Source organism: Myxocyprinus asiaticus, chromosome 29, assembly GCF_019703515.2.
Source record: "Myxocyprinus asiaticus isolate MX2 ecotype Aquarium Trade chromosome 29, UBuf_Myxa_2, whole genome shotgun sequence".
Lineage (NCBI taxonomy): Eukaryota > Metazoa > Chordata > Actinopteri > Cypriniformes > Catostomidae > Myxocyprinus > Myxocyprinus asiaticus.
The window spans coordinates 33,667,623-33,955,980 of NC_059372.1; the positions used below are offsets into that span (position 1 = coordinate 33,667,623).

The following is a 288,358-nucleotide window of genomic DNA, read 5'->3' on the forward strand; positions in this document are numbered from 1 at the left end:
GCAGCATAAAAGTAATCCCTATGACTCCAGTGTTTTAAACTATGTCTTCCAAAGCGATCCAATCAATTTTGGGTGAGAACAGACCAAATTATAACAAATTGTCACTATAAATTTTGACATCAGCAGTCTCCCTAGGCATGATCATGATTTCAGCTTGATTATACTTCCTAGTGCCATCTAGCCCTCTGCGCATGCTGTCAAGACTTAAGAAGTGTTATCGAGCTTGAAATCATGATCATGCCTAGAGACGGCAATGGCAAGATGCAGTACCGATGCTCCCTTTATGCATATTAAGCAGTCTGCGTAGGGCACCATCTTACTCTATGGGGGCCACTAGAAACTCTACCAGCTGCCCTTCCTGGCACGTTATATGTTATTCAAGGACCCAATAGCAGTCGCAAAACACAAATGATTGCCTCGCAACTCGCACCACGCCTTGCACCCCCCTTTGTTCTTTGGAGCTTCAAAGTTTTGCTCACCATTCACTTGCATTGTATGGAACTACAGATCTGAGATATTCTTGCAAAAATCTATGGGACTATGCAGGCTCACATCCACACTTTTGGGTAAGGCTTACACTTCAGCAGGTCAGGCTAGAGTGACATATAGACATATAAGAATATATACCTATGTCTGACGGGCACGAGTACTGTCTTTTATGCCTTAAGGCCTGTGTGCCAAAACGTCTGTGTCTATTCCCCTAAAATGTATGAAATAATAAAAAAATGTAAAACGTTTTTTTATCTGAGTGTAGATAATTATTTTATTGCACATTTATATATTTCCACATTTATTTATTTTCACATTTATGTATTTCTACATTTCTTTCTTTGCTGGTATGGTAATGAGGGGGGCGTGTTTTCTACTTCAGGCATATTAATTGATCTCAGAGTGAAGCTTGGAGGCCACAGTGACATCTTGTTGTTGACAAAATAAATGCAAGTCTACAGACTTGAAATATAGCCACAGATGGGCAAGGACGTGCATTTAGAAATTATAAAATATACCTGTGAACACAGGGAATGAATGATCTCTGTTATATAAATGACTTAGAAGTGGGTGATATGATCAAAATCTTATATAACTCTTTAAGTAATTTCATATCACTGTAACTGTACTGTCACTGAGCACTTTATTAGGAACACTATGATCCTAATAATGTGCCTGACATGGTCTTCTGCTGTTGTAGCCCATCCACCTCAAGGTTCGAATTGTTGTACATTCTGAGATGCTATTCTGCTCACTACAATTGTACAGAACGGTTATCTGAGTTACCGTAGCCTTTCTGTCAGCTTGAACCAGTTTGGCCATTCTCTGCTGACCTCTCTCATCAACAAGGCATTTCCATCTGCAGAACTGCCGCTCACTGGATATTTTTTGCTTTTGGCAATATTCTGAGTAAATTCTAGAGACTTTTGTGTGTGAAAATCCCAGGAGATCAGCAGTTACAGAAATACTCAAACCAGCCCATCTGGCACCAACAATCATGCCACGCTCCAAATCACTGAGATCATATTTTTCCCTATTCTGATGGTTGATATGAACATTAATTGAAGCTCCTGACCCATATATGCATGATTTTATGCATTGCACTGCAGCCACATGATCAGTGTTGGGTGTAATGCAATACTAAGTAATTAATTACTGTAATTAAATGAATTTTTCATTGAAAAAAGTAAGGGATTACTCTTAATTTTTCAGTAATTTAATTACAGTTACTTCTGATGTAATTGTGTTAAATACTGTATAGACCATAGAACAATTCTATATAAAACAATAGTCTATGTCTAATGTTAAAATGTATGTTTTCTAATTTAACGCTGCCCCCTTAAATTCTTTGGCCAGGTCATGAATAATTTATTTGATTTTATGATTTATTTGAAAGAATTATAAGAAGTTTCATGTCTATCCTTGTATTTTAAATCTGGTCGAAGTTAATAAGGGTTTTAGAAATGAATTAGTAATAAGTAATGCAATTACTTTCCAGACAGAGTAATTAGTACAGTAATCTAATTACACTGTAAAAGATGTAATTAGTAGTTAGTAATTAATTACTTTTTTTAAGTGACTTACCCAACACTGTATATGACTGGCTGATTACATAATCACATGATTAAGTAGGTGTACAGGTGTCCCTAATAATGTGCTCGGTGAGTGTATTTCCACATTTATTTATTTCTACATTTCTTTCTTTGTCCGTATGGTACTGAGGGGGTGTTTTTTCTACTTCAGGCACATTAATTGAGCTCAGAGTGCTACAGAGTGAAGCTTGGAGGCCACAGTGACATCTTGTTGTTGACAGAATAAATGCAAGTCTACAGACTTGAAATATAGCTACAGATGAGCATGGACGTACATGTAGACATTTTTAAATATACCTGTGAACAGAGCCAAGTCAAATAGGGAATGAATGATCTCTGTTGAATGAATGACTTAGAGGTGGGTGATATGATTAATATCTTACATCAGTGTTTAAGTAATTTTATATCACAGTAACTGTATGCACCTAGGGAAACCATACCTGTACGGACTCAGGATTTCTAACTGATTGTAATTTCCCTGTGTTTCACAGAAAGCAAGATGGCTCCGACACCTACATTTGTGCCAGCCACAACAGTCAGACTGGTACAGAAAGACAAGACGCCAATGCAAGCACACCACAACTCCTGTGAACCAGCACAAACGATACCAACCCCTGGGTAGTAAAACGGTTTAGCTTTGGTCCTGCAACACAAGGAATTCAAGGAAGTTTTATTGTCATTCCAAAACATGGGCTACATGAAAGGAACAAAACTAAGTACTGAGGTCCCCGGTAACAACAGCAAAGAATAAAAACACTAAAATATAAAATTAAATACTAAAATATAAAATTCAAAGGATAAGACCACTAAAATCTAAAACTAAGCAGAGCAGTGCAATAAGGTGCAGTAAAGTGCAATAAATAACAATAAAACAATACAACCGTAGAATCTCAAATTAGCAATGGTATAACAGTGCAAATGAGTATTAATAAATAGTGTTATTGCACATGAAGAGTCTCTGATGTATGAGTGTTATTGCGCATGAAAGAGTCTCTGATGTATGAGTGTTATTGCACATGAAAGAGTCTCTGGTGTATGAGTGTTACTGCACATTAGAAAAGTTTTTGAGTCTAACAGCTTCTGGGAAGAAGCTGTTTCTGAGCCTGGTTGTTCTGACCCTAATGCTGCGCAGCCTTCTACCTGAGGGAAGGGGGGTAAACAGTCTATGAGCAGGGTGGAAAGAGTCTTTCACGATACGGTCAGCCCTGTTCCTGCATCTATTGGTGTAAATGTTCTCAATTGTTGGAAAACTGCAGCCAGAGATCCTCTGTGCAGACTTAACTACACGCTGCAGAGCCTTCCCGTCTGCAGCAGAGCAGTTTCCGTACCACACGGTGACACATGATGGAAGGATGCTCTCCACTACGCACCTGTAGAAGGATGTGAGGACTGTGGTAACTAGGTCAGCCCGCTTGAGCCTCCTCAGGAAGTACAGTCGTTGATAGGCCTTCTTTATTAAACTGAAGGAGTTAGTGTGCCAGGTGAGGTCATTATTGATGTGTATCCTCAGGTATCTTTTTTATATAATGATCAATGACATCTTCTCTCAGGTTAACACAGAAATAGGGAGGTTATTATACACAGATGATGGGGCTTTTTGGGAGAGGGGTTCATGTTCCCTATGTGGTGAAAAGTATGCAGACTGCTGTAAGCAAGTTGGAAATGTGGGCCAAAGAATGGGGCTTTAAATTTTTTTGTGGCAAACTACAGAGAATCTTAATATTTATGGCCATCAGTTAGAACAAGTCCCATGTCATTAGTCTTTTAAGTATATGAATGGATTCAAAGCTGATAGATGATGGAGAATTCGCCTAAGAATTCGAGAATCTATTTAGGCTGTCTCAATTGCTTCTGACTCGATGTTCAGTGTGTGTGTGTGTGTGTGTGTGGGGGGGGGGGTGTTCTGTGGGGGCCATGCCATCTGTTGGAGGGGTCCCTGTTCTTCTATTCTATTCTATTTGCAAAAGGAATGTTTGGGAGACTAACATTTATATTTCCTATTGACACACTAAAGTAGCAGATATTAATTAACCATCTTAAGTCAAATATTTTTGTGAAAAATCTTATGTGCCTAAGACTTTTGCACAGTACTGTACATATTGTGCATTAATTGGATCGGTACTGCATGTGTACACTGTCCTTGGAAAAGCCCTTAGAAAAGAAATCTTTCTCAGCTAGATTGACAAATTTAATAGCAAAACGGATTGCTGTGCACTGTAGGCCAATGACAGGCTTATAGTATGTTCAATAAAATGGAAATAAACAATATATTGCCTTTTGAAGCCACTTTTTTTATTGTCTTACCAATGCTTTATTCATCTGCAACAATAATGTAATGCATTTATTTATATTGTTTCACTTTTAAAACAATTATACATCTACATGTTGTTATTAAAGGACAATATCAAATCCATTGCTCTGCCTTTTCAGATAATTTGCCCGGCCATGTTGTTCTTACAGTAAACCAAACTTATTGAGGAATTTCATGAGAAACATGACCTTTTCATTACACAAATTACCTTTTCCCATAGGCAAAGTGCAGTGCAAAAATAATATATCTGATAGCAAAAAAAAAAAAAAAAAAAGTATATTGACCAATTGTGAATTTAATGCAAGATTTTGTTATTTTAAAATGTAAAATAATCTACAGTGCATCTAAGCATTTAAACATTTTTTTTGTAAAAATCTGGAAGCATTTATTAAATGTAAAGGTTTAAGTGTTTAAACGCAAAAAAACACACGTTGAAAAACAGTTTTATAAAACTTTGTAAATGGCTTTTGTGCTATGACTGAACTCATAAATAAATAGGAAAAAAAATACATTAGCATTTAAATGTAGTAACATAAGAAAACATTAATATGTGTAACTGGTTTACAAATGTGTCTTAATTTAATGTGCAAGGATTTCAGGGTGGGAAAAAAACTATTTGTAAAAATATAATAAGATTGGGCTCTAACATTAAAAACAAACATTTTCAGATTAATATCTACACATTGTTGGTGGAATGATATAGTTTTCACAAATATTAAAATTCATGAGATTCAAAAAGGATCTGTTTGACATACTGTATAAAGGGTTATGCATTTGAAAGCTATAACTTTCCTAAACAATCTGCAAGTGTAGTGTTATTTACATTGTTAAAGTGTATAGCTGAACTCTGCAACGGTTATTTGAGGAAGTTCAGTAACAAAACGTTAATGGGTTAAAACAGTTTAGCTCTGCTCCAGCATCACAAAGACATAACATGAACAGTAACTGTATGAAGGCTTCTGTTGTAGCAGTATCTGACAGTTCATTTCTTTTAAAATGTACACACCAAAAGTGGGAATTCCCTTTACTATGAGGAAGGATTCATATCTGTAAAGTCTGAATCAAAGTCAGTCAAAGGCATTTGAACGTAAACAACATAGTTTAGAGTAGACAGCCTCATTTTTGTACATTTCTTACAAAGTCAATTCCACTTAATTCTATTCATCTTTACCCAACAGGGTTTAAAGCTATGTGTGCTTTCTAGAGTAACTGATGCTAGTGGTGCTGGTTTTAGTGCTATTGCTCAATTGATGTAAATTGCACAGTAAGACACAAATGCGATGGGGCTGCATCAATGTGAAATTCATGACAGCTGAAATGAGGAATTTAGTCATTTAAATATTCTGCAAGTTACAACAAAAACAAATTCCCAGTTGAACATTTCATAGGATACAAAATATAACAATAAGGCTATAGTAAATGCTATTGAAATGTGCCCATGAAATGTGTGCTTACTTAAAAACTTGTTCTAGGCAAATTGTGCATTACATGAGTTAGTATTAATTCCACAGGTTTCCTTACCACTGACTGCATTGCTTTCAGAAACTTCCCTCATAACTGCTAAAAGTTACATTTAAAAAAATAATCATGAACGTTATAGACCAAGCTGCTCACAAGGCATCTTCACTTTTGTTCTTAACCCTGACCATCCCCTCACTGTCCTCAATGCTTTCTTTAATCATCAATTCCTTCAAGCTGGGCTGATTCCCTATATCAATCCCCTGATCCTGGATCTCCTGCAAAAGAGCTTCCCAGCGCCTCTTGTCCTTTGAGATCTTCCATGAGAGCCTAACGTTGGACTGTAGGAGGGGGATGAGAAGCGGGTGCAACTGGTGCTGCTGCAAGGCTTCCTTTGAAGGCGCCAGATCCTGCAGGGCTCTGTCGCAATGTTCCTGAGCCTCACTAAGTTGTTCTAAGTCCTGGAAGCAGCAGACCAATGCAGAGAGTGTGACGAACCAATGAACCCTCTGGAAATGATTCTGCTGCAGGAGCTGATGGCATCCCAACTTCTCCTGGAGTCTCAGAGCATTGAGGAAGGACCCCAGGGCCTCTTGGCAACGGCCCACTTGCATCAGCATCTGGCCAGCATGAAGATCGCCCAGGTAGAAGAATTCGAGAAAAGTGGGTGTGGTCCGCAGATCAGGACGAGAGTGAAGGTGGGACAAGTATTGCTCAAAAGCTCGGCTGCGCTTGGCAATGGTCTCGGCGACGAAGTTTTTGCGCAGCTTCTTCCGTGGGAAGTACACGCCCTCCATTTCATCCCCATGACGGCGGCGTAGGCGGCTGTGTAGTCGTTCGAAGTCAGTGTAGCGCCGCGTGATGACAGCAGGAGTTTTGTCGAACATGCCAGAATGGATGACATGAATCGTGTAGAGCTGTTTAAGAAAGATCACAAGTGTGCAACTTGTAAATATAAAACTATAATGATTAATTATATATAAAAAAATGTGTCCAACAAAAATGAATGCAATTAATCATGCCCCCCAGAAGGGGGCCTGGGTAGCTCAGTGGTAAAATACGCTGGCTACCACCCCTGGAGTTCGCTAGTTCACCAGTTCAGATCTCAGGGCGTGCTGAGTGACTCCAGCCAGGTCTCCTAAGCAACCAATTGGCCCGTTTGCTAGGGAGAGTAGAGTCACATGGGGTAACCTCCTCGTGAGTTGAGCGTGGTTGCCACAGTGGATGGCGTGAAGCCTCCACACACGCTATGTCTCCATGGCAAAACGCTCAACAAGCCACATGATAAGATGCGCGGGTTGACGGTCTGAGACGCGAAGGCAACTGGGATTCGTCCTCCACCACCTGGACTGAGGCAAATCTCTACGCCACCATGAGGACTTAAAAGCGCATTGGGAATTGGGCATTCCAAATTGGGAGAACAAGGGGAAAAATCCAAAAAATAAAAATAAAAAAATCATGCCCCCCAGACTGTAATAAAGAATATTCCAACCATCGAAGCAATTCAAGTTTTAAAGTACCACCTTCATGTTTTTACGAGACTCAGTCAGCAGGGGGCAGTAAGCACAACTCCAGCTGTACATGCAACAATCTGTTTTCTTTTAGGCTTACCGACAGCAGACAGCACAAGATGAGAATGCGATCTTGTTCTTTTCTAAGTTTCAAACTATGTTTAACTTGACACAGCCAAAAAGCTGTTTATAACGCAACGAGTCATAAACTGTTTATGACGCGTCTGATGCATGTGTCCATAGACAAGTCCTTAGAAAAGCCCTTATAATAAGTCTACCTAAGTCAGATGAATTCAGTTGCAAAATGGATTGCTGTGGACTGTTGGCTAATGATAGGCTTATGTTCAATAATATGGAAACAATAAAGCCACATTTTGTACTGTCTTTTAAAGGGATAGTTCACCCCAAAATGATCATTCTCTCATCATTTACTCATCCTCATGCCATCCCAGATGTGTATGACTTTCTTTCTTCTGCTGAACACAAATGAAGATTTTTAGAAGAATATTTCATCTCTGTACATCCATACAATGCAAATGAATGGTGGCCAGAACTCTGAAGCTCCAAAAATAACAAAGGCAACATAAAAGTAATCCATATGACTCCAGTGGTTAACTCCATGTCTTCAGAAGTTATATGATAGGTGTAGGTGAGAAACAGATCAATATTTAAGTTCTTTTTACTATAAATTCTCCTCCCTACCCAGTAGGTGGCGCTATGCAAAAATAATGTAAATCGCAAATTCAAAAGAAGAAGAATGTGAAAGTGGAGATTTATAAAGTAAAAATTACTTAAATATGGATCTGTTTCTCACCCACACCTATCATATCGCTTCTGAAGATTAAACCACTGGAGCCTTATGGGTTACTTTTATGCTGCCTTTGTGCTGTTTGGACCTTCAAATCTCTGGCCACCATTCACTTGTATTGTATTGACCAACAGAGCTGAAATATTCTTCTAAAAATTTCTGCAGAAGAAAGAAAGTCATACACATCTGGGATGGCATGAGGTCAAGGTGAAGGTCAGTTTAATTACAAAGCACATTTAAAAACAACAAGTGTATACCAAAGTGCTGTACATAAACGATGAAAACAAAGAATGTAAACATAGAATAGGATAGTAAAAGACACAAGGACAAGCAACAAAACAAATCGCCATCACTCAAAAGCCAAGGAATACAGATATGTCTTAAGAAGTGATTTAAAAATATCAATAGAAGGAGCTGACCTAATCCTAATCTGGTGCCGACTTCAGAGGAAGCACAATCTCCTCTGGACTTCATGCGAGAGCATGGTATATGTAGGTGAAGTATGTCAGATGATCTGAGACTCCTGGAGGAATTTTGATGGATAAGGAGGTCCGAGAGATAAAGTGGGGTCAAGCCATTTATCGCTTTAAAAACATACAATAATACCTTAAAATCAATCCTGTATTTAACAGGTAACCAGCGAAGAGAGGTTAGAACTGGTGCAATACTTTCTTCCTAGTTCCAGTCAGGAACCTCGCGACTGCATTCTGAACTAACTGTAGGTGATGTAAAGATGACTGACTAAGACCCATATACAAAATATTACAATAATCAAGCCTGGATGAGATGAAAGCATGGATAACTATCTCAAAGTCTTTAAATGAGAGCAAAGGTTTTAATTTAGCAATGTAAGTTGGTAAAAGCTGCTTTTCACCACAGCATTAATTTGTTTTTCAAAATTTAAGCCCGAGTCAAAAATCAAACCCAGGTTTTTAATAAAAGGGTGCATGTTTAAAGATAGAGTCGCTAGGTTGCTAGTGATGACAGAGACAGCACTAAGGGGCGAAAACAAAAATTTCTGTCTTGCTCTCATTTGACTGGGGAAAATTTCTTGTCATCCAGCATTTTATGTCCTCAAGAAAATTATTAACAGAAAGATAAGAGTTTACTTTAGAACTTAGAGGGACATATAGCTGAGTATCATCAGCATAACAATGAGGGTGAGTAAAGGATGAGAAAATGTTTATTTTTGGGTGAACTATCCCTTTAAATGCTTGTCTGCCATAATAATGTAATGCTTTTTCATCTGAATGAAATATCTTTATTTAAATGTATAATGATTTAATCATTCTATTTTCAATTAGAGTTATCTGGAAGCCTTTCTCTTCAAAAATGTATATATGCGATTAATTAGATTAATTAATCTGCATTTCATGTAATTCATTTATTTTAAAATTATATATAAAACCGATTGATAGCCCTAATAAGGTTTTGAAGTTGTTGAATTTACCATTCAAAGCTAAAAATATCAACTGCTCTGTTTACAGTTGTGGTTAGTGTACTTACCACATACTTGGAATTTGTCTCATGGACAACACTGGCGTCAGTCACTTCAAAAATGAGTTTTTCAGGAGTGCTACGAGTTCTTGAGCTTCGCCAGTTTTCTTGTAGTTGTCTGGTGATCATATTTGAGCATTTTGGGGAAGGAAGCATCGGGCATATTTCTATAAACCAAGAGACAAAATTAACTACAACAGTGAGACTCAAGTGAATTGAAATAGTTCCCTTAACCAAAATGAAGAAGTGAAATCTTTCTAAAAAGAGTGTCAAAAATGTTTAAGCTTAAAGGAATACTCCACCCAATAATGACAATTATGTCATTATTTTTTCTTACTCTCATGTTTTCCAGACCCACATGCCTGTTTTTTGTGTGTGTGTAAAAACATAAGGAGAATTTTCAATAATCTTCATGAAGCTCTTCTGCTTACAAGGACACTAATGTTGCATTCATGTTATGTCAGAATTACTGTAATTACGAGAACACAATTGAAGATTCTGCTCTGCTCTGTCTTCACACTGAGAAATGATTTGTTTCTATGGCAACGCTCATAATGGCAAAACAGATCCATGTGCCACTTTATTATTGTTGTCAAATATTTCATCACTACATTCATTCACTTCTATATGTTCTTACAAAATGTTTGAGAACAAAGAAAACACCAGACTGTATATAATAAAATGGCATATCAAACAGAAATATGTATAAACTATCTTTAATTGTTGAGGCCGCTGCAAATTTTTGGTATTATTTACATGACATCACGACTGTCAGCTTTGAGCTTTCATAGAATTCAGAGTTTACAACTTATAATTACAAGTTCTACAAAGACATGAACACTTTTTACATGCCTGAATCTCATAATTACAGTAATTTTGAAAATTACGTAAATGCCCCATTTATAGTGACCAGACCAAAACTAAATAAATAGACGTAGTCCATACAATTTGTGTGATCTATTCCAAGACTTCTGAAAATGTAATATATTAAACAGATAATGTTTCCCTCTACTGAAGCTCTGAAATACGGTTCATTAGATTAAAGATGGGTGGTGAGTAAATAATGATAATTTTTGCATGATATTTGCTGTTTGCGTAAAAATCAACAATAGAAATCCTATTCTACTCATCAACACTGCATATATAAAGTATCATAGAACAGGGCACACAATTGAATTGACTACCTGTGCTGCTACAGGCATTGTCTAGCGACTCTCCAAAAAAGTCAGAATCACTGTCCAGCCCCGATGCGTCACCTGCGTCCTCAGATTCCAGAACCCCATCACCCTCAAAGCACAGGGTCCCATCAAGCCTGGCCGAGATGCAGTCCGTATCATCCTCCAGTTCAGAACTTTCTGGAAAGTCATCTGTTCTATCAGTCTTGGAAGATAGCGCTCCTTCTTTGAATATTGTACGGCGAAGTCTGTCCAATAGTTTAGAGGCCATCCCAGCCTTGCTCCAGCCCAGAGGAGTGCAAAAGTACATAATCTCACAATGAATTTGAGAACAAAAGCAATCCTGAATATACAATGCTCTACAATCATGCCATTACTTACGGAAGATGCTTGAATTTGTTATAAGATTGCCAATGTAGTCAAACAACAGACTCTTTATCAAATGTAACAAGCCTACTGATTTACTGACTGAGTCCCAAACAGCCATGGAAACACTGAAACTTCAAACCACTCCTTAACTTTCATTGAGTTGTGAAACCAGAGAGGGAAACTGATCTGGCACATATAAATGTATTATTTATTGAGGAGTTTGGTGGAAAGAGCTCCACAAAACAGCACTGAATTTCTGTCATTTCCATGGAAGAAATATAAGTATTATAACAATATTGAAAGATACATTTATTTCCCACCTGCATCTCTTCACACTGCAGACTAGTTGAATAGAAGTTGAATGGACATCCAACTGATGAATGTACAGTTTCAGGTTGAAATGTATGAAGTTACCTAAAGTCTCCTAATACTTTACACGAAAAACTTGTATTCATTTCTGTTTCTTCTTTTTCACAAAAAGAGACAGCTATTAAAGTGAGGTTGGACTTTAGTGAATCACTTGCTACGTGCTGATAACATCGAGCTGAATCAGCAGCACTTCCACAAATTATAACTAGAGGACATCTGACAATAACCTAACAAAAACATATCTTTAAGTCCATCAACTCTCTGAAAAACTGCAATAAAAGTAGCGTGATACATCGGTAAACTCACAGCACTTTGCTTGCTAACTTTGGCTAATTTTGCATCGCTCTTTTCAAAAACCAACCGAATGAAATAATACACGAAATTCAATAATATTTCCACTTACCTGAGTTGCAGACCTCTAAACTACATATGATCAGCTCTTCATGCTACCGGATAAATATTTGTTTATGTGCTAACAAAGAGAAAAGAGTGAATATGGGAGTTGTTCTCTGATCAACATAAATGGGCGGACACATATGACAACTGACCGACATGCAAAAACAAAACAAAGACTTACAAACAAACAAACAAGACAACATATTTAATATTACTTTCATATAAAATACATTTCTTAGTATATTTCGGTACATATCAGTTTGGTTGGTGCATTTGTGTTGAACCACTCTGGATTATTTTTATGTTAATCGTTCCTGTCTATAAAAACTGCGCTAATTTGACCGTCATGCATATAACATTTAGAATTTCATTTTTATTATTGTAGAACTTTCTATACATTCAAACAGCGTATTTATTGCGTCAAAACTATCGTCTAATTTATTTTTTTAAGAGTATTTAAATACTAGGAATTTAATTATGAGTAAGTGTTTAATTACAGTGGATAAAAAAGTATTTTTGAAAGAAAAATATTCGCTGGATTTCAATGAACTTGGATTTATTTATGTATGTATTTATTTTTATTTATTTTCAATTACACTCCATTGCAGGATGTGGCGCTCAACGCAACTCATGTCAGCACGTCAAGCACAGAGGAAGAAAACAACCGCGAAACGGGCTGACAAAATCTGATCATAACTTTATAAACATGGCATCTAAAAAGCTTCCAGCTGTGCGGAAAGTAGAGAAAACATCAAGTGACTCAAAAAAGTAAGACTAGCTACTGTTAATCTTTTATTTAACGTTCAGTTCTTTTATTTGTGTAAGTTGAGTGTTGATATTGAATACAACCTGAAAGCAGTGTTTTCAATTCAGTGTCTCTGTGTTCTGTGCATATCGTCCATTAATTAATTTAATTAATTATATTTATTTATCACACATTTGCACATAAACAGTGAAATTCTTTTTTTTTTTCCACATATCCCAGCTAAGCTGGGGTCAGAGTGCAGGGTCAGCCATGATATGGTGCCCCTGGAGCAGATAGGTCAAGGGCCTTGCTGAAGGGCCCAACAGTGGCATCTTGCAGGTGCTGGGGCTTGAACCCCCGACCTTCTGATCAGTAACCCAGAGCCTTAACCACTGAGCCACCACTGCCCCTATATATAAGGGAATAACTGGTTGTACACACCAATTTGTCTTGCTCACTTTGTCATTAATTGTAAATTTGTCTGTATTTATTGTTGTGCTTGAAACATTCTTATATGTATTGTAGCCTATTTATTGCTTGTGCATACTGGTACCCAGATAGCAAAATAACTTTTGGCCAAATCTGGCAAAATTTGGGCAGTGAGTTTGCCACACATGCAACACATTCTCACAGCGAAATCGTAAGGATTCGTAGGACTTTTCTAAATTTGGCAAATTCGTATGATATCGTGCGACTGCACTCGTTTGAATTCCTACGACATCGTTTCCATCTAATACATGACAATTACTTGCTTCTGTCACACACAACAGCTTCCTATCATGTTTACACACTCTACTGATTGGTTAAGTTTAGTAAGGGGTTTGGGTAAGGGCATAATATTAATAAGTATGTCCTTAACGCCTCATGTGCTGAAAGTTTATGCGAACAACATCATGCAAGACCATACGAAATAGCCAACTTGTAATTTATGTAAGATTTTTCATGAGATTGGGTTGCCCACATTCCACATGGAGTTACGGTCCAAGGTTAGCCCAAAAGTAACTTACCGAAATTAGACCGGACCCACGACAGAAGTTGCAGTCATGTCTACTTGTCATGGATTAAAAGTTTGCACATTGTCGATCTGGTTTATTTTTCTATCATTCAGGAGAGAAATGACAATAAACATGACAATTTTACTTTAAAATGTATTGATATGACAGTAACTTGAGTGTAGAAAAGCCATGGTGAAGCGCTATTATCATTTAAAGGGGCCATGACATGAGGAATCACATTGTCCTTGATCTTTTGGCATATAAAAGGTCACTGTACTATAAAAACAAGCTGTAAGGTTCAGAACTTTGTCCTTACTGCAAAAAGAGCATTTGTTGAACCCAAGCTGACAAAAATGACTTGTTCGATACCTTTTCACTTCTGTAGCCCACCCATCAGCAGTGAGATGGCAAGTAAAGAGCAGAGAGCCAATCAGAGCAGTGGGCCTTTACTGACAAGTCTTAAAGGAGAAACCGCACCAAAACCCAGTGTTTCTGACAGAAGGTCAGAATGAGAGTGGAAAATGATCATGTTTTACAAAAAAATAATAGTACATATAATTTATTTATTTTTTGTGCAAAAAACTACTTATATTTTAAGTGAACCTCAAGGAACATATTTAAATAATAAAAGTCATGACATGACTTCTTTAAAAAAATAAAATAGTTCAGGCAAATAGCTAAAAGACTTGAATATTTCATAAGTGTCTGAAACTAATTTAAACTTATTCAGATGATAACAATATAGTAGCTCTGGTGGCGATTTATCACATTCTTTCCTCAAGTAGTAATTTCCACCATCAGTTTCCAAGTATGCAGATATTCAAAGGGCCTCTTTTTTTTCTTTTCAGTTCTTCCACCGATAATGAAGCCAACAGTGGAAATAACAGTGGTGCTAGGAGGAAAACCAAAAGTAAGAGCATATAATAATGACTAATGACTTCCTCCATTTATTTAATTCTGGAATTTGTCATAAAGGTTTAATCTGATTTTTAGCCTCTGGCACAATCGTGAAGTCCCGGTACATGCAAACTGAACCGAAGGCTCCTGCAAAGGTAACTGACTGCATAAAAATGGGAATAAGTTATGTGTTTACAGTGACATTATCTGGACTTTTGCTTTGTCCAGATAATGTCCAGTGTTGCTTTGTCTCTTTTCTCAATGTCATTTCATGATAATACTCATCAGGGTTGATGTTTCAATTTGTGTTGTCTGTAGAACAGTGTACAGCAGCAATCAATACTGGTGCCACCCAAACCTTCCTCACCCAGAGTCAGCAGCACACGGAACCCGAGAGAAAGCATACAGTCAAGACGCACACTGAGCACTCCTGCAGACCATAACGCTACCTGTGAGTGTGGCCATGTTCGTTCCACCATTTCAGCAGTTTTGTCAGAACAGATCTGTTTTGTCGATAATGGATATTTAATTTAGATTACTTTTGCCATTATGGTGCTAATTTAAAGGGATGGGAATAGTTTATGGCAAAAATAACCCTCTGCTTTCCCACTTTAGCAAGGTAATTTAACTGTTTCAGTCTTGTGTAATACCCAACTAATCATTCAAATCCATTGGTTGTTACTCTCTGAACTCTCTCTTTTCTGAGAAAGTAGTATACATCTATAACATAGATGTCATTTATTGGTTATCGGCCATAACATGAGCTTATCGTATTGGCCAGAATTTTTATATCATTGCTTCCCTTTCATTAGATAATGAATTATCCTGACATAGCATGATGGCTAATGAATGTGGTATTGAGCACACAATGTTTTCCAACAGTGATGACGAGCATTCTGGAATCCTCCAATATGGGAGGAAATATCTTGCAATCGACTGTGTTGGATGGTCACTGCATACGTCCAGATTTTGATGTCTCTGTTATCAAAGGTGTGTTACTCGTAGTCTAAAGTAATACGATTTTGTCACCAGAACTGCTTGCATAAAAGGTTGTTATTTTCCAGATAAAGTTGCACCGCCAAGCACAGTGGACCCCAAAAATGATGAAAGGGATATGGCGATGGAGACATTTTTGTTGGCCTTCCTCACTGCTAAGGTCTCATGTTATAGTTTCTGAAAAAAAGATTTCCCTACCTGTCTTTCAGCATGTTAGCAGAAATTTGAAGTCCTTCATTTATGTTATTTAGATTGAGCATAAAAATCGAAAATTGAGAGAGGAGGCGGAGAAGAATATTCTGACTGTCATGGAGAAAGAGCAGCAGTTGCGTGCACAAGTGAATCGCAAGAAACGACAGTGTATGCTTTGGGAAAAACAGAAACAAATCAACAATTTACTGGACTTACAGGTGGTTTTTTTACATATTTAACAGTTTAATTCTCTTAAATCTACATGTTAACACGTCTCTCATTTGAGTCCCTCTTTTATTGTAGATTGAGGCTTTAGGCCCTATTGCTGCTGCATCAAACAAGTTTTCAGAGGAGTACAAGTCTTTTGCCACAGCAATTGATGCCACAAGGCACAAGCTCCCTGTGAAGAATGTGCACATTGGAGAGGACACGGGGCAGTTCTTAGGTATGTGTTTTTTTCAAAAGTTCTTTAAAGTGTTCAGAACCTGGAAAATGCACTCTTTTATTAAATTCTTGAGCATATGTATTTCTTCAGAGACTTTGTAAATGTCTTGATTTTTAAAGGTACACTGAGTAATTCTTTTCACAAAGTTTTACACCTAAAGAAATGAACAGTACTTATTCTGACAAATGTTTAATACTAGTGTGTTCACTCTCGCACAGTGAGCACACTAGTCATATCAGTGATTTAGAAAAGGCTGTTTTATTCTACATAAGACAGGTTGCCCCCTTGTGGTGGCCACAATGAGGAATTCATGACTAGCCGTGTCTTGCAGTAGATGATGTTACTATTTACCATCAAATGCTTGGCTCTGGCACTTCCGTGTTCTATTGGCACTGACGAAAAGAACTGCTTTCAAAAGGCACTATGCTCAAATTAAGCTAAACATAACCAAAAAGTGCTGTTTGTGGGATTAAACCCTGGTTTTCAAAATATATTTGGAGATTTGGGCTTCTTAAAATTTCTATTAGGATCAGGACAAACTCAGGATTTGACATTTATGATATTTCACGGATCACCGTCATTGTTATCGCGTCTGCTCTATTGAGACCCACTTACCCTGTAGCTGCTGCTTTTTTTTTTTTTTTTTTTTTTTTTTTATGAAGGAATCGTGCAAACTCACAGATTTCAATTTAATTCAGTTAAATTCAGCAGATGTCTTTGAGATGATTTAGAATGTATGTAAATCTGCTCTTTAGACTGCAACACTTTCCAGATGAAACGCTTCACACAGTCAGCAATTTGTGATTCTCAATTAACAGTAATGTGCTTTCAAAACAATTATTTTGAAAATAAATCATTTCTTACACAGACAAAGCAGTTGGATGTCTGAATGAGAGTGAGCATGACTTGCAACAGTATACACGGGACGTTCCCACAGATTGTGAGGCATCAGCAGAGTGTCTTGGAGAGATGAAGAATGCAGCACACGAGATCAGCCAGCAGTTGACAAAGTAGGAGCGCATCCGTATACATGAAAGACTTAGTACATTGTGTTAGCCATAGTACCGAAAGCTGTACTTTATACCTCTTTTAAATGCAGCTTTGGGTGCTGTTGATCAGGGTTGAGCAATATTTAGGAATTGGCTGCCTTTCAGTTAATTATTTGCCATTTTAATTGAATTGGCCATACCCAACAGAATGTGGAATTAGAATACAGGAAGAGGATTTTACTAAATTGCAGTTCAAAGAAATTCAACACATTCACATACAATATGCCTGTTTAATCCCTGAAAATATTATTTTTTTTTCTCAACTAATTGGATACATTTCTGTAAGTTCAATACTGGCAAACTGTATAGGCATTAAAACAGATTTTAATTTTTCCATACAGCACCACAAAATATCCAATACCTTGTTTTTAGATAATTTTATAGAAATAAATATTGACCAGTTAAATTGGTAAATTATAAAAGTTTCATCCACCATGGTCCTTAAAATTAATGTATTTAATATATTTAAATGATCTAAGTTGAATTTCTATTGGTGGTATTTTTAAGCATTGGTTATCATCAAATGGTTCCGGAAACACCATATACGTTAAGCATAATAACATTTTTATGGGTATTTCATCCTGAAAGATGTCATTTCTTAATTTAATTACATTTTAATTCTACTTCTGAACATTTGAAATTTGAGTCACAATTCTGCATTCTGTTTGCTACCTCAACTTAAATTCTGGAATTGAATTTCAAAGGCATTCTCAAATCAGTTTTGAATAGCATGCAACCCTGCAGTTATTATTGCCTTTGTGCCAATGTACATTTAAAATTGTATGTGGATTTATTTTTGCATGTTCTGATGTGCATTTCTATTATTATTATTAGGACATTTTCTGAACTGCTGGAGGTGTCTTCATTAGTAAGACGTGAGAAAGTTCTGGTCCAGACATCACTGGAGGAAGACCAGATGGGAAAGAACACAGTACAGACTCTCTTCTGTTCCTCCATGTCATGATACAAATCAAAGAATTAAAGATGTTATCTTGCATTATGTAATTGTTTCAGGCTTGTCATTGATTTCAAGCATGGGCAGCACTAGGCCTGAGCTTCTGGGGCTTATGCTGCAGTCACGTTTTATCTGAATTATCAAATTAACAGTTGACCACTCGGAAGTTGCACATGAACAACGCTTCAAGTCATAATTACGACTGGGAAACTCTGAGATAATTTTGATACCTGAGTTTCCGAGTTGGGAGGAGTCATAAAGTTTCAACATGGCGGAGAAGAGTACAGTTTCTTTAGTGAATGACAGGTTTTATAAGTTTTTCTAAATACAGCTAATTGTTGCCGCTTGCCATTTCAGTCATATTCTTTTATGTATATCAGCAGCCGTTTGATGCATGTTGTACATTTTTACACTGTGAAAAAAGTTTGTATTTGACCAAAATTTCATTATCGTCAGCAAGCTGAGTAATATGTATTATGGTGTCAAAGGTTCCTCAAGAAATATGTATGAACTTGTCGTCAGTGTTTTCTGTTCTTTCTGACAACAAAGCACTTGAATGCAGCATACTCGTAATTACCACTTCAGAAGTGGGAGGTAGTATAATTTCGATAGCACATGATGGAAGCATTAAGCCATGAATGTTTTTTGGAAAACCCCAGTTTTTTTATCATCTTGTAGTGATGACAGAAGTACCAGTGCTTCGGTATCAATATGATACTAAAACGCAGTAAATGCAGTAAGTACCAGATATTTAGATATGTAACCCTGAAAACAAAAAGTAATATATACAGATGTGCTCGAGGAATTTGAAAACTTTAAGTCACGAGCCAGGACACTTGTGTTTTTTCAAAACTCTTTTATTAAGACACTATGCCATGACCCTCGCAAATTTTAGCAAAACTAGCAACTATTTTTTTTCTCATTAAGACCTATTTTAGCATATTTACAGCCTGCTATCTTCTAAACTAACTTAAAGCACCTGAGGAATCAATAATATTGTTTTTAAATCAATTATATAAAATGGTATGCCTTGCAGGTCATACACGTGCGCAATGCTATCTACGATCCAATGTGAAAGCCATTGTTTGGAAACTTGCTAAACCCTTTGAGCGACCTGCAACACAGAAAAAGCAGATTTGTCAGCTTCGTATAATCGACATATGCATGCAGCCCCCTTACTGGACATAGTGTGTGCATCCTCTCTACCTCGTCTGAAGCAAATGGGTGAGGGGAGAATGCTTGAAGGGTAGTAACCCAAGCCCTTAAGGGAGTGGTAAAAACAAGAGTAGTCGACCATCAACGCTTGAAGGTCCCCCACACGTTTTACTGAAGCCAAAGCGAGAAGCAGCTTAGTCTTTAATGAGAGTATGCTTGGGCTCACTGTAGCTAATGGTTCAAACGGGGGACCCGTGAGCGCTTTCAACACAAGCGCTAAATCCCATACTGGGACGGTGACCGGGCAAAACGGTCTCAACCACATCACGTGACGTAAGAATTTTATCACCAGAGTGTGTTTGCCCATTGACGAGCCGCTCAAGGGGAAATGTCCAGTCGTTATCGTTACATTGGTACAGGGTCCTCGCCTCGAGAGGAACAACAATCCGCGAAAACTCAGCATTTAAAGTGTATTAACGTCTCATTGTAGGGGCTCTTGCCTGTAATATGGTGTCGAGCACTAGCGTCGAGAGCCCTTCTGCATCAGATGAGCACCGTTCAGGGGCCAAATGAGAAGTTTCCACAATTACGGCAAACTCGTGCCCCCCGCCTATGTGAGCAGATCCCTGCTCAGTGGAATTCTCCAAAGGGGGGACATCCAAGAGCTCTATTAACCCTGGAAACCAGAGATAGATAGGCCATTCTGGCACCACTAGCAGTTTCCTCATCCTCCTGTATTTTTCACAACACTTGAAGCAAGTGTTCAGGAGGGAACGCATATTTGCGTCCCACTGGCCATTTCTAAAGTAGAGCATCCATGCCAAGCGAAGCTTGAGTCAGGGAGTACCATAGGCGACAATGCGTGGTCTCCGGGAATGCAAAAAGATTTCGGATTCCCAGAACAGATCCCATATCCTCAGAACCGTCTGATGATGAAGTTTAAATTCTCCTTGTACAAAGCCCTGTCGCAAGAGCAAATCTGCGCTGCTGTTTCAGGTACGTGTGTCGCACATATCGACACGAGATGTTTCTTGCATCAGATGAGGAGCTGGTGTGACCTGGATCAAGACATGAAAACGCTGGACGACTGGCTATCGAGGCTAGAAATAGACTGAGTAGTTCCTGACAATTTATGTGCCAGGTCATTTGTGCACCAAATGTCCTGGTGTCAAAGGCCGGATGTCCATCGCACAGGGCTCCCCAGTGGCCATTTTGCATCTGGCTACCTGGCCGGGTGTAAATGGTTAACACGGCTAGACTGCCATGTGATTCCATAAGACGTAAGTGAGAATTTGCTTCTGAGTAACCATCTTGAACGGGAACTTTATGAGTATCCGGTTTAAGCGTCTCGAATCCAAAATGGGACGTCACCCTTTTTGGTGACTAGGAAATAGCGTCTCTAAAAAACGATGTAAGCATTGTTTTACGATATCGTCTCTATCGCATGTAGTTAAGTCAAGCTTTACCGCAAGCTTAAGTCAATAGGGAGCGTGAACACAGAAAGCGAAAGTAAACTTCGCGCTGGAGGTCGAACATTACCAAGTGCCGCTAAATGTTAAATTTGAATTTTTTTTATATCACATTCTTTATGGTTATATCAGAAATTGCATCTTTCCTTCATGCCTATAGTGTTTAACACTGATTCACACGTGGTGAATTACTGCATTATGGGCCGTTAACAGGTGTTGTGCCTGTGATGGAGCATTAGTGGAGCGAGAGAAAACAATGGTGCTCCGATTTTTTTTTTTTTTTTAAAAAACGCTCCTCGCTCCAGGCAAAATCATGCTGCTCCACTCCTCGCTCCGCTTCCACTCCGCTCACATACTCTGGTCATGACACAAACTCATTCCCTACTTGCAACAGCAGGGAAAGCAAGATGGCTATTAAGTGACGTGGAAATGCCTAAAATCTCTGTGTTTCGACATTGGTTGGCAATATACCAGGAGACTGCTATAGTAAAACCAGGGCAACCGGTCCGGCGTTACAGAGGAAATGACACACTCACAATGGAAGTCAATAAACATTAAAATACACACAATTTTATAAGCAGGCCTATAGCGTAAACATTATGCATGTTCACATTATTTTAATGTGACAACTTTAAGGTTAGGAAGCTATTTTGTTATACTAAAATCATGTTAACATTTAAATTTACATCTTGTGGCTATACTTTTGAAACAATGTGTATTTTAACATGGACTGGCCCCATTCACTTCCAGCATTTTACTGTAATGGCTTTATTATAATTATAATTATTATTGTATTTTTTTTTTCAATGAGGGATGATTCAAAATACTTTTTGTGGTAATCAACATTATGCCACAAAAGCTGTAAATTGAGCTTAACTTGTATTGAACCCAGACTGACACAAAAGGTTATACAATTTCACATGCAGCATCTTTACTATAAGCAAACTGCAGTGTGTGCCCATGCGATATATACAAGAACGCTTTCTTTTCCATGTATTTATTTGCATTCAGATATGATTCTAATTGACATCAATATTGCCATTTCTCTTGCCCAGTCATGGATGTTATCCTCAAACAAGATTAAATGAAAGGCAACACAGACACTTTATACTTAAGTCATAGCAAAGACTGGTGGTAAAGACGGCTGTCAGTCCACGGGTGGATTGTGTGTAAGTCAAAGTGAATGGAATATCATTGCAAACAATACAGTATGGGATGTCTTAGATTCCCGTAAAAATAATAAGAAAGAAAGAAAAAAAAAAAAACAAGCATGATACAAACATGGGCGAGCTGTAATGATAAAAACCAAAAATAAACACACACATACCTGGGCACATCTTCCTAAACACCCTCACACACACAAAAAGACCCACACACTGTAGCACTCACCTGCATGCACACATGAACTCTCACACAGAAATAAAAAGAAAAAAAATATATGAAAAAAGTGTAAAACCCTGCTAAGTTGCATACATTGTAGAACATAAAATTGAAAATGTAATCAGATGAAAAGTGGAAAGCATGCCTAAATAAACTGTGCTAGCCCCTCCTACAATAAACCCCACCCACTTCACACACCCTGCCCACATCCCGCTGGTTCTGCCACCTGGACCGCTGACTCAGCACCGCCCTCTGCCCTGCATTTCAACAACATATCAGCATATAGGAACAAACCTAGAATATTAGACAGAATTTCAAGAGTGTAGCTGAATTTCCCTTAATGTCCCTTAAAGGGATAGTTCACCTAAAAATGAAAATTCTGTCATCATTTACTCCTTGTTTATGTTGTTCCAAACCAGTATAACTTCTTTCTTTCTTTTTTTTTCATGTGGAACACAAAAAGAGATGTAATGAAAGTAAATGTTGCTAAGGCTAATATTCTGCCTAACATCTCTTTTAGTGTTCCTTGGAAGAAAGTCATATGGATTTTGAACAAAATAAAGGTGATTAAATTTCATTTTTGGGTGAACTGTCCCCTGATTTTATTGTCAGTAACTTAGTAGATACGTGGCCTTATGGGTGGGTCACACCCACCCAGATTTGATTTAATCTGGTATGTATTTTCTAGTATGTTTTGAGGTATAAAGGCTGTTTGTTGGGGCAGTGAGATGGTCCAGTGAAGTAGAGCCAGATTTCCATCCAAAGGTTCTTTACAGGATTAAAGGGTTTGAGTCTTGAGCTCAATGGGCTCACCGCGGGTCTCCTGCTGGTTCTTGGCCTCTGGAGGTTGGCTGCCCTTGAGAGTGGCTAGTCTCTCAGAAAGACCCCGCATACGGGGGAACAGCATGAAATCATACAGGATGGCACCCATAGCACCACCAATCATGGGCCCCACCCAGTACACCTGTCACAGAACACAGAGAAAGCCAAAGGTAAATAAATATTATGATACAGTATATTATTTATTTCATGAGATATTTGGATCCTGATTTGTGTTTCTTACCCAATGGTTAATAAAATTCCTCATGATAACAGCAGGACCGAAAGACCTGGCGGGGTTCATACCTGCTCCAGTGTAGTACATCTGGTTCAAACAGAAACAATGTTCTAAAAGAGATGTTTCATCCAAAAACTACTGACTTTCTTTTTTCCATGGAGCACAAAGGGAGATGTAAATAAGTCACCATTTAAATGAATAGCAATTTTTTTCTCTATACCATAAAAATGAGTTGTGACTGAGGCTGTCAGTCTCTAACATACTGCCTTTTGTTTTCCACAGAAGAAAGTCATGGGTTAGGAATGATGCGGGTGAATAAATAATGACAGCTTTTTTATCTTTGGGTCTACTATATTATTTTTGTTAAAGTTGGTAAATATTTGGTCTACTGCACATTTTTAAATACTTTTGGTGTACTGCATACTTCAAACTTTTAATAGTAAAACTAAAATATTCGTAAAATCTTTCTCACCCCCATCAGGTGGCCCATGGCAATGGAAAAACCAATGGACAGAGCGGCAGAACCCAGGCGTCCGTTTCTTCGCTCATCTGTGACAGCAAAGACGCAGACCACCAGTTGCATGGTGAGGAACACCTCCACTGTGATCGCCATGCCCAGGCTCATGCCTGGCTGCAGCTGTAGGATAACACACAGACAGGTATGAAGAAAGCATTAACAAAGAATTAAAACACTGCAACACCCCTCTCAAATAGGGCTGAATTGTGCAGTACTATGACTAGGGTACTAAGGTTCTAGGTTATGTGAGAACTATAAATAAAGATCTGCATCTCATAATTAAATAGACTTTTCACGTATCTAGCTTTTCTTTTCTTTTTTTCTTCTTTTTTTTAAATGCAATCAAAAATCAAAGTGTGTTTTGCTATTTTGACACATGTCTGGGTCTAGGGCATTGCCCCCCTAGATTTTTCTTATGCCCCTCCAGTCAGGCAGCATAATGACCCATTGGGACCCGCTCGATCAGACGAAGAGAGAACCTAATGCCCCCCCTCCCCCCCAAAAAAAGATCACATCCTAGTACTGGCCTTGTTTTGACACCTAAAGAATTCCATTTTGCTATTATTTAATCCATTGATGTAGGTATGCCTTAGCGGCATCTGCATTAAAAAACATGAAAATGTATACTTTTAGAGTGACATAAATTTAAAGGACCAATATCTTGTTCTTAGGGCCACTTTTACTTACCGTGTTAAGTGCCAATGTGCCTCTCATATTGTTGGGTGTAACTCCATAGAGGGCTCCAGCTCCTGCAAGGGCCCCCAGGCACTGAGCGCAAATGTAGAAGAAAGCGCGGAACAGAGACATCTGAGAGCCAACTAGGTAGGCGAAGGTGACGGCCGGATTGATGTGTCCTCCACTGATGTGGCCGATGGATTGGATCAGTGTGGCGGCAGCAAAACCAAAGCAGAGGGCAGTGTGGAAGACGTGGTACGGACCAGAGGTCCAGCGAAGCGCTGCGCCCATCCCAAAGAACACGAAGAACATGGTGCCGAAAAACTCGGCAAACACCGCCCGCCAAAACATTATAGAGCGGAACTCCCACATCATGATTTATGAGATCCAATTTAGATGAGAGAAAATTAGAGGAGCTTTTGAGACAAAAAATGTCCAAAGGAAGTCCTTTTGAGTCCTTTTTTCAAACTTAAATCCTGTTTGACTTTAACTAGTCGAGCCGAAGTTGCCACAAAAAAATAAACAAAAAGGAAATAAAGTCAATGCAGAAATGTCCTCCTTATAGAGTTAGCCGTTAGCTAAGGCTGTGTGGGAAACCGTGAGTAAACGGTCACACATATAGCCATGCACAGGTCTTCTCTGCCAGCGTTGTTTCTCTTTCACCTGCAGAACACCCAGACTGCTAAAGAAACATGAGGTGTGTGTGGTTGTGTGTGCACACGTAGAAAATTTGGAGGGTTTTGTCAAAAAGACCTGGACATCGATGCTAAAGGCTAAATCTACAGGGCTAATTCTAGCTGAGAGACACAGAAGAGGTTACAGAGCATATCCTGCCCACACCATGTAGACCTGGTCTGATGGACCACAAAGGGGCCATAGGGAGCATTTATAATGGCCTAGGGGCCCAGTGTGACGACATAATCCCCCCTGCGAGACCGAAACTAAGGGGGCATCCCATATCAACCATGCTGCACTCACTTCTCTCCCCATTAAACTCAAAGAGAGTGAGATTAAGATGAACGCCATGGATCATTGGAAAGATATCTTTCTCGACAAGTGGAAAGGAACACCTATGCCACCCAAAAGTTCAAAATAAACAAATGAGATTTTAGCTGTCATATGGGAACACTATGACAGCCCAGACCAGTACTAAACTGTTAAAGATCCTGAAATGTCTCGTTTAAATTTGCTTTCTAATGGGATGTTGGTTCTTTTTAAAATAGGGTTCTGGGTAGACATGCAAAAGATACTTTAGCTTAGTCATTCATATTAAAAGCTTGGACACATAAAGTGGATTTATTTTGCCAGGTTAGATGTGGGAGTTAGTGCTGAATTGACTTCACACACAGGCATAGAAAACACACACCCGCACATATCCTCGGAATAATGTCACGCATCTGTACGCGCACAATGTATCTCCATCCCTGTGGCTTAAGGGAGGCCCTTAGGAGAGAGATATGAGCGAATAGTGTTCAGATGCATGCATCGAAATCCCTGACCACAGGAAACTCATTGTTCCTCAGAGCATGAAGCTAGCATGTAAAAACATCCTTTATCTGACTTTCTGATTTGAGCCCCTGTTTGTCTTTTGCTCTGTTGTATTGCACAAACATTGAAATCTAAAACTTTTAGTCTTGACCTTGGAATTACAGAGGCCCCGAAAAAATATTTGGGCACTTAAGCCACATTTAAAAACGGCACACTTAAAAACGTATTTTATTGCATTTGATAACAAAATATCAAACCATGTGGCATTTATTTTCAAGAAACAAATTTAAAGCACAAGCACACTTTTCAAGTAAAACATATCACAAAAAGAAGACAATGTATTTGGACACTTTCTAGTTATCAAACGTTAGTGGAACTAGAGGTCTGCTACCTGACCCGAGCCCGACGGGTCAGTTTTCAAGTACAACTTGAGGTTGGGTTCAGGATTGTAAGTAATGAAAAGTGATGTGCGTGAACAGACGAGTTAGGGGTTGTTCACACCAAACATTTTTTTTGCGTGCACCTGTGCTGTTTTTCAATTATTTTTGTAATTTTTATGTAAACTTGCTCGCGCGTCTTTGTCCGTTTGCAGTGTCTCCGCCCTTATTAAAAATCTAAACTAGCCGCAAATTTGATGCTCGTTATTTTCACATGCAAATGAGCTTTTGATTCACTGAAAATGTTGGACAGAAGTTTGAGCTCTTCGCTGGTAGTGGTGAACATCCGGCAAACCTTTGGCAACAATAGACAATTTGCCACAAGTTTACTGCAAAACTCATTTGCATGTGAAAATGATCAGTGGCGAATTTGCGGCAAGTTTGCAGCAAATTTGCCATGAACTCTCGATTTTCGTAAGGGCGCATTTTTTTAAACATTTTTTTAAAAACGCATCTCGAGACACCTGTGTTTTGTTTCATTTAAGCTTTTGTTTATTTAGCACAGAAGTCACAAAGATTCAACAGATAGTTTTCCACCTAGCAAAATTTCAGCTTTTGATAAACGGTAAGCCAGTGTTTTTCCCTTTTACCTCAGGTGTGCAAAGGGGCCACTGTGCCTTGTTAAAACTGTATGTGTACTGTTACTATACTGTTACGAATGTATCCTGCAATGCCTAAACAAAATACAGCATATTGCAACAAATTTACTTGCTTGGAGAAGAAATTATAAAGAGAGTGTGTGATTTCGGGTTCAGGTCGCGTTCAGGCTTAAAATTGAATGGTACCAGTCGGGTATGGTCACACAGTCTTGGGTACAGGCCAGGTTCGGGCTTCAACTTAAGGCCCCTGTAGACCCTTTAAAGGGAACATGTCCATAGTTAATGTGATGAACTACACCTATGGTTACTCTGCTAGGACACCCATGTAAAATTGAGGGGAACTGACTTTATACAGCCACTAAAAATGTCCTTGGGACCAGCTGGTTAAAAGTAATTGAAAACACGGCTCAGGAAAATGTAGTTAGCTTGGAGAAAAGCTCAAGATTCCAGTTGGTTTGATATTCCTTTATCTGCAATTCCCTTATCTAAAATTCTAAATATATTGGAAGTGTTGCTTTAGTATTGTAATACTTTTTGGGGCCACTGTATGTGTATTCCAAGTGTTTTCTCAGCATACAGTCATAGGAAACCCATTGTGCAACATAATTAAAACCTTAGCAGTAATGTTTAATCAAACTGTTACCTCTCTACAACTATTGCAGTGCTGAATTATGAGTGATTGTGCCTAGAAAATGAGTCAGGGCTTGCATTTTGTTAAAATGTGATTTCATAACTGTAAACATGAAGATTGTGATAAAATGTAAGTAAAATCAATGCAGTTTATGGCTAGATCATGGAGCTGTATGAGTGATGTTGGTGAGTATGTTTCTGGGTGCCTCTGGTTTGTTCAGTGCAGAAGTGATTAGGCAGAGGTTTGTATTGTGTGAGTTGCAGATCGCTGTTGGAGGGGCGTGGGGCCTCATAACCGGATAAAGCCCTGGAAAATCCCTCTGTTAGTGGAGCTGATGGTGAATTAGGATTGCTGATCTCATCTGTTTTACTCAATCACACCTACGCGCACACACACACACACACACACACAGACACACAAACACATACATATTGAACAAAACAAAATGCTGGCTGGCACGGTGTGGATGTTCTTCATTGTTTAAGTGCATATGTGTGAATGTGTGTGTAATTAATCTTGTTGTAGGTCCTATGTACTTTATGTTTGGGAGTATGTGTGTTTGCATGTGTACTGAAGTAACACTACAGGTGTACACTACCAAACTATCAATGTAAAATCATAAAGACATTTTAATGCTTTTTTAAAATATCATATATAATTATATGTATATGTTTATAAATGTATGATAATCGTGATTAACATGCTTTTTGTAAGAACACAGGGAAACAAAACTTATATTTAATATTACATTTTATTATAATATGCTACAGTTACAAGTTGAGATGTGGAGTATTTTATTTCAGAGTATATTGCAAGTCTACTGATTGTGTCGTGCATGCAAAGAAATGTAAAAGCATAGGTTATTGTAAATGTGCCAGTGTATTCATATTCATATTCCTGTTTGATATAATATACACAAGATTACAGTTTGATATTAAGTGCAGGAAGAGCTTAAGAACCATTTACTCATACATCTAAAAGTGAACTTTAGCTCTGAATCACAAAGTAAACAAATGTAGTTACATACTTGAGACACAAAAGAACACAGTTGTGTTTTTGCAACAGCATAAGTGACACTAACAGTTTGCAAGAACATATGTAACTCTTCAAAAGCTTTAAAACACTGAAATATTGTTGATAGGTTAAAGCTGTGAAAGTGTCGATGAAATTCTGCAGTTATTTGGTTAATAGTGAAAAAAATAAGTTAAGTATTATTGAACCAAAATAGCAAGCTCAAGCCATGTAGGCATACATTTGGCACTTTTTAACTATCCATGTGCAATAGGTTATGTACAAATACAGCATTCATTATTCATCGACAACTTAAGAGTAACTCAAAGTGTCCATTGCTTCTGTTAACAGTAGAAAAGTATAGAATGAAAACAAAACCTTCAAAAATTATATATATAAAAAAATATTCGATTTTTATTGATTCGCCGTGCTGGTAAGAAATCCCGTTTAGGGAACAGCTATTGTAAAGTTCTCTTTTTAGCTTGAATTTACTGCTAGGTGATTCGTTGTTTGTGACAATGACTGAAAGAAAACAATTTAATTTTAAATGAGTATAAATCTAAACACTCAAATAACATTTCTGGATTCATCCTGATGCTTCTTGTACAACCCACTTTCATTTTCTCCACAAATGTTGTCTATTCACAGTCATATTGCAACTGTGCAACCTTGATTTCATTTAAAGTGAACATCAGATTTGAAATCGTCTGGTTATTCTCTGCTTTTAACATCAAAATATAAACAGGAAACACAAAATCAGGTTAACTAAAAAATCGACATGTGTTGATCAGTTTTTGCTAAAGCCACTGATGTTCTTACCCCAATAAAGGAAAACCGTTTAAGGTGTTTACATGACCTTACACATTGCCGGCTTAAGAATGTGCATGTAAACACGCTCCTTGTCACCATCATCAGAATGTTCTCTTATAGGCATTCACACTCTGCTGAGCCCAGAGTTAATGTCATTTTCCACACGGGGTGCACAAGTGTGTGAAGCACTTAAAATGTAATTTTGAAATAAAATTTAAACAGGTTAATTTACATGAATTGCCCGAACCAACCAATTCAAGAAAATGACGATTCTCTAAAATGACCAAAATCGTCCATCTTGCCTATAGCATTGAGCACAGTACATCACAATTAAAAAATATCCCTGGTTAAATTATTTACATTGTGAAAAGTCTCTTTATGGTTTTTAGTTTCATTATTGTCATCAGTAGTGAACCCTCTCCAGTTAAAAACCTCTGTTAATGTAAATCCAACCAGAGTTCCTAATCTGATGGAGATGTTTGGTACAGTGTGTTTGTAAGGCCTAATCTTAAACTACTTGCTGGGATGATCTATAAAATACTGAAAACACTCAGATTAGTGCTTGCTGCTCACTCTAATTTGAGTTTAGCTGTGCTCCAGTTTGTTGCTTTGTTTGTTTCTCATGGCGCTCTGTGTGACAGTGGACAGGGAAGATCGAGACACACTGGCTGTCTCCACTATTTCAATGTCCTTACAGGTCAAACAAGCCACCAACTTCTGCCTAGATGCGCTGGGTGCAAAAATAAACTCATGAGATACTCCAGCCAGAACCGCACCTAATATTGGCCCAATCCAGTACACCTAAAAGAGAGAGAATTATTAGATTATAAAAGATTGTCATTTTTTTAACACATGGTCCAAAGCATAGTGCAAGCTGTATCATAAAAGTAACTCTTCATAAAAAGATTAATTTCATAAGGGCTTTTCACTCTTGAAATAGTTAACCCAGTGTCATTCTTAACCATTGTTAAATGTAATCCTGGGTTATCTTTCAGGTTTCATATTGACTTAACCCTGGGCTTGTAATAAATCCTGGATATTGATGTTAACATCATCCCCTTTCAAAATTAGAAGAGTAAATAGTGGCTTAGCATGGTTTTAAAAGTGGCCTTAATCCTGGGATAAAAAAGAAGTTCAAACAGGGTTAATATCACCTGTTTCAAAATTAGAAGAGTAAATAGTGGCTTAACCTGGGGTTAAAAGTGGCCTTAACCCTGGGATAAAAGAGATGTTCACCCAGGGTTAACATCACCCAATTTTAAAAATGACAAGTGTTAAACACTGCTTAACTCAGTTAAAAAAGACCATAAGAGGTGTTATTCCAGGGTTAAGCGCATTGTGAAAAGCCCTAGTATTAGTGTTCTAGCAGTGCATTGTTCGAGTACTAATCAAGTTAAGAAATGTAGAAATTACAAACAGAAATGACTAATTTTCTCTCTTATGATAAATTTAACTAGCCAAAAGAGCTGCAAAAAGGACTGATAGTCAGCAGTGCTGATAAAAATTGTATTGCTTAGCTTACCCAGTGGTGTTCCCAGTATCCAAGTATTATAGCAGGACCAAGAGAACGAGCTGGGTTCAAGCTAGCACCAGAAAATCTCCCCTGAATCCACACACACAAACATTTTTAGTTATATACCATTGATATATGCAGAGGGTGGACAAAACAATGGAAACATATATATAAAAAAATTCCTGATGTAACTAAAGTATAATTAAAAATTGTTGTCAAAAGGGCACTGGATTTACTGTTCTTGTGCCTTTAGTGTTCTTAGGAATGGCACTAGCAACACAAAAGCCACGTTTGATTCCCATGGAACACATATACTGATAAAATGAGTCAATTTGGATGAAGGTGTCTGCAAATAAATGTAAATGTGCATTGCATATGAATCTGTCATAAAAAGGGTTAGGGTTAGAATGTAGAACAGTATTAAAATAACATATAATAATAATAGAATAGCAGTGAACATGGACAAAAAGCACTGGCTAATAGAGGAGTGTTTGCGAACTTAGCTTATCAGCAGGTTTACAGTCCTATTATAGAGGCCAAAATCAAGGCTCCAGGCTACACTGATATCCAGCAGTTTTTTATGGAAACACACATTATACCACACATACTAGACATCTTTCTTATTTGTGATTGTTTTACCGATCAAAATACAGTAAACAGACACATTTGCACAAACTTACAGCAATGAAGATCGCAGTGGTTACGGCAAACCCAATGGCCAAGTTTCCGGGTTCACTGCATTCCCTCCTGCGTTGATCTTCGACAGAGAATACAGTGAAACCCAGGACAAACGTGGCAAGCATCTCCATCCCAAGAGCTTGGCCTGCATTCATTTCAACTGGGACCTGCGGAGAAGGAAATAGTTTCATTATGATTGTTGCTGCTAACATTGACTATATCATGTTAAATCTGAATATGAAATGGGAAAGATGCAATAAATGTAAAAACATCTCTGAAGAGGATCATTTTTACACAAAACCTATAGCATTGACTGTCATTCCATTAAAGTGCCCTCTCACAGAAGTTAAGTTTGGTAAAGCAAATTAGAGGTTCAGTGGGGTCCAAAAGTTCAAAAAACGAATTTCAGAATTTCTTAGTATGTTCCCTTTTGCTGTAACAACATGCATTCGAGCTGGCATGGACTCCACAAGTTTGTGGAAAACTTAATAATTCATGTTATCCAGCATGATCTGGGAATGTTCCTAAGATCATCTTGTGTGCTTCAATGAAAACAAGAAAATCTGACTTTTGTAAAAGGATTTAACATGACCATTGTCACAAATTTGCTAACAATAGATTTGTGACCTAAAAAGAGTGCAGAATTGTAAACATCTGCTCTTAATTTTTGTCATATTTTAGTTTGTTCTTATTGTACAGTTAGTCAATATAGAGACCACTTGATGTTGTTTATATGAAGATTGTTCATTTCAAAATAAATGAATGAACATAGAGAACAGAGGACTCTAATCAACCACCACCAGTGTGCAGAATACACCTGGATGATGTAATGGCAGCCATAGTGCGCCAGTACGCTCACCACACACCAGTTATTGGTGGAGAAAAGAGAGGACAGTGATAGAGCCAATTAAGGGATGGGGATTCCTGCCCAACAAACATAGTCCTAACCCTATCCTTATAACCCAAACCCTAACAATGACCATAAACTATATACTAAAATCAGAGGGATGGTTCAAACCCCAACGAACCATATGCATGTTGGTGAAATCAAGTAGGACATGCAGTAGGTTTAAACTCACTGCCCTTTAACCAACAAATCCCCACTCTCTGTCATTCTTGAACCATACCTTGTTAATGTAGTTCTGTGCAGTGGACTTCAGGGGCAGGGTGATGTAGAGTAGCCCAGCTGAAAGGATGCCCCCCAAACACTGGGCAACCAGATAAACTACAGCCCTAAAGACATCCACCTTCCGTGTCACCAAAAGTGCCACAGTTATTGCAGGATTTACCTTAAAGCAAGGAAAAAAGCATGAATGAAATAGACAAAAAATTATCTAATACAATAAAAAATGATCGTACCATCCATTTATTAACTTGCCAAAGTCAGTTTCGATTGCCAGAAATCACAGAAACTGATCAAATGCACATCCCGAATGCACTTTAACGTCCTGAGGACCGAGCAGGACTTCTGTGTAATTTCCATTTGTTACAATGTTTTTTTTTTCCACTTTTGTTCTCTCTTTGCACTCAACAACAGTTGCTGAAGCATTTTCCTAATCAGTAATTAACATAATTAATTCTGATAAAAGTAATGGCCAGCATCATCCAATCAATGGCAACCATGTTCAAATAAAATTATACATTTTAAATTCTGAATCTATGTACTGATTACCATTGTCCCATGTCTGCCAAACATGTCGAGTGGTTCAAATATCATCTGCAGCCTGAAACTGAATGTTTGACCGGATGTTTGGATTGAATGCACTTGGCTTCATAGGAAAGCTATAGGATGCTCCCATGCTGCCTATTTAGTAAATGACTTAACCTCCAGTGTGCTGTCTGTCTGCACTGGTCTCAGAACAGTTCTAACTGCACCTTATTTTCATCCTATCTCCATATAAAGCCTCTGAAAAAAACAAATTCTCAATGTGAAAATGCACAGTAAATATAGGATTTCTAATGAAAGCTTTGTGCTATTGTACACATTAGTGTACATTGTGTTTAGCAGCGTGGCGTTTTGCAATAAATTGCTTATATTTTAAAAATGGCATATCGGATGAAACTAGAGTCTCTAATCTTTCAATGTAAAAATGTAATTAGGTTTCTTACCAGTTTTGTAGGCTATTCTCACAAAGACAAACTCCACTGTGATTGGCGCCATGTTGTTTTGTCACGTGATTCCGTACGTCTAAAGTTTAACCCTTTACTGACAGCATAGATTCTCCTGTACTGTCGGCTTAAAATAAATTAAATTATGCATTGCGTATAGTGAAGTCAAAATAGAACATCCATGCATTGTCACTTTTAAGCATCTGCCACATAGATCCTATTCTCATCATTTAGAGCAAATGCCTGTAAAATAACATTCACATTTATTCTTTGGCAGGGACTTATATTTTATCAGTTTGTGTTCTCTGGGAATTGAACCTATGACCTTGGTCTTTGCCAGTTGAGCTACAACAACAAAAAACTCTACTTGTAGTTCTTTACCTGAGCCCCACTGATTTCACCAAAGCAATATCCCAGAACCACAGTTGCCATACCAGCAGCCAAAGCTGGGTAGATGGGTCCTGGGGAGACCCCGTCCGGTCCCGGAACTAATGAGCCCAACACGGCAGACACAAAGACCAGGGAACCCAGGATCTCTGCAAGAACCCCCTGCCAAAACTGACGGCTCCTCAGCTCCTGGTGTGTGTGTGTGTGTGTGTGTTTGTGTTACAGAGAAAGAGAGAGATGAACAGGCAGTGAAAGAGTGGACATGGATAGACAAACCTGTGATCAGTTAAACATTTAGGGACACTTAAACACCATTAATAACAACCAATCAATTTGTACCCATTTATATAAATAATACATAGACATGACGCCATGCAAGGAGCAGACGTGTGAGCGACAAGCTCTGCGCACTTTGCTGAATTTTATATGTTATAATCTGGTGAAATTTGAAACACCCAGTTACACATTTGTCCTTTGTTGCAAAACATGGCAAAGAAGTAAAAATCCTCGGGCTCTGGAGACATTAAAAGGCACTTACGTGTTCAGGATGAAAGCCCCGACAGGCCTACAGACCGGGGACTCAATTTGGATGGCGCAGCGGGAGAGGAGATCCAGCGTCAGTTGTCCAACATGTTGGTGATGTTGACAAAGATTCTTGCTGACTTGGAAGATCTCGTTGTAATACGTCGATTGATTACGGAGATGGAAATAAAATTCTCTGAGTTAGGTACAAGAGTGACTGATGTTGAAAAACGAATCGATTTTCTGGAATCTTCAGAGAGGGAATTAACCGCCAATCCACCCGCGACCAAAGTTGATTTGGAACATCTCCTTGAAAAGTTTGAAGATCTTGAGAATAGAAGCCACAGAAATAACATTCGAATTGTTGGAATTCCTGAGCATGAGGAGGGCAGAGATATGGTGAAATTCCTGGACGAGCTCTTCCCGAGTCTGCTCGACATAACAGGCCACAAGTTGGAAATTGAGCGAGCTCACAGAGTGCCAGCTCACAGATCTGCTGAGGGAGATAGGCCCCGATCGATTCTGGCCAGATTTCTGAGATCATCCGATAAAGATTTTGTGTTGCACCAGGCGAGGAGCAAAGGGAAGCTTTCTTGGAAGAACCATAATATTTTCTTGTTCCCGGACTTTGCGAGTTCGACAAGAGAAACGCGATCTGTTCAAGGAATGTAAGATACTCTTACATCAGAAAAAGATCTCCTTTGCTCTAATGTTTCCGGCCAAACTGAGAATAGAAACGAAGGTCGGTCGCAAAGTATTTACATGTCCAAATCAGGCAATATCTTTTATAGAATCAATGTCTGAGTAAACCATTGGATGTTTCTCATGTGAGTGGGCCTGACTCGTTGTACTTACTCTTGAGGAAGCTGGGCGACATTTTGGGTTTTTTGCGTTGGCTCCGCCGAGCAAACTTTTGCATTGATGAAAGATTACATTTGCATTGAAGTTCCAGGACAGATTGAGAGTGGACACTACGGATGACCGCAAAATATCTACATACTCACACAAAGGATGTCTTTTATAAAGCTGACGGGCTGTGTAAGTCATGGTATATACGTTTATGCGGCCTCCGAGTGAATTGACTCGACCGTCCGGGGAACCGGGATGCTGGTTTTGTTTCTTTTTGTATTGTTCCGCCTAGCGGCAGGAGCTTGTTCTATTGAATAACACTACTTTGGAACAGCTGTGGATTAATCTGTTTGTTCTTCGTGCTTATTCCTCCTGCTGGCTGTAGTTTGTTTTGTTGAGTTTTTTTTTACGAGACATTGGAATGATTACGTCATCCGCTGAGCTCATAACAGCCAGCTCACTGAACATATCTGAATGTTTTATATCAGCTGGAATTTGTTTTGTGGAAAATCACACCTTTGAGACATTTCTGTGAATGAATCTACACATTCTTTGTGTTCATTCTTCCTATTGGCTGGGTTTATTTTACAAAGCATTTTCTGTTATGTAATTTTGCCTCACAAATTTGTGAGGCAAAATTGAGCAATTCGATGGCAAAGTTGTCGTGGGGACTCTCGCTGGCGTTCATGGACCTTTTGAGTTTAAAGGGATTGTCGCCGGTTGGCGCTTTCGTGCGCGGGGTTAATGCACGTTTTTCTTTTTTCTGTTTGTTTTGTTTGGGGGGATGTTCGGGGGTTGATTGTTTCACTAATGGGGACTGTGGTCTGTATAATTTTGTTTTTCCACACACAATTAATTTTTTCTATTATATCAATATGTCAGTTGTTAATATGAGCAGATTATATCTCTCCACGTGGAATGTGAATGGGTTGGGGCACCCCATAAAAAGAAGGAAGGTTATTTATTTTCTTAAACGTAAGAAATATGATATAGTGTTTCTTCAAGAAAAGCATCTTTCCCTGCAGGAAGCTGAAAAATTTGGGAAGATATGGGGTGGACATGTTTTCTTTAGTGCTGGCTCAAGTAAGAGCAGGGGAGTCATTACATTGATAAGTGAACATCTACAATTAAAATGTCTCAAACAGATTAAAGATAAATTAGGAAGAGTCATTATTGTGTTAGTTGAAATTCAGGGGCAAAGTCTGATTTTGGCTAATATTTACACACCTAACGCTGATAATCAGGGCTTTTTTATAGATCTTGAAGGGATGTTGCAAGCCACTGGCACCCCTCATGATATAATATTGGGAGGAGACTTTAATCTTTTGATGGACTCAGTCCTTGATCACAGTGAAGCAAAAGTGTGTAAACCCCCTAGAGCAACGTTGACACTTCACAGGATGTGTAAAAATCTTGGTCTTTCGGATATTTGGAGACTTTTGAACCCATCTGGTAGGGACTATACATTTTTTTCATCAGTCCATAAGATTTATTCTAGAATAGATTTTTTTTTTTTTTATATCCAAATCCCTCATTTCATCTGTTGTGGATTGCTCAATTGAAAACATTTTAGTCTCAGATCATACCCTGGTGAGTTTAGAGGTGATGCCACATATAGAGAAAAAGAAATCATATAGTTGGCGCCTTAATGCAAAATCCTGATTTCCAACAAATGTTAAAGACTGAAATCAATGTTTATATAGAGACCAACTGGTCCTCAGTATCCTCTGTGGGCATGGCTTTGGAGGCACTTAAGGCGGTTCTCAGGGGTCGGATCATACAGTATGCCTCGTTCATCAAAAAATCCAAAGTACGAGAACTCGAGGAGTTGGAAAGAAATATTAAAAGTGCCGAGGCAGAGCTGAAGCGCCGAATGTTATCTGATGGTCTCAGAGAATTGACCCGATTGAAATACAGATATAATACTGTTTTGTCACAGAAAGTGGAGTTTTGGTTGTTCAGGGCAAGACTTTTGGCTAGATATATAAAGCAGAGAGAGTCTTTTTCTACCATTCCCTCAGTGAAATCTGCTGGTGGTGAAATATTTACCTCAGCCATTGATATTAATAATGCTTTTAAAGAGTTCTATCTTGATCTCTATAGTTCTATAGTTCTTCATCTACTGTTGAAGATATTAGAAAATTTGTGGAACCATTAGATCTCCCTAAACTGACGACTGAGCAAAAAAATTATCTTGATTCTGAGATAAACTTGGAGGTGCTTGACGAGGTAATTAAGTCCCTACCTACAGGCAAGGCTCCAGGGCCAGATTGTTTTGCCGCTGAATTTTTGAGATCTTATGCTACAGAACTGGCTCCACTTTTGTTAGAAGTTTATACTGAATCATTAAAGAATGGAAAGCTTCCTCCAACCATGACACAAGCCCGGATCAGTCTGATTCTTAAAAAGGACAAAGATCCAAGCGAGTGTAAAAGTTACCGTCCAATCTCCCTGATCCAGCTAGATGTAAAAATTTTGGCTAATATTTTGGCTAACCGATTAAGTAAGGTTATGACATCTCTTATACATATAGATCAGGTGGGGTTTATTCGGGGCCGTAGTTCTTCTGATAACATAAGGCGTTTCATCAATATCATGTGGTCAGTAGCGAATGATCAGTCTCCGGTCGCTGCCATCTCACTTGACGCCGAAAAGGCATTTGATATGGTAGAATGGGATTATCTTTTTAAGATTTTGGAAATGTATGGGTTCGGGAGTACGTTTATTGGTTGGATTAAGTTAAAAACACCCTGTAGCAGCGGTACAAACAAATGGATTAATTTCAGATTATTTTACTCTGGACAGGGGCACTCGGCAGGGTTGCCCTCTTTCCCCATTATTGTTCTGTCTTGCCCTGGAACCATTAGCAGCTGCGATAAGAAAGGAGCTTGATTTTCCAGGGGTGGTGGCGGGAGGCGTGGCGCATAAGCTTCTGCTTTATGCAGATTATATTTTATTATTTGTCTCTGACCCTAATAAATCTATGCCTTGCCTCCACAGAATTATTAATTCCTTTTCCAAATTCTCAGGATACAAAGTCAACTGGTCTAAATCCGAAGCATTGGCTCTGACAGAGTACTGTCCAGTAACAGCCTTCCAGCCAGGTGCCTTCCAGTGGCCCAAACAGGGCATTAAGTATTTGGGCATTTTATTCCCCACAAATTTGTCTGATTTAGTTAGAGTTAATTTTGACCCCTTAATAAAACGGTTTTCGAGCGATGTGGGTAGGTGGGCTTCATTACATTTATCTATGATTGGGAAGGTTAATGTTATTAAAATGAATTGTATTCCAAAATGTATCTACCTGCTACAGTCTCTCCCGGTAGATGTCCCCCTCTCTTATTCAAGCAATTTGAAAGCATAGCAAAGTCTTTCATTTGGAATGGTAAACTTCCCAGATTATAATTCAATATGTTGCATAGGCCGATTGACAAAGGTGGGCTAGGCTTACCCAAGATTTCGTTTTATTATTATGCATTCGGTCTCAGACATTTGGCTCATTGGTTGCTTCCACCTGAAAGAGCCCCTCCCTGGTTCTGCATTGAACAAGAACTTCTTGCCCCTATCTTGCCATTGCAGTGTCTTTCTACCAAGCTGCCCAAAGAACTAAAGACACATCCCATTATCTCACACATGCAGTTAGTGTGGACAAGGGTTTCCCGCATGCTCAATTCGGACATTTACCTGAACGTTGCCGCAAGTATTTGGTTAAACCCTAAACTGTGTATTAATAAGTCCCCTTTTTGCTGGACAGAATGGATTGAGAAGGGAGTTGCTACGCTGGGTGACCTGTATGAAAATGGAGCATTGAGATCCTTTGAAAATATTACACACCGGTTTGGGATTCCCAGATCTCATGAGGCTTCAGCGTACTATTCCTGGCTAATTCAGAGTCTAGGGGATGGGGTTTTGATATCTCAAGAAGTTATGGGAGAAAGACTTGAATTTAGTACTGGAGGATGAAGAATGGGGCAGGATTTTAAAAAATGCCAAGTCTATGTCTAGGGATGCAAGGATGCGCCTCATTCAATTTAAGATTCTGCATCGTTTTCATTGGACTGCCTCTAGATTGTATAGGCTTGGTCTTAAAGATACAACCACCTGTTGGCGATGCCAATCAGAGGATGGGGACATAACCCATGTTTTTTGGTACTGTACTAAGATTCAAGAGTTTTGGTCGAGGGTTCAGAGTGAGATCTGTGAGATCCTGAGCACTCAGATTTCATTCTGCCCCAGACTTTGTATTTTGGGGGATGGGGCAGGGCTTAACTTAGGGAACACACACATTGAAAACTGGGTCCTTACCAGTGTGATGATCGGCAGGAAAGTGATCCTTGGGGGATGGAAGTCGGCTGGCGCACCCTCATTTCATGAGTGGTGCACCGAATTGGGCACAGTGGCGGCCTTTGAAAAGATGTCGCATAGGTGGCTGGGCAGCTTGGGTGCCTTTGAGAAGAAGTGGGGCACTTATTTGGCCTTCTTGGAGGGTGCCAGGGAGGAACAGTTGAGAGGGACAGTTTAAATGGTGTGTATGTAATTAATTGATGTGTGGAACCCTTTTTCTTTTTTGTTGGGCAATGTTTTTTTTTATTTTTATATCTGAGTATTTTTATTTATTTATTTGGACTGTTTACTTGTATGTGCGTCTGTTATTATTCTGTGTCTGACCACTGGGTTGTGTGTTGCGTGGGTGGGTGGGGGGAAGGAGGGAGGGAGCGGGGTATATTTTGTTGAAAATCGATTCCATGTTTTCATGTGCTGTTTATGTTGATTTGAGTGTGGAATCAATAAAAATTGTTAATGACAAAAAAAAAAAAAAAATACATAAAGGAATAAACAGAGCATGCATTCTCAAGTGTGACTGTAAAGTCTTTCATTTAAAAATAAATGATCAATCATGAATTTTTAAGATGACAGTGATTTACATTGCCCAGAGGACTAAAACTAAAATCTAAATTTATGTCTAAAGTCAAACTAAAAGGTGATAATATCTTATCTTTACATGTACAGTTATAATAAAATTCCTACAATGTATCTCAACACAAAATAGAACATGTTGTAAACAAAATATTGTTGAAACATACATTACTTTACATCCATTTTGCATCTTTTAGAGCAGCTAAATAACTCAAAGTACTGCTCACAGACAACTGGTAAAATAATAATAATATATATATATATAAATTGGAATCAGGTCACCATAAAATACATGTATTTCTCTTAGTAAGAGATGAGAAAATTTTATCAGCAAAGACATTCAATTAAAATATATTGCTGCAATTTCTCCACTACAAAAAAAAAAAAAAAAACACAAAAAAAAAAAAAACCAATAATAATATATAGATGTTAATAAAACTTTCAAGTTGCTTAGAAATTCATCATTAATTCACCCTAAAAGCTAAAGAGTCACAGAAAGTGGATCCGCATCAAACTGGGTGCAAACCGCAACGGAATCAATTTCAACAAAATCCTTCAATCAATTAATGTGTTATATTCATTCTTACCTCTCTGATTCCCATTCCAGTGTGTTTTCTAATCCGTCAGTAAATCTGTATGTCACTCTTGATATTTATGTGTCTATGCCCTGTTTGTATGGGCATGGATTGGGATTGAAGGGTGTCTTCTATCAAAAGAGGCTAATTAATTCCAGTGAAGGAGACTACAGGAGGCCTGGGCACAAAGGGATCACCCCTCCCTTTCTCCCGGTAAATGCTTATGAGTGTTTGCACGCTGATAAACCTCCACAGCTGGTCGCCATGAGGTATCCACACAGCATGAATCATAAACATCGACTTCAGTTGGATTTATGATGGTTAAATTCTGTATAACAACAACCCAAAGCAGCATCCTGTCCTATCTAGATTCATCAGGTTGCTTGATGAACCTTCTCCCTCCGTTAGTTGACAGAGAGCAACCAAACTGCAAATATATGTACTAAGGGTATAAGTCTTTAAGGTTTTGGAGAGACTTTTTTATTATCATTAGAGCTTTTTGCATTAGTTACCACTCTTACAATCTGTGTTGTGGTGACATAATCCTTAAATTATAAACTAAAAAAAACACAAAGCACAAATGCATATATTATCCACATTTTCTCTCCTTTCATCATCCTACTTGTGAAGTACTGTGATCATTTCCATGGTGACAGACCATTTGCCCTGATTCAGTTGCCATGACACCTATTATGATGCTGCAGTGCTAGATGGCTCTTTAAAGTGGCCTGTTTGAGATGAGCTAAACATGCAGTGAGAACCTTCTATTGGCCTTTAAATTAGTCATGAATTCTAGTGCTTCAACTAGAATTCATATTAAACAAGGGCTTATTTTTTTTCATTTCTACTCAAGTCAATAGTTAAAAGATGCAAATGTTACGTCAAACACACAGGAAACAAAACAAATTAGTATTCGGAAGTATTGTCTGGATTCAAGAACAATTGGTCTATAATGGTTATTTTTTTAAAGCTGTGATTAAATGTTTTAAAAGTGTCTCATGATGGCTTCATAATACTAATACTGAAAGCTCCCTTCCCCATTTTTTTAAGGTCTCTTAAGAAGTACAGTATGAAAATTAATACAGCTAGCTGTACTTCAGAGCAATAGCTGGCCTGGATCTTATCAGTGATTTTATGGACTGTGTCAAAGTGGACAAACAATAAATATTAAAATACTTTCTTGTATCCCGGCTTAATATGCAGAGTCAACTAAAAGTAAAACAATCGTAGGCTGATTTTCCCAAAAAGTGTAAACACTGTTTCTGTTGCACTTTCAAACAATGATCTGTTTGAGCAGTTCGACCAGCCCAACAAAATTGTCACATGACTCAACCAATGGTGTGTGTTTGGGGTGCGACTATCTGTTTGTTTGACTAACACTCAATAAAATAGCTCTTTGGCTGAACTTGATTCAATCGTGGACAGTAGTTCCACATGTTTGAAATTAGTTTTATTAATTTAAAATTACTATGTAATTTCAACACAAACACTTTGTGTAGAAAGAACAGGTGAATTGGGTAAACCCAACAAAAGTAGACGTGTCAGTGTAACTCAGACAAATCTGTTTTATTTATTTCTGTATTACCTAGTGAAAGTGAATGTTAGCATGCTAAATACATGCTAGCTGGAAGCACTACAGGGTGTAGTTTAGTAACTATGATATGGTTAGCATATTTGCTCAACAAAGAGAGCAATCAATTTCATGTGCAACATCCACCTGTCCTCATTGTTAGCTCAAACTCCACTCTTCATCATTATAATAATAACCCCCAAAACACCAATATAACAGAAAATATTCTAAATCTCAACATAACAAAACTTTAAACACTAACAAGTATCCCTCTTTTTATTCATCTTTACAAAAACAGATAAAATAACACTTAATTTTAACATTTACTCTCCCTAACGAGTCCTGTGCAAAGCATGCTGGGTAATGAAAATCACCTGCCCAGTTTCATCAATGCTTCATTAACACACAAAAAGTATTCATGAAGTCCCAACTCAAATGGATTAAGTAAACTTTCATTTTACAAATTTAAATGGATAGAACGCAGTGAAATCAAGTCGTGACAAAATGTTCTAGAATTGTGTTGCTTTAGTTCATTTTAATTAAGTCAATTGAACAAGCAGCAAAAATCCTTTTTTTAATTGAATGGCAGATGGAGGATTTATTTGGAAATAATTTATTTTTGCAATTCCATTTGGTAACACTAGTGTCGCAGAAATTCACACTTCACCTTTAAGAAAGGCTTCTAATGTTCACGGGTCATGACGGTGTTCAGCTACTGCTGAAATGGGGAAAGACCAAAATCTCCCAACAACGGTTTCAATAATTTTGCTTCTTTAGCTCAAATCAGGCTTAAAAAAATGATGATTTAGGTTGGTCCAACTAATGCGCATGCACATTCTGTAATAAAAAAGATCAGACATTTATCAATAAGGCGATTGGCTCTTTCAGTGGAAAGTCGAGACTTTTTTTAACCTACAGCCGTATATTGAGCATTGCGATTTCTTTAATTAAATTTTGTACAAATGGTTTGTGTCCTACTCCCTACTGTCTCTGGTCACAGGTAAGGTTAGTGATTTTTTTTTTCACCTAAATTTGGACCCAAAAGCTGTTTGGGTCTGTTTTGACTGCTGTGTGCATTTTCCATTTCCCTTTTTAATTTGTAACTAGTAGCTCCTAATAAACAAGCAAAATAAATAAATAAATAAATAAATAAAAGATGTGCAAATAGTTTCCTAAAAATGGATGTCCCCATATGTGGACATCGGGACTATTTGTGAAATTTGAAATACTGCCAAGTTATGGAAAGTGAGATTTTTTTCATCAAATTGTTTATAATGTTCAGGTTTTTGAGACGTTGCAGACATAACATCAGAAATTAGCATAATTAATTCTAGTTCAAAATAATGGCCAGCATCATCCAATCACTGCCAACCATGTTAAAATAAAATTATACGTTATAAATTCTCAATCTATGTACTGATTACCATTGTCCCACGTCTGCCAAACATGTTGAGTGGTCCAAACATCATCTGCAACCTGAAACTGAACTTTAGCATTTAGCTGCACAGAGAGCTATAGGATGCTCCCTTGCTCCCTATTTAGTGAATGAATTAACCTCCAGTGTGCTGTCTGTCTGCACTGGTCTTCATCCTAACTCCATATAAAGCCTCTGAAACCAACATTTTTCAGCTTTTGGTTGAACTCATTGATTCTCAACGTGAAAATACACAGTAAATATAGGAATGCTACTAATGTTAATGAATAGAATCATATTGTACAGTCATAACAAAATAAAATATAACATTTATATTGAAATGAAGCAAAATGGGGGCCTGGGTAGCTCAGTGAGTATTGACGCTGACTTCCACCCCTGGAGTTGCGAGTTCGAATCCAGGGAGTGCTAAGTGACTCCAGCCAGTTCTCCTAAGCAACCAAATTGGCCCGGTTGCTAGGAAAGGTAGAGTCACATGGGGTAACCTCCTCGTGGTCACGATTAGTGGTTCTCGCTTTCAATGGGGCATGTGGTAAGTTGTGCATGGATCGCGGAGAATAGCATGAGCCTCCACATGCTGTGAGTCTCCGTGGTGTCATGCACAACGAGCCACGTGATAAGATGCGTGGATTGACAGTCTGAGAGGCAACTGAGACTTGTCTTCCACCACCCAGATTGAGGTAACCGCACCACCACGAGGACCTACTAAGTAGTGGGCATTCCAAATTGGGAGAAAAGGGGTCAATTTTTTTATTTTTTTTAAATGAAGCAAAATGACCCACAGATGTGTTAATGTTGAAAGTTACTAACAATAACTAACATGTTTTTTCAACTTTTGATGGAATAATGTCCCAAAATGTTGGACATCATGTTTATCACCGCGCTATGAATTTTTTAAAAGCGGCATAACAAACAAAACTAGAGATGCAACTCTTTACAGCCAAACAATTTTCAATGGAAAAACTTAGAGGTTTCTTACCAGAGGCACTTTTGTTGTTTCTGTGCCCGTAGAAGCGCTTCATGGAAATCGATGTCATGCTGTTGTGTCACGTGACTCGGTGTGGCAAAAGTTTAACCTTTAAATGACAGTCTACAGTGTTGTGAACATTATTCAGTTGGTTTAAATTCACTTTCAAATCATGTCCATTCAAATGTTTCATTCATATAATGTTTGCTCATGCTTTGTAGTCCAACTACGTCCACTAGGGGGCAGTTGGAAATTCGAAAAGCATTGACAGATTTTAGCAGACAAGAAATTCGACCTCCTGTCACCAATTTTACAGTGAGATCAGTCTGTTCTGGCAAAACAGTTTAGATTTGGATTTGAGCTGATTGCAAGTCAGAGTGAAAGTTCAACTTCTCTGACTAGATCAAGGTCAACAATGTACTCAAGGGGTCAGGGGAGCAGGGAGTGCGAATATGCCCCGCCCGTAGTCCACCCCATGCTGGGGGTTTGTGGAGCTGTGATCCCCTCTTTTGTGGGCATAAACCCTGCATAGGCCAGCGAGGGGAGGTGGACTTGACTCTGTAGAAACTGCGTGATTTTTTTTTTTAAACGCAGAATGCTGACACCAACAGTACACACACGCACACACACACACAGCGGCCAGAACCACACAAAGTGCATCACACACTATATCAAACTGCCAGCTAAGGGTTACTAGTAAAGAGCAGGACAGAGGAGGGTAAAAGAGAGAGAAAAGAGAGAAAAAGGCATCTACAGTGTCCCCAAAAACATATGGATGCTTAAGCCACACTTAAAAATTAATGTCATTGCATTAGATTCAGTGTCAGCTCCTCTGCAAATAAATAATGCTAGAGATTTTTCCTGAACTAAATTTACTTTTCTAAGCCATTTTGCAATTACATCAAATTACCTTGACAACAGTTGATTTAAAGTGGATGACATCAGTACACCTCAAGTTCACACAGGTGGAGTTCATCACATTAATTATAAACATGTTCCACTAACGTGTTCAAAGACATATTGTCTTGATTATATTAACAATAACAATATTGAATCTCTCATATTTAATCTTAATGTTTTGAAAATCTATTGTGTAATCATTTAAAAATATATTATTATAGAAAATTGCAAACCCAATGATCAAATTCTGAAAATGTATTTAAGCATAAAGACGAATGGAACAGCTAATTCCAATCTAGGATAACCCCAGTATTTTCCTGAGAGAAAGGGATATCCTCGTATTCTCCAGTAAAGAGAACAAGCCCATCTGGGATAGACAGCAGTGCCTGACCACTGACATGTGCTGCAGACACAGAGCTCCAGGAAGCAGAACGCAATACAAAGCGTGCAGACACGCTCTGACCACCTGCTGTTAGGCGTGTCCACTGACAGTAATGAAGAGGTGTCTGTGATACTGCAGAGGCCATACACAACATCAAAACACAACTGTTTCTATGCCAAACTCTCCACGCTCTCATAAAAATACAGAACATTTACTCACTGTGTAGCTCAAAACATTTTTTGTTAGTTTGCTCATTATGTTATGGTGTTGTTTCTTTAATATAACCCCTCCCTAAAATACTAACTACACTTTTTAAATGTACTAAGATAAACTACACATTCAAGACACAAGAAAACATAAGACATGAATAGGGTACAAAATGGTGTCCCATTACTTTCTTGAATTCAATAAAAGCACAAACGTATTCTTCGGAGACAGAGAAAACTATTAGATAAGTTAGATGAAGTATTATCCAACATAGAATTCACATAACATGGAAAGTAGTTTAAAACACACCAAATGTACATTTATCAATAAACCAACATTTGGTGCAAAACTAAGTAGCACCTATCTGCAAAACGGTTACCCATTCTGGCATTTTCTATTTTATTAGAAACTTTAACCTGTGATTTCATGTTTAATTAAGTTTTATTCTTAATGTTTATTGCTATAAAAATTATAATCAAACAAATCAGGGTTTAATTTAAAATGTCAAGCGTTTCTCTTCAAGAACAATGTTGATGACTCATGCTGGAATACACAAATACGGCTTGATGGAAAAAAGGCGTGTAACCATCTAGAGACAGTGTAAGTATATATATATAGTATATACACTGGCAACCAAAAGTTTGGAATAATGTACAGATTTTGCTCTTTTGGAAAGAATTTGGTACTTTTATTCACCAAAGTGGCATTCAACTGATCACAATTTATAGTCAGGACATTACTAACATGAAAAATTACTATTACAATTTGAAAGATTACAATTCAGATCTTCTTAAACTACTTCAAAAAATCAGCAATGAGAGCTTTGCAGATCCTTGGCATTCTAGCTGTCAGTTTGTCCAGATACTCAGGTGACATTTCACCCCACACTTCCTGTAGCACTTGCCATAGATGTGGCTGTCTTGTCGGGCATTTCTCACACACCTTACAGTCTAGCTGATCCAACAAAAGTTCAATGGGGTTAAGATCCATAACACACTTTTCAAATTATCTGTTGTCCAATGCCTGTGTTTTTTTGCCCACTCTAACCTTTTCTTTTTCTGTTTCAAAAGTGGCTTTTTCTTTGCAGTTCTTCCCATAAGGCCTGCACCCCTGAGTCTTCTCTTTACTGTTGTACATGAAACTGGTGTTGAGCGGGTAGAATTCAATGAAGCTGTCAGCTGAGGACATGTGAGGCATCTATTTCTCAAACTAGAGACTCTGATGTACTTATCCTCTTGTTTAGTTGTACATCTGGCCTTCCACATCTCTTTCTGTCCTTGTTAGAGCCAGTTGTCCTTTGTCTTTGAAGACTGTAGTGTACACCTTTGTATGAAATCTTCATTTTTTTTCTTCATTTCATTCCTCAAAACAATGATTGACTGATGAGTTTCTAGAGAAAGCCGTTTCTTTTTTGCCATTTTTGACCTAATATTGACCTTAAGACATGCCAGTCTATTGCATACTGTGGCAACTCAAAAACAAACACAAAAGACAATGTTAAGCTTCATTTAACGAACTAAATAGCTTTCAACTGTGTTTGATATAATGGCAAGCAATTTTCTAGCACCAAATTAGCAATTTATCATGATTACTCAAGGATAAGGTGTTGGAGTGATGGCTGCTGGAAATGGGGCCTATCTAGATTTTATCAAAAATGACTTTTTTCAAATAGTGATGGTGTTGTTTTTTTACATCAGTAATGTCCTGTCTATACTTTGTGATCAGTTGAATGCCACTTTGGTGAATTAAAGTACCAATTTCCTTCCGAAACAGCTAAATCTGTACATTATTCCAAACCTTTGGCTGCCAGTGTATGTATACTGTATATACACTGATGAGCCAAAACACTGACCACTCACAGGTTAAGCGAATAACATTGATCATCTCCTAACAAGGCCACATGTCAAGGTCTGGGTAGATTTGATGGTAAGTGAACAATCAGTTTTTGTAGTCAACGTGTTAAATGCAGGAGAAATGGGCAGGAGTAAAGACCCGAGCAACTTTGACAAGGGCCAAATTGTTATGGCCAGATGACTGGGTCAGAGCATCTCTGAAACAGCAAGGCTTCTGGGGTGCTCCTGGTCAGCAGTGGTGAGTACCTACCGACAGTGGTCCGAGGAGGGACAAACCACAATCTCATCGATGCACAAGGGCAACAAAGGCTATCCCGTCTGGTCCGAACCGACAGATGGTCTACTGTGGCACAAGTCACAGAACATTTTAATGATGTTATGGGAGGAATGTGTCACAACACATAGTGCACTGCACCCTGCTGCGTATGGGGCTGCGTATTGCCAAAAATATATATAAACTCAGCAAAAAAAGAAGTGTCCCTTTTTCAGGACATTGTATTTTAAAGATAATTTTGTAAAAATCCAAATAACTTTACAGATCTTTATTGTAAAGGGTTTAAACAGTGTTTTCCATGCTTGTTCAATGAACCATAAACAATTAATGAACATGCACCTGTGGAACGGTCATTAAGACACTAACAGCTTACAGACGGTAGGCAATTAAGGTCACAGTTGTAAAAACTTAGGACACTAAAGAGACCTTTCTACTGACTCTGAAAAACACCAAAAGAAAGATGCCCAGCATCCCTGCTCATCTGCGTGAACGTGCCTTAGGCATGCTGCATGGAGGCATGAGGACTGCAGATGTGGCCAGGGCAATAAATTACAATGTCTGTACTGTGAGACGCCTAAGACAGCGCTACAGAGAGACAGGAAGGACAGCTGATCGTCCTTGCAGTGGCAGACCATGTGTAACAACACCTGCACAGGATCGGTACATCTGAATATCACACCTGCGGGACAGGTACAGGATGGCAACAGCAACTGCCCGAGTTACACCAGGAACACACAATCCCTCCATTAGTGCTCAGACTGTCTGCAATAGGCTGAGAGAGGCTGGACTGGGGGCTTGAAGGCCTGTTGTAAGGCAGGTCCTTACCAGACATCACCGGCAACAACGTCGCCTATGGGCACAAACCCACCTTCACTGGACCAGACAAGACTGGCAAAAAGTGCTCTTCACTGACGAGTCACAGTTTTGTCTCACCAGGGCTGATGGTCGGACTCGCGTTTATCGTCGAAGGAATGAGCGTTACACCAAGGGCTGTACTCTGGAGAGGGATCGATTTGGAGGTGGTGGGTCCGTCATGGTCTGGGGCGGTGTGTCACAGCATCATCGGACTGTCATTGCAGGCAATCTCAACGCCGTGCGTAATGGCCAAGACATCCTCCTCCCTCATGTGGTACCCTTCCTGCAGGCTCATCCTGACATGACCCTCCAGCATGACAATGCCACCAGCCATACTGCTCGTTCTGTGCGTGATTTCCTGCAAGACAGTAATGTCAGTGTTCTGCCATGGCCAGCAAAGAGCTGGATCTCAATCCCATTGAGCATGTCTGGGACCTGTTGGATCAGAGGGTGAGGGCTAGGGCCATTCCCCCAAGAAATGTCCGGGAACTTGCAAGTGCCTTGGTGGAAGAGTGGGGTAACATCTCACAGCAAGGACTGGCAAATCTAGTGCAGTCCATGAGGAGGAGATGCACTGCAGTACGTAATGCAGCTGGTGGCTACACCAGATACTGACTATACGCAGATTTTTTTGGTCCAGTATCTCCAGAATATACAAATATTGTCCAATTCTCTATACAGACAGACAAACAAGTAGCAAATCATGATTCATGGCTGATGAAACTTTTGGCTTCAACGAAAAAAAGGAAAGAAAAAAGCCCTTCAATAATGTTCCAGCCATATTTCCGGTCAATAATAAAAAAAAGTCAACACAGGGCACAAAACTGTGCTCATCAAGCCATTTCATAAGGACTTCAATTACCTCTTTTCAGCGACCATTCTGTATAAAAAAAACAAAATATGACTCAATTTATCAAGAGTTTTGAGTCTATTTTGTACCTTACAAATAAAAAACAAGAGAGAAGGCTGTCTACTAGGTGTGGTTTTATTTCGATTACAGTACATTCTACAGATGCACGTGTTACATTACCTTGAAACAACATGGTCATTTAATGCCACCTCTTAAAAATGATATATTGGTCCTAAAAATATAGAAAGGAACAAATTTAGTCACAAAAACTGTACATTATTAAAAATTCACTAAACACCACATTTGGTTGAACATCCTAGAACTGTTTTCAGGATTTTTCTCTTTAAAAAAAGAAACAAGTACTGTATATCCCTTTTGTATGGTGAGGAAAAGAACGTAAATTATAAATTTTCTACTGAGCAAGTTGAGTTCAGTGTATGAAAATCTGTTCTTCTGCGCTCTTCATGTATGCTATACTTACTCAGTGCTATAGTATCCTGTTTTTGATGACTACGATAAAAATATGAAGTTTTAGGGGAAAAATGAAAACCTTAAAAGCTACAGGTAAAATACTACTGTTTTCCCCTGAAATCAAAACCTTTTATTGGTCATTTCACCTAGTAATGATAAAGAAAGGCCTTTTGACAAAACAATGTCACAACACATGACATAAGCATAAAATTAACATCCTTTTTGAGGGAGTTGGTCCAGATTTTTAAAGATATCACACACACTATTGCCAACACATAAAACAGTCTAAACATCTGTGAATATCAGCGTTTGAGAAAGCCATGTCTAACAATCTTCATTTTCATTACAGCAAAGAGCAAATCTTTTCCAGTCATACCAAATACAACAGTGAAGAAATTATTCCAATGAAAAGTTTAGCTAAACATCTACAGTGCCAAACGTACATACATATCCTTTCCATAAAAAACAATATGAATACAATCTAGATTTTTTTTTCCCTACAGACAATAGTCATACAAGCAAAAGCTTTGAAAACTGCTACCTAGCTAGCGGAGATTAAAAACAAGAGGTTAAAAACTGGTGGCCAATAATCTTTTTGAGTAGCGGTTAAAATATTTAGTTTTTGGTTCCATCATGACTAAACACTGACTTATTTCTGGTTTTGGGGGGTCGTGAGAGGACAAGAAAGTAAATAAAGCAAATCTCCAGTTGATAAGACCTATATTCAACAACAAGCAATAAAAGTGATGGAGTTACATGTGATATAATACGTTTTACTGGCCAGTTCATGAGTCACCTATACATCTCTCTATGATGTTGTCTGTACAGATTCACTACAGGCTATTGCTATTAAATAATCCCAACTATTGTTTTTCCGTCTTTAAGAGTATATATAGTTTATAATAAAAAATATACTGAGGAAATTGCTTCTAGTCTTGAAAGCACGTAACGTTACATTTTCAATCAAGGGGACACACGTGGCCCACGACCTATACAATATTGAGCAGAAGGCTTTAGAGTAAAGAAGAAAAAAATTGTGTGTGGTCAAAACATCCTGACTGAGGTGTGCCAATCACCATAATTGGTCACGTGACATCAAGTGTGAACCAATCAAGTCCTGAAGGTGTACTTCAACCCCAAAGGTGTGAATGATGAAAGTTTGGATTTAGGTGAGAAGTTTTTACAGTGTAATACCAGGTGTTAAGGAAATGTTCTTAACCTTAATGTGAAGGTGGGGCAGACAAAAAAAAAAAAAAAAGATACTTGTAAAACAAACCGAACAAATCTATATGCATACAGAGGACTGGAGGGCTCTCCAGAAACAGTTTTTAGTAGTAACGAGCATCAAAGGGGCGTGGCATTCGAATAGTTCCTCCCATGCAACAGGTAACAGAATCCCTATTTGTCCTTATTGTCATAAAATTCGGCCCAGCGGCTCTCGAAGAAGTGTCGCATGGAGTGGCCAGCCTTGCCCACCTCTGACGTGTCCTCATTGAAGAGCTCGCAGTTGTTGAAGACAAGCTGAGCGTCAGCAGCAAACTCCTCACAGCTGCAGTACCTGCAACACAAAGGAGTAAACGAAAATTAGGTATTCCATTCTAAGGATTAGAAACTGTAGTAGAAAAATGTATAGGAATAATCAGCTTCTTTCTATATGCACACTATGTGTTTGCAGTCATTTAAAGGGGTCATGTCATAAGGAATAAAATTGCCCTTGATCTTTTGACATATAAGAGGTCATTGTACTATGAAAACATACTGTACGTTTCGGAACTCCCTCTCCAAAGCAAAAAAAGAATTTAATGAAACCAACTTGAAAAAACAACTTGTTCTCTACTTTCGTGGTTTCCTTACATCATTTGGGGGCTCAATAATTCATGATCGCCTTGACAGCAACAACATAAATGCGTAATTTTACATCATTGCACCCCTGGCCCCGCCCACTGGTACTCAGTCGGTAAACAGAAAGAGAACAGGACAGACAGGCCTAGTGGCCTACTAACTATTCCTGAACACCAAAGGGGATAAACACAGGACACCTGCGGCACCGCCCCCCCAGTGGGCATTCAAAGGATGCCAGGGGGCGCTGAGAGCAAATTAGTAGAGAGGGGGGCGTTAGGTTACAAATGGGGGGCGTTTATTAAACATGTTAATCAAATCTATTGTCAAGTTCCTGTTTGCATTAAAATGTTTATCTACACTCCATTTATACGGGTTGGTATGCATTTGTACCATGGATCTTCTGATTCAGAAGCCTAGCGACGCATCCGAAATATCTGGTTTTGCAGCGTCAAATAGACAGGTGAAGTCACAACCTCCGCTAATGCGCCTGTATGGCTCTGTAGGTGGTTATGGCTCAATAGACAGCAGCGCGAGTGCAAAGCAGGTGCATTTTTACTAACAGACCAGTCTCGAGCTCTTAAACGCGCACCTATGATCACTGCAGCGCTGTGAGAACCACTGAGAAGCACAGCGTGGGATGCGGAAACCATTTGAATTCGGCACAGAATTCTACATGACCAGCCTTGAATTTACTATAGTAACACTAACTGTACTTTAGGCAGAAATAGATTCATAGTACATATTATTAAATTTGCCATATGCTACATTAGGGGAGCGAGGGATATAGTACATTTCGTTACAACGTTTAAATGTTTATATTTTGTATTTATTGTTTTTACATGTGTTTACAGTAGGCCTACTGTTTGTAATTACAAAAAATGCCATCATTTGTTTTATAGAAATCATATTACATCTAACCACGGTAGTGAAGAAAAACCATGAGATGACTCATTTGAAGCAATAAGAACCTGATGAAAGGAGTTCCAAATCAGTCACACTGTTAGAATAATTTAGTCACATAAATTAGGTGTTAAATTTTTACTTTTTATAGATGTTATTGATAACCTTACTGTTGTTGATACCAGTAAATTTACATCTACATCCAACTAAAAATCAATGCTGTAATGTAGAATGAGCATTTCAGTGGGACAAAATATACAATTTTATTGGTCTTTTCAATTATTTTTGAAATATAATAACAATGCCACTTTTATTATTAGTTTCTATCTTCGCATTTTCATTTTATAGGCCCCATATGTAGCCCTCCATCTGCTTAAGTTTAAGAAACGCAAGGTTTGGTCTCACAGTCATGATGCTGAATTTATTAACTTATAATTAATCAAATAATACAAATATTGAGTTTTGTGTTTTTATCATTTTATTTTTTTTTGGGGTAACAGGGACTCCGCTTTTTAAAATGATGTCACATAATTGTGTGTGTGTGTGTGTGTGGTGGGGGGCTGGGGTAAGGGAATGAAGTAAGGGGGCGTTCATCAAAAAAAGGTAGAGAACCACTGCACTAGACAGACATCTTTGACTGTTGTCATGCTTCTCATCTGATGATAACTGTTTGATATTTATGGTTTATGGTGCAACTGGGCTTAAGTATACAGTTTGAAACATTCAGATGCAATGTGTTTCACTGACTTTGTTATTTAGTGTTGGAAGTGCGTTGTGTGCAATCCCCCCAAATATAGTTTTTGTTGTTGTGGAGCTGGTTCATTCTCTCTTCTGAAAGAGCTGCAATCAAATATGGCTTATTTGAGGGGTTGTGCAATTTTGGCCAATCATAACAGTGTCCGTTTACACAGAGATTTTAAAGGGGAAGAGAACAAAAAAAAAAAACGAGCATTGCAGTCAGAGTGCCAGAGACAGTATTTAAAATGATCATATATAACTAAATTCTGACTGTTTTTAGTGCAATTTGTTTTTTTTACATTGGACCTCAGGGAAAATAATAAAATTAGAAAACAAAAATGCATGACATGACCCCTTTATGTAGTTTATGTTGCATTTCATTACTATTTTCAATTTCGGAATTTACTTGAATACTTGACACTACCTTAGAGAACAAGGAGGGAATTTCGTTTTTTAAATAGTTTTGCGTTCCCTCACAACTGCTTTATTCATCTCTTAAGGAAATGAACTGTGATTTTACTACAGTAAACCTCAGTTCAACTATGGTATTTGTAGTAAAGCCATAGTAAGAACACAACTGACCAGTTTTACAATAGTAACTATACTTCAACTATAGTATTTGCATTAAAAACATAACCACAGTTTACCATGGTTTTACTACAGTAACCATATTTTAACCATGATATTCATAGTACAACCATAGTAACAATAAAGTAAAACCAAAACAATCATTCTAGCTAATTAACAGGTTAATTTCTTAAGGGATGCATAAAGCTATTGCGAGAGAACGCAAAACTTATTTTGAGAGAATGTAGATTTCAGAAAATAAATTCCCTCTCTGTACTCAGACTGTACGATACTGTTAGATAGGCCTACCTAAAAAACTAAGCACTGTTTTCTTAATATGCTTCTTTATTCTATTGTCATTATTTGTTCTATTGCTTGTAATTAGTTTCTTTGTTCTTATTTCATAAGTGCTTACTTGCCTTGAATAATTGCTTGAGAACTTGAAACAATGTTAACTAGTTTTGCTTTGGTCTTGAAAATGGTAATTTCACTGGCACTGGTACCGACTACTAATGTTTTGGTATGGTTACAAACATAAAAATACAGACAACACTGTCTGATGTTTTTTGAATGACTTCTAATTTGAAAATAAGCATGTACATGTCACTAATATCTTCATGCCCAACACAACAGCATATGTGCATACACTCTTACCCTCCCTGTAGAAGTCTCTCCCTCATGGTGAGGAAGTCCATGGGGTTTTTGACAATGCGTCTGTAACCAGGAACCTGGCGGGGGTTGACCGGCTCCAGAAAAGGCCAGGCGTCTGAATGAGCCTCCATTTCCATCAGAATGATCCTACAGCACATCAAACACACATTAATTATTCCACGTTATACACATTACTTGTTAATATATATATATATATATTTAATAAAATGGCTTTATTCTCAAAATATTACGACTTTAATCCCAAAATGACTTTATTCTTGTCATTCTGACTTTCTCAAAATCGTATATATATATTTTTTATTAAATGTGGCACTAAAACGCCAAGGCACTAAGACACCAAGTGAAACATCTTTTTCACCTTGCGGTTCAGGGCTTCTGTACATGATACCTAATGCATTAACTAATGTCAACCAATAGAACCAATAAAGTGTTACCAAAAATTTTATACAACCGGTCTGAAGACTCACTCGCAGTAGGTGAGGTCAGGCTGGTTTCGTGTGGTCATCCGTCTACGTTTTGAAGGGGAGGAGTTTGTCCCACTTGAGGAAGCAGCAGAATCTTTTTGTCGTGTGGTCATGCCCCGTTTGTACCCATCATCCTCGTCTGAACTATCCTCTGCAAGCCGCCGTTTCCGCACCTTCGACCTCTGACGCGCTGAACGTTGTGATCGTGGAGCGTCACCATTTTCCTACAAAATTATGAACCATCAAATCTACAAACTTACAAAACAGGCTACACAAAACACATTTTCAAACATAATGAAAAATCCAAGGACACTGAGTTGGTGGATGCTTCAGATTTTACACCTAACAAAGAGTTTGACTGTCTTGTTCAGGGAATTACCTTGGCAACGCAGGTGGGACAGAACCAGTCACCTTCTGGCACTTGCATGACCTTTGGTCTGAGGCAGAACATGTGACATCCACGATCACAGCCATCACACAAGAGCAGGTACTCATCATCATCACCCTTACGGCACACCTGACATGTCTGTGGACATACATGAACATTCCATCAATTTATGCACGCCAGTAGAAAACACATTTGCCAGGTTTTAACATGAATCACCAAAATTAAGATGGAGAATTTAGTGCTCCCATTAATCAAAACCAAACCTTAGCATATGAAAATACACCAAAAACAAGATTTGAAATTGAACATTAAAATGAATTATATGAATACATTAAAAATGTTCAAAACCTGCGTGGATGCGTTTGTGTGTTCTCACCACTTTGATGACAGATCTTTCCCAGGCTATGGCCTTCTCCAGCTGTAGCAGACAGAGAGAAAGCTGAGATGCACTGCGACAACGGTCCAGAGCCTGACGCCAAGTCCTCAACCTGGGCGTGATTTCACTCTCCAAACTACACAAACACAAACACACACGTCTAAACTAGTACAAGGCATACATGATAAACAATGATTGCTGCCAGATCTTAACAGGTATGCATTTTTAAATGCTAAAGCATACTCGGTGACCATTAGAAAGAACAGTGATTAAGAAAGCTAGACAAACTTATTCCATATTTAAAGGTCAGAATTAGAGATGGGACGATAGAGTTATCTCAAGATTCGGTTCGATATACGATATGAGGTTTACGATTCAATGAAATATCGAATCAATATAATATAATTAATAACACTTTTTTATATTTTCTCATCAAAATAAAGTTCTTTAATACATAATTGAAATGCTCAGTTTAAATAATAAGACTGGCTCATTTACCTTTCTCTATGAGAAAAGATCACAAACAAATACTCTTTCAAAAATAGTGGGGTACATTCAGGTTGATCAGGTGCAGAACGAACAATAGAACTGAACAGAACCGGTCCTGCAAAAGTATGTGAAAGTGTATATTTTATTTTTTAATAATTTATTATAATCACATTTTAACTTTGTAAAAATAAAACAATTCTACATTCTATGAATTAATATTATATCATGAAATGGTATGTATAATAATGATATGAGCTGTCACAGTTTGAAATAATGTGTACAATTTACAATTACTTAGATTGAGTTTACATTCATTTGTATAAGAAATGCTAAAAAGGTTACTGTCACTTTAAGAGTTTAATGAGCGCCTCAGTGTTACAGTTCAGTGAACAGTTCAAGGAGAATCTTTGGGTTTCTTTAGTGCATCCATGCTGCGTGAGATTAAAATGAATATTTCTTTTTACTTTTTTATCTGACTGTAAAGAACAGAAAGGATATTTAGACACATTATTCAATGAAAGTGGAGTCGCCTCATCTTTGAAGGACACATTAAATGGAGGATGCGATCCGCTTTAATCTCAAGCACTTTTCATCAAACAAGGTGATTTTCCAGGTATTCCAGTACTTACATTTTTAATGCTAAATTCAAGCACTTTAAGAACCCTTGTGTGCACAGTGTAGAAAAAAGCACAGTAGCGGTAAAATCAAGCAACAGAGAGATTGTGATGTTTGATTATCACATGGACAGAAAACAATGTTGCAAATTTCAAAATATCCAGTTATGCTACGATATGGTTCATCATTTTTTTTGGTTTGCAATAAATCAAAATTCGATATATCTCTAGTCAGAATATAATGTGATTGTTGACATTTTGTCTACTCTAATCAGCAAACAGCCCAAGACTTTGTTTGGAATAGCATACTACCATACTATATGTTTGTAGTATGTAAAGTGTGCAAATTATGTCAATCTATCCTTAACTAATTATTTGATCGAAGTGGAGACATTTTTAAACAAAACTGGTTCCAAAAAGCACAATACCCACCATGATGTCATGAGGTCACGCATACATCTGCTTAATGTTTAGCAATGCATAATATTTTTCATGCTAATTCAAAAAAAAAATACTAGGCAGTATTAGGTGTATACTGCTCAGTATGCAGTACATTAGTATTGCATTCCGAACACATCATTAAAAAAGGACCCAAGAGGGAAATGGTGTTATCTAGCGGCCATAGCACTCCTTGTAGTAATTTTGTAGTCTTGTGTGCTTTGGTTATGAGAGTTTCCATATGTAAAAAGAATATAAATAAATCACACTGGGTAAAACTAAAGTGATAAACTGGAATAAACACTAAAACATTAGGTCCAAATATCTGAAGTACTTTCTGAAGCACTTTCACCACTTGTTATTTCCCTGATGTCTCTAATATTTATCTAAACTCGAATCACCTGACAGCATCTAATGGCACTTCCTCTCCGCCAGGTGGAGGAGTCAAAGGGGCTAGACGCACCACCTCTGCCAGATTCCACAGTGGCTCCTTCAGATATCGCCGCTCGATGTTGCGTTCCAGGTTAGTCAGTCGAAGAACAGCCAGGTCCAGAGGGTTGTTGGGAAATCGCAAGAGATCAGACCAGTCCTTTTTAGTACGGACCATCCAGTCGTCTCTGGGGTCCACCTCATGCTCATAATACTTCAGGTCCTCCCGTGTGGAGTCTGCCTCAGGAGGGGTGAAGATCTGAACCAAGGAGAAGCGTCGATACAAAGAAATTAATAAAAAAAAATAAATAAATAAACAAATTATATAAATTATTTTAATAATTATTTCATTACTATTTATTTATTTTTAATGATGCTTTGATTTTTCTCCCCAATTTGGAATGCCCAATTCCCAATGCACTCTAAGTCCTCGTGGTGGCGTAGTGACTCGCCTCAATCCAGGTGGCGGAGGACAAATCTCAGTTGCCTCCACGTCTGAGATGTCAAGCCGCGCATCTTATCACGTTGCTTGAGCACGTTACTGCGGAGACACAGTGCGTTTGGAGGCTCACACTATTCTCTGCGGCATCAAAGCACAACTCACCATGAGCCCCACCGAGAGCGAGAACCACATTATAGCGACCACGAAAACGTTAACCCAACGTGACTCTACCCACCCTAGCAACCGGGCCAATTGATTGCTTAGGAAGCCTGACTGGGGTCACTCAGCACGCCCTGGATTCGAACTTGCGACTCCAGGTGTGGTAGTCAGCGTCAATACTTGCTGAGCTACCCAGGCCCCCTGATAGTATATTATTAAATTATTTAAATAAATGTTATTAAATTTATTTCATTCTACCTTTCTACAATCTATATTTACTGAATAAGTATAGTGTGGATAAGAAGCAATTTAGAAGAGTGGAAATGGCATGGGGAAATTGTGTGAATCAGACTTAAAATAAATACAATAAACAAATAAGTAAAAAAAAAAAAAAAAAAAAAAAGTTTTTTCAATCACATGACCACGGCCCAACTTGTCGGAGCATGCGCTTTGTCACGGTTCTGACGATTAACTAAATATGTTTCTATCAGAACTCCAGCCCTCACACTTTACGGAAGCACTCTTCAGTTATTCATAAAGTTATGTCATAAAGTTTGCTATATTTAGTAATATAGATGGACTTGATTTGTGGGGTGCCGTTCTTTAGTACCTGAAACTGAGGGGTTGATGATTCCAGATTAGCCACTGTTTCAATCTCTGACTCGGGAGTGGCCACCTGGAAATAAAGATTGTGGACACTGTGATATCCCAAGTAGCGTTGGGGAAGCTACACTGAAATGGCATAATGCCAAACTACTCATAACTTAAGGCAGTGAAGCTCTAGTCCACATACCAGTTTGAAAATGTAGTTGGCTACATGGCAAATTACTAATGAAAGGTGGCTAACGACACTAAAAAGTGAGCAAAGGCTGTCCAATTAAATAAAAATAAAAATGCACATTCGTACTTAAATCTGTGCAGTCGAATTTTAGATGCCTGCCAAGCACTGATGATGACTTAGGTGGTCTTTAGTTGTTGCATCTGGCTCAGTGTCTTGCACAATTAGCAATGCGTTTTAAAATGCTATGTCAAGCTGAAAGGAGGTTCTGTGGACGGAAACGTCTTGTTGATGAGAGAGGTCAAGGGAGAATGAATGAACGAAATTTTAATGAACAATTCTTTGAACATAGCCCTTGACATTCAAAAGTTTAACCCACAACTGGTCATTAAAGTAGGGCCTCATAGTCTGCTAGTTTTGAGTGCGGGCACTCCCAGTTATACAGAAGCTGGCAGCGTAAGGGCATAGCAGCCATTTCAGCCCTCATTTAAGGAGATATTACACTCATTCTGCAGAGTCTCCTGGCAGCACTAAAATGATTTGCTTAAGAATTACTCCAATACCGCACATACAACTCTCCCCGAAGCAAAGTGGTCATTCGGCTGCTCCATCATGACAAGGTGGGTTCCCTCAGGAATATGCACAATACGTAGCATTCGCATTTGAATTCGAATTTGAATTCGAATTTTTAAAAATGCACTTAAATGCGAAACATTTGGATGGAAACCCAGCTAGTGACACCATCCAACTTAAATGTAGACAAAATGCAACTAACAGAAAACTTAAAACAAACACTTTATATAAAACTCAAAAGCAAAATGTTGGTAAATGACAAGATGCAAAAAAAAAAAAAAAAACAATGCTTGGAATACTGATAGTGAGTAAATTGCTGACATTTGTTGAAACTGTTGAAAATGTCCTGAATCCTAATCTAAAATGAACTGTCCAAACAGACAGATTAACTACATTTGAATCAGACTTTCCAATGCTACTTGAGAGAAAGAGGCAGATCTAGTAGAGTGCATTTGATTGCTTCAGCTCAGTCGGATGACAGAAATGGTGCGCAATAAAATATGACAAAATACAGTAATGTAGTATCACACCAAAAATATCCTGTTACAGGAAAATCTACACAATAGGTGAGCTACTGCGACAGATGTGTCACTAATTTTAGTTAACATATTTATTAACACTAACGAGTGTCTGCTGGTGTCTCACTGCTGCAGTGGTGACTGCATACAGTACAAGCACACAAACAGCACCACTCGGTGGTTACTAATGCAGCAAGACAAGATTAAAATACAAAATAGCTCCCATGTCAGAGTGACCTAATGTTTTTGTGTTTAAGAACCGATTATTTTGGCACAAGAAACCTGCAACTACAAGGCCACTGTTAAAAGGGGCTTTTGATATGAACTGAACAAGACTACTAATGACCTAGTGTTTGCTGTATGTAACAAACAAACTTCAACTGAAAGTAATCAAGATCCTGTTAGACGCCCCCTTAAATGTGCTTCATGCATCTCTTACCTTGAGCTGAAGATCTGCACCAACTACCCTCAGCTCCAAGTCTTCCACCCACTGAAGAACACTCATGTCTATCTGCAGGGCTCTCTCCTGCTCTTTCCAGGCCTGTTTAGATGCCTCCATCAGTGCATCACCCTCCTCCACTGTCATGTGGAAGATGGGGTCTGACAAGGAAAGAGACAATAAATGTGCTGCCATCAAGAAAAGAAACAGAACAGCTGTTTGTCATTCTCTTTGTTGATCCTCACCAGTGACTGGGCGTTTGCAGACCTCAGCTAGATACTCCATGTGTTTGGTAAGGTGTTTGTGGAGCACCTTCTCTCGAATGCCTCGTGGATGCAGGGTGCTTAGAATGGCCGTCAGCTCCTCTGGTTCTTTCACCCACCACCAGCCCTTTACCATTTCTGTAGAAAAGAAAATAGGTTTAACCAATAATGACTGACAGTACAATGGATTTAAACAATTTTGGTTGGCATATTGTAGAAACAAAAATTATAAACAAATGTCCTATTGGTGTAAATGCTACTAAAATACAAACAGAAATAAAATAAGTTTATAATTTTTAATAATGCCTGTAAACACTGCTATAATGTAACTCGTTTATAAAACATTAAATACATTATTATTAATAAATGAATAGCTCAGACCCATAAATGTGATTAGATGAGCCATGTTTGAAGCAGTTTAAAGAAGCACAACCCACACCTGTGTCAGCAGATCAATCGAATTCTATTTTTGTTTTCCTCCCAATTTGGAATGCCCAATTCCCAATGTGCTTTTAAGTCCTTGTGGTCGCATACTGATTCGCCTCAGTCCGGGTGGCGGAGGACGAATCCCAGTTGCCTCCGCATCCGAGACCGTCAACCCGCGTATCTTATCACATGGCTTGTTGAGCACGTTGCCACGGAGACATAGCGCGTGTGGAGGCTTCACGCCATCCAACGCGGCAACCACACTCAACTTGCCACACGCCCCACTGAGAACGAACCACATTATAGCGACCACGAGGAGGTAACCCCATGTGACTCTACCGTCCCTAGCAACCGGGCCAATTTGGTTGCTTAGGAGACCTGGCTGATCGAATTCTATATTAATAATCTACATATATATATTTATCACCCATTATGCAAATACACTTAAAAAGAAGACTTGTTTATTGTGCATATTAAGGGCGGTTCCTAGGCACAATACAAAGCGTAATACACTTGACAGCAATTAATTTATAAACACACTGTACAAATAAATTGCATAGCTAATGAGCAAGGGTTTCTGTCAGAGGTAGACCGATATATCGTTTTTACTGATTAACCTGTTCCCATAGTTTATTTTGGAACTATCGGTTATCTGCAAAAATCTATGCTGATAGTTTATATTTTGATTTAATTTCAACAGTATAACAGCAGCCACAAGAAGTGAAATAAAACAATCACTGACACCTCATGGGGATTTGTTGGATCTAAATCTTTCATCATTGACAATATTCATCCATATTTTCATTTTCACTTCAATGCATATTTTGTTATTTTAATTCAATGAATCAAGTGTCTAAATTGAAGCGAGAGCATGCAAAGAAAAATGCGACTATATAGAAACGTGCCCCGCAGCACATACATTGTGTCTCCAACTTTCTTGTGAATAATAATAAAAAACATTACCTGGTGATATATAATATCCTCAATTTGGTAAATATAGTCTATACATCTTAATTTGGTAAATACTTAATTATAGAGCATTCTAACTGAGCAAATTCTCTGTCATTTCAAAATAAGAGTCCCAAAATAAGTAAGTGTATTCCAGGCTTGTTTAACGTTAAAAGTCCTGCCTCTGCATAATGCACCAAATCTTAATTTTTTTCTGGTTATTATTGGGATATGATTGCACAATAAACTGCATCTGGAATTTTGTTAATTTTGGATTGTTGTAGCCTCTACGTCTGTCCCCGTCTAAGTAAGGAAAGACTACAAAATTTTAACTTTCTTTAAATCAATAAAAAAAAAAAAACTATCTGCCGATTAATCGGTTAACGGCCTTTTCCACCACCTTAGTTATCGGTATCAGCAAAATCCACTATTGGCTGACCTCTAGTTCCTGAAGCTCAACTGGTAGAGCACGGCACTTGCAACCCCAAGATCATGTGTTCGATACCCAGGGAGCACACACACTGAAAAAATGCCTACCTTAAATGCACTGCAAGTCGCATTTATCCCAAATGCATAAATATAAATGTAATGAACATCTGTCACTGTCACCAACTATTTCATGGTCATAACTTTTCTAACAAAGCAAAATATCTTGCTTATTTGTTCCAAACAAAACTCTTGATATCTTTTAAAAATTGTCAACCCCAGCACAATATTTGTGTTACTATGGCACTCACCCAGTGGAATAGGCTTCACCACCAGCTGAGTAAAGAATTTCAGCTCAACCTCTTGGAAGAGATTGGAGGGTGGTCGGCCCCGCCTCTTTGCTGCGCTGGATCTCGAGTGCAGACGAGATGGCCCACTGCCCCTCCTGCGCCTCCTACCGGCCCTGGGAGCTGGAGTGGAGCACACCTGAGGTGGTGGAACTGTAGTCTGCAACTGTGGGCAGGACTGTGGACACAGAGAGAAGCGATTAGGATGAGAAAAGTATATTGTAAGGTTTGACATTATTACAAAATATTGGCTACTTAGCTATTAACAATATCATGTAAAAGTGAATCTTATTTTGCACCCCAAAAAATCTAAAGAATACAAGTAATTATATTTTGCATGCAGAATTGCCTATTTTAGGACCCCTTTCACGCATCGATAATCGGAAAAATTCCCCAGTGATTTTATATATATATATATATATATATATATATATATATATATATATATATATATATATATATATATATATATATATATATATATATATATACACACACACACATACATACACACACACACAGTATATACAGGTGCATCTCAATAAATTAGAATGTCGTGGAAAAGTTCATTTATTTCAGTAATTCAACTCAAATTGTGAAACTCGTGTATTAAATTCAATGCACACAGACTGAAGTAGTTTAAGTCTTTGGTTCTTTTAATTGTGATGATTTTGGCTCACATTTAACAAAAACCCACCAATTCACTATCTCAAAAAATTAGAATACATCACAAGACCAATAAAAAAAAACATTTTTAGTGAATTGTTGGCCTTCTGGAAAGTATGTTCATTTACTGTATATGTACTCAATACTTGGTAGGGGCTCCTTTTGCTTTAATTACTGCCTCAATTCGGCGTGGCATGGAGGTGATCAGTTTGTGGCACTGCTGAGGTGGTATGGAAGCCCAGGTTTCTTTGACAGTGGCCTTCAGCTCATCTGAATTTTTTGGTCTCTTGTTTCTCATTTTCCTCTTGACAATACCCCACAGATTCTCTATGGGGTTCAGGTCTGGTGAGTTTGCTGGCCAGTCAAGCACACCAACACCATGGTCATTTAACCAACTTTTGGTGCTTTTGGCAGTGTGGGCAGGTGCCAAATCCTGCTGGAAAATGAAATCAGCATCTTTAAAAAGCTGGTCAGCAGAAGGAAGCATGAAGTGCTCCAAAATTTCTTGGTAAACGGGTGCAGTGACTTTGATTTTCAAAAAACCCAATGGACCAACACCAGCAGATGACATTGCACCCCAAAATCATCACAGACTGTGGAAACTTAACACTGGACTTCAAGCAACTTGGGCTATGAGCTTCTCCACCCTTCCTCCAGACTCTAGGACCTTGGTTTCCAAATGAAATACAAAACTTGCTCTCATCTGAAAAGAGGACTGTGGACCACTGGGCAACAGTCCAGTTCTTCTTCTCCTTAGCCCAGGTAAGACGCCTCTGATGTTGTCTGTGGTTCAGGAGTGGCTTAACAAGAGGAATACGACAACTGTAGCCAAATTCCTTGACATGTCTGTGTGTGGTGGCTCTTGATGCCTTGACTCCAGCCTCAGTCCATTCCTTGTGAAGTTCACCCAAATTCTTGAATCGATTTTGCTTGACAATCCTCATAAGGCTGCGGTTCTCTCGGTTGGTTGTGCATCTTTTTCTTCCACACTTTTTCCTTCCACTCAACTTTCTGTTAACATGCTTGGATACAGCTCTCTGTGAACAGCCAGCTTCTTTGGCAATGAATGTTTGTGGCTTACCCTCCTTGTGAAGGGTGTCAATGATTGTCTTCTGGACAAATGTCAGATCAGCAGTCTTCCCCATGATTGTGTAGCCTAGTGAACCAAACTGAGAGACCATTTTGAAGGCTCAGGAAACCTTTGCAGGTGTTTTGAGTTGATTAGTTGATTGGCATGTCACCATATTCTAATTTTTTGAGAGAGTGAATTGGTGGGTTTTTGTTAAATGTGAGCCAAAATCATCACAATTAAAAGAACCAAAGACTTAAACTACTTCAGTCTGTGTGCACTGAACTTATTTAATACACGAGTTTCACAATTTGAGTTGAATTACTGAAATAAATGAACTTTTCCACGACATTCTAATTTATTGAGATGCACCTGTATATCAGCATTTTTTCATATATACATTGGGATGCTTGTTCCACAATAGTCTTTGTGTCTTTAAATACAGATGAGCCAAAACATTATGACCAACTGACTAATATGCTTTTGGTCCTCTGCGTGCCGCCAAAACAGTGCCAACCCCTGAAGTTATCCTGTAGGCTCTGGGTTACTGATCAGAAGGTCGGGGGTTCAAGCCCCAGCACTGCCAAGATGCCACTGTTGGGCCCTTGAGCAAGGCCCTTGACCCTATCTGCTCCAGGGGCGCTGTATCATAGCTGACCCTGCACTCTGACCCCAGCCTAGCTGGGATATGTGAAAAAAGAAGAATTTCACCATATATGTGCAAATGTATAATGTGTGATAAATAAAGAAAATTATTATTATAATTATTAGTATCTGGCACCAAGGCATTAGCAGCAGATCCTTCAAGTCCTGCAAGTTGCGAGGTGGAGCTACCATGGATCGGATTTGTTGGTCCAGCACATTCCACAGATGTTCAATCTGATTGAGTTCTGGGGAAATTGGAGGCCAGGACAACACCTTGAACTCTTCATCCAGTTCCTCAAACCATTTCCGAACAATGTGTGCAGTGTGGCAGGGCGCATTATCCTGCTGAAAGAGGCCACTGCCATCAGAGAATACCATTGCCATGAAGGGGTGTACCTGGTCTGCAACGATGTTTAGGTTGGTGGCACGTGTCAAACTGACATCCACGTGAATGGCCAGATCCCAGGGTTTCCCAGCAGAACATTGCCCAGAGCATCACACTCTCTCAACCAGTTTGTCGTCTTCCCACAGTGCATCCTTAAGCCATCACTTCCCCTCATGGCAAATGGCACAAATGTACACGGCCGTCAACGTGACGTAAAAGAAAACGGGACTCATCCAACCAGGCAACCTTCTTCCACTGCTCCAAGTTCCTGTTCCGCCGCTCACGTGCCCATTGTAGGCACTTTTGATGGTGGACAGGGGTCCAAACTAGAGTTAAATACAGGTATCTCCTGACCTCCTCACAATTCTTGACATGCACACCCAGTGTTGTTGTTTCCACCATCTCCTGTTGTTCATCTGCTTGCACTTCATCGTGAAAGCAACAGCTCATTTGTGAGTGTTGCCACCTTGTGGACCCACTAATTAGTGCAAACAATTACAGGCACGCACTGCACGTTCAGAGTACGCACGGTTTAAAACATCTGGCCGCACACATTCAGTCCTTGAGCACTTTGTTGATGACATTAAATTGATATTACGCATCCTGTCCGCATTCGTGCAAAACCGAAGTATACTCTAGCCTTAAACCCCCTCCCCCCAAAATTACGCCAAAGCAAAAAAATCTCACTCACCACTATAATGTGTCCAGGCGTTTTACTTTTAATTTGCTTGCAATTTCCATTATTCTCATGATTTTTTACTTACAATCAGCATAAATTATATTCAATACACCAAATACTACTATAATGTATAAATAATTTAACATATATTTTTTTTCACAATAAAGTAAATACAAATTTTGATTAATGGGGTGCCTAAATGTCTTGAAAATTACGTCACAATGCAAAAATCTTGTCTTTAAGCAAAATATGATTTCTTATTTCGATTTTGGGATGATATATGACCTCGACATGTTTGTCACCTTGTATTGCACACAAAGAATTTTTAACCAGATGAGTTGAAGCAGTAATCAAATGCTTTTCAAGGTGCATTCATATTACCAAAATGCAAATAATATGTAAAAACTTTGGATGAAAGCTACTACTGGCTTTTTGCAAAGGTATGAGGCCCTATTAAGAAAGCCACATTTGTGAGCAAAAAGCATGTTTACATAAATATTTTAATATACATGCTTTCTGCCCATGGTTTCTTGGTAATAAGTAGCCTTAAAGTTGATGGGTAAATCCTGGTCCTGTTTTCCAATTTACACATGTAATATTCAAATCTTAAAGGAACATTCCATAACATTTGGGCTTTTTTTTAAAGAAAAAGATGGAGGACTCAAAATAAATTGTGGAAATCAACATTATGCCACAAATGCTGTCAATTGAGCTTAACTTGTATTGAACCTGGAATATTCCTTTAATTCCTTTAAAATGCTCTAGAGCAAGCAAGCTCCAGTACTGACCTGTGTGTAAAGAGGCTGCAGTGGAGGTGCGGTAAGTGGGGTAGATTTCAGCGGGACTGGAGTGTCATTAGTGGGTGATGCAGCAGTCTCAGAAATTTTCACACATGGCTGAGAGAGAGAAGCCTCATCACATGGATCTTTAGGTAACAGATTGAACCACTGGCCTTGTTTGTCTGCTAGCTCCTTCACCCTGTCCTCTGGTTGGCTGTTATCATCATCGCCCTGCCCGGCTCCAGACGCTGCAATTGGTGCACTATTGGTAGCCGTGTGCAGTGATTGGTCGAGAAAAGCCTGGAAGGCGGTCTGAGTGAGATCCTGCACGGGGGAGTTAAGGCCCGAATCCTCACCTCCTGATCTGCTGCTACGGCGGCGCCGTCGGTTCTTAGCAGCTCGGAGGTGGAGCTCCACTTCAGGTTTGATCTTCCGTGGGCGTCCCCGTCCTCGGGGGCTGCTCATCAGGGATGCCTCCCCTGGTAGAGGATCCGCCTCTGTAGGGGAAAGCTTGGATGATGGACGAGAAGAGGGGAGGGTCTGGGATGTGTTGAGTACTGGAGACAGGGGAAGCTCTATTTTTATCTCTGATTTCACTGGGCTCACAGGTTCATCACTGACCAGAACATCACCTAAAGCTGCAAACAAGGAAATAATTGTAAATAAGTGTGGAAACAAGAAAACCCAAGTAGAAAAGCCACTAAAAACCCAATAAAGAGCAATCTGTTGGCAAAGGGCCTGGGAAAGGCAATGGTCAAAATTGCCCTGTCTCAAATGTTACACTTGATGTGGACTTGTGGTCTCAGATTGCATAACTACACCATTAAGCCGGCAAAAAAGCTTTTTTTCTCTAATGATGGCCATTCAAAAGTAGCAGTGTAATTTGACAAAATAAAATGTAATAAAAAAATATCTGTATAGATATCCCTTTTTAGATATTTTCAAATAAATGGCCCATAAAGTTCAAAAGACCACAGGGTGTCCCATTTGTCATTGTATGATTCAAAAGTTAGTCTTACATCTGCAAGGACTGAGAATGGCATGCTACAAGTTTCCACTCACCCAAGATATCCTCGGCTCCCTCCACAAGCACACATCCCATGTAAGGCAGCAGCATGTACCTGCGACGGTACCGATCCTGTCCGAGAGACACTGCCCGCATAGAATGAGACGACTGTAGCAGCTTCTTACGGAAAAACACCTGACGCTGAGATACAGGAGAAAACATTATTGTTACTTCAATAAACAAAGAGCAGCCAACAGATTCTACTTCAAATTGTACTATTTAAATTGAGTTTATACATTTACCAGTCGGGCTGGGATAATGTTGATTTAATACGTAATTGCAATTCTGTATTGCTATTTAATGTAGTTGACGTGACAACTGTTTCACTCTTTTATACAGAATTTGCAGGTAAAAGGTAGCGATATGAAAATTTGTAGTTTTGCACAATCGACTAGTCATTGCGTTGTCTGAGCTATTATTCAACTAGTCAGTGTTAATTATGTATAATTAGGATGCACTATGTCCACGTGACCCCGATCAGATGCATTTCATAGGGTTATATGGACGCTAGGCACAGCCCTTTAACAGGTTAACTAATAGGGATGTGCTACAGTGGTCAAATCGAATAGTCGTCCAACAACTGATTAGCTGATTAGTGGGGTCGACTACTAACATTTACATTTTTATTTTTAATCCAGAGAAGCAACTCCTTGGTAAGCATTTTTGCCCGATTATAGCTTGCAGTGCTTAAGTGAATATTAGTCAGCACAGTAAAACCCTCTGCAAGAAGTTTCATCTCTTTAATGCTTTAGGTTCAGTCTTTTTATGTGCTGTTGTTACAGCCATCAAAGCGCTGCACCAACAACACATTACAAGATGATCACTGTCGGGCGTTAAATACTCAGCTATGAGTAAAGGCCCTGATATACTTCCGGATAAGTTCTTCTTCATTCAGGGAAAAAAATAAGTTTGAAACAGCCAAGCAACGGTATACTGTTTGTGAACATTCAGACACCAGCCACACCGCTGTGGAAGGCAATTAGAAGTACATTTAAATATGAGGACACTACATGTAAAACCTTAACTAATGTGACATTAAAATGTGATATCAATGAGTAGAATTCACACAAGATCAGTAAAAGATGCTATTTTATCTTAATAAAAAAATAAAATTGGGAATAAAATTCCCAATTTGGAATGCCCAGTTCCCAATGTGCTCTAAGTCCTCGTGGTGACGTAGTGACTCGCCTCAATCCGGGTGGCGGAAGACAAATCCCAGTTGCCTCCGTGTCGGAGACGTCAATCCACGCATTTTATCACGTGGCTTGCTGCGCGCATTACCGTGGAGACATAGTGCATGTGGAGGCTTCAAGCTATTCTCCGCGGCATCCACGCACACCTCAACACGCGCCCCACCGAGAGCTAACCACATTATAGCGACCACGAGGAAGTTATCCCATGTGACTCTACCCTCCCTAACAACCGGGCCAATTTGGTTGCTTAGGAGACCTGGCTGGAGTCACTCAGCACGCCCTGGATTCGAACTTGCGACTCCAGGGGTGATAGTAAGCGTCTTTACTCGCTGAGCTACCCAGGCCCCCCAAAGATGCTATTTTTAACCATTAAATGATGATTTAAATATATCTACAGTAGAAAATGTAAAATTTGGCTCGTTTACATTCTAAATTCATGGCACTAATGCACCTTGGAGAATTGGTAATATATGTACCATTTTTAAAGAAAACGTGAGCATGCAAAACACATTTCTTTTATTTCTTATGGGATTCATATTCAACTGTAGATTATAACTGAATGACAATCATAAAACATGGCAACATGAAAACAATGAAATGACCCCTGTTCAAAAGTCTGCATACCCTTAGTTCTTAATACTGTGTATTGCCCCCTTTAGCATCAATGACAGCGTGCAGTCTTTTGAAATAGTTGTCTATGAGGCCCCAAATTCTTGCAGGTGGTATAGCTGCCCATTCGTCTTGGCAAAATGCCTCCAGGTCATGCAAAGTCTTTGGTCGTCTTGCATGAACCGCACGTTTGAGATCTCCCCAGAGTGGCTCGATGATATTAAGGTCAGGAGACTGTGATGGCCACTCCAGAACCTTCACCTTTTTCTGCTGTAACCACTGGAGGGTCAACTTGGCCTTGTGCTTAGGGTCACTGTCGTGCTGGAATGTCCAAGAGCGTCCCATGCGCAGCTTTTTGCAGAAGAATGCAAATTGTCTGCCAGTATTTTCTGATAACATGCTGCATTCATCTTGCCATCAATTTTCACAAGATTCCCCGTGCCTTTAGAGCTCACACACCCCCAAAACACCAGTGAGCCACCACCATGCTTCACAGTGGGGATGGTATTCTTTTCACTATAGGCCTTGTTGACCCCTCTCCAAACATAGCACTTATGGTTGTGACCATAAAGCTCTATTTTGGTCTCGTCACTCCAAATTACAGTGTGCCAGAATCTGTGAGGTGTGTCAAGGTGTTGTCAGGCATATTGTAACCGGGCTTTTTTGTGGCATTGGCGCAGTAAAGGCTTCTTTCTGGCAACTCGAGCATGCAGCTCATTTTTGTTCAAGCATCGTCGTATTGTGCTCCTTGAAACAACCACACCGTCTTTTTCCAGAGCAGCCTGTATTTCTCCTGAGGTTACCTGTGGGTTTTTCTTTGTATCCCGAACAATTCTTCTGGCAGTTGTGGCTGAAATCTTTCTTGGTCTACCTGATCTTGGCTTGGTATCAAGAGATCCCCAAATTTTCCACTTCTTAATTAGTGATTGAACAGTACTGACTGGCATTTTCAAGGCTTTGGATATCTTTTTCCATCTTTATAAAGTTCCATTACCTTGTTACACAGGTCTTTTGACAGTTCTTTTCTGCTCACCATGGCTCAGTATCTAGCCTGCTCAGTGCATCCACGTGAGATCTAACAAACTCACTGACTATTTATACACAGACACTAATTGCAATTTAAAAAGCCACAGGTGTGGGAAATTAAACTTTAATTGCCATTTAAACCTGTGTGTGTCACCTTGTGTGTCTGTAACAAGGCTAAACATTCAAGGGTATGTAAACTTTTGATCAGGGCCATTTGGGTGATTTCTGTTACCATTATGATTTAAAAAGGAGCCAAACAACTATGTGATAATAAATGGCTACATATGATCACTATCTTTAAATAAAAAATAAAAAAAAATAAAATGTTTTGCATGATCAGTCATATTTTCAAAATCAATGCCAAAATTTTACAATTTCTGCCAGGATATGCAAACTTTTGAGCACAACTGTATATAGACCGTCATCATTATTATTCACATTTTAGCTTTTAAAAAATATATATAAATTCTACTTTATCAATTAACATGATGTAATAAAATAGCATATATTATTGATGATGAGCTGTGGGGGTGGAATAATTGTGACAATATCGTTTTTAAAAAAAAATGAGTGATCATAAAAATTTAATTTTGTTTTTTATTTAGTACTGCCTTGAAGCTAATTGACATAACAGATACTTGCATATATTCCACAAGACAACATATAAACTGAATGATCCTGTTCAAAAGTGTACTTTCCCTTGGCTCTTAATATGGTGTGTTGCTTTCTCGATGATCAGTGACTGTGTAATACTTGTTCATGAGTCCTTGCTTTGTCCTGAGCAGTGACGATGTCCACTTTTCTTAATCAAAATCCCACAACTACTGAACATTCTTTGGTTTCCCAGCATCCTCTGCACATTTGAGTTCTTCAGTGGCTATATAATATTGACATCCAGCTTTTCACACTTAGGACAACTGAGGGAATCATACACTATTATAAACCTTTACAAAAGGTGCAAACATTTATTGATGCTCAAAAAGGTAATGCAAGGACCAAGAACAATGGGGATGTAAACTTTTAAACAGGATGATTTGTGTAGAGTACATTTTGTGGTATGTAGCTGAAGGGCAGTACTACATAAAAAAAATATGATATTTTATCTCATATTTTTATACATTCTGAAAGGGGTGTGAAAACGTATAAGGGGGAATGCAAACTTCTGCACTTAACTGTATAAATACAGTAGTTTTTGAAAATGTACATTTAAATGTACAAATTCCATGTAGCCTATTCTATCCATATGATGTCATATTGTATGTGTCGGGTAAACATTTTAACACAAAATTTACAACACTGTAACCAAAAATTCAAAATACAGTCCCCATATCTCAACATTTAAGTGCTTGTACTATGTAAAAAGTAGCTGTCTGAATGTGACATTGTCTGATTTACCTCCGTGGCCATGGGGAAATGAACTTTCACAGTGACAGAAAACACGTTGCATTTTCACGTGTCGCACGAAGAAACGGATCAGCTTCTTTCAGCTCATAGTTGAAAATTTTTTTTATTAGGGCATTTTTAACTTGTGCTGACTGTCAGGACTACAAAGAGCATGAGCGCCAAGTGTCTGATGTCATTGCCATGGTAAACAGATACATTTCAAAATGAAAGTATCGTCAAGTAAACCTAAGACGCAACGAAATTGCTTCTCTTTGCTGCAAACAATACTTGAGACAATAGGAAAATGAGGATATTTAATTTCAGAAAAAAAAAATCAGATGAAAGCGGGACATCATTACACTTTAAAGAATTGTCGGGACACACCTCAGAAATGGGACGTCTGGTCAACCTACTTTAGAGGCATATGCGTTAAAAGGGTGACTCTTGTGAAAACAGTCTGAGGTAAAGTTGAACCAAAATCAGAGTTGACCTCATTAAATGCAGTTTAAATGTAACTGGAATATCACGCCTGAAACTAACGTGATGGTGACATTCAATGCATCCAATCCATGAGGTCAGTTTCCTTCAGAGTACATGTTCATGCGATACAACACAAATTAATGGATCTCTGTGCTTAAGTTAAACCACTACACAACTCAATATCTGACCAGTGGCTAATGACAGACATTTTGGTCACCTAGCACAAAATGTTGTCTTATGTGCGAGCTGTAACGGTGTATTATTGACATCTGGCAACAACTCAGGCACAGACCTTTGTTTTTACCCACCCCACTTGTCCCGTAAAAATCAAACTGAGATGTGATTGGCCACTTTTCATGTCGGTCAGATGGCGTCTTCCAATCTTGGGCGGTTTAAATATGTGTGCTGTGAGCCGGGGATATCGCAAATATAAAAGACATGTTTCTCAGACATGCTAAATGTATAGAAATGTTCAATTTTAATTTCAAGCAAGACTTCTCTATTATTATAAAATGTGGAAAACAGTAATAATAAAGAGCAAGTAAATGTGTCCAAACTTGTCTTTGGTAATCTTACCTTGGTCAGTTTATCAATCTGACGCTCCAGCTCAGCGACGCTGCAATTATTAGGGCTCTCAATCTGAGGAAAAATCACAACACTATTGAATCACACAGGTCACAAAACAGTTAAATCATGTCATCAGCTGGATAAAAAAAAAAAAAACGTGCGAAAAATAGCTCTAAAACAAAAGTTGCTTTTGCTTTGCAGAGATTCTTTAAGGTTTCAGTACCTCAGTTTGCTTGGGTTCCTCTTTGGGTTTGCGGCGTCTCCCTCTCTCCGACACACAGCTCTCCTCAATGCTCTCTTCCTCGGCTTCACCCACGCGAGCACTGCGCCTGCGCTCCTCAAAACACAGCTCCTCTTCTTGGCGACCAGTCTTCTGCATCAACGCAGCCTTCAGTCTGTACAAACAAACACAAACAAACAAGTAAATACTTGTGAGAAGTATAAAGCTGACCATTGGAGCGTCTTAAAGTGGACATATAATAAAAAACAGGATTTAATTAGCTCTTCTCAAACAGAAGAATTCAATGTGCGATGTTGACATTTTAAAAGGATAAAAACTCAAAGCGCCCTCCCCACCCAGATAATTTATAAAAATTAAGCAGAAATTTTCATGGTTGTGATGTTGCAACACGTGAAGAGGTTAGCCAATCATAATGGAGTACATCATAATTCAGCAATCATATCAATGGAATTGCAAAGACATTCTGTATACTTCTAGAAAATGGTCATCTAAAGCCAAAGTGCAAAACTGTTCTGGTGCAACCATTTTGTGTACTGCACCCTTAAGGATTCTGTTCAGCATGAGCAGCAGTTGATGTTTTTCTTCTTTCTTACAAACTTACTTTCGTAGTTTGCTTTCTATAATCCACTTGTTTTTCCTATAAGTTGCCATGTTCTCCAACGTGTTGTCAATCTCTCTGCAGAAACAAAGGTTGAAAATTTACTTCATATGTAGACCCGTCAAATGCTGTTAAATTACGTTCTTTTACCACTCTCATAATTTAATTCCTACCAACCTGGTGATTATGTTGCTGGCGTTGAGTTCCTCTACAAGAAAGACCAGTATGGAGGCTTTGACATCAGGGCTGAGGGTCTGGAAGCTCTTTGTGCGGAGACTATTACACACCTCCAACTCAAAGCCGTGAGCTTCCAGAAAGACCCGCAGCACCTCGGACACAGTGCCGTGGTTCAGCTCCAGATCAACCAGCTTCTCCCCCAGGATCTTCACAGACTGAGAGCGAAAGAGTCTACATTACTTACTGATGATTCAAATGCCTTAAGTAGCAGTTTTGTACATGGAAAAAAAATACAAAAATAAAAAAGACTTGTTTAAAATTAATACAATCATGTTCTGACTTACATTAGTTCCTGCTAAATAGTCTGTAGACAAATATACAGCTCTGGAGAAAATTAAGAGACCACTGCAAAATTATCAATTTCTCTGGATTTACTATTTATAGGTATGTGTTTGAATAAAATGAACATTTTTGTTTTATTCTATAAAGTACTGACAACATTTCTCCCAAATTCCAAATACAAATATTGTCATTTAGCGCATTTATTTGCAGAAAATGACAACTGGCCAAAATAACCTCAAATAATGCAAAGAAAACATGTTCATATTCATTTTTAAACAACACAATACTAACGTTTTAACTTAGGAAGAGTTCAGAAATCAGTATTTGGTGGAATAACCCTGATTTTCAATCACAGCTTTCATGTGTCTTGGCATGCTCTCTACCAGTCTTTCACATTGCTGTTGGGTGACTTTATGCCACTCCAGGTGCAAAAATCAAGCAGCTCAGCTTTGTTTGATGGCTTGTGGCCATCCATCTTCCTCTTGTTCACATTCCAGAGGTTTTCAATGGGGTTCAGGTCTGCAGATTGGGCTGGCCATGACAGGGTCTTGATCCCTATCCACACCTTGATTGACCTGGCTGTGTGGTATGGAGCATTGTCCTGCTGGAAAAACCAATCCTCAGAGTTGGGGAACATTGTCAGAGCAGAAGGAAGCAAGTTTTCTTCCAGGATAACCTTGTACGTGGCTTGATTCACGCGTCCTTCACAAAGACGAATATGCCTGATTTCAGCCTTGCTGAAGCACCCCCAGATCATCACCGATCCTCTACCTGGTTGTCTAATGGTTATTCAAAGACCTGGAGAGGTCTGCAAGCCACAGTGTCTTGCACCCACTGTGAAATTTGGTGGAGGATCGGTGATGATCTGGGGGTGCTTCAGCAAGGTTGAAATCAGGCATATTCGTCTTTGTGAAGGACGCGTGAATCAAGCCATGTACAAGGTTATTCTGGAAGAAAACTTGCTTCCTTCTGTTCTGACAATGTTCTCCAACTCTGAGGATTGTTTTTTTCCAGAAGGACAATGCTCCATACCACACAGCCAGGTCAATCAAGGTGTGAATGGAGGACCACCAGACCAAGACCCTGTCATGGCCAGCCCAAGAAGATGGATGGCCACAAGCCATCAAACAAAGCTGAGCTGCTTGAATTATTGCCAGGAGTGACATAAAGTCACCCAAATACTGATTTCTGAACTCTTCCTAAGTTAAAACGTTAGTGTTGTGTTGTTTAAAAACGAATATGAACTTTCTTTGCATTATTTGAGGTCTGAAAACACTGCATCTTTTTTGTTATTTTGTCCAGTTGTCATTTTCTGCAAATAAATGCTCTAAATGACAATATTTTTATTTGGAATTTGGGAGAAATGTTGTCAGTACTTTATAGAATAAAACAAAATTTGTATTTTACCCAAACGCATACCTATAAATGGTAAACCCAGAGAAACTGATAATTTTGCAGCGGTCTTTTTTCCAGAGCTGTATATGAAAAGTCATCAAATTATGGTAGTTAAATGTGTTGCAAACAGTGTTAATCTCAATGTTACCCAGTGAACTTAATTAAAGGGTTAATTGCCTCACTCAATCACATTTTACATATGTGAGATTAATCAGCTCTATCCACAATGAATCTAATAATACAGCTTACATCTGCAGACAATGAAGCAAATGAACAGGTGAACTTCAATTAAATTACATGCTAGTCAGAATGCGTAACTTGTGTAGTGAATAAGCTGTTTTTGTCAATTTATCAACTAAATGTTATTTTTGTTGATTAAATTATATGGCACTTAAATCAGTGCAAAACTGACTAAAATTAATGACATAAAAAATATTGACTACATTTAAAACACATTTTCATCAAAAAAAAAAAAGACTACAATAAATAAACGGTGAAAATTACCACAAGTTAAAAGTATTTTATTTAATCGTCTTCATGCATTGCGCTCTTGAAAACGTATAAAACAATCTGTTTTAAGTCATTTAACCTGCTACAGTTAAACAACTGAACTCGATACACTGATTTCACACTAAAGACAAACCTGGTAATAAGAGGGCAGTCCAGGATCATGCAGAGCAGCCTCCACCAGTTTCATGAGCAGATCCAGGAGCTCACCCTGGCTTTTCTCCAGGCCGAGAAGACCCTCCTGCAGAGTGCTCAGGCTGGGAATATCTTTGGGCACCTGGAGCCCCAGAATCTTCCCGTAACCATGGAGGAACTCAACTACCCTCAAACAGTTTGAGAAGGCCAAACCCGACAGCAGCAGTCCTGGTATCCGTGACAACGTTGGGAGGGGCTTCAGGAGGAGACAGGAGAGAACACATTAGTCGGGTTCACGACCCTTTTGAAAATACCGGTAAATTTTGCTCTGGCAATTTTCCTTAATGCAAAGTTGTATCATTAGTACCAATAAATGTCCTTTTTGATTGTATGAGTGAACAGCACATTTGGTATATTTACCAGTAAAAGCAACTTTTCTGTAAATTTTCCTGTAATTGACCTGGTTGCATGTGTGAACGGGGCTACTGAGCAAGGTTATAATAGTTTAAAATTTTTAATTTAGTTTTTATTTCTATTTCGTTTAAAAATTGTCTATTTTCTAAAATCATATTAAGTGATACATATAGAATGGGGAAAACAGGCATTCGTGCAACGTGGGTCGTATAGCTGGACACCCAAATGTACAGTTTGTAAATAATACTTATAATATTACAAATCTTAATTTTAATAAGAACAACTGAATTTCATTACTGATATAACAGTAGACTTGTCGCAACTCTGAAAACTGAACATCAAACAAAACCTATACCAATTCCAAATTAAATGTAAAACAAATTACTGACTGACGGTGCAAGACAGAATGAGTGAAAAGACTGTAGCTGTATCTGAAACCGCCCCCTATCCACTATATAGTGCACTATTTTGGGTGTCGGCCTCCGAATTCTGAGTGAGCCACTTGTTCCCTACTTTTGTTCATTCATTCTTACCCACAATGCACTCTAACGAGTGTGCAGGTGAGAGAGCACGAGTAAGTGAGTGGGCGAGAGAGATGCCAGTTTACTACTTCACTCCTGCAATGTTTTATTTCATGCTGAATGTAGTAAATTACTTTTTGACAAATCATTACTTGATTAAAATAACAAAATATAGACAGGCAAAACATACAGATACATTTAAAAATGTACTCTTTATTTATATTTATACAGAATTTTGCCATTATGAAGAATTTTTATTTACTAAATAATTCACTGAGGTGATATTTTAACTCAGGAGACTGCACACAGTGGAAATGATAACTCTGTGGATGATTTAAATATTCTGTTATAACATATAGGTTATGATAACTTTGGTGCTGTTATGGTTGGATGAGGGCGCTATGCGCCCAGAAACGCTAACTAGCTTGTATTGGAGTTTAAAGATATTTAAGAATAACAAATAAATACAATAATGTACATTTGATAAAATGTGCTTACTCTTTATATTAACATATTAAAAATGACAAACAGAATGAAGATTTATAGTATTAATATATTATTTCATAAGAATAACAAGGCCTAAGTATTTTTAAAGTTCATATGTGACGTTGTTTCAGTACAATACTGTACATTCTATATATATATATATTTTTTTTTTATATATTTTAATTTTTATTGAATAATGTGTATCTATATAGTAAAAAACAAAAAAAACAAAAAAACAAAAACAAAAACAGTGTATTGTATACTGTACAGTGTATGTTATTATTTGTATATTGTTGAGTGTAATTATGTGTATAACAGATGTTTAAATTGTGTTGTGTTAATTTGATGTTTTAAGTTGAGTGTAATTATGTGTATATTAGACTTTAAATTGTGTTGTGTTAATTTGATGTTATTGTAAATTGGTATATGTCTCATCACTGTCACGACTGCTATGTTGATCGGAACTGCACCCAAGAATTTCACACACCATTGCACTTGTGTATATGGCTGTGTGACAATAAAGTGATTTGATTTGATTTGTTTCTGCGACAGCCCCAGATGCTCAGAGTATATGTCAGCATCCGAATTCACTCACTCCTGAGATATAGTGCACTCACTGCCATTCACTATATAGGAAATAGTGAATGAGTGAATGATTTCCGACACAACTATTGTGTGTGTGTGTGTGTGTGTGTGTGGGCGGGGGGGGAGATATATATATATATATATATATATATAATACATTGCATTAAAATATGTAGCTAAATTCAATATACCTTCTTTTAGTATGTAAAATGTTATTTTATATTAATACATATTTTGCTTTATATGATTTTAACCACATTTTAGATATTTGTAAAATGTACAAATTCCATATAGCCTATTCTAGCCATATGATGTCGTATTGCAAGTGTAATAATGATATGACTTGTCAGTGCTTGAAATTTCTTGTCAGCTACACATTTTTATACAAAATTTGCAACATTGGAACTTAAGTTAAAATACAATTCCACATTTAAGTGCTTGTACTATTTAAAAAAAAAAAAATACAGCTGTATGAACATGACCCGCACTCTCTTATTTAACACTGTGGCCATGGGAAAGTGAACATTTACAGTGACAGCAAAACATTTGTAATTTGCGTTGATGACAGAGCAGCAGAGAGCGCCAAGTGCACAAGTAGTTGTCATGGTAACAGATAAATTCTGAGCGGATAGCTGCAAAACTAGAATGAAATTATCGTCAAATCATCGTGCAATGCAATAAAATATCTTCCCTTCCCTGCAATCGATACCAGACATGATACCAAGAAGGACGTTGAGGATTTTTAATAACAAAAAAAAACAAACAATGAGGCTAACAGCTGAAACCGGGACATTATTACATTTTTTGAGAAATGACGGGACACCCCTCTTAAAACCAGGACTGACAACCTGGTCACCCTACCTGATTTGCTTCTCTCCATGATGTTCTGCAGTGATTCCCTCCCGCTCTGTCTTTGCTACTGTAATGAGGGCAATAGGCATCTGCTAGTGCCATCACCACCTAGTGGCATCTTCATGTTAAGGTGATTAGGCGATTTAAAAACCTAATCGCAACAAAATGAAAACTAAATATTTTTTTTAATTATTTTTTTATTTTTTTTTTTCAGAGCCATGAAAATGTATTTTAATTAAGTTTCAGTTTTTCCTATTGTTGATTTTTTTACATTTAGTTAACGATAATAACCTTGCTACTGAGATCACATTTTTTCCCCCCATTCTGATGGTTTTATGCATTGCCCTGCAGCCACACAATTGGCTGATTAGATAATCACATGAATAAGTAGGTGTACAGGTGTTCCTAATAAAGTGCACAGCAGGTGTACGTACAATAACCAACAATACTGCATATTTTCTCTCACTGAAAATTTTTTTGATTTTGAGTTGGGAAACATGAACATCAATCCGGTACACTCACCATATGGTCGGCCAGACACATGTCCTCTGCAGGCTTCTTCATCTCCTCCAAGATCATCTGCTGTCTCTTCCTCTCCTCCATGCGTCTCTGAGCCTGTGCCCTCCTCTCCGCCTGCCTCTTCGCCGTTAGCGCAGCCTGGGCTGCGGCCTCTGCTTGAGCCTGGGCCTTGGCGAGAGCCTTGGCTTTGCTGCGGGCCCCTGCAGCCCTCTTCATGGGACTGGCCTTCTCCAGGTCCACTGCTTCTACTGCCGGTACTGAGCTCTTCTTCCTACGGCCGCGCTTTTTGTGCTGTTCAGCACCCTGTGGAGGGCTGTCTTTCTCTGATGTCTGGTCTTCATATCCCTGTTCTTGCTCTTTGGCCTTCTCCAGCTGCTCACATACATCAGAAAACACTATTAAAGTTCCAAATACTGGGATTCAAACTACGACACTAATATTATTTAGCAATCAAATTAATGTGAAGAGCAGAGTAGATATTCACCAATGTATTTGTTTTAACAAATGTTGCCTGATGTGTATATAAAGTTTCCCATAGTTTTTGAGCAAGGAATTTCTAAGACATTTATGATTACTGGATAATAATAATAATTAAAAAAAATTTAAAAGTGCATTTGTTGGAGCATAACTATCAAAATTAATGTTCACTATAGAAATTTCCACTTCCAATTTGACATTGTAAAAAATGTTGTAATTTCTACACCACTAGCGTCACCAAACAATTACAAAAATAACAGTTAGTGCTGTCAGTCAATAAAAATTTTTAATCGCGATTAATCGTATAATTTTTCGTGGTTAATTGCAGATTTTTGAAGTGCTGAAATTTGACTTTATATATACTTTTCCTGTCAAAATGTATTTATTTTCTTCTTAGGAAAGAAAACAAAACAATATGTAACAATTTAATGCGTTATTAACATCTTCCTAACAAAGCCTTCCACGGTATAAAGATAGAAATGCACTAAAACAGCACCAATTCAAGTAACATGAAAAGTTTCCCAATTGGGAGTTTGACTAATTGAAAGAAATAGTCTCCACATAGGTTGCAAATTCATTGCAATGGGCATTGAATCTTTTAAACTGTCATCCTCCACAATATTAATCAGCCGGTAGACTGTGGCGCTTTGTTACAGCAGTCGTGAAGCCACGTTCATGATTCGCGTCAGGGTGTCAGCACCAGCATCAAGCGCCGTTTTGAACTCCACATGAAAAGCGCTTACAGACAAAAACATCTCATCTAGGTTTTGGTGATAGTTAAGACTTTGCATGCTTCTGTGGTATTTAAAAGGTGCCTTACTGAGGCTGAAAAATACTTAATATCTGTCACAAGTTCCATCTAGGCTTGTTTTGTACATCAAATAGCATTAAGAGCTCCTTTCCCCATCAATTTATCACTGACACTGAATCACTGCTGTGTGTGTGTTTGTGTCTATGTAATGACTCCAGGCGGACACATCGCAAAGGTTCCACCCTTCCAACAATGTTTATGTTGGATTAACGATAAATGCGTTAATCGCGATTATGAAAAAATTCTGTGTTAAACTTTTTGAATTAATCGCACGTATTAACGCATTAATTATGACTAGTGTCCGACTGTTATGGTTTTTTTAGTGGCCGATGCTAATATCCAGACAGCATGGTGGCCGACAGGCCGATACAATGCTGATATAAAATCACACAATTTAATAAAGTAAATAAACATAAAATTGCAAAAAAAAAAAAAACATTTGTAAACTCTTATTTAGCACTATATTTACTCAATTTCACACAAAACTTTAACTTTGTAAAAAAATTATCTAAAAAAATAATATTGTATTTTAAATGGTAGATAGCAGTTTCTTCTGATTTCCGTTTAGTCATCAAATTTGAGTAATTTATTTGCCCATGAAAAAATTGTTAATATATTAGGAAGAAGGAAATAGTACACACAGTAGTCCAGCAACCATGGATGGCATGTGCGCATTAAACGCATTTTCTCAAAAAATACTAAATCAAACCAATTGTACATACAATGCCTAGTGAATAAGACATTTACTTTTAGCACACGTGAAGCGCTTTTACTTTGAAGTTGCACTCGCGCTCATGCAGACCCAACACTGGGTCTGCATGAGCGCAGCAATCTTCTCTTGACAACGCCTGCTTGGATAGTCACGGACTTACCATCATGATTTGTGAATCAGTGGAAATTTTGATCCTGATCCTAAAATTATTTTATTCTGGCTGATAGAATACACACTTCAGAGAAAGTTATTAGCTGAGCGCTCGACGGGAAGTAAACGCAGAGTTTTCGTGAGGTTTGTGAATTACATCTGTTTAAACGGGATATCTGCATATTTGCAAATGGTATATAATAGAAGTTTTATTTATATTTGCCTTTTATCATTAGAAAAGTTAATAGTGACAGGGAACTGCTGAGGAGAGGCTGATAGAATATGTGCTTTAGAGGCAAGAGGCTTTTAGAGGCAAATAAATGAGCGCTCCACATGACGCTGGATCTGCTCAAGTTTTGTGAGGTTTGTTTATAACATCTGTTTAAACAAGATATGTGCATATTTGCAAACTGTATATAATAGTTTTATTGATATTTGCCTTTTTATCATTAGACAAGACAGTTAAAAGTTACAGGGAACTGTTGAGGAGAGAGGGAGAATGAAACAGGCGAGCACTTGAACACTGAGCTCAAACGTGTCTGCCGCAGCTCTGATATGCGGAAAGTTTTAATGAGATCTGTGTTGCACACCGGTCTATTATTGTAGTAACATGATGGCATGTAACAACAAAATGAACCGTGATTGGTTGTTTACATGTCTCAGTTGCTTCACATGCAAGCATTCAATTTTCAGTGCCCTCAAGAAAAAAATCAGCCAAACTGGAAAATTTATCTTTCGGTATATCTCTGCGATATATCGTCGACTACTAATTTTGACAACTCCAATAGTAATGAGTTTTCAAACAGGTTTCTCAAACACTTCCATTATCTGCAATTGGTCAGAAAAACATAGTCCCACCACCAAACTAACGCTATTTGTTGAGTCAATGTTGCTATGATGTTTGAGCTGATCGAGATGCTCAAACAAACGGAGCAACGCGCCACAGTGTTTACACTTTTCAGTGAAATTAACCTACGAATGTCTTATTGCTGTCTCAGCATATTAAGATAGGACAAAGTATTTTAACAACATTTTTAAGTTCATGTTTTTTTAAATAAGGTTTGTGTCTCTTACCTTGGCTTTTCTTTTCTCCTGCCTTATCTTTTTATTCTTTGCATCCTCATTTCTTTTCATTCTTGCCTGCATTAGAAAAAGCACTCGGTATAATGAAATAACATTTCAAAGATGAAAACAAACACTCTCAAAAATGGATTTAGTAATTAAAAAATTCCAAAGCCAGCACACCTTTCTCTTCATTTTCTTCTTGATCTTAACCAGTTTCACTTTCTCCTCCTCTGTGAGCTCCTCTGTAAATAAAGATTACATTTAAATAAGTTGCAATCAACAGTAGGTTTCCATCCAAGTTGCGAATGTATGCAAAAAATCAGAATATTGCAAAAACAAATAGCAAAATATTGCAGCAAACGGAATTCATCAGGGACCAAGCACACATGGACCTTAGTCACAGTAGCACCATATTCAGTTTTTGACGGAATGAAACGAGTGTGTGAGGGACAGACTTGCAGTCTCTTCAATGGGTTGTACTGTTGTTTAAAGTGTTTTGGATCATTATGCAGACAAAACATTGAAAAAAGAATCCTTCAAAATACTTTTTTTTTTTTTTTTTTTTTAAATCAGCAGACAAAAAAACTCCACAAAGCACAAGTTGTGAATATTTGATGTGACCTAAGACCTTTATATGGCTTCATAAACCACATGCAGTTGAAGAGACTGCAAGTCTATATCTCAGCCTTGTTTTCAATCCCTTCAAATATCCAGTATACTGCTACTATGAAAAAGGTCTATGGCTAATACAGGCTATTAGGTCATCAGAATATTGTGCATTTGACTATTGGAAAGCATCCAGCAAATTAGATACAGCAGTCAGTATATATTTTATCTGATTTTTCTGATTCACAATGAATGGCTGTGGCTAGATATTTCTGTTATCATTTATGCACACACTGACACATTAAACACAGCAGAGTAAAGGGAACTCATTGAAGGGTTTAAAGCAGGGGTGTAAAACTCCAGACTGGACCGTCACTGTATGAGGGCCGAACTGTTAATACATGTGTGTATACTACATATACTGTATATTTCGATATATACACACAGCTGAAGTCAGAAGTTTACATACACCTTAGCCAAATACATTTAAACTCAGTTTTTCACAATTCCTGACATTAAATCGTAGAAATATTCCCTGTCTTAGGTCAGTTAGGATCACTACTTTATTTTAAGAATGTGAAATGTCAGAATAATAGTAGAGAGAATGATTTATTTCAGCTTTTATTTCTTTAATCACATTCCCAGTGGGTCAGTTTACATACACTTTGTTAGTATTTGGTAGCATTGCCTTTAAATTGTTTAACTTGGGTCAAATGTTTTGGGTAGCCTTCCACAAGCTTCTCACAATAAGTTGCTGGAATTTTGGCCCATTCCTCCAGACGGAACTGGTGTAACCGAGTCAGATTTGTAGGCCTCCTTGCTCGCACACACTTTTTCAGTTTTGCCCACAAATCGGATTGAGGTTAGGGCTTTGTGGACTCCAATACTTTGACTTTGTTGTCCTTAAGCCATTTTACCACAGCATTGGAGGTATGCTTTGGGTCATTGTCCATTTGGAAGACCTATTTGCGACCAAGCTTTAACTTCCTGGCTGATGTCTGAAGATGTTGCTTCAATATATTCACATACATTTCCGTCCTCATGATGCCATCTATTTTGTGAAATGCACCAGTCCCTCCTGCAGAAAAGCACCCCCACAACATGATGCTGCCACCCCCCTGCTTGACGGTTGGGATGGTGTTCTTCGGCTTGCAAGCCTCACCCTTTTTCCTCCAAACATAATGATGATCATTATGGCCAAACAGTTCAATTTTTGTTTCATCAGACCAGAGGACGTTTCTCTGAAAAGAAAGATCTTTGTCCCCATGTACACTTGCAAACTGTAGTCCGGCTTTTTTATGGCAGTTTTGGAGCAGTGGCTTGTTCCTTGCTGAGCAGCCTTTCAGGTTACGTCGATATAGGACTTGTTTTACTGTGGATATAGATACCTGTCTACCTGTTTCCTCCAGCATCTTCACAAGGTCCTTTGCTGTTGTTCTGGGACTGATTTGCACTTTTCGCACCAATCTATATTAATCTCTAAGAGACAGAGTTTGTCTCCTTCCAGAGTGGTATGATGGCTGTGTGGCCCCATGGTGTTTATACCTGCGTACTATTGTTTGTACAGATGAACGTAGTACTTTCAGGCTTTTGGAAATTGCTCCCAAGGATGAACCAGACTCGTGGAGGTCCACAATTGTTTTTCTGAGGTTTTGGCTGATTTCTTTTGATTTTCTCATGATATCAAGCAAAGAGGCACTGAGTTTGAAGGTAGGCCTTAAAATACATCCATAAGTACACCTCCAATTGACTCCAATTAGCCTATCAGATGCTAACTGGCTAATTGCCTAAACACTTGACATCATTTTTGGGAATTTTCCAAGCTGCTTTAAGGCACAGTTAACTTACTGTATGTAAATTTCTGACCCATTGGAATTGTGTTATAGTCAATTAAAAGTGAAACAATCTGTCTGTAAACAATTGTTGGAAAAATTACTGCCAAAACTATAGTTTGCTAATATGGGAGTGGTGTGGAGTGGTTAAAAAATGAGTTTTAATGACTTCAACCTAAGTGTACGTAAACTTCTGACTTCAACTGTATGTGTGTGTGTGTGTGTGTGTGTAATATATATATATATATATATATATATATATATATATACACACACACACACACACACACACACACACACACACACACACACACACACACACACACACACAGGCGGCAAAAAGTTTGAAATAATGTACATATTTTGCTCTTATGGAAAGAAATTTGTACTTTTATTCACCAAAGTGGCATTCAACTGATCACAAAGTATAGTTAGGACATTAATAATGTGAAAAATGACTATTACAATTTGGGGAAAAAATCAGAACTTCTTAAACTACTACAAACAGTTCTCATCAAAAAATCCTCCATGTGCAGCAATGACAGCACTGTAGATCCTTGGCATTCTAGCTGTCAGTTTGTCCAGATACTCAGGTGACATTTCACCCCACACTTCCTGTAGCACTTGCCATAGATGTGGCTGTCTTGTCGGGCACTTCTCACGCACCTTACAGTCTAGCTGATCCCACAAAAGCTCAATGGGGTTAATATCCATAACACTCTTTTCCAATTATCTGTTGTCTAATGTCTGTTTCTTTGCCCTTTCGAACCTTTTCTTGTTGTTTTTCAGTTTCAAAAGTGGCTTTTTCTTTGCAATTCTTCCCATAAGGCCTGCACCCCTAAGTCCTCTCTTACTGTTGTACATGAAACTGGTGTTGAGCGGGTAGAATTCAATGAAGCTGTCAGCTTAGGATATATGAGGTGTCTATTTCTCAAACTAGAGACTCTGATATACTTATCCTCTTGTTTAGTTGTACATCTGGCCTTCCACATCTCTTTCTGTCCTTGTTAGAGCCAGTTGTCCTTTGTCTTTGAAGACTGTAGTGTACACATTTGTATGAAATCTTCAGTTTTTTGGCAATTTCAAGCATTGTATAGCCTTCATTCCTCAAACCAATGATTGACTGACGAGTTTCTAGAGAAAGCGGTTTCTTTTTTGCCATTTTTGATATTTTTAATATTGACCTTAAGACATGCCAGTCTACTGCATACTGTAACTCAAAAACAAACACAAAGACAAGGTTAAGCTTCATTTAACGAACCAAATAGCTTTCAACTATGTCTGATATAATGAAAAGTGATTTTCTAGTACCAAATTAGCAATTTAACATGATTACTCAAGGATAATGTGTTGGAGTGATGGCTGCTGGAAATGGGGCCTGTCTAGATTTGATCAAAAATGACTTTTTTCAAATAGTGATGGTGCTGTTTTTTTACATCAGTAATATCCTGACTATACTTTGTGATCAGCTGAATGTCACTTTGGTGAATTAAAGTACCAATTTCCTTCCGAAACAGCAAAATCTGTACATTATTCCAAACTTTTGGCTGCCAGTGTATGTATGTATGTGTGTGTGTGTGTATATATATATATATATATATATATATATATATATATATATATATATATATATATATATATAGCTCTGAGAAAAAAAAAAAAAGAAAAAAAAAAAAGACCACTGCAAAGTTATCAGTTTCTCTGGATTTATAATTAATTATAATTAATAATAATTAATTTATAATTATAATTTTCTTTATTTATCACACATTATACATTTGCACATATACAGTGAAATTCTTCTTTTTCACATATCCCAGCTAGGCTGGGGTCAGAGTGCAGGGTCAGCCATGATACGGCGCCCCTGGAGCAGATAGGGTCAAGGGCCTTGCTCAAGGGCCCAACAGTGGCATCTTGGCAGTGCTGGGGCTTGAACCCCCGACCTTCTGATCAGTAACCCAGAGCCTTAACCGCTGAGCTACCACTGCCCCCCTATTTACTATTTAAAGGTATGTGTTTGAGTAAACTGTTCATTTTTGTTTTATTCTATAAAGTACTGACAATATTTCTCCCAAATTCCAAATAAAAATATTGTCATTTAGAGCATTTATTTGCAGAAAATTACAACTGGTCAAAATAACAAAAAGGTTGCAGTGTTTTCAGACCTCGAATAATGCAAAGAAAACAAGTTCATATTTATTTTTTAAACAACACAATACTAATGTTTTAACTTAGGAAGAGTTCAGAAATCACTATTTGGTGGAATAACCCTGATTTTCAATCACAGCTTTCATGTGTCTTGGCATGCTCTCTACCAGTCTTTCACATTGCTGTTGGGTGACTTTATGCCACTCCTGGCTCAAAAATTCAAGTAGCTCGGCTTTGTTTGTTTTGTTCCAGAGGTTTTCAATGGGATTCAGGTCTGCAGATTGGGCTGGCCATGACAGGGTCTTGATCCGGTGGTCCTCCATTCACACCTTGATTGACCTGGCTGTGTGGTATGGAGCATTGTCCTGCTGTAAAAGCCAATCCTCAGAGTTGGGGAACACTGTCAGAACCGAAGGAAGCAAGTTTTCTTCCAGGATAACCTTGTACGTGGCTTGATTCACGCATCCCTCACAAAGATGAATCTGCCTGATTCCAGCCTTGGTGAAGCACCCCCAGATCATCACCGATCCTCTACCTGGTCGTCTAATGGTTAGATGGAGACCTGGAGAGGCCTTCAAGCCACAGTGTCTCGGACCCACTGTGAAATTTGGTGGAGGATCAGTGATGATCCAACAACAAAATTTTGCATATGACCTCAGAATGTTCTGTTGTCTGTGTTTAAAGTTTTGTTAAGTTTGAATCTTGTGCTCACAAGATACTGACAATTAGTCATTACAGGCCACACAGTCATTATAGGCCACACCCAAAAACCTAATGGCTTATATCTTCCGAACGATTTAATGAATCAAAATTCTTTTGATAACTTTTTGTCAAGAGGGTCTGTAGATGATTTATTCAACATTTCATGCGAATTGGACAAACAGCCTAGAACAATTTAGAAAAAGTATGTCATTTTGGCCAAGGTTGTACCTCTACGATTTACAGTTTCTGACACCCAAATACTTTTAGGGAAGAAAAATAATAATAATAAGAAGAAGAAAATCTTAACAAGTACAATAGGGTTCCAGCACCTTTGGTGCTTGGCCCCCTAATAAAGCAGCATTTACATCCCAAATGTACAAACAAAACTGTCACTTTCGGGGAAACTGATGCAAAACAAAAATGAAAAATGGAAGTTGTAGCCACTGGGAAAGCAAATGTCGCTCTTTCATTAAATGTAATGTAAATGGTTTAGAGCGTGCAGATAAAATGCTTAGTTGAACTCACAACTGCATATCAGACAGTTCTGGGGGTTATAGTAGCCAATCATTCTGATGCCAGGTCTTAGTAACATCTGAGATGCTGTGTGATGATATTGCTCTGTTGGTTAGTCCAGTCATAAGCAAATTATTCAGTCACATGACATGAGGAAAAGTCACATGACTTATGATGCACATCAGTGTGAATTCATCACCTGAATATGCAAACTCACCCTTTGCCTCCAGCCTCTTCAGCAGCCTGGCGTCCACTTTACTGAGCAGATCCTCCATCTTGGGCTTTGGAGGTCTGCCGGGGCGCCTTCCCTGGCCTCCTCTGGCTCGGCAACCACGGGAACAAGGCTCTTTGTCTGGATTAGGAGGACGACCACGCCTGCCTGTTATTGCCATGATCATGGAAGGCACTTCCTCGTTGGCAAGGAGGAACCATTTCATACCCTGTAACAAATTAAAGTATGAAAGTATAATTTTATGCATCAGGATATATTTGGGTTATAATATGGAAATAAAAAAACAGAACTGATATGATAAGCTACAAGCTATCTCTTCCATGTAAGTTTTTGTCCTAACCAGCCGCCACAAGCAACACTTAAGTCAAACGCTTGGTTTCTATTACTGTGGTATTGTTCTGGGTAGCCCCTCCCACAGACAAATCTCAGGCCAAAATCCTACACCACAGGACTGAATATTAAACAAAATATATTCTGATTGGCTGTAATTGTATCATATCACAGTCACCTAAGAGACCGTTAACACTAAATTTGTCTCTGTCTGCTCTGTTTTAGTGTCTTGCACAGGAGCAGCACATTTTTAAAAAATGCTGTCAAGTTAAAATAAATTTAACTTTTGAAAAAACGTGCCTCGAGACATCTGCGTTCTGTTCAGTTCCTTGCACATTACCTAACTCTTCCTAATGCAAGAAATCGTTCAATCTGAACAGCTGCTAAAGATGCTAAATTCAAATTTGTTTGACATCTGAACAAGAAACACTACATCTGACATGCAATAGTGTAACTGTCATGGATTGCATGTCTCAGCATTGCACGGTGAGCTGCTGAAAACTCCTCATGTACCACGTTTGTCATGTCTCTAGCATGTGTAGACCTCTGAAAACACACCTCAGGTGTGTCCCGCTCCTCATAGAAATCTCCCACTGGCATGCGAGGACTGAAGCTGAAGTGCTCTCTTGAAACCCCATGGAGAGTATCCTGATGCTTCTGCAGATACTGGAGAACGCATTCCAAAACAGAGACATTTGAATCAACTGAGTGTAAACGTCAACCTAAACATCTGGTTATGATGGTTAAATGCATCACATTTGTAACAGGTAAACCAGACAGGAGTCTTTCTACCACTTGTGCAGATTCAGTTACAGAATTGTGGGTAATCACTGGGTAATGTGTGCAGATCTAACAGTTCTCACCTTGATGACCTCTGGGAATTGCTTCATTCTCCGGCCGCAGGGGCCATAGTACCACGTCTCCCCTTTCAGACGGTCCTCAAACTTCCGCACTCTAATCTCTCGCTTCCAGCTAGAAAAGGTGAAATACGAGAACCGTGTCAAAACAAGAAGAGTACAACAGAACATATGACACCTGCATAAGTCACATATATGTTTGGAAAGGTGAAAACAACCGCAAACGAGGTAAGCAGTGCAAAAATCTAAGCAAAACATTTGAAGCACTGAACAGTAGAATGAGTGAACTACTGTATATACAATACATAATGCAATGTACAAACTTTATACATGATAATCATGGAACATAACTGATTTTATGATCCTTTATTCTCTTATAGTCTTGTTTAATTTTATTTCTTTTAAATCTACATAGTTTAATGTCATCAAAGTCTAACTTCACCAGGCAATCAGATTTATTGGTACACCTAATTTCTGGTCGATGTTTCAAACTCACACTGCATTTTTTCTTCTTCATAAATAATCTGCAAATCCTGCACAGCAGCATCTGTCCATCTATCCATTTTAATCTGAAAAGACTACAATAGCAACAACTCAAATGTTTTAACGAAGGTTACTAACCAGACTTTTAAAAATGGCCGGTATCTGCTGTCAGATGGATGAAGAATTTTTTTTGACCAATGAGAATCTTTTTCTGTTCTGAAACAAATAGTTCCACTTTGCAAGGAAAGTACCACCTCAAGAGCATGTAAAATGAATTATGGTTTGGTTCAGGTTTTAGTTCCACGTGGAACTAGTTCATGTGGTGGGAAAACTATGAGAACCTGAAATAGTTCCAGGAACTAGGAAAAGTTCATGCAGTGGAAAAACACCTTATCTGTGGATATTTCTGATATTTGCAACCCTCTTTGTTATGCACTACTTATCTGGTACACTGACTGAATGTTTTTTGAGTGTGATGAAACATTTCGTTGGCAAGTGCGTTGCGTTTGACAGCGGTCTAGAGTTTGTTAAAACAATGATGATGGGACAGAATATTTAAACTGGTTGAATAAAGTACTTTGTAAAGGCAAAATACTCTTTTCATATGTTTGTGTTTTGGTGGGCATTGTGTAAATAAGTCGCAGGACCTTTCAGAAAATGAAAAAAAAAAAAATGTGACATATTCCTGAAAAGACATGGAAGAAAAATCTTTGAGCTGTTAAAATAACTAAAGTCAAAATAGCCCACCACCAGTCTCTATGATATTCTAGTCTTTAAATATGTCTTGCGCCCCACCTTCAATGTAAATCTTGGGAAAAGTAATATCACCACTCTCCTCAATAAGCCGTACGATTTCAGGTAGTTTGTCCGTAGCACAAAGGGTGTGGAATGAGTTACATGCCAAAGTTTATTACTTAGGGTTTTGTTCAAATAAGTAAGTAATAGTAGTAGTGATGCTTGAATTGGCAAACACCGCTAATTTTACCTTATAATTTTGGGGAATGTGTTAACTGAAGATGATGAATGAAGATAATAATGCAACTACTTTGAACAAAGGAAAACTCACCCATGCTGCAGAGGAAATTGGACTTGCTCCTCAGATGCAATCCTTCGCCTTGGGGTGTCACCTGAGAAAAAAAAAAGTTCACATTTACAAACACTCAAACTTACTAGAATTTACATTTTTGGGGGAACTATCCCTTTAAAATGAACAAACTGTAACCCCTAATATGTAGATACCTGCTGTGGAGCTGCCGCCATCATCATCATCTGCAGTTTTTGCTTCTGCAACCTCAGGTTTGGATGATTTTGCTCCCTCTTTCATCTTACGCTTCCTAATCTTCTTGGGTTTGACATCAGGGCTCTCGTGATTGGTCAAGCTAGAATCGTGGACAAAGTTAAATGGCTCATTTGGAAGTTGAGGTGGTGCATTTGAAGGAGTTGAGGTATCGATAAGGACAGCCCCTGATTCCTGTGCCTCTTTAGAGAGCCTTCTCTTCTTTGTTGCACTCAGTGGCTTCTCTTCATTTTTCTTTCTCCTCTTCCTAACTTTTCCCTCTTTTGGAACATCAGAGGTTAACTTTCGCTTCTTGGGCTTGGAATCAGGAGATCCTGTGGAAATAATTTAGTGAATTAATACAGCCTACAGTACTTTTGTATTTGATTTACTAATTAAAAACTCACATTTTGTCGCATTGAATATTGTAAACCATTTAGAGCTGCAAAAAATGATTATTTTCATAATCTGTTGATTTTTTCACTACTGAAGTCACATCACTGACCTCACTTTAAATCGCTTATTAAATTTGTTGTCAAATATTTGGATTATTGATTATGAAAGACTTCATCGATTAGTTGTTGCAGCCCTAAAACCATCAACTATGCAAACATCATAAAGGAAAAGGTGGACAGCGCATTCACCTTCAGCAGTTGTCTTTGGGGTTCTGGGTTTCCGTGGCTTTTTTACTGGCATGGCGATTAGGATTTCAGATGGTGGTATGTGTGTGGTTGCCCCATCAATAGAACCACAGACAACCACTTGCAGGCCCTGAACTGTTATTGCCGAAAGATCTGATCTTCTTTCACCTCCAGATATGCCTGAAGTACCAAGTCCACTCTCATTACCTATGGGAAATAAAATACCTATAGGCATTGATGTCTGTTGTCCACTCAGTTCATGTCCAAAAGCCTAAGCACCACATTAACTTTAGGCCTAAAACATGCTCCATGAACGCATGTAAACGCAAATGCTTCTAGCTACACCAGCTCAATTTCACACATCATTGTGTTCTGTGATGTGTCAGAATATAACGCAAGTGCACAATGCTGCAAGTGGCTCTAAAGCGGCCATGGGAGTAAAAAAACGGTCTTCTATCTTCAGTTTACCATTTCAAGTCAATTACTGTCATCAGTTTGAAGAGAATCTCGGTATGTACAATGGGACCGCACGCTTACAATGGGTTGGCATAGAGCACTGGTTCCCAAATTTTTTTTAAACTGCGGCACCCCTTTATGGTAACCACTGAAAAATAAACAAATATGCTTTTGAAAACACTGCGTTATTTAAAACGTTTAATATTAATATAAATATTAACAAATTAAAACTATTTAGCCTTGAAGTGTTTCTAAAGTAAACATTGCTTCAAGGTTTTAAAGTAATTATTCAAGAGTCAAAAATAAAAGAGAACAGAGTAAACAGTGCTTTAAGTGTTTCATTAACAGCAGCAATTAAATATGAAAAAGAATAATAATATAAAAACATCAAAAAAGTAATCTAATGCAAAATACTTAAATTGTTGACAATCTTTACTGTGTGATTATTAGATATCATTTTTCTAATAGACATTAATTAGGTATGCTAATATTGATTCCATGCAGTCAGAGTTTGACTGAGCAGAAATTTCGTTAAAATTTGAGCTTCAGGCTACTAAAGAGATCCAGACAGAGAGTGCTTCTCGTTTTCTTGTCAATATTGCTGTTTAATTCATATCAATGATATAACAGACAGCAGCAGGTCTATAAGGCTGCATTTACACATTGCACAGATCAGATATATTGAGATAAGATTTTTGTCCTGTCTGCTTACACTCATGTAAATAATACTGCACATTAATGGCTGTGTTAATGATATCGTGTCGATGGCAGATTTTGTCCAGTCTGTTTACACTCTCGAGGGGCATTTTGACTAAGAAGCGCATCTGAATGTTCACGCGCGCCGCTGCATTCATAGTGAGGCACGAGCGCTCTATAGAGCATGCGCAGACATACGCTTGTGAAACAGCATGTGGGTACCCAAATGAGTCAGTTCTTGGTACTGCCGGTACCTTTACCATCGGTGGCTATTATTAAACTAATCAGTGACTCCGTGGCACCCCTAGTCAGTTGCGGCACTCAGTTTGGAAACCACTGGAACAGAGTATGTTTTAGAATTGAGGTACTAATGTCCAGACTTGGAGTCCAAGTCTGGACATTAGTACTTCAATTCTTTAGTATATTCTCGAATCCAACTATATCCATAAATGAATAGTTGCAGCCCTGATACTGACACATTGTTTTTATCTGTGAAGGTTAAAATAAGCTTAAATTATTGCTACAATGGCTTAGTGTTGAGTTAACAGCTGTCATTTGAATTCAGATTCATATACAGATTCACTTTCCGGTCTTGACATGAATTCAGCTGTTATAGATTAGGTCTCGAGTTCAACTCAACCCCTTTGGATTCTGACTTTTAAAAAAACCCCAAAAAACTTAAAGACCCAGTGAAACCAAAATGAACGTTTGTCTGCTTTTAGTACATTTCTATTAGCTTTCAGGTAATCTATCTGCTAGTATACTTCTAAACAAATCAAATCAATCAACGCTTTTTAGAATGATAACGCACCCTCCCCCTACATCTGTTCAGCGCATACGGCTGTGTTCTCACTTGCGCTGATGATGCCTTTGCAGGGCACTTCGAAAGTAGCATAATCCATGCTGTAATGTCGTTCCAAATGGAATGTGTGTCACTTTCTGGCCTTACAGTTTTCAGTGCTCAAGTACACCTGAATGGGAATTCATACTGCTTTACTTTTGATGGTAAAAATTATTTTTAAGCAACACGTTTTACCAAATTGGTGAGACTAACAAAAACATTAGATAATACAATTAAATGATCAAATGAAATTCTCACCTTTCACAGATTGGGCAGAGGCATTAACAGATGCAGAGAGAAGGGAAGAGCTGTATTGTGAGGTTTCATTTAAAGAATCGTCCAGCAGAGACATGTTATCTTTCAGGGAGGTCTCATCGGTGGAACTGCTAGAGGTCACGGAGCTGTTCAAGTTCTCTTCGATGAAAGAAGTGTCCCTGGAGTCATCAATCATGGATCCTTCTGTAAACATTGATTGGTCTTCAGTCTGGGAAATGCTATAAGAATCAAAGGTGTCCATCATAAAACTTGTATCCCCAGCTCTTGAGCTTTCAAAGTAGGTTGACTCAGCCAAGGATGGGTAGTTCATTGATGCGTCAGTGCCAAAGGTATCATTTAAAGAATCATTTTTTATATTATTAGAGTCTTTTTTAACAACAGGCATAGTGTCTCTCTCAGCTTCCTTTGGAGCACTGAAAGCCGGTTCAAGGTTTCTACCATAAGTTTGCACCGTATGCATTTCGGATTGTGCATCATTGTTGGACAATGAGTTGGAGCTTCTGACTTCAGTTTTGCACTGGGAATCACTCACCTCATATTTACCGTGAGTTTTCTGAGAAGAGAGCATTTCTCCAAACGTCTGGTGCTCTACTTCATGAGAACCTATCTGGACTGGACTGCAAGAAGAGGCAGTGTCCACATTTGCTGTTGAAACACTAGGAGGTGCTGTGGATGCCTGAGAAGAGCTAACAGCAGGAGAAGTAAATGAAGCCATTTGAGAGGGGTGAGAGGCAGCATGAAGAGGATTGACGACAACGGAAGGCAGGGTGATTTTATCTGCAACAGATATTGGTGTTGAGGAAGCAGCAGGATGTTTAGGACTCTGGCCTGTTAGAGGTGATGCCTCTTGGGGTCCTTTAAGATGTGCCAGTGCAGGAGCGGACACAACAGATGGGGACGCAGCTAAAGATAGAGGTGTTGGAGAAACCCGTGGACTTTTTGACCCGACAGGAGCTGTTTGAGGAGGTACATGCACCACTGGAGGATGCGTCAAGGACTTAAATGAACATGTCACAGATTGGCTGTGAGAAACAGGATGTGGAACTCTCTTAGGAGAAGAAACTGATGGAGTTGTACAAAATCCTGAAGGTGAACCACCTGCTGTCGGCACAGATGCATTGACTCCGACAGCTGTCTTAGGAGGTGTGGACAAACCTAAAAGTTGAGGACCTTCTGAACATGAAGAATTTGAATGCTGACTGGAAGCAGATATAGAGATTGTCTGAAGAGGAAGGGTTGATGTTTTTCGAGGAGAACTAGCTAGTAGCGGAGGAGGTCCAGAGACATGGGGAGGACTTAGTTCCTTTACGGAAGCTCCCATCTCCTGACGTTGCTCTAGGTCCATAACTGGGTGCTGCACATCCTGTCTGTATTCAGCAGAGAAATCAGAACCAGGGGGCTTGATGGGGAAACCCTCAGTTTTTGGCAACCTTTGGGATACAGAGGTTCTCTCTACTCCATTGTAGTCTTTATCCTTTTCTTTAAATGACTCATTCATATGAACTGGAGACAAAAAATAAATACAACAGGTATTACTTTAAGATGACTAAAAACTCTTTAAAAAAAAAAAAAAAAAAAGACAGACAGACAGACAGACATAGATATGTTTGGCTTTGTTCAGACAAATGGCAAAAATCTAATTTTTTGGCCTTCCAAAATCAACCCCAATGAAGGCACTCGGATTGCGAAACATTCAAGGGGCAAACATTCAAAGTTTGACATTTGACCAAGACTGTATTTCAAGTAGTTTTTCATTATTTTGTGGGTGACGCATATAACCTCATACAAAATGCACATAAGTGTAGAGCTGTCTCTGAACTCACTCATTTACGCTCACTCTTTCCCCATACAGTATAGTGAGCATTTGCTACATAGTGAATAGTGGATGAATGAACGAGCTGTTACAGGCACAACTTATGCATAAATGTGTACAGTAATGTATCCACAATGTTGACATGTTATAATAAGTCTTAGCATCAAGTTGACTCTTAAATCATTAATATGGAAACCATGATAATTTATCGGATATTTACTATTTTGAACAAACAGATCCAATTTCATAACTTGCAAAATGACAGTGCAGGCAGTCAGTCCCAAAGATCGGATTTATAATCAGTGTGAACAAAGCCAAAGAAACAGAATTTTAAAAACAGATGATGTATCCTTTTGATCTTCATTGGGAAGTGCATTATTATTGATAATTTCATTTCATCTAGGCTGCAAATACTTTTAATGAATGTGGGTGTAAAAGAGAATTTGGGGAAGGCATTAATTGGCTAATAGTGAGATTAGGAAGCGATTTAGATAAGTTAACTATGATGAAAACAAGTCTGAGTGGACAACATTGTGACAGATGTTACTGGCTTAGAAGAAAATAATTAGAATACCAGTGTTGGTGATATTTAGGCCCCATTTACACCCTTGCATTAATGTGCGTTTTATATCCGTATCGTATCTGGATATTCTTTAGCTGGATTCATTTTAAACCTTGCAATCAAACGCATCTCCATTGTGATCGGATCGATCAAAGTTACCCACGCAAAATGGAAAAAACTATTTACATATTACATCAGAAGTTGTGGTAACTTAAAATTCTCCATCTTTTAGCGAATTTTAAAAACAGTGATGGATAATTAAAATGCTTCCATCACTTTGACAGTCAGGGTTTTTCCTTCATTTAAAAATTTTTGGCAGCCGCCAAAGCTTAATTCCAGGTCGCCGAAGCAAATTCTGCGCTTTGTATGTGCTAAATATGCTTCTCATCTTAAACGCGCAAATGTCGTGCGAGCCACATAGTGATCAGAAAACAGGAAAGAGACATGAGAAAATGGGGATTTGAGGAGAGAGACGAGATATTCCAAGAGAATTCCAATGGAATAATTCATGGGATATAATTCACGTGACAAGATTCCAAGACGACAGTGTCTGTTGTGTTCTTCACATTAAAATGGCAGTTTAAATAAAATCAAGAAACTACAACACAGCACTTTAAAAACTGTTAACTGTAGCGTAACATCACATAATTAATTACTTTTGCATTTACACATTCTTTGAATGCATTCAGAATCCTTCCCTAACCACCTCTGAATGTGGTTTCAGCGACCTGATCACAATCCGATCAAACGGTGTCTTGGGTGCATTTACACCTGTCATTTAATGTGCTCAAGTACTATCTGATAGCAACTCGATCACCAAAAACACATTTTAATGCAAGGTTTAAATAGGGCCTTAGATTTCGTTTTTAACTAGTACATCTATATTGCTTTGAAACAGTACATGCCTTTCATCATCATTCAAACATATTAAGCACTCATAACTATGGGCCGTGATTCGTGAAAAGAAAAAAAATCAATGTCACACGTGAACAAAGCATAAACCTTCATAAATTTCATTACATAACAGTGACTTTGCAAAAAAAAACATTAAAAGGGCTTTCTTTAAAGTGAACACAACTGAGTTGGAGTGTGTATGCGTGTGACAGGGAGAGAACTACAGAAAGAGTAAAAAAAACAAAACACACTGTGACCCTGTGGCCATGTTTACACTTGGTATTAACATCCGTCACAGTTGGAAAGCAATGAAACCGGCATAATCAGGGTACAAAACGTTTAGTGACACGCACATGGAGGTAGTAAAAACACATTTGTCAAAATTTCATTAATAAACAATTATCCGTCCTGATGAGTCCTGTACAACAAAGAACCACCAACTACTCACCTGTCAATCATCCAATGTGCTAAAACAAGAGCCTTAAACTTTGCTGGTTCTATGCGGCTTTAAAATAACAGTTTGATTGTAAAATTTGGAAAAGCATATGCTCAGACAAGCCCAAGACTTCACAGAACTCAACATGAGGTGACAATGATAATGTGAAGCATGCAGATCTGAAGTACAGTTAATACAAAATCTCGATTAAATATAACATTTAATAAATAAAATAAAACATCAGAAAACTAATAACATCAGAAAATAACATCTAAAATAACATTTGTCTACGTTAGGCCTGTTGCGATTATTAAATTATTGCCAGATCATGGTCATTTGCTCTAACCGAGGTTATTTTATAATCAAGGGCGTAGATTTGGCATAAAAAATGGGGGGGGGGGGGAGGGGGGGGTTGCAGTGTGAAGTTTGAACTTGATTGTTTTGATTATTGGGGGGTAACCCCTAACCCCCCCCCCCCAGAATATACGCCCCTGACTGCAATTACTGTGCACTTCAAATTCACATTTAAATGTCCAATAGAGGAAATTTTAAGCAACTATATAAATGCCATAAATGAGGCATTTGTTTGTCATTCAGTTAAACTCCTGTCCAGAAGAGGGGGGGGGGGGGGAAGATTATATAGACATAAAAAGATGTAAAGCACAAATTTTCCAATTCAAACTTTTGCTATAATAAACTATAACGCTATAAAAACCACTATAAAAACTTGTCAATCAAATATACAAACTTCAACCAATTATTAATACATTTCAAAACATTTATTTAAAATTTTTTACAAGAGATTTAGATTTATGATCATAAAATTCATATATGAAAGCTGTCCTTGTAAAGAAATTACTCCGCTATTTTAGGAGCGCTATCAAGTATTAGCTAGTATTAGTATTATCTTTTAGTAATTATGGTGTTGTTAACAGTTTTAGGGACTGTTATTAATTTTCCGTGTTTTAGACAGATGATTGGTGATCAGCTCAGTTCATGCAGCTCAAGCGGGGAACACCATGTCTGGATTATTTAATAAATTCTTTCATGATTATTCTTTTTGAAAACATTGTTAGTGCACTGTTAATGTCATACAGTATAATTTTTTTCTCACATTTTCGTAAAAAGTATGTTTAGATTAAAATCATTTAATTATCATCATAATCTTTTTCTTGTCATCTTCGTTATCGTTAATTAAATAAAAATACCCCTAAAAATTATCGTCATTATTTTTGTTAATGAGATTAACAAAGAACACGTTAGTTTTCAGATAACTTTAATGAATTGTCATGCATGCAAAATTTTGACAGCACTTCACAGGGTGGGCTGGAACGCTGACTGGGGGTACTGTAGCACCCTCAGCACCCTTACTTACAGGGGCTATGTGCACCGTCAGCAGAGGCTCATGCCAAACTCCCACGAAAATATTAATGAACAAATATAAACTCTGATAGTGAATAAAGTGCTCCGGGCTTCACTTTCCACGATCGTGTAATGGTAAATGTTCTGGTCAAAGCAGGTTCATACACAAGCGGAGTAGACGCATGCTTATGTGGAGTGATAAAATGATGAAACAAAATCTAAAAGATTTTGCTTCATGAGAAATAAGAGCACGTGTTTAATCCAAGTGCATTAAAATAACGCATGAAAGTGAAGAAATTAGGACAGAAATATTTTATTATTGCATAATATAATAAATAACAAATTTATATTTAATTTTTTTATAAAATATAAAAAATATATGAGTTCCAAACAAAACTGTGAAAATGTAAAATTGACCAAAAAGAGACATACAGTATTTTATGTATTTCAAAATATTTTGATATTTAGAACATAATTTTTCATGTCATTCATAAGTTTTTAAAGACTTAAAAAGGAAATCATATATCCCTATTTTATTATATGATTTATATATTTGAAGTTCAATATTTAAAAACCACTTAAGCTGTGAGGCAAACATGCACCTTAAGAAATATGACAATTTTAATGACAAGTAATCATGAAAGCCCTAAGAGACAATTAATCGTCATAGCCCTAAAACAGACAATTAATTGTCATAATCATTTATTTATTTTTTTTTGACAATTGACTGGCAGACAAATTTCATAATCGTGATAGCCCCAGTCTACCTCTTAGGCTTATTTTTTTACTTTGCGACTTATCAACCAACATGCAGTAACACACTGACGTAGTGAGAACTGTATGTAGTGAAAAAAACAAGAGACGCAAGACAGATGTTAATATCAGCTGTAAACCGGGCCCATGTTCCTTCATGTGGAGCATTTGCAACATGCTCACTGAGACAACACATTACGGTCTTATCAACAGACCCTGAAGCCCGTTCATGGCAGTAGCTCACCTTGCATCTCCGTGCTCTTAGGAGAACCGCCATCAGGCATCGCAGAAGGAGACATCACAGGAGCCTGCACGTTGAGGGGACTACTGCTGCCACCACTGCCAATGTGATGGTGCTGGGGGCTTCCTCGTGGAGGTGTAAAACTCTGTGCAGTGTGTGGTATAATCTGACTTTGGGGTTGAGATTGAGGCTGGGTCTGCGGTTGGGACTGGTGTGATGAATGCTGAAAATATGGCATTCCATTAGGCATCATACCATATTGCTGCTGCTGCTGTTGTTGTGGCGGCTGCTGCTGGTGTGAATGGTGTTGGAGATGATGATGCGCAGTTGCAGGCTGGTGCTGCATGGATGGAGGCTGCTGGTGATGCTGGGACAGTGGGATGCCAGGATGCCCCTGGTTTGGATATGCCCCAAAAATGCTGTGAGAGTTATATCCCATGGGCATTGAAGATCCCCCTTGCTGCTGCTGACCAGGATTCCCCCTTCCCCAGTACTGCGACCCAGTACCGGAGGGCTGCCGTGAAGGTCCCATACTGCCATTGACCTGGTACGGTCCATGCCCCTGAAAGTGGTGCTGGGGCTGCTGTGGCTGTATAATCCCGTGGGAGCCTGGTTTCTGCACTCCGTGGGAAGGGCCAGGGCCTATAGCTGGGTTATATTGAGACTGACCCCACAGATAGTCATATCCCATGCTGCCTGGGTGGTGATGGTTGCTCATATGAGGGTAAGAGGAAGAAGAGGGAGGGTGGGCACCAGGCTGGCTGGTCCCACCTGCAGTAGTAATGCCGTTCACATTCATTTCGCCATTCAGATCTGTGTGATGTATTGGGATGATTAAAAGCGTAAGGGAAAAGAGCACTACTGGGTATGTGCATCACATTTATGGATTTATAGACATCATAGACCACATAGAAAAAAGATCAATAACAGAATTCAAGTTATGCTAGATGATAAAAATGCCCCTCTTAAACAATTCATAGAAGATAAATGCTCACTTTTCCCTTGCTGGGGGAAGCTCATTGAGGACCCGTTAGTAAAGAGAGAATCTCCTGAGGAATGCTTCAGTCCTGAGTTAGCTGACACAGAAGAATGAGGCCCATAGTTAAAATGATTATTAGCTTCCATCTGTTGAAGAAAAAAATATTAGCATCCCAGAATTTAAGAACAATACCTAACAACACTTTAATCCACAGTTGATTGATGGTCTTTATACAGAAAATTGCATTTAACAGACAGAGAGAGGGGGAATGAAGCAGACCGGACTCCCTAACCTGCTCCCCTGTGAGAACAACTGTTCTTAATGTTTCATAAGCACTTGCAATACGCAGTATATATATATATATATATATATATATATATATATATATTTTTATTTTTTTTTTTCCCAGATCAGTGGGTATCTCTATGCTCCAATATGAAACAGAATAATTAAACCCCCTAAATTTGGAGAAGGGTATAGCTGCAGGCATTGCTCCAAAAAGGGGCGTGAGCTCCAAATCGCCACTGAAGTTTACACAATTTTAGGCCCGATTTGCACTCGCTGACAGTTTTGTGGAGATCACCGACAAAAGCCCGAAATCATAGGCAAATCGGAGCTTGCTCCCGTGAACGAGGAACACAATGTATGAATTATCAAAGACGCAATCTGAGAGAAGTGCCGACATGTCGCCGATGTCAGTGAGATATCTAGCATGTTAAATATCTGGACCTGTCTGCGATTCCAAATCGAGCAATGTGAAATGTGTTTTGACTGAATACAACTGCAGCCAATGAGAGAGCAAGAAACGGGGCACGGGAAGTTTCAGTGGGAGGAGTCCTGATGTACCTGCAACAGTACATCAACTAGCATGGCTGTGGTATCAAGAAAGTCTCATTGGACTGAAGAAATGGAGGAAAAATTTGTGGAACATTGGCAGGAGCACCAGTGCCTATTTGATGTTTCCTCTGAACAGTACCACAACCGGGTGGAGAAAGAGAAGAGTTGGAGAGAAATTGCCAATTCTCTTGGACAATCAGGTAAGCAAATAGGTTGATTTTTCATAAGGAGGTACTTTTTCATATTGTATCCAATAAAATATATGATGCCTTTACACATTATGTAAAGGCGATTAAAAACATATACATCATATTCTGAAATGCATAACATATGATCATGCATTTGTTTTCGTATCTTGTATCACTTCTCACGTGTACTCTGTTGTGAAACGTAATTTGGAGTCCAGGCAGAGTCGTCAATAGTGAAATGTTTTGTAATGCCCCTGTCGCCGATTCCTCGTGTAATTTGAAAACCCTACGACTTTCATGACAACACAGACAGTTTTGTAATACGAACAGTACCACAATCTGACGTCTTAGAAAGTCATGTAGTGTGTAGCAGGTATAACCCTTTCCCTAACCTTAACTATGAATGGAAGTGACGCCCCTTTTTGGAGTTGGCGCAACCCCCTTTTAAACTAACCCCGCCCTCTTTCGGAGACCCCGCCCCCATTTGGAGGTCTCCGTCCTGCTGCTATACCTACTTGTAAATTTGGGGACATAAACCCCAAATTGTACATCAAAATCCACATTCAAATCTAGGACAAAAGTTGCAACATCGTGATAATTTAACCGGACGGACTTTCTTTGCACAACTCCTATTTCCTCAACTAACCACAATAGCAAGTTTAAACAATAGCCAGCTGCTTCTCGTGGTTCTTTACAAAAAGTTACAGACTTAGACTCTCATCCAATGTTAAGACAGAGCTTTAAATGTTTATAAACCGTGGTGGCACAGTACTGAAGACAAGTGACTTTTGATTCAAATCCTAGTGATTTGCATACTCAGAACAGTATTTTTGGGGCATTATAGGCGTGTTCCGAATCGATTTTTCGGTATCAACAGTACCGAACGTTCGGAACACGACAATGATGTCCAAAAAAATGCTGCCCAGTTGGGCGCTTTACTAGGTTCTGAGACAGAGCCAGTGAGCACTGCTGTGGCCGACATCACAAATATTGCTCTTCACATCTCTGCATAAAATGTCGCAGATAAAGCCGATGAAATGCCCGAGCAATCGCGTTAAATAACACGCATCACACAAACACAGATCTCATGCTGATAACCAGACTCATACCCAACTATAACACACGTTCAGTGTGGACATAAGTCAGTCTGTATCATATTTGTACAGTTGATGGAAACAAACAAATGAAGATTTATACATTCAAATCCAACAGTAATTATGTTATGCGTGCCCCTTCATTAGCCACACAGCTAACAGTAAACATTTCTCTGAGCTGTTAGATTTCATTCAGAAATGACGATACAGACGACACACATTTTAAAATAACCCAGGCGGCTGAAGACTGATATTCAAGGGGATAATAAATGAAAACTGTAAATAAATAAAACGGAGAGATATGATTTGGTTAGCACGGAGGCTAACCCGCTGCACATGACCATGCGCCGCTTCTGAATCTCACACCACAAACAGAAATATACATATATATACACCTTTTATTAAACGTATTAAAAGACTAAAACAACACGACTCAGAGTTGAGTCGCTAATACGTGCTCTGTCTCTGTTTTTACATTCTCTTTCATATAATTTCAGCCTTATATCCCCATATAGTCACGCATAAAAAGAAAAAAGAAGCGAGTCAGTGCTCAGATGCGGCCAAACAACCGACACAAAAACGAAAACAAAAAAAGGACTTTGCTTGAAGAGACGAATTATGCATTGAGAAATACTGTCAAAAATTAAAGATGAAATGAAAACAGTGTAGTCATGTTCATGATGAAATAAAACACTATACAAGCCCTACCGAACGGTATTTTGATATGAAGTTTGATTAAAGTGGTGCTTTAGATCAGCGATGATGCCATGAAAAACTGAGGCCTGCGATCCCGCAACGCAACGATTAATCGTGGCAAATTATGATCTATGAAATAATCTTCGACGATTAACATTTATGTTAATTCAATATTTTGAAGTATGAATGAAATTGAGTCATAATAACATTAACATATCGTTCATTTAGGAACACAGCAGGTCTTAATTTACATAACCAAGGGTTTGTGCGTTATTTAAATAATTAAAGACGTTTAAAACGGACAAACAGGATGATTAGATAAATATAAAAGCTCAAGGGTCGGTTTGTGCTCTGTAAAGCATTAGAGGTGGTTTATCATCTCGCTTCCAATAATGCGTTTTTTTAATACATACGGATGTTGCTGATCTCATCTGAGAAGGTCGACTAATTCACGTTATTTTCCAGATATACGGTAAGGGAAAAAATGAGGCAGCATCACCCACACATACACACTCTCAAAAGTTTCCCCCATATAAATGATAATAAAACAGGCCAACCTTGATATCTGCCGATCGCCTCTGGCCCCGCGGCAAACGACCAATATGGATGAAGAGAGTGTATCTGATGTAAATACTAAACGGGCGAATCGCTAACCTTTAGGTTTCAGATTTGAAAACATGGCTGGTAATGTTTGAGCGCAGCCATGATCACAGAGGAGAGAATAGAGAGCCGAAAGAGGAAGTGAGTGACGTCCAGGCAGCCGCGTGCTTCTGCTCATGGGTCTTAAAGTCGACCCGTTCTAACTGGAGAGGTGAAGTAGAGTAGTGCTCAACCTCAGGACCAGACATTACATTGGACGTCAAATGGCAAACACAGTGCTAAAAGTGGTTATCGTACAAAAGTAAACAAAAAAGTCCTTAAAATAAAAAATGGACATTTATTAAAGGAATAGTTCACCCAAAAATGAAAATTCTCTCATCATTTACTCACCCTCATGCCATCCCATATATGTATGACTTTCTTTCCTCTGCAGAATAAAAACGAAGATTTTAGAAGAATATTTCAGCTCTGTAAGTCCATGCAGTGCAAGTGAATGGTAACCAAAACTTTGGAGCTCCAAAAAACACAAAGGCAGCATAAGAGTAATGACCAGGGCTGTGTTTCCCAAAAGCAGGGGCGGACTGGCCATCGGGAGATCCAGGACTTTTCTCAAAGGGCCGGCCACGAAACGGGGCCGAATGGGCCGCGATAAGCTGAAATGGGCCGCCGCGTTATGCAGAACGGGCCACAAAACGATATGCCAAAGGGGGCAATGATATGCAGAAAAGGACAGCACACCACTCAACAACTTTTGGGCCAGATTCCCCAAACCCCCCAAACAACTTTTGGGCCAGTTTCTATTTAAAATCCCGGGCCAACTTCTCTTCCCAGTCTACCCCTGCCCAAAAGCATCGTAAGCCTAAATAGATCATAGAAACCATTAGCGCCAACAGTCTCTTTGATCAACTTAAGCTTGCGATGCTTTTGGGAAACGCAGCCCAGGGCCGTCCCAAGCAAAGGACAGGGCCCATAGCAAAGTCAAACACGGTCCCCCTTGTTAGCAATCACTGACGCCCCCCCCCCCCCCAAAGAGACAGACAAGATTTTATTTTATTTTTTTAAATAGTGTTAAATATTAAGTAAGTGCATTTAGTGTGGACTGGTTAAGTGCTCTCTAAACAGATGTGTTTTCAGCTGATTCTTGAATGTTGAGATGGTTGCAGCAAATCGTGTGGAGGTTGGAAGCTTATTCCACCACAGATGAACAGAGAAAGTGAATGATCATGAAGTAGACTTTGTGTCTCTATGCGACAGGAACACCTGGTGCTGCTCGTTCATAGACTGAAGAGAGCGAGTTGGAGCATAGACATGGAGGAGTGAACTGAAGTAAGAGGGTGCTGTTCCACTGGCTGTTCTGAAGGCCAGAGTCAAAGTCCTGAACTTGATGCAGGCAGCTACATGTAACCAGTGGAGTGTAATCAAGAGTGGTGTGTCGTGAGCCCTCTTTGGTTGGTTGAAGACTAGACGCACAGTTGCATTCTGGACCATCTGCAGTGGCTTAATCAAGCTATCTGGGAAGCCAGCCAACAAAGCATTACAGTAGTCCAGTATTGAAATACCAGAGCTTGAACCAGGAGCTGTGCAGCATTGAGCTGAATGTAACATTGCTTTATCCAGGTTGAGATCTCCAAGAGGCAGGCAGAGATACAAGTGGAGACGGTGGGGTCATCAGGCTGGAACGACAGGTAGAGCTGCGTATCGTCTGCATAGCAGTGGTAGTAAAAGCCATTAAGCCTTAATTATCGGTCCGAGTGATGAAGTGTAGATTGAGAAGAGGAGAGGTCCAAGCACTGATCCCTGAGGATCACCAGTGGTCCGCTTGTGTGACTTGGACACCTCTCTTCTCCAGGTGACCTTCAAGGATCTGCCTGTGAGGTATGATTCAAACCATCCAAGCGCAGTTCCTGTGATGCTCAGGTCAAAGAGAGTGGATAGGAGAATCTTGTGGTTCACTGTGCCCAAAGCAGCTGACAAGTCAAGGAGGATGAGGACAGATGATTTGGCGTTAGCTCTCGCCAGTCACAGGGTTTCAGCTACTGACAAGAGAACAGTCTCAGTCCCGGGTTACGATTTTCAAGGCCCCAAGTAACCATCCAGCCGTTGGCCCCTTTCCGTGTACAACCAGGGAAAATTACATAAAAGTGATTTTAAATCATCATTTTAAAATAATTTCTAACAGTCATTGTAGCCAAGTACATTCAAAATGTTTAATGAAATAAAAATCTAGATACAAAAATGAATGCGTGTTTTCCAGTTTTTCCTCTGAATGAGCACAAGGAAGAATGGTATTTCAATTATAATATAATAAATATAATTGATATGCTCCAAATAAAAAAAGCAATATTTACCTACATTTATTTTTACAAAACATTTTTGTAAATTAATATGGGGTGCACTTAATTGTACATAACTTCACTTTTTTATTTTGGAACCCAGATGAATATTAGTGTGGCTAATCGGGAGGACCGGGAGAATTCCCAGTGAGCCGCACAAAAATTGGGCTGGCAGTTCCACATGTTGATTATTAAACTTTCAGACGTGTCACATTACAATTGCAAACCGTCCATATCCTCCAGTATTTAAGGGATCTGAATTGCGTTCTGTATTATAGCAGATGTCTCTGCTGTATTTTATCATCTCGCATCCAAACAAATGAAAGATTGGGCTTTGAAAGACTAAATATTGGCTGTTACACCATTAAACTGGACAGTGGGTGACAGATCACAGAGGATCCAGCAAGAACAGATGCTGTTGGCTGAATAGATGAATGTGCTTCAGGTAGCAAATCATCACAAGTTCAATAGTTTCACAATCTCAGTCAGTTAATCTCTAAAATCTTCATTCCTTGCAGTGCAAAATGATAATAATAATAATCTTTATTGTCACAAAATAAAAGAATACTTAAAAGTAAATTAATATAGATGCAACAGCATGACATGGTATGAAAATAATGGGACTTCACAGCTCTCAAAAAACTTAAGTCAATGAAACAAACTGCACAGTGTGCCTTCAATACTGTATTATGTGCTCGATCTTCTTAAAGACACAGTATCCAATTGCCGGTGTGCATAACATTTACATTCCAAGTAAAAGGAAAGTACAGATTTGTTACTTTTAGTCTTTCTTCACTCTTATTTTTGGAATTTAGCACTTATATTTTTTTGAGTGGCATGTAAAAATATAAAGACAATCACTCAAACTTCAGTAAGTTTCTTGAGCTTCTTTATTGAGTTTTATTGCTGCATTTATTTTTTACTGAATCTGTTGCTGTGTTAATTATAATGTCTAAAATACAAATATCTGAAAATTCTAATTATGAGTCTTTACATCTTTAAATATTAATGTACAGTTACAATTCTATAGTATTATTTTTTCCCTAAGTAGACTTTAAAATTCACTTGACATAAAAACATACCTGCCAACATCGGATTGTAAAAAATAGGGAAACTGTTTTGTTGTTGAGCCCCCTAGGGTAAGATGGTGTCCCCTTAGGGAGTAGGTGCACTTCACAGACTGCTAATATGTGTATAGGGAGCAGCAGTACTGGTCAGTAATGTTATACACTGAAGATATATAATACCAAAAAATGTATTCACATTGTCCCTTACCACATCCTTCACAGTATTAGTATGTTTCAGCACATTGTGTGGACTTTTCAAACGACTCCTTACACACAGTATGAAAAATGTCAAACTTATATCAGTGTTAAATGAACAATCTGGAATGATTTCGCCGTGAAACCATCTGACCATTACGGTACAAATCGCATCCTGTATTGATTCGATACGGGACGCATAATTTAATATTTAAATATGGGACAGGTGGCAACCCTTTTTACAGGTCTAATACATTCTAATGAGCAAAGTGTGGATGCGGAATATCGGGAGTTTATCGGGAGAAATTGTAAATCGGGAGTAGGCTACAGCGGGAGGAGGGGTGAAAAAATGGGAGAAACCCGGCAAAATCTGGAGTGTTGGCAGGTATGCATAAAAATTCACTGGTTTTTACAACAAATGCAATAAAGTCTTATGTCAGAAAGCGAAATGATTAAAACTTACACTTTAAATGTCATATGTTGTATAAAGACAAGGAGAGCTGATCGTTTTCTAGTAATTGCATATATTGTATATTTTTGCCATGTTCTGTTTTATCATAATCATGTTGACCCTTGTAACCCCAAAAAACAACCTTCAGCTTCACCTGGACCTTTTATTTTGAAGGAACAATGTAGTGCACTCAAGTATCAAACTCTGTTTGACAGTTTACAATCTTCCTCATTACAAATATGGTAAAACACTGTCCCTTCCTACATTTCTGTGTTGCTGTGTCACGTTTTTAGATTTGAATAATGACTTTAAGCGGCTTCAAATGTTTGGAATTGCGCAAACAGGGGAACCTGCAGCACTTTGCCCTCAATTGCGTGGTGGTTTACACCGCTACTTTAACTAAAAAAAATGTAAAAAGAAAATTAAAATGCCAACTCATTGCTCTGGCTCCCTATGTATCATCATAATTTATTTAGGAGAGCATATGCATATCCTTAGAAAAATAAGTGGGAATTTGCTTACATTTAGGCAACACTACTGGTGTTAGGCCTATTTTAAAAATGCATAAACAGTGAAGAAAAAAAAACCCTGAAATGAAATGAAAGGCTAAAGGGAATTTGTGTACGTTGAGCGCCCCTGTTAGATCAGAGTCCGCCCATCACATTAATGTGCCGAGGGAAAACGTCCGGCTTTAGGACCGAATGCGGTGTTCAAGCTGAAGTCATTGGAGAGGAATAGATGAACAGCCAGTGTGCGGCTATAAAGAAAGTAATGGTACGTTACGGTTAGATAGAGAATGGAATTCACCCATTTGTTGTATTGATGTATATAAACGCAGAATATTGAGAGGCAACTTATCAATAAGTAGTCCTGTTTCGGTTTAATTGACATAGTAGAAATCTTAATGATGTATGTACGAGGTGAGAAGTGTCCGTAAATCATCGAAAGCTGCAGCGCATTGTTCTTTATGATCTCATTATCATATATTTATGCGTAGGCCCTTTGTCACCTCCTCTTTTACAGCAAGACTGCATTTTGTTTAATAGTGATAATTGTGGATGCCTAATAAGTGTGCTTTTGAGCTGAAAGTAGGCCTACAGAGTATGCAGGTACAGACACAATTGTGACTACAATTTGACTTACTGGGCTATAAAACCATTGTGCACTTAAACAAGGAAGTAAAGGACCTGCCCATGCCATGGAAATAAATAATCTACTACATATCAAATAACTTTGTGTTCTGGTCATTTCTTATATTCTTTAATAGATGATAATGGTGTGATGAAGCTAATCAGGGAGGTAAATCTGCTTGAACTAAGCAACTTCCTTAACAGGACAATAGGCCTTTATTTAAAAGTCCATAACATTATTTTAATTATAAAACCTGGAAGTTACATGACTTATCAAATGCTAATAAACATCTGGCTTATCTGTTCAGGAAAAAATAAGTGTTGAGCAGTTTATTAGAAATATGTAGACAAAATTGAAAGCCATTTTTTGGAAAACATGATAGTTAACCAGCAACGGGCATTGTGACACAGAACTAGTCCCATCTAACACTGTCACCCCACTCATTTTTGATAGTGCAAACGTATTTGGTCATTTTGTTTTTAGACTGGATTGCAAATATACCAGTCTTTAACATTTCAAGATGTCACACAGTACCATCATACTGCAGTCATGAGACGAAGGACAATGATCTAATGCCAACTAAGGTGCCAGTATAGTTGTTATGAGAGGACAAGACTTTGTGAAACACTGATTACTGAGGGAGTCAACCATCAGATATTGACAACCAACCAATAAATGTTACCATTTCAAGTGACTTCTGGGTTTGATCTACTTTCAGCTATGTTAAGCAGTTAATGAAGAGCAGTATGTTAGGGAGATTGGTCTTATAACCCCACATGTAACTACAGGTGCAAGATCACAAACTACACCGAGTTCAAGATTTTAACTCCCTTCACCTCTCCAAGGTTTAAAAGACAAAATTTGTGTTTCACTTTATTTTAATTACAATGCCTTACAATAAAAAAAAAAGAAACTTTCCATCACATATATTGCTTTTCGGTTGAAAAATACGAATACAGTGCAGTTTTTTTTACATTACGTTTGTAGTATAACAGATTAAAACAAAAAAGCCAGGACTGCTCATTAAGAGAAGGACAAAGAAGCTCTGTACAACAATATGCATATTAACACTCAACAGAAGGTTATTTCGATCTTCTGGAGTGCAGCCACTGAGTGGACAGAGGTGATGCTTATCAATCCACTGATCTCATTGAATTCAGCTAAGATCTTTTCATATACAGTTTAAGTGACAGCTTCCTCTTCTCATTTGTATATCATCCCCCTCCTCTTATGTCTGTCCTCAACGTGCCAGTCGCTTTATTCTAGATCTGGCATTTCTGGAGAAAAACACACAAACATGTTAATAAATTAATATAAAATAAATGTTTCTTGAGCCCTAAAATAGGAGTGCAACTGAAATGATTTTTAGTAAGGCACAAATGTGCACTTCTGAGTCATTGATTCTGAAAATACATGTTAGAAAAAGTAAAAAAAAAAAAAAAAAAAAAACAAAAATAAAAAACTTACTCTCATCATCACTATCCACCGATTCCTAAAAAGGGAGAAAAATGTTTTTGTCATTATGTCATAAGACTTAACAACTGGTAGGTGTTCACAAAGACATAAGATGATTTAAGCATGATTTGACTTGTCAGGATAGTCGACAAGATCTAGATTTTTTTTTCTTCTAATTTGTGTTTTAGCTTCAATATATTCTATGACTGCCTTTAAGGGGATGAAATTAGAGACGCAACTTCTCAGAGAGGATTTTAGCATGCTGTTGGACTGTCTGAGTATGTTCTGCTTGTTAAAAAAATTCACAGCATTCAACAATACCATTACAAGACAACTACTGCCAGTCTTCAAATCCACAGCTGTGAGAAATGTTCCCGTTATTAAGCATATTGTATATCTCTATTTTTGTAATGATTATAATATTTTTGTGAAACTAAAGGTTACAGATATTTAGCATGTTGAAAATCTGTCAGTTACCCTATCGAGGGCCTGTGCGTTCTTGGAATAGTCTGCGGTATTTTGAATTGTTTGTCTATGCTCATGTGAGGATGGATGTTTTGGGCCGTTTTGTTGCATCTCGTGTCATTTTTTTCACCAGAGTCTTGTGCCTTGGGTGTTTTATTTTGTAGACACTATGTCAAGTTAACGTATAAATATCAAAACATGCCTCTTAAAACCCCTGCACTGAGTTCCATTCTGCTGCAATAGATCCATCCTTTTCTTTTTTTTTTCTCCCCAATTTGGAATGCCCAATTCCCAATGCGCTCCAAGTCCTCATGGTGGCGTACTGACTCACCTCAATCCGGGTGGTGGAGGACGAATCTCAGTTGCCTCCGCGTCTGAGACGTCAATCCACGCATCTTATCACATGGCTTGTTGAGCACGTTACCGCGGAGACGAAGCATGTGTGGAGGCTTCATGCTATTTTCCGCAGCATCCACGCACCAGACCAACCACCGAACCGAACCACATTATAGCGACCACGAGGAGGTTCCCCCATGTGACTCTACCCTCCCTAGCAACTGGGCCAATTTGGTTGCTTAGGAGACCAGGCTGGAGTCACTGCGTCTTTACTCGCCGAGCTACCCAGGCCCCCCGACATCCATCCGTTTTAAACAAGAACATATCACATCTGAATGGCCCTTAAGAAACTCGTCCGATCGAACATGACTGTAATCAGCCTAAAGGGGCTACACTACACTTCGCACTCCGTTCACTACCAATCACATCCGAACGTGGGAGACCAGAAAGGCAAGCTCATGTGAAGAGATTTCCCATTACGCTGCTGAGAAAATTTGCCAAATTTTGACATGCGAACCTGAAACTTAACACACTTACCTCTTGGCTTAAAGGGATAGTTCACTTAAAAATGAACATTTTCTCATCATTTACACACCCTCATTCCACCCCAGATGTGTTTGACTTACTTTCTTCTGCAGAACACAAATGAAGATTTTTAGCAGAAGATTTCAGCTCTGTAGGTCCATACAATACAAGTGAATGGTGGCCAGAATTTTAAAGCTCCAAAAAGCACATAAAGGCAGCATAAAAGTAATACATACGACTCCATTTGTTAAATCCATGTCTTCAGAAGAGATATGATAGGTGTGGGTGAGAAACAGATCAGTATTTAAGTCCTTTTTTACTACAAGTCTCCACTTTCCCATTCTTTTGTTTTGGGCAGGGAGGACTACAGGGAGGAGTATCATGTATTACTTTTATGCTGCTTTTTATGGAGGACCAAATGTGACAATATTAAAAATAAATATTTGTATGAAATATAATAAATTAATAAATTGTACAAATAAATGAATACATTTTAAAATCTGATATAAATGAGTATTTGCACTTTTATTTCCTTATTTATGTAATATTGTATTTATTTCCACATTAATTTATTTCCACATGTATTTATTTATGCTTATCTTTCCATATTTATTTCCACATGTATTTATGTTTATTTTTCCATATATTTTTTATTTCCACATTTATGCATTTCTACATTTCTGTGTCTGTATGGTAATGAGGGGCCGTGCTTTCTACTTCAGGCGTAACAATCGAGCTGTCAATTTTTTATTTTGGGTTTTAAGTGTATTCGGAAAAGACAGTGTGAGTGTCAATCATTACAATTTATTTTGGGCACAACCAAACTGACAATATACAAGAGTAGAAAAGATAAAATTGAACAGTTGTATCAATGATGTATCAATATTTGTCACCCTGATAAAGTCAAAACTGTTAATTGGTTTTATTTTTATAAAGCTACGACTTGTCTTGTAACTTTTGAGGACATTTGGTGTCACAAAGGAGCACTGTGCTCTGTCATTGATGATGAACTTCATTTTGCTCAATTTGCATAGTTTTTAACTAATGTGTTTATGTATTTTTCTGATGAGCAAACTGTAATAAAAGTTTTCTTATTAATTCTCTCTCTCTGCCCTTTTGCCACCCTCGCTGAGCTGCCTTGTTTGGCTATTTATACGTGCCCAGTCCTGAATACAGGCAAGCTCCTATCGCCAACACCTGCATGTTTGCATTAATTGATACAGGATCATTTCACGTTAGCACGCTGCTTTTTGTCAATGTCAAAGTGTCTGTTATAAGATCTGTTGAAGTTGCAGTTTCTGTTCAGATTGTCTGCCAAGATTTTTAGCAGAGTCCCGGACATTTTGGAAATCCCTGCCAGGATTCAGTCTATACAGGTATGGTCACTCTGCGTACAGAGTTACAGAGATATAAAATTACTTAAACAGTGATGAAAGATTTTAGTTATTTTGCCTACTTTCAAGTTATTCATTTAATAGAGATAATTCATTGCCTATTCAAATTGCTCTACTCACAGGTACATTTTACAATTTCTCAATGCACGCCCACACCCATCTGTGGCTATGTTTCAAGTATTTCATTTTTTCAACCACTAGATGTCACTGTGGTCTACAAGCATCACTCTAGAGCACTCCGAACTTGATTGTTATGGCTGAAGTAGAAATCACGCCCCCCTCATTACCATAGGGACACAGAAATGTAGAAATACATAAATGTATAAATAAATAAAAATGGAACTATAAACATATGTGGAAATTAATAAATGTATAAATAAATACATGTGGAAATAAATACAATAATACATAAGGAAAAGTGCAAATACTTATTTGTAAAATTTTAAAATGTATTTATACGTACACTTTATTCATTTTTTACATTTCTTTAAAAATATATTTATTTGTTTATTTTTAATATTGTCACATTGCTTTTGGAGATCCAAAATTTTGATACCCACTCACTTGCACTGTATGGACCTACAGGGCTGAGATATTCTTCTAAAAATCTTTGTTTGTGTTCAGCAGAAGAAAGACATACCCATATGAGATGGCATGAGGGTGAGTAAATGATGAGAGAATTTTCATTTTTAGTTGAACTATCCCTTTAATTCAAAGGATACATATTTCAAAGCTGTGTATTTTTATTGTTGCTGAAAAGCAAGTAGATTATGTTTAGAAATTTTTTGTTATTTGTTAACCCTTTCGCACATGAGTTTTTCATGTACTGACGGATCTCCCTCAGCGTAAGTTCTTTAATGCGTGCTGTATTTAAAAAAAAATCTCACTTTACACTTCACAGCAGATGCACTAAAGGTCAGATTATATATTATAAAACATCTGTGATTTTTAGATGTTTATTATGATTATGATAGATAACATGTGAATGCGATAGCCGGCTATGCGTGCCGCCATACTGTTTACATTGCAATGCAGCATGGGATTCTGAATTAGTCAAGCACAGATGGTTCTAAAAACTAGCCCTTCCACTGTTTCTGCTCCAGAAGTGGTGAGAATGAATTACAGATGGAATGGGAGAAGGCATGAGGACTAATTACTTTATACATTCTTTGTTTGATGTCAGAAAACATGGCCACATCACTGCATCAAAACAGTCAGCTCCAACAGCAATGGGTTTAAACTTTTTAGTGATTGTCTGAATGTCTGTAGCATAAAAAAATAAAGATATTGTGATGTTAAAAAGACTATTTGAGCAGCTGGTTCATTACGAAAACCGCTTCAGGCCCTTTTTGCTGGTAAACAGCAGCACGAATGCAGATCGAACCGGTTTGATCGTACGCCTCTGAGCCCAGTCTAGTGTAATCACAACGGTTCGATTGTACGTACGAAAGTGTTAAAACCAGTAGCACTTGCTTGTGACGCAATATCCTATTCTATTCTGTTGCAATGTCTGAAATAATTTTGCATACTCAAAGCCTAGCATGATTGGAGCATAATTGTACAGGGCTTCCTTAAAACCAACCCATCGACTAATCGTTCAGACAACCCAACAACTAGTTCATTATGAAAATGTTTCTTTGCACTTTCCAAGTTTAAGTGAAAAATTTAACTAAACTTCATTACATAATACATCTTTAATTATTAAATCTTACATCATCTGCACCATCTAGGTCCGGTAAATCATCCTCTCCTCCCATGTTGCCCATCATCTAAAACCAGCAAAGCCAAACATTACAACACATTATTGAATTAAAGGCTTATTCTTCTAGTCACACTATTCCCATTTTAACTGTTGTAATAAATAAAAAAAAGAGAACAAAAGAACAAACCTCTGAAAAGCGATCATAGTTGGACGATTCTTCATCTGAATCATCTTCCCAGTCTTTCCAGTTGTTGAAGTCAACACTAAGCCAGTTAAGCTGTATACAAATGTAGACAAGCAAGACAACACCACTATATTAATGTTTAGACAAGTCAACAGTGAGGCATGCAGAAATCTGGAAAAAGAAGTCAAAACTTATATCAGGTTACCTGAAACACCAAAACTATTTACTAGATATACTGCCAAAGAGCTTATAATGTCAAAAACCAAATTTGTAGCTCAAGATACCGAAGCCTTGTAAACCATTTTATTGTAAACATGGGGTAAATAATAGAAAGTTGGCCTTTTTTTTCCTCCCCAATTTGGAATGCCCAATTCCCAAAGTCCTCATGATGGCGTAGTGACACGCCTCAATCCGGGTTGCGGAGGACGATTCTCAGTTGCCTTCGCGTCTGAGACCGTCAGTCCGTGCATCTTATCACGTGGCTTGTTGAGTGCATTATCGCAGAGACCTAGCGCATGTAGAGGCTTCACGCTATTCTCCGTGGCATCCACGCACAACTCACCACGTGCCCCACCAAGAGCGAGAACCACATTATAGCGACCATGAGGAGGTTACCCCATGTGACTCTACCCTCCCTAGCAACCGGACCAATTTGGTTGCTTAAGAGACCTGGCTGGAGTCACTCAGCATGCCCTGGATTCGAACTCGCGACTCCAAGGGTGATAGTCAGCGTCAATACTCGCTGAGATACCCAGGTCCCCAATGAATGTTGGCTTTTAAGAAACTAACTAAAATCTATTTTTTTTTCCTAGACAAATATATGTATGACAAATAATAACAATTTAAATTGCAAATACTGCAGCAATAGTAAACATGTGGGGGGGAAAAATAAACTTGCCTTTGCTTTCTCTTTTGTTAACCTAGGCCACGATTTCCCTGATTCTGCTTTTCGTAAACAGCACAAGACCGACCGGTCTGTGCGCCTGTGTTTGGATCCCTGAGAACAGAATTAAAGGTAAAACAAAACATGCCCTTCCTGATAAGAGCATTCCACTAGGGGGCAATTGAAACGTGAAATTTGAAACTGTGTACTAAACTCACATCTTGATCGATGGCATCAAAAAGATCGATTTCATTTGAGTGCTTAATATTATCCATCACACTGAGACAGCTGAAAGAGAGCAGGACAGAAAACAACCTTAGCTCAACCAAACATTAAAAACAAAAGTCTAGTATCAAAGAATATATATAGATGTTCAAATTACAACAACATACCTGAAACCAAATTTTGACTTGTCAAAATTTATTTTCACATCCTTGCTGTCCTCCACCAAGAACTCAATGAAGACAAAGTCTCGTCTGTCGTACCATTTAGCAGTTGCCGGCTGCCTGATAAGGAAATATACAATTTATTTTAAAATATTTTTAAGAATTTAATCACAAAAACAAGAAGTAGGTGTGGCAAGGGAAAACCAATTTTCTCAACACCAAGATAACAAATAGATCTAAAAAAAAAAAAGCAGGTGGCATAGACACCTGTGACACCACTTCAACTGACCATCCTTTTCTAAAACATATTGTATAAAATTCCCAGTGTACTACAACTTTGCCAAAATCAAACAACCTGTTTGGTTGCATTCTGAGGATGAAACAAGTAAGCCCTGGAATTTCAATTAATAATTTTACATGCTTAAACATTGTATTCAATTCTCATAAATGTATCCAAAATGCCCATATGATCACATAAATGAGACAGTGACTATGTGATATACCATCTGGGCTCAAGCTGTTTTAATCAGGATAATAATACGATCACATGATGTTTTAATCAAAATAATAACAATGTCATTATCAATGTGTGGAAATGCTGTGCCCATTGAAATTAAATCAAGTCGTTGTAGTACAAACGTAGAGGAGAAAACATATGTCAGAAAGACAGATTATAGTAAAAAAATGCCCCCTCTCCTTGTAGTGGAATCATAAGGTGAGTGTTTTTGTAACTCGTTCATTGCAGTTTCTATGGCCCTGCTGCACACGTGCAGGCGGCGCGCTCATGCTCGCGACTCATTAAACCCGATAAAACAGCCTTTAAACTTCCTTATAGGAAGGGTGGTCGTATTCAGCGAGTTTATCCTTACCAAAACACACATTTGTCGAGACTGGTTGTGTTTATTAACGGAATTTGAGCGCCAAACGTGCGTAACATGATAATACCGGTGAGCTGATACATGCTAACTGAAACGAGCCACTTTAGAGTTAATTAATACACATTTCAACAGATATTAGACATGTCCAAACTCAACGCCTTTAAAACTAAATGTGTAAAAACCTGGAGGGGATTCAAATGAGTTACTGGATAGTTTAACCACAGCGAGAGGAGGAAAATAGCTAATGTTGGCCAGCGATCAAGCTTGCCAGTAAATTCACCCACTGTTTATGAGTGGATATTGAGGTTAATTTCACATAAATCAAAAGATATATTTTCATCAGAAAGCGCACACTTACATGACTTTGGTGGATGTATTTGATGGTCTGGACTCCTGAGGGTGGTTTCTGGTATGTTCTCCCGGGGTTCTGTTCTGGTGTCACCTGACTGCAGGTGGGCGGAGACTCAGGCCACGCCCCCCGACGAGCGCGCGGGACTTTTCTAGAGCTTCCGTTTGTCTCAACGTTCAGCAAAGAACACAAAATTAACCTTCTTGACTACCGTCTTTTTAACATTTATAATTCAATTATAATATATTCGTAAATCATATCGTATTTTATAATGTACTTGCCAGGATATTTATAAGAATTAGTAAAAATAAAAATGTGTTATTAGTGTTCTAAGACAAATCGTGGATGTTCATATTTAAATGGTTAATTAATGAAAAACCGTAAGTTAAAAAGAAAAAGTAACAAGATAAGTAATCTAAAGTAAAAATCAAGTAAATAGCAATCTAAAAATATTCTTGAAAAAGAAAACACGCCAATGCTATTTGCAAATGCTATTGTATTTGACCATGTACAATTTTGACAGTATGCAAATTAAATTCATATATATAATAAAATATATTAATTACATTATATATAATTTAGTACAACATACACTGCGCTCATAAGTTTATTTGTAAGAATTTAAAGTCTAAATAAAAGTCTTGTTAACAACATTTTAACAAACATCGTGTAGTTAATTGGTAATATTGGTAATTAAATTGGTTATTAATGAAAAAAGTAGAAAAATAAAGTAGAAAAACAAAAAAGTCCAAAGTAAAATTCAACAGTAACGTAAAATACAAACGATACGCGTCAAAAGGCTTTTATTTTGAAAGGTAAATCTAACAGATTGATCAACTGTAACGTTGGTGGCTTCACGGTGTCTGTCGGGCGAATGACGGATGATTATAAGCGGTCTTGTTATTTTTGCTCCTGTGCTTATCGTTGTGACGCATTAATGAATGAATCGTGAGTTTTTTCGCGTCTTGTTGCTCTAATCCTTCTGTTAGGTGTACGTTTTGTCTAATTTAATCACTCAGGAGATTATACGAGCTACATTAGACAGCTGACATTGCCCTCCTTGTTTTATTCTAGCTTGAAGCAAAATATGATTGACCTAATTTTGAATGCATGACCAATATTTGCATCTGAATCGCCATGTAGACCTTTATTAGTGTGTAAACATCATCAGTGTGACAGTCCTCTATGACGCCAGTGAGCTGCCAAACCAGGTAACCTCTGTTGGCTGCAATCCTGGACTCATTTTAATGTTATGTACAGAAATAAGAGGTTAGATTGGTAAAATAAACGGTAGAGCAGTGATCTAGCAGTAATCTGAGATGGATGAGTATCAGGAGAGTTTGTCGGATCTCTTTCCCCCTCCACCACCTCATCCAGGCGCCCGGGAGCGAATCAACATCCAGAAGAGCAGTGTCTGCTCCAGGGCTTACTTCATGGTGGTGATGGCCTTCTTCCACATCTACATAATAAATATCATAGCTTTGCTGCTTTATGTGCACTACAACACTGGGTCTGGGGAGGCTTCTGGTGCAGAGCATGATGTCCCACTAGAGAAGAGTACTTCTGCCCCTAGATCCATACCTGATGAACATCAAACCCCAACACCAAACCTGAACCCTGAGCACTCTTTTCATCTGCCACGCCTGGAGGGGATTCGGGTACGCCCACTATTACTATTAAATGTCCTGATATGGTATGGTTATAAGGTTATATAATGCTGATTTTTCTACAAGTATTCGGTTTTCAATTGTTTACTATAGAAAATCATGACAAACATAACAAAATGTAATATAAAAGTGGGTAAAAAGAGGATATTACATGTCTTTACATGTTGCAGTTTACTTCCTGAAAGAAAGATGATGTCATTATGATTATATTTTAATATTGCAATAAGGGATGCTAGGACGGTAACCAGGTGGATGCATAACGTTATAGACTAATAGACTTTAAATTGTGTCCTAAATAGAGTATAAAGACAAAATAATAACCTTGATGTCCATATATATTTATTTTCAATCAAAATGTGCATATTCACTTATATAGAAAGAAGAATTTGAAAACCCAGTTCTAGAAACAGATAAAAAAAATAAATAAAAAAAAGGCACTCAAAAAAGTATTTTTCTTTTATTATAATTTTTTTTTTACAAAATATTATTGTTTCTACCCAATATTAGAGAAATATTGCTGAATTTGTAATATCTATATATTAATACTGCATATGTATAAAGCTTATTTTATTTTATTATTTTTCCAAAACAGCATTACAGGAAATAGCGCCATTCAGCAACTGGCCAAGCTAAGAACAACAGTGGAAATTAAAACATATACAATAGATATATGTTATATATATACTGATCAGCCACAACATTAAAACCAATTGCCTAATATCATGTAGGTCCCCCTCGTGCCACCAAAACAGCTCTGACCCATTGAGGCATGGACTCCACAAGACCTTTGAAGGTGTCCTGTGGTATCTGGCACCAAGACGTTAGCAGCAGATCCTTTAAGTCCTGTAATTTGTGAGGTGGGGCCTCCATGGATCGGACTTGTTGGTCCAGCACATCCCATATATGCTCAAGATTGAGATCTGGAGAATTTGGAATCCAAGTCAACACCTTGAACTCTTTGTCTTGTTCCTTAAACAATTTTTGAAAATGTTTGCAGTGTGGCAGGGCACATTATCCAGCTGAAAGGGGCCATTGCCATCAGGGAATACCATTGCCATGAAGGGGTGTCCGTGGTGTGCAACATTCTTTAGGTAGCTGGTACGTGTCAAAGTAACATCCACATGTATGCCAGGACCCAAGGTTTCCCAGCAGAACATTGCCCAGAGCATCACACTGCCTCCACCGGCCTTCTTTCTTCCCATAGTGCATCCTGCTGCCATTTCTTCCCCAGGTAAACGATGCACACGCACCCGGCTGTCCACATGATCTAAAAGAAGACGTGATTTATCAGACCAGGCCACCTTCTTCCATTGCTCCATGGTCCAGTTCTGATGCTCACGTGCCCTGTGGTTACATGTTCTGACACCTTTCTATCAAATCAAATCAAATCACTTTTATTGTCACACAACCATATACACAAGTGCAATAGTGTGTGAAATTCTTGGGTGCAGTTCCGAGCAACATAGCAGTCGTGAAAGTGATGAGACATATACCAATTTACAATAAACATAAGATTAACACAACACAATTAAAGTCTAATATACACATAATTACACACAACACAATATACAAATAATAACATACACTGTACAGTATACAATACACACAATACAATAAAAAAGTATATATAGTATATATAGAATGTACAGCAGGTTGTATTGTACTGTATTGACATTCAGGCTGTCGGTTGATAGTAAGTTGTTACTATATAATAGTATTATATAATAATAATAATATAATTTATGACAGTCCGGTGTGAGATATAAGAGTAAGAGTAATAAAGTGCAGTGCTGATGTATTTTGATCATGGGAGATCAAGAGTTCAAAAGTCTGATTGCTTGGGGGAAGAAGCTATCATGAAGTCGGCTGGTGCGGGTCCTGATGCTGCGATACCGCCTACCTGATGGTAGCAGTGAGAGCAGCCCATGGCTCGGGTGGCTGGATTCTCTGATGATCCTCCGAGCTTTTTTCACACACCGCCTGGTGTATATGTCCTGGAGGGAGGGAAGCTCACCTCCGATAATGTGTCTGGCAGTTCGCACCACCCTTTGCAGTGCTTTGCGGTTGTGGGTGGTGCTATTGCCGTACCAGGCGGAGATGCAGCCAGTCAGGATGCTCTCTACAGTGCAGGTGTAGAACCGTGTGAGGATGTGGCGGTTCATTCCAAACTTCCTCAGCCATCTCAGGAAGAAGAGGCGCTGATGAGCCTTCTTCACAATGGCTACAGTGTGGATGGACCATGTGAGTTCCTCAGTGATGTGGACACCCAGGAACCTGAAGCTGCTGACTCTCTCCACTGGTGTTCCATTGATGGTGATGGGACCGTGTTCTCTATCTCTTCGCCTGAAGTCCACCACAAGCTCCTTTGTCTTACTGACGTTGAGGGAGAGTTTGTGCTCCTGACACCAGTGTGTCAGAGTGTGCACCTCCTCTCTGTAGGCTGTTTCATCATTGTCAGTGATCAGACCTACCACCGTCGTGTCATCAGCAAACTTAATGATGGCATTGGAGCTGTGTGTTGCCACACAGTCGTGTGTGTACAGAGAATACAAGGGTAGGCTGAGAACACAGCCCTGCAGGACTCCAGTGTTGAGGGTCAGTGATGAGGAGATATTACTGCCTATTCTAACCACCTGGCGTCTGCTTGACGGGAAGTCCAGGATCCAGCTGCACAGCGAGCTGTTTAAGCCCAGAGCCCAGAGTTTCTCATCAAGCTTGGAGGGCACTATGGTGTTAAATGCTGAGCTGTAGTCTACAAACAGCATTCTCACATAAGTGTTCTTTTTTCCAGGTGGGAGAGAGCAGTGTGTACTGTAGATATAATGGCATCATCAGTGGAGCGGTTGTTGTGGTAAGCAAACTGCAATGGGTCAAGTGAGAGAGGCAGCACAGAGCAGATGTAATCTCTGATTAGTCTCTCAAAGTATTTGCTGATGATGGGGGTCAGAGCAACAGGATGCCAGTCATTTAAGCAAGTAATTTTGTATTGCTTTGGAACAGGCACAATGGTGGATGTTTTGAAGCATGTGGGGACTACAGACAAAGAGAGGGAAAGATTGAAAATGTCCGTAAAAACACCAGCCAGTTGGTTTGCGCACGCTCTGTTGACGCGGCCTGGAATGCCGTCTGGACCCGCCGCTTTGCTGATATTCACCCGTCGAAAGGATCGGGTTACATCCGCTACAGAGATTGAGAGTGAACTAACCTCTGTAGCTTCGGCCACGAGAGCTCTCTCCGCGAGGGCGGTGTTATTTCCCTCAAAACAAGCATAAAAAGTATTTAGCTCATCTGGGAGAGAGGCAGCGGTGTTCATGGCGGAGTTTTTATTCCCTTTAAAGTCTGTGATGATATTAATTCCCTGCCACATGCTTCTAGAGTTGGTGGTGTTAAACTGTCCTTCAATCTTGTTCCTGTACTGGCGTTTTGCTATTCTGATAGTTTTTCGGAGGGCATAACTGGCTTATTTAAGCTCCTCTGCGTTCCCGGAATTAAAAGCGGAGGTCTGCACATTAAGTGCCGCGCGAACATCACTATTAATCCATGGCTTCTGGTTCGGATAGATCCTTATTGTTTTGGTCGGATCGACATCCTCTACGCACTTTCTGATGAAACACATTACGCTATCAGCGTAAAGCTCGATGTCGTCATCAGAGGCGGACCAGAACATCTCCCAGTCCGTGTGATCAAAACAGTCTTGTAGAGTAGAGTCTGATTGGTCCAACCAGCACTGGATCATTCTGAGGGTGGGTGCTTCCTGTTTCAGTTCTGCCTGTAAGCGGGCAGAAGCAGAATGGAAGAGTGGTCCGATTTGCAAAATGGTGGGCGGGGGAGGGATTTGTAGCCATCCCGGAAGGGAGAGTAGCAATGGTCCAAAACCCGGTCCCCTCGTATGTTAAAACTAATGTGTTGGTGGTATTTTGGTGCGACTGATTTTAGACTGGCTTTGTTAAAGTCCCCGGTCACAATGAACATGGCCTCAGGGTGCGCGGTTTCCTGTTTGCTTATAATCCCGTACAGTTCCTTGAGTGCCCGGTCTGTGTCGGCTTGTGGCGGGATGTACTCAGCAGTGATAATGACTGCTGTGAATTCCCTCGGTAGCCAGAATGGTCGACACAGATGCATGAGAAATTCCAGATCAGGAGAGCAGAAAGACTTGATAGAATGTACGTTCCTCTGATCACACCAGGATTTGTTGATCATAAAACATACATCACCTCCTCTGCTTTTACCTGAGAAGTCTTTCGCTCTGTCCGCTCGGTGCACGGAGAACCCCGTGGGTTCAATGGCTGAGTCTGGAATCTCAGCAGACATCCAAGTTTCTGTAAGGCAGATAATGCAGCCATCCCTCGTCTCGTTGGAAAGAGATCCGCGCTTTCAGCTCGCAGAGCTTGTTATCCAGAGACTGAACATTTGCCAGTAGAATACTGGGTAGCGGGGGTCGATTTGCGCAGCGTCTTACTCTGACGCCTTTCTATCATGGCCAGCATTAAGTTTTTCAGCAATTTGTGCTACAGTAGCTCTTCTGTGGGATCGGACCAGACAGGCTAGCCTTCGCTCCCCACACGCATCAATGAGCCTTGGGTGCCCATGACCCTGTCGCCGGTTCACTGGTTGTCCTTCCTTGGACCACTTTTGGTAGGTACTACTAACCACTGAATACCGGGAACACCCCACAAGAACTGCTGTTTCGGAAATGCTCTGACCCAGTCGTCTAGCCATCTGGCCCTTGTCAAAGTCGTTCAGATCCTTATTCTTGCCCATTTTTCCTGCTTCCAGTTCATGAAATTCAAGAACTGACTGTTCACTTGCTGCCTAATATTTCCCACCCCTTGACAGGTGCCATTGTAAGAAGATAATAAATGTTATTTACTTTACCTGTGAGTGGTTTTAATGTTGTAGCTGATCATTGTATATACAGTTGAAGTCAGAAGTTTACATACTCTTAGGTTGAAGTTATTAAAACTAATTTTTTAATCACTCCACAGATTTCATATTAGCAAACTATAGTTTTGGCAAGTCATTTAGGACATCTACTTTGTGCATGATACAAGTAATTTTTCCAACAATTGTTTACAGACAGATTGTTTCTCTTTAAATTGACTATATCACAATTCCAGTGGGTGAGAAGTATACATACACTAAGTTAACTGTGCCTTTAAGCAGCTTGGAAAATTCCTGAAAATGATGTCAAGCCTTTAGTCAGTTAGCCAATTAGCTTCTGATAGGCTAATTGGAGTCAATTGGAGGTGTACCTGTGGATGTATTTTAAGGCCTACCTTCAGACTCAGTGCCTATTTGCTTGACATCATGGGAAAATCAAAAGAAATCAGCCAAGACCTCAGAAAAAAATTGTGGACCTCCACAAGTCTGGTTCATTCTTGGTAGCAATTTCCAAATGCCTGAAGGTACCACGTTCATCTGTACAAACAATAGTACGCCAATATAAACACCATGAGACCACGCAGCCATCATACCACTCAGGAAGTAGATGCATTCTGTCTCCTGGAGATGAACTTAGTTTGGCACAAAAAGTGCAAATCAATCCCAGAACAACAGCAAAGGACATTGTGAAGATGTTGGAGGAAACAGGTAGACGAGTATCTATATCTACAGTTAAACGAGTCCTATATCGATATAACCTGAAAGGCTGCTCAGCAAGGAAGAAGCCACTGCTCCAAAACTGCCATAAAAAATCCAGACTAAAGTTTGCAAGTGCTCATGGGGACAGAGATCTTACTTTTTGGTGAAATGTCCTCTGGTCTGATGAAACAAAAATTGAACTATTTGGCTATAATGACCATTGTTATGTTTGGAGGAAAAAGGGTGAGGCTTGCAAGCCGAAGAACACCATCCCAACTGTGAAGAATGGGGGTGGCAGCATCATGTTGTGGGAGTGCTTTGCTGCAGGAGGGACTGGTGCACTTCACAAAATAGATGGCATCTTGAGCAAGGAAAATTTTGTGTATATATTGAAGCAAGAACTCAAGACATCAGCCAGGAGGCCAAATGGACAATGACCCCAAGCATACCTCCAGTGTTGTGGCAAAATGGCTTAAGGACATCAAAGTCAAGGGATTGGAGTGGCCATCACAAAGCCCTGACCTCAATCCGATGGGCAGAACTGAAAAAGCGTGTGCGAGCAAGGAGTCCTACAAACCTGACTCAGTTACACCAGTTCTGTCTGGAGGAATGGGCAAAAATTCCAGCTACTTATTGTGAGAAGCTTGTGAAGGCTACCCAAAATGTTTGACCCAAGTTAAACAATTTAAAGGCAGTGCTACCAAATACAAACAAAGTGTACGTAAACTTCTGACCCACTGGGAATGTGATGAAAGAAATAAAAGCTGAAATAAATCACTCTCTGTACTATTATTCTGACATTTCACATTCTTAAAATAAAGTAGTGACCCTAACTGACCTAAGACAGGGAATGTTTTCTACGATTTAATGTCAGGAATTGTAAAAAACTGAGTTTAAATGTATTTGGCTAAGGTGTATGTGAACTTCTGACTTATGTATATATATAACTGTATATATATATACAATATATACAATACGTATGTATTGCCTATTTGTGAACATATATTCGTTGCAAGGAAGGAGAAATGAACATTAAAAAATAAATGTAAAAAATTTGTGCAGATTTGTTTATTTTTTACTGTTATACATTTTGTAAATGTGTTTAATTTTCTCTCAGATTTACAGCATACCCCCATCACCCACTTTCTGCCCTTTGGGGGTCCCTGGGCCCCAGTTTGAAAACACCTGGTTTAAAGAATTATTTACGCATATGTTAAAGGTTCACTCAGTAACTTTTTTTTTGTGCCACTTGGACTTATACTGAACACGTTTACATGCTCTTAAGAAAACGGTTTATTCCAGTGTTTTTGCCAAAAGTGGTGTTCTGAAATTTCCTTACACCGTTTAAGGGATTATGAGAAAGCAGTTTAACACACCCAGGTTTCTCCTGGAGAACGCGGATTATGCTGAATATGCTTTGTGCTATATACACTATAAACTATACCCATTTATACACGGCAATGTAAAATATCGAATGTCCCTCACGTTTGCATATATGTCCTTGTTCATTGTTTTTAATAGAATAACTCTGTTGTGTCTTATGTATGTGTAAGTCTCATTTTTGCATTCTTTGGATTGCATGTCTTTTCTGCTCAGGTTGGGCACGTACAAAAAGTTTCTCTTGTTCCTGACCGGACCCATAACATGCGCACTCTCAGCTTGAAACCACTGCTGTTCGGTGAGTTTCCAATTGCAGCTGTAGAGGTTTGTTATAATGAATTAACACTGGGTTGTTTTAAAACTTATTTGGGAAAGTATACTCTTGGTTGAGACTTTATTGTTTTTGGTTAAACAATGCATGCCTAAGGAATATTGAAATATCCAAGGAATAGACACATAGACAAAATAAAATATCTTAATATCTATAAAAAGGTTTAATATCTTAAGCTTTAAAAATATAGAACACGGATTTTCTATTATTTACATAGTCACATACATTTTTAAACCAAAAATTCACACTTTTTTTCCCCATGTGAAACTCTACCCTCTACACCGGTGGCTTTTCCACTTGCGGGTAGCCTGGTTGAGGTGGCGCTGGCGTTTTCCACAGCTAAAAGCTTTGGTGACTAGTAGCCTCTTGCCTGCAACAGTGCCTGTCAACAGGAAGGTGCCCCCATGGGGATGGTGGCGGGTCAGGTTGCCCACACAGGTGGCATCTCGCTCCAGCCAGAGTGTCAGGCGACTCCTCATTTCCCCTCCCAGCAGTGGACCATGCTTTAAAACTTCAAACCGAGAACCCAGGGAGAACATGTTTAGAACAGAGCTGCTGGAGTTCAGTTTGGATAAGCGCACTTTAACCACTAGCAGAGAGAAAAAGACGGCGATAATGAGAAACATTCAGACCATTTTTAGAAGCGAGAGATGGATCAGTGTAGAAATCTGGATTAATGTTCAGATAGATATGTCAGTTTTTAAACCCCTCGCCTCTGGGATTAAACACATTAGTTGAAACTAGTTGTTCTTACCAAAGTCACTTTTACAGAAGAGATCCAGCAGTTCTTTGGATGACAGAGCTTCCTCTAGCTCGCAATCTGTGCAGCTAGCACGCGGAACCACTAAAACAAACCAAAACATCAGTCTGGCAGAGAAAATTACCTTGAAATCCAGCATTGTGTTTGTCTAAAGTGCTCTGCAAAAAAACTCCAGTACAGATGTTAGAAAAAAGGCATTTGTTTACCCCTGCCTTCACTGCTGGTGCCATTTTGCATATGCGCAACTGAGGAAATGCACATCAGGTGATCTTTAGGAAACTGGTCGCATTGGAGGATTCTGGGCCAGGGGTAACCATAGCAGCTCATGATGGGGGCACAGCTGTCCCTTATAGACTCACACAAACTTCTACATGGTGAAATTATCCTGGAAAAAAGGTGGAAAGCCAGTAGCAAAGGGATAAGGAAGAAACATTCAATGATTTGCCAAATAAAGAGTTCTGGTGGTTTGTTTTTGAAACTTAATGTGACCAAGCGGAAACTAGCAGTTCATACCAATGTCACTTTTACAGAAGAGATCCAACAATTATTTGGATGATGTAGCTCTCGCTAACTGATTTTCTCCAATAAAAATTTACATAATTGACTAAATTGGGAATGAACACGTTCATCCCTCTAGTTCTTTTTCAAACGCAATGTTGCCATGTAGGAAATTCTAGCCATGCAAAGCTTGCAAATTGCAGCTGCTATCATTGTCACCCAATTCAAAGTAATTCCACACTAGAGACATTTTCTTGCACATACAGCACGAGTTAAAGGCTACTTGTCTGACACGCTTTTTTTTTGGTCCCTTTTGACAGGAAATAATCAGCCCTGATCATCAGCTGTTTTTAAAGAATCAGTTGCTTTTATCTTATACCGATGTTTGGCCGATATATTGTTGCATCACTAGTTTTCAATGGATAGTATGCTTACCATCACCTAATGTTGATGGCCATTGTTCTTGCTGTCCAGCCAAAGACACATTGAGGCAATTAGAAAGTTGTCTTACCTCTCAAGGCACACAGGAGCGAAGAGCGAGCAGAGAAAGATGCGGGCGTGCGGGTGACACTCTCGGGTGAGGAGCGGCAGCCAGCTGGTGCTTTGCTGGACCGCTTCAGCTGGAGATTCATGTCCGAGCAAGTTGGGAATCCGCATGCTGTTGTAGCCCAAACCCTGGCACAAGGCCATGTTGGTTGGGATGGGCACACAACGAGAGGAGCCCTGGTGTTCCCAATGTCCACTGGGCATGGCACCCATGCCAGGACCGAGCAGGAGCAGCAGTAGAGCAGGTACTGTCAGAGTCATAGTCCAGAATAGTTGTTAAGTATGGGTGAGTCTGTCTAAGGTATTGTCAGACTAGGTCAGTTAATAGGTGTATTTATACAGCATTGCCCATCAGGGTGAGGGCGGGTCTTTGCAGGACATGAGATTGGATTGGTTAGGGAGTGTGTGTATGCGTGATTATGTGTGACTTGCTGGTTCTTCCGTTTCTCTGCTGGATATGATGAACTGTGAGCTCTGTTTTATCACACACTTTTTGTTCTTTTCTCCTGAAATTTTTGGGTTGTGTGATTATAATAGTTCAGCTGATTAGCCACAAAGCCACAAGAGGTGAGATAGATAGATAGCACTTTACATGAGTGGCAGAGGTGTGTGAAAGTAAGATTGTAAGTGTGAGAGTGTTGAAGCAGCATCTGTGCGTGTGTGGTGCTGAGGAGTTTTTCTTCCCCTGCTGGGAGCACTACACATTGTCTACCCCAAAAATGGCCCTCACTTCCTCTCCGCTCCATTCCCAGGACCCCTTCTTCCCCTCGTCCAATCTAATGAGTTTGAGAGACCACACCACTCCCAGAAAGAGGAGACAAACCATGCGGAAAACCATTATGAAGTGCATCACTGTGTGTACATATATATATATTCATGCGTTGTCTGCTTTTCAAAAAGTGTAGAACAATAACAGTGATAGATAACACTGAAACCTACAGCAATCTAAGTCATTCAGCACTCTCACCCATCCCAGAGAGACAATGGCCCCCACCCGAACAGATTATTGGCACAGCCTCATTAACACTCTCAATGGGCCGGGCAATACCATAAGTCTCAAAGGAGGGGGATGGGCAGACTTAATTACATGTGTATTTACAAACTTAATGGCCTCTGCTTACAATTTTAGCTATTTAGTTAAAGATTTATCATTGACCTTAAAATGTGGCCATTACCCAGATTAAGTCTTAATTTATACAAAGTTTGGACATTTGACTGAATGTAAGTTTTTCATTATCTTAAAAGCCTTTTAATGTAAAAAGATTTTTAAAGCTATGCTTAAATGCTTGAAATTAGTTTGTGGGGTTTATAAAAAAAATTGTGCTCATAAATATAACATATTCATGAAAAAATTGAAATGCATGAATTGGACCAGACAGTGAAATAAGAGCAGACAACAAGTGTCCAGCATACAATCAACTCCTTCAAAACTGTCTTAAAAGCATCTCATGTGGCACCTTCTGAAGAATGCCCAGAGTGTGCAGAATTGTAATCTAGACAAAGGGTGGCAAGGCGGTGGACAGGTCTGTTGATTAGCCCTGCGTAAAGTGACTGTGATCCTTTAATCTCAGTCTAATCTCATAATGTCCTCTCACTCGTTGACGTTCTCTTTGTCTGCCACTCAGTGTGATTCTCACAGACACAGCTACAATATATCAAACAGAAATACCCTGAAGTCATATCGGCTTTTAAGATCCTCTTAACACGTTGTTAAAGGGATAGTTCACCCAAAAATACAAAATTCTCTCATCATTTACTCACCCTCATGTCATCACAGATGTGTATGACTTTGTTTCTTCTGCTGAACACAAATGAAGATTTTAGAAAAATATTTAATCTCTGTAGGTCCATACAATGCAAATGAATGGTGGCCAGCACTTTGAAGGTCCAAAAAGCACATAAAGGCAGCATAAAAGTAATCCATAAGACTCCAGTGGTTAAATCCGTGTCTTCAAAGGCGAAATGAAAAGTGTGGGTGAGAAACAGATCAATATTTAAGTCAGTTTATACTATAAATTCTCCTCCCTGCCCAGTAGGTGGCGATATGTAAGGAATAATCGATGACGGACAGTTGAATTATTGAAAAATAATGCACACCTGAGGTGGTAATATGGTCACGATGCGCAGCGGATAATGCTAAACTAATTATTGATTATTTTTCAATTATTTGATAATTGAGTCAATTATTCCGCATATACCACAGTTACCACACCTTAAGACATCGTTATGGGTTTTATCTCAAGACATTTTCTGGTTTTCATCCCTAAAATGCTCTTGTGAGTGGAACTACTTTATTCCACCACGGATTCAATATCTTACTCTGATACAGCTCAAGCCTCCGTTGCTAGTTCGAAAATGTCACTTTAGAACCAGCAACGGGGCTTGTGCTGCTTTACTAGAGCACTTACTGGAGTAATATTGTAGTGTGTTTGTGTGAGTGAGTTTGTGTGTGAGTTTGTTTTTGAGTGAAACGAAAGAGAGAAACTCAGAAACTGAGAGAGATCGCTTCTGGCATTACCTTTTTTGTTGCAGCTCTCGTCGAGAGCGAAATAGAGGGAAATAGAAGGACGCTTTTCAATCGAAATTGAAGTGAACTTAGGGTATTATAGACATTGTTTGTCATTCTTATCTGTTGTACTTAACCAATGTCTTTGTTTTAATTGGTTATTTTGCTGTGGTAGCCTGTACAGCTCTTTGAAATAACTTCATAGCCATGCGTTTACTGGATAATAACTGCACACCTTAGAACGTCTGTCAACCAATCAGAATCAAGCATTCAACAGACCCGTGGTATAAGCCAAGAACAAAAGAAGAAGAATGTGGAAGTGAAAGTGGAGATATCTAGTAAAAAAGGACATAAATTGTGATCTGTTTCTCACCCACACTTATATCACTTCTAAACATATAGATTTAATCACTGGAGTCATATGGATTCGTTTTATGCTGCTTTATGTTCTTTTTGTAGCTTCAAAGTTCTGGCCGCCATTCACTTGCATTGTATGGACCTACAGAGCTGAAATATGTTTCTAAAAATCTTCATTTGTGTTCAGTAGAAGAAAAAGTCATACACATCTGTGATGGCATGAGGGTGAGTAAATTATGAGAAAATTTTCATTTTTTGGTGAACTATCCTTTTAATAGCTGTGCTAAGATCCTTTCTTTATACCCCAGTACTGTCAAGCAGATCCCAACACCAGTATACATATAAGGACTTATGGGTGGTGGGGTTTAAACCTTATTTTAAACTTTATTACCTATTTACTTTTCTCAGCGTTTTTGTAGTGAGATTTGCTTGCTTAGGCATTACTATTATTATTTTTTGCTCATACTTATGGTTGGGGATTGGAACCAACACCCAACCCTACATATCAAACTTTGGCATGTAACTTGTTGCACACCTTTTGTTTTACAGACGTAAATGAAACCTCAGATTGGTAGCTTGTTGAGAAAAGTTTGCTTCTACTCTTCAGAGCAATCAGACTTGCAATTTTCTCCTGCTAGACAATAAAACAAATGAAAAAATCCAGTGGACTTGCATTGAAGGAGGAACCCAGTACATATGGCTCATATGTGCTGTAGGGATCAGAATAGCATAGACTTGAGGATGGGCACTTTTGAATTTGGCCATTAAGCGATCACCCAGAACACCCTAGAAACCATATAGCAATGTCCTGTTAACCATTTACAACCCCCAGGCATCATGTTGGTGAGTTTTGCATGGGCAAGCACCACTCACATTTTCTTCAGAAAAATAAAAATCTCAAGCAGTTAGTTGTGTGTTACTAACTACACCTGACATTATTTGTAAAATGATAGTCTACTTTATAAATACCTGGCCTTCAGAAATATGTTTGACACAGTATGCAGGTTGACATTTGCATCTTAATGTGTGTTTTAGAGATCCCAGGATTCCTGAGTGTGGAGGAGAGTAGTGTGGTGATGCAGCTGGCCCAGCTCAAGGGGTTGACCCATAGCTCTCTCCTCACGACCCCTGAGAGCCAAGAGGAACAACTCACTCAAGACGAGATCTTCAGTTTGCTCGACCTCAACCAGGATGGTCTACTGCAGAGGGAGGAGGTCAGATCCACAGAGATTTGAAATCCATTCATTATTCACTTATCGCTCTAATATGGTTAATACTAACTAAAGGGTGTTTCTAAAAAAAGAAAAATTCTGTCATCATTTACTCACCCTCATGTTGTTCCAAAGTCATGTTGTTGCATGACTTTCTTTATTTCATGGAAGACAAAAGGAGATGTTTAGCAGAATGCCTAGGCTGTTTTGTGAGGTATGGTGGAGGGCTAGATTTTCAGTGAATAGTGACTTAGATTTCGGTGTGTTCCTTGTGCAAAGCTATCATATATGACTTAAGAAGACTTGGAATATAGCATACATATAGCACACAAGTCATATGGACTACTTTTGTGGTGCCCCCCGCCCCCCCCAGTGAAAGGAATATTCCGGGTTCAGTTGAGCTTAATTTATATTGAACATGGATTATTCCTTTAATGCTGTTTTGTTGTATGCCCTTACCAAAAATTACTGTGGTGGTACTATGGTACAGTGATGGAATTAGAATGTAGCACCAATGTACTTTGATATATATACCATGATGCTGAAAGGCATAGTTCACCCAAAAATAAAAAATTCTCTCATCATTTACTCACCCTCATGTCATCACAGATGTGTATGACTTTGTTTCTTCTGCTGAACACAAATGAAGATTTTTAGAAAAATATTTAATCTCTGTAGGTCCATACAATGCAAATGAATGGTGGCCAGAACTTTGAAGGTCCAAAAAGCACATAAAGGCAGCATAAAAGTAATCCATAAGACTCCAGTGGTTAAATCCGTGTCTTCAATGGTGAAATGAAAATGTGGGTGAGAAACAGATACCCCCCCCCCCCCAGTGAAAGGAATATTCCGGGTTCAGTTGAGCTTAATTTATATTGAACATGGATTATTCCTTTAATGCTGTTTTGTTGTATGCCCTTACCAAAAATTACTGTGGTGGTACTATGGTACAGTGATGGAATTAGAATGTAGCACCAATGTACTTTGATATATATACCATGATGCTGAATGATTACCATGGTATTTCCAAGGTATTTCGAAGAATAGCATGCTACTTCCATGACACATGTCCTGAAAACCATGGGAATACCATGGTACTTGTCAAAAAATATGGCATTAAATTGGCACCATGTTTAAAAAAAAAAAAAGGTAATATCATTGTACTTTTTGCAAGTATGAAAACAAGCAGCTTGAACATTGCTTAATATTTCTCACTTTATGTCTCATGGAAGAATGAAATTCATAAATGTTTGGAACAACATGAGGGTAGATGAAGACAGAATTGTCATGTTTGAGTGAAATATTGCTTTAAAGGCTATGAATATTGAAGCATGGTTCTGCCACATCAAATTAAAAATTGCAGCACACAAGTCATTATTTTGAGATTCTGTGTCATTATTTAGAGTTAGTATCTCAATCTTTAGAGATACTATTTCATTTTCAGAATCCATTTTAAAAAATGAGATAAAATGTCAAAGTAATGATACACTAACTCAAAGAATGAGATAATTGACTTAATGACTTAAATAATATCTTAAAATAATGGACAATATATTTTTTTTAATTTGACTTAGCAGAAACAGGCTTCCATTAAAAGGGCGCCAATGAGTTTGAAGAAAACTGGATGAGAGAAATAGAGAACAATAAAATAATCATTTCCAGTGTTAAAAGCATTTGTGTTCTGCCACAGATTTTGAGTCTTTCTCACTCAACTGATGGATCTTGGCTGAGCTCATATAACTTGCGGAAAATCCATTCCGGGCTTGAGACCAATCCTTCTGGTAAGTGATGTGTGTTTGCATCCGATACAGTGACACAACATGTTAGAAGCTTCCGGATGGATTCTATTGTCACTCATTAAATTCTCATTAATATGAGGGTTACCCTGGAACCCAGGCACCCCGACTCACACACATCCGCCACACATACAGACGCACAGAGGTAGCACCCCCTCTTCCGGTGCCCCTGCCCTATTGTCTGGATAGCATCCCGCTGTGGTTCGGTTCCGGAGGGGAAAGAGTGAAGACTCACTGACCCGTGAACAATGGAGAAAAAGAGAGAAATACTATTGTTATTCTTGCCTTGTCTATTGTAATACTGCCATCAACAGCATTAATATTCTGTTAATTCAGCATTATTCTATTAATATTAAAGCACCCAAGAAATCAAAATGGGAGTTTTGTGGCTTTTAGTCCATGTTTGATAGCTTTGAGGCCATCTATATTTGCAAGTGTACTCTTAAAAGTTGTAAAAAGTATATTTAAGCAGATGTACACATAAAAAATTTACAATCCATTTCTTCTTGGAAAACGCACAATAAATATTGATGCCTCATGTTGCACTCATGGGTGTATTCAAATTGTTGTCCAATAAAAAGCTCCTTAAAATGAGAATGTCCCCTGCCACTAATGGTAGCAAATCATGGTGCACAGCTGTGAAGTAAACTTGAAGGTATTGGCTATTTAAAAAGGGACGAGCCCTTTAAAATAACCCAATCCAACTTCCTGTCTCTATAGGAAATTCATCAACACAGGAAAGACAACTGCGCTCATCAAACCATTTCTTGGCGTCTTAAAGCTGAAGTATGAAATTTCTGCGCCACCAAAATTAAACTTTGTTTTCAAAACAGCTTTCTGAATACACCCCCTGTATACCATTGGTCAAACAAAGTGATAGTCCCGCCCCTAACTTATGCCAATGGTTGAGTAACGTTGGTGGGGTGGTCTAAGCGGGTCGCTCAAAACAAACATAGCCATTTTTATATTGCCACAGATACAGTGTTTACAGTTTTCCACATAATAATGAACATATAATATAATATATAATTAATTAATAGAGAATGTGAGATCACTGTTGTGTGTTTATAGTGATTTTACAGCTTTTTTTTGTCTGGTGTGTGTTTGCAGGAGTTTTGTCTCTGCAGGAGTTCAAGCGTGTCAGTGGTGGAGTTTTGCAGTATGGCAGAGCCGGGCAAGGCATGGATGGCCACACCAGGGTCAGGCAGAGGAGCACGCATACACGACTTTACCTCGGAGAGGGCACACACCACCTGCTCAAGAGCATCAAGAACAGGTAATGCATTCCAATGGGTGGTGTAGTGGTTAAAGCTCAGGGCTGGTAATCAGAAGGTCACTGGTTCAGAGTGAGTCATGAACCATCATCTAACCTCAGGTTGTTCCCAGAGGATTGTTGCTGTAATAGTTCTACTATATGTCGCTTTGGACACTATGCGCCGGCCCCCTCCCCTACCCCTCTCCGTCGTCCTTCCCATGATGATGTCTCCGCTGCCACAAGTGCAGCCGTGGAGCCTGGGCCGGTATATTGGAGTTGCGGGGAGCCGGGACACGTCCAATACCGGTGTCCAGTAATGGAGGTGGGGATGTGGATCTGGGTCCCCGACACGCCACAGACTGCCCCTGATCGAGCTGGGACGTACCGCGTACCGGTAAGAATTAAGGGGCATACATACCAAGCCCTGGTGGATTCGGGCTGTAATCAAACCTCGATTCACCACGGCTTGGTTCATGATGGGGCTTTGGGTGCAAAACACAAGGTTATGGTGAGGAGCATGGGGATGTTCACGAGTATCCGGTAGTGACAGCCGTTATTAAATTCCGGGGAAAAAAGCAAAATAATTCCCTCCTCAACCATCCACTGATTCTGGGAACCAATTGGCCGGGGTTTAAATGGTTACTAAAAGCATTGTGTGTGGATGAGTCCTGTAAACCAAAATCTCGGTGTGTGACGCAGTGGCTGGGGAGGCGGAGCCGGGGAAGTCCACGTCTGCTCAGCGTCAGAATAACGCAGGAGGGGAATCGCATTCCCGCCCTTAGGGAGTTCCCGGAGGGGGATTTCCCTCTAGAGCAGTCACGTGACGAAACCCTTAGGCACGCTTTTTGACCAAGTGAGAGTAATCAATGGCCAGCAGCTCCAGCCTGACGTCGCCCTCATATATCCATATTTTTCGATCATTAGGGACTGGTTGTATCGAGTGATGCAGGACACTCAAACCTATGAAAATACAACCCAGTTATTAGTCCAGAGAAACCGTTGGGAAACACTTTTCCAGGCGGCTCACCATAATCCTATGGCGGGTCACTTAGGACAAGAAAGGACACCGCACCAGTTAATGGCCCACTTTTATTGGCCGGGTATTCGCAGGGATGTACGCAGATGGTGTGCGGCATGCCACGAATGTCAGCTGGTGAATCCACTGGCCACCCCAAGAGAGCCCTTGCGCCCATTACCATAAATCGAGGCCCCCTTCGAAATAATTGGTATGGACCTCATCGGGCCATTAGAGCGGTCAGTGCATGGATATCAGTTTGTATTAGTCTTGGTGGATTATGCAACATGATATCTGGAAGCGGTGCCTTTACGCAACACTTCAGCATGCAGTGTTGTGGAGGCACTCTTCAAAATTATCTCCCGGGTGGTGATTCCGAAGGATATCCTCACTGATCAAGGCACAACCTTTATGTCACGTACACTGTGCAAACTTTATGAATTGCTGGGGATTAAATCGATTCATACCAGCGTTTTTACCACCTGCATTTACCACCCGTAAACTGATGGGCTGGTGGAACAATTTAATCAAACCCTGAAAAATATAATTTGTAAGTTCGTACACAAGGACGCTAGAAACTGGGACAAATGGCTGGAACCCCTATTATTTGCAGTCAGGGAGGTCCCGCAAGCCTCCACTGGGTTTTCCCCCTTCAAGCTTCTGTATGGACGTCGGCCCTGTGGGGTGCTTGACGTCATACGAGAGGCGTGGGAGGAAGGACCTTCCCAAAGCAAAAATGAAATTCAGTATGTCCTTGACCTTCGAGCAGAGCTACATACGCTGGGTTGGTTATCAGCTCAAGAGAGACAAAGCCGGCTCTATAATAGGGGTACCCAGCTATGGGAATTTACACCGGGAGACAGTCCTTGTATTACTGCCCATGTAGAGCTCGAAATTACTCATCAAGTGGCAAGGACCCTTTGAGGTTGCATGGCAAGTCGGGGATCTCGATTATGAGGTTAAACGAATGGATAGAGGCGGAGCACGTCAAATTTACCACCTCAACCACTTAAATTATGGAGAGAGGCGGTCCCCGTGTCCATGGCGACGGTAGTTCCGGAGAGGGCAATCCATTTACCCCGGTCCCTTGTGGAGACCACCTCTCATCATCCCAGCTCGCGGAGGTGGCGAAGTTGCAAAAGGAATTTGCAGACGTGTTCTCTCCTCTTCCCGGTTGTACGAACCTCATACAACACCATATCGAGACCCCACCGGGAGTGGTAGTACGGAGTTGGCCGTACCGCTTGCCCAAATACAAGAAAAAAGTGATTTGGGGCAAATTAGAGCCAATGCTCGAGATGGGGGTAATAGAAGAATCGCACAGTGATTGGGTCAGCCCGGTTGTTCTTGTACCTAAGAGTGACGGGTCAGTCTGGTTCTGTGTAGATTACCAAAAAGTCAACACGGTGTCTAAATTTGACGCATACCCAATGCCCCGAATTGACAAACTGCTCGGTCGGTTGGGTGCGGCTCAATTTTATTCGGATTTAACAAAGGGGTATTGACAGATCCCCTCAACTCCATTATCCCGAAAAAAAAAAAAAAACGTAATTTTCCACACCGTTCGGATTACACCAATTCGTCACTCTTCTGTTCGGTTTGTTCGGGGCTCCCGCCACGTTTCAATGCCTCATGGATAAGATTCTCCGGCTGCACTTGGCATACACCACTGCCTGTATAGATTACATAATTATGTACAGTAATGACTGGCAGAGGCATATGCAGCATCTGAGAGCCGTTCTGAGGTCGCTGAGGCAGGCGGGGCTCACGGCAAACCTGAAAAAGTGCTCAATTGGACGGGTGGATTTACAGTATCTGGGCTTCCACTTGGGTCATGGGCAGGTACGGCCCCAAGTTGATAAGACCGCAGGGATAGCGGCCTGCCTATGACCCAAGACCAAAAGGAGGTGAGACAGTTTATGGAGCTGGCTGGCTACAAAGGTTTGTACCTAGTTTCTCTGTCACCAGCCCCTTGACGAATCTCACTAAAAAGGAGGCGCCAGATCCGGTCCAGTGGACGGAGGCGTGCCAACAGGCTTTTACGAGAGTGAAATCTGCACTCTGTGGCGGGCCACTTTTACATGCTCCAGACGTCTCTCTCCCCTTCATTTTGCGGACAGATGCATTGAGAGGGTTTTGTGGGCCGTGCTCTCGCAGGAGGTGGAGGGGGTGGAGCTGCCTGTGCTGTACATAAGTCATAAGCTCTCACTGAGGGAGACTAAGTACAGCACGATTGAGAGAGTGCCTGGCCATCAAATGGGCTGTCCTAACCCTCCGCAATTACCTGCTGGGGCGGGCCTTCATCCTCTGCTCAGATCACGCCCCGCTTCAGTGGCTCCATCGCATGAAGGATACCAACACGCGGATTACTCGTTGATACCTGGTACTTCAGCCGTTCAAATTTAAGGTGGTCCACAGGCCGGGGCCACAGATGGTTGTGGCTGATTTCCTCTCCAGGAATTGGGGAGGTTAGCAGGCCGGACGGTGCCCGGGCCTGAGTCGGGCGGTGGGGTTATGTGGGGCGGAACGTAGTCGTGTGTCTGTCAGTGGGGAGAGAGGAAGTGGTAAGAGCCATCATCTGGTGATTAGTGATACTAAACACCTGTGTCTCATTTCAGTGATGGCAGAGACGGGCTTAAAAAGGCCGGCGGAATGCCAGAGAGGCAGAAAGAGTTGGTGCCACCCACACACCCTGAAGCCCTATGCTGAAAAGCTGTTTTGTTTGCTTAAGTTGCTCAGAATGTTATAATTGAAGCTGTGTGTGCAAAGTAAAAGACTGGCTGAAAAGCACATTTTGAGTTAAACTTGGAGAGTAAAATCACACTTACGTGGACTGCAACCCTGGCTCCCGCTTCCTTCTTACTGGAACCCTTTACAATTACGTTGCACTGAAAACAGTTGATTGAGTAAACTCATTCCCTCAATTGAATTGAGTAATGGCATCTCCAAAAATTGTAGAATGAACTTAACTATTTAAGTTAAGGTAACTAGATGTAAGTAGACCTAACTTAGATTTGCTATTTAAATGTTGTTGTTTCTACTTAATTTTAATTAAATGGACTCAAATTTAGGACATACAATAACACATCTTAATAAAGAAGATTATAACTGTGTAACAAGTTTTTAAGTGGGGAAAGGAGGAAGCAGGAGTCAGCTTCAGTGAACCACGTGAGTTTATTTACACACTCTGGATGCAACTCAAACTAAAATAATGGTTTTCAGCGGCCAAGGTAAAACTGCTGCTTTTCAGCCAGACAGTGAAGCTTCCACAATACACACACCTCAGGTTCAGCTCTCTCTCTCCTCGCTAACGTCTGGCTCACTCTTAAATCCATCTCCAACTCTCACTTCAATGACAAACAGCTGTTAGAGACAATCTTTGCCAGGTGATGATTCTTACCATTCTAATCTCGCTCTCCATTCACAAGCAGGCACTCAACCAAACCCCCACCACCACATACCCCCACCGTCTGACTCTAATTAGCTTTTGTTGACGTCATTAGCCTAGGGGTTCACATACTTTTTTCAGACTACACTGTGAATGTTTGAATGATGTATTCAATATGTACAAGAACAATGCAATAATTTGTGTGTTATTAGTTAAAACAGATTGTGTTTGTTCATTATTGTAACTTAGATGAAGATCAAACCAGATTTTAAGAATAATGTATACATAAATGCAGATAATTCCAAAGAGTTCACATACTTTTTCTTGCCACTGCATTTGCAACATTATTCTAAAAAAGAGCTAAAACCTCTATGAAACCTTAAAAACAACTATTTAAGTGCCCTCCTTATGTTCCCTTTGACCAAGAAAACATAATTAAATAATTAAAGTGCATGGCATTATGAGTATTCCCCATAGCTTCAATTTTGTACTCAGTAGTTTGCGTTATTAAAACTTAAAATCTTAAGTCTATGGATTTTTAAGAAAAATAAGTTCAAGGAACAGATATATTTGAGTTATGAGCCCAAAACTTGACATTTCAAGTAATGTTTAATTAAGACAACTTGGGGGCCTGAGTAGCTCAGAGAGTATTGACGCTGACTACCACCCTTGGAGTCGCGAGTTCGAGTCTAGGGTGTGCTGAGTGACTCCGGCCAGGTCTCCTAAGCAACCAAATTGGCCCAGTTGCTAGGGAGGGTAGAGTCACATGGGGTAATGTCTCGATTAGTGGTTCTCGCTCTCAATGGGGTGCATGGTAAGTTGTGCATGGATCGCGGACAGTAGCATTAGCCTCCACATGCGGAGTCTCCGCGGTGTCATGCACAGCGAGCCACACGATAAGATGCGCGGTTTGACTGTCTCAGAAGCGGAGGCAACTGAGACTTGTCCTCCGCCACCCAGATTGAGGTGAGTATCCGTGCCACCACGAGGACCTACTAAGTAGTGTGAATGGGACATTCCAAATTGGGAGAAAAAGGGTATTAAAAATAAATAAATAATTAAGACAACTTGATGTTTTCCAGTAGTGACAACTTTTGAGTTTACAGTTTGGAAACATGTAACTAGAGGTTCCTTTGCCTCGAAAAGTAGTCTTACCACTAAAATAATAATTTATACAGCTTTACAGCTCAAATAACAGTTTTGTATGGAAGAATTAATATAAGCACTTAAAAATGGGAGTTTCACATTTCTGTTTTTAAACACTCCATAATAACTTGCCTTGTTGACTTCCATTGTAAGTGGATTACTGTCTGTGTGTTGTCCTTTGTTTAAAAAAAACAAACTATGAGTCAAAATTATTGTCTGTGGTAATAGACTGACTTACTAGATGCAGAACAAGCACATACCTGTACCAACAAATATTCATTTACTTTCTGCCTCGATTTTTTATTTTATTTTTTCCCCAGAGTGACCCGTTTAACACGACTGCCATCCTCATTGGTTAAACTCAGTGAGCCGATGGAAGTGGTCCGTTATGAGCAGGGTGGGTACAGCCACGCCCACCATGACAGCAGCCCGACCAACCCAAACAGCAGCTGCGCCCATACACACTTGGCAGCAAATAACTCTTCCTCCTACCAGGGTGCATGCAGGTACATTTTTGTACATTTCACAATTCAAGTGATAGCACCAATCGACCCCAAACCACAGATCTGTGTTTGACAATGTATGTTATGGTAAATCTAAAGAATGTTATTGTACCACCCCTGGAGTCACACGAGGTAACCTCCTCGTGGTCACTATAATGTGGTTCGCTCTCAGTGGGGAGCGTGGTGAGTTGTGCGTGGATGCCGCGGAGAATAGCATGAGCCTCCACACGCACTGTGTCTCCGTGGTAACGCGCTCAACAAGCCACTTGATAAGATGCATGGATTGACAGTCTCAGACGCGGAGGCAACTGAGATTCGTCCTCCACCACCCGGATTGAGGCGAGTCACTACGCCAACACGAGGACTTAGAATGCATTCTAAATTAAAAAAAAAAAAAAAAAAGAATTTTGTTGTTTTCTCATTGTGGCTATGATTCTTCATAGGTATTTGACGGTGTTGCTGTATCTGAACTCAGTGGATGGAGGTGGAGAGACAAGCTTTCCTGTGGCTGACAACAGGACATATGAGGAGGAGGTGAGCCATGTCTTGTTTCTATGGCAACAGATGGAGGTGAGCTCTGTTGCCATAGTAACAAGGAAGCAACAGGAAGAAGGTCTTGAATTGTGAAGGCTTTCATGAGCATTTGATGTTGTCAGTGTTTTGCAGCTTCTCATGAAAGCTCAGTTGTGTGTGTGTGTGTATTTCAGGTCTTGGGTGATCTCTCTCAGCAGTACTGTGATAAAGGCAATCTGAAGGTCAAACCTGCAGCTGGCACTGCTCTTCTGTGGTATAACCACCTTTCAGATGGCAACGGTGATTTTTAACTCTATCTCACATTTCCCTTTTTCACTTATTTGTGACTAGTTTTATATTACTAGGTGCCAGCCCTAAATATGTCAGAAATATTCCAATAACTAAGCAGATTAAATTAATCCCATTGACCTTTTCTCTGTCTTTAGCATTTAACTAAATACAGTGTTGTCTATTATTAAAGGAATATGCCAGGTTTAATACAAGTTAAGCTCAGTCAGCAGCATTTGTGGCATAATATTGATTACCACAAAAAATAATTTTGACTCGTCCATCATTTTCTTTGAAAAAAGCAAAAAGCTTGGTTCCAGTGAGGCACTTGCAATGGAAGTGAATGGGGCCAATTTTTTAATGTTTAAATACTCAGTGTTTCAAAAGTATATCCACAAGACAAACAAAATGAGTGTTAACATGAATTTAGTATGATAAAATCACTATAACCTCGATTTGTGCTTTTTTAAATAAAAAGAGGGACGTATCGAACATTTTTTTGTGGTAATCAATATTATGCCACAAATGATGTTGAATTGAGCTTAACTTGTGTTGAACCTGGAACATTCCTATAAGAGTAATTTTGTATAGCTTTTGTTCTCTCCATTTACTAGACTTGATTTGATAGCCGTAATACAATTAATACATTATTAATTAGGATAATTAGTATGAATTATTTCCACATAATTAATATTAATTAATTAATTCCATATAATTTATATAAATCAACTAATTACACATTATATTTCACATTGTTTCCATCAGGTTGGGTTGGGGAGCTGGATGAATTCTCTCTTCACGGTGACTGCTTGGTCACTCGAGGCTTTAAATGGACGGGGATTGTGTGGGTGAATATCGACCCCGACCAGCAACGTCAGGAACGCTATCAGCGTCTGGTCTCATGGCACCCAGAAGAGCAAAGCAAAAGAGCAGAGCATAGTGACCTTCACCAAGACCTCTGAACCAGACCTCAAGTTAGACGTGAAACGTGTATGTTCATCTAGAATCAGTTTCCCTTGGCAAATCCTCATGTCGAACATTATTTAGACAAGTTCAAAAGCTAAAGCTGGATCAGTTAGAGAGACCCACTTGCACAAGCTGTACCTTTACATAGTGGTCACCCCCTGCTTATGTTACGTATTATTTATTGTCCATGACTGGGAAATTGCTCTTTCAATAATAGCTAAAGTTGCGCTAAGTTTAACTGCTGGTACTGCACAAGTGTATCAAGTTATCCACTATTTATAAAGGAGTTTATTTATTAAGTGTGGCATATTTATTGAAAATTATTATTTATTTGTCATATTGTTTATTTAATTAATTATTAATATACACCTCATATGTGGTGCATATATAAATAGAGTCACATAATGTGTGTGTTTATCTCAGGTTTGGTTACGCACAGATTGTCTTTTTCCATTTTAATGCACTATTTCAATCAAAGAAATTGTCAAATATGTAAAATGTTAAATTATTCATACTGAGAAATAAATTCATTCCTATAGAACATTGTACATCGTTTGTTTTCAGTTCCTTGGTCAACTTTGTGCAATAGTGTAACCTGAACACTCAAAAATATGACCGACATGACCTACATGTGCTTGTATTCTGCACAAGAGGGCGCTACAGTAGTTAAAATGCACAAACATAAAAGCATTAATTCACTTGCAGCTATAATTAAATGGCTGGTGAGTTAGTGTACAGTATGCTTTAGTTGTAATATAAAAGATTGTTATTGACAAAGAAACTTTAGCCAATGTTCAAAGGCCTTCAACAACATACAGCTTGAACTCTGAAGAAACAGTGAACTAAAACAGTTTTGTAGTATGCTTTGATGAAATTAATGCAATTTATAAATGAAATTTTTGTAGAAAATCAATCGAATTTATTACACGTTTATTATACTTTCAGATAAAATGACAAGTCCACTGACTTTCAACATGTTTCCATCTTTACTACATGAATGGATTACTTAATCAGTGACCTGGTCCTTTTGGGTTGATTTTAACAAAAATGCACAAGAAAATGTCCTGTCATATATTTAACCCAAATCAATGCAAAAATGAAACTACATTTTGAATAAAGAAAATAAAGCCTACCTTTTTTGCATTGTGCGCTTAAGAACATTTTACCCCCCAATTATCATTACCATAAAACAACATTTTACTTTTACTATTCCTATTGTTTTCAATGATGATTCTCGTTACTATAACACAGTCATCTCTTTTAAAATATTACAGTAAAAATTATGCTGTTTTACAATTATTATTATTATTATTTTTAATTAAAATCTGGGAAAATGACAGTTGGTGCCTAGGGAGTACTGTTATGATGTATGAGTACTATACAATGTATACTATACACATTGCGGTAATCTTACATTTTGTTTTTGGAATAAAATAGGACCAGCACATTTTCTTGACAGGTTTTGTAAAGTTCACCCTTTGAGTTTTTAGCACATTTTAAAACTCATGATGCACATCTTTAGAAATTAACTTGTATATACATACAGAGAATTATTATGGATGCACTACCTTTTGCACACTTTGATATCATTAAAGACGCTTTACAACAGTCTGTATGTTCTCTAAGAAGTGCTAATTTCTTTGAACTTTGCCAGAGACTAGAACAATGAGAAAAGGTGGTTTAAACTGATCTATACTTTTGACTGTAGTTATTCTACAAATTTCCCTTGTGCTGCTGTTTCAGCTGAGAATAAGACCCTTTCTGTTCTTATTGCAACAGATCCTATAAACCCCTTGGATCTTGAGACTTAGTACAGAGTCTATGGAATTTTTGGGTCCCTGCTGAGGGTTTCTCACAAGTGTTTAACTGTGCTTGTATTTATTATGTGTCATATATATTCAGTTTCTTGTTTGGCCTTCCTGTCCAGGGCAAAACTCCTCATCCTCTACTCTATTAAATTACACCACATTAATTGTTCCTCTTTCACTATGAAACCTAGTCAACCTAGTGTTCTCGACCTGCATTGATCCTGACTTGCTGTAATGTTCACTCTTAATGATTTTAGTCAGTTTTAACAGTTTACCTCTGCAATTTACAGAGTCCAACACTAAGTTAGACACCCTCCTTTAATGAATGGAAGTTAAAAGGTAAATAATGTATCGCAATTTAGCTAAGAAAGCAAATAGTTTGTCCTGCAAAGTGCGCTGTACAAGCATCTACTCGTCTGTAATCAAGTACGCGTTCGCGCATGACATCATGGTGAACGTTTGTTCATTAGCCAATCACAGACGAGCGCACTTTCATCAGCCAATCACAGAGCCGCGTCAAGCGCGATAACTGGGGCGCTGCTGGCTAGAGATGACGCTTCGACGCTTTCGACGCTTTAACATCTATCGTGTCAGACGCAACATTACACCTGCTCTTCTAATAGATTTCTCCACCAAACCGGCGGATTTCTTGAGACTTAATATCATTCTCGTTTAACCTACATCCATGCGATTCTTCAGGCTGACCTTTAAGTGCTTTGTCGACTGCTTTTGAGAGCCTTTTATTCATCCTTCTGTCTGCCACGCACTACAGTTGTTAAAATTTGGAGCTCAACCCTATCAACCTTCTGCCGAAGATCAATTTTATACAATCAAACAGAGAGCAACCCCACGGGAAAGTACTGAATACGTATTAAACATTTTAAAACGCCAAGAACCGTTATTTGTACATTCACGGGCGCGCGGCATGTCGCCAGAAGAGCACCTCTCTAGTAAGAATGACTTGATTTAAATGTTTGTTTGTTTACGTATTTGTATGATAAGAAGAATTGCATGGGAATGTATCTTTACAGACATTTGACCTGTAATTTAACCTATACGTTGATATATTGTATGTATATCGAATGGTGTTTGGGGTCATCTTTGCATGAAAAACCAGTGAGTCTGATCCAGATCTGATAGTTTTACATAATGATAAATTACCTTCTTTTATTGACCTGTTCCAATTCTCTCTCTTCCCTACACACACTCTCACACAAACTCAATCCCTCAATCCGCTTCTGTCTGGATCCAACTGCACCTGTGACATGCATTAAAATACCACTGATGCCATAGCAATCAATCAAACCTGTGTTTTTGCATTATATTGTATCAAATTTGCTTGTATTTTTTGGATTAGTTGTGGGAATTAAATGAAAACAGACTGAACAGGGTAATAATGTAGCAGTGTATAGTGTCAGACCTGTCTGTCTGTCTGTCTGTCTGTCTGTCTCAGATGATGACAACACATGTCAGGATGAATCTCAGGAGGAAGCAGAAGTTGCCCGCCCTCTGGTGTCAGACGCAGACATGGGTGAGCCGAGTGTTTGCACTGGTCTGGTGGATACATGCGGCCATACTGCAGAACTGGGCCATTCAGATCGACAAACATGGAGCAGACAGATGGACTTTATCATGTCCTGTGTGGGATTTGCTGTTGGCCTTGGAAATGTATGGAGATTTCCTTACCTCTGTTATAAGAATGGAGGAGGTGAGATATACAGTATACAGGAACACACACACACACACACACACACACACACACACACACACAAACACACACACACATGTTGGTGTGGCTACCTTATGAGGACTATAGATTCTATCCCCTACCCCTAAACCTAACCCTCAGAAAAAAATTGCTGCATTTTTACATTTTCAATAAAACATCGTTTAGTATGTTTTTTAAGTGATTTGAATTATGGGGACACTAGAAATGTCCTCATAAACCACATTTATAGCATAAGACCCTTGTAATTACCAGTTTGTAACCTAAAAAAATTTCCTCGTAAACCACTTAAACCTGCCCACACACACACACACACACACACACACACACACACACACACACAATCATATCTACTCAAATAGATTCATATATACTCCATACAAATCCTCAAATAGCACTTTACAAAAAGGTTAACTTCATTAACATTAGTTATACCACGGGTCTGTTGAATGCTCGATTTTGATTGGTTGACAGACGTTCTAAGGTATGTAGTTATTTTCCAGTAAACGCACGGCTATGAAGTTGTACCAGGTCTTGACCGCATAACGGTTCCACATCACTTCGCCAAATTATTTCAGTTATTTCAAAGAGCCGTACAGGCTACCACAGCAAAATAACCAATTAAAACAAAGACATTGGTTAAGTACAACAGATAAGAATGGCAAACAATGTTTATAATATACCAAATGTACTTAAATTTAGTTTGCTAAAACCTTTGAACCGTGCACTCCCTCTCTTTCTTTCGCTCTCGTCTCACCCACACTCACACATGCTGATACACATACATTCGTACACACACACACACACACACACACACACACACACACACACACACACACACACATATATAGATACTTGAGTCACGACCAACAAACAGAGCCTTGCTTGGGTTCAAAGCAGTCCCGCGACTTGATCAATACAACGGTTTCTATATTATCAAAAATAACTTTTAATATGTGCAAGTGTTTCAGTGTATTTCACCATAATCAGCCTCCCATTGTGGAAATCACCCTCATGCTCCCCTCCCCCTCTCTTTAGCTCTCACACAAACTCTCACACATGGGCACACATAACACACATACAGTACTCGGGAGTAAAGTCAGAGCACCCCTGTAACTCAGTGGGATTGTAAACAGTTGTTTAGCTGTTTGCTGTATACAAGAATGGCGACACTTGCTGCTGCTGAGAAGTACACTTAAACTTACATCTTGGCAATTTGAATCGATGTTATTGCTAATGAGAGCCGTATCAAACACAGGTAATTCCACACTCGATCTCTCTCAGTTTCTCTTTCTCTCGCTCAAACACACACACACACACACACACACTACCTTGTTACTCCAGTGCTGAAAAGAAGCGCATCCTCTGTTGCTAGATCTAAAGTGACGTTTTCGAACGTCGAGCAACGGAGGCTTGGGCTGTATCAAAGTTAGACACTGAATCCGTGGCAGAAGAAAGTAGTTCCACTCACAAGAGCATTTTAGGAACGAAAATCAGAAAATGTCTTGATATAAAACCTTGAACGATGTTTTGAGGTGTAATAACCATGGTATAAGCAGAATAATTGACGAAGGACCATTGAATTATTAAAAAATAATGCACACCCCAGGTGTAACGGCCACTCTGCTGAACGTCATGCCTGCATTACCACCTTTGGGTTTGCATTATTTTTCACTAATTCATTGGTCTGTCATAAATTATTCCTTACTTAATGCATTAGGTATCATGAACTAACATGAACAATATATTTTTACAGCATTTATTAATCTTGGTTAATGTTAATTTATAGAAATACAATTGTTCATTGTTAGTTCATAATGCATTGATTAATGTTTACTTATACAACTTTTAATTTTAAACATGTATTAGTGTTGAAATTAACATTAACAAAGAATTATAAATGCTGTAAAAGTATTGGTCATTGTTACTTTATGTTAACTTAGTGTTTCCCACAGGATTTTATGAGACTGTGGTGGGTGGACCTCGGACCCTCTGGGGGGGTCAGGGGGCAAGCACCCCCGGAAGAACATTTTGTACATTTTAAAATTAAATGCATCAATCTGGTGCACTTTGAGAGCAACATTAAAAGGCTAGATCTATGAAGAATCTTTGTGCTCATGTAAACAATATTGTGCTCTAGTAGTAATTTAATCATAAACACATTGGTTGTATAGATATGAATGGTGATGTCACGGCAAAAAATCCCACCCACAAAGCATGGTAAACAAAAGAGTTTAATGCAGTTCACAAATGGCCAAAACACAAAATCAACTAGAGCATACATTTGAGCCATCAAAAAAAATAAGCAAAAGTGGTTACCTGTGTTGAACTTGCTCCTCATGCTAATAATAGTTACGTTGTCAGAGCCGCTGGTAATAACGGTAACGTTAGTTAATTAGCTAACGTTAGCTAGCTAGATATAATGTTGCATATGTTATACATTGTTTTTCACACCAAGCAACCAGATATGTCAGGCGACATAAGCGAGGAGACTGACAGCTGTCAGTCTCCTCGCTTATCTCGCCTGACATACCTGGCTGCTTGGCCGGACCCTACCTGGCCTGAACGATACCGTCAGATTTTAAGCTCGAACCCGCTTACTATCTAATTTCTTTTCCTAGCAAGTACTGTTGCAATAGGCTGTATTTTATGTAAGCATATAGGCAACATTCGTAACACTACTGAAACTGTAAACATACACGTTTAACAAGGCATAGCAGCCCCTTAGTACATTAAAGCAGAAGGGGAAAAAAGCATTGTCTTACTGTTTATTTGCTAAAACTTCACTTGGTGCAAAACAAAAGTCCCCTCTATCCAACCTGAAATTGTTCAGAGCATTCAATCTTTGTGACAGTTACGCTAAAAACAATCTAAATGCAGCGCTGACTGACTGGGAGTGAGAGATGCTTTGCCAAAGCAACGGTGCAAAACACAACGTTAGAGATCTTTTATGTTATTATGAGAAGTGTACAAATATTTTACAGAAACAAATTAGACTGTGGCGGGTAATTAATGGGAAACACTGTTAACAAATGTAGTTACCTAATGTTAACAAATGGAACCTTAATGTAAAGTGTTACCAAATCTTCTCTATACTCCATTATTGGTTAATTAGTGACAATCACTAATTATGTTAACCAGGGGTATGTGTACCTTAGGGGCTATTTAACCCTTATGTTGTGATCCGGTCATTTTGACCCGAACAACTTTTTATTTTATTTTTTTATTAATTTTATTTTGACTTAATCAAATTGGAATAAAAGTCATTGACTTTGTTTACATATGGTATCTGAAAACACACACAAAAAATTTACAATTTCTTTACATTTTATTGGTTTTATTTCATTTTCTATTTCAATTAATGGATTAGACTACAAAATACAGAAATATTAAGTATTCAGGAGCATCCCGATCCTTTGATGAGCACAAATGTGGATGTGTGTGTGCGCCATTTTGTGCATCATCTTTCCATGTACACTCTTTGAGGAATATTTCAAGATCTACTTATCATATTATGTTGTGTTTGGGCTTGTTTGAGTCGGGATAGTCTGCTGTAAGTTTCGATATGTAAACCAATTTGCTCATTGCATTTTACTAATTGAGACCTTTCCAATGATATATAACACATGGCTGTCTCATCTTTTTTATGTTTTTACCAACTCTGAATATAATTGTTGAGATAATAAATCTGCAATAGATGAGATCAAAACAGTTCTTATTTGTCAGCAAATTAAAAATAATTATTTAAGAATTGGTAGGATCAGCTATATGCATGATTGTTAAGTCCAGATACTAAGTTTTAAAATTACACCTATTTTATTTAGAAGTAGTTAATAATTTACAACATCATTTTTTTTTTCTGAAGGTAGTGCCCCCACTAGCCCTGTATGAGCTCAGTTCAATGAATCTTTCTATCAATAAAAAATATGTTTTTTTTAAAAATATGTTCAAAAAAGAATACAAAACCTGTCATAATTACTAAAAAGAATTTGACAAAAGGATCTAATGCAATATCTTGGGTTAATATATGCACTATGAGAGATTTTTATTTTCTCCCCTTTTCTCCCCAATTTGGAATGTCCAATTCCCAATGCATTCTAAGTCCTCGTGGTGGCGTAGTGACTCGCCTCCTTCCGAGTGGCGGAGGATGAATCTCAGTTGCCTCTGCATCTGAGACCGTCAGTCCGCGCATCTTATCAAGTGGCTTGTTGAGCGCGTTACAGCGGAGACATAGTGCATGTGGAGGCTTCACACTATTCTCTGTGGCATCCACGCACAACTCAACACGCGCCCCACCGAGAGCGAGAACCACATTATAGCGACCATGAGGAGGTTAACCCATGTGACTCTACCCTCCCTAGCAACTGGGCCAATTTGGTTGCTTAGGAGACCTGGCGTGACTCCACACTTAGCATGCCCTGGATTTAAACTCGTGACTCCAGGTGTGGTAGTCAGTGTCAATACTTGCTGAGCTACCCAGGCCCCAACTATGAGCGATTTATTAACAGTCTTAGTGGGCTGGTCATTTTTGACCGGGAACACAAATGGTGTTTGCACAAATGAACACAACGCAAGGGTTAAGCAGGTACCAGGGGGTACTTAGAATGATCTTTATTTTTTTCTTTGTTAAACCTATAAAACATTAATTATGACCTAACATATTTGGTCTGTCAAAAGAAAAAAATAATTCAAAACAATTAATCTCATGAATCTCATTAATGGCTTTCAGTTACTTTTTAAGGTAAGAAAACAAAATAACATGTAGGTCTTGTCAATTTGAATGGATGACACTCTTTATTCATCTCACTCAAACTTTTCCACACCAATACAATGTTTTTCTTATTTTCGTCGTAAATGAATGGCTGAGCCAATGATACCAATATCAGACTAAATGCAGTTATAAAATAAAATGCTTTATTTCTCAAGTGCCTCAGTTTAAGAGGAAGCTACTTTGTGAGCTTTTTTCACCCACAGATTTTTTTGTTTTTGTTTGTTTGTTTTGTTTATTTAAAAGTCAATCATTGTAATAATGGCCATAATAGTAATCATAATTACACCCAGTATAATGAGTTAAAAGGAACATATTTCTGTCTTGTGTTGATGAATGAATACTTACTGATGGAGTTTTGGGGGTTATTAAGACAAAATATTTGGAAACATTGTTCTAACATAAACGCTTCTAAACTAATAGACCAAAACATGTAGAATAGCATAAAGCATCCACCGATAAAGATAAGTTGCAAGGTCAGAGCGCTAAAAAAATAAGCGTGGGCCAGACAAACAAACGGATAGAAGTAGAACAATGGCTGTTCAGTGTTAATGGCCTGAGTTTATCAGAGGTTGGAGAAATGACACTGTTCTTTGTTCTCTGTATTCCTTTTCCTATCCCTCTATTGTGACATTAACCATGTGCACAGCTCTTCTGATGCGTATAGGTGGTGATGTACAGTACTTACAGTTATCTCCTTTTTTGTATGCTTCTCCACTTTCTGTTTTCTTGCCTGCTGATGTAGGTCAATAAGTCTTCAGATCAATGTTAGTTGTGTTTATGGGGTTGTCACTAAACCATTGGATTTTTTTATCTGTCTGAAAACAACATGATTACTGAGGGAGGCCTAATCTATCTCACTCTTTTATTTGCACTCTCTTGATCCTGAATAGGGCTCTTGTGGTAGGATATACACAAAAAATAGCCTTACATTTTTATGAGAAAACAGACCAACTTTATATTAGGTGTCTTTAACTACTGTGTACTTGAGCATTTGATACAATGTACTTATTATGTAAATGTGTGGTGTTGCATTGCACTTACATTTAAAGTACCTGCATTTAATTACATCTCAGTGTTTCCCTTAGGATATTTTTCAGTAGCGGTGCTGTTGTGAGCGCATCCACAAGCCCGCAATGCCGGAACCGTATTAACGCGTGTTTGTCAAAGAATAGATTAAAACGGGTGTCAAACTAAATTTCAGCCTGGGCCTTATCAGGGTTATATGTGCCCTCAAAGGGCCCTTTGAAAATGTGGCACCAGCACCTGCTTTGCTAGCACCCATGCTGTTACCAGTAATATTACATATTATGTGCATTGAAAGTACAGCATTGATTTTGAGGTTGGAATGCAGATGAAAATTATAATGTGGAAAAAATTAACACCTAGTTTTTATATGGCTAAATTAAAATATTCTGACAGTGTGACTAAGTTGGGTCTTCTTTACAGATTCCTTTCATCAGGCTCCTACTTATTAAACTACAGTCATGTCTTGGAATTTTTGAAGGCAAACAAAACAACTTACATTTTCCTACAATCAGAGAACATTACAAGAGTACAGATTTTACACAGATGGAAAACTGATAGCTTGGTCCATAATTATGAAAATGCACCATAGTTCTTGAAGAGTATCCATAGTTTTAACAATTATATTTGGAATAGTTCATGGTAACCCTAGGTAAAACCATGCATGGCTCCTCACTACAATTGTTAGTTACTATGGTTTCTATGTAAAGAACTATGTCATTTTTGTAATGAAAAAACAGCAGTCTAAATACATTTAGAAAGTTTTTCTTCCACAACTACCATAGGTAATACAGTACCGTTAGTGCAGTAAGTCCATGGTTACGTTTTGTAAGCGTTGTGATCTGAGAATTGAAAAGCCTTCTAATTTATGTTTTCTCTTGTTTTCTTTGTCAGTGATGTTTAGAATGTGGGGGCTGTTTATCATAAGAGTTTTGCAACAGACACTTCTGTAACGCATTTAGACGAGTTTCGCGATCCCCGCCGTGCATCTCACTGGTTCACAAGCACATTTAAAATAGTCTGTGCAGTTGAGACCAATCCGCAAATTACCGCACCTGCTCTGCCCTCGTGCTGCTATGATTAAGCTGTGTTGAAAATTGACCTGTGTAGCGCTGTTTCATTCAGCTTTTGAAGCGAGCAAAATGTACTCCAAAACATAGAGATGACAGGGGAAGGCTATGAAGGTAAAATTGTGCCTAAATGATTTGCATGCACAGAGTGAGTTTTGTGAAAGTGTAAATCAACAGCATGTTTTGTAAAGGTGTAAATCAAGTTGCAAGCGTAAGAAAAAATTATTAGCAATACTTTAATGCTTTGCATACACCGGCAGCCAAAAGTTTGGAATAATGTACAGATTTTGCTCTTATGGAAAGAAATTGGTACTTTTATTCACCAAAGTGGCATTCAACTGATCACAATGTGTCACTCATATACAATATAGTCAGGACATTAATAACATGAAAAATTACTATTACAATTTGAAAAGAAAATTCAGAACTTCCTAAACTACTTCAAAGAGTTCTCATCAGAAATCCTCCATGTGCAGCAATGACAGCACTGCAGATCCTTGGCATTCCAGCTGTCAGTTTGTCCAGATACTCAGGTGACATTTCACCCCACACTTCCTGTAGCACTTGCCATAGATGTGGCTGTCTTGTCGGGCACTTCTCACTCACCTTACAGTCTAACTGATCCCACAAAAGCTCAATGGGGTTCAGATCCATAACACTCTTTTCCAATTATCTGTTGTCCAATGCCTGTGTTTTTTTGCCCACTCTAACCTTTTCTTTTTCTGTTTCAAAAGTGGCTTTCTCTTTGCAATTCTTCCCATAAGGCCTGCACCCCTGAGTCTTCTCTTTACTGTTGTACATGAAACTGGTGTTGAGCGGGTAGAATTCAATGAAGCTGTCAGCTGAGGACATGTGAGGCGTCTGTTTCTCAAACTAGAGACTCTGATGTACTTATCCTCTTGTTTAGTTGTACATCTGGCCTTCCACATCTCTTTCTGTCCTTGTTAGAGCCAGTTGTCCTTTGTCTTTGAAATCTTCAGTTTTTTTGGGCAGTTTCAAGCATTGTATAGCCTTCATTCCTCAAAACAATGATTGACTGAGAAAGCTGTTTCTTTTTTGCCATTTTTGACCTAATATTGACCTTAAGACATGCCAGTCTATTGCATCCTGTGGCACCTCAAAAACAAACACAAAGACAATGTTAAGCTTTATTTAACGAACCAAATAGCTTTCAACTGTGTTTGATATAATGGCAAGTTATTTTCTAGCACCAAATTAGCAATTTAGCATGATTACTCAAGGATAAGGTGTTGGAGTGATGGCTGCTGGAAATGGGGCCTGTCTAGATTTGATCAAAAATGAGTTTTTCCAAATAGTGATGGTGCTGTTTTTTACATCAGTAATGTCCTGACTATATTTTGTGATCAGTTGAATGCCACTTTGGTGAATTAAAGTACCAATTTCCTTCCAAAACAGCAAAATCTGTACATTATTACAAACTATTGGCCGCCACTGTAAGTGTAATTCATGTGTTGTGAAACTGTAATTTCATATTAACACAAAGTAAATGTAATGTAATGGTCTGTATTCTTACGACTTCCTTTTTTTTTTTTTTTGCGCTTACACTTTTGGCACTGTTTTTTTTTCACCTAAACATGGCCAAAAACATTGCAAACCTGCAATCAGCGATATGCAAGCAAAGAAAGGGTTTAAAGATCAGCAAAATGGATTGACCATGTAAAATCAGTCTGTATGTGTAAAATAAACTACTGCAAATATGTAAATGACTTGTGTTTATGGCATAAAGATTTTCCAGAAATAATCTGATATACATTGTTCCATCTTCCTTTTTGTTGCGCTCACACTTTCGGCATGAATTTCTCACTGAAAAGAGTTTTGCAAGTGCGCGGGGGAATGCGGGTCTACCTGCTTCTAGTAATCAATCAAATGAGGTTTTCTTTGACCAGTTTATTCTGATCTTATAGGTTTAATAACGTGACAGACAGCTTCTTCTTCATATAGCTTAGCGTCATGCCTCTGGGTATCTCTCCTCTCTTAAATTTGAAACTGAAATATTAATACATACACGTTCTTTTATTGTGAGAGTAAAGTTGAGCAGACACCGTTTATTGATATAAATATGATTCTCAATCTGGTGTTCAAATGTTTCTTCTTGTTAAAGAATAAAATATCCATGGGTGACAAATACATCTGTAAATACAATGGCATCTGATAACTGAAAACTTTTGCTTTGTGATACTAACTAAAAAGTTTGTGTTTTTCTTAGAGATTAAAAAGAAGGCACGTGAGACAAAAACACGAATATGTTTGCGTCTCAATCAGCTCCCTGTGTCATGAAGCAGTATATCGTGAACACGATTTCGGGTACTGGCAGGGGTGTTCATCCACTGATCATTGGGACACTTATGACTCAATTACCTGCGACATGATAACGAGCTTGCGCACTGAAGAACAGCTGTTATTAATTAACACCATCACTGTAAAAATAATACTATCATTCATTTTCGTTGAAGATATTCAAACATAGTGCTATGAAAGATAAATGACATTAAATAAAGAAATAAAAAGGAGTGTATTTTAACCCTACTTTCAACAACTCTAATATTTATTTGAAAGATTGTTTGCCTTTCATGGTCATTATGGATGAAAGACATTACAAACAACTCTTTTAAAGAGAAAATAAGGCTTTGATATCTTATATTTACACTTGTGCTCGTCTTCAGCTTCAGTGCACTGGAACTAGGGAGCTGATTGAGACACACCTTATGTTTGCCTACATGATTATGTGCAGTATTGAGAGTAGAAGTGCATCCTGATTAATATTGTATGTTTTATCATTCTGCATCTGTTTCTTTCAGGTGTGTTTCTGATCCCCTATGTTCTAATGGTGTTTTTCGGGGGTATTCCAGTATTCTTCCTTGAGATTGCGCTTGGTCAGTTCATGAAACAAGGTGGGGTCGCAACATGGAACATTGCCCCTCTTTTTAAAGGTGGAGTATTATTAACAGCCAGATGTATTTTTACACACCCTTACCCTCTCTATCAGCCATTAATAAAACAGATTTAATCCCTTGTCCTGACAGCAGTTATGTTTAATTATTAATGAAAAAACATAGTATTGATCTCTCTGGCATTTAATATTGTCCATTATGACGCTCTCTGGCATTTATGTCTCATCATTACCCTTTCATGCAGGGCTTGGTCTGGCATCAATGGTGATCGTGTTCTTCTGCAACACCTACTACATCATGGTTCTGGTTTGGGGTCTGTACTTTCTGGTTCACTCTTTCACTTCCCCTTTGCCGTGGGCCACTTGTGGGCATGAATGGAACACGGTCAACTGTACCACCAATTTTAGCCGGGTGGGTTTTAATCAATCACTGTCCACTTCCCCCCTAAACGTCTCCTCCCTCAATGGCAGCTGCCTGGAGCCCAGGGGTTTGCGTTCATCTGTCATGGAATTCTGGGAGTAAGTGTTTTTAAAGTGTTTTCAAATCTGATCATTTTTTTTCTGGATGAAAAAGGGTTTTGAACATTCGGAACACATCTGGATGAATTCTGGATAATGTGGTCTGATCTTCATTTAAGATCTTCGTCGCAATCAGAACTAAACACACACATTAAGAAACTCTACAACATTTAACATAGCTGTATCTTTCTTGAACAAGTCTTTTTTTTTTTTTAATTATCCCTTTTTCTCCATAATTTGGAATGCCCAATTCCCACTACTTAGTAGGTCCTCGTGGTGGTGCAGTTACCTACCTCAATCCGGGTGGCAAAGGACAAGTTTCAGTTGCCTCTGCTTCTGAGATAGTCAATCCGCGCATCTTATCACGTGGCTCATTGTGCACGACACCGCAGAGACTCCGCATGTGGAGGCTCATACTACTGTCCGCGATCCATGCACAACTTACCACGTGCCCAATTGAGAGTGAGAACCACTAATCGTGACCACGAGGAGGTTACCCCATGTGACTCTACCCTCCCTAGCAACCGGGCCAATTTGGTTGCTTAGGAGACCTGGCTGGAGTCACACAGCACACCCTGGATTCGGACTCCAAAGGTGGTAGTCAGTGTCAATACTCGCTGAGCTACCCAGGCCCCTGAACAAGTCATTTTATACATAATTAAGATAATTAAATGGAACATGTACACTACAGAAAAATAATTTTCACTTACCCCAGTATTTTTGTCTTTTTCTAGTAAAAAAATCTAAACATTCTTAAAATAAGATTAGATTTACTTGAGAAGCAAATAATATATCAAGTCTTGTTTTCAGAGAAATCTAACAAAATTTAGCAAGGTTTATGCTTAAAACAACTATTTGCCTATGGGCTAAGAAAAATAACTTATTTTAAGCATAAACCCCACAAAATTTTGATTAAATACCTAATGTTATTTTGCTTCTTAAAATTATCTTGTTTTATTTAAATGTATCTGATGTTTAAATATTTTTACTGGAAAACAAGACAAAAATATTGATTACTAAAATGATTTTGCAGTGTATACAGATATGTAACAGTGGATTGGCTGGAGTGGGCATCCATTTACTGTATACAATTTCTATAATATTAAATTCAAATAATAATAATAAATAATACAAAATAATAATAATAATGATCAATAAATAATAATAATTCATAATCAGAATGTTGGGGGGTATCTGTCAGAACATGTGATCTAAAATTGTGGGTCTTGAAACATGACACTGATACAATCAACATGTTCAAACCAGAAAAAAAAATCTGTATTTAGGAAAAGCCAAGTCAGAGTCCTGACTTTAGTTCTTTTGAAATGCTATGAGGAAACTTTCCTTATCAGGCGAAAAGTGCTACGTCTGTCTGGAGGTTTGGATGAAGTGGGTGACATCAGCGGTCACATGGTCTTGTGCCTTCTTGCTACGTGGGTCATTGTCTACTTCTGCATCTGGAAGGGTGTTAAGTCCACTGGCAAGGTACAAATACGTGTTCCTCCATTATACGTTATCTTAATCAACAGTCTTTTTACGATAACAATAACATCAGAACCCACACTTTCTTATGTATTGCACACACTCCATCATATGCAGAACCATAATGAATATTGGTGTGTTGCCCTAGAGTGTTGTGAAAATTTGAAAAATAGATCAAGGGCCAAAGCAGCTTGTAAGCTGATTATTAGCTCTCCTAGTATGTGTTGTTCAAAGTGTGTGTGTTTCTTTTGTTTAAAGCCAAAGTGTGTTATTTTTTCATGATGAATCTCCTCTCCCAGTTATGCAGTATATACTGAGTCAGTTATAAGTAAGCAGTTATTATGTTGATTTCTCTGAAATGTGTAACACTGTGGCTATATTTGCTTGAGTAGACCGACCAGTCAGATACAGCAACAGTGGCGTAAGTTTGGGGTGGGGCTATCTGTTTGCCTGACCAGTGGCAGAGTGTAATGGAAACCTGTGACACAACACACAATGGAAACCTGTTTGAAAACAGGTCATTATGTTTGTCCAAATGGTGCAGAAGTTACACACTTTAGCTTTAAAGGAAAACATTTATTTTTTCCGAATCTCTGAGAAAACAATCAGAACTATCAGAAAAATAAAATGTTTTATTGTAGATATTCATACAACTGAATATTAGATCTGAGGTATTTCTGACAGAATTACTCTTTTAAGGAGTAATTAGTAATTTAGGAACAGTGTGATAGATAATATGTAATTTATATGTGTGTGTGTGTTTGTGTGTGTGTGTGTGTGTAGATTGTATATTTCACAGCTCTGTTCCCATACCTTGTCCTGGTGGTCTTGTTTGTTCATGGCATCTCATTGCCTGGAGCTAAAAACGGCATTATTTACTATCTGAAACCTAACTGGAGCAAACTCTCAGAAGCACAGGTAAGAGTGTGTCTGTGTATGTTTATTTTTTATTTTTTATATGTGTCCAAAGCAATAATAGAGACAAGTGACATGATAATATAATTATTGTTGTCATGACAATGATGATGGCAGGTATGGATCGATGCTGCCACACAGATCTTCTTTTCTTATGCTATTGGTCTGGGGGCACTAACGGCACTTGGGAGCTACAACCGCTTCAACAACAACTGTTACCAGTAAGTAAACTGTCACTCACACAATTTCAAATTTGTGATAGTGATATAAGAGCATATTAGTGTAGATTTCATTAGATCAAGTACAGATAGATATTAAGAGATTAATTGGAGCGTAATATGTTAATATTAATGTAAAGTAATTTTTAACAAAACTACTCTATTTAAATGCTACAGTTTGAAACTCCAGTAATTTTGAATTAGGATTTGTTTTAAGGATAATTTCTTATAGTTTTATATTATATTATAATTTATACAGCAATTAGTTCCGGTCCTTGAATCCAATTGGACAAGAGGTGTTCCAAGAATGCTGGTAGCTCACACCATTAGCACTGGGACACTTTACTGTTTGTATCACACCACTTGTGTTCCAAACTAATGTGTAAGAGCAGTGCAGATGTGTGAATTTTCTTTCATCCCTGTGATATTAAAGATTTAAACCAGCAGGTGGTGACAAAAGACCGTCTTTTGTGTGCTATGAGCAAGTTAAGCTCACGATGACAAACTGTGTCGTCAGTAAGTGCACAAGTTTCTTTGAAGTTATCCGGAATTGTCACACACCATGATCGCTTGGATTACTACTAAACTGTAGCTGAAAAATTGATTTAAACTAACAATTTTAGCATTAAGGCCGATCAAAGCTGAGAGTTGCGACAGACGGAGTCATCGAACATGCTCATGGCACCTACCTGATAACCACCGAGTTGGGAGAATATGTAAACTTTCAACATGGCAGAGGAGAGTCTAGTTGCTGTGTCAGTGTCAAAATAAGAGTTCTGCAAAAAAACAACAAAACACTTCAATGTGACTGAAATCATCGTAGGATTATTTAGATAGCATGTATAGCAGCATCACTCCACGATCAGAGCAGATTATTATCACACTACAGCTGAGGAACAGAGTTAAACTAACAGCTGCACGTAATCACACGCTCAGTCTCTCTCTCTCTCTCTCTCTCTCTCTCTCATACACAAATACATCCTTGTTTCTTCAATAGCTTGTTAGAAACAGCCCAAGCTGTCGTTACTAGTTCTAACGGGTGGTTTTCGAATTAGAAATGCAGACTTGGTCGCATCTTTCGAACTAGAAACGGCAGATCCTGTGGTGTAAGGAAGTAGTTCCACTCATGAGCATTTTTTTGAGACAGTCCTTAGTTTTTCCCTACTTATTTATTTACTTGTTCGTTGAGCTGTTGTATAAAAGAAATATCACACTAGCTAGAGTGCTGTGTTGTCCATACAGCTGTGATTCGCATTACCTGCGTCCGAATCACAGCCATGGTGATAGCTGGGCATACAACACCCTTGCTCATGTGATATTGCTTTAATATTATATTATATTATATTATATTATATTATATTATATTATATAAATCCCAGATTTTCAATGTGGTCTCAGACTTTTTGATTCCAATGTATTTGTAGTAACGTTTTGTATAAAGTATAGTTTTGTGTGCTTCTGACTTTATATAAACACAGTAATAATACAAAGGCCTTCCTGCCAAACATTTTTTAAAAGTTTTTTCTCTGTAGTTTATAACCATGGTGCATCCCTGTGGGACGTTAGTGTGTGTATGTTTGCATGCATGTGCTCACATCAGAGATCAGGGGATGAGTGTCCACCCAGTTTAACCCTGTGCATTGCGTGTTCTCTTACACACTAATCCCACAATGATTTCTCTCTCTCTCACACTGCAGGGATGCATTTGTTTTGGCTCTCATAAACAGTGGAACAAGCTTCTTTGCAGGGTTTGTTGTTTTCTCAGTACTGGGTTTCATGGCGGCTGAACAGGGTGTTGACATCAGTAATGTGGCAGAAAGTGGTGAGACAGTCTCCTCAACATGCTCTCTGTTCCTTCATATTCTCCTAAATTGCAATAAAATAGTAGAACAACAGCTCTAAAAAGTACTGTCATGTTTTTTTAAACTTAGGATTATGGGAATGGCATGTTATTACCATGATATTATAGTATAGTGCCATGATATTCTTTGAAGTACCGTGGAATATCATGTAAATACCTTGGTACATAAATAATCATTCAGTAGTATTATCATCTGTAATATATATATGTAAGAGTGGCCAACCACTCAAAAATGTAAACCCTCTCTCTCTCTCTCTTCATATATGTACAGTATATAAGTATTGAAAAGAGCCTGAACTGAATTGTTTGCTAAATTATATTACATGGCTCCTTACATGTATCGCGGCAGTTCTGTTAGTTGGCTCTAAAAGCGAGATAAATGTTCTCCCAAACAGATGATGCTTTAAGATTAATGCTCTATTGAATTTTAAATCAACACAATCAACCTGCCTAACCTAAACCTAAACCTTAAATCTAAACCTAACCAATAGTGTTATAAAAAGCAAATGTGAGATAAAAAACGCAATTTCTGAATCAAACCACTCATTTTGTGGCGCTACTATCACATGTCAACTCGTGTGCTCCTCAGTACTCATACCCCAATCCTTTGCATTGCAAGTACAACGCTCTATCTGTTGAACTACTGCAATTTGCAATATGATTGCATTTGAACAAGCCTATAAATGTAGTTGGTCATGTAATGCAAACGTAAAAACTTATTGCCTTACAAGTCATGCGCTACAATGAAAGTGTTCTGTTGTCATAAGATAGCATTGTGTGAAAAGTGATTGAACTGATAAATCTGCCCTATTACTTGTGATTTGTGTGAAAGGGAATAAATGTCATCGTTGTTTTAGCGCCTCTAGTGTTCGTTTCAACAGGAAACTGCCGTTATACATACAACGAGCCACGTAACAATAATTTTGCAAAAATGTAGGTATAGTGATGTGATTCTATGAGACCATGTTGATAGAAAAAGTATATTTAGTTGTGTCGTCTCTTGTCCTCTCTCAGGTCCTGGTTTAGCATTTATTGCCTATCCAAAAGCAGTGTCACTCATGCCGTTAGCTCCGCTGTGGGCAGTACTGTTCTTCCTCATGCTTCTGGTGCTGGGATTGGACAGTCAGGTGAGGCCCCACCCACCTAGTTAAAAATATTTCACTACGGCTTCTGTAAGATAGCTATGATGGATCTGCCTTAAGCAATATCAGCAAATCATAACAAAAAGTCCATAGCCACAAATCAAGGGCAAAGTGAGGGTGTATCATGACTGTCTTTTATTAGAACATGCTTAGGCAAGTAAAAACATGATCTCAAACAATCACCATTGGTGAGAAGACAAAAATTCTAAAAAATAAAATAAAAAAAAAAGATGTCAGCAAAATGCAGTTCAGTTAACATCATAACATTTGTAAGGAGAATAAAAATATTTCAAATAACACAGGGTTGATCTGGCCTCTTACTCTCTCAGAGGACAAATCACAACAAAACCTAACCAGTACAAGACACTTCAAGTAAATAACAAGCTGACTGACTCACTAGACAAGATGCACACTGAAATTAAAGGAGGTGGCCAGCACCATATACAGGTGCATCTCAATAAATTAGAATATCGTGGAAATGTTCATTTATTTCAGTAATTCAACTCAAATTGTGAAACTCGTGTATTAAATAAATTCAATGCACACAGACTGAAGTAGTTTAAGTCTTTGGTTCTTTTAATTGTGATGATTTTGGCACACATTTAACAAAAACCCACCAATTCACTATCTCAAAAAATTAGAATATGGTGACATGCCAATCAGCTAATCAACTCAAAACACCTGCAAAGGTTTCCTGAGCCTTCAAAATGGTCTCTCAGTTTGGTTCACTAGGCTACACAATCATGGGGAAGACTGCTGATCTGACAGTTGTCCAGAAGACAATCATTGACACCCTTCACAAGGAGGGTAAGCCACAAACATTCATTGCCAAAGAAGCTGGCTGTTCACAGAGTGCTGTATCCAAGCATGTTAACAGAAAGTTGAGTGGAAGGAAAAAGTGTGGAAGAAAAAGATGCACAACCAACCGAGAGAACCGCAGCCTTATGAGGATTGTCAAGCAAAATCGATTCAAGAATTTGGGTGAACTTCACAAGGAATGGACTGAGGCTGGGGTCAAGGCATCAAGAGCCACCACACACAGACGTGTCAAGGAATTTGGCTACAGTTGTCGTATTCCTCTTGTTAAGCCACTCCTGAACCACAGACAACGTCAGAGGCATCTTACCTGGGCTAAGGAGAAGAAGAACTGGACTGTTGCCCAGTGTTCCAAAGTCCTCTTTTTAGATGAGAGCAAGTTTTGTATTTCATTTTTTTTGTCCTTCAGTCTGGAGGAAGGGTGGAGAAGCTCATAGCCCAAGTTGCTTGAAGTCCAGTGTTAAGTTTCCACAGTCTGTGATGATTTGGGGTGCAATGTCATCTGCTGGTGTTGGTCCATTGTGTTTTTTGAAAACCAAAGTCACTGCACTCGTTTACCAAGAAATTTTGGAGCACTTCATGCTTCCTTCTGCTGAAAGATGCTGATTTCATTTTCCAGCAGGATTTGGCACCTGCCCACACTGCCAAAAGCACCAAAAGTTGGTTAAATGACCATGGTGTTGGTGTGCTTGACTGGCCAGCAAACTCGCCAGACCTGAACCCCATAGAGAATCTATGGGATATTGTCAAGAGGAAAATGAGAAACAAGAGACCAAAAAATGCAGATGAGCTGAAGGCCACTGTCAAAGAAACCTGGGCTTCCATACCACCTCAGCAGTGCCACAAACTGATCACCTCCATGCCACGCCGAATTGAGGCAGTAATTAAAGCAAAAGGAGCCCCTACCAAGTATTGAGTATATATACAGTAAATGGACATACTTTCCAGAAGGCCAACAATTCACTAAAAATGTTTTTTTTATTGGTCTTATGATGTATTCTAATTTTTTGAGATAGTGAATTGGTGGGTTTTTGTTAAATGTGAGCCAAAATCATCACAATTAAAAGAACCAAAGACTTAAACTACTTCAGTCTGTGTGCATTGAATTTATTTAATACACGAGTTTCACAGTTTGAGTTGAATTACTGAAATAAATGAACTTTTCCACAACATTCTAATTTATTGAGATGCACCTGTACATACAGAAGGGGAAATTAACAAACACAGTATTATTTTTCATCAGTCCATAAGAGTCCATATTTATTCTAGAATAGATTTTTTTATAAGTCCCTCATTTCATCTGTTGTTGATTGCTTAGTAGGAAACATCTTAGTCTCAGGTCACGCCCTAGTGTGTTTAGAGGTGTTTCCACATACGGAGAAAAAGAAATCATATAGTTGGTGCTTTAATGTATCCCTTTTGCAAAGTCCTGAATTCCAACAAATGTTAAAGGCTGAAATCAATGTTTATATGGAGATGCCTCATTCATCAAAAAATCCAAAGCACGAGAACTCGTGGAGTTGGAAGGGAATATTAAAAGCGCCGAGGCAGAGCTGAAGTGCCGAATGTCGTCTGATGGCCTCAGAGAATTGACCCAACTGAAATACAGATATAATACTATTTTGCCGCGGAAGGTGGAGTTTTGGCTATTCAGGGCAAGACAGTCATACTTTGAGTCAGGGGACAAAGCAGGGAAGCTTTTGGCTAGATATATAATGCAGAGAGGGTCTTTTTCTACCATTCCCTCAGTGAAATCTGCTGGTGGTGAAATATTTACCTCAGCCATTGATATTAATAATGCTTTTAAAGAGTTCTATCTTGATCTCTATAGCTCCACATCTTCGTCTACTGATGAGGATATTAGAAATTTTGTGGAACCATTAGAACTCCCTAAACTGACAACTGAGTAAAAAAATTATCTTGATTCTGAGATAAACTTGGAGGAGCTTGGCGAGGTAATTAAAGCCTTTCCTACAGGCAAGGCTCTGGGGCCAGATGGCTTTGCTGCTGAATTTTTTAGATCTTATGCTACAGAACTGGCTCCACTTTTGCTAGAAGTTTATGCTGAATCATTAAAGAATGGAAAGCTTCCGCCAATAATGACACAAGCTTGGATCAGTCTGATTCTTAAAAAGGACAAAGATCCAAGCGAGTGTAAGAGTTACTGTCCAATTTCCCTGATCCAGCCAGACATAAAAATATTGTCAAAAGTTTTGGCTAACCGATTAAGTAAATTTATGACATCTCTTATACATATAGATCAGGTGGGGTTTATTTGGGGCCGCAGCTCTTCTGATAACATTAGGCGTCTCATCAGTATTATGTGGTCAGTGGCAAATGATCAGACTCCGGTCGCTGCCATCTCATTTGACACCGAAAAGGTGTTTGATATGGTAGAATGGGATTATATTTTTAAGATTTTGGAAATATCTGGGTACAGGAATACTTTTATTGGATGGATTAAGTTACTTTATAGGCACCCGGTAGCAGCGGTACAAACAAATGGATTCATTATTTTACTCTGGATAGGGGCACCTGGCAGGGTTGCCTTCTTTCCCCATTATAGCTCTGTCTTGCCCTGGAATCATTAGCAGCTGCTATAAGAAAGGAGGAGGATTTTCCAGGGGTGGTGGTGGGAGGTATGGCACATAAGCTTTTGCTTTACGCAGATTTTATTATTCATCTCCGACCCCACTAGATCTATGCCTTGCCTCCACAGAATTATTAATTCCTTTTTTAAGTTCTCAGGATACAGAGTCAACTGGTCTAAATCTGAAGCTTTGGCTCTGACAGCGTACTGCCCAGTAACGGCTTTTCAGCCGGGTGCCTTCCATTGGCCCAAACAGGGCATCAAGTATTTGGGCATTTTATTCCCAGCAAATTTGTGTGATTTAGTTATAGTTTATTTTGATCCCTTAATAAAAAGGTTTTCGAGAGATGTGGACAGGTGGGCTTCATTACATTTATCGATGATTGGGAAGGTTAATGTTATTAAAATGAATTGTATTCCAAAATTCAATTACCTGCTACAATCTCTCCCTATAGATGTCCCCCTCTCTTATTTCAAGCAATTTGATAGCATAGCGAAGTCCTTCATTTAGAATGGTAAGCATCCCAGATTACATTTTAATAAGTTACATAGGCCGATTGACAATGGTGGGCTAGGCCTACCCAAGATTTTGTTTTATTATTATGCATTTGGTCTCAGACATTTGGCTCATTGGTCGCTTCTACCTGAGAGAGCCCCTCCCTGGTTTTGTATTGAACAGGAAGTTCTTGCCCCTATTTCGCCATTGCAAAGACTTTCTATTAAACTAACCGGAGAAGTTAAGTTACACCCCGTTATCTCGCATTTGCATGCGATTCCCAGGTTGGTATTTACAGCTGCGCCACCTGCTTTGTACTATTTTTGGGAGTAGCATACACCCCCAGATACTCTGGAAGTGGTGATTACTGCTTTTGGAAAAGGTCATGAGGCATCAGGAGTGGTGGTGGCATAGTGGACTAAAGCACTGAACTGGTAAGTGGAAGGTTGTTGGTTTGATCTCCACAGCCGCCACCATTGTGTCCTTGAGCAAGGCACTTAACTCCAGGTTGTTCCAGGGGGATTGTCCCTGTAATAAGAGCACTGTAAGTCACTTTGGATAAAAGCATCTGCCAAATGCATAAATGTAAATGACTCCCTGCTAATTCAGAGTCTAGGGGACAGAGCTTAAACTTCTGTCAAGTGATTATGGGAGAAAGATTTAAACTTGGTATTGGAGGAGGGAGTGTGGGCTAGGATTCTAAAAAACATCAAGTCTGCATCTAGAGATGCAATTGATGCTAGGGTGTGTCTGATGCAATTTAAGATTTTACATCGAGTCTGTTGGACCCCCTCTAGATTGTATAGGCTTGGTCTTAAAGACACACCCACCTGCTGGCAATGCCAATCAGAAGATGGGGACATAACCCATGTTTTTGGGGATGTTTTAAGATCAGAGCTTTATGTGCAATGTATTGGACACTCAATTTTCATTTTGCCCCAGACTCTGTATCTTAGGCAGTGGGGCAGTCATTAATATTGGGGATAGTCATTTAAAAAGTTGGGTCCTAGCCAGAGTTATGATTGGCAGTCAAAATTATGGACTGGTGGAATTATGGTGGAAATCGGCTGGGGCACCCTCGCTTCGTGAGTGTTGCGGGGAGATGGGCGGGGTGGCAGCATTTGAGGAGGTGATTTTTAGAAGGCTGGGAAAATGGGATTTGTTTGATAGGAAGTGGGGTGGATATTTGGCTTTTTTGGAGGGTTCTCGGGGAGGGGCAGTGGAGAGGTATTCTTAGTTTAGATGTGTATGTGCATTCTTTTTGTTTTTTTGAAAGTATCCTTTTTTTTTAATAATGACATTTTATGTTCTAATTGATGGTGACTACTGTAGTGCATGTTTGTGTCGGGTGGGGGGATGTTCGGGGGGGAGGGGTTTAATGTATATAATTGATTCCGTATTTTATGTGGTGTTTGTTTGTCTTATGTACGGAATCAATAAAAATTGTTAATAATAAAACATTTAAACAAACACAATATTACACAAACCCTGAAAACACATGTCCTGGAAACAACATTATATAAATTAACCAAAATCAGAGCCATGAATATAATTTTGGTTAACGTAAACAACATTCTGCTATACTAAATCACATTTACCCAAGATTCCAACTTCCCCAATGTTCCCTCCAGAAATTCACAGTTGGTCTATTCCATCTATCCTTACAATTTCCTATAAAACAGTTTCCTGTTCGAAGCTTTTTGCTGCTGGACCAGTCCATCCGAATATAATGAAATAACCACAGCAGGTACAAAACATTTTAAATCAAGATATAACAGATTTAGAGCCTTTCTTATAGTTATTTTAGTCAATATAAATTAAAGTGTGTTAATGAGGTTTTAGTAACATTTTAGTCTAAAGGAATTTTAACTGGTTTTAATATTGTTTTCCTTTAAGCCAGATAACTAAGCCCGTGCACTGACTCAGTATAATGGCAAATAAAGAAGGTAAACCAAACCAATGGTGTAGTGTCCTTTCATTTATTGACAAGTCCAGATATAAAAGTATAGAACCTATGTGTGGCCTAAATCATGGCCATCACAATAGCTACCAAACTGATTAATTTTTTTTTGACAGTATATTGTCATTTCATACACAGTGTTGTATAAGACTTTTGTAATGTTTCGGACAAGTCCTGATAAGACAAAGAGTTAAAACCAAAATCTTATCTAGATCATGTCAACAGCAGAGCCTCTGAGTTAATGTAGCTCTTTGAAAACAAGAAGCCTGACAATGTTGGGCATGTGTCCTCCACAAATTTCTTGATTAGTATGCATATCAGCTTCTTTTTAACCACAATAAGTTGCTTTTGGGATATTACTTAGAACTTATATAATGTTCATGTAGAAATGAAAAAGGAAGAGTGGGAGAAGATTTATTTTTCTGATTTCTCTCTCCCTTTTTCTCTCTCAGTTTGTCGGTGTTGAAGGCTTTATAACTGGAATCATGGACATGCTGCCCCCAAAATCATTCCTTGGCTCTCTGCGTCGAGAAATTGTTGTTCTAATATGCTGTTTCACCTGTTTCACTGTTGATCTTTCCATGGTAACAGAGGTACGCTTGGAAGAGACCTGTACGTACATATCTGTTGAGATATCAGTTCAGTCAGATGATATATGATACTTAGTTACTGGGTATTTTTTTTTATTACTCTCTCTCCCTCTTTCTCTCTGTCTCTTTCTCTTTGTAGGGAGGGATGTATGTGTTTCAGTTATTTGATTATTACTCAGCGAGTGGGATTACTCTCCTTTGGCAAGCCTTCTGGGAGTGTGTGGTGGTGGCCTGGGTGTATGGTAAAAATCTATGGTCATGCATACACAGTGACTGTGATTTTGCCTAGTAGGATGTGTTCATGGATCAATATCTTAACATCTTGGTCTTGCAGCAACATCCCTGTCAAACAAACATAGACCTAAACATATCCCTAACCCAGTGGTTCAGGGATAGTTCACCCAAAAATGAAAATTCTCTCATAATTTACTCACCCTTATGCCATCCCAGATGTGCATGACTTTCTTTTTCTGCTGAACATGAACAAAGAGTTTTAGAAGAACCTTTCAGCTCTGTAGGTCCATACAATTGTGACCAGAACTTTGAAGGTCCAAAAGCACATAAAGGAAACAGAAAAGTAATCCATAAGACTCCAGTGGTTAAATCCATGTCTTCTGAAGTGATATGATAGGTGTGGGTGAGAAACAGATAAATGTTTAAGTCCTTTTTTACTCTAAATCTCCACTTTCACTTTCACATCTGAAAGTTACATGGGGAGCCTGTTTAGTTCAGATGTGAAAGTGAAATTGGAGATTTATAGTAAAAAAGGACTTACATATTGATCTGTTTCTCACCCACACTTATCATATCACTTCAGACGATATATATTAAACCACTTAAGTATTATGGATTACTTTTATGCTGCCTTTATGTGCTTTTTGGAGCATCAAAGTTTTGGCTACCATTCACTTGCATTGCCCTACAGAGCTGAGATATTTTTTCTAAATATATTCATTTTTGTTCAGCAGAAGAAAGAAAGTCATACACATCTGGGATGGCATGAGAGAATTTACATTTTTGGCTGAACTATCCCTTTAACTGGTTTTGGTTCAAGACCCAGATTTTTTTATTGGACATCAAGTGGTGACCCAATCCTAGTCCTGAGTAGCCGGATCTAAAACGAAACGGCAAAAAGTCTGGTCCAAATTGCAGCATATTATAGCCAAGAACCGCCCACTTAGACAGAAAGTGACATCTGATTGACATGTAAAGCGATCAGTCACAGTTTATATTGTTCCTAAATGTGGTTGAGGAGCCGAATTATCTGAGAAATATCATTAAAAGACCAGCATGAATAAAAAAATGTATTGTGAAAGAAAGTGCAGACCATTTTACAGACAAGGCTACAGTAAGAATACAAAGCAGAATATACAGTTTTGCTCATGGATAACTTGTTTGCTTGCAACAAAGTGTCTTAAGCAAAACTCTGAATGTCTTTCAAAGATTTGATGTCACTAACCTGGCGAACTTTGGAAAATCCAGTTATAAAAGTGTTTAACCCAAAAGCTTATATCAACCCAGTACCTTGAAACACGATTTTGTTTCCAGGTGGATGTTTTACAAAAACCTCTCTGCCCTTATTATTGGAAGTTGCATAAAGACAGCCAATCCAATTAGAGCTTACTATATCGAGAAAGTGTATTGAAGTTTTGTGTGCTTTATGCATCAGATCACTTTCTTTCTTTCAGGTGCTGATCGATTCATGGACGATGTGGCCCGTATGATCGGCTATCGTCCTCTGCCGTATATGAAGTGGTGCTGGTCTTACATTACACCAGTAGTGTGCATGGTGAGTTGTTCATGAGATAAAATATTAAAGGAATATTCCGGGTTCAATACAAGTTAAGCTCAATCGACAGCATTTGTAGCATAAGATTGATTACCACTAAAATGTATTTTGACTCGTCTCTCCTTTTCTTAAAAAAAAAAATGAGGCACTTATAATGGAAGTGAATGGAGGCTAATCTGTAAATGTTAAAATACTCACTATTTCAAAAGTATAGTCACAAGACGTAAACAATATGCGTGTTAATGTGATTTTAGTGTGATAAAATTGCTTACTAACCTTTTCTGTGTAAATTTATCCAATTTTACAACTTAATTGCCATGACGACATAACGCTGTAAACTCTAAAACGACTGTAAAACGGCGATTTAAACAACTTTACAGCAAATAACACATGAGTTTTAACAGAAGAATGAATGTAAGTGCTTTTATAAAATTATAAGAATCACATTTCTGCCTTTAAACCCTCCAAAAATTGGTCCCATTCACTTCCATTGTAAGTGTCTCACTGTAACCTTGATTTTAGTTTTGTTTTTGTTTTTTAAGAAAAGGTGAGACGAGAAGAAATATATTTTTGTGGTAATCAACATTATGCCGCAAATGCCGTGGATTGAGTTTAACTTGTATTGAACCCGGAATATTCATTTAAAGTCGTTTACAAAAAAATGACTGTTGCAGTACCATGTTACATCTTATACCTTGGCACTTTGATGTAGACCATGGTACATGATTGTAGTAATGGTATCTATGGTATTCTAAGATACTTACCATGGTAGATATGGTGCAAAAAAATCCTTAACAAATCATTGTAGTACCAAGATACTATTTTGGCACTTTTTTGTTAGTGAGGTGTTTCAGTTTTATGAGTTAAATTATTGAAGTGGGATTTGTGTTTTCTCGCAGGGTGTTTTCTTGTTTCATGTGATCAACTACAAGCGCTTAGTGTATAATGGTGTGTATTTGTACCCGTGGTGGGGTGAGGTGCTGGGCTGGTTTCTTGCTCTCTCATCCATGCTTTGCATTCCTCTCACCGTCCTCTACAAACTGCTGCACAGCAAAGGCTCTCTCACTGAGGTATGACTGCAACTGTGTCTATGAGGAGGAGTTTTCAATATATGGCAGTGTGAAGCAGTTTTGGGGAAGCTACTTTGAAAGTGCTTACCAAACTACAGTACAAGACACTCATAATTTAAAGTAGTTCAACTTCACTAAGCCATTTAACTAATTTTTATTTGAAAAATAAATCATTTTCAAATGCAATTTATTTAAAGTGCCATACTTACCTGGCACATAAACAATGAGGATCTCAAACAGGATGACAACATCATACTAACAGATAAATTTACACTAAATACAAATAATAAAACCAAATATTTATTCTGGTACAAAAACAATTAAGGCTTGAATTTGGGGACTAATGGGACCACTATAATTAAGTAATGATGACCAGAATTAGTGAAGTTAATTGAACCAATTCTTTGAAATAACAAAAATAAATTGGACTGTCCAAAACTACCGGTGCTTGATTCTAGGAGAGTGGGTTTCATTGTCGTCTCAGTGTGACATCAAAAACTGTGATGTACTACAAAATGATGTTAGAGGCATTGCTGTTTCTCTCCACCACTGTATGAACCTCTGCTGTACGGTATAGTGTTTGTGGGTGTGCAAGTATTAGTATACACGATGTGTGAATATCTGTTTCTTTCTGTTCAGCGTTGGCAGCATTTGACCACACCTATATGGGGGCGACATCACCTGGAGTTCCTTCCACCGGAGAATGAAGCCAGACTTCTACCGAAGCCTGAAGAGAATAAAAGCACACTGTTATACGAAAGTGTAATTTAAAACCCCTGCAAACACATCACTGTCCAGTGTGAAACAAGAGCATAAACTCTGCCCTCATCAAAAACAAACAGCACTGCCCTGCACCTTAAAGGGATAGTTCACCCAAAAATGAAAATTCTGTCATCATTTACTCTCCCTCATACCATAGGTTTTCGTGAGAAACAACCTGATAATATTGATGTCTGTTTGAACATTCACGTGTGCATGAAAGAAACTGACGTTTTAAGTTACAGAAAAATTATTTGAATTTTGGGTTGTTTCTCATCAAAACAAAATCATTTGGCTTCACAAGATTTGGAATCTGATGCATGAAACACATGGACTACTTTTATGATACTTTTGGGTCCTGTTTGTAAGCTTTAAAGTGAGTCCCTATCAATTGCTATTGCATTAAAAATACAGACCAGAATATTGATTACAATTTTGTTTTGTGTTCTGCTTAAGAAAGGTCATAGTTAGGAACAACATGAGGGTAAGTATATGATGACAGAATTTTTATTTTTGGATTAACTATAACTTTACACTGCAAAATCACTCACAGAACTGTACTGAGTTCCTAATAGAGAAAAAATTAACTCCGATCCATACTATACCCCAGGGTGTTACAGCCTGTATGCCATACACAGTGTAATACCAGTAAAGCACTTAACCTCAATCTGTCTGGCCCACCAGAGCCTGTGCATATCAGCTATCATGAAGTAATGATGCCGATTTTGTCCCAGCTCTCTTCTTTCAATGTAATTATATTTCAGAAAATGGCCTTAGGTGCATAAGATACTCATGTATGCTTGTGTGGGACCAACAGTAATCTACCAAGTGTGCCGTTGTTGTTCAGTATTATGTGTTTGTTGTGTACAGCATAAACACTGGATCTTACAGCAGTGTTGCGGAGCAGAGAGTGGACTTATTAATAAAAATGATATTGTGCATTTATTTGGTTTGATATAAATCATTATGCATGCACATTTTGAATATCTAAAATTATGGTTTTTTTTGTTTTTGTTTTTTCAAATAAAAAATATACAAATATAATATTGTCTCATAATCTGATGAACAACAAACATTCATTTTGAAGGTTCTTTTGCATATACACAAAACATAGCTAAACATATCAAATAATGTGACTATCCTGTTAATTACACTCCCTGAGCACTTTATTAGGAACACCTGTACACTTATTCATGCGATTATCTGTTCAGCCAATTGTGTGGCAGCAGTGCAATGCATAAAATCATGCAGATACGGGTCAGGAGCTTCAGTTAATGTTCACATCAACCATCAGAATGGAGAAAAAATGTGATCTCTGTGATTTGGAGCGTGGCATGATTTCTGGTGCCAGACGGGCTGGTTTGATTATTTCTGTAACTGCTGATCTCCTGGGATTTTCACACACAACAGTCTCTAAAGTGTAAAGAGAATGGTGCGAAAAACAAAAAAACCCACAGTGAGCATCAGTTCTGTGGACGGAAACGCCTTGTTGATGAGAGAGGTCAATGGAGAATGGCCAGACTGGTTTGAGCTGACAGAAAGGCTACAATAACTCAGGTAACCACTCTGTACAATTTAAGTGAGCAGAATAGCATCTCAGAATGCACAACACATCGAACCTTGAGGTGGATGGGCTACAACAGAAGAAGACCATGTCGGGCACTTTATTAGGATCATAGTGTTCCTCATAAAGTGCTCAGTGAGTGTACATCAGTAGGAAGTCTCAAATTTTTCCCACCTTGACATCCAGAAATCTTATTGGTGTTATCCATTTAAGTCCATATGATTCTCTTTTATTCTCTCCTATGTGTTGCCAAAGACATTTTTCAACAAATAACTAAACCCATTTATAAACAGTATCTACAGTTTGGTTCACAGTGTTAGGCCCGTCTGCTTTAGTTTTGGTTAAACTATTTTGAAATGGTAGAAACATGAACTTTTGGGATAGTGTGTTCAGAAGGTGTTTCTGTATTTGTCTTATTGAGCATTATACAGTTTACTAAAACTGGAGGACCTGATAACAATGTCTCAGCATGTGTTGTAACAAATCAGTGTGTTATTATCTCAGGGTCAGTATCACTGAAGCCTCTTCAAGGTCATCTCTACTTCTCCCTCCTCCTCACCCAGCTGTATCTTCACCACTGTCATTCTTTTTATTTATTTTCTCACATGATCTCTCAGAATGTTATACTGTAAGATGGGTGTAATGAAATATCTCAAATACATGAGTTCTGTATTCAGTACTGATAGAGTTCAGCATAAGGACATTGCAGAGGAATTGAATATTGTGATATTTTATTGTGAATAAAGCACAACTATAGACCAATCAGAATCCAGGAACAGAACTATCTGTTTTCTGATAATAATATTTTTTAAATTATAATGTGTACTGTAAGGAACACTGAACCTGAACCATACATACAGGGGTTAACATTAACTTTTTGGCTCACCAGCCACTGTGGCTAGTGGTATTCCAAAGTCACTAACCACTCATTTTTTACAACATGCATAGAATGGTTGCTGATACACATAAATGAATTTGACCAAAACGGTAAGTGCTAACAATTAGCTGTATTTAGAAAAATGAACAAAACCTGTCATTCACTTCAGAAACTGTACTCTCCTCTGCCATGTTGAAACTTTATGACTCCTCCCAACTCGGAAACTCAGGTATCATCTTATCTAGAATTCCAAGTTTCCCAGTTGAACTTTTGACTTCGCTGGGTCATTCATGTGCTCAGAACTCGTAATTAAGTCCTTGAATACATAAGTCAGGCATATATGGTATCATTTGAAAGCTTAGAATCTGAACTTTTCAGAAAACACCATCAATTGCATTTATGTTACATAAAATAACAAAATAAGGGCTGAAAACATCCGTGTCGTAAATAAGCGCCACCTAGAGGTAATGTGGTAGAAATATTAATATATATATAAATATAAAAGTCTTTCACATATCACTTAAATGGACGTCAAATATCAAATGAAAGCTCTCATTCTTAGGAATGTGACAGTATCGTTTATTTTGTTGCCCTAATACCACAGTTTTAGGATTGGGGATTCAAGTTTAACAATCAGGTTAATCAGTGTAACTAATGTAACATTTTAATGATTGAACTGTCTCATAAAAGTGTAATGGGAAATAAAACCCATTTCGAAGCACCTCTTCTCCTATTAAACTCTGTCCATAGCAATGCTTTACAAGCCTACTTCAGAACAACACGTGCCTGTTAAAGCCACAAAGCATGTTCAATTGTTAACCATGTTAAATTCCTCATGCTGTGATAAGCTGTGAATTGTCCACAAATATTACACCTTGGTAGGCCAATGCAACCACACACAAGAAAGATGAATGTTTAGAAATCTTATACTGTAAATGTTCTGCATAACTTTACAGAACTATTAGCTATGATTCATTATATGGGCAATTATTTGACACAGAAGACTATTCCTACAGAGACAACAAATGAGACTAATTTAATATAGGAGTGAAAATTCAAATACAAATGCCTCTTTAAACATGTCTTTTTCACAGCAATAGTAAATGGTTATTTATTATACCCCGCTTTTAAAGTATAATTACCATATCAATCCTGACTGTATATTCTATACACTCTCTGTTTAAACATTTATGTCATTTGCCCTGTAATGGTCACCTGCCATTTCTACATTCACTTTACAATGCACCATTTATATTTATATTATTTGTCATTTGCACTGGCTGTTTCTTAGCATCTGTTCCTCTTTATATTTGCACTTTCACCATTTAATAATATATTGCTATTTGCACTTCTAGTTAGTTTCATGTACTCTACACAATGACAAGAAAGATCCATCTAATCTAATAGTTGTTGGCAACACAAAACATCATAATAACAAAATACGCACACATAAGTCAACTTTTGATAAGCTGTGATAGCTGAGCTGACCCGGAGCACCTCTATATAGTGTACAAAGTACTGTCTAGGTTGACAGATCACTAGGTTTTGAAACACAGTCTGTGATTTGTTAGCTTTGGCATATAAGAAGTGCATTGATATGGTGCAACAGTTGTTTCAGGCAGGCTGTCTTGCCCCACTGACTTAAACTAAATAATTCAGGTCCTAACAATTCGTGTGAGGTCTGTGTGCAGGAATTTCATGAGGTCTAGAATGGGATTAGTGCTTTGCTGTAGACGTGTTTTGAGGGTTTTACAAAGTAAGTCTACTGAGATTAAGACTAAGTTGCCAAGAAAACCTTCTAACCTTCTGTGTAAGGTCAGTGTTGTTGCATTTACTGATTTGTTTTGAAAAAGAAACAGTTTAACAATTAAACCAGTTTAATTTTGCTGCATGAGCGAACAACATCAGACAAACGCAATTTCACTGTGTTCCTGTTGTATTGAAAGCCTTAGGAAAACTCAAATGTATCACACAAAATGTAATATGAAATATGCAATGGAAGTTTTTTTTTTTTTTTTTTTTTTTTTTAATACAAACACACACAGAGATGTACACCTAAAATCCCATTTACGTCATTATACATAAGAGCATCTTTTTCTTGAAAAGGCATTCCTTCTCAAAACAGTTGTAAATATAGGAAATATTCACACACTATTCACATAAAATAAAATGTATTGAATATACACATGCTTTTTCTTTTATTTTTTTCTTTCTTTCTTTTTTTTTATTTTTTTAAATGCAAATAATATTTCCAAAACACAAGGTGAGACGTAGACTGGACCTTGTCTTGACCTTGTCAAGGAGATCTTACCAGAACCATTGATGGGCCTGATGGGCCCCACTCAGTAGGTTTAACCAATGAAATAAACAGGACGTCAGATTCTCAGAGTATGTATTGACTAGTATGTAGAGTCAATTTATAAATCTGTTAATGAGCTCCTGTTTATCACTGTATACAGCACCTGGGACAGCAAGGCTGACCAAAAAAAAATATATATATTTTTGACAGTCATGAGTAACATTTTCAACATAGCACTCCAGGTAAACAACAGTTTAAAAACTTCTTAAAGGGTTAGTTTGCTCAAAAATGAAAATCCTCTCATGATTGACTCACCTTTAAGCCGTCCCAGACGTGTATGGCTTTCCTTCTTCAGCAGAACCGGAGTGAAGATGTTTATTAACACATTTGAGCTCTATTTTTTTTTTCAGTCGATCAATTAATGTCTTCTGAAGCAAACCAATAGGTTTGTGTAAAAAATAAATAGAAACTTTATAAATAAAAACTTTATTCACTTTTAAAAATTGCTTCCTGCCAGCAGTCAACGCATCAATGACGTAAGCGCAATGGTGCGTTGACATGAGAAGTCGGAAGCGTGTGCTTTGTACACAACAGAGGAACGAACGTCACACGAGACTTAGGTCATTTCAAACAGCAATACAGCGGTGGGCAGAAGCAACGATTTAAAGTTAAAAACGTTTTAATTATCAATTTGTTTCTAACACCAACCTATCGATTTACTTCAGAAGACATTCAATGATCAACTGAAGTCGTGTGGATTACTTTTATGCTGTCTAAATATGCCTTTTGGATCGTCAAATAGACAGCAATCTAATGGCACCCGTTTACTTGCATTGTATGGACAAACAGAGCTGACATATGCTTATAAAAATCTTCACTTCAGTTCTGCTGAAGAAGGAAAGTCATACACATCTGGGATGGCTTAAAGGTAAGTCAATCATGAGAGAATTATCATTTTTGGGTGAACTATTCCTTTAATTCCCAATAATAATTCTGCAATGAGGATTTTCCTCATTAATTTTTAACTAGCGCTGTCATTTTAACGCATTAATTCAGTGTGATTAATTATATAAAAAATAACATGTATAAAAAAATTAGAACATACCAAAATATAACTCCTGTTCCACTGTGAGTCTTTTCATTGCAGTCTCTAGGCACGATCATGATTTCATGCTCGATTACACTTTCTATAGTGCCATCTAGCGCTCTATGGCTGTGTCTCGTTTCAAAGGCTGCGTCCTCCGGAGGTCGCATTTGTCATCGAGGCCGCCTCGTTTCAGAAAAGCATGTAGGACACTTCGAATGTGACCTCCTTTCATGGGAATTCGGAGTATGCATGAGGTGTATCCTACGAGGGCACTCACAACCCACAATTCTTTGCTTCAACGGAAATGTCTAAAATAAATGACGCCAATTTGGCCGTAAATATGATGTTAAAACGCAAGGAATGTTAATTCCCAAGTTGAAGTACATCAGTAGATGGGTGCAGAGTATATAATATGTATAATTATATTAATATATAATTAAAATAAAGTATTAGATTTTCTTTTCTCTTTACATCATTATAACTCTCTTAAAATGTACCTCATGCATTTCCTTCCAGAGGGACTTTGTTCCCTTCTCACTCAAAGCGCTCGCACTTGTTAAAGAGTGACGTGCTGTCATAGCAACCATGTTACGTTCCGTTTCCGTTTGTCCTGCGAAGGCCGTCTCGTTTAAATGAGGCTTGTTTAAAGGAGGACACTCGGTATACTGCAGCCTTCAAAGGACACGTCCTAGCTAGCACGCAGCCTTCGAAACGAGACACAGGTTGTGCATGCATAAAGCACTAGAAAGTGTAATCGAGCTTGAAATCATGATCCTATGTGGCTAGAGACCTTTTAAGATGTACAGTGAAAAAGGAGTTATATTTTGGTCTGTTCTCACCCAAAACCAACTGGATCACTTCAGAAGACATTGATTAAACCACTGGAGTCTGATGGATTATTTTTATGCTGATTTCATCTTCAGATTTTAGAGTTCTGATCACTATTCACTTGCATTGAAAGGACCTACAGAGCTGAGATATTCTTCTAAAAATCTTCATTTGTGTTCTGCAGGAGAAAGAAAGTCATACACATCTGGGATGACATGAGGGTGAATAAATGATGAGAGAATTTTCCTTTTTGGGTGAACTATTCCTTTAACTCATCTGCCACAATAAATGTATTTTAATTATCTGAATTATTCTATTTATTACATATATTATAGCCTACTTATTTTTTTTAATAATTATTTAATAATTATATATTTAAATATTTTTATATAGGGGGCCTTTCTCTGCAAATATTTATATATGCGATTAATTTGATTACTTAATTTGAAGTAATTAATTCCATTAAAATTTGAATCAATTCATAGCCCTATTTGTAATTATTATTTGTAGAAATAATAATAATTTGTATATGCATTAACCAACTCATTTGAGTTCTCAAACTGTCACAACAGTTTCTAAAAATGTCTTTAGATGTTTTATTTGTGATCTGTTACTATCCAGTGACTGGTATAATCACAAGACAACAGTGACATAAGTTGTCATGGAAACACAGAGTCCTACATTGTGAATTGAGAAAAGAGAGACAGCATGGTCATGGAAGAAAGACAGGCTGACATCTGGTGGTTACAATCTTGTAACGCAGGGCATTTCCTGTTTCCAGAGCAACAGAAACAAATTAATGTGACAGGAAACTGAACAGAATGACATGACAAAACCATGTGATCAGAGCCTCACCAGTGCAAACTTAGAACTGGGCAGTTCTTTTCCAGACTGTGACAGACAGTGCAGCACAGCATCATGTATAGATGGGAAAAGTCGACCTTTGGTGACAGACTCTGAGAAGAAGTCCCCTCGCTCCAGCTGCTGCACTACACACACTGTGGACACGTACATCACACAATCACAACAAGCATGATATTTCTGATAACACATTATGATTATTTGCACTATTTTGTATTTTCCAAGTCTCTGATTTAGCATGCGAGTGATTGCGTTTTAATTAGGGGCGTGTATCTAAAATTTTTGACCCACCTTGACATCCAGCAATGTATACGGTGACATCCACCTCTGCAAAATCTCTAATTATCTAGAAGCAAGGTAATAAAACACAACAAATATTTTGTTTGTCTGTTAAAAACCAGAGATATTAAACACTGATCCACTTTGACAAAACATTAACAAACGTTTCTAAGAACTAAACTGTACCATATTATCGCACTGTGAATTTGGCAGGGACAAAAGTTCTGTTGTTGAAATTAGTCTATGCTTACCGAAAATCAAACCACTGCTCCCAGTGGCCGAAGCTGGAAGTGTTGTTGAGGTAAAATATCCACAGCGAAACCAAAAGCGAGTTGTATTTTTAGTTGTAAATGATGTGATATAGTCAACAGGAATGCATATTTTATTTACTCTACTCCCCAACCCAAACTTCAACCCAAAATCTAACCGTTATTGGAGTATAAATGTAATTTTAGAGCAGAAATGCAAACTCTAAATCACGCTCAATGTTATGTTAATGCGCTTACTTCCTCGTTTCCATGACCCCATTTCCATCTGGTATTACGATGCATCTCGGGTGATCCGGTCACATGTGGTCAGGTGAGACACATCACTGTTTACACCTGGTCACTTAAATGTGTCTCCTGTGACCACTTGTGTTCAGATTTGGAGGGGAGGGTCTCTGTTTCATGACGACATACATAAATCAATATGTAAGTGTGTTACTGCATGATAATAAAGCGCAACAAAGTCAGAAATGACAAAGAAAGTTAAAAAAAAAAAAAAAAAAAAAAGAAAAAACCTGTTTCTCCCAGATGGTGTTCAAATTGAATCTAAGCACAAACGCAACATATCAAGCAGAATTATCCGTTATTTTAGTGGATTACCTGTAATAAAGGAGCTTCAGGTGTTTGATCTGACTTGATATCAGACACATTAAAGAAGATCTGTGAAGCTCTCGTGATTGTGTATGCATCCGCTTTTTTAAAATGTTCTGGTCGGATGATTATTTCCGTTTAAAGCCGCTTGTAATCATCAAAGTTTAAATTCTTATTTTAGCGCTGTGGTTGATGGACAGGTGAGGGGTGGTGCTTCACTGCTGCCAGGATGTATACAGGACGGATTGGAGTTTACACCTAAAATGTTATGCGGTAACATGCATTTTTGACCACAATCGTATGTGGTTTTTGTGATCTGATCACAAACCACTTTAGACCCCCGTTTAGACCTGTATTTAGGGCTAACCACATGTGATTGGATCTCCCCAAAACACATCTTAATACCAGGTGGAATAGTGGTCCATGAGACCAGAACCCCTGTCTCGGAGGTTGCTCAAGAAACATGCTATAAGTAGCACTACTAAGAAAGGTGAACGCATCTGATAATATGCAAAAATGCCTAATGGGAAAAGGCACTTCTCAGTAATTTGGCAGATTGGGGGCAATTTCAAGGTATATGAACATTTGGAAACAGCATTTTGATTTTCTGCAATTCAAGCTTAAAGTACTACCTGTTTTCAGCGGGGGGCAGTAAGCGAAACTATAGCTGTATAGGCAATGCACAGCTGTACAGAGAACAAACCAAACTCAGGTTTGTTTGAGGCCAGCGAGAGCACAAGATGAAAACATGTTCTTGCGTTCAAACACAGCTGGACTGAGCGCAATTCCAAATGCAGAAATCTCGAGATGGTTTTTCTATGTTTAAAAACTGTGTTTACCTTCACATACGACCTAAAAACTCAAAGTGAGACACTCCAAAAGTGTCTGTCTGACGCATGTGTACATAGACGCATAGAAAAGCCCTTATAATAAATCTATCTCTGACAGATTGACAAATTAATTTGCTAAATGGATTGCTGTTGATCACTTTTTGTATTGTCTTATACAGTAAATATTTTACTCGTCTGCCACAATAATATAATGCATTTTAATTGTCTGGATTGTTATATTTATAATATACGTATATTATATTTATAATTACTAAAATGTAATTATTTATGGTTATTTAATTATTATATACTGAATTACTGTTATTTGGGGGCCTGTCTCTGCAAATATTTATATATACGATTATTTCAGTTAATAAATTAGCTTATCATGTAATTCATTTGATTAAAAATGTTAATCGCTAAATAATGTTATTATTTATAATAATGTCACGAATGCAAAATTCTTAAGGATCCTTATAGTAGATTTATGGGTTAAAATGTGACCCTTTGTGAGATGGACCCCCATTTTTATCCCTACCTCTCACCTTCCCCCAGCTTCAGCTTTCTTTCCACCATGACCCTTTGGCTACTGACTTAACATTTATGTACTCAATGTGATGACTTTGTTGGGCCTCATGTATTCAGATAGAAGACAAAGGCAGGCCTAACACAAGTCGTAAAACCTAACTCAGCTCCCACACATTCCATGTCGTAAATTTTACTGATAAAAATCACGCCAAAATCAAACAAAGGGAGTCCAAAACAGACTACAAATCCATGAAGCCTTGTTCACTAAAGGATCGAACTCTCAACTCCTATTGGATGAGGCACACAACAGAACGTCCCTCAAACATGACATCATCAGGAGTTGAAATACCTCTGAAATGCTTCCAGAATTTACTTCCAGCGACTCTGTTCACCGAATATAGATGTAGTTTTTTTTTTCTGCTCTCAGGTGCAATCTCGTGGCACAAGGAAGTAATGTCCGACTTGAAACTGTAGCCATACAATCTCCATCTCGTTGGACGAGTCGAGATTACTCTGTGTTCAACCAAACACTCTAACTGATCCGAAGGAGACCGCTGAGCAATCCGCATCTTCATCCGTTTGCCTACAGAAGTGAAGAGATTAAAGATTTCTCTTCCATCTTCAATCAAGTCGACATTTCTGAGTTCTCCGCCAGCCCGCCGAGAGTCAATAGCCGTACCGCCCGCCTACAATCAACAGCCATACCGCCCGCCGACAGAGCGAGGAAACGGCCTCCCGTCATCACCTGAACCTCAAGGAACCGGGTCAAAGTTAAAGGACGGAGGAAAACACATTCTACCTGTGTCCTCATGCGATTCAAGTAAGAGGTTTACATCTGGGCAGAGATAGAATATTATAGTGTGTCATTCTTGTGTTTCAAGGTTTTTGCTTGTACAGTTTACGGACCGCCATGTCCGCTCATTATTAATACTCAGGGTATTAATTATCACAAATGAGATTTGTTGTATTGTGGTCCAACCAAATTGGACTGTTGTGCAATTTCGCCATCGCGGGTGAGACAGCAAATGAGTTCATCCATTAAAGAGTCAAATAACGCGGGACTTTTACGAGCCGTCCACCAAACTGACAGCTGTTTTCTCTCCCACGATCGCGAAATCGGCTTTAGGGCTGTCACTTCTCTCTCTCTCTCTCTCTCTCTCTCTCTTAGTAATCTCTCTCTCTCTCTCTCTCTACACACACACACACACACACACACACACCTTATGTGTTATAGGATTATTTTATTTCCATATCTAATCATATCACTGTTTAGTTTGTAGTTGTAAGTCGGAAGTTTATTGACTGCATTGTATTAATTATTAATTGATATTACTGCATAAATAAACTTTTGTTTATATTACAAAGAGAAGTGTTTTGGTTTGTTTTGCATACGCCTGTGTCATGCTGACGGGATGTCAGTGCTCGGATTCAAACTTTCATTCATTGTTTTTTCCCGAAAATCGATATTCTTCGGATGCCTAAGAAAACAATCTAATATTGAGACTGTTTTACTATCTGGTTATTAGTCCCTGATTCCAGGGCGGTGCCCCGTCAATATTAATCCTTATTAATATTCTATTGATTTTTGATAATTGATAATTATCTTTGATGATTGTTGAATTTGAATGATCAATAAGCTAGTGTTAATTTTAATTAATGTTTCATCGACGTTAACAATTAACGATTATCTTTGATAATTGTTGATTTTAAAGGATTAAAAAAGCTAACATTGATTCTCATCAATGTTCTATTGATTTTAATAATTAATCATTATCTTTGATAATCATTAATTATTGCTAATAACCAAACTTGCTCCTAAACGTAGCACACTACATTTACTGGAGCCCCATATGAGGTTTTAATGAGTTAGATTCAATTGATTAACCTAAATATTAATTAATAACTACAGAAATAATTATTAATTATTTCTGATAGTAACACTGATCTAAACAACCAGTAAAGCCCTACAACTTTCTCTCTTACATCTTTCAGTGTTTTCAGGGTGACTGTGTCGATGAAGCTGACAGGAGTGAAGTCTAGGATGATGGAGTGTGTGTCTGTCTTCTTCTGCTCCTCCTTATCTTCTAGATCTGAGTCCTGCTCTGACTGGTAGCCCAAGTTGATGTTACCGTGGGTTACTGTTGCTATTCCGTTGTCAATGAAAATGTGTTTCTGGTTCGCTTTGTGGCAGTTCGCTGAGTCACTTACATTCTTCATGGAGATCACCATTCTGTTTGCTAACTCTCGCAGAACTCCAGTCTATAAACAAGATAGTTAACTGCTTAGTAACAAATCATTCTGAATGTTATGAACTTAAAAAGCGTTACATTGAATTTCATTTTCAGTATAGTTGGTCCCACACTCATAACCTGAAATCATCAACATTGTGGGTACCTCCCAGTGGTCACCACAATGAAAACATGTCTTAAGGAATAGTTCACTCAAAAATGAAACTTCTCTCATCATTTACTCACCCTCATGCCATCCCAGATGTGTATGACTTTCTTTCTTCTGATGAACACAAAGGAAGATTTTTAGAAGAATATTTCAGCTCTGTAGGTCCATACAATTCAAGTGAATGGTGGCCAGAACTTTGAAGGTCCAAAAAGCAGATAAAGGCAGCATAAAAGTAATCCATATGACTCCAGTGGTTGAATCCATATCTTCAGAAGTGATATAAGTGTGGGTGAGAAACAGATTACATTTAATTCCACTTTTACTCTAAATCTCCACTTTAATGTTACTTTCACATTCTTCCTCTTTTGTTTATGGCGATTTGCATTCTTCGTGCATATCGCCACTCACTGGGGAGGAGAATTTATAGTAAAAAAGGAAAAAGATCTGTTTCTCACCCACATCTATCATAAAGATATGGATTTAACCACTGGATTACTTTTATGCTGCCTTTATATACAGTGCTGAGATATTCTTTTAAAAATCTTAATTTGTGTTCTGCAGAAGCAAGTAAGTCATACACATCTGGGATGGCATGAGGGTGAGTAAATGATGAGAGAATTTTCATTAAAATCAATTGTGTATTTGTGTGTTTTTTTAACCTAGTTATTCTTTGGTGAAAAAAACTGTTGAAAAAATTTCTCAAAAGGAAAAAAACTGCAATGGCAAATAAATAAATAAATACATACTGTACATACATACATAAGCAATAAAAAAGAAATGGAACTGAAGCCTGTAGTCATTATAATTAGCTTGTGTTTGTGTGTTTGTGTCTGTGAGCAGGTTTAAGTGGTTTACGAGGACTTTTTTTTAGGTTACAAACTGGTAATTACAAGGGTATTATACTATAAATGTGGTTTATGAGGACATTTCTAGTGTCCCCATAATTCAAATCACTTAAAAAAACATACTAAACTATGTTTTAAAAATCATTATGTCTATGGAGAGTCCTCATAATGATAGCTGCACCAACATATGTGTGTGTGTGTGTGTGTGCGCTTGTCTGTATGCTCTGGTATTTGGACTGAAATCCTCTCTTGTTCTCTCACTCTCAGAACAGTTTCCAGAATTCCTCATTACAACATTCATCACTCACCTGCTTATCTTGTTCTTTCACTTGTCTCTTTTGTGCCATTTTCTCTGCATGTTTCTCCTCCTCTTTTTTTCTCTTTTTCAGCTTGAGCAGCTGTGCAACATTTATTCCACACTAGAAAGAAATGATAAGTGAAGACTTTGTTTGTTTCCTTGTAATTGTGTTTGCTGGTTTAATTTTTCAGTCCATTGTCGTGCATCTGTGCGTTCTATTGATGTCTATGGTACCTTCTCCAGTAGGGCCTCTTTATAGAGTCCAGCATTAGCATAGAAGATCATTGCAGAGGAACGGAATATAGTGAAACCAGGGATTTCTTTTGCCTGTCCATAAACACAAACATTAATTATATAAGCTCACAATGCATACATACTGACCCACAGACAAACATTGCCTCACCTCCTTATATGACTCTGTTTCTAAGTACAGTTCTGTGTCAGGCACCCTGCCTAGTAAAGAGTATCTTGGACTGGACAGACAAAAATGAAGGTTGTTAGATTAGTTAAATAACCAGCCATTGTATTTATGGACAAGTAAATACAGACTCTCTCACACGCACTCACCGCTGGGTCCTGAAGATCACAGTGAGAAGAGTGAAGCTGATAGAAGCTGCCAGACCCAGGTCCAGATTTAGCAGAACAGTACAGAGAAATGTCACCAGCCACACCAGCTAGTAGACATGCCACAAGAAAGAGAAAAAGTCAGGACACAGTGTAATACACAGGATACATCAATTTCAGTTTAGATAACCAGATCTCACCAGATCTATTTTGTTGTTCTTCCACAGAGCAGGAATATCTTGACACTGCATGAACATTCCTTTCAGATTCACAAACACAATGGTGGACAGCACTGCCTGATGACAAACACACACACACAGACACACACACACACAAACATACTGCTTACAAATCAAACTACAAACCTGGATTACATTAACCAAAAGGGAAAGTCAACGACAGGGAAAAATATAAAATTATACAAAAAATGCAAGACATGCCACCTCTGACACAAGATGGCTTTCGGTGAAGTGCAGGTTTGGAGTGAAGTCATGAATTATGTACATACTGTATAAGTTAACTTCAGTATTGAAACTGCTCCTCTTGATACATGTTTTGTCCAATGTTCATTTGCATAGATGACTTACTTTGGGCAGCTCCTCAAAAACTGGGCCAAGCTTCAAAACAGTGATGAGCACAATAACAGCAGATATCAATCCAGCAACCTAAAAGGCACAAACATATATCTGTGGTTATACATAATAGACAGAATTAGAGTGTTTTTGTTTTACCCTTAAATGCATGGGCGATTCGCCAAACATTATTACATTCTCATGTCTCGACCCGGCACTTATATTTATCACATATGGATCTACAAAATGCCCAAATAGTGTCAAATATTCAAAACATTTCCAAAACAATTAGAAAATAATAGAATACAACATTTTCTGATATATTTTGATGTATTATTTTTCATTTATCAAAGAGATGATGCAACAAATATAGAACAGAATTCATAACTTCCACACTGAAATTTCATGAGACGCAACTGGCTGTTAAACACATTTTGAGCTACACATAACACATAATGTACACACAAGCTACACATATGTAGTTTCTTAGGCACTTTTTGAGTCTAAATAGATGCAAAACTCAAATAATTTCAGTAGTACACTTAAATGACAATAGTCAAATCATACTGTTCATGTGTTACACTTGCTATAGTTTACTTCAACATTGCTTTTTCTTCAAATATCAATGTCAAATGTAAATCAAGTCACTCACTGACACATCAGCGCAACCTTGAGTAAGAAATTGCACATCTAATATTAATGTGGACACACATATGGAATACTGATAATTCACCATTGTCACACAGAAAATCAACATGTCTTTTGTATGAATATAGTACTTATTTGTCTTGTAATAAACAAAGAAATATACACTCACTGAGCACTTTATTAGGAGCACTATGGTCCTAATAAAGTGCCCGATGTGGTCTTCTGCTGTTGTAGCCCATCCGACTCAAGGATTTATTTAGCCCTTATGTTTGCCATTGTTCTGGGTCAGGTATTGTTTGTGTAGCGTCGTATCAAGTCAAGTCAAGTCAAGTTTAGTCTAGTATAGTCAAGTTCATGTTTATGTTTTGTTATGTTTCACGTTTGGAAGCCACTGTAAATAAACTGCACTTAGGTTCTTCACATCATCATCGTCTTCGTCTGCCTGTCATTGTTAGCGTTCGTTACACCCTATACACGTTTAGTAATTAATCAGTTTTATAACATATATTTTTTTGCAATTTTGCTATTCAAGAGAAAGATTGTGGAATACTAAAGGTATGGGCACAACTCCAAAAAATGGATGAGGTACAGGGAGTGAAATGAGGTCCTGGGTCACTAAAGAAGACCTGAGGTACGCATTAAAGGGTTAAATGTGCACATTTATTTTGTTAATTTGCATTTGTTACCTGCGTCTTTCCTCCAGAGCTCTCCTGGACAAGACTACGAGACATTGAGGAAGTGACGGAGTAGCACTGGAAGAATCCACCAATGGCATTACAGAGCCCCAACGCCACCAACTCCTACAGAAGCAAAAGGAGAGAGACTTTTTACAGACTTGACTGTACAGGCAAACCTTACCTCAACATATCTCCAATAGAATTTTCATATGATGAAATGTTAGCTACGTTATCGAGTTTGTAGGTAGGTGTCCATGTCAGTTTTGCTGAGCTAAGATTAGTTCAGGATATGTGTGTACCTGATTGCTGTCTACTTTATATCCATATTTGAGAGCAAAGGTCTTGCCCAGAGAAATGTTGATGGCATATCCCACCACAGCCACTGCAAAAGCATCTCCAACAACTGAGGAAAAGTAACACACCTCTGGAACTTGTGGTGGCAGCAGTCTAAGGAGGGGGTCAAAGTTTACAGATCAAAAATATATGTGAAATTGATCAGTCTTAGGATTGAACTGTGTCTTAGAAGTATAACAGGAACAAACTTTTTGCTGTTATTTATACTCTTTCCATAGTAAGGCTCTACAAGCCTGCTAAAGTACCATGTATATATATATATAAAACTAAAAAATTATCTGCCATGAAAAAGTATATGATTGTAAGTTAACCAACATATAGAAATTGCTCCATTCTTCTCATCACACACACAAAAAAAATGGTAACCTGCCATTCTTACCTCAAGGGTCTACTTCTAAATCATAAAAAATTACTTTCATTGCTGAAACCTAAATCTTCAGGTCGATTTAGTCATAGTAAGTAACATTTTTGACTTGAATATGATTTTTGCAGTGCACTGTGACTTTGAAGGTAAACTGTCACCAAATGGAAAATTAATAAATAATGACAATTTTTAAAAAGGTTTCTCAAACTCTCCCATCTGCCATTGGATAGTCAGACAGCCAGGTAGTCCCACCACAAACTCAAGCCCTTGATTGAGCCAACGTTGCTGTGTTGGGCTGTTTGGGATGCTCAAACAAACAGAGTAATGGCACCATAAAGCCACAGTGTTTACACTTTTCAGGGAAATCTAACAACAAATTGCAATCTTGCAGATGTCTCTGCATTATAAGCTGGAAATATTTTAAAATTGAAAATGTTACAAACAACAACGTACAGTAAGAAATGCACTGAATGGGGCAAAAGTCATTTCGGCCCACTAGCTCTTAAGTTGTGTGCGTCCTTTATTTGCTCAAGCAAGTAGGAGTCGAAGAATTCAGGTCCTCACAATTCTTTATAACGTGGAGGTTGTGAACCCTTGAACTTCATGAGGTCTGGAATGAGATCAGTTCTATGTTGTACATGTTGACTTGTTAAGTCAAGAAAACTTTCTAACCTCATGTGTGAAGCCAGTTTTGTTGCATTTAGGAATTATATTGTTTTGAAATGGAAACAGTTTGACTGCTGCATGAGTGAACAACATCAGACTAAACTCATTCCAATCCTGTTCTTTAAACATACTTGTACTGAGGGTTCTGATATACAGCATTCTCACTGTGTTCTTGGTATATCCAATGCCTTAGGAATAACTGAATGTATCATTCTAAATGTAATATAAATCTAACACACGCACACACACACACACACACACACACACACACGCGCATGCACACACTCATGTTGTGTTTTCATGTTTTATGAGGACTCTCCATAGACATAATGGTTTTTATACTGTACAAACTTTATATTCTATCCCCTAACCCTACCCTACCCCTAAACCTAACCCCCACGAAAAACTTTCTGCATTTTTAAATTTTCAAAAATTATAATTTAGTATGATTTATAAGCTGTTTTCCTCATGGGGACCAACTGATTGTCCCCACAACATCAAAAATTTCAGGTTTTACTATCCTTGTGCGGACATTTGGCCCCCACAACGTATGGAATACCTGGACACACACACACACACACACACTTACCCACTTGGAATATCTCCCACCACATCAACACCATTGACAGCTCTCAGATCAGTATAATGTGAAACAAGAGTCCCTGCAATAATCTGCAAATATACACACAAAGCTGTTTACAGTGCAGCTCTCTTTGCATACTACTAGTTTGAAATTTCGACTGGACAAAAACTGGCACATAATAAAATACAGAAACACACATCATCACATGGTGAACTTACCACCATCAGCTCTATGGGTATAGGGAGAAGTAATTTGTGACTGTAGCAGGAGTTTATCTCTTTCACAATGATCAGAGCTGTGAGAGCCACCAGACTGACCACCAGAGTGGGAATGTGTGTCTGTGGTAGTAAACTGCCCAGATCCACCAAAGTCTGACAAGAGAGTAATTCATTAATTCAATTAATGTGTATGTTAACATGTCTGAAATAATATTACTGTAGGGGGAGACACATTAATGGTCATTTATATGTATTAATGGTGAGGTATCTAAATTAAGTTCATTATAATCTCTCATTTAAAGGGATAATTCCCCAAAAATGAAAATTCTCTCATCATTTACTCACCCTCATGCCATCCCAGATGTGTATGTCATTCTCTCTTCTGTTGAACACTTTTAAGCTCGATTACACTTCCTACTGCTTGACGCATGTGCAGAGTGCTAGATGGTGCTATAGGACGTGTAATTGGGCTTGAAATCATGATCTCCAAGGAGACTGCTGATGTCAAAATTTTTGGTCTGTTCTCAACTAAAACCGAGTGGATCGCTTCAGAAGACATGGATTAAACCACTGGAGTCTTACAGATTACTTTTATGCTGTCTTTATTTGCTTCAAAGCTTATCTGCTTTTTTTTTTATTGACTTGCATTGTATGCACCTACATAGCTGTAATTATTCTAAAAATCTTTGTTTGTGTTCAGCAGCAGAAAGAACACCATACACATCCGGGATGGCATGAGGGTGAATAAATAATGAGAGAATTTTAATTCTTGGGTGAACTGCAGTATCCCTTTAAATGTCAGTCTGTTCATTATTCAAATGCATGGTATGTCTTAAGAAGACTTGGAATATGATGCACAAGTTGAATAGTTTACTTTTATGTATTGAAAATCAGCAAACGGAAAATCTTTTAAACATTTCCTTTTGTGTTATACAGGTTTATAATAGGGGATTTGGGACAAAAATGCCCCTGAATTTCAAAATGTGGGGGCAAAAAAAATGCCCCAGTTTCTGTTTTTTTCTTAATAACATCTGATATTGTTCTTAATATTTAAATCTAAAAGTAGCAATACACATTAGCACAAAATATTAATATTATTAAAGGGGTCATGTCATGAGGAATACAATTTTCCTTGATATTTTGACATATTTTAAAGAGGTCTTTCTACTATAAAAACATACTGTACATTTCAGAACTCAAATCTTAATCCCCAATTCAATAAAATAATTTGTTGAAACCAGCTGCAAAAATGCATTGTTCTCTACTTCCGTGACTACCGTGCATCTCTAGGGGGTGCATTCATTCATTATTGCGTCTACAGCAACAACATCAATGCCTACTTTACATCATCGCACCCTTGGACCCACCCACTGGCACTCATTCGGTAAACAGAGAGAGAACAGGACAGACAGGCCTACTGTGGCCTACTAACTATTCCTGAACACCAAAAGGGATCCATCTAGACTATGTTTAATTATTTTTGCATGTAAACATGCACTACACAGACATCTTTGACCGCTGTCATGTATCTCGCGCCACTTTTAAAACATGTGGTTTCAAGTTACAACTCTGAAAAGAAGACCTCATTCTGTTTCATTCTGCTGCTCTGGGTCTTGTTTTTTTTTCTAATCTGTGCTATTTTTAATTGTTGTACGTAAATATGTACTAGATGGAAGTCTCTGACTGTTCTGATGCATTTTCAGCAATGTGATACTGTAAATTACAGTATGTGCGTCTATTCACACTTCTATTATTTGGACTATGTATGTGTGTTGTTTCGGCTCATATAAGCATGGACTGTTTAAATATGTCTTTATTCAAGGGGCTACATGATGTTAGCCAATCAGAACAGTGGGCATTTACGTTTAAGTTTTAAGGAGGCGCTGAGGCCAAAACCGAGCGTTTCAGAGAAGAGGGCCAGAGACAGGGTGGAAAATGATCATATATTACTAAATTATGACTGTTTTGGTGCAAAAAAAAAACAAAAAAAAACTTTACTAATGTCACCAGTGGACCTCAGGGAAGATAATACAATTTCATTAAAAAAAAAAAAAAGAGTATGCCATGACCCCTTTAAATAAAAGTTTAGAAAAAAATGCCAAAAATGTATCCAAGGGACAATTTTTGCCCCTTAATAGAAAATGTAATTTCTGATCCTGGTTAGGAATGATATGAGGGCAGTGGCAGAGCCAGGATTTTTTCACAGGGGTGGCCGGGCAGGGGTCAGTGATAAGTTTGTGGTGGCCAACAAATTTTGTCAGACGGGACAGACTAAAACAATGGCTTCTGGTTTTTGCCAAATATTGAGGCACAGAATATATTGTGTCTTACATAAACCAGCTGCAGGGGTCCACTGAATCGTCTGGGTGAGACTCCAAACATGTATTTGAGCTGAGAGATGATCACATGAGTAGCTGCACCTGTCGTGTATCCCCGAATCAACGGCTCTGAGAGATACGTCACCACAAACCCGAACCTAACTAGACCCAACAAAACCTTCAGAAACAGACAAAATATGACATTTTCATAAACAAAGGACATTTTTAACAAAATGTTTATCTTAATAAAAACTAATGGTTCCTTTGCTTAACATTAATTCATTCATTTATATTTTTACACATGGTTTGCAAGTTAGTAAGTTGACTCACTTGAAAGACACCGCACAGCAAAGTCGTTGCTGCGGCCACTTTCACCCGTAGCTCATCTCGCGCCACCGTATCCGCGATGACCGATCCGTTCGTCCCATTGGTCAGAAAGCGATCATCAGGAACTAATCGCTCTGAGACGCCGCCGATCATTATGCTAATCACCGCAAAGGTACCTGCAAAGACATAAAAGCACTCCTGCAAACTGCAAAACCATCCGCACACTCAAACAAGGTGTTTATATGGTGAGGTATCACACTGTAAGATATTATTATTGTATAATGGTATAAAATATAAAACTGTAATAAAAATATTTGTTCATCTTTGTGTACTGTATTTCTGTCTCTCACCTACTGACACGTGTCTCGATGTGCCAAAGATGAAGTAAACGAGTACAGGATAAAAGGAGGTGTAGAGACCAAACACAGGTGGGACAGAAGCCAGCAGAGCATACGCCATACCTGAGAACACAAGCTTATATATAATACAGTATATTCCTTCAGAAACTTCCCTTTCACAGCTAGCTTTTACTCAATGTATATATAAGACAAGTAGATTGACTTAACCCTAAAATGCACCTTTTGACATTTTTATATTTTGTTTTAAACATTATTTAGCCTCTTATTTCTTCTGGAGACATCATCGGGGTTTCTTTGTGATTTGCACTAGTCATTAACTGACCCTGAGGCAGGTGCATGATTCCCACACTGACACCCGAAACCAGGTCACCAAGAGCATTTTCCTGGATGGAATACTGGGGAATCCAAGAGAGAACTGGAATCCATGTTAGAATCCAAATCTTCAACTGCCCCGCAGAGCATCTTGAGCAGAGAATGCAAGAATGAAGAAATTAAAAGATGTATTTACAGAGAATAATAATCAACAAAAGGAAAAGAGAAAAAGCATTTTAAAGCATCCTTGAGATTATTGGGCGATGTTTGGCAACAATAACCACAAGATTAGAACAGCAAACCGATACTACATTTCAACCAATGAAATGCTCAAGCTACTTCCGTTATCTACCTCTATGAAGGTCATGGAAGAAATGCAGTGCAACAGAATGTTTAAACAATTATTTTCCACTTGCTTCCTCTGTATTATGCAAGCTCACATACTAAATTGCATTGGTCAATAAATTATTATTATTATTATTATTATTATTAGGGATGTCCCGATACCAATTTTTTTTAGAACGAGCACAGATACTTCCTTTTCGTTACTCGCCGATTCCAATGCCGATACCTGTTTTTTTTTCCTGAATTACATATCAACAGTTTATTTCAATTTTATCATCAAAATGGTGTTTAAATAAATTAATTCATTGAAACATGAAAATCAAATGAACATCAAATGTTAATAGAACAATTAATATCCAACATAATACTCTATTATTTTTATCAAATGAAGTGCTTTTATACAGAACCTACACAATCCAAAATACAACATTTGAGTTATTTGTCAAATAAAGTGCTGCGTAACAGCAACACAGATGTGAGATATTGCTTAAATATGACACAATTACTATTGATTTATTATTATAATTGGTAGTAGTAGTATTACAGTAAAAATTATATAACTAAACAGTAGTGATACATTTCTGTCATACTTTTTTCCATTTAAATTTAGCTTTTATTTTGGCGGAAGCTTTTATTTTGAAACGCTTTCTGTTTCTGTGTTGTTTATGATGGTAGCTACTCACCTCTGGAAAAGCCAGTCCCTATGTGACTCAAATTGATTATTAAACCGCAAAAGGCTGCTTTTTAATTAAATAAATATGTAGTCTATTTATGCCTTGCGCCACAAAGTGAATTAGCGCTCTGCTCGCTGTCATCTGCTACAAACATAGTGTGCGATGCTCATTATGGTGTTTTCCATGTATGATTCAAGGAGCTCTAAAAGGTATGAGCACTGTGTGTCTTTATGTCAGCACAACACCAGCTCCACACATTCACAAGCACTTACATTTTAAGTGCGCAGCATGTGCAAACTATATGTTTAATTAAATAAATAATGAATAATAATCCTATTAGGACATAGCATGATTTTAATTTGTGCGCTGAATGTTTATGGAATGACATTTTTATGTCAGATGGTATCGTTTTTTGGTTTCTGAGCATTTGTATGAGCACAATTACATGAGCGCAGTATCGAACCCGATACAAGTATCGGAACATCCCTAATTATTTTTATTATTATTATTGTTTTATACATACGAATTACACATATTGTACATATTATATTATACATAAACTATAAATATTATTATTATTATTATTGTGTTTTTTATGATTTTGGATTTTTTGTAGAGTTTTTACCAGCACGAGAAACCTTATTTCAATAAATGGCAAATCCTCAATGCTATAGGATGAACAATTCAATGTAACATGCACAGATGAGTGCGCACGCCGCACGGACACACACACACACACACACACACATAAACACATACACACACTTACGCACAGGTAAGATACATTTTCTCCCACTTCTTATACAAAGATAGGAATGATGCATGTGAAAGTTTATCATCCAGCTGTCCTGCAATTTTAAGCACCTTTAACTTTTCACTTTTATATTGCTTTTGGTAATAGTACAGTATGTGCACTGCTCATAAAATACATACACTAAAAAAGCTGATTTTTATACTGAAAAGAGTGTTAAACATTAACAATTAGAAAACAATGCAATGCAAAAAGTTTTATTTTTCAATGTTAATTTGTGCAGATCTATCATGAATGTCACCAAAGGTTGATTGCACATTTTCCTTAGACATGTTTTCCTTATATACATGTTTTTGCATCTTACCTCATAGAGTCACGGATCTTTTCCTTTAAAGAGGGTGCTTTTATCTCATTCTGCCGTTGTGCTAATTCACCCAAACTTACTTCATCCAGGATGATCCTTTCCACACAGAATTTTTCTTCAGAGACACCCATACCTGCCTTTTTCATGTGCATGATATGTACCTTTCTGCCTAGGTTGGGGGGATTAAAGTTTTCAGCAGCCCACGTCAAACCCCTCACAGGGGGTAACGTATGGATAGTTCCCTCCAGAAAATATGTCCATGAAGATTCTCAGATTTTCACAGAGAATAATGAGTCCATTTATGGGTTTCTAAGCACAGATGATGGACAGATTAAGGAAGCATCTATAGGTCAAAGCATTCCAATGGGGAATTTCAACGTTTAGTTGTGTTTGAAGGAAAACCAGAAATGTCCAGAAAAGAAATGTTCTTGGGTCCTTATCAGAGTCTTAACGGGTCCATCCCCCACAACAAGTCCCACCACTCCCACACCAGTTCCATAAACATGAGCGTGCCAAATAGATCACACATCTGTAAATTAACACATGACACTTCACTCACAAACACATAGACTAAAAGAGTGTGTATATCCTACACTTTTAAATGTTTTGTTTTTAGCATCTTATCAATGTACACGTCAGAAAAATGTTGCCAATATTATCTCTTTGGCAAGTTCAGATTTGATTATCTGGATTCTTTCCGTTGTGGACTCTTTCCAAGACCAGCGGTGACATTCTGAATAATGACACTAGGCATTTCTAGTATTTTTGAAGACTGAAAGTGTCAGAAACTTTCCTTTCTGCTGTAATACAGGAACAAATGCCTGGCCAGATTATGCTGGGTAGTATTAGGCACACTGTCCAGCTGTTATATCATTTTTGTCATCATCTGACAGTTTACTGTTAGTTGATATTGAGCTCCAGCTGAGAGGCCCACAGTGGCCCAACGTCAGGAAACAAGTGACATCTGAAATGGCAGATATCAATTTCATATAGACCAACGTACAGCGCTTGAATGTGTGCCAGCGACTATTGCCGCAGTGACATCCCTAATACCTATTTTCAGTGCTGAGATAAGAAAATGTACCTAGTAATCAAGAGCCAATTAATAAATAGTTCTGTAGGGAGCACAGTCAACAGACATGGTTATTATCAAAGCAGTCCATGAGTACTGTAGTCCACAGTCTAGGTAATTAATGGGAAACACTGACTTCTGGATAAACTCTCAAAAATTGAGAGTTCATGACAAATTTGCCGCAAACTTGCCGCCACTGATAATTTGTTTGGTTGCTCCTTGAAACAACCACACCGTCTTTTTCCAGAGCAGCCTTTATTTCTCCTGAGGTTACCTTTTTCTTTGTATCCCGAACAATTTTTCTGCCAGTTGTGGCTGAAATCTTTCTTGGTCTACCTGACCTTGGCTTGGTATCAAGAGATCCCCGAATTTTCCACTTCTTAATAAGTGATTGAACAGTACTGACTGGCATTTTCAAGGCATTGGAAATATTTTTATATCCTTTTCCATCTTTATAAAGTTCCATTACCTTGTTACGCAGGTCTTTTGACAGTTCTTTTCTCCTCCCCATGGCTCAGTATCTAGCCTGCACAGTGCATCCACGTGAGAGCTAACAAACTCATTGACTATTTATACACAGACACTAATTGCAATTTAAAAAGCCACAAGTGTGGGAAATTAACCTTTAATTGCCATTTAAACCTGTGTGTGTCACCTTGTGTGTCTGTAACAAGGCCAAACATTCAAGGGTATGTAAACTTTTGATCAGGGCCATTTGGGTGATTTCTGTTATCATTATGATTTAAAAAAGAACCAAACAACTATGTGATAATAAATGGTTTCATATGATCACTATCCTTAAATAAAAGACAGTTTTTTTTTGCATGATTAGTCATATTTTCAAAATCAGTGCCAAAATTTTACAGTTTCTGCCAGGGTATGCAAACTTTTGAGCACAACTGTATCTGTGGCCTTGTTATCCTGAGATTGGGAGGGGAATACATTTTCAGCAGGTTTAATAATGACATTGCCTAATTTATATGCCCCTCTGATAAATCCATCCTACTGAAGATAGTCAAATGCTTTTATAGGGCACAGCCTCCATAGCTAGAAATATCACCAGCAAAAATGTGATGTCTCTGTGGGCTTGAAACCCTGAGATTGAGAGGGGAATATATTTTCGGCAGGTGCAATAACATCATTGCCAAAATTATATTCCCCTCTGGTAAACCCATTTCATTGAAGCTACAGTCAAAAGCTTTTAAGGACACAGCCTTCATAGCTATAAATGTCACCAACATAAATGTGTTGTGTCTGTGAAATTTCTCCACAAGTTATTGAAAAGGGGCTCCCAGCACATACTGAAGTAATGTGACTTTGTATAAAAACTCTGGCATCAACTCAACAATCTTTATCTCTTTAAATAACATGGCAGCGGTTTTTGAGTCAACAGCTGACCTCGAGACAGATGTCTTTTCAATGTAATTTTTATGAGTTATACAAGCTTTAAAATGAAGAAAAACGTGACCATGTTTTTTGGCCGTAAGGTGTTGGAAAATTAATTGAATAATAATAATAATAATAATAATAATAATAATAGTAACATTCTGAGGTATCTTTATGTTCTTGGCCTTTTAAGAGTAAATAAATCTATTTTAAAACTGAGGTGAGTTTAATAATTTGGTTTATTTCTGTTTTTTGTTTTTTTATTTATGTATTTTTTATTAATGATATTCATATGTTCAGTAAGTGCAATGGGAAGAGTGAATAAAATGAATTAATAATAAGTTGTCAAGAGCACAAACGTCACATCACCACAGACTCGTTAATCTCAAATTTAATTCAGTGGGACATTGGCAAAAGGTAAAATCAAAGAGAAATTAGTAAACCTTCCTTAATTCCTAACAAAGACAATCATTTGCTAACTCATATAAGTTAATAAAGAGGCAAAACTTATTATCCCCATACAGAAATCTGATATATATATATATATATATATATATAATTATAATTTATATATTTGAGAATATATACACACTGGCGACCAAAAGTTTGGAATAATGTACAGATTTTGCTCTTATAGAGAGAAGTTGGTACTTTTATTCACCAAAGTGGCATTAAACTGATCACAGTGTATAATCAGGACATTAATAACATGAAAAATTACTATTACGATTTGAAAAAAATCCAGAACTTCTTAAACTACTTCAAAAAATCCTCCACGTGCAGCAATGACAGCACTGCAGATCTTTGGCATTCTAGCTGTCAGTTTGTCCAGATACTCAGGTGACATTTCACCCCACGCTTCCTGTAGCACTTGCCATAGATGTGGCTGTCTTGTCGGGCACTTCTCACGCACCTTACAGTCTAACTGATCCCACAAAAGCTCAATGGGGTTCAGATCCATAACACTCTTTTCCAATTATCTGTTGTCCAATGTCTGTGTTTCTTTGCCCACTCGAACCTTTTCTTGTTGTTTTTCAGTTTCAAAAGTGGCTTTTTCTTTGCAGTTCTTCCCATAAGGCCTGCACCCCTGAGTCTTCTCTTTACTGTTGTACATGAAACTGGTGTTGAGCGGGTAGAATTCAATGAAGCTGTCAGCTGAGGACATGTGAGGTGTCTATTTCTCAAACTAGAGACTCTGATGTACTGATCCTCTTGTTTAGTTGTACATCTGGCCTTCCACATCTCTTTCTGTCCTTGTTAGAGCCAGTTGTCTTTTGTCTTTGAAGACTGTAGTGTACACCTGTGTATGAAATCTTCAGTTTTTTGGCAGTTTCAAGCATTGTATAGCCTTCATTCCTCAATACAATGATTGACTGACGAGTTGCTACAGAAAGCTGTTTCTTATTTGCCATTTTTGACCTAATTTTGACTTTAAGACATGCCAGTCTATTGCATACTGTGGCAACTCAAAAACAAACACAAAGACAATGTTAAGCTTCATTTAATGAACCAAATAGCTTTCAACTGTGTTTGATATAATGGAAAGTGATTTTCTAGTACCAAATTAGCAATTCAGCATAATTACTCAAGGATAAGGTGTTGGAGTGATGGCTGCTGGAAATGAGGCCTGTCTACAGTAATGTCCTGACTATAATTTGTGATCAGTTGAATGACACTTTGGTGAATTAAAGTACCAATTTCCTTCCGAAATTTGTACATCATTCCAAACTTATTGCCGCCAATATATATGAAAACAGCCATTTATATTGTATTTTGAAATGTATGTTGCATACAAGTATAATACTTTTTTTTTTATATCAGTGAAAACCAAATATGAAAATACTGTATATGTGTTTTGTATATATTGCCAAATATCAGATTTCTGCATAGAGTTTTGCACACAAAAGTGGTAACCTGTAATTGTTACATTAAACAAATTAATTTTAATTTAAGAAGTCATGAAAAAGTCACAGATGTTTCTATAGTGACTTTAAAAAACATTGTTACGATTTGCTCTAAAATAATTCAGGATTTATATTGCTCTTTGTAAGTGCAATCTCTAAAAAATTATTTCACTTATTGGACAGTTATTAAAACACATTTGATTTAATCACCTTGAACAAAAATGAAAATGATAAATAAGTATTTTTTTGTTTTGTTGCTGTTTAGTGTTTTAGGAGAAAATAAAATCAAAAGTGCCTTTAGCCAAGTTGTCTCCTACCACATGAAGCACAAATCTTTTTCAGTGTATCAGCTAACCGCTTTGACCTCTGACAGGGTATTTGAAAATATTTTAAAAATGTTTTTGACATCCCGATGTCAATCTTTCAACAGGTTTAACTTTAGCTAGTGATTCGCCTCAGTAAATTACTCATGGTGTATTTTTCTGGGTTGTCCAAAGGTGCTTTTTTTGTGTGGAGTGTGTATTGTCTGCACCCCACATGTAAGCACACTTAATTAAATACTCATTCACCCCTCAGTCTGTCATTTAACAAAAACAAGAGATATAATGTATCACATTAATGAAAAAAAAATATTAAGTAATATCTCCGTCCAATCAGATTAGAGCAGCAGCTGACCCTCTCTCCCTCTCTGTCACTCATGTGGACTCAGAGGTGTGGTATTCCAGAATCCATGAGCCTGAGCATAGCTGGCATTCCTGCAGACAACACTACCAGCATTCAGAGGGAGACGTGCGCTGTGTGCATGTGTGACAGGGGAGCAAGACATCTCTCCAGATCTCCAGATTGCGGTCAGAGTTGCTTGGCAACTTCTCAGATGGCACTGCCAGCATCACCATACAGAAAGCAGGATGCAAAGAGTTTGCTTAGAGTTTATTAGTGGTGTTTGCTAATGCAAGCATCACTATAATTATTGCTCATACTTGGGGTTAGGTTTTTTTCAAACTTGTCCATCACTACATGTGCTACAGACATGAATGATACCTCAAATCGTGAAGCGATTAAGTGACAACATGATTTCAGTTATTGTTTTAAAATGGATTTTTGGAAATGTACGAATCTAAAGGATTACAATGGAGCTTTGTGTTAGCTGGTCCAAAACACACTGCTTGTCATAATAACACTTATAGACCTCAACATGTGCCACAAATGAAACAATACCTCTAAGATCAGCTAAGAAATTACTTAGTGCTTAAAGGCAAAGGGAAAACACAATTTCACAGCCAGGAAAGTTAAACATGGATAAAAAAGAATATTTGTAATCTAAATTATGTTATGGTCCATAATCTCAAATAAATCTTTGGTTCATGACTACAAAATCTTAAAGGGGTAGTTCACCCAAAAATGAAAATTCTCTCATCATGCCTTCCCAGATATGGATTACTTTCTTTCTTCTGCAGAACACAAACAAATATTTTTAGAAGAATATCTCAGCTCTGTAGGTCCATACAATGCAAGTGAATGGTGATCAGACATTTGAAGCTCAAAAGAGCACATAAAGGCAGCATAAAAGTAATCCATACGACTCCAGTGGTTTAATCCATATCTTCAGAAGTGATATGGTAGGTGTAGGTGAGAAATAGATCAATATTTGTCCTTTTTTTACTATAAATTTTATAGTAAATTTACTCCTCCCTGCCCAGTAGGTGGCGATATGCATGAAGAATGCAAATTGCCAAAAAACAAAAGAAGAAGAATGTAAAAGTGAAACTGATCTGTTTCTCACCTACACCTATCATATCACTTCTGAAGATATGGATTACTTTATGCGCATATTGGACACTTAAAGTTCTGGCCACCATTCACTTGCATTGTATGGACCTACAGAGCTGAAATATTCTTCTAAAAATGTTTGTTTGTGTTCTGCAGAAGAACTATAGGGTGAACTATTCCTTCCAATATTTATTATTAACATTTCTTGGTTTATGCCTTTTTTTAAATACTAAAACTTTTTATTTCGAGGTGTAAATAAACATTTGAATATCAGATTTTCAATGTGGACTCAGACTTCTGAATTACACTGTATGCCTGTGTTATATACTTTATTCTTTGGAGGATTTTAAAGTATACTGGAGTATATACTTTCCAGGAATGACATTTCTGGATGAAAGGTAACTTCTGTAATATAATTACAGAATTCATATTATTCTTGTAATCTTTTTATTTTCATTTTTGTGTCAACCTTGCCCTAAAACCTCCTCCTGCTGGAGTAAGGTGTGTTTTAATGCTGAAAGCACAGTTGTATATTACACATGTCTCTCTGTCAGGTGGCTTTAAATTCACCCAAATATCATCCATCTATATGAGGGTAAAAACAAACAAACAATCTCATATCATTGTATTGTAAACAAACTCACACAAACACACCCTAATTCAACATGTCAAATCCAGAGAGATTAAGATCAAGAAAGGATTCTGTGTGTCTCTGTGTTTCTGAACAATATTTTTACATTAATTGTTTTTGTCACTGTGTTATCTCTAAATGTACTAATACATGTTTTAGATCAGATATGTTAGCATTAATGCATTAAGAACTAATATTAACTAAAAATGAGCTATAGGATATTGATAACATTAATCAAGGTTAATAAATACAGAATCATTGTTTATTGTTAGTCCATTATACTTAATGTTAAATAGTACCACCTACTGTAGTGTTAACTAATGTTAAAGTAACAGACTGATCGCACTGAGAATTTGGGTACAGGAGGTCGAAAGTTCTGCTAAAATATATAAGGCTTCCTAGGTATATTAATACCTTTAACAATTATATAGAAAAAGGGAGAACACAATTATCCAACACAGACACATAAGTAGGCTTTTGAACATTTAGTGATGGATTTTACAGGCAGACAACCTCGACATTCAAACAGTGAACAAATTGAAAGATGAAACAAGTCCCAGCATTTGAGTTTCAGGTAAGTCCAGATACAATTACTCATAAAAGAGGATACGTCCAGGAGAAGTCCAGTTTATGCGATGAAATCCTTAATTGCAATGTCTGTAATGAAAACCATTGACGATGGCAGAAGCAGGTTTAGGGTGATGGTGTAATCTATGAACAGTCTCAATCAATGAACAGTATATCCAACTTATTTCACGGAAGACAGCTTCCACAATCCAGTGTTACATCCCCAAGGCAATGCAGTCCTTTATAGTTGAACATAGGAATCTTCAAATTCATTAAGTAGGATTCTGGATGAACACGGATTGGCATTTCATTTGCAAATCAAACCATCCTTACTTGTTCACTTCTTTACTCTTCCACTTCCCTATATAGCGCTTTGAAGAACCGCTACATGATAGGGATGAACATTGCACACCACAGATCAGTAACAGACTTGTGTTTGTAACAAATCGTTCTTATCCAAATTCAAATCACTGCCTCCAATGGCCGAAGCTGGAAGTGTTGTTGAGGTGAAATGTCCATAGGCTGGCGCCAACAGAGAGTTGTATTCTTCTAATGATGTAAAACATTCAGCAGGAATGCATATTTTATTAACCCTTCTCGCTATCTCAAACCCCAACCCTAAACCTAACCGTCAGTGGAGTAAAAATTTAATTTTAGAGCAAAAATGTAACCTCTGAATCACACTCACCATTGTTTATGTAAACGCAATTACTTCTCTAGGAGTAATAGGATTTTGGATATTCCTCCAAAAGCATGTGTGAATGCAGATCTGCAACAGCTGGCTGATCAGATCACAGACACGGAGCAACAACACCCGGACTTATTATTATTCTATTATTCTACAAGCCTGCTTTGACTGCACTGATTGGAGTGTTTTTGAAGCTGCAGACACCAATCTGGACGAGCTCACAGATACTGTGACATCATATATCAGTTTCTGTGAGGATATGTGCATTCCTACTAAGACTTATTTAACGTTCAACAATGACAAACCATGGTTTACAGGAAAACTCAGACAGCTTTGTCATGCCAAAGAGGATGCTTACAGAAGCAGGGATAAAATCTTGTATAATCAGGCCAAAAACACACTGACTAAGGAAATTAAAGTGGCTAAAAGAAGCTACTCTGAGAAGCTGAAAAACAAGTTTTCAGCTAACAACCCTGCATCAGTGTGGAGAGGCATGAAAGACATTACTAACTTTAAGACACCATCCCCCAACACTATAGGGAACCAATAACTGGCTGACAACTTGCCCAGTCTCACACCCTACACCCGCTCTGACCTTCACTTCACAAAAACACCAACATCTTCTGCATGGGATTGCATCATATCCTGCAACATCTGGACAGACCAGGGACATATGCAAGGATCCTTTTTGTGGATTTCAGTTCAGCTTTCAACACCATCATGTGGCAGCAGTGGAGTTATTCAGGTTCCTGGGCACTACCATCTCACAGGGCCTGAAGTGGGTGACCCACATTGACTCACATTGTGAAAAAGACCCAGCCTTCACCAGTTGAGGAAGTTCAACCTGCCACAGGCGCTGCTGATACAGTTCTACTCAGCGGTCATTGAGTCTGTCCTCTGCACTTCAATAACTGTCTGGTTTGGTTCAGCTACAAAATCAGACATCAGAAGACTACAAAGGACAGTTCGGACTGCTGAGCGGATTATTGGTTACCCCTTGCCCTCCCTTCAAGAACTGTGCACTTCCAGAGTGAGGAAAAGGGCTGGTAAAATCACTCTAGACCCCACACACCCAGCCCACTACCTTTCTGGACTGTTGCCTTCTGGCCGACGCTTCAGAGCTCTGAGCACCAGAACTATCAGGCACAAGAACAGTTTTTTCCCTCAGGCTATCCATCTCATGAACAGTTAAATTTATACTATAATTACATGCAATACACAGCCAAGTCAATTATATTATTTAACATATCCTACCTCTTCTGCATTACATTCCCTTGCACTGTATATAACAGATTTATATTTCTACATACTATATGTATATTTTTGTCTTATTGGGTATTTCTTTATATACTTATATTTCTATTCGCTCTTTATTTTTATTTTATTTATTTTTATGATTATCTCTGTCTTGTTGTTGTATTTTTTGTGCACTGGAAGCTTCTGACACCAAGACAAATTCCTTGTATGTGGAAGCATACTTGGCAATAAAGCTCATTCTGATTCTGATTCTGCTTAGGGGTCCAGGTTTTATGTTTCTAGAACCAGATTTTTTCTGGTAACAGTAAATGCACTGTTTTGTGGGTAACAGAGCTGCTTAGTCAATTCTTGTTTTTAGAGGCATCACTTCTGTCCAAGCAACCACTATTTATGCGGTTTTTCATGCTTGGCTGACTCTGGATAGTTAAGGGATAAGGGATATTTCACCCAAAAATGAAAATTCTCTCATTATTTACTCATTACCTCATGCCATCCCGGGTCTTTCTTTCTTCTGCTGAACGCAACTGAAGATTTTTAGAAGAATATCTCAGCTCTGTAGATCCATACAATGCAAGTGAATGGTGGCCAGAACTTTGAAGCTCCAAAATACACATAAAGACAGAATAAAAGTAAACCATACAACCCCAGTGGTCTAAACAATGTTTTCTTAAGCAATCCAATCTGTTTTGGGTAAAAACAGACCGAAATAAAACACCTTTTTCACTATAAATCTTGACAGCAGTCTCCTTGGTGATCATGATTTCAAGCTTGATTACTCTTCCTAGCGACATTTAGCACTCTGTGCATATGTCAAGCACTAGGAAGTGTAATCGAGCTTGAAATCATGATTGTGCTTAGAGACTGCAATGGAGAGATGTACAGTGAAAAAGGAGTTACATTTTGGTCTATTTTCACCCAAAACCGATTGGATCGCTACAGAAGACATAGATTTAACCAATGGAGTCATGTGGATTTTATGCTGCCATTATGTACTTTTTAGAGCTTTAAAGTGTTTGACCCCATTTACTTGCATTATATGGACCAACAGAGCTGAGATATTCTTCTAAAAATCTTCGTTTGTGTTCTGCAGAAGAAAGAAAGTCATACACATCTGGGATGGCATGAGGGTGTATAAATTATGAGAGGCTTTTCGTTTTTGGGTGAACTATCCCTTTAACCTAAAAATTTTTCTTTATGTTGTAACATCAGTGCTCGAATTGAGGGGGTCTGGGGGGATCCGGGACCCCCCATAAGGCATTAGGGACCCCCCATAAGAAGTAAAAAATAGACTTAGGGGGGTCCACAAGATACTTATATTTTAGTGAAAATAATAATGACAAATCTGATTAAATTCATGCAGTGGATACGGTAAATTTTTTGAATTATTTACAATAATTTATATTAATTTGTTTATAGTTTTACTATACCTGTTTTACAACAGACTACAGAAGATCATAGAGATCTACTCCAACAAAGATATTGTCATCCTTATGGGAGACCTCAATGCCAAAATTGGACCCATCAACACAGGATACGAGCATGTCATGGGCAAACACGGAATGGGAGAGATGAATGAGAATGGCGAGAGGTTTGCAGACCTGTGTGCACTGAATAATCTTGTTATCGGAGGCAGTATCTTTCCTCACATGCGGATCCACAAGAATACCTGGGTATCGCCAGATTACAAGACAGAAAACCAGATTGACCACATCTGCATTAATAAGAAGTTCAGAAGTCCCCTCCTAGATGTTAGAGTTAGAAGTGGATCAGATGTAGCATCTGACCACCACCTAGTAGTTGCCAGAATGAAACTAAAGTTAAAGAAGAATTGGATTGAAGGATCATACAGAAGAGTTAAGTATGATGTCAGCTGTTTAAAGGTTCCCAATGTTAGAGAAGAATTTGTACTTGAGCTGAAGAAAAGGTTTGAGGTGCTACAACAACTGCAAGCTGATGATACTGTGCAAAGTAAATGGCAGACCCTGAGAACAACCTGCCAGGAAGTTGTTGGAGCAAAGAAAACCCATCACAAAGAGTGGATCACTGCTGAGACATTGAGCAAGATAGAGAAGAGAAAGCAGAAAAAAGCAGCAGTTAACAACAGCAGGACTACAGTGGCAAAAGCCAAGGCCCAAGAAGAATTTGCAGAAGCTCAAGTTGTTAAGAAGAACATCAGGAAGGACAAGAAGAAATATGTATAGGGACTGGCAGCTGAAGCAGAACTGGCAGCATACAATGATAATATGAAACAACTGTATGACACGACCAGGAAATTGTCTGGAAAGTACAGCAACCCTGAAAGACCTGTCAAGGATAAAGAAGGAAAGACCATCACAGGAATAGAACAACAGATGAACAGATTTTGAGGAACTCCTTAACAGACAAGAACTGCCAAATCCTCCAGAAATCGATCCAGCCAACGCTGATCTCCTAATCAACTGTGACAAACCCACCAGAGAAGAGATCAGAAAAGCCATCATCCTGCTGAAGAATGGAAAGGCTGCTGGACCTGATGACATCCCAGCAGAGGCCCTGAAAGCAGACCTAGATGCATCAGTGGAGATGCTGTACCACCTTTTTGTGAAGATCTGGGAGGAAGAAGTGACACCTAAGGACTGGAAGGAGGGCTACCTTATCAAGCTCCCCAAGAAAGGTGACCTCAGCAACTGCAACAACTACAGAGGCATCACACTCCTGTCAGTGCCAGGCAAGGTCTTCAACCGGATCCTCTTAGAGAGAATGAAAGACATCGTAGACCTACAATTTCAAGACGAGCAAGCAGGTTTCCGGCAGAACAGATCTCGCACAGACCAAATTGCAACACTCCGCATTATCATCGAACAGTCCTGGGAGTGGAGCTAACCATTGTATATCAACTTCATCGATTATGAGAAGGCTTTTGACAGTGTTGATCGACAGACCCTCTGGAGCCTCCTTAAACACTATGGCATTCCAGCCAAGTTGGTCAGCTTGATCAAGAACTCATACGAGGGAATGACATGCAGAGTCATCTATGGAGGGCAGCTCACCAACAGCTTCCAGGTGAAGACCGGAGTCAAACAAGGATGTTTGCTGTCACCTTTCCTCTTTCTTCTCGCCATTGACTGGATCATGAAGATGCCCACCTGTGAATGCAAGAATGGAATCCAGTGGACTTTGTGGAACCAGCTCAATGACCTGGACTTTGCCAATGATCTTGCACTACTCTCCCACAGCCACCAGCAGATGCAGGAGAAAACAAATGTTGTGGCAGCCATATCATCACAGGTAGGACTCAACATCCACAAAGACAAGACCAAGATCCTGAAGACCAACATCAGCAGTACCGAACCAGTCATCCTGAATGGAAGTCCACTCGAAGAAGTGCAGTCCTTCACCTACTTGGGAAGCATTACAGACCAGCTGGGAGGTACAGATGCAGATGTCAAGGCAAGGATCGGCAAAGCAAGAATGGCTTTCATACAGCTCAAAAACATTTGGAGCTCAAAAAAACAAAGATTCTTTGAAAACAAAGATTCGGCTGTTCAACTCTAATGTAAAGTCAGAACTGCTTTATGGGGCCGAAACCTGGAGATCGAGAAAAAACACCATCAAAAGAATCCAGACATTTATCAACAGCTGCCTTAGAAGGATTCTACCGATCCGCTGGCCAGACACTATCAGCAATACCAGTCTCTGGGATAGAACCAGCCAACTTCCTGCAGAGAAAGAAATTCAGAAGAGAAGATGGAGATGGAAAGGGCACACCCTGCGCAAACCACCAAACAACATCACTAGGCAGGCTTTGCGATGGAACCCCCAAGGAAAGCGGAAGTAAGGCCGTCCAAGAAACACCTGGTGACATGACCTTGAGGAAGATATCACCAAGAATGGAATGGAAAGAATGGCCCAGGACAGAAACCTCTGGCGATCTATTGTTGGCGGCCCATACCCCAAAAGGGGTGAGAGGGCATAAGAAGAAGAAGAACTCGCAGTCGGGAAGAGAAAGCTTCTTACTAACTTTTTTGAGGGGTAATTTTCTCTCTCTCTATATCTTTCTACTATATCTTTCCACTCCATGTAAGGGCTTTTGTATTCCTTGCATAAATTGAAAACATTTAGGCTTACTAATTTTTCATTATTAATAGGCCTGGTTCTATGGAGGTGCTAGAGATTGCAATGAAGATAAGTGACAGCTTTTTAGTGATTATAAAAGGAGCGCTCGTTGTGCGCTTTCTATGCTATATATTATCCATTCAGAATTTTTATAAAACTTGTTTTTCATGTTGCTAAGAGGAGGACCAATGGCCACGTACACGCTGCAAAGTTTTGGGAATTTCATCCGCATATAAATGTGGGATTCACTCTTGAAATAGCAGTGATTGACATTGATAACCATAGTATTGTTTGTTCCAGAATAAAGCAAACTTTTTGACTGAAATGGTTGAATAGTCTGCTGACTAACTCACTCATAACAGTCCCTTGCCGCCACTTACTGACGTAACAATGTAACTGCACTGAAATCGTTAAAAAATCCCCACCAACACTAACACACAGACTGACAGCCTGTCTAGTCACAATTTATATTTTTAATATCTAATAAACTAGTTTAATGCATTTAAACAAGTCTTTTGGAACAAACATTATTATCACAAAGTGTCACATCAATTATGTTGGATGTACACTACTGTTCAAAAGTTCAAAAGTCTCTTCTGCTCACCAAGCCTGCATTGATTTGATCCAAAATACAGTAAAAACAGTAATATTGTGAAATATTATTACAATTTAAAATAATAATAATAATACAATAGTAAAATGTAATTCATTCCTGTGATCAAAGCAGAATTTTCAGCATCATTACTCCAGCCTTCAGTGTCACATGATCCTTCAGAAATCATTCTAATATGCTGATTTGATGCTCAAGAAACATTTCTGATTATTATCATTGTTGAAAACAGTTGTGTACAATTTTTTTTCAGGATTCTTTGATGAATAGAAAGTTCAAAAGAACAACATTTACCTAAAATGTGTAACATTATACACTACCGTTCAAAAGTTTGGGGTTAGTAAGAATTTTCTGGGAAAGAAATTAAAGAAATTAATTCTTTTATTCAGCAAGGATGCATTAAATTGATCAAAAGTGACAGTAAAGACATTTATAATGTTTGCCCAGTTGTCCTGCACTCTTTGAATAAAGCTCCCGTACCTGGGTTCATACCTAATCTCCTCTCTATAGTATCATTACAGCCTGATAGCATTTTGCCATCCTTTTGCTACTGTTTAAGTAATAAAAAAGGTCCTTAAACAGGTCCTTTTGAAGTTACTGACTGCTCCTTTATCACTGCTTTCTGAGACATTATGAAATAATTATTCCTGTGCCACTGCTGAATCTGACAGAGATACCATCCAGTGAGTCTGGAAGCCATCTGATTATTTTCTACTGTTTTTGAGACATTTCAATGTATTTTGAAGTCACATGCTTTTACGGGTCTTCAAGTGCCTTATATGTAGTCCCGTGGTATATTTGCCATAGTTGCCCTTTTGGGTCTGCTGCTTTGTCACCCTCTAAATCCAGTATTACTTGGAGTAAGCCATTTAAAAGTAGAATAGTAGCTTATCTCTCTTTGTTATATAACATTGGATTGAAAATTTATATATATTTTTTATTCTTTATCAACAAAAAACCTGTTCTTTTATGTAAGCCTGTTTTTGATAAATAGCATATAGTTATGCATATTATGATTTAGTAAATATATTGTATATTTTGTAGAAATTATATATTGCGAGACTAACACCCCAAAAATATCATTTAACATGTCTAAATCAACCTGACTACATTAAGTTAAATTGTAAGGGTTAGACTTAAGGCAACAATTGCAGGTTACCACTTTTTTAATGTACAGTAAAAATTGTTATATAAAATATATATACATATATATTAAAATCAGTGTAATTTCAATTCAATCTTTTAGGCTTTTCACACTGCACTTAACCCTGAGTTAAGTAACGTTTTACATTTGTACATTTGAAGGTGGATTGGCATCGCTTTTACCCAGGTAAATGAAACCCCGCTACAGAGCAAGCAGTGCTAATCCCTGCCTAAAATGTACTGTGTAAAATATGGAACAAGATAACCCAGTGTTAACAATTTGTCCACAAAATTATCCATGAAGCATGAGTTCATTCATGGTAGCCTACCTTAACATGTGAGTGTTTTGTTCCAGAATGTTTCCATACTAACACGAATTAAGGAGTCACATCAGTCTATCATGCTATGCTAACAGCCTAACAATATGATAGTAATATCTATCATTGCAATATCTACTGGGAATACCTGAAGTTGTAGAGCTGATAATGGTAATAATGGTATAATGATAATGTGTGCTAGGTAAAATGGCTAATGTCCCAGGTTAATTTATTTGCTTCAAAGGAAATTCAAGCAGTTATGAATCTGCAAAACACAAAATATTAGAACCTTTGTAAAAAGCCACATTTGTGCCATTCAAAGTGTATGCTAGTAATACGATTAGCAAAAATGGAAAACACACTGAGGGCATGTTCATAATAAACTTTTGCTCTCTGGCTCTGGTGTACATTCTCACATGAAGATTAAATACTCTTTTCAGACCAGATGCCAGACTTCTGTTTAACTGATTACCATGAAACAGTAGCATTAGCATTGAAATCTCAGTTAAGCAGCAGCATTTGGTCTTGTATGTCCTATTAACGGATCATTTACTTCCTTTATTTCCTTATTGTATGATTGAATTAGAGGATATGGACAACATTTGGCACAATTTCCACAATTAGTTAGACAGTTGCTAGTTTCCAAGGGCAGTTGTTTAAATTCACGAGGCCTGAAACAAAAACCTCCCCTCGCCTCTACTTTTCTGCATGTTTTTACTTTTAACTTTTGATTTGTGAGGTCTATAAATGTATTGTATTTATTTTAATTGACTATACATTTCCATTTTTGTCAAATAATTTTGAGACCGATAAAAAGTAACTTTTCATATACCAACATTTTTGCATGTAACACAGTAATGAATTAAGACATCAAGCTAGAAGTGAAGCTATTTCTTCCAAACACTGGCAAATTGGAATGAAATTTGGCAATTGTCATTGCCACCATAACCAGAGGGAACACAAGCAGTTTGGGAACATTAGAAAAATAGATTTGTTTTTGCTGATAACTTTTTAATCATCACTCTTTCGATTTCTAAGGTCATACAGAGTACAATAACAATTGGTCAGCCATATTGCTCTTAGGCCATTTTGCATTTTTACAAAAAATGCTGTATCTTACAAATGCTTTGTTGTATTAAAACAAAACGTAGTAAGTGTCATTTTCAACATACCCTTCCCATGTCTGCCATTTCCTTGCTCGACCCTATAATGGCTGCTTGCAGCTATAATTTAACTGTTTTTTAATTCAAAACTAAAATGTTTTGTTGAAAACTTTCTGAAAGTTTAATTATTAAAATGACTGTATTGAATGCAACATTGTCATTTAAAACTTTTTTATTAAAGAGTGTGGGAAAAAATCCACACATATTTAGAAAACATTGAATCTCTCCTCAGTTAAATTACAAACATAATCAACATCTTTTCACATTGTTGAGAATCAACAGAATAAAGTCTGTTCATGCGTTGTCTGAAAACACTTGACCCATAACAGCCAATTTGGCACTGAAAGGCTGAGTGGGACAGGAGAGCACAGGTATCCTTCTCTCTCCCAGCTTTAATGCTATGCTCTCTTGGGAGCCACCATTGCTTGGCTCCCTGTCCCCTGCCGTCTCCTCTGACTGGTCCATGGGAGGCCTGAGTGGTTCTGAGAAGCTGAGGAGTATGTCCTGGAGTTCCCTGCATTCGGCTTGGTCTCGGCTACATCAGTGGAGCACTGCGGGGTCCAGCGGGTGGGCCTCTGTGTTAAAGATGTAGCCCCCCGCATTGAGTATGCAGTCTCCCTGCACACCGCCGAGCTCAAACTCAGTGCCAGTGTTTTGAAGGAAGTTCTCAGGATCAAAGAGGAGGTAGAGGTATTTAATGGTCTCAGCCAGGAAGAAGGACTCCATACGGTTGTCCAATTTGTGGTCCCTCACATCCTTCACCTCTGTCAGAACCAGAAAGATATGAATTATTCATTTATTATCAAGTGAACCCAGAAACCCAGTTAAGCCACACTCAAAAATGTATGAACTAATATACGTTTCTGACCCACTTTTGCAGTTTCAAAGTGATTTTTAGTGTATGTATGAAGTCAGTTCTCCTTAGGTGTCCTAGCAGAGTAACCACAGGTGTAGTTTATCACATTAACTATAAACATGGTATATCATCTGACAACTACAAAGTGTCCAAATAGTCTTCATTTTGAACTGTATATCTATTGTTTTATAATTAAAAACCTAACAAACTATGTAAATTTGAGACACTCTGGATTACTCACAGTGGCAAAACCACAGTTCACTCGGCTGATTTTGTCTATGGACTCTACGGCATTCCGGCCAAGCTGCATGAATGTTGGATCACATGGATCACCAGTGGCCTTATATAGATGGCACTCTCTATCAACTCTGTAATAATAATAATAATAATAATAAATAATAATAATAATAATAATAAAACACACAAATACAGTGGTTAATTGAATTTCATATATGTAAATGAGGAGACACAGTAAGGGAAAAGTTAAATTTTCTAGACTACATTCCTACATTAGACACAATAAAGCGCAACAGTGTCCGCCAACTTTTCAGCCGTCTTGGTTCTGGAAGTATTTTTCCGATTCACTTTTTCCATATGGATTTCATAAAATTCTTCTTAAAACCGTTCCAAGCCACGAACCAAACCAACCAGCTCAGAGGTGAATCACAACTTACAAACTTTGATTTAAAACAAAAAAGCATTGGTAACACTTTACTATAAAGTTGTATGTGCTAACATTAGTAAATGTGTTAACTAACAATGAACGATATTTTTATACAGCATTACTTATATACTTGGTTAATGTTCATTTATTAACATACTATCGTTCATTGTTAGTTAATGTTAGTTCATAAAGAATTAACTAAATGTTAACATATGAAACTTTAAATAAATATAAAATTATATGTTGAAATTAACATTAAAGGAATATTCCATGTTCAATACCAGTTAAACTCAATCGACAGCATTTGTGGCATAATGATGATTACCACAAAAATAATTTAGACTCATCACTTCTTTAATTAAAAAAAAAAGAAAAAAAAAAGGAAAAATCTGGGTTACAGTGAGGTGCTTACAATGGAAGTGAATGTGGCCAATTTCTGGAGGGTTTAAAGGCCGAAATGTGAAGCTTATCATTTTATAAAAGCATTTACATTTTAGGGTTTGTTGACATTAGGTTATGCCACAAATGCTGTTGATTAAGCTTAACTTGTATTAAATCTGGAATATTCCTTTAACCAACATTAATAAGTGCTGTTTATTGTTTGTTGATCTTAACTATTGTACACCGTTGAGCCAAAACATTAAAGCGATTAACATTGATCATCTCCTAACGAGGCCACATGTCAAAGTCTGGGTAGATTTGATGGTAAGCGAACAATCAGTTTTCGTAGTCAATGTGTTCAATGCAGGAGAAATGGGCAGGAGTAAAGACCTGAGTGACATTGACAAGGGCCAAATTGTTATGGCCAGATGACTGGGTCAGAGCATCTCTGAAACGGCAAGACTTGTGGGGTGCTCCCAGTCAGCAGTGGTGAGTACCTACCGACAGTGGTCTGAGGACGGACAAACCACAAACCGGCGACAGGATCCTGGGTGCCCAAGGCTCATCGATGCGCGAGAGCAACGGAGACTATCCCGTCTGTCCGAACTGACAGAAGGTCTACTGTGGCACAAGTCACAGAACATTTTAATGATGGTTACGGGAAGAATGTGTCACAACACACAGTGCATCGCATCCTGCTGCATATGGGGCTGCGTAGCCACAGGCATGTCAGAGTGCCCATGATGACCCCTGTCCACCGTCGAAAGCGCCTACAATGGGCACGTCAGCATCAGAACTGGACCTTGGAACAGTGGAAGAAGGTCACCTGGTCTGATGAGTCCCATTTTTCTTTTACATCACATGGACCGCCGTGTATGTGTGCAACGTTTACCTAGGGAAGTGATGGCACCAGGATGCACTGTGGGAAGATGACAAGCTGGTGGAGGGAGTGTGATGCTCTGGGCAATGTTCTGCTGGAAATCCTGGGTCCTGGCATTCATGTGGATGTAAATTTGACACCTGCCACCTACTAAACATTGTTGAAGACCAGGTACACCCCTTCATTGCAATGATATTCCCTGATGACAGTGGCCTCTTACAGCAGGATAATGCGCCCTGCCACACTGCACACATTGTTCAGTTATGGATTGAAGAACATATTGAAGAGTTCAAGGTGTTGTCCTGGCCTCCAAATTCCCCAGATCTCAATCTGATTGAGCATCTGTGGGATGTGCTGGACCAACTAGTCTGATCCACGGCAGCTCCACCTCGCAACTTACAGGACTTGAAGGATCTGCTGCTAATGTCTTGGTGCCAGATACCACAGGACACCTTCAGGGGTCTTGTAGAGTCCATGCCTCGGCGGTTCAGCGCTGTTTTGGCGGCACATGGAGGACCATATTAGGTAGGTGGTCATAATGTTTTGGCTAATCAGTGTAGTTAAATGAATATTCCAGGTTCAATACAAGTTAAGCTCAATCGACAGCATTTGTGGCATAATATTGATTACCACATAAAAATTATTTCTTCAAAAAAGCAAAAATCTTGGTTTCAGTAAGGCACTTACAAAGAATATGAATGGGGCCAATCCTTAAACGTTAAAATACTCACTATTTCAAAAGTATAGCCACAAGACATAAACATTATGTTTAAACATGATTTTAGAGTGATAAAATAATTTACTTAACTTCTCTGTGTAAAGTTATAGCCCATATTACAACTTTGTTGCCATGTTGATATGTCAACAAATCCTAAAACGACTGTTAAAAACTATGATTTATACAACTTAACAGCTCAAATAATACATGAGTTTTAACAGAAGAATTAATGTGTGCTTTTATAAAATTATATGCTTTATATGGAGCCAAAAATATGCAAAATTTGGCTCCATTCACTTCCATTGTAAGTGCCTCACTTTAACATCGATTTTTGCTTTTTTTAAAGGAGGGGTGAGTCTTAAATAATTTTTTGTGGTAATCAACATTATGCCACAAATGCTGTCGATTCAGCTTAACTTGTACTGAACCCGGAATATTCCTTTAACTAACGTTAACAAATACAACCTCATTGTAAATGTTTGCCAAAGTATTTGAAAATCACAGAAAAAGACATAAGTGCAAGACTGTGCACTTAACGTGGAAATGAACTACAGTCCCATGAAGCATGATGTAATTGAATTAAAAACGATGGTTGATTATAAGTAATGCATATAAATGATATATTTAAAGTATATTGCAAAATATTCAGATATATAAAAAAATATAAGTAGTTTGCGAGTAGGAAAACCGACTTGTTTGCGTAATTTGCAGTGCATCATGGAACTGGGCAGCTTGCCTGATTGGTGGAACGATTCTCTTCAGGATCACCAGTAATTCTGCTATTAAATAAAAAAAGTTTTTTAAATGAAGATGAAATAACGCTGATTGATGGCTTCAGCACAAACATATACCAACGATGAACAACCTCGGAACTCACAGAAGGTCTGTCTTTTTCTTTTTTTTTTTTTTTTTTAACAGTGATACAGAATAAGAGACAGAACATCCCCAATCCCACCCCAAAAGAACATCAGATGCTGCTACACATATATACCCATAAATGCATACATACATAAAGCGAAACAAATATTCATTAGAATTTCTTATAAATTAAACAAGGCCACGAAATACATCTATCAAGTTACAGATGCTAAATAACATATTACTTACAAAACTGTGAGTAAAAAAACAAAACCAAAGGAGTATAGTGATGAAAGTCCAGGAGGACAAGACGACTTTAGGATCCATTTTTTCCACATGTGACAAGACAGGCTGCTAGATATTATACAATTTTTGACTAACCTTTTACTGAATTGCAGTTTTTTTCCAAAGTAAAATGGTGCAAAATATCACTAATTCAATTAGTAAAGGCAGGCGGAAGGCTATCTTTCCATTTGAACAGTATGAGGCATCTGGCTAGAAGGGTAGCAAATGCCATTATCATCTTAGCACTCCAAAAACTGCAGTAATTGTAGATGGCTCAATTGGTATTCCTAAAGCTTCGGAAAAAAAGATAAAAATTGATTCCCAAAAACTTGCAAGTTTAGGGCATGACCAAAACGTGTGCAAGAGTGGCTGGCTCTAATTTGCATCTGTCACATATAGGAACAATATGTGATATGAAATTAGCTAGTTTCACTTTTGACCAGCGCAATCGATGGACAACTTTGAATTGAATGACCATATGACGCATGCAAATAGAGGAGGAGTGTATCCTATCTAAAACACCTTGCCAGATTTCTTCTGTTATTTGTAATTTAAGTTTGTCTTCCCATTGTTTTTTTTAATAGATTCAAAGACTTTAAATCTTCTGAGTTAAATAAGGTATACACCCTACCAATAATCTTTTTAGTATTTGGGTTAAGTTCCAGGACAGTATCTAGAAGGGATTTAGGTTGTGGCAATGGGAAACTTTTTGAACATGAAAAAAGGAAATTGCGAAGCTGGAGATGTCTGAAGAAATGTGAGTTAGGTATGTTGAACTCTACTCTTAGCTGTTCAAAAGAGATAAAACCATCAACCCTATTCAGGTCTTGTAGTGTAGTAAGCCTGTTGGCAACCCATGTTTTGAAAGCATCATCAGTACAGGATGGAAAAACATGTTATTTTTTATTATGGGGGTATGTATCGAAAGATCTACTAATGAAAATGCTCGTCTGAATTGTGCCCAAATTTTAAGAGACTGAATTACTATTGGATTAGCAGAGTATTTGGACACTGGTTCTGAAAAGGGTATTTTAGAGCGGAGAAGTGATTTTATTGAAACAGTATTACAGGATGCAATCTCTGTCAACAGCCATTTAGGACTAAACTGTTCCATTGGAGACCATCCAATAAAGCATGGCTCTTATATTTAGATATATGTATATAGATATATAGATACAGTTGAAGTCAGAAGTTTACATACACTTAGGTTGAAGTCATTAAAACTCATTTTTAACCACTTCACAGATTTAATATTAGCAAACTTAGTTTTGGCAAGTCGTTTAGGACATCTACTTTGTGCATGACACAAGTAATTTTTCCAACAATTGTTTACAGCAAAAGTTTCACTTTTAATTGACTATAGCACAATTACAGTGGGTCAGAAGTTTACATACGTTGAGTTAACTGTGCCTATAAGCAGCTTGGAAAATTCCAGAAAATGAGGTCAAGCCTTTAGACAATTAGCCAATTAGCTTCTGACAGGAGGTGTACGGAATTGGAGGTGTACCTGTGGATGTATTTTAAGGCCTACCTTCAAACTCAGTGCCTCTTTTCTTGACATCATGGGAAAATAAAAAGAAATAAGCCAAGACTTGGTGGACCTCCACAGTCTGGGTCATCCTTGGGAGCAATTTCCAAATGCCTGAAGGTACCACGTTCATCTGTACAAACAACAGTACACAAGTATAAACACCATGGGACCACGCAGCCATCATACCGCTCAGGAAGAAGTCGCATTCTGTCTCCTAGAGATGAACGTAGTTTTATGCGAAAAGTGCAAATCAATCCCAGAACAACAGCAAAGGACCTTGTGAAGATGCTGGAGGAAACAGGTAGACAAGTATCTATATCCACAGTAAAACGAGTCCTATATCGACATAACCTGAAAGGCTACTCAGCAAGGAAGAAGCCACTGCTCCAAAACTGCCATAAAAAAGCCAGACTACAGTTTGCAAGTGCACATGGGGACAAAGATCTTACTTTTTGGAGAAATGTTCTCTGGTCTGATGAAAAACTGTTTGGCCATAATGACCATCGTTATGTTTGGAGGAAAAAGGGTGAGGCTTGCAAGCCGAAGAACACCATCTCAACCGTGAAGCATGGTGGTGGCAGCATCATGTTGTGGGGGTGCTTTGCTGCAGGAGGGACTGCTGCACTTCACAAAATAGATGGCATCATGAGGAAGGAAAATTATGTTGATATATTGAAGCAACATCTCAAGACATCAGCCAGGAAGATAAAGCTTGGTCACAAATGGTTCTTCCAAATGGACAATGACCCCAAGCATACCTCCAAAGTTGTGGAAAAATGGCTTAAGGACAACAAAGTCAAGGTACTGGAGTGGCCATCACAGAGCCCTGACCTCAATCCAATAGAACATTTTGGGCAGAACTGAAAAAGCGTGTGCTAGCAAGGAGGCCTACAAACCTGACTCTTTTACACCAGTTCTGTCTGGAGGAATGGGCCAAAATTCCAGCAACTTATTATGAGAAGCTTGTGAAGGCTACCCAAAATGTTTGACCCAAGTCAAACAATTTAAAGGCAATGCTACCAAATACTAACAAAGTGTATGTAAACTTCTGACCCACTGGGAATGTGATGAAAGTAATAAAAGCTGAAATAAATCATTCTCTCTACTATTATTCTGACATTTCACATTCTTAAAATAAAGTAGTTATCCAAACTGACCTAAGACAGGGAATGTTTTCTACGATTAAATGTCAGGAATTGTGAAAAACTGAGTTTTAATGTACTTGGCTAAGGTGTATGCAAACTTTTGACTTCAACTGTATACACTGATGGCCAAAGGTTTGGAATAATGTACAGATTTTGCTCTTATGGAAAGAAATTGGTACTTTTATTCTCCAAAGTGGCATTCAACTGATCACAATGTATAGTCAGGACATTAATAACATGAAAAATTACTATTACAATTTGAAAAAAATTAAACTACTTCAAAGAGTTCTTATCAAAAAATCCTCCATGTGTAGCAATGACAGCTTTGCAGATCTTTGGCATTCTAGCTGTCAGTTTGTCCAGATACTCAGGTGACACTTCAACCCCACACTTCCTGTAGCACTTGCCATAGATGTGGCTGTCTTGTCGGGCATTTCTCATGCACCTTACAGTCTAACTGATCCCACAAAAGCTCAATGGGGTTAATATCCATAACACTCTTTTCCAATTATCTGTTGTCCAATGTCTGTGTTTTTTTGCCCACTCTAACCTTTTCTTTTTGTTTTTCTGTTTCAAAAGTGGCTTTTTCTTTGCAATTCTTCCCATAAGGCCTGCACCCCTGAGTCTTCTCTTTACTGTTGTACATGAAACTGGTGTTGAGCAGGTAGAATTCAATGAAGCTGTCAGCTGAGGACATGTGAGGTGTCTATTTCTCAAACTAGAGACTGATGTACTTATCCTCTTGTTTAGTTGTACATCTGGCCTTCCACATCTCTTTCTGTCCTTGTTAGAGCCAGTCAGGGTCAGAATGGCAATCGAGAAGATCGTGAGAATTCCCGCTGGGCCGGTCAAAAATTGGGTCAGTTAGGTCTGCATGTTTTTTGACAAACTTTCATCATATGTTGCATAACAACTGCCAACAGTCCGTAACATCCGGTATTTAAAGGATCAGAATTGCGTTCCGTATTATAGCGGACGCAGTCTGTATTTTATCATCTCACACCCAAACAAATGAGAGAGTAGCATGTTAGAGACGAAACTGATGTGCTTCAGTTGACAGCGCGGGAAGGATCACGGAAGATCCATCGAGAACAGATAGGCTACTAATAGCTGAATGGATGAACGTGCTTCAGGTAAAAGATCATCACAAGTTTAATACTGACTGCAGTCTCACAATCTCAATCAATTAATCTCTGAAATCCTCTTCCCTAGCTGTGCAGAATGAAAATAGCAAAATTATTTTTTGTCACAAAATAACAGAATACTTAAAGTAAATGAATACAGATGCAACAGGACGACACGGTATGAAAATAATGGGACTTTACAGCTCTCAAAAGATTAAACTCAACGAAACAAACTGCACAGAGCGCCTTCAATGTTGTATAATGCGATAAAACCCTCTTAAAGAGACAGTAACCATTTTGCCTTTGTCCTGAACATTTACATTCCAAGTAAAAGAAAAGTACAAATGTGTTATTTTTAGTCTTTTATTTCACTCTTATCATTGTAAAATGGCACGTTTTTGAATGGCATGTAAAAATGTAAAAACAATCACTCAACCTTAATTGTTTCACTGGATCTGTTGTTATTTTAATTATCTAAAATACAAAGTACTGACCATTTAAAGTGTGAGCCTGTACATCTTGAAAGAGTTATAAACATTTACAGTTCTATAGTGTTATTATGTGCCTTGATAGTCTTTAAAATAAACTTAGTTTACCCAAAAATGAAATTTCTCACATCATTTACTCACCCTCATGTCAGCCCAGATGTGTATGACTTTCTGTCTTCTGCTGAACACAAATTAAGCTTTTTAGAAGAATTTCTCAGTTCTGTTGGTCCTTTCAATGCAAGTGAATGGTGATCAGAACTCAGAAGGTACAAAAATCACATAAATGCAGCATAAAAGTAATCCATACAACTCCAGTAGTTTAATCTATGTCATCAGAAGTGATATGATAGGTGTGGGTGAGAAACAGATCAATATTTAAGTTTTTTTTTCTTTCTATAAATTCTCCTCCCTGCCCAGTACGGGGCGATATGCTTATGTAAATCACCAAAAACAGAAGAAGAACTCTTAAAAGAGAAGAGTGCTTATGAAAGTGAGAGTGGAGATTTATAGTAAAAAATGACTTAATTATTGATCTGTTTCTCACTGCTTCTCATTTACTTGCATTGAATGGACCAACAGTTTTTCTAAACATCTTCATTCATGTTCTGCAAAAGAAATTCATACACATCTGGGATGGCATGAGGGTGAGGAAATGATCAAATATCCCTTTAACATTCACTTATTTTTACAACACATACAATGACGTCTTATGACAAAGTGAAATTCTTAGTGAATGCCTTATGTGGTATAATGACATGGAGAGCTTCAATAATTTTCAAGTAATTACATATATTGCATATTTTTGCTGTGATCTTGTTTTACTGTTATCATCTTCACCTCCAACCCCCCTTTTGGGTGTGGGATGACTTGGACATGACATCCCGGGCTGAATATGCATCCCACTCCGGCCCTGGAGCCAGTTGTCCTTTGTCTTTGAAGACTGTAGTGTACACCTTTGTATGAAATCTTCAGTTTTTTTGGAAATTTCAAGCATTGTATAGCCTTCCTTCCTCAAAACAATGATTGACTGACGAGTTTCTAGAGAAAGCTGTTTGTTTTTTGCCATTTTTGACCTAATATTGACCTTAAGACATGCCAGTCTATTGCATACTGTGGCAACTCAAAAACAAACACAAAGACAATGTTAAGCTTCATTTAACAAACCAAATAGCTTTCAGCAGTGTATGATATAATGGAAAGTGATTTTCTAGTACCAAATTAGCAATTTAGCATGATTACACAAGGATAAGGTGTTGGAGTGATGGCTTCTGGAAATGAGGCCTGTCTAGATTTGATCAAAAATGAGTTTTTCCAAATAGTGATGGTGCTGTTTTTTACATCAGTAATGTCCTGACTATACTTTGTGATCAGTTGAATGCCACTTTGGTGAATTAAAGTACCAATTTCCTTCCGAAACAGCAAAATCTGTACATCATTCCAAACTTTTGGCCGCCAGTGTGTATATATATATATATATATCTCAGTTGCCTCCGCGTCTGAGACCGTCAATCTGCACATCTTATCACGTGTCTTGTTGAGCACGTTACCGTGGAGACCTAGCGCATGTGGAGGCTTCACGCTATTCTCCGCAGCATCCACGCACAACTCACCACTCACCATGCACCCCACCGAGAGCGAGAACAACACATTATAGTGACCACGATGAGGTCAACCCAACGTGACTCTACCCACCCTAACAAACGGGCCAATTGGTTGCTTAGGAAGCTTGACTGGAGTCACTCAGCATGCCCTGGATATAACAGCAGTCATGTTATGTAATGTCTCTTATTATCTCAACAGTCTTAGTTCTCTTACTCACCCATAGTATAGTACTCAAAGAACTGTGTCAAGCATACAGTCATGGCCAGTTAGTTATCCATCATTAATCCTGTCCATCATTGCTCGATGCAATAATTGACTTCACGCATGCCATCGCCTCCATAGAATCCATGAACACTTTATATGAATATCCATGTTCCTTTGTACTGCAGAGATCCGATCTCCCTGGCCCGCTGAAGTAACTGCAGTCTTGATAATAGTGCACTTTAGCCACTATTACTCGAGGTTTACCGCCAAATTGTCTCGGCTGAAGACCGCGATGCGACCTGTCAATCAGCACTTCTTTATCCATGTTTAGAACCTCCTTCAGCAATTTTGAAAAAAAAAACAAAAAAAAACGCCGGAGAACTCGTGCCTAATCCTTCCGAAACATTCAAAATACGAATGTTAGATCGCCTCATTCTCCTCTCCATATCTGTGCATTTTTCCTGTATGCTGGCAATCTCTGATTCATCTTGTGTATCGTCTTTTGCAGGCCGTCAATTAATCCGAACAAGCCGAGAGGCCCTGCTCTACCTCTCTCGCTGTCTTTTTTGTAGATTCCAACTCTAATCGAAGCAATTCAATACTGTCAACTACCTCAGTTTTAACAGCCTGCAATTCGGACTTTATGTCTTCGAATTCTCCAGCAAGTGTAGTCTTAATCTCTGACCGCAATAGTGAAACAATGTGATGAATTCAGCCTGTTCGTCCGCCATATTTGCCTGACTTTGAATTCTCATGGCTAGACATGTCTGTGCTGTTTCCTTGATAGGTGTATTGACGAAGACTTCTAGTCATTTATGTTCACAGAAATCGAGTAATTCAGTGACAAAACAGAGACAGCAAGTTTGAAAAATGTCTTATGCCATAATATGAGCACAAAGCACCAAAATATGCACTTCATAACTTAGCTTTCAGCAGAGCTCACCAAAATGCTACTTACTCCATGGCTTGCTCACTAGCGCCCCCATCAGAAGGTCTGTCTTTAAAGGTTTATAAGAAATCAATTAGCCTATGGAGAAAATGAATAGGATTTTTACTTCCAGAACCAGACTGTTGCACTCTATTGACACTCCGCTAAGCCCTGCCTTAAAAGTGCTACTGACAAATCCTATCTATCTTATCAAATATTAGCAAATGTTGCTGTCCACCATTTTCAGCTGGCAAGCATTTTCTTTTTCTAATGAGCGTCTATGGGAGTCATGTGTCCTTGAGTAGTTTTAAGTGGAATGTTATAGAAATTCTGGATTTTAGTGTATCTTAATTTTTGTTTAATACTTTTCCACCATGTACCCTTGAGGAATGCTGTAGAACTCTGGGAGACCTCCAAACTGATGCCACACAGTGTAGTAGTTATGAAAGGTCTTTGTTGCACTGGAAATATCACCTATCAAGCTCTGATAAAAAAATAAAAACACAAAACATTATGTTCTTTACTTCAAGATGCCATAAGACTTCTTCTCTCAAGTGCAAATATGGATGACACCACGTAAAACCAGCCAAACACAGACGTTGGTATGTTTTCTTTTATCTTATAATGAGACCTTGTGGCATGTTGGATGTTACGCATGGTGAAGTATCTGCTATCTCACCTGCAATCCAGGCCAGAATGCCTCCAGAGACTGGAACACATGCATTGACACTGCTCCCTTATGCATCTGCACCCACAGATACCAATCATCAAACTTAGTGTAGGACTTATCATATTCTGTAACACACATTTTAAAGTTGATAATGCTTTCATGAAAGCAAAAAAAAAGGTAAACAGTCAGTGAACATCAATAATATTAGCCACTGGTATTAGAATTCGCTATTTTCATCCAAATAAATAGCAAAACATCAGTTGCATACAACGCTTGTGCAATGTAGCCACAGTTATTGGGATGCTACGTTAAACATGTCAATTTTTACCGTGAAACATGTTTAGCAGTTCCTCGTCGTGCAGCATGATGGCTCCCTTCACAAGGTACTCGAAGTACGAGTCCACTCCAGCCCCAATCCATGCGTCCTGAGCCACCCACTTAGAAGCGATGACATCTATATGGTTGCCCACCTGAAAAGACGGTACAGGTCACAAAGATTGAGTGATCCAGTGTTAACAAGCAAAAAGCTCCAGCTGTGTTAAACAGCAAAATGCAAACAGTGTTCATTTAAATCAGATTTGGAGCTTTGAAAGCTTTATGGCTCTGTTTGTAGAATAATTAATCCAGCAAAAGAAAGAAATAATTCAGATAATAATGATCTGTTTACCATGACTTCGTAGCTACTGTAATTGTTTCTATACCACAGCATTTGTATCAGATATAAACATACAGATTTTGCCTTTTTTTAATCAGCTACCCTGTCCTAGTAACTGCTTTTAAAGCGATTAATGCTTTGGTAAAAAAACACCAGCTAAAACATTAATGTCAAAGCAAAAGCATTAAGTCTGTAAAAATTTTGTATAGTGAGGATGTTTTCAAAAATAATCCCATGAATAATTTTTATTTATCAATTAACTTCATACAAAAAGTGCAGTAAACATACATCAATATTTGGCGTGACCACACTTCAAGGTAAACTTGTGCACAGTTTTTCCAAAGTTGTTGGCAGATAGTTTGATCCAAGCATCTTAGAGAGTTTGCCTCATATTTCATCTCAAGCATGCTCTTCACTTTTGTCCACTTTTTTAACAAATACACTAACTTTTGAAAAACCTTTATTAGGGGCAAAATTGTTTGGTGAGGTGGAAATTATACCACAACTGTGGGACAGTCACAATTTTTGAACATTTTCTAGAAACCGTTTTCACACAATAAATATCAAAATGGTTTATGTTTATTTCACTCTTTGTTCAAAATCCTTTTAAACATGTAATCATTTGTACTTTTTAAATGTATTTTCATAGATTATTATTGAAAGTCCAGGTCTGGGACTAGGCTAAAATAGTAAAATCTGTATATAAAATGCATTTAAAAAGTAGAAAGTATAGACGTGTGCCATGCGAGGATCGGATGTGTGAACAGCGAGCTCTGCGCACTTTGCTAGTTTTAACACTTTTAATGACATAAACCGGTGAGATTCGATACACTCTGTTCCATAACTGTTCTAGGAGGACAATATGTCAAAGAATTCAAAATCCTCAGGCTCTGGAGACATTAAAAGACACTTACGTGCTCAAGCTGACGCCCCTGAGCAGGCCGCGAGCCTGGGAGTCGATTTAGTCTGGGAAGTGTGGGAAATGCGGCGAGAGATGCTGAACATGTCGGCAATGCTGACGAAGGTTGTTGCTGACTAGGAGGATCTTGCTGTGATACGTCGATCGATCACTGCCATGGAGGCGAAGTTCACTGAGGTGGTTGCAAGAGTGGGGGATGTCGAAAAATGGATCAATTACCTGGAGTCATCGGAGAGGGAATTATCTGCTAATCTGCTAGCGACCAAGGTGGATTTGGAACATGTCTGGGAGAAGTTGGAGGATATGGAGAACCGTAGTTGGTGGAATAACGTCCGTATTGTTGGAATTCCAGAGGGCAAAGAGGGACAGGATATGGTGAAATTCCTGGATGGGCTCCTTCCGAATCTACTTGACATAGCAGGCCATAAGCTGGAAATCGAGCGAGCTCACAGGGTTCCTGCTCGGTGATCCACAGAGGGAGACAGGCCCCGTTCAATTCTGGCCACATTTCTGAGATCATCCGATAAAGATCTTGTGTTACGCGAGGCGAGGAGTAAAGGAAGGCTTTCTTGGAAAAACCACAGCATTATTTGTTCCCAGACTTTGCGAATTCGACAAGAGAGAAATGTGATCGATTCAAGGAATGCAAGAAACTTTTACATCAATGGAAGGTCGCTTTTGCACTGATATTCCTGGCCAAATTGAGAATAGATGCTAAGGATGGCCGTAAAGCATTCACATGCCCACAGCAAGCGATGTCCTTCATAAAGACAATGAAGTAAGTCATCTTGTGGTACTCACATTGCAGCTGAGTGGACCGGCTCACTGAACATTCGCTTGACTGTTTGAGGAAACTGAGCGCTTTTTTGTGCTGGTTCCGCCTAGCAGCTGGAGTTTATTATGTAGAGTAACACACCTTCAGGGCAGCTTTATGGATGAATCTACATGCTCTTTGTGTTTACTGTATTCCACCTATTGGAGTTTGTTTTTATAGATGATCTTTTGCCATGTAATTCTGTCTCACAAAATTTGTATAGAAACACCAGACTTGAGTAATCTGATGGCAAAGTTGTCGCGGGGTTCTCGTAGATGTGTATGGACTGTTTGAGTTCAGAGGGACGGACGCCAGTTGGTGCTGTCATGCGCGGGGGTTAATACGTTTTTCTTTTTTCTGTTTGTTTGGTTCTGGGGGATGTTCGGGTCCTGATGGTTGCACTAATGTTGGAATGTGGTCTTTATAATCTTGTTTTTGACACACAATCTATTTTTTCTTATATGTCAAAATGTCAAATGTTAATATGAGTGGATTGTCTTTCTCCACGTAGAATGTGAATGGGTTGGGGCACCCCAAGTGTAAGAAATATGATATAGTGTTTCTTCAAGAAACGCACCTTTCTCTGCAGGAAGCTGAAAAATTTGGAAAGATATGGCGTGGGCATTTTTTTTTATAGTGCTGGCTTGAGTAAGAGCAGGGGAGTCATTACACTGATAAGTAAACATCTACAATTAAAAGGTCTCAAACAGAGTAAAGATAAATTAGGAGGAGTCATTATTATTTTAGCTGAAATTCAGGGACAAATTTTATTTTGGCTAATATTTATGCAACTAACATTGATGATCAGGGCTTTTTTGTAGATCTTGAAGGGATGTTGCAAGCTACTGGCACCCCTCATGATATAATATTGGGAGGAGGCTTTAATCTTTTGATGGACTCAGTCCTTGATCATAGTGAAGCAAAAGTGTGTAAGCCCCCTAGAGCAACATTGACGCTTCACAGGGTGTGTAAAAATCTTGGTCTTTATATATTTGGAGACTTTTGAACCCATCTGGTAGGGACTATACATTTTTTTCATCAGTCCATAAGATTTACTCTAGAATAGATTTTTTTTCTATTCCCTCATTTCATCTGTTGTTGATTGCTCAATTGGAAACATTTTAGTCTCAGATCACACCCTGGTGAGTTTAGAGGTGTTGCCACATATGGAGAAAAATAAATCATATAGTTGGCACTTAAATGTATCCCTTTTGCAAAATCCTGAATTTCAACAAATGCTTAAGGCTGAAATCAATGTCTATATGGAGACCAACTGGTCCTCAATATCCTCTGTGGGCATGGCTTGGGAGACACTTAAGGCAGTTCTTAGGGGCCAGATCATACAGTATGCCTCATTCACCACAAAATGCAAAGCACAAAAACTCATGGAATTGGAAGGGAATATTAAAAGTGCCTAGGCAGAGCTGAAGCGCCGAATCTAATGCACTCAGGGAATTGACCCGATTGAAATACAGATATAATACTATTTTGTCGCGGAAGGTGGAGTTTTGGCTATTCAGGGCAAGACAGTCATACTTTGAGTCGGGGGACAAGGCAGGGAAACTACTGGCTAGATACAGTTGTGCTCAAAAGTTTGCATACCTTGGCAGAAATTGTGAAATTTTGGCATTGATTTTGAAATATGACTGATCATGTCTTTTATTTAAGGATAGTGATCATATGAAGCCATTTATTATCACATAGTTGTCTGGCTCCTTTTTAAATCATAATGATAACAGAAATCACCCAAATGGCCCTGATCAAAAGTTTACATACCCTTGAATGTTTGGCCTTGTTACAGACACACAAGGTGACACACACAAGTTTAAATGGCAATTAAAGGTTAAATTCCCTCACCTGTGGCTTTTTAAATTGCAATTAGTGTCTGTGTATAAATAGTCAATGAGTTTGTTAGCTCTCATGTGGATGCACTAAGCAAGCTAGATACTGAGCCATCGGGAGCAGAAAAGAACTGTCAAAAGACCTGCGTAACAAGGTAATGGAACTTTATAAAGATGGAAAAGGATATAAAAAGATATCCAAAGCCTTGAAAATGCCAGTCAGTACTGTTCAATCATTTATTAAGAAGTGGAAAATTCGGGGATCTCTTGATACCAAGCCAAGGTCAGGTAGACCAAGAAAGATTTCAGCCACAACTGCCAGAAGAATTGTTCGGGATACAAAGAAAACCCCACAGGTAACCTCAGGAGAAATACAGGCTGCTTTGGAAAAAGACGGTGTTGTTGTTTCAAGGAGCACAATACAACGATAATTGAACAAAAATGAGCTGCATGGTCGAGTTGCCAGAAAGAAGCCATTACTGCACCAGTGCCACAAAAAACAACACCTTGACACCTTACATCTTCTGGCACACTTTAATTTGGAGTGACGAGACCAAAATAGAGCTTTATGGTCACAACCATAAGCGCTATGTTTGGAGAGGGGTCAACAAGCCCTATAATGAAAAGAATACCATCCCCACTGTGAGGCATGGTGGTGGCTCACTGATGTTTTGGGGGTGTGTGAGCTCTAAAAGCATGGGGAATCTTGTGAAAATTGATGGCAAGATGAATGCAGCATGTTATCAGAAAATACTGGCAGACAATTTGCATTCTTCTGCATGAAAGCTGCGCATGGGATGCTCTTGGACATTCCAGCAGACAATGACCCTAAGCACAAGGCCAAGTTGACCCTCCAGTGGTTACAGCAGAAAAAGGTGAAGGTTCTGGAGTGGCCATCACAGTCTCTTGACCTTAATATCATCAAGCCACTCTGGGGGGATCTCAAACATGCGGTTCATGAAAGACGACCAAAGACTTTGCATGACTTGAAGACATTTTGCCAAGACGAATTGGCAGCTATACCACCTGCAAGAATTTGGGGCCTCATAGACAACTATTACAAAAGACTGCACACTGTCATTGATGCTAAAGGGGGCAATACACAGTATTAAGAACTAAGAGTATGCAGACTTTTGAACAGGGGTCATTTCATTTTTTTCTTTGTTGCCATGTTTTGTTTTATGATTGTGTCATTCTGTTATAACCTACAGTTGAATATGAATCCCATAAGAAATAAAATAAATGCGTTTTGCCTGCTCACTCATGTTTTCTTTAAAAATGGTACATATATTACCAATTCTCCAAGGGTATGCAAACTTTTGAGCACAACTGTATATAAAACAGAGAGAGTCTTTTTCCACCATTCCCTCAGCGAAATCTACTGGTGGTGAAATATTTACCGCGGCCATAGATATTAATAATGCTTTTAAAGAATTCTATCTTGATCGCTATAGTTCCACGTCTTTGTCTACTGATGAGGATATTAGATACTTTGTGGAACCATTAAAACTTCCTAAACTGACAACTGAGCAAAAAAATTCTCTTGATTCTGAGATAAATTTGGAGGAGCTTGACGAGGTAATTAAGGTCTTGCCTACAGGCAAGGCTCCGGGGCCAGACGGCTTTGCCGCTGAATTTTTTAGATCTTATGCTAGAGAACTGTCTCCACTTTTGCTAGAAGTTTATATGGAATCATTAAAGAATGGAAAGCTTCCACCAACCATGACACAAGCCCGGATCAGTCTGATTCTTAAAAAGGACAAAGATCCAATCAAGTGTAAAAGTTATCGTCCAATTTCCCTGATCCGGCTAGACGTTAAAATACTGTCAAAAATTTTGGCTAACCGATTAAGTAAAGTTATGACATCTCTTATACATATAGATCAGGTGGGGTTTATTCAGGGCCGTAGCTCTTCTGATAACATTAGGCGTTTCATCAATATCATGTGGTCAGTGGGATCAGACTCCGGTCGCTGCCATCTCACTTGACGCCGAAAAGGTATTTGATATGGTAGAATGGGATTATCTTTTTAAGATTTTGGAAATGTATGGGTTCGGGAATTCTTTTATTGGATGGATTAAGTTACTTTACGGTACAAACAAATGGATTAATTTCAGATTATTTTACTCTGGATAGGGGCACCTGGCAGGGTTGCCCTCTTTCCCCATTATTGTTCTGTCTTGTCCTGGAACCATCAGCAGCCGCAATAAGAAAGGAGGAGGATTTTCCAGGGGTGATGGCGAGAGGTGTGGCGCATAAGCTTTTGCTTTACGCAGATGATATTTTATTATTAGTCTCCGATACTAGATCTATGCCTTGACTCCACAGAATTAGTAATTCCTTTTCTAAGTTCTCAGGATACAGAGTTAATTGGTCTAAATACAAAGCTTTCGCTCTGACAGCTTACTGCCTGGTAATGGCTTTTCAGCCGGGCACCTTCCAGTCACCAAAACAGGGCATTAAGTATTTGGGTATTTTATTCCCAGCAAATTTGTGTGATTTAGTTCATTTTGACCCTTTAATAAAAAGGTTTTCGAGCGATGTGGGCAGGTGGGCTTCATTACATTTATCTATGATTGGGAAGGTTAATATTATTATAATGAATTGTATTCCAAAATTCAACTACCTGCTACAATCTCTCCCAATAGATGTCCCCCTCTCTTATTTCAAGCAATTTGATAGCATAGCGAAGTCCTTCATTTGTAATGGTAAAGGTCCCAGATTACACTTCAGTAAGTTACATAGGCCGATTGACAAAGGTGGGCTAGGCCTACCCAAGATTTTGTTTTATTATTATGCATTCGGTCTCAGACATTTGGCTCATTGGTCGCTTCCACCTAAGAGAGCCCCTCCCTGGTTTTGTATTGAACAGGAATTTCTTGCCCCTATTTTGCCATTGTAAAGCCTTTCTATCAAACTAACTGGAGAAGCTAAGTCACACCCCGTTATCTCGCATTTGCACGTGGTATGGACATTAGTGTCCAGAGTATTTAATTCAGACATTTATTTAAATATTGCTTTGAGCATATGGCTGAACCCAAAATTAGGTATTAATAAGTCCCCTTTCTGCTGGACAGAGTGGATTGTGATGGAGGTTAATACACTCTGTGACCTATATGAGAGTGGAGTGTTGAGATCGTTTGAAAATATGGTTCAGCATTTTGGGATTCCAAGGTCTCAATTCTTCAGGTATTTACAGCTGCACCACATGCTCTGTACTATTTTTGGGAGTAGCATACACCCTCCTAGAGCAGTGGATACTCTAAGAGTGGTGATTACTGCTTTTGGAAAAGGCCATGAGGCATCAGTGTATTACTCCCTGCTAATTCAGAGTCTGGGGGATGGAGCTTCAACTTCTTTCAAGAGATTATGGGAGAAAGATTTAAACTTGGTATGGAGGAGTGAGTGTGGGCTAGGATTCTAAAAACGTCAAGTCTACATCTAGAGATGTAAGGGTGCACCTTATGCAATTTAAGATTTTACATCAATTCTATTGGACCCCCTCTAGATTGTATAGACTTGGTCTTAAAGACACACCCACCTGCTGACGATGCCAATCAGAAGATGGGGACACAACCCCATGTTTTTTGGTGGTGTGTTAAGATCAAAGATTTTTGGTTGAGGGTTCAGAGTTTTATGTGTGACGTATTGGACACTCAAATTTCATTTTGCCCAAGACTCTGTATTTTAGGCGTTGGGGCGGTCATTAATATAGGGGATAAATACATAAAAAATTGGGTCCTAGCCAGTGTTATGATCGGCAGACAGGTCATCCTTAGGGGTGGAAGTTGGCTGGAGCGCCCTCATTTCAGGAGTGGTGCACAGAGATGGGCAGGGTGGCGGCACTCGAAGAAATGTCATATAGAAGGCTGGGAAACTTGGATTTATTTAATAAAAAAATGGGACAGCTATTTGACATTTTTGGAAGGCTCTCGGGGAGGGGCAGTGGAGAGAGATGTGTAGTTTAAATGTGTGTGATTATTATTTATATATATATATATATATATTTATTTGTATTTATTTGTTTTTTTATTTGTTTTTGTGTATTCTCATGTTTGACCACAGGGATATTTGTTGAGGGTCAGGGTGGGGTTAGGGATTGGAAGGGGGAAAGGGAAAGGGAATAATGGGGTTTAAAAGTTGATTCGGTGTATATATGTTTGCTTTTCTGTTTCATTTGTCTGAATCAATAAAAAGTGTTAATCAGGAAAAAAAGTACAAAGAATAAATAACGAAGGCCTGGTAAAACTTTTCCAAGTCAGTTTTAATATGACCTCCATATAACAAAAATAAATAAAGTTTAAATCTATTTGTTTTAATAAAAATTAACCCCTGGGACATGCAAGTGCCCGAAGTTGAAAATACACCTATATACATTGGCAAAAAAAAAGTATGTGAACCCTTTTGAATTACCTGCATTTATGTTTAAATTTGTCCTAAAATCTGGTTTGATCATCTAATCTACAATAATGAACAAACACAATCTGTTTTAACTAATAACACAGAAATTGGCACACAGCAGAATGCTCAATGAGGTAAAAAAAGAAACTTAGCTTGACAGCTAAAGACTCAAAGGAATCATTGGATCTGGGTAACATCTCTGTTCCTGAGTCTACTATACGGAAAACATTAAACAGGCATGGTGTCCATGGCAGGACACCACGAAGGAAGCTGCTGTTTTCCAACAAAAACATTACTGCGTGCCTGAAGTTTACCAAAGACCACCATGACATTCCACAACGCTACTGGGGAAATGTTTTGTGGACTGATGAAACTAAGTTGAATTGTTTGGGAAGAACACGCAGCACTACATATGGCACAAAAAGGGCACCGTATACCAACATGAAAGCATCATCTCAACGATGAAGTACGGTGGAGGGAGCATCATAATTTGGGGCTGCTTTGCTGCATCGGGGCCTGGATCGCTTGCCATCATCGAGGGAAAAATTAATTCCCAAGTTTATCAAGATATCCTACAGGATAATGTCAGCTGAAGCTCAGTAGAAGTTGGGTGATGCAGCAGGACAATGACCATAAACATCGAAGTAAATCCACAACAACAGAATTACTTCAAAAACAGAAAATCCACCTTTTGGAGTGGCCCAGTCAGAGCCCAAACCTTAACCCAATAGAGATGCTGTGGAACGATCTCAAGAGAGCCGTTCACACCAGACATCCCAAGAATATGGCTGAGCTGAAGCAGTTCTGTAAGGAAGAATGGTTTAAAATTCCTTCTGAACATTGTGCAGGTCTAATCCGCAGTTACCGGAAACACTTGGTTGAGGTTATTGCTGCCAAAGGAGGATCGAAGGTTCACTCACTTTTTCCACAGCACTGTGAATGTTTAACGGGATGTGTTCAATAAAGACATGAAATATTATAATTGTTTGTGTGTTGTTAGCTTAAACACACTGTGTTTGTCTATACTTGTGACTTTGATGAAGATGAGATCCATTTTATGACCAATTAATGCAGAAAAACAGCTAATTCCAAAGGGTTCACATACTTTTTCTTGCCACTGTTTACACAGATTATACATACAAATGTCAGGACAGCAGGACTATTGGGTATAGGCAAACCATTCACGAAACATTGTTTGTAATTTACACAAATAATAATGCCAATAACCACATTACAGTAGAATTATTGAATTAAGAATGATTATTAAACCTTTTGTTCTTTTGTGCTAGGCAATCATGGTATGTTAGAAGTGAATCAGTGAATATTACAGTCTCACATTAGAAACTTTCAGAAATGGTTGGAGCTAAAACCAAAGAATTAAAAAATGTGCTACTTTAAGGGATAGTTCACCCATAAATTAAAATTCTCTCCTCATTTACTCACCCTCATGTCATCCCATATGTGCATGACTTTCTCTCTTCTGCTGAACACAAACAAAGATTTTTAGTAGAATATTTCAGCTCTGTAGGTCCATACAATGCAAGTGAATGGCGATCATAAATTTGAAGGTCCAAAAGCACATAAAGGCAGCATAATAGCAATCCATAAAACTCCAGTGCAATACTTCAGAAGCAACATAATAGGTGTGGGTGAGAAACAGATCAATATCCTTTTTTACTATAAATCTCCACTTTCACTTTTACATTCTTTCACATTCTGAAAATGAAAGTGGAGATTTATATTAAAAAAGGATATTGATCTCTTTCTCACCCAAAGTGATTGAATCGCTTCAGAAGACATAGATTCAAACACTGGAGTCCTATGGATTAATTTTATGCTGCCTTTATGTGCTTTTTGTAGCTTCTAAGTTCTGGCCACCATCCACTTGTATTGTTTGGACCTACAGAGCTGAAATATTCTTCTAAAAATCTTAATTTGCATTCAGCAGAAGAAAGTCGTACACACCTGGGATGGCATGAAAGTGAGTAAATTATTTTTTTTGGGTGAACTACCCCTTTTAAGTCATGACTGTGCTGCAAACCCCTTGATCCCCCAGATAAAAAAAATAAATTAAAAAAATAAAAAGATTTTACCAGGCCAATATCCGAGCGTTTTCTCCATAATGCCCTGAGAGCTTTGCGAGCCACATTCTCAAATACAGGGTCCCCAGTGAGTCTGCTGAGGGTAGAGAACTCCAGGATGAAGGTGCCCACCCCAGCAATGCAGGTGACTGGGGATCTCAGTGGGGTTAACGCCCCTCAGTAGGTTTACTGTACCATATGGCATCCCTGTGGGTGTCTGGAATGCTGAAAAGGGGCGGGACATATTAGACTGACAGCATGATTATCCTATCAGGCGGAACGGTTGAATATTATTTCAAGAGAGAATACCAATTCACATACTATCACTACTATATACTTTATAGTATGCCAGATTAGGATTAGTGTATTCCAAATCATAGTACACTTAAAAATAGTTTAATAACATAATATATAAAATAACATAATAACAAAAAATAACACTATACTCACTCACTGTTAACAAAAATGTGGCTCAGTTTAAGTGGAATGTCATGCTTCAGATATACAATTTAACTGCCCTGTTACTTAATGATATGGTTTTAACATAGTTATTAACTCGCTCACCAGGCAGCATCCTCTGCTATGCGCAGGAGGGGTCCAGAGCAGGGCCAGCTCTCCTCCACCTCCATCCCAGCATGCTTGGAAAGCAGATGGGCTGAAAGAAGCCCCCCAACCACTGCAGGGAAGCACATTTGATAAGTGACCAGAAAAAGCATTGGTTTAATGTCAAACACAATGGCATTGCAATGCCTAGGACTTATATCCCAGGGGGGTGAAATATATCCCAGACATGTTCTTGAAAGATTCCATGAGATTCACCTACAGATCCTCCATCATTGACAGACTTTTTGGTCAATTGCATAGAAAGAAAGAGATACCAATGAGAAAATGAATAATGCTTACCATTTCCAGCTGTATGTTCAGTTCTGGGCCAAAAAGCCATCGTATGTAAGAAACCTGGATGAGTGCAAGGAATGTATTTCTACTAAAAGCTCATACCTGCCCCATGTATCCTGTCCATCACACGTCAGTGGTCTCAACTCATCATAGGGATAAGCATTTTCCAAGTAGCTGTTGTAGGCATGATAAAACATGGACTTTATTCTGTCTCTGTTAAGACAAACACAAAACAACAAATGTTCAACAACTTTAACCAGGGCTGATTGACAGTGTTCTCCCAAGCTGTCTGTATAAGTCACTAGTGTAGTAATGATGAATAGCCTGCTGACTGTTGTGTATTTATACACTGACAATATGGCAAATCTGATTGACTGACATTAAACATAGCCCTCCTTTAACACAAAGGGAATAGGTCCAGTCTCTTATACGTGATATATTACATGCTGTACCTTCAGACAAACTACATCATGACCATCTTACACAGTTATAACATATCAACTTTTAATGTAGTATAAAAAAATATCTTCTGTAATGAGACATTCCCTGCTCAGTGAAGTCTTTGCCTTTAACATGACTGATGAACTGAGACAGGTATGTGGCGCAAAAAACGGCGAAGAAGAGGAAAGTAAGCATGAAGTAACGAGATGTGTGCAGAGGAAAACAATACAATAATAAAAAGCTTCATGGATTTGCAGTACACTACAGAGACTGACAAGAGACTGCGCATGCGTATGATTAAAAGCTGACGTGAGGTTTAAAATTCGCTGTGTTTCAAAATAAGGGTCTCATGAACTGCAAAGCGATTGTAATAAAGTACAATTACCTCTACAAAAGATATGGGTAGAGTAGAATATAATAGAATTGAGCTGTTCAGCAGTGACGTAAATGTGTAGGCAAACCCGGAAGAGAATTCGCCATGGGCTCCCTCTGGATTTTCCTATGGATTTTATAATGTTATTTTTTTTTTTTGGATATATGAGTAAAATAAGGTCACTTTTTCTGTAAGTTAAATTTTGTTTTATAAATAAAGTCTTCCAAATCAAAAACAGTCATGTTTCAAGTATTGTTTTTTTGTTTTGTTTTACTCTTCCCAAAACTTTTTGTAATAGAGGTAATCTACTTTTTTGTTTGTCACATCACATTGCACGCAGTCCACTCTTTCTGTGAGTTAGCTTTTTTTATAAAAAATAAATCAAATCTTTTGAATCACAAGACTTAAACAGTCTGGTGTTTGAATCCTTATTTTATTTTATTATTAAAAAAAAAAGTAATTTATAAAATTATAAAAAAAAAAAAAAAAAAGTAATTTATGTTGTACAACATAACGTCCACGTATCGTACCACATAAATTACTTTTTTTTTTTTTTTTTAAAGTATGTAATTAAATATGTCTTCAAAATTCACCTTTGAGGTATGAAAGTGTGTCATTTATGTTGTAGAACAAAACGTCCACGTATCGTCAACTAATGTTTACCACATACCTTATTTTACTCACATATATATATATATATATATATATATATATATATATATATATATAAAAATAAAATAAAATAAATAAATAAAAAACCATAAAAAAAACCCATAGGAAAACCCATGGCGAATTAGACTTCCAGGTTTTTGGACTACAAGCTGAACAGCTCTATAGAATAGAATAGAAAATAATGCTTGAAACATGAGTCTTGTTCTTTGATTTTAAATATATATATATATTTTTTAATTATTATGTATATAATAATAAATTAAGACTTGAAACACCAGGCTGTTTAAGTCTTGTGATTTGAAAGATTATTTATAATAAAAAATAAAATAAAAACTCACAGAAAACTTGGACTGCATGCAATGTGTTGTGATAAACAATAAAATAGACTACCTCTACTACAAAAAGATTTAGAAAGAGTTAAAAAAAAAAAAAAAAAAAAAAAACATTATACTTGAAACAGGAGACAATTAAGTAGATAAGCTCTACAACAAAAAGGTTTGGGAAGAGGAAAACAAAACAAACAAACCAAAACAAAGCAAAGAAAAACAAAACAATACTTGAAACATGAGCTTGTTGCTTTGAAAGATTTTATTTAATAATAAAATAAAATAAGGATTCAAACACCAGACTGTTTAAGTCTTGTGATTCAAAAGATTTGATTTATTTTTTATAAAAAAAGCTAACTCACAGAAAGAGTGGACTGCGTGCAATGTGATGTGACAAACAAAAAAGTAGATTACCTCTATTACAAAAAGTTTTGGGAAGAGTAAAACAAAACAAAAAAACAATACTTGAAACATGACTGTTTTTGATTTGGAAGACTTTATTTATAAAACAAAATTTAACTTACAGAAAAAGTGGACTTACAGAAAGAATAATAATAATAATAAAGACATAAATGAGCAACACCAAAGCAGCAGAAAATACATTTTAAAGGGTCAGAAACTAATTTCCGTAATGAGCTTCTGATATCCCCTCTGATGAGTGTGGACCAGTATTGCCAGTATTGATACGATCACGTGACCAGCCAATCAAACTTCAAACACAGTAATTCAGACAATTAAGCACCTTCTTCAACCCAACAAATGCTTAAAAAGACTAATCAACTGAAAAGCGACAAAGTGCAACCATCAAGTTACTGAAACAACTTATCCTGTGTAATAATTGTATCCTATGAGTGTGCAAGTAGTAGTGTTATAACCATGAGAACATAAATCACTAGACATATTCTTGGAATATTTTAGCTTCTATACATTACAGATGTACTTTTAGCTCAATATGCAGCACCAGATGTAAATGTCCATATTCATCTGTGTATAGATTATGTAATGAATACTTATCAAACTGGCTATGCTTAAATCACATACAGTGCAACCAAATAACAGATATAGAAATGTATATCCATAAGGTATCTGTGTTTGACGCAACCTTTATGTATTATTTCACTGACGGAGTACTATAAAACACTTGGTGTTTTTTTCCCATTAAAAAATGAAAGTGAATAAATAATGTTGAGAGAAAAATCATGTTAACACAGTTTTAAATAATGCATAGCTGAACTGAACTGAGACTTGTGTATGCTGTAATTTAATAAGCGTACACACTCAGCAACCTCTGCCAGCAGTTTACAAGCATTCCCATCTTTTTCATTCTCCGCCCTTGTCTTGCTTTCCTTCCAGGTTTCTTCCCTGGTTTGCAGGATGTTTTTTTCCATCTTCTCCTCTGCAAAGCAATAAATATAACTCTAGATCATTACAAATTCTATTCTATATTTATATATTATATTCTCTGGCTATTTCTTATATGAAAGTTCAGTTCTTACACTTACACAAATTACACTTTGATTATACAAGCAAAAAAAATAAAAATAAAATAATAATAATAATAATAAAATAAATAAATAAATAGACCACTGTATTTACATTTCTGTTTTTGTTTACATGAATGTAACTCAATTGGAGATATTCACATTTTTTAATTTCTTAAAAAGTTTAAAATGTACAAAAAATAAAAAAATAAGAAATAAAATAGATAGCACACATAAGACTGGAATTATCTACAAAACCAAGTTTGAATGGGGTCTGTACATGAAGTGGTTTGGAATTAATTGCAGAAGTGGACTATTTAAGAGTTTTAGACAAACCCTTAAACAGAATGAGAAATGTCAATACAGTGCTGCCTTGTAAGCACTGAAATAAGTGGAGTTATAATGATGCATCAATCAATCAATCAAATCTTACCAGACTCCCTGGTTTGTTGCAGTTCTGTCTGATAAGCTGGGCCATTCGGCCCACCACCTCTGTCATGCTGTCTGCATGCTCATGTCTTTTGCCTTCACTGAGACAGCTGAAGTGCTGGGTAATGTTATAGATATATCGCAGAATGTGGTGAACCTACCGTACAAAAATACTGTATAAATTATTAAGACACCACAAAAAAGAAAAAATGCAGATGTAGCCATGAACGGGTGGATGTACCTTATCAGAGGGACAGTGATACTTTTCTTTCGATATGTCAAAGGGACCAGTCAGATTCTGAGTCAAAAGAAGACATGGAAGCTTGCATTGTCAACCATTTTACAGCACTTGTTCCACAGCACTTTCCAACAATTCAGTGGGTCAACAGTCATATTCTAATGATCGCCAACAGAGGGTAGCAGTCATTCACATACTCATCATGGAGTCCTGATTAAATTAAACTATCCAGTGGTCTACAATTGGTTATTTAATGATCAGACAAGACATGCAGGACACATTTGTTAAATGTTTATTTATTTTATGTCAGAACTTACCAGGTTTTGGAGCTCAACCAGGATGAGTGCCCTGTAGGTGCTGAGGATCATAGAATAATCACATGCACGTTTACTGTGGGCCACTGCAAGCAGCAGAATTACAGTCACACAGACAGCAGGCCTGTTCACACACTGTTTGCGCAAAAAAAACAAAACAAAAAAAAAAAAACAGATATTTGTTATTTTATTTATACGGAAATAAAAAATATTTGTGACTGTTATGTAAACAAATTTTAATGAAACCTTTAAAAAGTTTCTAAATTCTTTGTGCTGTCCGTCTATTAGTACAGAGGCCAGTTTCTGCCATATGAACAAAAAGTGCTTTAAAAAGTAATTTTTAAAATTTAAAAATAAAAATCATAAGAGATACTAAGTCATAATTATGAGATAAAAAGTCCAAATTATTTGATAGTAAGTCATAATTGAGATAAGTAAGGGATAATGTACAGTCAGCTGATTGTTATCGCAAAATAAATCCCGACAGGGTTTGCGTTGGGGTTTATTTTGAGATAACAACCAGCTGAATGTACATTATCCCACTTATTACATGGTTTCGAATCAAATAAATAAGTAAATGGACATGAAATATTGATTTGTGTTGAAATTAGGTTATTATGTGAGAAGAAAGAAATAGCTGAACAGCTGAATTCCACCTCCGGTTTGTGTCGGCGTTCTGATGGTGTTTATTTTGGGAAAATTACCATCTGACTGCTCATTATCCAGCTTAAAACCACTTGCCAAATAAATAAATTAATGCACATGAAACACTGATATTAGTTGAAATTATTTTATTAGCTTACTTGTAGAGATAGTAGAGTAATCCAAGAAATAGGAAAGATAACTCGCAATACCCGGATGACCAGTCTTATATGACTTAATCCCGGATGTGCAGTTGTTACTCAGACTTATCGGAACACTAGATGGCGCCATTGACCAATCAGAATAGAGCATTCAAGAGAGCCGTGTTATAAACAGTCATAATTTTGAAATACTAAGTCATAATTGTGAGATGAAAAGTCAAATTTAATGGATAGTAGGTCATAATTATAAAATGAGTAAAAATTATGAGATAGTAAATCATAATTATGCGATAAAAAGTCAAAATGGTTAAATCAGTGTCTCATGATTACGACTTATCTCATAATTATGACTTTTACCATCTTGTTTTTATGACTTAGCATCTCAAATTATGACTATTATCACGTTTTATATAAATATGTGGCAGAAATGGTCTTCCATAGTATTTAGACCTAGAATAATTTCATTAGAAATTTTGTACAAAGATTCAAAACTATGTCAATTCGTTTTCTGAAGTAGGGGCCGTTCACACCGAACGCGTTTTTGTGTCCGTTTGCGATGTCTTTCAAATGTTTTTCTATGTAAACATGCGCTAGCTAGAAAGACGTCTTTGGACCACTGCGCCGCGTCTCTTATTTGTTGTTGTTGTTCTTATCAGTGCCGCGTTTTTTAGACGCCATGTCAAGTTAAATAACTTAAACTGTTAAAAACGTGTCTCGAGACACCTGCGTTCTATTCTATTTGTTGCACTGCGTCTTGTACGTTCGGTGTGAACGGCCCCTAGACTCATTTCATTCGGATTTAGAATCTTATAAACATTTGAAATTCTTTCTAATATCTATTCAGAAGTAGTTAGTAAAATGTCATTATGTTACTTATTTAATCATGCAGCAACGGCTGGCATGCATATTTAAAGAGTGATGCAGCTGGATCGAGACACAGATCTTACCATTGACCATGGGGTGCTAAAGGACTCTAGCGCGTACCAGTCAGGGCTTGGAAATGTGGACATGGTCCAGCGGCGTCCAGCGCTTCTTTACATGTTTCTCGCATAAACTTAAATCAACGGACCGAACAATTTCCACTTTAAATACGCGTTTTTGGCAAGTTAGTGCTCGGGCAAGAGACTCGTTGATGCGTCCATTCCAGCATTGTCGAAATTAATGTGTGGCGAGGATCTCATTTCTCTCAATCGTCATGGGCTGCTGGCATCGCGCTTTGGATTTCACCAGATCTCTAGTCTGATCAAGTCGAGAAAACTTCCGCGATCAATCAGCTTTACGCTTTGTTTCGGTTTCGGCAGAAGTTACTTTTTAAAACTGTTGCATTGAATGGTCCACTGGTTAGTTAACTCTTAGTGCGCAGAGACTGCTTGAGGGGGTTTTCTTTACTGGACTCAGTTGTGATCAGGAAATGAGTTCTTAATTGCACTGATATAAAAGGAAGAGATTTTATTATGTCCAGATTCAAAACATTTGTGGGTTAGAAATGGACAGTATTCACTCTGTAGAATAGTAGAATGAGATGGTGTGATAGTGTCTGGCTGATAAAATAATCAGTGGAAAATAATTTCATATACTTGATTTGCATTTCCACAAGGAAATGCCAGTGCTTGCTAGATAGAAACAAGGAATAGTGTTTAAGTTGTAGGCAAGTTTAGGTTTTATGCTTTGGTTCTGTCAATTAAATGCTGCATCATAATTGCTCTGTCAGGACACTCAGCTTGCATCTGGTTTTCTTTCAGCCAAGCATGATAATCAACACACAATGTAGCTTTGTGCTGCCTTTGTGGTTAAATAGGTGCAATAAAGGAGCAAACACAATTATGTATGCAAATAAACAAGAGCAATCTTAATCCAGTATGTAAGTACTGCAATGAGGTCATTGCTGTCGTCTAGATTTTAAATGTCGAACATTCTGAAAATGTAAATCAATGGGCGATTTTCAAACTTTAAACAACTCTTTATATATATATATATATATATATATATATATATATATATATATATATATATATATATAAAAAAGGTATAGTTTATAATAAAAAAAAGAAATTGGAAAATGAACAAAAGGCTTTGAATTAAAAAATAAAAAAAAAAAAAAAGACAATATCTACAATTATAAAGTTTAAATGAAGTATCTGTGTTAAGTGGTTCAAGCTGAACTGCAATTAATTGTGGTGAAAAACACAATGTCAATAAAGTGCTGCCCTGCAAGAGTTTTAATTAATCGCACAAGCACCGACATCGGCGGCACATTACAGATTTCATTTATTCTCTGCTAAGCGTTACATTTACACAAGCATAATGAGAAGCAGAATATGATGATGTGAAAGGGTTCTGGCTATGAAATCTTCAAATTGGTCTCATTTCTGGAGTCTTACATCTAAACTTACTAGACCTTGCTGGACGTGAAAATAACAGCAAATACATTTGTAATGAAAACTACCTTCAAAGTTCTCCTCTAGAAGGGCAAAAACACTGAAAAATATTCATAAAAAAGGAAAATATCTTGACAGCGTTCATCCACAGATTCCCTAAAAACAACAGATTTGCTAAAACATACATGCACAGAATTGCAAATTTGATATCCGTCCCAGACTTTAGAAGGTGTTTTTGATCTTTGCAGCCATGAGGACCAGGATCTCTCCGATGTTCTTCTGCCAGTTCTGAACGTGCTTGGATTCAGCACACCACAATTCACCGTGCCGTGGTTCTGTGTTCTCACAACGTTTCTTTACCTCTTCTTGCTGCTCCTAAATAACAGAAGAAGAGCAGATTGAAAGGAGGTGTGAGGGGCAACGAGTGAAGCTTGGATCCACCAATCATTAGGTGAACATGGCGTGTTCAATAGCGAATATCTGTTCAGAAAACCATGTACCAACCAAGACAAAAATGTCCTCGGCACAAATGAAAAATGAATCATCATGAATCCAAAATTTGATTGTTTGGGCTCAGTTTTAAGGCCATCTTTATGATCTACATCAGGGGTTGGCAACCTTTTTGAAATGATGTGCCAGTTTTAATTTTCCTTGTTAATCACTGAGCTGATGACACACCCAAATGACTTTTCTAACCATTACATTTTGTTTTGTCAGTTTAACCTAATGTATAAGGTTAATTCAGAAATGTTTAACATATTTATTAATATATTCATTATGTAAAATATATATTTTTTACATGGATCAAACCAGTTAATTTTGATGTTACCATATGAAGCAAATTTCAAGAAGTCAATTCTTGAAAATGCCTCTATTTTGCATTTTTCTAACTTAAAACTGCTTATTTTTCTTTACAATTATATTATCAGCAGGTTGGAGTGAACAATTGGGCAAAACCCGATGATCCATGTTGATCCAGCATGATTTGTCAATGTTCCATAGAGCATCATGAGTGCTTCAATGCAAGTATATCTGACCTTTTGTTCAAAAGAAGTTGACCATTAATAACACAAATTTGCTGATTTGATTAGAGACCTAGAAATTGTGTAAAATCTTAAATATTTCTTTAAAAAATAAAAATCCTGAAACATTTTTAATTTCCAGGTTTAACTGAATCAGACTTTTGAAACACTTTTTGTTCTTCTGCCTTAAAAGTGCACTCGGTAACTTTTGTCTTTGTGTCATCTTGGACTTACACTGGCCTCAGAGTTCTGAGGCCATCTATATGATCTATATGGCAATCTTTCAAGTTTTGAGGCCATTGATATGATCTATTTTGCCATCTTTTGAGTTGAGGCCAACGATATGATCTATATGGCCATCTTTGTTGTTTTGAGGCTAACGATATGATCATCTTTTGAGCTTTGAGGCCATCTATATGACCTATATTGCCATCTTTTGAGTTGAGGCCAACGATATGATCTATATGGCCATCTTTGTTGTTTTGAGGCTAACGATATGATCATCTTTTGAGCTTTGAGGCCATCTATATGACCTATATTGCCATCTTTTGAGTGGAGGCCATTGGTATGATCTATGTGATCATCTTTTGAATTCTGATGCATCGATATGATCTATTTTGCCATCATTTGAGTTCTGAGGCCATCTATATGATCTATATGGCCAGCTTTTGAGTTTTGAGGCCATCTATATGATTTATACGGCCAGCTTTTGAGGCCATCTATATGATTTATACGGCCAGCTTTTGAGTTGAGGCCATCTATATGATCATCTTTTGAGTTTTGAGGCCATCTATATGATTTATACGGCCAGCTTTTGAGTTGAGGCCAACGATATGATCTATATGGCCATCTTTGTTGTTTTGAGGCTAACGATATGATCATCTTTTGAGCTTTGAGGCCATCTATATGACCTATATTGCCATCTTTTGAGTGGAGGCCATTGGTATGATCTATGTGATCATCTTTTGAATTCTGATGCATCGATATGATCTATTTTGCCATCATTTGAGTTCTGAGGCCATCTATATGATCTATATGGCCAGCTTTTGAGTTTTGAGGCCATCTATATGATTTATACGGCCAGCTTTTGAGGCCATCTATATGATTTATACGGCCAGCTTTTGAGTTGAGGCCATCTATATGATCATCTTTTGAGTTTTGAGGCCATCTATATGATTTATACGGCCAGCTTTTGAGTTGAGGCCATCTATATAATCTATTTTGCCATCTTTTAAATTGAGGTCATTGATATGATCTATATGGCCATCTTTTAAATCCTGAGGACACATATAAGTTTTGAAGCTATCTTTTGAGTTGAGGCCATCTATATGATCATCTTTTGAGTTGAGGCCATCTATATGATCATCTTGAGTTTTGATCTATATGGTAGTGAACTTTTAGCAGATATATTCATTAACAATTTACAGTATTTGTTTTATGAAAACGGACCAAAATATTGAGGACTTAAAACATTTTCATCCAATAAAATGCTTTAGAATGAGAAATATTCCTCCCCCTAAAACCTCCTGCTTCTAACTGGCAATAGCAAATAACAGTTCATGGCCTTAATAGCCCTTTGATATGTCCTATCCCAACTTCAATAAGAAATTTGTAAACACAGAAAAGAAACCTGCAATCGTCAAGACATTTTCTAAAATCTTGTTCTAAAAGATTGTGCACAACCTAATTAAATAACATAGCTTGTTATCAAAACTGCTGGATTTGAAAATACATCAGATAAATTGGTCTGCCCACAGGCCACAAGCTTACCTGTGTGCCATGCTGTAGCTCAAACTTGTAGAAGAATCCCCAGGCATCGCCCAAGTCTGGCTCGATCTTTACCGTTCGTAGGAACCACTCTCTCGCCTTAGTAATCTTTCTCTCGCTCCAGAACAATCTGATGAGTAGACAAACACAGACATGGTATAAATGCAACTTAAAAAAAAAAAAGAAAAAAAAAAGCCACTGGCAAGATCAGACTGTTGTTGCCAAAAATGAAGGATGTGGGAGGGTTGCACTGTAAACCGGAATTAAGATTTGGAAGAGTCTGGTAAGCAGTCTTACTTGGCAACTGCCAGAAGTACGTGAGGATCATGTTCACACTTTTTTAAAGCATCCACACTCTTGGTCTTGCGCTGAGGTCTGGCCTCCAAGAACACTGCTTCGGCCCAAAGAATACCTGATAACAGGAAGAGGTGAATGCAACGGTGTTGAAGTGTGAATATGTGTAGAGGCTCTAGATGGATCTGTTGAAGTTGTTGATGAAAGCTGTGGCTTACCAGAGTTAGGACACTCCTGAAGGGCTTTTGCCATGAGTGTGTTGGCTATGTTTTTCAAGCCTGCTCTATATTCAAGTCGGACAGACTCCAGCCTGGTGAATTTAAGATTGAGAAATTGTCATGGTATAAAAATGTCAGTAGTCGATAACAAAACCAGTGAAATTTGATAATTCTTGATTCCAATTTTTATAAAAAAAAAATTGACAACAGCAGCAGCACCACAATGCACTGATTTTCCAGTTATCAGTCATATAGCACCAGGGCGCAAATTTACGAATCCTACTTTGGTGAAGACTTAGCTCATGAATATTAAGTACAAGAAGCAACGTCAGACTTTGCAGAGTGAAACAATCTGGAATCATGTGTAACAGTCACATGAAGTTCTCTTTGCAAACAGAACTTCGTGTTACCTGTGCTGAATAAAGATATAAGCAGCGCAATGAGTGGTTAAACAGAACGCAGGTGTCTCGAGATGCCTAGAGGTATAATCTGCATAGATTTTAAAAGTCAGTCTCTAGCATCAATATCAACTTTTATTTATGTTTGACATTTCTAGAGGTTTCTCACCACAGCTCAGGGGTTTGTGGATTCTTGAGACGAGCTTTCTCTAGGATGGCTCGAGCACGCGTGAGCTGACCAACTTTCTCTTCCAGTCGGGACAGAAGGAGCCATAATGGCATGGAATGTGGGCACTTCTTCAGCTAGAGTAGAGGGAAGCCATTAGAAGAACACATTTATGACAGTCACTTTTCGAACTTTCTTTCATTGCAGCTTTCTTGTCTATGGCTACATCCAAGTCCATACATAACTTCACTTAAAATTTTTGGTCAGTATGTGTTCCCAGCCTTAAAGCTAATGGCTGTAATTTCAGCACCACCAAACAGAAATGCACAAATAATTACAGTCTGCAAACAGATGCAACAAATGCCTTACTTGCATAATTGACTGCATATTAAACAGGGATGCAAGAAAGAATTTTAACAAATTACACACATCAGCTTTAAAGACATGTGTTCTGCATTTTTCACAAAAAGACAACCAACCAACCAACTGTTCACACTAATAAGGATCAAGCATGTCCTCAGGAGTCCCGAAACTTACACCCTGGTTGTAGGCGTCTCGTGCTTTCTCGATGCTCTCTGACTGTTCCTCGATCTGTCCTCTCATCATCCAGAGTTTGGGGAAGTCCTCATAGTGCTTCAGGGCTTCCGTACACAGCTCGTGTGCTGCTTCAATATTCCCCAGCACCCACTCCAGCTTCACCGATTTCATGAACACCTACACATAATACACAGAAAAACAGTCAATGAACAGTTCCTTGTAACAGCCTCTAAAGCGTCAGTCAGTACGTTTCTAATGGAGCTACTGCCGGTTTTCACATTGTCAAGCTACAGTCCACAATTTGTCTCTCCAAGTCTCAATGACACAATGTGTAATTGAATATTTGAAGATGTCAGCTGAAGTGTGAAATACATGTAAAATACATGTCGCAACTCACCTGTCTTTCGTAACACATGCGCAATGCAGAATTGTGGTCCGATTAGGGTGTATAAATGCTGCATGGAGCTGAGTTACAATCGCATTAACCAGGTCTGTTTGTCCGACTTCTCAAAAACTGAACTGATCAAATCTCTTAAATTTAGGTTCTACAAGGTAGCCACCATTTGTCTAGATTACAGTTCTGCACACTCCGTTCATTCTCTCAACAAACTTCATTAGGGTGCCACTGGTGATGCTTTTAAACCTTTCACACTAGCACTTCTGGTGTGCACCCGGGTTTGAAAGACGTCAAAGTTTGGTTTGTTTGGACAATGTGAACACTGTTTTCCGAACTCGGGTGTACCCCCAAACCGCAGCAGAGTCCGCTTGAAAAGGTGGTCTGGGGTACGGTTTATGTGAACTCTGGTATGGTTCAGAATGAGCTTTATTGCCACGTATGCTTACACGTACAAGGAATTTGTCTTGGTGACAGGAGCTTCCAGTGCACAACAATACAAAACAGCAACAAGACAGAGAGAATAATAAAAAAGAAATCATTAAAAAAAAAAAAATAAAAAAAAAAAAAGGCTTTTTGAAGTTCGCTGCTGATATGAATGCAACCGTACCAAGTGAACTGCAAGAGACAGTTCTTTGCAGGCTCTCGATTGCAATTATTGTGGTATATAGCGTTTTTCATACCTGCTCGTCTCCAAATAAATCGCCTTCATAAAGCAGCTCACATTCTTTACATCTCTTGCAATGCATCAGAGGGCTCACAGCAGACAAACGCTAACATTCTTGACATCATTGCATTCAACGCATCCATGGCACACAAACATAAGTGTCACTCTGTGCATGTAAAGTTTTAGTGGTAAATCCAAAGAGATGAGTACTTTAATAACATTGCAAGCTGATGACTTCTTGAGTTGTTACCTAGTTACAGTGGTAAACAGCTGCCGCTTGTACTCACATTGATGTAATCGGACAGTGGTTCAGACCAAAATAATATGATACGAACAGAGACCAGCGGGGCAGGGGGAGGAAACTAACTTGGGTTCGGTCCAAGCAATCGAACCAAGTGTAAAAGCACCATAAAACAGTATTGAAATTACTTAAAATGTCGTTTTTTAGACTAGGCATTTAGAGTAATTTTGCAGTCAAGTACTCTCACTCAAAAAAATGAGTAATCAATTACTTGAAATTTAGAATTTAAGTTCAACCTTCAACATTTGAACATGTTTTCTTATGAAAAAAAAAAAAAAATCAAATCACATTGCAATATTTGAGTATTGTTTTTACTAGTCAAATATTTAAAGCTGAACGAGTACTCGATTAATTGATTATTCATGCACATTCCTAATGTAGACAACCTTTATTTGTCAACCAACCTAATTTCCAGCATTTAAGCAGAAGCCTTTCAATTTTTTGAAAGATTTTCAAGATTATATGAAACATTTTGGGCATGGATGCCATTATAGCTTATGAGGAATCCTGCCAAGTGCTTAAGGTACATCTGATCCTTTGATATTTGTCTAGATGCTGTCAGCTTTTACTGGAGCCAAGATTTAAACAAGCCCAGGCAGGAAGCCATTCTAACACTTTCCATCCTCTGCTTCATTTAAACCAAAAAAAATCTCATGCCCTTTAGATGTTTAGATGGAACGGCTGTTATAGGGTGGTTACTATCCACTTAAGAGACCTCAAACCCTGATCCCTGGCCACCCTTTCAAACATCATGTTCTTATTTAAAGAATAACATTTTGTACAAACAAGATTATGCAAGATCATCTGCCTTTAAATCAATAAAGAAATTAAAATGGATTTTGCTAGTTTGAAAAAATTTGAAGCTGGTGAGATGGTTCAGTTTAATAAACTTAAAGGGAAAGTTTACCCAAAAAAATAAAAACTCATTTACACACCCTCATGTTTTTCCAACCGGCATGACTTTCTTCCATCCGTGGAACACCGAAAGTGATGTACATCAGAATGTTAGCCTCAGCCACCATTCCTTTTCATTGCATTTTTTGGCCATATATTAAAAGCAAATGGTGACTGAGGCTGTCATTCTGCCAAAGTTCTCCTTTTTGTCTTCCGTGGAAGAAAGAAAGTCATTCAGGTTTGGAACAACATGAGGGTCCATGAAACTTATATTTTTTTGGTTGACCTATCCCCATTTTTACGGTTGACTTTTGGTGCAGGAAGGCCATCGTTATACAACACCAATGTTGAAAGAGTCTGTGTCATTTCAAATGCTGACAGGTGCATGTGCTGCCTCACACTGACTTCTCTTCATTCGAACTGTAGCCTAGTTCTCACCCCATGCAAAAACCCCTCATGTCAAGTTATGCTTGAAAGAAAAACACACTTATATAAAGAAGTCTTTTATGAGACATTCCTTTGTAAATGTACTTCCTGCCAGAGTCATAGTCTCAGTGCTCTGTTGCACAAGCACTTATATGGGGTGACTCATCTCTCATCACCAAAATCTTTCCAAATCAATTTAATAGTCAAATCGAAAAATGCACTTCCGGGAAAAAAATGCGTTCCCGGCAGAGGGGTGACCCCAGCATGAAACAGTGACAGTTGCACCCGTGTTGCATGAAAGAAGTGGGTGGTCTGAACCCTGGGCCACTCACCCTGGCAGTGGGGGCGCTGCTACGGGCCTTGGCCAGTAGCCTGCGCGCCCTCTCGTACTCGTTATTCTCCGATTCCAGCTTCACGGCAGCCAGCCAGATCTCCTCACTGTTGGGATTAGCCTAAAAGAGAGACCGAAAGACAGAGGGACAGAGGTTGATTGAGGTTGGGCGAGTTCTTACTGGCCATCATCCAAGCTAACAATTATACACTTTAAAAGTGAAATGATTTGTTTTGGGAAATGCATGTGCATGCAGTTTTCAGCCCACGATACACATTTATGTGCTCTCAAGCTTCAGGATCTTTTCTGGCTGTTTGATTTTATGTTTTGCACACAATTCTTGTAAGTTCTGTGGATGGATGTAGAGCAGCATTTGTTACAACAATGGTCACATTGAATCTGCACACATTTTTGACATTTCCCATGCTTGTGATTGTGATATACCAGTGGGGGAAAATCCAGGGGTTTTCGTGCATTGAAAAATGAAGCAAATTTAGTAATATTCACTTTCCATGCTTTATTCACACTAAATGTGCTCCTCATCTGAAACGAGCATTTGCATTGCTTGATTGAAGCCTGGTTTTCACATGCGTGTGGCACGAGCCATCACAGAACCACTAGCGCAAGTGATAGGCTCTGTTCTATCCTAGATATGGTGAAATTCCAGGACGAGCTCTTCCCGAGTCTGCTCAACATAACAGGCCACAAGCTGGAAATCGAGTGAGCTCACAGAGTTCCGGCTCGGAGACTGGCTGAGGGAGACAGGCCCCGATCAATTCTGAGATCATTCGATAAAGATCTTGTGTTGCGCGAGGCGAGGAGCAAAGGAAAGCTTTCTTGGAAGAACCACAGCATTTTCTTGTTCCCAGACTTTGCGAATTCGATGAGAGAAACGTGATCGATTCAAGGAATGCAAGAAACTCTTACATCAATGGAAGATTGTTTTGCACTGATGTTTTCAGCCAAACTGAGAATAGATACTAAGGATGGCCGCAAAGTTTTTACATGCCCGCATCAAGCATTGTCTTTCATAGAGTCAATGGGGTGAGTTAACCATTTGATGTTTCTCATGTGGCCTCCGTGTGAGCTGTCTCACTGTACATACACTCAACTGTCAGAGGAAGCGGAGCGCCATTTTGTTTCTTTTTGTGTTGGTTCAGTCTAGCGGCTGGAGTATGTTTTGTGCAGTAACACTCCTTCAAGAAACTCTTACATTGACAGGGGAAATCGCTTCTGCACTGATGTTTCCGGCCAAATTGAGAATAGATACTAATGATGGCTGCAAAATATTTACATGCCCACAACAAGCGATGTATCACTCGCACCGATGAAGATAAGAAACTTTTCTGAACCATTAGAACTCCCTAAACTGACAATGGAGCAAAAGAATTCTCTTGATTCTGAGATAAGCTTGGAGCTTGATGAGGTAATTAAGGCCTTGCCTACAGGCAAGGCTCTGGGGCCAGACATTTAAAAAAAAAAAAAAAAAAAAAAATTTAGATCTTATGCTAAAGAACTGGCTCCACTTTTGCTACAAGTTTATACGGAATCATTAAAGAATCGGAAGCTTTCGCTAACCATGACACAAGCCCGGATCAGTCTGATTCTTAAAAAGGACAAAGATCCAAGCGAGTGTAACAGTTACCATCCAATTTCCCTGATCCTGCTAGACGTAAAATTTTGGCTGACCGATTAAGTTATGACATCTCTTATACATATAGATCAGGTGGGGTTTATCTGGGGCCGCAGCTCTTCTGATAACATTAGGCATCTCATAAATATCATGTGGTCAGTGGCGAATGATCAGACTTTGGTCGCTGCCATCTCACTTGACGCTGAAAAGGTGTTTGATATGGTAGAATGGGATTATCTTTTTAAGATGTTGGAAATATACAGATTCGGGAAGACTTTTTTTGGATGGATTAAGTTACTTTACGGTACAGGATTGCCCTCTTTCCCCCTTTTTGTTCTGTCTTGCCCAGGAACCATTAGCAGCCGCGATAAGAAAGGTGGATGATTTTCCAGGGGTGATGGCAGGAGGTATGGCACATAAGCTTTTGCTTTACACAGATTTTATTATTCGTCTCCGACCCCACTAGATCTATGCCTTGCCTCCACAGAATTATTAATTACTTCTCTAAGTTCTCAGGATACAGAGTCAACTGGTCTAAATCCAAAGCTTTGGCTCTGACAGCATACTGCCCAGTGGCGGTTTTTCAGCTGGGCGCTTTCCAGTGGCCTAAACAGGGCATTAAATATTTGGCCATTTTATCCCCAGCAAATTTATGTGAGTTAATATTGACCCTTTAATAAAAAGGTTTGAGCAATGTGGGCAGGTGGGCTTCATTACATTTATCTATGCTTGGGAAGGTTAATGTTATTAAAATGAATTGTATTCGAAAATTCAACTACCTGCTACAGTCTCTCCCTGTAGATGTCCTCCTCTCTTATTTCAAGCAATTTATCTGGAATGGTAAGTGTCCCAGATTACATTTCAATAAATTACATAGGCCAATTGACAAAGGTGGGCTAGGCCTACCCAAGATGTTGTTTTATTATTATGCATTTGGTCTCAGACATTTGGCTCATTGGTCGCTTCCACCTGAGAGAGCCCCTCCCTGGTTTGGTATTGAACAGGAAGTTCTTGCCCCTATTTTGCCACTGCAAAGCCTTTCTATTAAACAAACCAGAGAAGTTAAATCGCACCCCGCTATCTCGCATTTGCACGCGGTATGGACAAAGTGTCCAGAGTGTTCAATTCTGACATTTATTTAAATGTTGGCTCGACCATATGGCTAAACCCAAAATTACATATTAATAAGTCCCCTTTCTGCTGGTCAGAGTGAATTGTGAGGGAGGTTAATACACTCGGTGACCTATATGAGAGTGGAGTATTGAGATCGTTTGAAAATTTGGTCCAACATTTCAGGATTCCCAGATCTCAGTTCTTTAGGTACTTACAGCTGCGCCACCTGCTCTGTACAATTTTTGGGAGTAGCATACACCCCCCTAAAGGAGCAGATACTCTAGAAGTGGTGATTACTGCTTTTGGAAAAGGTCATGAGGCATCAGTGTATTACTCCCTGCTAATTCAGAGTCTGGGGGTCAGAGCTTCAATTTCTCTCAAGAGATTATGGGAGAGAGATTTAATCTTGGTATTGGAGGAGGGAGTGTGGGCAAGGATTCTAAAAAACTGTCAAGTCTGCATCTAGAGATTCAAGGGTGCATCTGATGCAATTTAAGATTTTGCATCGTATAGACTTGGTCTTAAAGACTCACCCACCTGCTGGACACACAATTTGCATTTTGGGTGATGGGGCGGTCAGTAATTTTGGGGATAGCCACTTGAAAGGTTGGGTCCTGGCCAAATCATTCTTAGGGAGTGGAAGACGGCTGAGGCACCCTTGTTTCATGAGTGGTGCGGGGAGATGGGTGGGGTGGCAGCATTTTTTAATTTTTTTTTTATTTGAAAAGGGACCATGTACAATTTTTAACATAAATGTTTCCATTTCATGCATTGTACTGGATTTAGCCAAAGGCTAATTTTCATGCGCAGTCCCCTGGCAGGTCATCACTAACATAAATGATAAAATAACAACAGTTTCTACATACAATAAAACACACACACACACACCCACCCACCCACCCAAGTGGGGTGGATACTTAGCTTTTTTGGAGGGTTCTCGGGGAGGGGCAGTGGAGAGGGATTTTTGATTTGATATGTGACACTCTTGTTTTTTGAAAGTATATTTTTTTTGTTTGTTTTTATTTTTATGTTATAATTGTAAGTGACCACTGTAGTGCATGTTTGTGTCGGTGGTATGTTGGGTGGTATGTTTCTGTGTTTGGAATGGAATAAATAAAAAATGTTAATAAAAAAAAAAAGAAAAAGAAAAATTGATTTCAAAAACTATCAGCCAATTAATATGTTATCTGCCTTTTCCACCACTTTAGTTATCGGCAAAATCCACTATCGGTCGAACTCTATTAATTAATTTCAATGATGTAATAAACAAATTACAAGCATGTGGATGAGTATATACATCAGCCTCCACCGAAGAACATTTTTGACATTCTGACCTTCTTGATCCTGCCTTGTTGTGCATTTTTGAGTGTAGTTTGAAATATCACTTTGGGGGAGGAACTCTGGCTGTACTCACCTGGAAGGCCAGAGCCAGGATACTTCTGGCTGCAGGAACATCTCCTGCCAGCCATTTAGATTTAGCTCCCATTAGCCACAACACCTCAGCCTTAGGACAGTGAGCTACAGCCCTCTGTAACAGAGCCTCTAAAGACTCTCTGAGAGAGAGAGAGAGAGAGAGAGAGAGAGAGAGAGAGAGAAGCAATTTAAATCCATTTCCATATTGCAGTGAATAGGTGTGTCACGAATGTGGTTTATAATAAATGAATCAGTTATGATATAGTACATCAGCTACAGCCCAATCCAGGGACAACAGAACAACAAAATGAATGATTGTGTAAAGTTAAATTTAAATGATTTAACCAGTGAGAGATGCTAGTAGTTAGTGTTGTGATGTTGTCTCACCGTGTGCCGTGGCTCTTCTCGAAGTAAGCGGCCCTCAGCCATACGCTCTTCTTGCTGGGGAAGACCTGGAGCGCGTGAGCGTAGATGGCGCGTGCACACTCTACAGCTCCATGAGCCACACACTACAACACAACAACCAGCATAACATATTACAGCAATGATACATACAGCTGTAAGATAATATTTAGCAGAGCAATAGCAAAAGACTTAAATACAAAATATTCCAATATAAAAAAATAAAAAAATAAACCTCTAGTGTTTAAAAACCAGATGTAGAAACATTAAGGTGAGAGTATATTTACACTGTCTGCGTCCTCCATCCATGTGTGTTTGCAGTCTTCCTCTTCAATGCCAATCCCGATCACAGCTCTGATCACAGCCTGACATGTGGCCACACTTCCAGCCTTATCACACTCCTCTGCATCCTGAGAAAAGAGGACAAAACACAATCTTTTCTTATGAACACATCGTCAAACAGCTTGCATGTAGATACATTAGATCAGGGATGTCAAACTCACTTTAAAGCAGCGAGACGGATTGGACTAAGTGGCAAAATTTGTGTACAAAACAGTTATTTTCTTCATTTCTACATGACAGAGCAAAGACTTCAGTTCGATAAGTGCAATTAGATTCATTAGAAGTAGACACGATGTATGTGCAGATGGGGTGCACGTTTCCATAGTAGCTTATCGTTTTAATCTATAAAATTTGATAATCTAATCAAAATAAAAAAATATGTATTGAAGTGAAGATGAAAAAAATAAATAATAGTCAATGATGAAATATACATAGCACCTTAAATTAAATAATTCTGTGTAAAATTCAAAAGGGTCCAGGTGCTTAAATGCTGAAAAATAACTCGAATCCAAACCCAATGAATGCGATTAAGTAGTTATGTTATATATTCATTAATTGAAATGTAATCCTTAGGGTTAAGGGTTTATTTAAATCTGTAACCCCAAGTAGGGGCAATAATAATCTGGCCTCTTAAACTAAAGGAATGTAATGGATGCCCAGACCTGAATCCACTGTTCACGGTTTATCTCCACGCCGTTGGCCCCCAGGGAGGTGATGGCTCTGTCTATGATCTTCTCCACCATCTGTGTGTTGCCGTTGGCCTCCTCCAGCTTGGCAGCGGTGATCCAGATATGCCGGTCTGTGGGAATGTTTTCACGAGCCTTGTTCAGAACCCGACGGGCATTCTCGTAGGTTTCTAATCGGGCCAGAGCCAGCCAGAGCTATAGAAGACAAGGACAGCACTGTTAGATCGATCTGCTTCATGGCCAATGAAGAGCTTTAAGGGTCTTGGTCGATAAAAGACTTTTGTGTGTATGTACCTCTACGCTTGTAGGACAGCACTCGACCGCTCTACTCAACATGATCCTGGCATCTTCTGGCTCCTCCAACTCAACAGCTGTCTTCCACAAACGCACCGACTTAGACACATTCTCCAGAGCTGTGGAGACACATGCAGACATGTTACTAATTCATTAATCATACCAAAGTCAGAAAAACATTCCATCTCTCATAATATTCTACTCTTGGCCTGATTATTTACAGCTACTTTTAGGGCTGCACAATTCATGTAAAAATAATGGTAGTGCTTACGACTGATCAACTCATTGTGAAAAGTGCCAGTTGCAGCATTCCATGTAGGTCAAATCCTGTTGTGTCAAAGGTTTCAATCTACATGTTTTTGCAGCGGTTGAGCACTGTAACTAATCGTTGAGCAATGAAATCCCAATAGAGAATCAGAAATGTTAAAAATTATAAATCAAGCCGTAGACACATAAATAGTGTGCAAATAAGAGATTTAATGTTCAGGTAAGACAGCTTTATTAATTTATAACAGGAGCTGTTGTGACAGTGAGCATGTAGATCTGCAGTGAGTTACAGCTTCAATTATTATAATGGGAAAGTTCTAATATTGTCACGATGCTTGATTAATGTATAAAAATTATTCAACAATTTAATAACAGTTTATTTTGTTCATGCTACTAAGTGGGCAAATGTGAAGTTGATTTACTGATGTATAAAACTGGACAGTTCTCCTCTTGTTTTGGATGTGTTGCCTACATAAAGAATATGGCATGCAGTTACCCCAAATAAGCATCTCATTAATAACTGCTATTACAATATCAAGAGAAATAATAGGCAATTATGATCTGTCATAATTGTGCATTCCTAGTTATATGTATAATTTGTTAATATAGGTAATTTTGATTTTATAAGCCGCAATTGTTCATTTTGCGAATTGTTTTCAATTAATTGATTAGTTGATTCAGTATTTAATGTAAATGGCTGAAATGCTGGATGTTATATGGTTAGAAAAACATTTACCACTTGAAGGTTAATAAATACCCACAAAAGTCAAATCCAGGTCCCAAATATTGCCCTTTAATAATAATAATATTATTAATACAAAAAAAAAAAAAAAAACTGACACTGGATCATATGCACCACATAACTGCTGACAAGATAACACCCAAGTATGATCACAACACTGGATTTTCAATTACTTCATTAATATCACATTACATTATAAACAAATTATGGCAGAGACGTTGATAAAGTGGAACCACCAGCCTGTTTACAGACATGCTTTGTTCAAGGAGGAGATCCAGAAAGTTAACAAGCTGAGACTGATAAGAGCTTTATAACAAAACTAACAATTCATCCGTCTCTGTCATACAGGTATGCAGGCAAAAAAAAAAAAAAAAAGGGACAGTAGAAACAGAGAGCTAATGAAAAATGGAGGAAGAGTGAGCTCACCTTTTCTGAGCACTCGTTTCTTGGCCCTGATGTCGGTCTCTAGTTCAGCGGCTCTGATGTAGATGCGCACAGACTGAGGGAGGTGTCGTACCGCCTGGGCAACCACTGCCTTCGCTGTGTCTCCTGGCTGCAGACGGGCAGCTTCTAGCCAAACGTCCTCACTCTGAACAGATAACACATCATAGATTATACATGCATATCCTCACTTTATAAAGATAACACACACATAAAATCACTCTATATAGATAACAGACACAGGGTTCTAAACTGGGACTGAAATCGTTGCAAACTCAAATACGAATTTGCAGCAATTGAAAATCTAGTCACCATTGGCGACAACAGACCACACTTAAAATGACTGTTACCTAAAATTGAAAGTCATTTTTAAATCACTCTCATTTTGTTCCATTCCTCTACTAAGATGTGAAGCTCTGCTAACAGTTAACTGACATTGAGCCTGCAGGAATTTCCCAATACTTAATGAATGAACACACACACACACACACACACACACACACAGAGAGAGAGAGAGAGCAAAAGGTCTGACTGTTTCTGTATGAGCGTGTTTTCATTTCCCATTTTGTCTCTGTGTCCAAAGTCAGCACTAAAAGACAAATTAAATCCCACAGTTTACATAAACCTAGCTTAATCCACTCACCCTGACATTTTCATGCTGTTCTTGCGACACCATGTTTAATATTTTTGGAAGAGAGATTTTGCTGGCTGCTAGCTTCACTATGGCAGCCTGTAAACTCTGACAAAGCTCCTAAAGCCTCAATTCTTTAATGCCTTTCAAGTCCTCCACACACTGCCCCCTACTGGACACACAAAACAACTAGCCTATACAGTTTCATTTAAAAATGGGGTATATTCTGTATGTTTGTATCATTTTATTTTTCCCTGATGTCCACCTATAATGTTAAAGGGATAGTTCACGATGGTCCATACAATGCAGGAAAATGGTGACCAAAACTTTGAAGCTCCAAAAAGCACATAATGGCCACATAAAAGTAATTCATAAGACTCCAGTGGTTTAATCAATGACTATGTTTACATGGACACCAGAAAGCGGCGTATTGCTTGCAAAAGTAAAGCAACTCTTTACTCCTGTATACATGCGGCTCTGTCAGTAAGCAGCTTTATCCAGAGCAATGTAATTTCTCCACGAAGCTTGTGTAAATAACAAACATGGTATCAGAGGAAGGTTTCACTATTTTATTCTCTGTTGCTTTGCTTTATTTCCAGATATTCCAGAGTTGTTGCTGTGTTTGTTTCCTTAACTTTCCATCGCAACCTGCAGTGGAATTGTACTGCAATAGTGGGGTTTCCCTCTTACATAAAACTCCGGGATTCCTTCAATGTACCAGTGCATATACCCGAACATGAGGGACCATAGATATTTTATAGAGGTGTTTATAAATTGGTATAGTTTATAGTGTATGTGCTTTCCCCACTATACTCCCCAGAAAATGTTTTGTTGCTTTGTTGTTAGGCTCAATCCTATTACATGTGTTATTCGGTCTGTTCCATGCACATGCAAACTCCTCAAAAACCTGTTAGAATGCTGTTTATGTGTTAACATGGCCACATAAGCAGCTCTCTCCAGGAGAAACCTAGGTGTCTTAAACCGCTTTCTCTTAATCCCTTAAACGGCATATGGAAATCGGCATTCTCATTTACATGACGTTTCAGAACACTGCTTTCTGCAAAAACCCTGGAATAACCCACTTTCTTAAGTGCATACAAACGTGGTCAGTGTCTTCTGAAGCGATCCAGTCAGTTTTGGGTGGGAACAGATCAAAATATATTAACTCCTTTTTCAGTAGTCTCCTTGGCAATCATGATTTCAAGCTCAATAACATTTCTTAGCACCATCTAGCATTCCAAGCGTGCGTCAAGCACTAGGAAGTGTAATCAAGCTTGAAATCATGATTGTGCCTAGAGACTGCAATGGCAAGATGTACAGTGAAAAAAAAAAAAAAAAAAAAAAAAAAGTGTTCAATTTTGGTCTGTTCTCACCAAAAACCGATTAGATCGATTTGGAAGACATGGATTTAACCACTGGGGTCTTTTGGATTACTTTTATGCTGCCTTTGTGCTTTTTAGAGCTTCAAAGTTTTGGTCACCATTCACTTGCATTTAATGGACCTACAGAGCTGAAATATTCTTCTAAAAATCTTTGTGTTCTGCAGAAATAGAGTAAATGATGAGAGAATTTTCATTTTTGGGTGAACTATTCTTTTAATCAAGGATTCTTGTATTCAACCAAAGGTGTGAGTTTGGGACAGAACTATGTGTTTGTACAACCAATGGAAGACAGGGGGAGTTTTCTGGTATGTGTTTGAAATCAGTGATTACTCATGCAATTCCGTTTGGTGGCAAAGAAATTACACACTTCAGCTTTAAGTGTGCTCATGGTATTGACATCTTTACATTTATACATTTGGCAGTTGCTTTTCTCCAAAATGACTTACAGTGACTTACAGTGCAATCGAGTACTCGTTCTGCACCAGCTAGTCGACTATTAAAAACACTACTCGAATATTGGAAATATATTGTCCTTTGCTCATTTGCCTGCCATGGGGAATGCTGAATTATCCTATACTTTCCCTCTGGATCTCTCACCATACCTTGCAGTTACAATTGAGTCAAATGAGGGGCGCTGTGGATGTGTGTCGTTGAGGTGTTGGATGAGAGAGGAGGAGATATAATGGCATCTTTGTGGTGCTTTCAAACGAAGCCCAAATGTGGCAATACTTGTAATATTTAGATTCTTACTGAACTCTACTGGAATTCAGCTCTAGTTGGATACATGCATATCAACAGACAAGGATCTGTTTATATGGTGGAAAGGAAATGCAAAGCGGTACGAGAAACTTGGAAGCTTATCAAGCAGATTAAATATTTGAACATGGGCAGAGGGCATTTTATAAAAAGACAACATTGACCACTTGTTTTTCCTGAGTAAAAACATGTGAAATTATAAAAATGTGACAGCCTTTTTATATAGTCTCAATAGTTTATATATGTGCATTTCCTTAAAGGGTCCTGAAACACTCCTCTTTCAGCTTAAGTCTGCCTCACAACCATTTTGAAACCATTGCAACTCAACTAGGCGTGGACGGCTGTGAGAACAAGCGTAGGGCAGGGCAGAAAGAGGAGGGTGAACATTCTATCATCTGTCAGTTGCCCATGCCGGCTCTCACTAAATTTCAGGATAAAGACGAATTGTAAGATTTGTATAGCTGGCAAAGTTTAAGTCCAACTAAATATGTTGAATGCCACTGTCTTAGGGAACAAATCAACTGAATCTGAATATTTCACTAATACAGTTAACAGCGTCAAAGATTCTCACAATTGCTCATAACAGAATGCACAAATAAATTATACACTGTTTTGTAAGCTCACAATACAGTACACAGAATCACACTGGTCATTTTATATCTGTATTTTATTTTATTACGCAAAATAAATGCCAAGCCATGTACTCTCTATTGAAAATGTGTGAATGTTTTTTACAGTTGAATAACTTTTGAGACTTATTCCATGACATTGATTCACAAATGTAAGATGGGTTAACACACTCACAGTAAGGATGGATGGACCAATAGTGTTTGGGACAATCAATGTAAACCACGTCTCAAACGAGTCCCAGTCAGAGACAGTCCACCTCACTGCATATCTTGAAACACTCACGTTAATAAAAGCGTTCTGCATGAAAATGTAAAAGCCTGACCTGTCCCTCTGTTAGCAGTGCGTGGGGGGGGGGGAAGACTCATGTTACAGTACTATCAACTCTCTCAACTGACTGAGGCACTTGAGAGTTTGAAACGCTGGTCACATGCATGGACATACTCGGTAGTGGCCACGCCTTCTCATGACTTCAAGGTGCTGAAGAATATGATCAAGAATAAAAATTTTGCCCTAATATCAAAGGTCTTACTAGAAAAAATGAAATTATGATCCAATGTGAATTTTCGTGATAAAAAAAATATGATCATGTCTGGTAACATGTGCATGTAAAATGGCTAGAAATAGCATTTTAGCTTAGCGTAAAGCTGACAATTTACACAAGGTTTATTTCTATTTCTTCTGCTCCAAACTTACTTCAAACTTTCTTCTCTGTCTGCTCGTATGAATGTAACACATCATAAGAAAGTGTTTCACCGCTGTTCAAATGCACTTTGGATCGCATCATTTGTGTGTGTAAATGTTTTCCATCTGAAAGGACTAAATATTAAATGAAACAAATGACAATAAAATGCAAAGTAATCTCTTCAGTAATCAAAATACTTTTTGAATGTAACTGTATTCTAATTATCAATGATTTAAATTGTAACTGTAGTGGAATACAGTTACTTATATTTTGTATTTTAAATACGTAATCCCGTTACATGTATTCCATTACTCCCCAACCCTGGCTATACTTTACGTCATGTCCCATCCTGAAGACGAAAATAGCCCAAAAAAATCCCTAAATGAATCCTTTTCCACTTGAAATTAAAAATAACGAATGTTGAAATTCTCTTCCCTTGTGTGCAAGACATAAACTCAGCAAAAAAACAAACGTCCCTTTTTCAGGACACTGGATTATAAAAGATAATTTTGTAAATATTAAAATAACTTTACAGATCTTTATTGTAAAGGGTTTAAACAATGTTTCCCATGCTTGTTCAATGAACCATAAACAATTAATGAACATGCTCGTGTTGTCGCCTGTTGCATGTATCGTGTGGTGTTTGCCTCGCTCAGGCTTTGTCTAGGTGATGCTGAGTGTTGGAGTGTACGCTGGCGTGTCTGACTGCCGCTGCTCCCCGGCTTGATCCTTTTAAACATTTAAAATTAGTTCTGGTCTGGTCTTTGTTCAGTTTCACGCGGCATTTATATTATATTTCGGAGCAACCCTATTTGGATGATCAGCTGCTAGTCGTGGGGAGCGCCTGAACCACCTGCCTGCTTTCATCCACTAAAACTCCAGCTTACCTCGGGTGAGGTACGGCACTCGCTTGCTTGTGTTTGATGGACTCGTGGCGGCCTAGGATCGACCGCTCTCGGCTGGATGATCAGCTGCTAGTCACGGGGAGCGTCTGAACGACCTGCCGCTTGCCTACCTTTCATCCACTAAAACATCGGCTTACCTCGGGTGAGGCTCAGCACTCGCTGCCTTGTGTTTGGATGGACTGGACTGGACTTGCGGTGGCCTGGGATCGACTGCTCTCAGCTGGCAGCTGTACTGCTGCGTGCTTGTTTGCGGGAGCATTGGCACACGTGGACATTAAGGACATTAAGACCATTAAGACAAAGACCTAGTTGTGGTGGTGTTACAAAGGATGAAGTCCCTTCTGCTCACTGCTCTGGTATGTTACAGCTGTATTAATGCTCTTAGCCCTCTCCACCTTGCTGCTTCGTCTCTTGGATATTATATTTGTCTAGTTATGGCTCTCTTCTATTCATCTCTGGATTAGCATAATCTGAATTCTTCATATCATCTTCCCGTGGACATATATAATCACTCTGCTTCCTTAGAAATTCTACACTGTCCTCGATATGTCCACCGAGGATCTCGGCGCAGTTTCTGTAAAGGCGCACAGTTCGCTTCCTTGGTTAGCGATTACATTCCAGTAATTTCATTCCGTCGTTCCTCTTCAAAGTCGGGCACAGAGTTACGGTCTGTAAATCCGTTAAATCTCTGTTCAATTAAGTTTTCATCTCCAAATGCTGAAAAAGCTGAGCCACAGACAGTGAGGATGGCCTTGATAAATGCGAGGTCACTATCTAACAAATCATTCATTTTAAATTACTTTTTCCATCAAGAAATCGCAATGACTTTATTTGTGACTGAAACCTGGCTGAAACTGGATGAATTATCATCTCTTGGTGAACTTTCTCCACCGGATTGTGCTTTTTTTTTTTTAGCACTCCAAGACTTTCTGGTCATGGTGGGAGTGTTGCTACTGTTTTTAAAAACAATTTTAAAAATAAAAAATTACATACAGATGTGTATTCCAGTTTTGAGGTACAGTTAATGAGAATCGACATAGGGATTACAGGCCTCCGAAATTTAATAAGGACTTCATTCAGCAATTCTCTGAGTTCCTCTCTAATATTGTGTCTCGCTGTGATAGACTGTGGACTCTAGGAGACTTTAATATTCACCTTTGCTGTCCATCTAAACCTTTGGTGAAAGATTTTATGCCTCGTTGAATCTTTAAATCTGTCACAATTAGTTTTTACTCCTACTCATAATTTGGGGCACACATTGGATCTGGTGTTGTCACATGGTTTCCTGTAACAAATCTGAGAGTGATTGATGCTGCTATTTCAGACCATTTGCAAATTTTGTTTGAATCTGTCTGTGTTTCTCCCACCTCCACTTGCTCTCAGTCTGTAAGTTATTCTCATTTCATTCAACTTTCCACTAACAGTTTATTTTCAGAGTACTATCAAGCTAACTTTGCGGATGCTGTCTTCTTTGACATATTAAACACTGAAGAAATGGTGGAGGTTTTCACTAAATCCTGCTCCGTTTCTATAGACTCTGTTGCTCCCCTTAAGCCCAGAAAAGCTAAGGGAAAGGGCAACGCTCAGCCTTGGTTAAATAACACCCGCTCTCTTAGACAAGAGTGTCGTAAGGTAGAGCGAAAGTGGAAAAGAGACAAACTTCAAGTCTCGTATGAATGTTTAACTGCATGCTTAACTAGTTACCAAAAGTCAGTAAAAGAAGTCTAAATTCCTCTCCAAACTAATCACTGAAAATGCTAACTGACAGAGAATGCTGTTTAAGACAATTGATTCAGTGCTAAATCCCTTACCAGCCCCTTCTCTTGTTCCATCTAGGGAAACCTGTGAGAACTTTAAAAAAAAATGTTGATAAAGTCTTGGAGATCAAGGCTTCCGTTAAGCCATCAACATATGATCCCCCTTTGATTTGTTCACCAACAGATTTGCTAACTTGTTTTCATCCAGTTACCTGTGCTCAGCTAGCTGATATTGTTTCAAAGGCTAAATGCTCCAGCTGTGAGTCCGATGTCATTTCAACTAGTCTTTTCAAGGAAGTGTTTGTAACCTTGAGCCCGGCTGTAACAGCCATTATTAACAGTTCTCTAGCATGGAGTTGTACCTGCTAGTTTTAAACATGCTGTGGTTCACCCTCTACTTAAGAAACCGCATCTTGACCCATCTAATCTTAGCAATTTCAGACCTATCTCCAAATTGCCTTTTATTTCAAAGCTCTTAGAGAGAGTTGTGTATCATCAGTTGAGTTCTTATATCAGTATGTCCAATATTTTAGATACTTTTCAGTCAGGTTTTAGATCAATGCACAGTATGGAAACCGCACTGTTGAAGGTCAGCAATGACCAGTTTTGCAAGTTCTCAGTACTGGTTCGTATGCGGTGCTTGTCTTATTGGATTTAAGCGCTGCATTCGATACAATCGGTCATAGTATTCCGCTACATCGGTTGGAAAAGGTGGTGGGTATTCAGGGTGTTGCCCTGCAGTGGTTGGCCTCTTACCTCAAAGACAGAACCTTCTCAGTGAGCATTGGGAAGTTTTCTTCTTTGTCGGTTCCCCTATTATGCGGTGTGCCCCAAGGGTCCATTTTAGGGCCTCTTCTCTTTTCACTTTATATGCTCCCCTTGGGTGCCATTTTTAAGAAATATAAGATCTCCTACCACTGCTATGCTGACGATACACAATTTTATCTACCAGCTAAAACTGACAGTAGTTATACTTTGGACGTGCTTTGCGACTGTTTTGAGGAGATCAAATGTTGGATGGCTAATAATTTTTTGCAATTAAACATAAGCAAAAGCGAAATTCTGATTTTAGGCCCCTCCAGGTCTCCATCTGTTCTTAATTTAGGTTCTCTTTCTGCCAGTGTTCAACCTCATGTAAGAAATCTTGGGGTTACATTTGATTCGTCACTAAATTTTGAAAAACAAATCAGTACAGTGGTAAAGGGCAGTTTCTTTCATCTGAGATCGGTTGCGAAATTAAAACCGAAAGATATGGAGACTGTAATCCACGCTCTCATAACATCACGCCTGGACTACTGTAATTCCCTATACTGTGGCCTGCCTCAAATTGCGATCTCTCGCCTGCAAATTGTCCAAAATGCTGCAGCGAGACTTCTTACTGGAACAAAAAAGAGGGATCACATTTCTCCCATTTTAGCGACTTTACATTACAAGGCTTTATCTGGTGTCGCACCAAAATACATTAGTGACCTTCTGATTCCTTACTCTCCCCAAAGAGCACTTAGGTCTAGTAATCAGCTTCTCTCAACCGTCCCACGTTGTCGCTGTAAAACTAAGGGTGGTCGGGCCTTCTCTGCTGCAGCAGCTAAACTTTGGAACAGTCTGCCCGTAAATGTGAGGTTTGCTCCTTCACTAGCCAGTTTTAAATCGGCTCTTAAATCTTATTTGTTCTCTCTGGCTTTTGATTAAGATTAGTTTAAGGGTTTTATGTTGAAGTTTTCTGATTGTATTTTATTTAATGTGTTTATATTTTGTACGCTGCATGTTTTCCTTTAATACTTCTTTTTATATGTTCAACGTTTATTGTATTGTTTATTGTAAAGTTTGCTGATAATAAAAGCAGTTGAAAGTGAGAGGACGTTTCTTTTTTTGCTGAGTTTATATACCTGTTAACATCTCAAATGTGTTGTAGTGTTTCATGACCCTTTAATGCAATCAGTATTGGTTTCTAAGCTCCGGGTGAGTGCAAATATTTTTTTAACTGTTATTTTTCAATCTTTTTATTATTATTATTAATGCATGTTCATTAAATTTTTTTCCTAGAAGAATAGTTTAGCTTATTTTGAAACCTTTGATGGCAACATTTGTGAATAAAACAAAATATAAATTTTACATACAGTACATATCATACTTGATATTTTTAACTGACATTTGAATTTACAAGTATCAATTACTCGCTTTTTGTGGGTTAGAGTACTCGACTACAAAATTTCTCAAATTCCCATCCACAGTCAAAAGAGCAAAGGAAATCCAGTTTTTCATGATATGACTCCTTTTAAAAAGCAAAACACATGAGTTTTGAGTGTCTCACCTTGGGACACATCTCAGTGCCTTTCATGATGAGATTTCTGGCCACCTGCAGTTTCCCAGTCACCTCTTCCAGACGCGCAGAGGCGATCCAGGCAGGGGGATGGTGGGGGTTTGTTTCTCTCACCGACTTCAAGAGGAGACGGGCCTTCTTAATATCACTGCAAACAAGTAAAAGTAAACTCTATTTAAATGGATGGTTATCCCAAAACTGAAAAGGAGACGTAGGGCCTAACAGCCTCAGTCACCATTCACTTTCATTGTATGGACAAACGATTAAATGAAAGTGAATGGTGACTGAGGCTGTCATTCTGCCTAACATCTTTTTTTCTTTTTCTCTTTTTAGTATGTTCCACAGAAGACAGACAGTCATATAGGTTTAGAATGACATGATGGTGAATAAACAATGACAGAATTTTCATTTAGGTGAACTATCCCTTTAAAAGTAAGAACATGTGGGTACCTGATGTCTCCGCCATGTGTGGGGATCATGGAATTGAGATCTGTGAGATAGCCTTTAGGATCAACAACTGTCTGTCCACTGACTGAGTCAGATACCTGGAGACACAAACACAGACACATCCACATTACAAACACTCATGGAATCAAACTGTTGATAAATGTGCTGTTGACAACTGAAGTCAGCACACATGTGAACAGGGTGTTTACATCACCTGACTAAGTCTCATGTCCATCAGAGTGTTCCTGGCCTGACCAATCTTCCTCATGTCCAGATCGCCTGCACCCGGCGTCATGCCCCCTGGATAGGGTGTGTTCAAGCCCCCTGGGAAGGGTGTGTTTAGACCACCAAATTGCTGCAAACAAAAATAGAAACATAAATTAGAAAATGCATTTTCCAGATTCAGCCCACATGTCTGTGTATATTTGAGAGGTGACAGACAGTGACTCACCCCTTGCAGTGGGTCCACGCTGGTGTGGTTCTCTCCGGACTGGAGGTGCTTGGCAAAGAAGCTGTCCGGCACGGGTGTGAGCTTCTCGTGACGGGGATTCCTCTGACGCTTATTCCTGGCATCACCCACCTCAGGAATACTCAACCATTCATCCTCTGTGACCTCAGCTAGCTTTCTCTGCAAATAAATACATAAATAATCACTGAGTGTACAGATAATTTATGCAGGTATGGGCCTGTTTTAATAAACAACCCAGTATTCAGCTGTGCAGGTCAACAGACAAATGAACCAACCTTAAGATCTGAAAATTGTTGCTGAATTTTGGGCCGCTCCATACGGTATTTCTCTATCTCCTCTTTTTCTCTCAGCTCCCTGCAAATACATCAATGAAATGAGTCAAAAGATGTTACATAAATACAAACATGGTTAAGTCAGAGAAGAGTCACACCCACCTTCTTTCTTTGCGTCTCTCATCCATCCTTTTGTCCAGGGCGGCATAGATGGCATCTGCCTCCTCATCGTCCTTCTCATAAGGCCCACTGGAGAATAGACTGCCTGCATAGCCGTTGAACTGTGGGAAACAGATTTAGACTATGCTTTATATCTTCTATATAAAATGGTCAACAAGATCAAACAGAAGTGCCCAGTGGAAGAGCTTATTTTTTTCTTGCAATGCATGAGGTTTCACTAATTTATGGTACTGTTTATAAAATATGAATTGAGCTGTGCATTCATCAGGCAAATGCTACAGGACCGATCAGGATAAACTGCAGGTGTACCTCATCATAGTTAGTGTCGTTCAGATCTTCTTCATCCTCTTCCTGGTTTTTCTTCATCTGATCACCCACTGTCCTCTTGCCGGGGGGAGCATGACGGTCGTCCACCGGATCATTGGCATCTCGAGCGGGACCGATATCAGATCGTGTGGTGAAACCAGTGGCACTGCAGAACACAGTATATTATAACTCAACACAATATTACAACAACCTATAACACAACACTTTAGAAGACTACAACACAAAACACATTATAGCACAACGCAACAGACAAATGGTTAAAGGAATAGTTTACCCCAAAATTAAAATTCTCTCATCATTTACTCACCCTCATGCCATCCCAGATGTGTATGACTTTCTATCTTCTGCTGAACACAAAGATTTTTAGAAGAATATTTCAACTCTGTAGGTCCATATGATGCAAGTGAATGGTGACCAAAACTGTGAAGCTCCAAGAATCACATAAATGCAACATAAAAGTAAATCCAAAAAGACTCCAGTGGTTTAATGCATGTCTTCTGAAGCGATATGATAGGTTGCGGGTTGAGAACAAACCAAAATATAACTCCTTTTTCACTATAAATCTTGTCATTGCAGTCTCTAGGCACAATCTTCATTTCAAGCTCGATTACACTTCCTAGTGCTTGAAGCAAGTGCAGAAAGCTATAGATGGCGCTATAGGAAGTGTAATAAAGCTTGAAATCATGATCACCAAGGAGACTGATGTCAAGATTTACAGTGAAAAAGGAGTTATATTTTGGTCTGTTCTCTCCAAAAAAAACCGATTAGAAGACTTCAGAAAACATGGATTAAACCACTGGGATCTTATGGATTACTTTTTTGCTGCTTGTATGTGCTTTTTGGAGCTTCAAAATGCTGGTCACCATTCACTTGCATTGTATGGACCTACAGAGTTAAAATATTCTTCTAAAAATCTTCATGTGTTCTGCAGAAGAAAGTAAGTCATACTCATCTGGGATGTGATAGGGCAGGACTCAAATAATTCATGTATAATAATCACCATGCAGTGTTAAGTTCAAAGTGTTGTAGTGTTGTTATATATAGTGATTATTATGAACTTAGTAATGATGATTGTGGCTGTTGGTCTCTCACCCTCTGCCCAGGCCGGGCACATAACCCAGCGGCGCGGCCATGCCCAGAAATGGCTTCTTCTTCTTATTCAATCCCCCCATCAGCGGAGACGCGAGCGGCAGAGCCTGTCCGGCCCCTGCTGCCCCGCCGGTACCTCCGGACGGGGCTTTACTCGCGGTTTTCGCGGGTTGTTTCACCGTGGCGCTCGCCATCGTTGTACTGCCGACAACACGCTTCACTTCCGGCACAACAACAGTCGTACTTCCTGTGACATCAAATTGCTTTTATAATGAGTTCGTGTAGCGCCACCAACAGTATGGGAAGTATGAAATGGCTTGACCTATATTTACTTCACATTCACTTGCTCGTCATGCATTTGTTTTTAGAATTACATGATTCCACAGAGTACAATAACTTAAAGCAGCTGATAAAAGAAGTTAAAGTTTTAATATTATCTTTATTTGAGAACTGCACCATTAGTTGTTTTTAGAAGAATGCAAGACAAAGAGCATTTTATGAGTACTTTGGCCAGATCAGATTTACATACAGCGGTCCCAAAAAAGTATTTGGACAAATGTATGTCCAAAAGGGGATTCAACAAAAAAGGCAATTTTTTAAGTGAATGTATGAGTTCTCACAGGTGTTCTAGCAGAGTAATCACAGTGAGTGCATTAAAAAAAAAGAAAGTATCAAACCAAGCGGCATCTGCAAAGAAATGATGCGAGACATTTGTTTCAGAGCTAACGTCACTTTGGCATTTTTGAAAGTACTTCTAACCAGCGGGTCCAAAAGGGGATTCAACAAAAAGGCAATTTTTTAGTGAATGTATGAGTTCTCACAGGTGTTCTAGCAGAGTAATCACAGGTGCAGTTCATCACATTAACTATGAACATTTTCCACAAAGGTTGGACAACCAGGAAGAGTCCAAATAGATTTAGTCTTCATTTATAAACAGTATATATCTATTGTTTTACCATTGAAAGCTTAACAAAATAATTTCATTTTTGAACGTTTTGCCAGGAAACTGTGCTTGTGCTGTTTTCTTTAAAATAAATGTCATTTGCTTTGGTATTTTGTATCTAATGCAATGATATTCATGCATTTTTATGTGTGGCTTAAGTGTCCCAATAAAGCTTTGGATAATTTGACATAAGATATTATTGTTTTAGTAGTTAGGGTGTACTGAGAAAAAAGGTCATCAATAAAAGTGTCATCTACAGAGGGCAGCAGAGGCCTGATTTCTTTGACAAGGGTTTTTGAATGGCACTTAAATGTGAAGTGTACATAATTTGTTTAATGTCTCCTATCCCTCCTTAATAACAGAGACAACTATAAGTAAGCCATTTATAACTTGATTCCCTTGAAATGTGTGAACACTGTGACTCTGTGGCCTTTTTAAATGCATTACTCTGTTTGTATGAACGTCCCAATCAACCTGAAACACACATTTAAAACAAATAATTTTAAGATTACACTTTATGATTTTTCAAAAACCAAAATTACATCGAATTTGATTGAGTAATCTTTAATAAAAAAACTAAAACTAAATATTTAGGATTTATTTAATTTAGTAAAACATTACACAATTTAATTTAATGGTATTTTGTTATGAAATTGAAATGCACAAATCTTAAAAATAGTATAACATATTAATATTACTACATTTGAGTGCAGCAACCAATAGCGTGAGTTTGGGACTGGACTGGCTGCTCATTTTTAATGGGTTTTAATATGGGTTTTAAACGGAGCTTCAAGAATTCCTTCTTGGTCAGTGTCAGATAGCTGAGGGGTTCAATCTGTGCTTATAAATGTAAAATCAAATCAAAGGATCCACGTGTAAATGTGGAAGCCATTTCTGAACCATTATATAGTAAATAGTTCTTTTTAAGATCATTCGTATTTCATTAAATAGGATCTATCAACCATCTCCACATTATCTTGATGGTCAGGGCCTCGTTGCTCTCTCTACTCTAATAAAAGCAGACACTGTCACATCGCAGTTGAGCTTTTCGGCAGGTCAATTTAATAAAAGTGCCTACAATGTCAGAAAATTCAGCTAGTCTGGAAAGACAGTTCTTCATGGCTTGTAGATTCAAATAGACGCACATGCTGCACCGTGCAGCGTTTAACACACAACTTCTCCAAATACAATATGAAATTCCTTGCTCTCAGTGGCCCAACTAATTGGTACTAAATAAGACTTGCCAGTAATATTGGAATATAAATTAAAGTTCTCTCCATTCCTCCCAAATTTGCCCTTGGGGGTGGTTCAGATCCCATATTGATATAAATGACCTGAGTGGAGTGTCAAAGGCATTGACTAACTATAACCTCGTCTGACAGGCTCAATTTACCAAGAGCTGCATAAAAGTCTGAAGACTTTTATATCATTAGTGCTGATTAAAGTGCATCTGATCATCTTGAACAACCTTCTGAATATCCTCAAAGGATGGTCATTGATCTAAATTTATCTAAAGTTGAACTATCAGATATTAAGACTTGGTATTACTTCAATTTAGTGCCTTTTCATTGTGCCATTATATTTCAGAAGTGATTATAATGAATAGTAATAATAAAAAAATAAAAATAAAAAAAAGAAGAGTTTTAACAGAGGCACACTGGAGTCAAATGTCTGAGGCTTTCTCAGTCTATGGTTTTAGGCTAAGTAGCTCACACCACTGTAATTTTATTCATCCAGATGAGACCATGGTCAGACAATGGGCATAATGAATTCTGCTGAGTTACAATTTCTAACATTTGATATATTATATTATTTTGTAGATCTAGAACTGTTAAAGGCATTCCATAAATATAAGTTTAGTGCCTCTGCAGACACCGCTGTGACCACTCAAATCTGAGTCGAATGTTGTTCAGATCATACAGTAGTTAATATTCTAGCAACTCCAAAACCTGAGAAAGGACATCGAATTGTATGGTGAAAATATAAATGTCCACATTTTCAAGTCATTGAAGAAAGACTAATTTTGAAACCCTTTGAAAATGGAGACATTCAAGAAATGTACGGCAAGGCTTGTAATAGAGCCTTATAACGCATAGTTAATATTCATGGTGTAACTCCACCTCTGGCCTCAGTGGGGCCCATGGTGCAGCTCTGCCTCTGGGCTCAGTGGGTCCTGTGGTGCAGCTCCACCTCCAGGCTCAGTGGGCCCTGTGGTGCAGCTCTGCCTCTAGGCTCAGTGAGCCTCAGTCAAATTATCTACAATGCATCCATACAGTGCACTGTTAGGAAATCTGTGGATACCTTTGTATTTGATGTTTATTTAACCCTCTATGGCATGAATTTTTATTTTGGGGGAAAACAATATTTCACCTCATTTTTTTGGGAGCTTGGGGGTCCCTGATAATATATCCATCATAAAATGTGTCTGCGGGCAAAATAGTGCTACGAGTGTACTGAAACACCAAGGTTTTCTTTTGCTTGCGATCCCACCTGTCAACCTCGGTGACTGGGTGGGCTCCAGTGTAATCACTCAGAAGGGTCACTGAGCGGTTATCGTACCACTTCACAAAGTGCAAGGAGGTTTCTCCAACCATGGCTATTTTCTGTTCAAAAGATTCACGTCCTGCTCTCTTCAGCTCAGCATCACACATCAAGTTGACGCCTGGTAGTCTGTTGCCACGAACAGTACCAGTGCAGTGAATTCCCTGCTGAGCCAGTGTAAGCACAAGAGGGACACTCGTAAACCAGTTGTCGAAGAAAAGCTTGTAGTTCTCTTGCTTGGGTATAGCTCAGGGGGTTGTACAACTCTCCCTGTATAGATTTCTAAGTTGTGCGGGACACCATCAGAGCCAGCCAAGACGAGTATCTTGTAGCCCCATTCCATTGGTTTTGATGGCAGGTAATGCTTCAGTATATTTCTTCCCTTGAATGGGACCATCTGCTCATCAACAGCCAGCTTCTCACCCATTGGGACTGACATCAGTTTTGCAGTTTTCAAACTGCACAATGTTGCCCTGAGGCAACAAACCAAAAAACACAGTTTTAGTATATACGTAAATAAAAACAAAATAAGTCTTCAAACAATCAAACATACTTCTTTACATACTCATGCACATGCATATATTTTTTAATATAAAGTTATTTCAATTTAAACATGTTAAAAAGTGATATTTATCTTACCAATTGGTGGCACTGTGTCCCATGCGGCTTTATTTCCTGAAAGGACTGCTCCACCCCAGACAAAAGGCCACACCCACTTCAGCCCCTAATTTCATTGAACACAGACATGTCAGGTGATAATATATATATATATATATAATTTTTATTTTATTTTTTTTTAAAGAAAAAAAAATTAAAGGGGCGGTGTGAGGTCCAAAAGGTAGTTTGTTGCCTGAGGGCAACACCATGCTATACAGTGTTAAATGTAAGAGTTTAATTTTTAACAGTTGTTCAGAGAATATATTGATTAATATTGATTAACAAAAATTGATAATATGTGTTTTTATATAGCTAGAAAAATATGCCCTCATAAAGGTAAAAAAGAAAAGCCCCTCAAAATCAACCCCAGGGGACAAATATTTCCCCTTAATAAAACAGTTAAGTTTTGGTACTTAACAAAACTGTACAGTTTTGTGAGGTTTTTGTCTTGCTTTCTTGACTTGTATTGAGATGTAATGATTTCTGCCTAGAATTCCTTCAGACATGTCCTTTGTGTGCCACCCTGAGATAATCAGGACTAAAACATAATCCTGTTATCCTCCCTTTTGTATTTTAAATACATAGGCCAGACTGAGAATAAATCATGTGTGTGGATACCAAGGACTGAGCCTCTGGAGTAGGTGGAGGAGAGAGGAACAGGAAGGAATTATTCTCTTTGATGTGTTCCCATGGAGCATTTGGCTTTAGTTTTCCTCTACACATAACCTTTAACAATGAGCCAGGAAGAGAGAGACAAAGAGCGGCAGGGTAAAAGAGGGAGAGGACAGGAGGGAAAAAACTGGGTGAACGAGGTTCAGAAGCAGATGATACCTGAGAGGGATTTATTGTGTGAAATCAACATTTCCATGGTGCAGCAAAACCTAAAGTGGAAGTTCATGAATATGTTTTGGTGTGTGCAATGGATTGTGTGTGTGTGTGTGTGTGAGAGAGAGAGAGAGAGAGAGATAGTGAGAGAGAGAGAGAGAGAGAGAGAGAGAGAGAGAGAGAGAGAGAGAGAGAGAGTTTGAGCTTGTTTGTACACGTCCAAATATTTTATATACACATATATACATTTTACCTGATTGTTTAGTCTAGACAGATATTTTAGTTCTAAGCATATTGCATATAGGCACAAACCTTTGCACCATATTAAAGGGATAGTTCATCCAAAAATGAAAATTCAAACACAAACAAAGATTTTTAGAAGAATATTTAAGCTCTGTAGGTCCATACCATGCAAGTGAATGGGTACCAACATTTTGAAGCTCCAAAAGCACATAAAGGCAACATAAAAGTAATCCATAAGACTCCAGTGGTTAAATCCATATCTTCAGAAGCAATATGACAGGTGTGGGTGAGAAACAGATCCATATTTATGTCCTTTTTACTATCAAACTCCACTTTTACTTTCACATTCTTCTTGTTTTTGGTGATTTTCAGTCTTTGTGCATATTGCCACCTACTGGGCAGGTAGGAGAATTTATAGTAAAAATATAGCTTCTGAAGACATAGATTTAACCACTGGAGTCTTATGGATTACTTTTATTCTGCCTTTATGTGCTTTTTGAAGCATCAAAGTTCTGGACCCAGAAGAGAATTCGGCATGGTTTCCCTTGGGATTCTCCTATTGGTTTTTATAATGGGTTTGTCTGTGGTAAACGTTACTTGACGATACGTGGATGTTTTGTTCTTTAACATAAATCACACAGTCTTACCTTAAACGTGAATTTTGAAGCTGGCATGTGTTTTTTTTTTTTTTTTTTTTTCTTCTTTAAAGTATGCAGTTCAATATGGCTTCAAAATTCACATTTGAGGTAAGACGGCAATATGCAAAAGACTAAAAATCTCCAAAAACAAAAGACGAATGTGAAAGTGAAAGTGGAGATTTATAGTAAAAAAGACTTAAATATTGATCTGTTTCTCACCCACACCTATAGATAGTAACGGATTACATGTTATCTGGATTACATAATAAGATTGCAAAAATTAATTACTTGTAATGTGATTACATTTAAAATATGTGTAATCAGATTGCAGTTACTTTTTGGTTTACATGATTACATTCTTGATTACATCACAAATCAGCCAAAGGCAATAAACATTAATATACTGATTATGCTCCTAAATTTTAAAAGAGCGGTCTGAGTCAGCCTGAAATACGTGCAAAATACAAACAGCTCTGCTGTATTTTGTACATTAATTTAGAAATTTAATTTCAAACAGAAACCAAATGTCCTGTGTGTATTTGTGGATTGTATTGTGAGCTTTCAATGCAGTGTATTGATTTTGGTACATGCACACATGGCTAGATTATACACAGTATAATTATTAGATAAATGCTGAGCTGATTGTATTTGCACCCTTTCAAGTGTTTTAAAACAAGCCTGTGTCCACCTGTTCATAATTGTAGACACTCAACTGTAAAAACACATGTTGCAAACAAACATTTCGGGTGTTGGTAGAATACAACTTTGTTCTTTTGCCCCAATCAACATCAAAATCTGCAACAACCAACCCAAAAGTAACTCCAGATTAATCCAATTAGATTAAATAAAGTGTAATCTGAAAGATTACTTTACTGATTAAATTTTGTGTCATGTCATTTGTAACCAGTACCTGATTACATTTCAGGAGCAATCTACCCAATACTCTTTTTTGGGGGACACAATCTGTTGAGGCCTGTCTATGGGTTATGCAACCAAAATTGCATTTTTGCCATCCAAACACTGTTAGCCACACATCAATTTAAAGTCTATAAAAATAAAACACTGAAGTGAATTGCTAACATGCATTTTGTAAGTTAAAGGTGCACTCTGTAATTTTTTCTTCATTAAAAAATCTTTACTCCTAAAGAAATGAATTGTAATTTTGAAACGTATATATAAAATCATGACATCTTACGTGAGATGAGGAATCCAGTCATATCAGTAACCTTATTTAAGCTGTTTTATTCTACATGGAGAGGGTCTGCACATGGGGACTGCCATGTTAGAACCACATGACCAGTCAAATACTACTTTGCTTAATCTCAGTAACCGTCCTGTGATTTGACACTTTCACTCATTGAATAAAGTAATCATGGCTGACTGTGAATAGTGTTTTTTTTTTTTTACAATGGCTTCTGTAACTGAAAACTATTTATTTTGAATGATGTTGCATCCAAGCCGCTTGGTGTCACTGTAAGTCCAAAATGACAAAAACATTACTGAGTGCACCTTTAATTATACAATGAAGTGACACCTTATGACAATACTTATGTTATGTTAATGTTCTATCTGATACTGATCCTTAAGAAAAGTGCTTGAGCAGCCTATGGTTGCTATGGTTATTAGGAGATGTATAGTAAAAGTTTTCAAATGGTAGGACGTGACCCAAAAATGGGTTGCAGCTCGCTTCTGAAAGGTTTATGTAAAGGAAGGAAAAACAATGCTCATATGCACTATTTTTAATTTTTTTTAGCCCCTTTTCCCCCAATTTGGAATGCCCAATTCCCACTACTTAGTAGGTCCTCATGGTGGCGCGGTTACTCACCTCAATCCGGGCAGCAGAGGACAAGTCTCAGTTACCTCCGCTTTTGAGACCGTCAATCCGCGCATCTTATCACGTGGCTCGTTGTGCATTACACAGCGGAGACTCACAGCATGTGGAGGCTCATGCTACTCTCCGCGATCCACGCACAACATACCATGCACCCCATTGAGAGCAAGAACTTATTGCGACCACGAGGAGGTTACCCCATGTGACTCTACCCTCCCTAGCAACCGGGCCAATTTGGTTGCTTAGGAGACCTGGCTGAAGTCACTCAGCACACCCTGGATTCAAACTCGTGACTACAGGGGTGGTAGTCAGCGTCAATACTCGCTGAGCTACCCAGGCCCCCAACTGATATGCACTATTATATACGCATGCAATAGCAAATAACAAAATGCAACTAACCATATAATCATGCTTAGTTAAGATAGAAAAATAAATAGGCTTATCAAGGGCTATCAGGAGAGCAGTGATACGCAGAGCAGGTGTGGTTTAGATGTCCCCTTTCTATTGACAACTGATTTGATATTTTTATTAGGCCTCCCTATCTTCAATGTAGATAATGAAGATAATTTTTGAAACTGCCCTTACTAGGCCGGTATTGGATCCTGTGCATGTAGGCCGTCATGTTCGCTCTTTTAATTCAGCCACAGTCAAGAATTTTTCTGATGCTTATATTATTTCTCCATTCACCTGTACAATTATGAGTTGGTATGCATGTTTAATGTGGTCTGTGGTGATATCCTGGACTCTCCTGCTCCTATTAAAACTAAGAAATCTCAAACTAGAGCACAGACCTTGCTCAATAATGAAACTCATGCTCTTGGACAGGAGTGGAGGAAGGCAGAGAGGAAGTGGAAAAGAGACAAACTTTACGTTTTTTTATGAAATCCTGAGGGATTGTATGGTTAATTTTCGGCATGCTGCTAAAGCTAAATACTTCTCGGATCTTATTTCTAAAAATGCCCATAGTCCAAAAGTTTTATTCAGTACTATAAATTTACCACATTTCCCGATCCAACCTCTGTGACCTGTGCAATTTGTTTTAGCATCTCTCCCCCTGCATTAGATGTTTTTGAGGTAACTTCATGTTCATCTCATCTAACTAAATTTGAGCCTGTATCACTTTTGTATATGTATGACATTTGTAGACACTGTCCTGAATATGAAGCCACTTCCTGCTCTTTGGATGTTGTCCCTCCTCGTCTTCTTGTGGAGGCACTGGACATTATTGGCCCCAGCATACTGTCTATAGTAAACATTTGACTAATCAGTGGGACTGTTCCATCCTGTTTTAAAAAGGCCAATCTTGATCCTTCAGTTTTAACTAACTATTGCCTCATTTCAAAACTGCCCCTTTCTTTCTAAAGTCTTGGAGAAGGTTGTTTTTTTTATCAGCTTTCTTCTTTCTTAAAGGAAAATGGCATTTTAAATAAATATCAGTCTGGCTTCAGATCACAACACAGCATGGAGTCTGCTCTTCTTAAAGTGTCAAATGACATGTTACACTCTATTGACTCTGAGAAGTGTGCCATCCTAGTTTTGCTAGATCTTAGCATGACATTTGACACTATTGACCACGCTATCCTTCTGAAACATCTACAGCTGTGTGTTGGGGTTCAGGGCAATGCGCTTCACTGGTTTGCCTCCTACCTCAAGGAGAGAACTTTCTCAGTTGAGATCGGGAATTTCTCTTCACCTTCTGCACACATTTGCTGTGGGGTTCCACAAAGCTCCATTTTAGGCCCAGTCCTATTCTCTTTATATATCCTTCATTTGAGTACTATTTTTCAAAAACATAACATCTTATACTACTGTTACTGATACTCAGCTTTATCTTCCTCTAAAAATCTAATGATACAATCCTTGTTTGATTGCCTTAAGAACATTAAAAGTTGGATGGCAGCCAATTTTCTCCAACTCAATGAATCCAAGACAGAAGTCCTTGTATTTGGCCCTTCTGATTCCATAAAAACTATAGCCAGCAATCTGGGACCTTTATCCGCTAATTTACATACACATGCTCGAAATTTAGGAGCTGTCTTTGATTCAGCTATAAAATTCAATAAACAAATTAATTCTGTGGTCAAAAGCAGCTTCTTTCAGCTTGTCATCCAGAGACTTGGAGACTGTGCTACATGTTTTTTAAAGTTTTTTTTTTTGTTGTTGTTGTTTTGCATCTAGAATTGATTATTGTAACGCACTTTACCTGGGAATTTCTCAGTCTTCTCTGTCACGCCTTCAACTAGTTCAGAACGCTGCTGCTAGGCTTCTGACTGGAACCAAAAAAAAAAAAAAGAGAAAGTATCTCTCCAGTGCTGGCTTCACTCCACTGGCTTCATGTTCAATATCGAATCCAGTTCAAAGTTTATAGATTGTCTATAAGGGCATGCATGTTCTGGCACCTCATTATAGTTCCAATCTCCTTTGGACTTCTAGACCCTTGCAGTCATCAGATAGCCTGCAGCTGAATGTCCCAAGGTCATGTTTAAAATTGAAGGGTGATCATGCTTTCTCAGTTGCAGAACCACGGCTTTGGAATAATCTGCCTCTTTATATAAGATCCTCTCCAACCTTTAAAGGTTTTAAATCTCGTCTTAAAACGTATTTATTTTCTGTAGCTTATGGAAATAAACAAGTGTAGCAGTGTTATTTTTGTTGTCTATGTGATTTTGTTTTTTTGTGTTTTTATTAATCTTTTAAAGCATACTTTATTTTTAATCTGGTTTATTGTAAAGCACTTTGGTCAGCATTTGTTGTTTTTAAATGTGCTATATAAATAAAAGTGACTGACTGACATGAACAGAATGCAAAGTGTAGAAAGAAACAACATAGAACATCCCCTAGGCAGAGAGAGAACATGCCAGGACATTTTATTTGTACTTGTACTTGACATTGAAAAACAGTGTTACAATTAAGAATACATACATTACAAAATTGAAGTATTTTTCAAGTTAAACGATTTGCATTTTTACTCTCAGAAAATGAGCTTTGTCCTTGCCGGGGACGACTGCAAATGCCATTACAGCCACTCCATTAAATGACCCCGGAGATCTTTCCCAAGTAACAAACGCCCAATTGAAGTTTCATTGATTTACAAAATGCTGGCTGATATCCAGAGGTTAAAAAAAGGACAAACTAGCAATGAGTTGACCAAGATGACCTGAGGAAAGAAACGGAGGGGTGAAGAAAGGCCGATCAATAGAGAATCCTTTGTGTTATGGCAGATAAGAACAAAGAAAAAAGCTGATTAAAAATGAAAAGACTCAATCAATAACCTCATCATTAAGTACATGGAAAACGTTTCCTGTTTCCTGCATGTTTCTGTTTTTTTGTGACAGAACAGGAAGGCAAAATCTGCAGGGAGGAGAAATTATGTTGACAGAGAACTCTAATAAAATAACTTTGAAACTCATACAACTCAATAGACGTGATGCAGCCTATTTAGGTGAGATACTAAATGGGTGAATCTCACAAAAACATGTCCAGATCATATTTCACCCCAAAATCAAAAGCAAAATAAAGAATGCATAATGCATAATTTTTTATTATTATTATTATTATTTTTTTTTGCATTGTGACAATATTTTCAGAACAATTAAGCACCGTTTCCCACTAATTCAAGTTATTGTAATGTATTCAGGTGTTTTGATTTTTCTAATTTCCCATTTTTTGTAACATAATTCTCATTAAATTCTCATTACTGTAATACAGCAATTCTTAAAATAAAGTAAAAATAAAATACAGTAAAAATAAAACTGCAATTAAACTGCTTTGCTTTTATTTAATTATACATAAATTAAAGGCAGTACAACAAATGTCATGTGTATTAATACTGTACTTCATACGCTTTTATATTAAATATGTTTTTTTGCTTTTTTTTGTTACAGAAATTACAGTAATGAGAATTGGGGGGTGGGGGGTGGTATTTGTCAAGAATGAAAATAATCTCATAATGCATAAAAAAATTATTTCTGTTAAATATAATATAATTAATAAATACATTAATTTTATTTAATTAAATTAAATATAATTATTTTTATTTTTTATTTTGGGGTGAAGCAGTAAAGTAATCCATAAGACTCCAGTTGTTAAATCAATGTCAACTGAAGGTGGAGGAGGTGGGAAGTATATGACAGAAATCCTTACCAGCGAGAAAACCTTCTACAAGCAATAGAGCAGGCTTGTGATGACATTGTAGACTCTTTTCAGGGGTGGATAAGGCATACCAGGGGGTTCTTCCCCCGCTGCCTGGCCCGGGCTAACATTGCATGTGATGAGGTTCTTTGGACTGACCTAGCCCAGTGGCTTTCTTCACAGGATACTTACAGTTTTTCCCCACTTGGTGTTACTGTTCAAAAAAATTATATAATAATAATAATAAAATCCTCTGTCAAAATTTTTTAAATGTACTGTACATTTTGTCTTACAGTTTTTTACGATTGCTTATGCACGATTTTGAAAACAGGGCTCATTTTGTCAAAACACTACACACAATTCACACAACCACACACACAAGTAGCAGAACACATCAGATCTTTTGCTAAATGAAACACTTCATTAAAAACTTTACAATAATTTATAAAAACCCAATTTTGACACCGTATGGCACACACATGTTTCATAAGATCTGATTCTGTTTGAATCAATTACACACTGCTATGCTCAATCTAAAACACTTTTAACATTTCTACTTTTCTAATGATATAGTCTGGGTTTGATTTTTTCAGAGATATTGTTAGAGTGAAGTTCATGAATATATTGACCGAACACAACACATTGCACACTGATGAAAATATTTATTTCTCTCCATATTGTAAAATCAGTCAATACATCCATGCATTTCCAAAGGTTGCATTTTGCACTGAAAATCAGAACTGAACATATTCTAAAGAGAATATAGTTGTCATGAATCCCGCCTTTGTTGTTCCTCGTGCTCACCACCAGCGGGCTCCATCACCTGGGGATTGACTTTAACTCTCTGGACTCCATTTCCCATAATCCCCGTACCTGTTACTGATTACCTGCTCAGCTGTTTCTCATTTACTCAGCTATTTAAGTCTCATTCTCATTCTCTATCATTGCGAAGTCTTGTTTTTGCCCTGGCTGACATTTCTAAGCGTTTTTGCATAGTCTGTGTATGATCCTGGACTGTTTACCCTGTTTTGACCTGTTGCTGCCTGCCTACTACTACTGCCTTGTTTACCTAGAAATAACCTGTGATTGTCTGCCGCCTGCCCTGACCTCTTGCCTGTTTATTTTCTACCACTCTGGATTGCCTTTGTTATTACTGTTGCTGGTGATTGACCCTGCCTGTCTGTATTGCGACGTTTATCATTATTAAAGCTGCACATGGATCTCAACTCTGATGACTCATCATTACAGAAGACTTCGCCACAAACCGATCCAGCGGCTTTTTTCAACTAACCACCGAGGTCCCAACTCCTTCATCGAACCCAGCGGCACACCCGGGCTCATCTAGAACAATTCACTGCACCATGGATCTAGCAGCATTCTTTGTTCAACTAAGCCAGGCGAACTTATCAATAAGGGAGTACTCCCATTTCTTTTCCACCATTGCCGCCCACACTGGTTTTGATGCTGCTGCTCTGAAATCCATATACCGGATCGGACTCACAGCACAGTAGTGGAGGGAATTGTCAGACTCCGGAGACTACACGTGGGAGGTATATGTGAGGCTAGTACTCGACACACTCACCGCAGAGGATCCTCCTCTCACAATCCCGGTTCCAACTTCTGAGTTAGCCACGTCTGAGTCTGCTCCATGCCATGTCACAGCCACGTCTAAGTCTGTTCCACACCCTGTCACAGTCAAATTTGAGTCTGCTCCACGCCATGCTACAGTCCAGCATTCCGCGACTCATTGCTTGAAGGCCTTCACGGCCCTTGTCTACAAGTTGAATTATCTGCCACTGATATTGTAGGGCCACAAAGACCCTTTCCCACAAATTGTCAGTGCCCTTCTCTGCCACGGCCAACGAGCCAACACCCACGCCTGCCACGGCCAACGAGCCAACGCCCATTCCTGCCACAGCAAACGAGCCAACGCCCACGCCTGCCATGGCCAACGAGCCAACAGCCATGCCCACCACGGCCAACGAGCTGGAAGTTTTGTCCGTCCCAGAGCCTGCGTTGCCAGTCTCATCCGTCCCAGAGCCTGCGTTGCCAGCCTCATCCGTCCCAGAGCCTGTGTTTCCATCCTTGTCCATCCCAATGCCTGCACCACCAACTTTGGCCTCCCGGAGGAGGAGGAGGAGGAGAAAAGCTTTCGTTTCCAAGTCTCTGCCAGTGTTCTCGACCACAGAGGTTGTACCCGAGTCTCTGTCTATGCCCATGACCACAGAGGTCATTCCCGACTCTCAGTCCATGCCCACGACCACAGAGGTCGTTCCCGAGACTATGTCCATGCCTACGACCACAGAGGTCGTTCCCGAGACAATGCCCATGTTTACGACCATAGAGGTTGTCTCAGAGTCTCTGCCTATGCCCACGACCACAGAGGTCTTCCCGAGTCTCTGCCTATGCCCACGACCACAGAGGTCATTCCCGAGTCTCTGTCTATGC

General features: G+C 38.4%; 11 protein-coding genes and 1 pseudogene across 17 annotated transcripts; 3 read left to right on the plus strand and 9 right to left on the minus strand.

Moving 5' to 3' along the window:
- Positions 1–4,357: 4,357 nt before the first annotated feature.
- LOC127420527 (sorting nexin-21-like) lies at positions 4,358–12,117 on the minus strand. 2 transcript variants are annotated; one of them, XM_051662893.1, is made up of 4 exons: positions 11,983–12,117; positions 10,851–11,118; positions 9,676–9,833; positions 4,358–6,767 (listed from the first exon to the last, which is right to left on the minus strand). In XM_051662893.1, exons 2-4 carry the CDS (start codon positions 11,110–11,112, stop codon positions 6,003–6,005), a joined length of 1,185 nt encoding a protein of 394 aa, XP_051518853.1. In that variant the 5' UTR covers positions 11,113–11,118; positions 11,983–12,117; the 3' UTR covers positions 4,358–6,002. The 2 variants fall into 2 exon arrangements, with proteins under 2 accessions (XP_051518853.1, XP_051518852.1); XM_051662892.1 differs by lacking the exon at positions 11,983–12,117 and having other exon boundaries at positions 10,851–11,976.
- Positions 12,118–12,437: 320 nt separating this feature from the next.
- Positions 12,438–18,294, plus strand: haus8 (HAUS augmin like complex subunit 8). Of its 2 annotated transcripts, XM_051662889.1 has the most exons (12): positions 12,438–12,456; positions 12,584–12,743; positions 14,101–14,217; positions 14,564–14,625; positions 14,709–14,767; positions 14,931–15,063; positions 15,495–15,602; positions 15,677–15,768; positions 15,860–16,018; positions 16,104–16,245; positions 17,114–17,255; positions 18,129–18,294. In XM_051662889.1, the coding sequence occupies exons 1-12, from the start codon at positions 12,453–12,455 to the stop codon at positions 18,256–18,258; spliced, it is 1,308 nt and encodes a 435-aa protein (XP_051518849.1). In that variant the 5' UTR covers positions 12,438–12,452; the 3' UTR covers positions 18,259–18,294. The 2 variants fall into 2 exon arrangements, with proteins under 2 accessions (XP_051518849.1, XP_051518850.1); XM_051662890.1 differs by lacking the exon at positions 14,101–14,217.
- A 3,306-nt stretch (positions 18,295–21,600) lies between these two features.
- On the minus strand, positions 21,601–25,351 carry LOC127420530 (lens fiber major intrinsic protein-like). Its single transcript, XM_051662895.1, has 4 exons — positions 24,515–25,351; positions 23,783–23,947; positions 23,317–23,397; positions 21,601–23,217 (listed from the first exon to the last, which is right to left on the minus strand). The coding sequence occupies exons 1-4, from the start codon at positions 24,875–24,877 to the stop codon at positions 23,032–23,034; spliced, it is 795 nt and encodes a 264-aa protein (XP_051518855.1). The 5' UTR covers positions 24,878–25,351; the 3' UTR covers positions 21,601–23,031.
- Positions 25,352–30,063: 4,712 nt separating this feature from the next.
- Positions 30,064–41,055, minus strand: LOC127420529 (aquaporin-4-like). The gene is made up of 6 exons (XM_051662894.1): positions 41,041–41,055; positions 34,160–34,354; positions 32,797–32,958; positions 31,672–31,836; positions 31,001–31,081; positions 30,064–30,279 (listed from the first exon to the last, which is right to left on the minus strand). Exons 1-6 carry the CDS (start codon positions 41,053–41,055, stop codon positions 30,064–30,066), a joined length of 834 nt encoding a protein of 277 aa, XP_051518854.1.
- A 9,380-nt stretch (positions 41,056–50,435) lies between these two features.
- Positions 50,436–107,032, minus strand: LOC127420515 (bromodomain adjacent to zinc finger domain protein 2A-like). 3 transcript variants are annotated; one of them, XM_051662864.1, is made up of 30 exons: positions 106,861–107,032; positions 103,505–103,634; positions 102,513–103,322; positions 96,431–97,951; positions 94,183–94,386; positions 93,502–93,873; positions 93,329–93,389; positions 91,786–91,894; positions 91,481–91,588; positions 90,578–90,800; positions 84,740–84,801; positions 84,569–84,634; positions 81,348–81,716; positions 77,969–78,223; positions 75,589–75,803; positions 75,415–75,489; positions 74,796–74,967; positions 74,582–74,644; positions 69,311–69,455; positions 68,258–68,886; positions 63,990–64,203; positions 61,861–62,016; positions 61,616–61,776; positions 59,918–59,983; positions 58,679–58,965; positions 56,737–56,872; positions 56,352–56,498; positions 55,976–56,196; positions 55,491–55,634; positions 50,436–52,347 (listed from the first exon to the last, which is right to left on the minus strand). In XM_051662864.1, exons 2-30 carry the CDS (start codon positions 103,632–103,634, stop codon positions 52,188–52,190), a joined length of 7,281 nt encoding a protein of 2,426 aa, XP_051518824.1. In that variant the 5' UTR covers positions 106,861–107,032; the 3' UTR covers positions 50,436–52,187. The 3 variants fall into 3 exon arrangements, with proteins under 3 accessions (XP_051518824.1, XP_051518825.1, XP_051518826.1); XM_051662865.1 differs by having other exon boundaries at positions 106,958–106,975; XM_051662866.1 differs by lacking the exon at positions 59,918–59,983.
- A 3,076-nt stretch (positions 107,033–110,108) lies between these two features.
- LOC127420535 (prostaglandin E synthase 3-like) lies at positions 110,109–120,761 on the minus strand. Its single transcript, XM_051662899.1, has 8 exons — positions 120,647–120,761; positions 119,417–119,530; positions 119,243–119,312; positions 119,040–119,138; positions 118,145–118,234; positions 117,968–118,024; positions 113,548–113,572; positions 110,109–113,357 (listed from the first exon to the last, which is right to left on the minus strand). Coding segments are annotated over exons 1-8 (477 nt in total). The 5' UTR covers positions 120,649–120,761; the 3' UTR covers positions 110,109–113,337.
- A 713-nt stretch (positions 120,762–121,474) lies between these two features.
- p4htma (prolyl 4-hydroxylase, transmembrane a) lies at positions 121,475–146,884 on the plus strand. 2 transcript variants are annotated; one of them, XM_051662888.1, is made up of 10 exons: positions 121,475–121,585; positions 122,015–122,295; positions 129,481–129,562; positions 135,298–135,476; positions 137,164–137,254; positions 138,380–138,545; positions 144,394–144,579; positions 145,020–145,110; positions 145,284–145,389; positions 146,143–146,884. In XM_051662888.1, exons 1-10 carry the CDS (start codon positions 121,579–121,581, stop codon positions 146,337–146,339), a joined length of 1,386 nt encoding a protein of 461 aa, XP_051518848.1. In that variant the 5' UTR covers positions 121,475–121,578; the 3' UTR covers positions 146,340–146,884. The 2 variants fall into 2 exon arrangements, with proteins under 2 accessions (XP_051518848.1, XP_051518847.1); XM_051662887.1 differs by having other exon boundaries at positions 121,492–122,295.
- Positions 129,573–131,341, minus strand: LOC127420531 (secreted frizzled-related protein 5). The gene is made up of 3 exons (XM_051662896.1): positions 130,562–131,341; positions 130,350–130,439; positions 129,573–130,184 (listed from the first exon to the last, which is right to left on the minus strand). The coding sequence occupies exons 1-3, from the start codon at positions 130,680–130,682 to the stop codon at positions 129,865–129,867; spliced, it is 531 nt and encodes a 176-aa protein (XP_051518856.1). The 5' UTR covers positions 130,683–131,341; the 3' UTR covers positions 129,573–129,864.
- A 1,835-nt stretch (positions 146,885–148,719) lies between the features above and the next one.
- LOC127420486 (sodium- and chloride-dependent creatine transporter 1-like) lies at positions 148,720–176,893 on the plus strand. Of its 2 annotated transcripts, XM_051662817.1 has the most exons (14): positions 148,720–149,101; positions 149,605–149,859; positions 159,561–159,692; positions 159,898–160,171; positions 161,524–161,656; positions 162,437–162,571; positions 162,686–162,789; positions 164,484–164,608; positions 165,662–165,774; positions 172,104–172,244; positions 172,381–172,483; positions 173,930–174,030; positions 174,930–175,100; positions 175,740–176,892. In XM_051662817.1, exons 1-14 carry the CDS (start codon positions 149,077–149,079, stop codon positions 175,869–175,871), a joined length of 1,944 nt encoding a protein of 647 aa, XP_051518777.1. In that variant the 5' UTR covers positions 148,720–149,076; the 3' UTR covers positions 175,872–176,892. The 2 variants fall into 2 exon arrangements, with proteins under 2 accessions (XP_051518777.1, XP_051518778.1); XM_051662818.1 differs by lacking the exon at positions 174,930–175,100 and having other exon boundaries at positions 175,740–176,893.
- Positions 176,894–180,362: 3,469 nt separating this feature from the next.
- On the minus strand, positions 180,363–199,881 carry si:ch211-117c9.2 (solute carrier family 26 member 6). The gene is made up of 19 exons (XM_051662810.1): positions 199,506–199,881; positions 197,382–197,521; positions 197,051–197,161; positions 196,704–196,876; positions 196,387–196,551; positions 194,056–194,208; positions 193,844–193,926; positions 192,170–192,317; positions 191,880–191,993; positions 190,561–190,638; positions 190,174–190,269; positions 189,977–190,083; positions 189,813–189,882; positions 189,644–189,736; positions 189,420–189,530; positions 187,853–188,128; positions 183,667–183,721; positions 183,370–183,512; positions 180,363–183,285 (listed from the first exon to the last, which is right to left on the minus strand). Exons 1-19 carry the CDS (start codon positions 199,655–199,657, stop codon positions 183,259–183,261), a joined length of 2,295 nt encoding a protein of 764 aa, XP_051518770.1. The 5' UTR covers positions 199,658–199,881; the 3' UTR covers positions 180,363–183,258.
- Positions 199,882–216,340: 16,459 nt separating this feature from the next.
- LOC127420488 (ER degradation-enhancing alpha-mannosidase-like protein 2) lies at positions 216,341–240,264 on the minus strand (annotated as a pseudogene).
- A 7,113-nt stretch (positions 240,265–247,377) lies between these two features.
- On the minus strand, positions 247,378–274,325 carry prpf6 (PRP6 pre-mRNA processing factor 6 homolog (S. cerevisiae)). Its single transcript, XM_051662807.1, has 21 exons — positions 274,105–274,325; positions 272,995–273,157; positions 272,668–272,786; positions 272,509–272,587; positions 272,216–272,392; positions 271,979–272,119; positions 271,768–271,862; positions 271,309–271,465; positions 262,240–262,402; positions 260,805–260,923; positions 260,487–260,705; positions 259,770–259,892; positions 259,468–259,589; positions 259,082–259,220; positions 254,923–255,042; positions 251,909–252,085; positions 251,375–251,508; positions 250,808–250,899; positions 250,593–250,707; positions 250,299–250,425; positions 247,378–247,881 (listed from the first exon to the last, which is right to left on the minus strand). Exons 1-21 carry the CDS (start codon positions 274,293–274,295, stop codon positions 247,729–247,731), a joined length of 2,925 nt encoding a protein of 974 aa, XP_051518767.1. The 5' UTR covers positions 274,296–274,325; the 3' UTR covers positions 247,378–247,728.
- Positions 274,326–288,358: the final 14,033 nt, after the last annotated feature.

Bases quoted from the DNA above. Each gene is read 5' to 3' on its own strand.
- LOC127420527 (XM_051662892.1), bottom strand. From the start codon at position 11,151: ATGTACTTTTGCACTCCTCTGGGCTGGAGCAAGGCTGGGATGGCCTCT. The intron at 9,834-10,850 runs GTAGTCAATTCA...CTTGGTTTATAG, and splicing joins CAATGCCTGTAGCAGCACAG to AAATATGCCCGATGCTTCCT. The intron at 6,768-9,675 runs GTAAGTACACTA...TTTCTTAAACAG, and splicing joins AGACAAATTCCAAGTATGTG to CTCTACACGATTCATGTCAT.
- haus8 (XM_051662889.1), top strand. The intron at 14,218-14,563 runs GTCAGAATGAGA...TTTTCTTTTCAG, and splicing joins CCCAGTGTTTCTGACAGAAG to TTCTTCCACCGATAATGAAG. The intron at 14,768-14,930 runs GTAACTGACTGC...TGTTGTCTGTAG, and splicing joins AACCGAAGGCTCCTGCAAAG to AACAGTGTACAGCAGCAATC.
- LOC127420530 (XM_051662895.1), bottom strand. From the start codon at position 24,877: ATGATGTGGGAGTTCCGCTCTATAATGTTTTGGCGGGCGGTGTTTGCC. The intron at 23,398-23,782 runs GTGAGAAAGATT...TGTTTGAACCAG, and splicing joins CCATGGGCCACCTGATGGGG to ATGTACTACACTGGAGCAGG. The intron at 23,218-23,316 runs GTAAGAAACACA...GTTCTGTGACAG, and splicing joins GGAATTTTATTAACCATTGG to GTGTACTGGGTGGGGCCCAT.
- LOC127420529 (XM_051662894.1), bottom strand. The intron at 32,959-34,159 runs GTAAAGAACTAC...CCTTGCTTTAAG, and splicing joins GTGAAATCAGTGGGGCTCAG to GTAAATCCTGCAATAACTGT. The intron at 31,082-31,671 runs GTAAGTTTGTGC...GTGTGGATTCAG, and splicing joins CCACTGCGATCTTCATTGCT to GGGAGATTTTCTGGTGCTAG.
- LOC127420515 (XM_051662864.1), bottom strand. From the start codon at position 103,634: ATGGAAGCTAATAATCATTTTAACTATGGGCCTCATTCTTCTGTGTCA. The intron at 84,635-84,739 runs GTGTGCTGGCTT...TTTCTAATGCAG, and splicing joins AGAAGAAAATGAAGAGAAAG to GCAAGAATGAAAAGAAATGA. The intron at 75,490-75,588 runs GTTGGTAGGAAT...TTGTTTCTGCAG, and splicing joins GCCAGCAACATAATCACCAG to AGAGATTGACAACACGTTGG.
- LOC127420535 (XM_051662899.1), bottom strand. The intron at 113,573-117,967 runs GTAAGATTTAAT...CTCCCTTTTTAG, and splicing joins ACCTAGATGGTGCAGATGAT to GAATCGGTGGATAGTGATGA. The intron at 113,358-113,547 runs GTAAGTTTTTTA...GTTTTTCTCCAG, and splicing joins GGTGGATAGTGATGATGAGA to AAATGCCAGATCTAGAATAA.
- p4htma (XM_051662887.1), top strand. From the start codon at position 121,957: ATGGATGAGTATCAGGAGAGTTTGTCGGATCTCTTTCCCCCTCCACCA. The intron at 135,477-137,163 runs GTCAGATCCACA...GTTCTGCCACAG, and splicing joins GTCTACTGCAGAGGGAGGAG to ATTTTGAGTCTTTCTCACTC. The intron at 138,546-144,393 runs GTAATGCATTCC...TTTTTTCCCCAG, and splicing joins CTCAAGAGCATCAAGAACAG to AGTGACCCGTTTAACACGAC.
- LOC127420531 (XM_051662896.1), bottom strand. From the start codon at position 130,682: ATGAGCTGCTATGGTTACCCCTGGCCCAGAATCCTCCAATGCGACCAG. The intron at 130,440-130,561 runs GTAAACAAATGC...GGTTTGTTTTAG, and splicing joins CACCAGCAGTGAAGGCAGGG to TGGTTCCGCGTGCTAGCTGC. The intron at 130,185-130,349 runs GTAAGAACAACT...TCTCTCTGCTAG, and splicing joins CTTCTGTAAAAGTGACTTTG to TGGTTAAAGTGCGCTTATCC.
- LOC127420486 (XM_051662817.1), top strand. From the start codon at position 149,077: ATGTCGCCAGAAGAGCACCTCTCTA. The intron at 162,790-164,483 runs GTAAGTAAACTG...CTCACACTGCAG, and splicing joins TTCAACAACAACTGTTACCA to GGATGCATTTGTTTTGGCTC. The intron at 172,484-173,929 runs GTAAAAATCTAT...TCTTTCTTTCAG, and splicing joins GGTGGTGGCCTGGGTGTATG to GTGCTGATCGATTCATGGAC.
- si:ch211-117c9.2 (XM_051662810.1), bottom strand. From the start codon at position 199,657: ATGCACATGAAAAAGGCAGGTATGGGTGTCTCTGAAGAAAAATTCTGT. The intron at 196,877-197,050 runs GTGAGAGACAGA...ATGTCTTTGCAG, and splicing joins ATCGAGACACGTGTCAGTAG to GTACCTTTGCGGTGATTAGC. The intron at 190,084-190,173 runs GTGAGATCTGGT...CATGTCTACTAG, and splicing joins AGAACAACAAAATAGATCTG to CTGGTGTGGCTGGTGACATT.
- prpf6 (XM_051662807.1), bottom strand. From the start codon at position 274,295: ATGGCGAGCGCCACGGTGAAACAACCCGCGAAAACCGCGAGTAAAGCC. The intron at 250,708-250,807 runs GTAAGCCACAGC...TCCTGTTATCAG, and splicing joins TCAGGAGTGTCCTAACTCTG to GTATTCTTTGGGCCGAAGCA. The intron at 250,426-250,592 runs GTAAGACTGCTT...TCTACTCATCAG, and splicing joins GTACTTCTGGCAGTTGCCAA to ATTGTTCTGGAGCGAGAGAA.